This window comes from Corylus avellana, chromosome 5 (assembly GCF_965113065.1).
Source record: "Corylus avellana chromosome 5, dhCorAvel1.hap1.2, whole genome shotgun sequence".
NCBI classification, from domain to species: domain Eukaryota; kingdom Viridiplantae; phylum Streptophyta; class Magnoliopsida; order Fagales; family Betulaceae; genus Corylus; species Corylus avellana.
The window spans coordinates 25,749,093-25,994,087 of record NC_142494.1 but is presented as its reverse complement, the minus strand read 5'-3'; the positions used below and the strand labels follow the sequence as shown (position 1 = coordinate 25,994,087).

The 244,995-nt window shown below is 35.9% G+C and overlaps 25 protein-coding genes, 2 non-coding genes and 3 pseudogenes across 36 annotated transcripts in view; 13 read left to right on the top strand and 17 right to left on the bottom strand.

Moving 5' to 3' along the window:
- Positions 1 to 10,218: 10,218 nt before the first annotated feature.
- Positions 10,219 to 13,772, bottom strand: LOC132182124 (uncharacterized). Its single transcript, XM_088517031.1, has 14 exons — positions 13,632 to 13,772; positions 13,346 to 13,420; positions 13,097 to 13,236; positions 12,690 to 12,780; positions 12,532 to 12,598; positions 12,320 to 12,447; positions 12,168 to 12,224; positions 11,759 to 11,938; positions 11,586 to 11,678; positions 11,135 to 11,220; positions 10,979 to 11,045; positions 10,815 to 10,881; positions 10,587 to 10,726; positions 10,219 to 10,314 (listed from the first exon to the last, which is right to left on the bottom strand). Exons 1-14 carry the CDS (start codon positions 13,770 to 13,772, stop codon positions 10,219 to 10,221), a joined length of 1,428 nt encoding a protein of 475 aa, XP_088373157.1.
- Positions 13,773 to 13,899: 127 nt separating this feature from the next.
- Positions 13,900 to 16,850, bottom strand: LOC148585984 (uncharacterized). Its single transcript, XM_088516847.1, has 3 exons — positions 15,603 to 16,850; positions 14,265 to 14,369; positions 13,900 to 13,971 (listed from the first exon to the last, which is right to left on the bottom strand). The coding sequence occupies exons 1-3, from the start codon at positions 16,848 to 16,850 to the stop codon at positions 13,900 to 13,902; spliced, it is 1,425 nt and encodes a 474-aa protein (XP_088372973.1).
- A 1,896-nt stretch (positions 16,851 to 18,746) lies between these two features.
- On the bottom strand, positions 18,747 to 26,062 carry LOC132182123 (uncharacterized). Its single transcript, XM_059595323.2, has 18 exons — positions 26,010 to 26,062; positions 23,960 to 24,064; positions 23,539 to 23,604; positions 23,263 to 23,427; positions 22,470 to 22,544; positions 22,259 to 22,377; positions 21,470 to 21,560; positions 21,309 to 21,378; positions 21,096 to 21,223; positions 20,783 to 20,839; positions 20,384 to 20,542; positions 20,188 to 20,280; positions 19,760 to 19,845; positions 19,604 to 19,670; positions 19,449 to 19,515; positions 19,137 to 19,365; positions 18,974 to 19,040; positions 18,747 to 18,870 (listed from the first exon to the last, which is right to left on the bottom strand). The coding sequence occupies exons 2-18, from the start codon at positions 24,029 to 24,031 to the stop codon at positions 18,787 to 18,789; spliced, it is 1,695 nt and encodes a 564-aa protein (XP_059451306.2). The 5' UTR covers positions 24,032 to 24,064; positions 26,010 to 26,062; the 3' UTR covers positions 18,747 to 18,786.
- Positions 26,063 to 27,488: 1,426 nt separating this feature from the next.
- LOC148585983 (uncharacterized) lies at positions 27,489 to 28,727 on the bottom strand. Its single transcript, XM_088516846.1, has one exon. It carries the CDS (start codon positions 28,725 to 28,727, stop codon positions 27,489 to 27,491), a length of 1,239 nt encoding a protein of 412 aa, XP_088372972.1.
- A 206-nt stretch (positions 28,728 to 28,933) lies between these two features.
- LOC132180853 (putative oxidoreductase At4g09670) lies at positions 28,934 to 31,076 on the top strand. The gene is made up of 2 exons (XM_059593830.2): positions 28,934 to 29,442; positions 30,297 to 31,076. Exons 1-2 carry the CDS (start codon positions 28,990 to 28,992, stop codon positions 30,915 to 30,917), a joined length of 1,074 nt encoding a protein of 357 aa, XP_059449813.2. The 5' UTR covers positions 28,934 to 28,989; the 3' UTR covers positions 30,918 to 31,076.
- A 758-nt stretch (positions 31,077 to 31,834) lies between these two features.
- On the top strand, positions 31,835 to 36,388 carry LOC132180852 (Tetratricopeptide repeat (TPR)-like superfamily protein). The gene is made up of 2 exons (XM_059593829.2): positions 31,835 to 33,878; positions 36,298 to 36,388. Exon 1 carries the CDS (start codon positions 31,916 to 31,918, stop codon positions 33,866 to 33,868), a length of 1,953 nt encoding a protein of 650 aa, XP_059449812.2. The 5' UTR covers positions 31,835 to 31,915; the 3' UTR covers positions 33,869 to 33,878; positions 36,298 to 36,388.
- On the bottom strand, positions 34,890 to 37,158 carry GEX1 (gamete expressed protein 1). The gene is made up of 6 exons (XM_059595322.2): positions 36,665 to 37,158; positions 35,984 to 36,571; positions 35,762 to 35,888; positions 35,482 to 35,668; positions 35,238 to 35,388; positions 34,890 to 35,145 (listed from the first exon to the last, which is right to left on the bottom strand). Exons 1-6 carry the CDS (start codon positions 37,141 to 37,143, stop codon positions 34,890 to 34,892), a joined length of 1,788 nt encoding a protein of 595 aa, XP_059451305.2. The 5' UTR covers positions 37,144 to 37,158.
- A 2,062-nt stretch (positions 37,159 to 39,220) lies between these two features.
- ZFP4 (zinc finger protein 4) lies at positions 39,221 to 44,331 on the bottom strand. The gene is made up of 2 exons (XM_059596245.2): positions 44,143 to 44,331; positions 39,221 to 40,380 (listed from the first exon to the last, which is right to left on the bottom strand). Exon 2 carries the CDS (start codon positions 40,278 to 40,280, stop codon positions 39,504 to 39,506), a length of 777 nt encoding a protein of 258 aa, XP_059452228.2. The 5' UTR covers positions 40,281 to 40,380; positions 44,143 to 44,331; the 3' UTR covers positions 39,221 to 39,503.
- Positions 44,332 to 53,250: 8,919 nt separating this feature from the next.
- Positions 53,251 to 56,779, top strand: TMK1 (transmembrane kinase 1). The gene is made up of 2 exons (XM_059593789.2): positions 53,251 to 55,900; positions 56,019 to 56,779. Exons 1-2 carry the CDS (start codon positions 53,539 to 53,541, stop codon positions 56,546 to 56,548), a joined length of 2,892 nt encoding a protein of 963 aa, XP_059449772.2. The 5' UTR covers positions 53,251 to 53,538; the 3' UTR covers positions 56,549 to 56,779.
- A 3,354-nt stretch (positions 56,780 to 60,133) lies between these two features.
- On the top strand, positions 60,134 to 61,729 carry LOC132181301 (U-box domain-containing protein 21-like). Its single transcript, XM_059594461.2, has one exon. The coding sequence runs from the start codon at positions 60,243 to 60,245 to the stop codon at positions 61,569 to 61,571; it is 1,329 nt and encodes a 442-aa protein (XP_059450444.2). The 5' UTR covers positions 60,134 to 60,242; the 3' UTR covers positions 61,572 to 61,729.
- A 2,550-nt stretch (positions 61,730 to 64,279) lies between these two features.
- Positions 64,280 to 65,497, top strand: LOC132183357 (putative methyltransferase At1g29790 pseudogene; annotated as a pseudogene).
- A 927-nt stretch (positions 65,498 to 66,424) lies between these two features.
- On the bottom strand, positions 66,425 to 68,935 carry MMD1 (RING/FYVE/PHD zinc finger superfamily protein). Its single transcript, XM_059595321.2, has 3 exons — positions 68,528 to 68,935; positions 68,020 to 68,263; positions 66,425 to 67,925 (listed from the first exon to the last, which is right to left on the bottom strand). The coding sequence occupies exons 1-3, from the start codon at positions 68,820 to 68,822 to the stop codon at positions 66,425 to 66,427; spliced, it is 2,040 nt and encodes a 679-aa protein (XP_059451304.2). The 5' UTR covers positions 68,823 to 68,935.
- Positions 68,936 to 78,022: 9,087 nt separating this feature from the next.
- LOC132183027 (potassium channel SKOR) lies at positions 78,023 to 91,311 on the bottom strand. Its single transcript, XM_059596418.2, has 14 exons — positions 91,159 to 91,311; positions 90,612 to 90,917; positions 88,419 to 88,643; positions 87,925 to 87,988; positions 86,245 to 86,584; positions 84,973 to 85,268; positions 83,884 to 83,964; positions 83,268 to 83,366; positions 82,300 to 82,521; positions 81,925 to 82,110; positions 80,574 to 80,649; positions 80,177 to 80,471; positions 79,137 to 79,258; positions 78,023 to 78,465 (listed from the first exon to the last, which is right to left on the bottom strand). The coding sequence occupies exons 2-14, from the start codon at positions 90,911 to 90,913 to the stop codon at positions 78,224 to 78,226; spliced, it is 2,550 nt and encodes an 849-aa protein (XP_059452401.2). The 5' UTR covers positions 90,914 to 90,917; positions 91,159 to 91,311; the 3' UTR covers positions 78,023 to 78,223.
- A 5,411-nt stretch (positions 91,312 to 96,722) lies between these two features.
- Positions 96,723 to 97,025, top strand: LOC148585982 (signal recognition particle RNA). Its single transcript, XR_015912273.1, has one exon.
- Positions 97,026 to 97,584: 559 nt separating this feature from the next.
- Positions 97,585 to 101,065, bottom strand: LOC132180404 (zinc ion binding protein). Its single transcript, XM_059593211.2, has 7 exons — positions 100,977 to 101,065; positions 100,580 to 100,679; positions 100,206 to 100,422; positions 99,001 to 99,265; positions 98,461 to 98,536; positions 98,303 to 98,349; positions 97,585 to 98,203 (listed from the first exon to the last, which is right to left on the bottom strand). Exons 1-7 carry the CDS (start codon positions 101,063 to 101,065, stop codon positions 98,023 to 98,025), a joined length of 975 nt encoding a protein of 324 aa, XP_059449194.2. The 3' UTR covers positions 97,585 to 98,022.
- A 462-nt stretch (positions 101,066 to 101,527) lies between these two features.
- On the top strand, positions 101,528 to 110,545 carry LOC132180403 (NAD(P)-binding Rossmann-fold superfamily protein). 5 transcript variants are annotated; one of them, XM_059593205.2, is made up of 11 exons: positions 101,528 to 101,814; positions 102,451 to 102,494; positions 103,229 to 103,343; positions 104,290 to 104,437; positions 105,783 to 105,995; positions 106,435 to 106,569; positions 106,836 to 106,970; positions 107,150 to 107,365; positions 108,211 to 108,335; positions 109,097 to 109,154; positions 110,258 to 110,545. In XM_059593205.2, exons 1-11 carry the CDS (start codon positions 101,528 to 101,530, stop codon positions 110,366 to 110,368), a joined length of 1,587 nt encoding a protein of 528 aa, XP_059449188.2. In that variant the 3' UTR covers positions 110,369 to 110,545. The 5 variants fall into 5 exon arrangements, with proteins under 5 accessions (XP_059449188.2, XP_059449189.2, XP_059449191.2 ...); XM_059593209.2 differs by having other exon boundaries at positions 101,800 to 101,818; positions 110,258 to 110,544; XM_059593206.2 differs by lacking the exon at positions 105,783 to 105,995 and having other exon boundaries at positions 110,258 to 110,544.
- Positions 110,546 to 112,457: 1,912 nt separating this feature from the next.
- Positions 112,458 to 130,653, top strand: LOC132180467 (Zn-dependent exopeptidases superfamily protein). Of its 2 annotated transcripts, XM_059593304.2 has the most exons (16): positions 112,458 to 112,636; positions 116,038 to 116,151; positions 116,238 to 116,352; positions 116,804 to 116,886; positions 116,978 to 117,054; positions 117,753 to 117,830; positions 118,815 to 118,886; positions 119,005 to 119,078; positions 120,313 to 120,445; positions 120,556 to 120,627; positions 121,682 to 121,801; positions 124,129 to 124,200; positions 126,514 to 126,654; positions 128,067 to 128,151; positions 128,267 to 128,708; positions 130,131 to 130,653. In XM_059593304.2, the coding sequence occupies exons 1-16, from the start codon at positions 112,573 to 112,575 to the stop codon at positions 130,393 to 130,395; spliced, it is 2,007 nt and encodes a 668-aa protein (XP_059449287.2). In that variant the 5' UTR covers positions 112,458 to 112,572; the 3' UTR covers positions 130,396 to 130,653. The 2 variants fall into 2 exon arrangements, with proteins under 2 accessions (XP_059449287.2, XP_059449288.2); XM_059593305.2 differs by lacking the exon at positions 121,682 to 121,801.
- Positions 130,654 to 132,318: 1,665 nt separating this feature from the next.
- On the top strand, positions 132,319 to 137,574 carry EMB1467 (NADH-ubiquinone dehydrogenase). The gene is made up of 5 exons (XM_059594040.2): positions 132,319 to 132,883; positions 133,409 to 133,655; positions 134,884 to 135,178; positions 135,586 to 135,960; positions 136,365 to 137,574. Exons 1-5 carry the CDS (start codon positions 132,475 to 132,477, stop codon positions 137,262 to 137,264), a joined length of 2,226 nt encoding a protein of 741 aa, XP_059450023.2. The 5' UTR covers positions 132,319 to 132,474; the 3' UTR covers positions 137,265 to 137,574.
- Positions 137,575 to 139,008: 1,434 nt separating this feature from the next.
- LOC148585981 (uncharacterized) lies at positions 139,009 to 142,247 on the bottom strand (annotated as a pseudogene). Of its 2 annotated transcripts, XR_015912134.1 has the most exons (3): positions 142,114 to 142,247; positions 139,839 to 139,943; positions 139,009 to 139,709 (listed from the first exon to the last, which is right to left on the bottom strand). The product of XR_015912134.1 is annotated as an uncharacterized LOC148585981, transcript variant X2 (transcript). The 2 variants fall into 2 exon arrangements; XR_015912133.1 differs by lacking the exon at positions 139,839 to 139,943.
- A 2,051-nt stretch (positions 142,248 to 144,298) lies between these two features.
- Positions 144,299 to 147,008, bottom strand: LOC148585980 (uncharacterized; annotated as a pseudogene). Of its 2 annotated transcripts, XR_015912126.1 has the most exons (3): positions 146,823 to 147,008; positions 145,094 to 145,198; positions 144,299 to 144,964 (listed from the first exon to the last, which is right to left on the bottom strand). The product of XR_015912126.1 is annotated as an uncharacterized LOC148585980, transcript variant X2 (transcript). The 2 variants fall into 2 exon arrangements; XR_015912125.1 differs by lacking the exon at positions 145,094 to 145,198 and having other exon boundaries at positions 146,823 to 147,007.
- A 5,468-nt stretch (positions 147,009 to 152,476) lies between these two features.
- LOC132182445 (uncharacterized) lies at positions 152,477 to 155,175 on the bottom strand. Its single transcript, XM_088516636.1, has 2 exons — positions 155,001 to 155,175; positions 152,477 to 153,144 (listed from the first exon to the last, which is right to left on the bottom strand). The coding sequence occupies exon 2, from the start codon at positions 153,114 to 153,116 to the stop codon at positions 152,682 to 152,684; it is 435 nt and encodes a 144-aa protein (XP_088372762.1). The 5' UTR covers positions 153,117 to 153,144; positions 155,001 to 155,175; the 3' UTR covers positions 152,477 to 152,681.
- Positions 155,176 to 163,292: 8,117 nt separating this feature from the next.
- LOC132183095 (Eukaryotic aspartyl protease family protein) lies at positions 163,293 to 165,008 on the top strand. Its single transcript, XM_059596492.2, has one exon. The coding sequence runs from the start codon at positions 163,348 to 163,350 to the stop codon at positions 164,665 to 164,667; it is 1,320 nt and encodes a 439-aa protein (XP_059452475.2). The 5' UTR covers positions 163,293 to 163,347; the 3' UTR covers positions 164,668 to 165,008.
- Positions 165,009 to 168,589: 3,581 nt separating this feature from the next.
- On the bottom strand, positions 168,590 to 172,028 carry LOC132180365 (Pentatricopeptide repeat (PPR) superfamily protein). The gene is made up of 2 exons (XM_059593161.2): positions 168,832 to 172,028; positions 168,590 to 168,742 (listed from the first exon to the last, which is right to left on the bottom strand). The coding sequence occupies exon 1, from the start codon at positions 171,962 to 171,964 to the stop codon at positions 170,177 to 170,179; it is 1,788 nt and encodes a 595-aa protein (XP_059449144.2). The 5' UTR covers positions 171,965 to 172,028; the 3' UTR covers positions 168,590 to 168,742; positions 168,832 to 170,176.
- Positions 172,029 to 175,600: 3,572 nt separating this feature from the next.
- On the bottom strand, positions 175,601 to 176,676 carry LOC132182784 (uncharacterized). The gene has a single exon (XM_059596125.2). It carries the CDS (start codon positions 176,598 to 176,600, stop codon positions 175,986 to 175,988), a length of 615 nt encoding a protein of 204 aa, XP_059452108.1. The 5' UTR covers positions 176,601 to 176,676; the 3' UTR covers positions 175,601 to 175,985.
- Positions 176,677 to 178,222: 1,546 nt separating this feature from the next.
- On the bottom strand, positions 178,223 to 200,395 carry LOC132183177 (Tetratricopeptide repeat (TPR)-like superfamily protein). Its single transcript, XM_059596580.2, is given in 18 exon segments — positions 178,223 to 178,444; positions 178,929 to 178,991; positions 181,060 to 181,122; positions 183,776 to 183,884; positions 185,303 to 185,430; positions 186,007 to 186,052; positions 186,132 to 186,229; positions 187,796 to 187,873; positions 189,962 to 190,018; positions 190,164 to 190,232; positions 191,877 to 191,942; positions 192,076 to 192,087; positions 192,654 to 192,732; positions 193,483 to 193,583; positions 196,420 to 196,524; positions 197,955 to 198,145; positions 198,647 to 198,745; positions 200,178 to 200,395. Coding segments are annotated over 18 exon segments (1,698 nt in total). The 5' UTR covers positions 200,290 to 200,395.
- Positions 200,396 to 202,051: 1,656 nt separating this feature from the next.
- Positions 202,052 to 205,884, bottom strand: LOC132180783 (glutamine synthetase). The gene is made up of 12 exons (XM_059593727.2): positions 205,699 to 205,884; positions 204,719 to 204,758; positions 204,493 to 204,596; positions 204,289 to 204,337; positions 204,079 to 204,185; positions 203,907 to 203,994; positions 203,342 to 203,470; positions 203,174 to 203,248; positions 202,999 to 203,052; positions 202,848 to 202,885; positions 202,588 to 202,747; positions 202,052 to 202,464 (listed from the first exon to the last, which is right to left on the bottom strand). Exons 1-12 carry the CDS (start codon positions 205,770 to 205,772, stop codon positions 202,312 to 202,314), a joined length of 1,071 nt encoding a protein of 356 aa, XP_059449710.1. The 5' UTR covers positions 205,773 to 205,884; the 3' UTR covers positions 202,052 to 202,311.
- Positions 205,885 to 220,573: 14,689 nt separating this feature from the next.
- Positions 220,574 to 221,248, bottom strand: LOC132182768 (uncharacterized). The gene has a single exon (XR_015912187.1). It is a non-coding gene; the product is annotated as an uncharacterized LOC132182768 (transcript).
- A 275-nt stretch (positions 221,249 to 221,523) lies between these two features.
- Positions 221,524 to 230,168, top strand: EMB2656 (ARM repeat superfamily protein). Its single transcript, XM_059596450.2, has 12 exons — positions 221,524 to 221,930; positions 223,059 to 223,262; positions 223,667 to 223,812; positions 224,125 to 224,393; positions 224,921 to 225,018; positions 225,620 to 225,767; positions 225,846 to 226,285; positions 226,782 to 227,296; positions 227,379 to 227,439; positions 227,548 to 227,826; positions 228,755 to 229,016; positions 229,419 to 230,168. Exons 1-12 carry the CDS (start codon positions 221,559 to 221,561, stop codon positions 229,757 to 229,759), a joined length of 3,135 nt encoding a protein of 1,044 aa, XP_059452433.2. The 5' UTR covers positions 221,524 to 221,558; the 3' UTR covers positions 229,760 to 230,168.
- An 8,307-nt stretch (positions 230,169 to 238,475) lies between these two features.
- On the top strand, positions 238,476 to 240,836 carry LOC132182384 (nudix hydrolase 17, mitochondrial). The gene is made up of 5 exons (XM_059595615.2): positions 238,476 to 238,640; positions 239,451 to 239,541; positions 239,689 to 239,772; positions 240,254 to 240,382; positions 240,476 to 240,836. The coding sequence occupies exons 1-5, from the start codon at positions 238,543 to 238,545 to the stop codon at positions 240,605 to 240,607; spliced, it is 534 nt and encodes a 177-aa protein (XP_059451598.1). The 5' UTR covers positions 238,476 to 238,542; the 3' UTR covers positions 240,608 to 240,836.
- A 3,306-nt stretch (positions 240,837 to 244,142) lies between these two features.
- PDLP7 (plasmodesmata-located protein 7) overlaps positions 244,143 to 244,995 on the top strand; it is a 1,971-nt gene continuing 1,118 nt past the window's right edge. Inside the window, exon 1 of the mRNA XM_059595591.2 lies at positions 244,143 to 244,995. This exon is cut by the window's right edge and continues 145 nt beyond it. Within this exon, the coding sequence (XP_059451574.1) occupies positions 244,390 to 244,995 (606 nt within the window). The 5' untranslated portion in view covers positions 244,143 to 244,389.

Below are 244,995 nucleotides of genomic sequence, written 5' to 3'. Positions count from 1 at the left end.
CTTAACTTAACTTAACTTTCTTGGACTTCTATCACTTTTACAATTATCCTTTCAAAGTTCAAAATTATCAAAATACCCCCTATTTTGTTTTTTGATAAAAAGAAAAAAAAAATTGCAAAGATTTACTATTTAGGCATTGGTCATGATTTAATGGAATTTGCAAAAATACCCACGTTTGAATCTTTACAATTTTTTATTTCATTTTTTTTTTTATAACTAAAAGATATGTGTATTTTAAGAATTTTGATAGAGTTTAATGAAAAAAACTAACGGATAAGTAATATTGCAAAAAATTAGAAAAGGGGCACAATAGATCCAAGCCGCTTAATTAGAAGAAAAGTGAAGGCTAAGGGCTTTAAAATAAAATCCCATCGATCATCATTAAAAGTGGTCACGTGATCACCTTCGCCATAGACCAAAGACACCTCAATGGGCGACAAGTAGAGCATTGACCCCTGACGCGAGTAAACATCGAAAGAGGAAAAACGTCGACACCAGTTCAACCAACAACAAACCAAAATCAACTCTTATCGATGATGCAACAACTGTGAACCAAGCTCATGAGTTGTATTGTGGGGAAGAATGAACATTAGGGTTTGGTAGGTAAGGATGTGATCAAATTAACACAACTGCAAAAGTCCAAGCCCATTGGATGTGATCAAACACAACGTGCGTGCTTGGGCTTTTATCAAACACAACGTTTCATGAAATGGTGGTCACCCGTTCGAGTTCTCTTCCCCCATTTTTTATCTTTTAAATGCTAGGATGATAAAGGCATATTCACTGTACGAAGAAAACGTTATGAACATTATGACAGGAAAAAAAAAAAAAAGACTTCTGTTCTCTGAATTATGACACACACATATAAGCTGCTAAAAATGGTTATATGTTGTGCCGCTATCATATATATATATATATATATATATATGATAGCGGCACAACACGGAATAAAGGCAAATATATATAATGAGATGGGAAGTTAAATGCATGCTGGGTGACAGTGACTTGGTAATAGAATCCATGAGCTCAGTGCCAAGCTGCCAGGGCCCCTCATCATCGTGGGAATTGGAACTTTGCAAAAATTATTGAAGCAAGGATATAGTACCTTGTGAGTGTTTAAAGAGTCTCTAAACCAGGATGAGAAATTTGCAACTATAAATATCATTACTTTAGAGAGAGAAGTGTGAGTTGGAAGGAGAGGAAGAATTTTTATTTTTATTTTTCCAATTTAATATTTGATTTAAGGAAGAATTGATAGGAAGAATGAGAGGGCAGGTTGGGGGAGGCCATGTGAGAGAATTGTCATCATATGACTTATATATATATTTGGATCCCCTAATAAACATTCATAACATAATAGTACATATTATAATTAACATCGCCTGCGTGGGCAAAATTAAAATGGAAGATAATATTAATTATTATATATAGAGTGTATAACTCTCAAAGAATATTTTGGACAACGAAAGTCTCCGCTGATTCTGCATGCCCCAAGCTTTTGACTCTCTCTCTCTCTCTCTCTCTCTCAGTTCAACATTCTCGTGGGTCCAAACCAACAATTACGGTCTCCAACAGCTGTCCAACTCAATCTCTACGTGAATATATTTAGCTTTTGGCTTTGGCCCCACTAGTTTCCTGTATACAAATACAACTATGGAAAATCTAGCAGAGAGCCACTCTCTCTCTCTCTGTCTGAAGATTTTGAGAGAGAGAGAGAAAGAAACGGAGCAAATTGCTTTTGTGATTCCCAAAACCAAAGACCGCATTATGGGAAGGTCCTTGTTCTGGTTTCTGCTTGGTTTGGTGACATGTAAAATGCTTTCATTTTCATCAAAGGTCACCAGAGTGCAAGAAAAGCAAAGATAACTCCTTTCCATAAAGCGATTCACAAATCTCTCTCTCTCTCTCTCTTTCTTTTTCTTTTTCTCTCTTGCATGGAGGAATATTTTCAATCTGTCCTTTCTCGTGCGATAAAATATGTCTATCTAGAATGTGTTGTACTACTCAACCTAATTTTATATTTTTGGTACCTTAGCCCCACCTCTTTTGGATGTAACGTGACAAAATCTGCTAAACTACTCTGCTCTTAATTTATGTCTCATAGCTTGGAAGATTATCTTACATTTGTGGCTCTTTCTCACCTCACAATTGGTTGTTACAAGTCCACATCCACCTTCACCCATGATTCGTCCATATACAAATTTACACAAATTATTAAGCTTCTGCTCTCATTTGTCATCAAATCATATAAAATTATTGATTTTTTTTTTTGTAGCTTGCGAGTGGGGTCATGATCATTTGTTTCTATAAGCTTTTTATGATCAAACCAACCCCATATAATTAGGTATATATGCCCTTGTGCACGACAAATGACACAATTCTTATGTGTTGTGAGGTTTACAATTGCTTATTGTTAGCTTCCTTGAATAGTACTCTAGTTCCAACATCAATTAGAGTTTGACATATCAGAATTCTTCAAAACTTGTACAACATATATACCACTTTTGGCAAATACAAATTCCATTCCCCAACCTCCTTAATTGTCGAGGAAGTGTGACATAATTAGCCCCATATATATCCTTCACAAGAAAACTTGTCCTCACAAGAAATCTAACATCAAATACTTATCCTCTAGTGGGTGGTAGGGTCATGAAATATCCACACTGAGTGAATAAATTATAAATGTGTTCGTAGGTGTTAAGTCTCATATTGATATCTTAGTAATTAGTTAAGTGAGGCTATACTTTATAAACGATTCTATAAAGCTTTGGTCGTAACTTAACTAATTTGTTTACAGTGATAGCGTAGATATGCTAAGGTCAATGCCACGCGCTTTAGAACAAGTTTTGGTCTCCTTTTTTGAGGTTAACTAATTTTGACTCATTTTTGCTTCTTTCTAAAACCTACTTCCTAGCATTTTTCAAAGAGTTCAAGGAAGGTAAGTTTGTTTGTTTGTTTGTTTTTTTTTTTTTTTTTTTTTTTTGAGTTTTGTGTGAATCGTACATATAAGAAATGGACATGTCAACTCCACATGTGGGTCTCTTATATATGACGTGTTAAGATATATCTGAGTGTTTGATCTAATATCCAATTTAAAAATTTGCACTCATTTCTAATTGACTGAGCAAACCCTCTCCATTTTTCTTTTTGGGTTAAAAGCAAAAAGGAGGGAAAAAAGGGATGTCAAACTTTCATTTCATGTTTGAATAATGATTCTCTCAATTTCAAATGAAATGGATAGTATTTAATTCATGGTCATAATGGATAGTATAAACATGCAAATATTGACTTCATTCATATACATCGTTACCATTAGATACATCGACTTATTTAAATCTTGACCATAAAAAGAATACCATCCATTTATTACTTTTGGGTATTACTTGACTGAAGCAACATTAATATAATATATGCAATATTTCTCGGAGTCCTCATCACGTCATTACCATCAACTGATCATCAGATTCACTTTGTATAATTGAGTCAATTATGAATGCTGTCGTGGAAACCTTGCAGATTCAACTCCATTTTTTTTTTTTTTTTTGACAGCTAAGAATATCCTATTATCCTATTGTAGCTAGTGCAGTCCACCATATATATTTATTTTATTTTATTTTTTCATTGGGGCTGGCTGTCATTCTTCGATCGTTTGCTTTGTAGTAGCTGATTGTCATGCAAGCACTTAATTTCCATTGGACAATGAAGGAATTTGTTCACTCATTTTAGGCACAATTGGAGGGATTACATTAGAAGGGGCACGGATGTCTGTAAAACCCGTGACATATTTCTTACATTAACACTCAGCAATTTCCAATATCCTCTGTGTTTTTTCTTGCATCACTTTCCGACAGGAGCACGAACCCAGAGGGACGCGGTACAATATCACTGTCGTGCAAAAGGTGAGCTGCTCCCATGGGAAACAGAAATTACACAGACCACAATAATTATCACTGTCATGCAAAAGGTAATTGGCAAAGTCAAATACGGTGGTAGTTGAAAATTTTGTCTCAGAACCTTAAATTTGGTTCCAATTTGTTACTCTAGGCCTTCTTCTCTAGTTGTAGTAGTGTAATAAAGACTCAAAGCATTCTTTGGCTGATTTAGCAGCAGAATCTCCAGGCATAGATTTAGGAACTTGACATCTTTGGGCATCCCCATTGGAGGTATATATATATATATATTATTAGGTGCTTTCTATGTTGAAATGAGGATGAGAGACATAACCACCTTTTCTTTTCATATCCTTTTTTGTGAATGTATTTGGAGTTTACTTTGCAGAAAGGTAACCTCGATCTCTTGGTTGAATGGGGATTTTTTTGGGAGGGGGGCCAATTCAATGGGTGGCGTCCAATAATTGTGTCTCCTAAAAAATGACGTACCTTTTAAAATTATTATTTAGCTTGTAATGAATCACTATTGTAAAATGATTTTTGGAGAGACACAAGAGAGACTTATAATTATTTAAAGAAGGACCCTCTTGTGTCTCATTAATGTTAAGTTCATGTACACGGTTAATTATTTAGGAAAAAATATAAAATAAAAAATGTGACTAAAAACTTCTTAGGGTTAAACAAAACACATAAATAAGTGATCTCTAGACGCGCTTTTCATTAGCAAATTAGACGAAATCTGTTAATGTGATATATAATCACCAATGATATTATGGCACGTGTTATTTAAAATAAAAAAAAAATAAAAAATAATAATAATTAAAGAGTGGTTGAACGTCCACAAGGCTCTCTTAGGTCCCCTCTGCAAGCCTGTCTTGTCAGCTGAGCACAAACCTCAAGTTGACAAGTATGATTGTTGATTTGTTTTAGTTTTGATTAAGGTGGATTTGAATGCCCACCTCAGTCGTCACTTTGGTGTTTAATGGTCAGAGGATATAGGTTTGTAACCCCTAAAGATCTATAAGCTGATTTTAGAGCTCTATATATCTTCAGATCCAATCCGGGAAAACGGGAGCACAGATGGTATATATGTATGTATATATGTTTAGTAGCTAGCTGTTTTATGCATTGATTGAAGAAATTATATATATATATATATATATATATATATATATATGAGAGAGAGAGAGAGAGAGAGAGAGAGGGTTGAAGAAGTAGACTATATATATAGGCTTCAGTATTTCATCCCCTTTGACAAGCGAATATATTGAGGGTGAAAGACCAACGCCCGAAGAATGTAGTAGTTTATAGTATTATTACGCCTACAAAACGACGCTGCATGTATACCCAACCACGTTCCAACAAATTAATTAAGCATCTCACCCACTTGCACCCTTTCGACCCCCAAGCGCGTCCAAGTTACTCATCCATCATTTTTTACTTGGGCAGAGTTGACGATATATATTCAATTAATAACAAACCTACTGCTGCAGCCCTTGAATAAAATTACATACAATTGAAACAAATATTAAAAAATAAATAAATAAATAACACAATCTATTTTAACAATTCATTCTACAGCCCTGAAGAGGATCTTCAAGATAGAAAGAGTAAATGGAAAAGTTGTTGATGCTAGTGGTAGCGGCCCATGGTAATATTTTATTTGCTAACAAAAGAGCTCCACAAGAAAGGGGCTAGCTAGAGAAGCAGGCCAAGGTAGAGAATCGTTAGATCTATCGGAAGGAGCCAAAAGTGGCACTGGCGCTTGTAACCCACGTGTGCAGAGGGAGAGGGAGTTGGTCGGTGATAGTGGAGGAGGGGCACTTGACTTTTGTGGGTGAAGAGGTTGCAAACGTTTTGTTAAGACTAAAAAAAAATTAAAGGGAAAGGAGGAACCAAAAGAAAGTTGGGAAAATGTTATTTGGATGGGGGAGGAGCGGAGGAGTGCTCTTCCCTCCTCCATAACTAGTGTTTGTAAAAGATTTTTTGTAATAAACTTAGTATTTTTCATCTAAAATATGTTGAAATGTCCCTTCCATAGGTATGATGAGTTTAAATCCTCCATTTACTTTGACATAAATATCTTTTCAAGCAAGAAAAAATATGTTTGGGAAAACAGATTGGTTTTGAAAATGCAAGGAGTCAGAAAACGCATCTCTGTAAAAACCAGGAATTTCCTATTATCCTTGTCCTGTAAAAGAGATCACGCGCGGTTGTGGGAGTGTAAGCACATGGATTTCATGCAAAGGGGAGTGATTATTAGTGTAGTAAATAGTTATTGATTGACACATGGAACAAAGTTGTACGCTTTGAAGTTGACATATGAATACGTGAGAGGTTAAACGAGGGGGAGGGGGAGAGAGGGGGGGGGGGGGGGGGGGGGTGTGTGGAAACCCTAGGTGGCCCATTCCTCGAAAAGAGAGTAATAAATGCGATGGGGGCAGAAGAATGCAGGACTTTTGTGGCAGAACGGAAAAGATGGTAATGATGTGAAAGGAGAGGAAATGATTTTGTAATCGATTGCTTTATGATTGATGAGCTTCAAAAAAAAAAGTAACAAAGCTCCGAGAGAGAGAGAGAAAAAGGGCATTTTTCCCAAAGCTCTTTTTTTGCTTTTGTTTTTCCTGCAACCAAAAGAAAGGAGGAGATGCATGGGGGTATGATGACCATATGATGATGTGCATGCATGCAACTGTTACCAGGTAGGGTGTGAGAGAGAGTTATAGACAGGGAGAGAGAAATGGTAGGGTCATGTATGGGGGTTAGTGTGGGATGTGTGACTGAGCTTTCACATCATGCCCCTGTGAAGAGAGAGGGTGACCATGAAAGTCGCTGACCATATTGTCTGCCCCGCATTTAAAGCGGGCTGTGTGTTTCTTATATACTAATATATATGCAGTTGTACGCTACTACGTGTGGACCCTCTTTCAATTCAAATTCGATCGGATGCCTTAAAACCCATCCATCATCTCCATCTTCCTCCGGGTTTTCTGTCACCCTTTCGTCACATTTTCGTGGCCTCTTTGGGCACCCCCAAACATTTTTATAAACATTTATTACAAATTTAACCCAAAAAACATCCTTAAAAGTACATAATTAATCATACCCTATATCATTATTTTAGACAATTTTTTCAAGTAAAAAGAAAAAAAAGAGTAGAACATATATATGGTTATAAACCTCTATTTTACTGAAGTCAATTCTCATATGTGATGAGACGTAGTTTTTGGCCGATTAAGTTACTCTTGAGGATAAAACATTGTAGTACTAAACATGTAACAATCATATTAAAGTCCTTTGGGCTTAGGCTTCCTATGGTAAATATTAACCCATTTACTTTTAATATTTTTCGACAAATCTCTTCCAAGTAACATGTATAGTTAAGTTATCTCGTCAGAAGTTGAAAACAAAAAAAAAAAAAAAAAAAAGAAATAATTTAGTGTCCCTGGTGGTCCTACATTGCAATTAACATTCATAATTGAAAAGGAAACCTAAAGCAAGAAAAGAAGTGCTACTTGTCTAGTAGATTTTCTACATGAACTTTAAGATCATGGGGACCAATATACAGTGAACAGATAGGGGATGGTCCAGTCCATTGAAATGCCAGATCCAGACCCAATAATTGCAGGACCAATCTGTAAACAGGATCTATTGGACTGCTACTCCAACCTTACACAGCTGCCTCGCTCATAAGTCCAAATCCCAAACCCATACGAACCCTATTATTACCTTCTACTAGATTTCTCTTATACAGGCCATTAAATTTAGATGGAGTTTAGGTCATGTCGAGATATGTGCATAAGATTCTATATATCAATCTTAACATTGATTTTTCAATCTCAATTCGTTAATTTCGTGTCAAAAATTATTGGTCATAAATATCGTATGTCGAGACATAAATATAGTTTACGGGTCATATCAAGAATTGTCGGCCCTAATTAAATGGGTGGTCAATTCTGTGACTTATCATCTGTTACTTTTGTAGAGTTGTGCCTACCTTAGTACCATTGTGGTTGAAAAGTCAGCAGCAGTAACAGTCTTCATGTAGCTCCAGGACAATATTAAGGAGAATAACATGGGCCTTTGAATAGCCTAAATTGCCCAACTCTTTTTCATAAGCAGTGCGAAATTAAATATCTCTACAAGAAGAGGCTTTGGATGTTTTCAAGGCTCTGTCCCTTATGGTATGTATGAATAATGAATGTGGCACTTCTCTTGTCCAAGCCCCAGTACATTAATTCAAAGCCAGAAAACTACAACAGAACAATGAATGTGGCACTTCTCTTGTAGCCCCAACACATTCAAAGCCAGAAAACTACAACAGGACAAAGGGTGCACAAGCAGGGAAAGAGTAGGGGGTGGGGAATCTTTGCCCCCACCTCAGGTCTAGCTAGCTAGTAGGTACTGTGAGTTAAACAGCTAATTCCACGGTCAAAGCACAAATAAAGTAACAGATTCACATTTTTGAATTCTTTGATGTGGTCTTTTACATACCAAAATATATCAATAATAAAATACTACTTATAATAGTACAAATTCCTGTAGATAAGGTTATATTGAGGGTGTTGAATTTCAATAACTGCTAGGAATTGTTATCAAGTTTTCAAGATCAAAAGTAACTTAAGAAAATATTTGTGATTTGTTTTTTAACGAAAGTGCATAGAAATAAATGAGAGTTTAAATATAAGAAAGAGAGTGTAAGGTATTGACTTTACCTCTATTCGCATAATAATAGTTAATCATATTTAATCAAGAAATTTATTCTATGTATGTTATAAATAAACAAGAAAATACCTAATTAAAAAATAAGTATAATCCATCTTCGGTTGGCACAGATCGTCTACCTAACCACTACGATGCGGTATAATCCATTTTCTTGTTGTTATTCGTTGCAGCCCATAATTAAGTTGCGCTGCATCACATATGCAAGTTAAGGGATTTGAATGTGCAACATTCAGGGCTTATCAATTCTCCTCATTTGCTGCAATTGCAACTATCCAGATGTAGTTGTATGAATGTTTAGCTATTGTATATTTTTTAAGAGTTCTGTTGTTTTATATTATAGACTCATCAAGTTGTACAACTTATAAATTGAAAGAGTAATGTTATAAGATGACATGACGGTGACAACGTACACTTGGTATTATAACAGTTAGCTAAATAACATTACTCAAATTGAAATTACATAACATCGTTTTTGGTACGTGAAACCGAAACAACATCAAAATCTTTCATGGTATCATAGCCTTTCAAAGCTCACACTATTCTCATAATCTAAATGTAGCCAATTCTTCTTCCACCTCACATGATTATCTCAGTTTCTTCGATCTAATGGGCATCGTGGATGAGCTTGAATTGAGTCCCATCAAATATTTTTCTAATGCTGCAGAGCAAAGTCAAGTGGTCTCCTGAATCCTGCTTCTGTATATAGCTTGGACTAAAAAGGACCAATATTTACTCATCTGAAAAGGTTTACTTCTAAAACGACAAACTCAGAGTCTTAATCGAGACTTTTGCTCCTATAAAAGGATAATTGAGTCAACGTGGAGAAAAAAAAGAGACTTGTTAAAGAGATTTTGGGTGCATTGGACTTTGGATTTCTCTTAATCGTTTGTGAATATAAATTTGTTTAGACCCTAAATTTATTTGACAAACAATTTTACAAAGGTAATGAAAAGAGCTATTATTTTTCACCAGACTGATTTACACTCACAAGTTTTTATATACACTTGTTGGGTTGAGGAGGTAATGTTCTTGTCTTTCCTTGTATAGAGTTGGGGAGGATTTGTCTCAATACCAAGAAAAGATTTAAACCATCAACCAGCTCTCAAGAAACTGAAAAATGAATATGCTCCATGTGATGCAATGTAGCGAAGATCATTGTAGTTGTAGCTTCTCAAATCGCTTCAACACAGCAGCCATCCTGTCTGCAGTTTCCTCTGTTGCAAGATTGTCTTTCTTGGCTACAATCTACAAAACAATGCCCAATGATCAAAGCAGTGCACACTCATGTTGAATGCAAGATTTTTTTGCATATGATTATCTATTTGTTTTTGCCTTTTGGGATTATATAGAAGCTTTTGACCAGACTTAATAATAAAAAGAAAGGAATATTTTGATCATAATAGAATGAGAAACATGAATAATTCACCTTGGCAAAGACTTCAGTAATCTTTGGAACGTGTAGATTGTCAGGGCCTAAAAGTTCCTTATCTGACCTGGGAATCATTAAAACAATGCAAATTAATGGTATTTAACATGGAACTGCAGTTATGCAAAAGGCTTAAATGTAGAAAGAAAAGTAGAAATAGTTTGATTCAGAGGAATATTACCTTTCTACCATTGAACAAAGCTCTTCATGCACCACTTTGGCTTCAGTTGGGTCATCTTCTATTGGCAAGTAGCCTAACCAGGTGGGAACAACCTGCAAAATATATGGAAGAGTTAAACGGGCAACACGTTGAAACACATTCATGAAAGAATTATTGTTTTGCCAGGATGATTAACAGGACGCCAAACATACTACTAACTAAAGAAATTATCACAATCATGAAAGAATTATTCTCCAATAAGAAAAAAAGTATTTCTGAAATAATAAAGGGCATCTAAATCATCTATTAATGCATTAATGGAAAGGCCTATCACCAACATTTGAGCAACATGTGAAGGGAAAAAGAAGCATAAAATGTTGTGTACCTGAGGTGCATTAATACTCTCACGATGGAACTTGCATATTTTCCCAAGCGCTAAAACAGCAGTATCATAGGTCTTTCTATTTTCTGAACTTAATAATGGATTTGAATGACTTATCACAGAATTCAAACTGACTACAGCAACTACAGAAAGGCAAGAGTAATCCTTGATTAATAAAATTATAATAATGTTATAATTCCCAGTGCATGTTTAACAGGATAAGCAAGTTACCTTCAGCAATATTTTTAAACTTAGATTGGGCAAACTCAGCACAAACACCAATTCCATGTGCAGCTTCCTGCAGAAAAAAGAGAAAAAAAAAAAACTTTTAGAAGCACTGAAAATACTATGGGCAGCAGAAAACCACCACAGGCACTAAATGACTGTAAAAAAACCTGTTTGACATCTGAGTTCTCATCATCACAAACTTTCAAGAGGAATGGAAGATATGTGTCATAATACCTGTCCAGAAAACATGTAGGAAAGACATACAGAATGTAAGAATGAAAACCATGAATTTAAACGACAAAGTTTAAGGGGAATTAACGTACTTATGTGCAGCTTCTTGGCATTGCTGAATTACACAATTACTAATGGAAAAGGCAATCGTTTTCTCTCTAGCTGTGCGATCATCTCCCTGCATGGAAAGACAAAGTAAAAGCGAAAGCGTATTATGTGAAGAGAAAACTTGGCAGCATTCATGTGGTATTTTACCAAAAGTGCAATGCTATGAGAAAAAAGACCAAAGGAGACTGAAGAATGAAAGTGATGCAGGACGCCAAACATGACGCCGACATCAGAGGATGCCTAGGCCATGACCTTGTGATTGTGATTGAAAGAAATTAGTATGCGTTTTTGTTTTATTGTTTATTTTCCAAGCACTACTGCACAAGAAATTATTCTCAGATGCATAGATTGCTAATAATATAATGCATTTTGAGGTGTTAACATGATAGATGGGAACCAAAAAGGGTAGTAGTCAAAGAGAATATAATTACTAACCAACATGGCTGTTATATCTGAAGAAAGTTTCTCAAAATAAGGCATGAATCCAGCCTTAAATACTTTGATCATTGTGATCAAGCAATTCCCTGCCTGTACCAAGAAAACAGTATGAGGCCGGCAAAAAAGTAGATTATTGTTCTCAACTGATAAAACAAAATCTGAAAACGGACTTGATGAAGGATGACATCTTCCAACCGCTTTTCTATGCTCTCTTCCTCTTCCATATTAAAATCTTCATCTGCTTCTCTTCCTGCCATTTCCAGATTTCTACATGAATGCACAGCAAGCACATGCTTCATCCCATCTGCAACCGGCCCGATCTGTGCTTGAGGGAAATTTAATCCAGTTACCTGTACAATAAGAGTGAGATAATTGTAGACATATATGCTGTGACAGAGAACAGTGTAAACAACTCTTTAGAATATTTGCTTAGAATAGAACTTGATGTAGATTATGCATTCAAATTTGAAATTGTGGTCTCCTCAATGATGACAAATTAACCTCCTTAGAATTAACAAAAAAACCACTACACTTAATTCCTTAGAAATGTTAATTTCTTCAGTAAGGGAGATGACAAACCTCTACACATTTGTTTAGTAAGTTTAACATTCTTGCACATAATTGCTTCTCTGGTACCTGCAAGGCGATTGTAGTTTTAACCTTAAAGTGCTTCTCCATAGAGAAAATATGATAAATGTATAACATTCAATAACTATAATCAAAAGTATGACCTCCTTCAAAGCTTTCACCAGAGCAGGTACAATAAAGGTAGCTAAATTCTGAACAAAAGACATACTACGCCCTCCAGATTCTCCCTTTTGAACGGCCAATATAGCTGAACACAATAATTCCGGCATGGCTAGAAACAGAAAGTGAAAAAGTTAAACCACGAAACCATATGACCTATAAGAAAATGGCATTAGGAATTGTAATTATATGTTACCTGAAGCAGAAGCCATTCTGGTTTCAAGATGGGGATGAAATAGCAGCGGAACCAAAATTTTAGAAACCTAAATCATGTAAAATCACACTAAGTTATATCTATTATAGTTGAGATCAAAATCCTTGGGAAAAAAACATATTGAATGCATAACAACTAACCTGACTGACCCAAGTAAAAAAATTTTCCTTTAACTGAACAGCAAAGCAGCATAGCAGGTTACAAGCCAATGCTTTTTCCCTTAAGAGATCACTGCAAGACACCTACAGCCCTTAGTGAAAGCTCAAATGTACTTGCATTATCTTTATGAAAAATAAATCTATTTGGAAGCAAAGTTTACTTATAGGCTCTAATTCCTCTTCCTTGTTGATCATAAATTTAGAAAACATTGGAATCCAAACTAATTATGTGACAAGGAAAACATTTTCTTCCAGAACAAGAAAACTCAAGCAAGTAACAAACTAAAAATAGGAATTCGAGGCAACTTTCAATATAAAGTATGTAATTGATCTTCAAAAATATTGTCAAAAGATTTAATTTCTAGTAGTACTAAAAAGTTAAGGCAAACCTTTGATCATGAGGTGGTTCATCAGTGTCTACGTCGTTGTCATCAACGCTCAGTTCTGCAGACCGAAGAAAAATTGGCACTAACTCGCTTACGTAAGCTTCAGAACTCCGCCCTAGGCATTTGCAGAATCCTAACCATGCCTGCAAAACAGTTAGCATTTATCACGTATAAGAATGTAAACAAGGGTGACGATTAATTACTTGATCATTTGATATGAAATATGAAAAACAAAATAGAATATACACATACCTGTAACAGGTGGATTCTTATTGAGTGATCTGTGTCGAGCAAGGATTTTTGTAGTGACACGAGAACTTTTATCACCTTAATCAATTACAAGTTTAATAAGCTTAATACACACATATTCATTACAAATCTATGACTGCTTTGGTTCAGAAAATACACACAATTCAATTGGTTATCAAAAAATGAAGAAAATGAATTCCTTTTACCAAAGTATGCCTGGATTTTGATTGCTTGCATTTTAAATCAGAGTTCTATAGAACATTAAATATAATATGATATGAATTATCACCTTCGTAGCATCATTCATAAATTTCTCCTTTCCAACAGCAACTGCAATCGAACTAATGCACTCAACTGATTTGGCACGGAGCATTCGCTTAGAATTAGATGCATCACTTTTGTTGAAGAAAATAGCTTTCAAGGAAGCCATTGTGGCATCATAGTATGGATGGAACTGGTCCTGCAGACGTGCATGAATGGATAGAACAAATAATTAAAAAAAAAAAAATACACACACACACACACACAAGCGAATGAAAAAAGCATATGCTGCAATACTATACTTGTGATGAAATTGCAATTGATGCCAGAGTAGCCATAGCCTCCTCCTGTAGCTTCTGATTCTCATTCTGGAAATTAACATGTAACATGAATATAAAATGCATGATAAATTCAGAAATTGGGAAACCAATATAACTTCATATAAGAATTTGGGTCTGGGAAAAGCTTCATTGGTTTGAGTTTGTGCACAGACACATATGTTTAAAGATATTAGCAGAAAAATGGTCATCATGTGTGATTTTGTATTCTTCTTCATAAACAGAACCTAAAGACCTACCCAAACCTCACTCATACCTTTACCACCGTAAAAAGGCAAGGAAGCTGAGAGTTTGTATTCATATGGTAATACTACATTTTATACCTGCAGGAGTACAAGCAGTCTGCTCACTATTTTCTCCAAGTAAAGTGTCAAATCATTTCGAATACAATCCTTGCTGAACAAACGAATTTCAAGAGCAGCACGTTCCTGTAGAGGAAGTTTTATTACTGAAACACTAATAAGTAATTGCATATGAAGCAATACAATGAATACAGATCTAAAGTTCTAGTATATCTACTTGTCACTTGATGGAGGCAAACATTTTGTTGGAAAGATAACTGATATTTACATAAAAAGGATAAGGATCTGTGAAGATAACTTGTTAGGCATAAATCTATGAAGACAGTAAGGTTGACTGTAGTGAGATGAAAGGACATAAATGGCAAAACTGATTGGTGAAAAAGTAGACTATATATAGGTTCTGGGAGCCATGAAAATCCTTAATAAGTTTTAATTTTCCCAAGGTTCTTGCAGCCTATTTAAATGCCAATCTATCCATTTACTTGCTTTATTTCTTTATAATTAATTAGAAATGATGGATCCGTATGAGTTATAGGAAAATAATTATTAAAAAGGCAACTGTATTCTTTTACAACAAAATTGTGTATATTAACTGTATATAATATAATGCAAAATCTATGAACAAGTATCACAGCAGATTTAGGATGTATAAGTTTGGCGTATCTATAACAGTAACAGGAAAAAAAGAAAAAAAAGAAGAAAAGGATAATACTTTCTATCCCGAATAATTGATATAAGATAGAATGTGCATAATGAATAAATTACCAACACCTAAATTCAAATATTAACAAGCTGCAAGAGATCACTGAAAGGTGTTATGTATAAATTCGAAAATGCATGTTATAGCTGTGATAAGTGACAATCAAAAGTCAAGGATATGAATGCGGTTATCTTGGGAAATGAATTGAGCAATAAAGAAGTTGAGAAGTAATATACCTGTAAGTGGGGATAGTGGACATCCGCAATCATTGAAATTAGTGCTGGCATGATCTTATGATGATATTGAACTTGTAATGTTGGCCCGAAATTTATACTTAGTATCCTAACCACACTCACAGTAAGCCAGCGAACTCGAGACTTCAGATCATGAAATGTAATTGAAATCATTGCCACAACTCGCCCAAGATAATTTACGATTTCCTGTGCCAAGAGAAACAAATAAAAACACGCGCGTGCACATACACACACAGGCAGAGTAGAGGACCTGTTTAATCAGTTATTAATCTTGAGATCTTTTAGTTCTATGTTCCTCTTTGAACATAATTAACTGCCTTCAACAATTCTTATATGTAAACTGAGAAGTCCATCTAACAAACACGCAACCCGCAGAACATCAAACATTGAAACAATTCAGTGTACCTTTGAGTGACTCGTTGCAACTACGGCAAGGGTAATGATTCCGGCGAGACGCATCTCCCACTCCTTACCATATACATACTGTTGTATCAAATCCAAAGCAATGGGCACCCCTAGAGTACTAGACACTGCAGATGAAACTAGATTCAGTAGGCAAAGTCCAAGATCATAACTCCTCGTCTTCCCTGCATTCGTACCCTTGTTAGGATCATCTTCAATATACCATGTAGGATCATCTTCAATACGTACAAGCATGCCCATTGAAGTTGAGATTAGCCTGTTTACAATCTCGCCATGCAGGTTCCGAATCATAGTGGACATTTCGTCAGTCGCGGTATCGTTGACTGCCATGATAACATCAATGGCTGCATACCTTGTGTCCTCCAATAAATAATCATCCTCGGCTATTTGAACCATTGATTCACACAGCTGTCTCAAGTGATTTGTAAAGAAGCTGGGGTCTATTTTGGCCAAGCAAACCAATTCTTTTAGACCCTCTTGGATATTAATGTCGCTCTTATCATTGAGCAAATCAATCAGTAAATTTAACATTTCCGGCAAAAGATCTCCTTTGTCAACATCAAAATCCGCCAACTGCTTCACCAATTGAGATGAAGCAGTGTAGGCCGATAAACGGATTACTATATTAGGGGAACTTAAGCCCCTCAAGAATGCCAAGTAAAGATAATCAAATTCCGGCCGCAAGAATCGACCCGTATTCAATGGCAAATCGCAGAACAGATAAAGGCCCAATTCGGTAACATTGTTGTCATTCGAATTGAGAGACAAAAGTATATAATCAAGAAGCTCCTGCCAATCTCCGTGTTGTGTGATGAAGACCCTAGAAGCAACAATTGATATAGACTTGGACAAATTCCTGTAAACGGGGGTTAATCTGTATTGCTGAAGGCAAGCGAAAATCCGGGCCTTGAGCTCGGTCAGGAGCATGGGGGAGATCTCGGTTAACTGCCCAGCTAGAACGCTGCGGAGGCGCGTGGCATAGTGGCAAGAGAGAATGAAATCATCGGTGGTTAGAAGGAGGTCAGTAAGCTTGAGTAAGAGAGTGTTGGGATACTGCTGGCTGCAGTGATCGAAGATGACCTCTGCTTGGGTTCTGTCATAATCCATAAGGAGGTGAAAGTCTGCATCTTCTGGTGGGGTGAGGAAGGAGAGGAGATGTTCCAGTGTTGCGAGGAGTGGGGAGATGATAATATCTCTGGCTGCGGCTTTCATGGCCTGATCGGCGGCCATTGGAGGCAGAAAGAAAAATCAAGATTTTCAAGAGTGGGAGAGAAAGATTGAGACTTTGAAATGAGAAGTTTTGGAGGGGATTTTATAACACAGAGAGAGGGAATTGTCCTTTCTGTTATGGCAGTTGGCCACGTCAGCGAGGAAAGGCAGGGGGCCGGGGGGAGGTCAATGGGTCAAGAGAGTTGACTATATTGGTTATCTCAGCTGAGAAGGAGGGTACTTTTGTCAATTCCTAGTCAAGCTGGTCGATAGAAGAAGCCTGCGTGTGTGAATTCGGGGGTATTAACGGTTTTCTGCTTTGGTTTTTGAATTTTCGCGTCGGAAGAAATCAAGTGCGATAGAGCCAAAAGCAAAAACGGAGAATAGGGGAAAGAAGGGCAAGAAAAGAGACAGAATCAAGAATACTTATAGGGAAGTACAAAAAAATTGTCAATATTTCTCTCAATGACAAAATTACCCTTAGTAAAATATAAATAAAAATACTAAAACTTCTAGAAAAAACCAAAAACTAACCAAAAAACAAAAAAAAAACCAAAAAACCAAAGAACAAAAAAAAATCCAAACTTGGCCAATTTTTTCTTTTTTAAAATCAATTTTATAAGAAATTTTTTTTAAAAAAAAAAATCGATTTTTTTTTAATATAAAAATTGAAAATTTTCGGTTTTTTTTTAATTTTATTTTTGTTTTATAATTTTATTTAAATAAAAATTTACGTTTAAAAAAATAAAATTTTCGCTTAATAAAATGAAATTTTTTGTTTTTTAAAACTAAATAAAAAAATAGTTTTTTAAAAAATAAAAATTTCCGTTTTTAAAACTAAATAAAAATTTTTGTTTAAAAAAATTGTTTTTTTTTTTAAATATTATTTTTAAACTAAAATTTTTTCGTTTTTTTTTTTAAAATCAAATTTTTTTTTTTTAATTTATAGGGATATTTTTGTCTTATTGAGTAATCTATAGGGGCATTTTTGTCTTATTGTTAGCCTTGGGGGACATTGACAATGTTTTGGTAGTTTGAAGGGGACATTGCCACAATTGAAAGTTTGGAGGGGACATTGTCAATTGGGTGGTAGTTTGAGGGAGGTATGTAGACTTTACCCATACTTATTACTTACCGATAAAAGCGCAAATGGAGGTCAATCAGCTGGGACCACACTTGATGAAGTGGAGGTCACTAGTTCGAATCCCCCTCCCCCCTTCTTGTGCGGACATGTCAAAAAAAAAAAAAAAAAAAAGAGCAAATGGGTAATATAGTCACTCAACACAAAATTAAAAGGTCAGAGTTGAGGAGTTTAATTATTTTAATTAAATGGGTCGACATGAATCCGACAGTTAACATAATGATTGACAATTAATTTGTGACATAACTCGCGAATCCGACACGAACCCAATATGAAATAAGAGAATTAAGGTTGAGACATTTGCCTCGTTTAATTAAATGAGTCGAGTTAAAATTGACCTTATATAGTCTTTCTTATACTCGTACTTCAAACTTTAATATTTTTCCCCTTGCTTGGACTTTGTAGAGATCTTATTATGGTATTTTCTTTGCGTAGTGGAGGTTAAGTTAGTCTGCAGTGCTTTCTATTTCTTTTTAATGTTAATTTTTGGGGTGCGCTACAAAGAATACCTTTTCTTTATTGTTGAATAATATGTAGATGACATAGGATATCTACATACCTTTTATTGTTGCTTTGAGAGATTATGCAAATGGGTGGGTCTAACCTCCACCATTTTCATTTACAAACCAACTTTAACCCACGTTATTATTAACATAAGAAATTCAATCATATATTTATTGATCAATATTGCTTCACATATGTTGTTTACATTTAGAAAGAACCAAGTAAAAGAAAAAAAAAAAGAAGAGAAAAACCTCTAATGACGATCCTTGAATCTTAAGCAATAGCTAAAATATTCACCAAAACTCTTGGTCACTATGTCTTCTCAAATTGCCTCAACAGAGCAACCATCCTGTCAGCATTTTCCCCTGTCGCAAGATTGTCTCTCTCGGCTACAACCTACGAAACAAGATTGTCTCCACAGTAAAATCTATCTGTTTTTGTCTTTTAAGATTATCTTTTGATCATAGCAAAATGAGAAACATGAACATGAAGAATTCACCTTGGTAAAGACTTCAATAATCTTTGGAAGGTGCAGATTGTCAGGGCCTAAAAGTTCCTTATCTGATCTGGGAATCATTAAAAGGATGCAAATTAATTCAAATTTAACGTGGAACTGCACTCATGCAAAAGTAACGTCGAAGTGCTAAAAGAAAAGGTGTTACCTTTCCACCATTGAACAAAGTTGCTCATGCACCACTTTGGCCTCAGTTGAATCACCCTTCATTGGCAAGTAGCTTAACCAGGTGGGAACAACCTGAGATGCATTAATACTCTCACGATGGAACTCGCATATTTTCCCAAGAGCTGAAACAGCAATATCATATGCCTTTCTATTCTCTGAACTTGATGCATCTGGATGTCTTATCACAGAATTCAAACTGACTACAGCAGCTACAGAAAGCCGAGACTGTTTCATGATTAATACTAGTGAAGTTATAATTCCTGGTGCATGTTTAACTTGACAAGAAAGGCACCTTCAGCACTAGTCTTAAAGTTGGATTGGGCAAACTCAGCACAAACACCAATTCCATTTGCAGCTTCCTTTAAAAAAAAACAAAAAGAAAAAAAAAAAGAACTTTTAGCTGCATTGAAAATACTAAGGGCAAAGACACAGATTGCCCTAAAGAACCTGTTTAACATCTGAGTTCTCGTCATTGCAAGCTTTCAAGAGGAGTGGAAGATATGTGTCAATACACCTGTCCAGAAAACATGTAGGAAAGACATATAGAATGGATAAATAAAAATCATTACTTCAAACAATAACGTTTGAGGGGAATATATATACTTATGTGCAGCTTCTTGGCATTGCTGAATTACACAATTAACAATGGAAAAGGCAATCGTTTTCTCTATAGCTGCGCGATCGTCGGCCTGCGTGGAAAGACCAAGTAAAAGTATGAGCCATAATCTGTAGCTGATTTTGAAGTCATAAATTACAATGGCGATAAAATCATTGGTGCATTTTTCTGAATCATTTTTCTGAATATAATTTTATTCTTTGAAATTAATGCAAAAAGCTACAATCATAAATTCTTATGATTGTGTCCTGGCACAGCTGCACACGAAATTATTCTGAGATGCATACTTTGCTTGTGCACATTAATTATTAGGATAATATGATAGCATTTTAAGGTGTTGCCATAAGCATCTATAAGAAGCACAGGATAAATGGGCATTAAAAAGGCAGTAGTCAAACAAAATATAATTACTAACCAACATGGCTGTTATAACTGCTGAGATTTTTTCAAAATAAGGCAAGAATTTAGCCTTAAGTACTTTGATCGTCGTGATCAAGCAATTCCCAGCCTGTACGAAGAAAACAGTAAGAGGCCAGTAACAAAAGCAGATTTTTTTTTTTTTTTTTTTTCTCAACTATAAGATACAGAGAAAAGAAAATCTGAAAACAGACTTGATGAAGGATATCTTCCAATTGCTTTTTTCTGTTATTTTCCTCTTCCATATCAAAATCATCTTCTGCTTGTCTTCCAAGTGAATGCACAGCTAGCACATCCTCCATCCCATATGCGACCTGCCTGATCAGTTTTCTAGTGAAAAATAATCCTGACACCTGTAAATGGAAAGTTATTGTAAACATGGTGTGACAGTCAACAGTGTAAAAACCTCTTCAACATATTTGCTTAGAATATAACTTAATGTGGATTATGCATTCAAATTTGAAATTGTGTTATGTGTAATTAATGCCCACAATGATTCACAATTGTTGGGGGTGCAATGTTTTACTTTAAATGAACACCGAAACCATGCTTCCTTAGAGAGGTTAATTTCTTCAGTAAGGGATATGACAAACCTCAACACATTGGTTTAGGGAGTCTAACATCCTTGCACAAATTTCTTTCTGCGGTTCCTGCAAGGAAATTGTGGTTTTAAACTTAAAAGTACTTCACCTTGTTCAGAGCTTTTACCATAACCAAAATGTAAATACAAAAATGTAAATAAAGTTCAATAACCATAACCAAAAGGATGACCTTGTTCAGAGCTTTTACCAAAGGGGGTATAATTAAGATGACTAATTTCTGAACATAATCTATGGAGAAAATGTACCAAATGTATTGCATAGTGGAAATTATAAAGAAAGATTCAACCATAATGAAAAGGATGACCTTCTTCAAAGCTTCCACCAAAGCAGGTATAATTAGGATGACTAATTCGTGAACACAAGACATACTATGCTCTCCAGATTCTCCCTTTTGAATGGCCAACATAGCTGAACGCAATAACTCTGGCATGGCTAGAAACAGAAAGTGAATCAATTAAACCATGTGACCATATGACCTATAAGAAAATGGAATTAGGAATTGCAATTATAGGTAAACCTGAAACAGAAGCCTTTTTGATTTCAAAATGGGGATCAAATTCTAGCAGTGGAACCAAAATTTTAGCAACCTAAAACATGTAAGAACAAACTAAGTCATATCAATTATAGTTGAGATCAAAATCCTTGGATAAACTCCATATTAGATGCATCACAACTAACCTGATTGACCCAAGTAAAAAACTTTTCCTTCAACAGACGAGCGCAGCAGGATAGCAGGTTACAAGCCAGAGCTTTCTCCTTTAAGATATCACTAAACAAGACACATATTGTCCTTAGTAAAAGCTAAAATATGCTTGCATTAGCTTTATGAATATAAATTTCTTTTCAAGAGTTGAAAGTTGCTATCACAAATCTATTATACATTGAAGCAATTATTTTGTGTATTTTTCCAGGGGATATATATAATCGATCTCAGTGTGACATTATATCCATATCCTTTCAGCTATCTTCTAACTTACTCTAGCACCTGCACTTCCTAATTATCTATAACCCAGCATGAGGAAATAGTGTACTATTTTCAAATTACAAACCCTTATGTTAATGACCAGCATCCAAGTACTGTTCATATTTTCTAGAATTTCTAATGATCTATAACAACAAATTTTAATGTTAGTTTGCATATAAAAAATAAATAAAAGTTTCAAGAATTCATTAGTTCAAACCTCCTGATGAAATCCTTCTGAACAAAATTTGACAGATGAGAAAAGGTTGATTTGGGGTACCTCAAGCATCACTTTTCCTGTCTTTTCTCTTACCAAAGTTAATTTAATTCGTCCCCCCATGCAATTCTACACTATTGTTGGAATACTATTTGGTCTAAAATTGGAAAAGACCAGCAGAAGCTAACTTAAAAAGCTTACTAGCTATATGTGAAAAAGAGAAAGACCTTCAAGGTCAATCAATCTTCAAAAAAAAAAAAAAAAGGAGTCAAAGCATTTAAGGCAAAACCTTTGTTCATCAGTGTTTTTGTCAATGCTCAAATCTGCAGATCGAATAAAAATAGGCATCAAATCTGTAATGTAGGTGACAATATTCTCCCCTAGGCATATGCAGAGTTCCATCCATGCCTGCAAACAGTTAAGATTGTCAACAAGGGTGATGATTAGCTACATGATAATTTGATATGAAATATGAAAAACAAAATAGAATATACACATACCTTTAACAGATGTATTCTTATTGAGTAATCCGTGTCCGACAAGGATTGTTGTAGTGACATTAGAGCTTCTATAACCTTAATCAATTGAAGTTTAGTAAGTTTAAGACAGATATTCATTAAAAATACGCGAATGCTTTAGTTCAGAGTATCTTCAGGAGTGTCTTGTCATGAAAACAATTCAAAGCAAAAACCTTTTTATCAAAGCAAATGTCTCGATCGATGCATTTAAAAAGGTTTAAATCTCTTAAAATGGGTGGTAATTATGAGGCACTTGCCTTACACCTTGACTAGCGATTACCCTTTAGTTTAAGATAAATCGTTCGACAAAAAAGTAAAACTTCAATAACAAACATTCGACATTGAAAGACGTATTCTTGTTCATGTAAGTGTAAGTCAATCAAACTAAATCCTAATTCAATATATTGATTCCCCGTATTCTCAATGGATTGGTTGTCCTTTGACTTTTCCAATCGTTCATTACTCCTCAAGTACACAAATGAGGTTTTTGATTATTAGTTTTAAACATGAATTTACCCCAAAAATTGTTCGCCACTAAATTGCTAATTAATAAGTACTCTGAATAAAGCCCACAAAAAGAAAAGAAACCAAGCCCATAAAAAATTGCTTTTGATATTGTTCCGTTATACTAATTCTGTACCCCTTTCCCTATCAGAGTAAGAATATAGCAATATTGGTGCTGAGAGAATGAATTCCTTTTGCCAAAGTATGCCAGGCAATTGATCAGAACATTAAAACAACTACCAGAAAAATAGAATATTATATGAATTCTTACCTTCTTAGCATCATTCATAAATTTCTCCTCTCCAACAGCAATTGCAATGGAACTAATGCACTCAGCTGATCTGGCACGGAGCAGGAGCTTAGATGCATCAGTTTCGTTGAAAAGGATAGCTTTCAAGGAAGCCATAGTGACATCATAGCATAGATGGAACTGGTTCTGCAGCCATTCATGCATGGATAGAACAACAAATTTTAAAACAAAAACTGAAAACACAAGAAAACAAAAAAAGCCTTATGCTGCATTACTAAAAATGCATATCACAAGCACCTGCAAGAAAGTTGCAACTGATGCCAGAGTAGCCATAGCCTCCTCCTGCAGTTGCTGCTTCTCATTCTGGAAATTCACATATAACATGAATATTTAATGCATGATAAATTCAAAAATTGGGGAACTCATATTCACATATAAGGTGAGTATGGATTGGGGAAAATCTTCGTCGATTGGAGTTTGTGCATAGCCATATATATTAAAAGATATTAATAGAATAGTAACGCTACTTTTCACACCCATGCCAGCCATGTCACACTGGTGTGAGCCACTTAAAACACACCACAGTAATCGGTGTAACATGGGTGTGAAGGCTGGCATTACTCTTGGTAGAAATGGTCATTGTGTGTGAGTTTGTACACAAACAGAACCTAAGATCAACCCAAACCTCAACAACACCTGGTGTTACTACATTTTATACCTGCAGGAGTACAAGCAGTTTGCTCACTATTTCCTCCAAGTAAGGTGTTAAATCATTTGGACGACAACCCATGATGAAGAAGCGAATTGTCAGAGAAGCATTTACCTGTATGAGAAGAATTTATTCACCGAAACATTAAGTAATTGCAAATGAAGCAATACAATGAGTACAGCTCTAAAGTTCTAGAATATCTACCTGTCGCCTGATGGAGGGAAATATTTTGTGTCAAAGACAGCTTAAGGTTACATAAAAAGGCTAAGTATCCATAAATCGTGATGCATAAATCTATGAAGACTGTAAGGTTGAGTACAGACAAGGATTTGAGTCAGTGAGATGAAAAGAAATAAATGGTAAAAGTGGTTGGTGAAAAGCAGACAATAGCTTGAAGTGGCTACAGACCGCCTTATAAATCTTTATAGGGTTTAATTTTCCCAAGGTTCTTGCAGCCATTTAAATGCCATTCTATTCATTTACTTGCTTTATTTCTTTATGCTCAGAAATGGTAAATCACTCACTTGCCATTATCTTCCTCAGCTTGAGTAATAGGAAAATAACTACTAAAAAGGCAACCATATTCGACTTGAAAGTTCTGATTTAGACCCCAAGTTGTTATTAATCCAGTTTACCAAACAAAATAATGATTAACAAAGTTATCGACTTTAAAGCCAAATGCCACAGATATCAATACCAAAATCAAAGCAAGCATAAAACAAATCAACACAAATATTTTGCTAACGAAATAGAAACCTTTTGAAGAGTTCTTCAAAAGTAAAACCACTTAGGGGGCCAACCAACCCTAAAGGCATTCACTATAAAAGACTTTTGTTACAAATTGTCCTTGCAAGACCTTTGTAACTCTGAAAACACAATTTTGCAACTCCGGCAAACAACATATTCACCTTCCACTGCAGTAGCTCCAGGACCTCTGGCTTTCTTCTATGTGGATCACCTTCACAAACGAATATCGTCTGCTTCAACCCATAACTCTAGTGGCTGAAGGTTTTCCTGTGGTTTGGTTAATGAAAAACAAGGAGAGGTATCAAATTTGTATAGGCTAAAAATGTGTTTAGGAACCTCTTCAATAACAATAAAAAATACCCTTCAGGTCTTCTGAAAGTCTTGGCTTATGAGGCTTATATAAATGGGGAGAAAACTAAAGTTGTTAGGCTAAGTCGGCTAGGTTTAAAACAATTTGCCACAATATCGGTAGAAGGAGCTTCGACCAAGCCATTGAAAGAGCTTCTCAGGTTTTAGTATTGGGACTTGATATGCTGTTTTGGTTGATCGAGCTTCGACATAGCAATCGACTGAGCCATTCTGTCTAGATTTTCAAACTTCTAATTACAACCTGTTTTGACCTAGTAAACTTCGGAATTGAAATTTTTTCATGAAATACAAAGTTGTATCCCTTTGAATCAGATTTCCAACTCTACCAAACTTGCCATCATCTAACATCGGAATCAAAATCTATGACCATTCTATGACTAGGCATGTGCTAGATTGCATTCATAAACTTGAATTCTTCATGTATTGGACCAACTTTTACACTGACTTAATTCTTAATTCAACACTAAACAATACAACCCAAAAACATGTTTTGACACATGAATTTGTCAACAAAAAATTAGAACCTAATTCTTCTACTGTGGAATTGTGCAGGTTAATATAATGCAACATCTGTGAATGACTACCACAGCAGATTTAGCATGTATAACAGCAGCAGGAAAATAAAAAGGAAAAGAAAAAAGGATAATACTTTCTATCCAGAAGCATTGGTATGAGATGGAATGTGCATTGAATAAACGAGTAAATAGCAACACATAGATTCCAATATTAATAGGGTACAAGATAATGGATATAATGAAAATGCCGTAAAAGGCGTTACATATATATCACATGGAAAATGCATGTTATAGCTGTGATAACTGACAATCAAAAGTTCAAGGATATCTAAATGCGATTATTTTGGGAAATGAATTGATCATGAGTAAGATAAAACTAGTGACCAATCAAAATGACACATAATAAAAGAAGTTCAAAAGTAATATACCTGTAAGAAGGGAAAGTGGGAATCTTCAATCACTGCATTTAGTGCGGGCAACATCTTATGATGATATTGGGCTTGTAATGTTGGCGCCAATTCTAAACTTAGTGACCTAACTGCATTTACAGCAGCCAAGCGAACTCGAGGGTGGAGATCTTGTAATGAATTGGAAATCATTGTCACAACTTGCTCAAGAGAACTTATCATTTCCTGTGCAGAGAGAAACGAATAAAAACACTCTGACACACACACACACACATAGAGAGAGAGAGAGAGAGAGTATATATATCAGTTAACATGTTTATCATGACCTTCATCTCTTCCTCTTTGAACATAACTACCTTCAACAATTCTTATATCTGATACAAAAATTTAATTAACTATAAACATGTCATTGTAGAAAAGGAACATTAGAGTTTCCCAAATTTTGAGGTAGAAGTGCATACCAAATAAGTGCTTAGCAGATTTACTTTCAGTCCTGTTGGAGGCTTAAACTCATTTTCTACATTTTATGTAGTTACCTTGTCTGTACTCTCCAAAGCTTGTCAACTCTGTCTATAATACTAATGCTCAAAACACGTCCACAAACATTGTCATCAGTAGGGTTTTCTTGAGGACATAAATTTTTTATGTATCAATAATACAAATCACCTCAAGCCAATTCTTCTACTGTCATTACAACATTTTAGAAGTTGGCATTTTTAGATAGACAAAAGAAAAGAAACGGAATTCAGTTAAACATCTCAAAATTTGACATATATTTATGTGAAAGCACAGACTTTTAGCATATAAAGAGAAAAATCAGATAGAAATTTGTTTTAGGAATCCGCAATGCAGAAAAGTAGAGTCAAATACTCAACAAGTTTCCCAACCCCTTAATTATTTCTTGATATGGCTAAGAAGGCCTTTGATCATCCCCAAATGCCTGTGTCTTCACACAAAGACCTGGACAGAACATAAATGGGGAATTGAAAAGGACTCTTCCTTTGCTTGTGAGAATTCAATTTTTCTGTTGCCTAAACCATGTAATGAACTTTAAACCACACAACTTTCCATATCATTGGAACCCTAACTAAGCTAACGGAATAGAGTTATACACAAAATACATGAAGTATCCTTTTGCTTTCAGGGCAACAGAAAAAGTAAAAAAAAAAAAAAATCATTGTAATCTCTAAGAAATCATCCCATGATGTTATAGACACGCTCACATAGTACACCTGGGGCAGCAGAACAGAACCCAAAATTTGTGATCTTCTCCAATATGTGTGTCTTGTGTGTGTGTAATAATAGACACCCTTTTGAGAAAATAACATATTGAGTGGCTATACCTTGCTAAAAAGATAAAAATTTCGCATAGAATAAGTATTTGAGATGGCAGTATGAGAAAGAAAGAAAAAAAAAATGTAAATTGAGAAGCCCATGTAATAAACACACAACCCCACAGAGCATCAAAGAATGAAACTCTGAAATTGAATATGAAACAATTCATTGTACCTCTGAGCATCCCTCTGCAATCATAGAAAGGGTAATCATTCCCGCATGATGCTTCTGCCATTCTGGAGCAGCTAGATACTGTTGTGTCAACTCCAAAGTAATGGGCAGGCATAAAGCCCCATCCACTGCAGCTGAAATCTGGTCCAATAGGAAAATTCCAAGGTCGAAACTCTTCATCTGCTCCTCATTTATACCCTTTTTAGCATCCATATTATACAATGCAGGATCATCTTCAAAACTTACAAGCATGCCCATTGAAGCTGAGATTAGCCTGTGTAGAATCTCGTCGTTCAGGTTCTGCAACATAGAGAACATTTCTTCGGTCAAGGAATCCTCGAGCCCCCTAATAATGCCCAGGGCTGCATACCTCATCTCCTCTCCTACATAATCAGCCTCGGCTATTTGAATCATTGTTTCACACACATGTTCCAAGTGCTTTGTAAAGAAGGAGGCGTTTGTTGTGACCAAGGAATCCAAATTCTTTAGAGCTTGTTCAACAAACTCGTCTTTCTTATCATTCAGCAACTCAATGAGGAACTTCAACATTGCAGGCAGAAGATATTTTGTGCTATCATGGTCATCAAAACCCTCCAAATGCGTCGCCAGTATAAGCGACAAACGAAAGGCGAATGACCGAATATTCATAGTAGGGGAACTTAAACGCTTCATGATTGCCGAGTAAAGAGAATCAAATTTTGGCTTCAAAAATCGACCCATTTTCATTGGCAAATAAGAGAACAACATAAGACCCGATTCTTGATATTTTTTGTCTTCTGAGTCAGCAGACGAAACTATATAATCAAGAAGCTCCTGCCACTCTCCATGTTTTGTCTTAGAGTCCCTGAAAGCAACAATGCCTATTGATAGAGACAAAGGCTTGAGGATGGTCTCTAAGGTTTGTCGTTGAAAGCAAGCAAAAAGCAAGGGCTTGAGCTCTGTTAGGATCATGGGGGAGAGCTTGCTTGAATGCCGAGTTAGAAGGCCGTCGAGGAAAGTGGCGTAGACGGCGGTGAGATGGGACTGAGTAGAGGATTCAAGGATGTGAGTAAGCTTGAGTGAGAGAGTGTTGGGGTAGTGCCGGCTACAGTGAGCGAAGATGGCCTTTGCTTCGAGTTTATATGGGTCTTCTTCTGGTTGGATCAGGCAGGAGAGGATAGACTCTAGTGATGAGAGCTCTGGGGAGACAAGAATCTCTTTGACGTGGGTTTTGAGGGTCGCTGAGGACTCCATTAGAGGCAGAAAGAAAATCAAGATTTTCAAGACTGGAGGAGAAAGTTTGAGACTTTGAACTGACACTACTTTTGGAAGTTGGCCATTCTTTCTGTTATGGCAGTTGGCCACGTCAGCAAGGAAAAACAGGGAGGTCAATGGGTCAAGATAGTTATTTCAGCTGATAAGGAGGGCACTTTTGCCATTCAGAGTAAAGGTTAGCACTTTACTGTCATATCAATCCCCTGGATTTTCTCTCGGACATTTCTCTCCACAAGCAAAAATGGCTGAAAACCCGGTACGTTTTGGTATCATGGGATGCGCCCAGATAGCCAGGAAAGTGGCTAGAGCCATTGATTTAGCACCCAACTCAATCATCTACGCCATCGCCAGCCGTTCGGTCGAAAAGGCTAAGGATTTTGCGGCCGGAAATGGGTTACCCGAGGCCGTGAAGATCTATGGGAGCTACGATCAGCTGCTCGACGACCCATTTGTGGACGCAGTGTACATGCCCCTGCCGACCAGCCTCCACGTGAAGTGGGCGGTCCTGGCTGCCCAAAGAAAGAAGCATTTGCTTTTGGAGAAACCGACGGCTGTTGATGTGGCAGAGCTTGATCGGATATTGGAAGCATGTGAATCGAACGGTGTACAGTTCATGGATGGAAGCATGTGGCTGCATCATCCTAGGACTGCCAAAATGAAGGAGTTGCTCTCTAGCTTCGGACAACTTAACTTTGTGAGTTTTTCTTTCTTTTTTGGGCTATGGAAGCACAAGTACAGCGAAATTTGGATCTTTTAAGTCAAAAGCCAACTTATTTAGGTATATTTTAACTAATTATTTTGCCAATTTTTTACTTTAAAAGATCTCTAAGGGCCTGTTTGGTCTTTAGGGCGAAACTGAATTTGGTTCTTTTGTCACCTTGAATATAATTTTGTGACTGAATCTATTATTATGGTTTATGAATGGAAAGAAATTTCCTCCTGGGTTGACTAGAAACTTGGAATTATCACATTCAAAAATGGTCAGGTGATAATTTAAAGTTGATTGTCAAGAGGACCTATTTCACTTATGCCTCGAATGCTACCACACAGGCATTTTTTTTTTTCTTTTTTTTTTTTTTTCTTTCACAGAGCAAATATGAAATATGCCCTAGATAGTTTTCATGAATGTGCTTGGCTTGCATCCCTCTTCTAGTTTGAAACAGGATGCAAAAGCTGGTGATGGCACGTGTCTACTGGAATCCGCTGGTTTGTTCTGGTAGACATCTGTCATCACCAGTAGACACATGTTGTGAACAACTTGCATCATGTGCTCACTGGAAATGCAAGCCAAACCCTTCATGAATACACACGGAACGCCAAATGGCAAATACCATATAGAAAATGCAAGCCAAATTCATTAGCAGAATCTGGCTTGCATTTATTTTGATGTCAAAGAAAGGAATAGTTTGGCAATTCTATCACCACAGATCCAACTCCAAATTCCAATGCTGGTTGTTGGTAATTCTCTTTGTGATGAATTATTTATTACTGATAATTTATTAATACAAACTCACAATTATCTTCTGCTTATGTTCCTCTGATTTTAAGATCCAAAGCCAATCAACAACTTCAGCAACCCCGGAATTTTTGGAGAGCAGCATAAGAGTACAACCTGACTTGGACACCCTCGGTGCCCTTGGAGACTTGGGCTGGTACTGCATTGGAGCCACCTTGTGGGCTAAGGACTACCAACTGCCAACTGCAGTAACTGCTCTGCCAGATGTTACCCGGAACTCAGCTGGAGTCATCTTGTCATGCACCGCCTCCCTTCACTGGGATCAACTGGGCGGAGCACTTGCAATTGTTCACTGCTCATTCCTGTCCTACACGTCCATGGACTTGGCCATATCTGCTTCCAGAGGATCCCTGCACGTCATGGACTTCATAATCCCCTATCAAGAGCATTCTGCTTTTTTTGACTTCACTTTGGGCGCGAAGTTCGTTGATCTCCATATTGGGTGGAATGTGAAGCCTGAGGAAGTTCACGTGGCTTCTCAGCTCCCTCAAGAGGCTTTGATGGTTCAAGAGCTAGCAAGGCTTGTTGAGGGCATTAGGAAACATGAGTCGCACCCGGATAGCAAATGGCCTGAGATTAGCAGAAAGACGCAGTTAGTAATGGACGCAGTCAAGAAATCCATCGATCTCGGCTGCAAACCTGTTAATTTATAATTAGCTTGCACCGAGGGAACTATTCCTACGCAATCATGTGGCAGACATTAAGCATGAGACAATATATATACTATGTAAATGTTAACCTTTCACTGTAATATAATGCTTTTGTAGCCCCCAACCATGTCTAATGTTTTTAGCTTTTGATGTTATATAATATTCTGTTTGCAATTCCCACAAGCGCTTATTGTTCCATTTTGCATTAGGGTCAAGTTCTGCATTGAAAGGTCAGCTAGTACTGGTAGTGATAATTTGTTGAGAAAAATGGAGCAGGGAAAACAGGCAGTTACAAGAAAAGAAACTTATGTTGTCATATGTGTATAGAACAAGATAATGCACATGTTTAATTTGTGTTACAATTCCTAATATAATTTGTGAACAGACTTGAGCCATCTTGTATCAGTTCTGAAGGTCTTCTTCTCAGTGCAGCTACTATGTCAGCTAGTTGTGAGACTCAAAGACATACCAGTGACAACAAAGAGTATCATGCAGTCATCTGGGTGTCCGTTAATCTGACTCTACAACCCATAGCCAGGGAATGAAGCTACACTCAAATCATTGAATTCAATACATAGTTCAGAAAAATTGCTAGATTTATAGCTACAAAGAAGCAACTGTACTGTGTACTAATGATAGTCTATTGGATGTGTTCATTACAATTCTCTGCCTTGATATACCTGATTGTAAAACATTTTGCTGCACTGAGCTCCCATGTCATCGGAGTTTTGAGAGAAATGTGAATTTTCAAAGCAAAAGCAGGAATATATATGGGAGATAAAAACACAGGCCCTTGTAACAATTGCTTCAAGGCTTCGGCTTTCTGGTGCGGCCCACAGATCCATTATGGCCCAAGATATCGTATTGTTCTCTTTCAGCCACATCTCCAGGCAGGCAGTAACTTTATCTGCCTGCACAGGCGCCACTCCCTACCCAACAATTTCTCCCTAGTCCCAAAAATGAAGAAAGGATAGGAAGAAATACCCAAACTGGTTTTGATAATGATTCCCGCCATTTCTCTATCAACTAATACAACCATCACCACTAGCATAACGGTCACTTCAGCTCCCAAAACTCTCAAACACAAAAGGCTTCTAAATTCAACCCTCAAGTATCTGACTAAATCAGGAAAACTCGATGAGGCCCTTCGCCTTATCGAATCCTCACCGTCCAAATCCTCGGCCGCTGAGCCGGACCTTGAGGCCTACTCCCTTCTCCTCCACGCCTGTATCTCAAGGAAATCCTTGGAACATGGCCAAAGACTCTACTTGCATCTTCTCCTCTCTAGAGATAAACGGAACCACAACCTTATCAAGAACCCCACTTTAAAAAGCAAGTTCATCACGCTTTACTCCGTCTGCGGCCTAATCGACGAGGCTTGCCGCGTTTTCGAGGATGGGCTTGAAGATGAACATGTACCCGAATCGGTCTGGGTGGCAATGGCTATTGGATTTTCGAGAAATGGGTGTTACAAAGAAGCTTTATTTCTTTATCGTGACATGTTGTCCCGGTTCATCCAACCGGGTAATTTTTCATTTTCGATGGCCTTGAAGGCGTGTGCTGATTTGTCGGAATTGTGGATTGGTAGAGCAGTCCATGCCCAGATCATAAAGTGTGATGAAGAACCAGATCAAGTGGTGAATAATGCTCTTCTAAGGTTATATGCGGAGTGTGGGTCTTTCGATGAGATATTAAGGGTATTCGATGAAATGCCTCAACGGAATGTTGTTTCTTGGAACTCTTTGATTGCAGGTTTTGTTCACCGTGAAAAAGTGTTCGAGTCCCTGGGCACTTTTCGGAGGATGCAAGGAGAGGGGACTGGGTTCAGCTGGGTTACTCTTACTACAGTTTTACCAGTTTGTTCCCAATTGACTGCGCTGAATAGTGGCAAAGAGATACATGCCCAGATTGTGAAGTCCACTGGAAGACCCGACGTCCCGGTACTAAACTCACTAATGGACATGTATGCAAAATGTGGAGCAATAGATTACTGTCGGAGAGTGTTTGATGGAATGTGGAATAAAGATTTGACGTCATGGAATACCATGCTGACAGGGTATGCAGTTAATGGGTGTATACAAGATGCTATGGAGGTTTTGAATGAGATGGTTGAGTCTGGTATTAAACCAGATGCAGTAACCTTTATTGCCTTACTATCCGGTTGTAGCCATGCAGGGCATGTTGATGAGGGACAAAGATTGTTCACTAAAATGAAGAACGATTGTGGGGTGTCACCAACTGTAGAGCATTATGCTTGTTTAGTGGATATGTTGGGTAGAGCTGGGAGAATAAAAGAGGCACTAGAGGTAGTGAAATCCATGCCTATGAGGCCAAGTGGGAGCATTTGGGGATCATTACTCAATTCATGCCGGCTGTATGGCAATGTTTCTCTTGGAGAGGTTATTGCGGAGCAATTGTTTGAGCTTGAACCTAGCAATCCTGGGAACTATGTGATGCTCTCAAACATTTATGCAAATGCAGGGATGTGGGACAATGTCAAGTTGGTTAGGGAGATGATGGAAAGAAGGGGAATGAAGAAAGAGGCAGGGTGCAGTTGGATCCAAATAAAACATGGAATTCACACTTTCGTGGCAGGAGGAGGTTTTGAATTTCGTAATTCTGCCGAGTATAAGAAGGTTTGGAATGAACTCATGGATGCTATGGAAGAAATTGGATATGTCCCTAAGACAGATGTTGTACTTCATGATGTAAATGAAGAAATAAAAGCAATGTGGGTTTGTGGGCATAGCGAACGACAAGCAACTGTATTTGCACTAATTCACACTTCTACCGGAATGCCAATTAGAATTACAAAGAACCTTCGTGTTTGCGTAGATTGTCACACCTGGATGAAGTTTGTTTCAAAAGTTACCGGGAGGGTGATTGTTTTAAGAGATACAAACCGCTTCCACCATATCAGACAAGGAGCCTGCTCTTGTAAGGACTACTGGTGATCACACCATAGTAAGAAAGCACAACTTGTGTTGCATTTGTCTTTACTTAAATATTAACTCTTCCTGCTCTTACCACCATCCAAAACAAATATTATCTCTCTGTGTTCGAAAAATATATTTTTATAACAAAATGTAGCATAGACTTTTTTCTTAACTGAAACATTGTCATACCATAATCATCTGAGTAAATAAGTGAAGTAGAATCCTCCATGAAACCATTATGATAATGCAAAGCATGATTTAAACTGGGTTTGTCCTCAACAAATGTACAATAACCGAGTAATAGAAAAACACAATATTGAATAGAACTGAGGATTACATTATTATGATCATGTTGGTTGCGGGGTCACAGCTAGTTGTCCTAGAAATGCAGAAGATATGCGAACTTTAGGTTAGTTAAATGGTGCCAACTAGTCTATCTTTGAGTTCAATATGCTTATTAATCTCCAAGTTCAATGTGCATATAACTTTACACATAAGGTAGACAGCATGTATAGTTAACTTCTTGTAACCATTTGTACCTGTAACTGGCTTCACCTTATATGTAATAGGAGTAAGAGGATGTAGGCAGTAGAATGCGACTCATTTTGGATTTTGCACAAGAAGCTGCTATTTATTGATCAAGACATGTTTACTATTAGCACAGATCGGTTGCTTATTAATTATCAAAATTTACATACATGGAAGACTTATCAATTAACTTGGGTTTCATGCTCCTGATTGTAACCCCACCACGCCCATGCAAAGCCCCCAACCAAAATGAAATAGATATTAATTCTGTAAACATATTTTCAGCTGAAAGTTTGGGGTAAACTAATAATATGAAAATATCTTTAAAAAACAAGGGATAAACAAAATTACTTGTTTAGCTAGATCTTTAAACCCTGCATACCCTGACAAATTAGAAATTTTTTATCGAATATATGGTTTGTATAAATAAATAAAAAAGATACCCAAGTGTTTAAGGTGTACATCGCATCTTACTTCCTGTTAAAAACTAGAACTAAGACTAATAAAACTCTCAATGGCAATGATGGTGGCGGAGATTATATTCTCTTGTAATTGAGGTGTTCATGATTGAATTTTCTCCAACTTCTTCTGGAAGTATATAGTCAGGGTCTTCAAAATTGTCCAAGTCTTCTGGCAAGTCAGTGTCGATCCATTTAGACCAATTTACATCACTATCCACGTCCCAATCCAACTCCTTGTGTCTTTCCATGCCATTAACCTTCTCAATTAATGTTAGTAGCATCTGATGGTTCAGCACTTCATAGTCTCTGCATGAGTTACAAAACATTTAGTTAGATGGACAATCTACAAATGCATCTTCTTACCCAAATATTATATATCATTCTTCATTTTGACGCACCTGTATGTGCAAATTGCATGTAGAATCTGAATTGAAGCAAGAAGCACAAAAAGTGACCTGACCATCTTTATTATCCATGAATTTCGCTCAATATTGTCATTTGTTGTGACCCGAAGTATTGCAACTTCTATAAAAAATGTACCAGAAAGCCCTGTAAACAATAATTCTTTTTATGTCAATACGAGTGTCCAAATAAAATTAGGAGTGAGAGAGAGAGAGAGAGAAGAAAGAGTGGAAAACTTACCAATATATAACCAGGGTCTGACTTTGTATGTTTGTCTGGTGCTAGTGAACATGTAGATGATAAAGATTGATATACAGTAAACAAAGAAAACTTTTATTAATCGTGATTCGAGCAGTATGGCATTGTGCAAAGCAAACAGCTTATCTAAAGCAATAAACATGCTTGCTTGCTTTGATTCGAAAGATTCCTGCAAGTAGAAATGGAGATTCCATATGTAAAATCAATAATGAATAGTCATCCAAGGAACCGCCGAAATAGTAAGGCTGGAAGAAATGCTAACCTGAGCTGCCAGCATTGACTTTGAATTTTCCATCAAGTGGTCATGAACTCTTTGAAGCTGTTCTTGACGCTCAAGAAGCTCTTCCTGTTGACTATGTCCATATTCAGCTAACTGTTGCAGCAGACTCCTGTAATTCAACAAAAAAAAAAAATTAGAAAAAGAAAATGTACTGATATTCTTGGTTTTAATTTAATTTATCATTTAATTACTTTCCAATTTTACCTGCTCTCTTCTAGTGCATCGGATTGAAACTTTGTTAAAATTTGAAGACCTTTAAGTGCTGTGGATTGTCCATCTAGAAGTTGTTGTTGCCTATCTAAGGAAATCCCTGCCATATTCCCAATATCATCAGCTTTGCTTTGCAGATTTATCATCTTCACAGACATTGCATCTCCAATTTTAGTTATCTCCTTCTCTATTTCGATTGCCTCATTTCTTAAATTATCTATTTGTTGGCCCAAAATGTTAGAAGAATCTTTGAGCATTACCATCCCGTCCTCCAAACTTCTCCTCATTTCCACTTGTCCTTCTTGCAGCTCTGATTGAGAAGCTGCAATTCTCTTGGACTGCTCAAACACAGCTTCTGAATGCTTCAAGACAACATCTATATGATCTCCTACATTCTTAGATGTTAGAGCTACTTGTTGAATCCGAATATCGATGGTATTCAAAGAATCATAAATTTCATTTGAGTTCTGTAATAGAACTTCTGTTTTTCGGTCTATGATTTCTAATTTGTCTTCTGCCAATTGGGCCGAATTTTTCAAATCATGCACCAGTCTCTCTGTTTGTTGCTTGAAGATATGAGCCCTGAAAATATCACAGGCAACAAAATGCTATCTTTAGTTCTTCATACAAGGAAAAGAAAGAAATTCAAACTATGTGAAAGAAACAATACTCAACTGTAACTGATGGCAGATGGAGTTGGTTTCAAGGTAGAATTCTAGATAAACCTGATGCTCATATTCATTCAAGTTCTTTAGGCATTTAACCATGGCAGATTTTGAGTCACAATAAGGGAAAGGCAGCCTGCCAGAGTCTATTTGAAAGCAATCACCAAGATGCCAAGCAAATCGAGACCGCTTCTCGTCGACGGCGAAAATCTCCGAGCACCCGGCAAAGAGATGCTTGTAAGCATTTTGCCAACAAGAGTTTGTACCAACCAGTTTCTTTTTAGCACTTTCTACCAGCCTGATTCCCTTCTGATCGTTAAAAGCTTCCATGGAGAATTCAGCAATACCGGAACCATCCTTTTCTCCTGAAGTTTTCTCATCAAGATGAGACTCTGTTGTAGAAGAAGAGAACCAATTCCAAGACTGGCACTTCAGTGAAAACGAGATTACAATTAACACAAGAAGAAGAAGATGACGGTGATAACCCATGAATTGAGCTTTTTTATGTTAGTCTACTGAACAGTTATTTCACCAAAGCTATAAAACCTGCGTTGCAGAGTTCAAATTTTGTAGGTTTAGGCTTCCACTGTATAAATAAAGCTGGAGAGAGAGTAACAAGACTTGGGAGCCAAGAAATGAAAGCAAATTAAAATTCAATCCGAAAATGACATGTTGAAAGTGAAAGACAAAAGTAATGTGAAAGATAACATGTAAAGACAAATTCACGTTGTGGGGGCATTCTTGTAATTACTCCAAATAGTAGGCCCCACTTGGAAAACCTTTATAATATCATAAAACATTAAGAGTGACATCTGGATAATGAAAAGAAGTTGTGGGACTTCTAATTGAATCAAACCCAAATCAAGAAAACTCCCTGGAATTAATAACCACTTTTATTTATACCTCAATTTTCTTACACTTATTATTCTGCTTGATTATGTTTTTGCTACTAAACAATAATAATAATAAATAAAAAGTCTTGTTTTTCTTTGTTATTGATGGAATTCATTCCTGTCTCCCAGTTGTCCAGAATAAACAAACAAACAAACAAAAAAACAAGTGACAAGCAGAAGCAGAGCAATCAACAAAATTAAACCCTTTTGAATTGTTTGCATGTATTAAAAGTAGGCTGCATATTATTATTAGCATAAACAATAACAAAAAAGTTGAAAACTAACAGATGAGACATTTTCCTGCAAATCAAGTGTACTAACAATCAGACTTTGTCTAATAATCTAAAACTTTTTATCTCTATAGTTTTCTGCCACCCATGAAGACGTACCACAAAATATTATTTTCTAAGAAGAAAGAATATAAATGAAGTGCATGGCACCAGAACCAGGGACACAGTATACGAAAGAGAAAGAGAAAGAGAGAGAGAGAGAGAGAGAGAGAGACCTTGGATTGGATGGTATTGTTGCTTTAGAGAAAGCAAAAGCTGATATCTGTGGATTATATATTGTGTTTTTGCTGATATTTTAAGTCCTCATGTTAGAAGGGGAAAAGATGAAGAAAAGAGATAAGAAAGAAACATGTTATATAGTAAGCCGACGTGCCTCTTCACAGGGATCATCAAACGATGCGTTCAAGCGCGTAACGGTTCGTGTGTTCGTACAGAACCACCCCAATGCTTTCGTTTCCATTTTGAAAAATTTTCTTTCTTTTTTCTTTTCCTTACCATTTCTGTCCAGAAAACTCGAGTATTCTTTTACGATTCTGCCCTCATCCCTCATCCCTCTCCTTGTCTTTTTTTTTTTTTGTTAAATAGAAACTACACTTACATTTTACTGCAATCAATTCAAAAGTTTAAGATATAGTTTGTTAAACAAATAACATCTAACTAAAATTATGGATAATAAGTGTTGGGAATTGGGCTGACATAGCCCAAAAAAAATCTATATAAAGGCCAAAAAAAACTTGTCCAAAGTAGACCCAAAACCCGGTCCTAGACCACGCTATGGAATCCATTCTCAAATCAAGAAGTTTAACCCTACGTAAATAATAGAAGAATGCTAGGCTTATAAACATATTTTTTAAAAAAATTACTAAATGACGTGGTATAACTTAATTAAAAATGAGATAAATTTAACTTTTGAGAAACCCAACCATATTGTGCTGTTGTAAATGTTCTTTTGTAAAAACTTTTGACTTAATGCATTCCAATTTGCTTCTCAAATACAACTTTAACTTGAGCATCTGGATTATCCCTGCCAACACTCATCATCAAGCTCCCACACTTGCATTCTTTTTGTTTTATAGGTGCAGATTGGCCCAGTGCCTAGTATTAGGAAACTATTCCAACAATAAGAAATAGTAAATTTAATTATTTAATTAAGACTTTATTACTACGATTACACGTGTAAAAGAGGCTAACACACACATAACATCCTAAGAAACTTCATGATAGTTTGCATCCAAAACCTTCTTGTATTCACTCATACTCTTTAGAGGCGTCTTGTGCCATCGTTGGAATGACAATATCATATCCAATTCATCCTTAATCTATGGTCTAAGATGTGTGAGGTTTTAAACAAGTTGTAGCAGAATCAGAAGAAGCAGCTAGAAGGGTTGAAATCATAGTACTTCGAGCACTGGGATTACGTTATATAAATCAAAAGCATGATTATGTGTCATAACAAGCATAGGAGCTACAAATTATCCATGCGAAGCTCTTATACATAGACAAACATTCAAAGTAGATAACCAAAAGAAAAAAGAAGAAAAGTACAAGAAAAAGAGCTATAAGAAGAAGAGCTTGCAGTCATCATTTCCCAGGCACATCTCACTGTACAGAGAGATAACAAATGTGGAGATACTGAAGCCAGATTTGAAAGCATCGAATTAACCTCTTAAAGTTTCAATGTGAGGTCGGGTGTAGAGTTGTCTATGTCCACTGATGGAGTCATCTCTACAAAATTTATATTCGAACTTTCAGTCAGTACAAAACTCGGATGCGGATTACCTGCCTCGGATACCTGACGGAAACTGCCGGGCCACAACAGCTCCGCCTCGTCATCCTCCACAAAAATGGGCATGCCTAAATATCCATGCTGCTGAAACTTTGTGCTGTTGTTTCTGATCTCAGGAGGCCTCACTGGTGGCACAAAGCCGTAGTGTGCTGAAGAGTGTGCCTTAATTCCCAATGACCTGAATGGAGATCCATGCAGAGGCAGAGATGCTAGGCTGCTGGCATACCTCTCTGAGAAAATTCCCATTCTCATTGCCCGCTTTGCCAGTGTTCTTTCTCTCTTATGCGCATTTTGGTGGCCCCCAAGAGCCTGCGAGCTGAAGAACTTGCGTTGACAGTAATTGCAAGAAAAGACTCGCGAAATGGCTGCTGTTGTAGTATGAGATGCCGGTTCGTTGCTACTCTCACTTGTGCTCGACAATGAGAGTCCTGAATCCCTTCCCCCTAAATCATCGGTATAGAAGCTGAGAGTTAAGTCGAGGGTGATCGGCTCCAACTGCGACTGAGCTGCTACGAGATTTGTGAGTTGCGAGGAGTTCGTGACACTGTCTTTGGAGGGAGATGCAGAGGTGATGGACTTGGTCGAAGCGACTTGGCTGCTAACTTCAGAATCATTTTCGGAAAAGGCCTTTACTTCGAGGTCAAAGTTAGGTTTCATTGTTGATCAGCGTAGTGATTGGCAAAGCTACTTCACATTCTAGATGAGAAAAAACCAGGTTGAGCCACTCTGCATTTTGGGAAATCTAGAGGACCTTATCCTGCATTGTGAGGCAAAATAATATTCAGCACATCACATCTGGTTTTCACTCACAAATATGCAAAACAGAGAAAGAATGTTAGCTTCAAAGTTTTTAAAGCTTTATTACTCCTGAGAGCAGAGAGACTTGCCATAAGAAGAGAACAGAGAGGCAAAGGAAAACAAGCTAGAGAGAGAGAGAGAGAGAGAGAGAACAGAATCCCTTATTTCAAAAGGCACAATCAAAGTCTCATGACAAGGATACCCCATCATTTTTGTACCAAGTATGTTCAACACCATGTATTTAAGATAAGAATTAAACTTATCTTCATTGCACACTATATATATATTTTTTTTTCTATTTATATACTATTAAGGAAAATTTCAACTCTGCCAACAATTTGGTCCTACTTATTCTCAAGATTTTCTGAAGGTACAAAAGTTTATGCTCCATAAGGATTCAAAAAGTAATTGCGGAAGTAACAAAAAGAAAAGGAGAAAAAAGGATAATGTTAATGCTAGTGAATCTTCCTCTGCTCTACTGCCAACTAGGGCAGCCTGTGCAAAAGAAAACCAGAAGAAGTGCTTTTATTTCTTCCAGTTTGGATTTTAGTTGAGCTGGTGACCTAAAACGGAAGTCCTGAACAAAAACTTCCATCACATTCAGTTGGAGAATGGGTGTATAGAAATCAGGACTATTGCTACCTATAGGTTTAATACATAATAAAGCCAAGAACATCTTTGATTATTTAGTAATCCTATAGGTTTAATACATTTCTTTGCCAACAATATCAATTTAGAATGTGACTGCCATTCAATCCAAAGCCGGCACACCTTCACATCTTATTCTTTGCAAATGGATAATAATTTAAGAGAACAACTGTTTGTTAAAGCGAATTCCTCAGAAGCAGGACATCTGGTAGAACTCTATCAATCACCAGCTGCTTCTTTTGACTGAACCTCAAACCCCATGCCAGTTATCTAACCCACTTTAACCTAAATATGTCCTGCCAATTGCTTACAGAACAAGGTGGCATATATCACAAGGTTAAACACATTCTAAAGTATACTACTAGGTCCCTTTCCTGCATAATTAGATTGCTATCAATGATGCTAAGAACAGGACAACATCCAGACATACAACTATGTTTCCCTCAATTCTTTTGACATTGGAAGGTCTTTCTTAGATAACTACACATGCTGTTTAAAATCTGACTACTATAATGCATACAACTGCAACCATTACAAAATGTATCTCTTAAAATATTTTTGATAAGTAAAAAAAAAAAAGAGAGAGAGAGAGAGAGAGATACTAGTACTTCCACATAAAGATTTTGCAAACATGAAAGCATTCTGTGTTCATCTGAAAATGGAGATATATCCATTTGGAGACAACACCACCATGTGAGATACCAAAATCATTAATATTCAAGATGCACATTTATTTATGCTCATTATTTTCATGGTTTCTTCAACTACATTCATTTTTTTTTTTCTTTTTACTAATTCAACTTAAATAAATGTTTTTAATCTTGAGTTGATATAAATGTTTGAAGTGTTATGAAAAGAACAGAAAACATGATAGACAAAGAGACTTATGCCTGACCAGCACAAGTCTTCATTGATACAGACTATTCTGAATTAGACTGGACAAAAAGCAGCCAAAAGGCCCACAACTTCAAATCGAGGAGATTAACCAGACCCTCTGTTCCAACCACAGAAGAAATAAATAATATAGGTAGCTAGGTCAAGTTTGGCTAATATGGCATAGAAAAATTGGCACCAAAATTTGACATCATACATCTAAACCTTATGCCAATCTTCAATGTTAAGTCAGAGCTTATGCTAATTTGGGTGTGCGTTTGAGGAGCTTAAAAATGCGTTTAACACTCAAAAAGTCCGTTTGAAGAAAAAAGTACCCGTCTAGTATAAAAAAAAAAAAAAAACCCTTTTAATGGTCCAAAAAGCTTAAAAAGGCCAAAATGCACTTTTGGTAAAAGCTTAAAAATGAAAGCATTTTTGACTTAAAAGTTCTATTTCTCAAACACAAACATGCTCTAAATGAGTTACATTAACTGCTCCCCATGTTTGCCTTTATTGCAGATGACTAAACCATCAATCAGTTTTCATGTTCTAAGTCAAACAAGAGTGCTGACATTAGAGACACTCATTTTGTCAACCTTTCATATCAACATTATTATCTCTACCAACTCCAATCAACTTCTAAATAAATGACTTTGAAAAACTAACATAACATAGTCAAACATTGTTAGAAATTTCTTCATCTAGTTTGATTTCTATATGCAATTGCAGAGTTTGGAAGAACTTCAATACGCTATCTAGTCAGCAAAATAAATACCATGTGGCAGGTAGTTGTGTTATTAATGAACAACTTGCATCAACATCCTTAAGAATATGTTTTTTCTGCTATATGTGTGTAACAGATAGAGATACCATTCTTGTCACTTAACAACAAACACCTTTCTAACAGGAATATGGTATGACAACTAAAGAGAATAAACCTCTGTGGCTAAGTGATTCTTGTTACATAACAAATGGCATCTCCAAACGCGCAAAGGCATCACGAACTCAGAGTGTTGACACTATTAAGGCATAAGGCCTTCTGGGAATTGTTAAATCATGCAATATATACCCCAAGAAAAACTACTTTAACAAAGATATATGAAAGAGAATATACAATTTTTCCCAGAAATGAAATGCAGCCTATAAGAAAAAAAACAGGGATATAAATAATTATAATTCAAAATTGATTCCATGAAGATGAGTAGAGAATATATACACAGCATGTACAGGTATATCCTAATCCAAGTTGAAGGAGTAGATTAGCATAAAGCATATCTCATAGATCAATGGTGTAAAATTAAGATTCGCGTGGTAACATGTTAATAATTTACGTATCTTGCTACTTACCAGAACAAAATTAGGTAGCTTGCTGAGCTTAAAGAATTACAACCATATATACCACATTAAAGTACCATGTTTGTTCTCTTTTTTGCTCCAATATAGATATACATACAGTGTAGGTAACATAAATAGAATCTAAGAATCAATGGGAAATTGCTACAAGAGAGCCATGTGAAATTCAATTTTCTGCCGTGGCAATCTCAAATTAACCCAATTTAACTTTAAATTTACATATTTGATTGCCTTTTCTTTTAGTTAAGAATCAGCAGGTGTGAGAGATCTGGAAGGGCAATGGAGAATCAGAGTTCAACTCATGGATAGTAAGAGAGTTAAGAATCACTGGGAAAAACTAAAAAAGGAATAAGGCGAGGCATGATAGACAAAGAAAGCAGTGCTTGAAAAGGCAAAACTCCAAGAACTGACTTTAGCAAACTGCATGCAGAGACCTATGATTCCATCTTCACCCTGCAAAGTTTCTGTAAATTGATCTCCATTTTCCTTAACACACGAATAAACTCAACCTTATGGATAGTAAACACTGAAAGTACTAGATTCCCCCATGTACAAAGTTTCAAACACTATTCTAAACTAAAACTCTGAGAAAGAAAGACAGAGAGACACAGAGAGAGAAGGAGAGTAATTGAGCAAAACTAAAGGCAGAGATTACAGGCGTCCTTTATAGATAAAAGTTAAACTATTTTCACTATAATCCCACGACCAGAGAATACCAAAAGCCACAGAAAACAAGAGAAAGAGCATATTCAGCATGGAGTTAGTGATCATCCACTGACTATACACACTAGTACTACCTACAACCCAAAGAAGATTAAAAAGATTAAAAAGAAAAAAGTCACCACACCATGATCAAGATCAAGCGGATGTTGCAAAGCTTATAGATTTAAACAGCTTAGAATTTGCAGACGTCTGCTTCAGTTGAGCTTTCTTCGTTCAACAGCAACACAATTAATGGAGGCTGAATATGGGAAAGCACAGAGCTAGAGCTAGAGATTAAAACAAAAAACAAAAAAAAACAAAAAAAAAAAAGAAAAAAGAAGGGAAATGGACAAAGAGAGGAAGAGAGAGAGAGAGATGGTGGGTAGTGATGTTTAATTATGGGAAAGCAAAGGTAAGAAGAGAGTGGTGGAGTGGGGGGGACAGTGGTGGGACGTCAGAAAGGTCAGAGGGAAAGGTGGTGTTGGGATAAATTTAACTAGAAAAAGCAGGAAATGACATAATACTTCTCTCTACTCTCGGCCAGTGTACCACACTGCCTTGTTGATTTTTGGGGTCTTCCCAAAACAAACAACTGCTTATTTCACTCAAACATCTTCAATTGGGATCGTACATTGAAACACATTGAAAGAAACAGAAGCAACCTCAGCCAACCAACCAAGCTGTATTTAGTTTTCAGTCCCACCAAAGATTCTCTCTCTCCACTTTATATATATAAGTGTTTTAGATAACTCCACAGTGCGTGCAGATTCACCATCACCTTTCCTCGTCACGTAACTACTCGTTTCACCCTCATCCATGGATGGAATACATGACATGAATATTAATTATAACGCCATACCATCTTCTTCTTTTCTTTTTCTTTTTTTTTCTTTTTTATATATATATATTTTGAAAAACACCACCCGCCATATATGAAAAGGCACGTGTCCCTATCATCAGGTGCTTATTTTTTTAAGCATACAGCTGCTTCTGTTCTTTTGGAAGATCATATGAATATAAACCTTAAAGAGTTTGCTTATAATCTTGATCAAATGCAACAAAATATTTCCTCTAGTTTCAAAATTGATTATGCACGGTCAAATTTAGTCAACAAATACCAATAAAACTAGCGGAGAGAAGATAGCTAGAGTTTTTACCTTAGTAAGATGTTCAGCTACTTAAATTTTAAGTCAAACTAAAATTACGATATAGTTATATATCCTCAGTGTTAGGATTCTGATACTTTAACTGGAGTTACCGTGGTTGGTCAAGTTAAGGTTGAGTTCTATCATTTGTTCCATGTTTTCTTCGTTTGTGTTGGTTTTCGTGGTCCGGTCGAAACTTGCAGTTTAAACTTCATCACGCTAGCTCAAATTCTAAGTTTCCAAGGCCATTTTCTTGACCCGAATTGGTCGAGCATATATCAGGTATATAAATAAATAAATAAATAAAAAAAATTATCATGGCTCATCGTTGAATCTTTATCAAATACAAACTCTCTAATACACACAAATTAAAAAAAATAATAATAATAATGCAACAATTTTAAAACTATAGGATTGATATTAATTTAATGCAATGAAAACATTAAATTTAAATTTGAAGTTGAAATGAAAAATTAAGGTCTATTATGCATTAATTGTCAATTTTTATTATTTTATTGTTTTATAGCTCCATTTACTTTTTTGACTTCCTTTATCAAAAAGGGTTGTTTTGGTTGTTTTCATGATATTTTAGGCAAAGATGCCAATGAAGTACGGATCATAAGCTGTGGAAGAAACTAATTATTATTTGCAATTTTTCTGAGCTTCTATTTAAATTAAATTAAAATTAAAATTTTCAACCTTTTGGTAAATATAATTATGATTGGCTTCAACATATGTAATTAATTAGGAAAATGTTTGGTGTTTTTTTTAGTGTTCTCCCAACTGTGATGTGACTTTTAAAATTACCGTTGAATTATTATTGACTTTTAATCTATTGATAATTTTAAAAGTTACATTACAGTTGAAAGAACACTAAAAAAACACTAAATATTTAATTATTATAGTAGAATGTACAGTGGCGGTTGTGACGACAAAAACCTGAAGATGTATTAATAGTGCTTAAATATAAGATCTTTTATTTTAATATTATGAGAAATTATTAATTAATTATTTTTAAAACTTCAATTTTTTTTAAAAAAATGGTGATGTAAGTAATTTTAAGGGAATATGTACGGTGGGAAGATAAGGTTGTTTTTCAATCTTCTTTTTCTCTTTAATCAGAGTGGACTTTTAAAGGGGAGGGGGGTGAGGGGGTTGGAAACAACCCTTTTGATCTTTGAATCTTTTTTGACAACTTTTTTCAGTACTTCATCTTTTCAAAATTCGTTTTCATTGTATCCCCGACACCCAAAAACAATGTCCTGTTAATACAGTAGAAAATGTTTCGAGTATTACAGCTTTTATTGTAATTTTTTTATAAATTTATGTAGCAGTTTATATGAGTGTCATGTGACACAATATGGGAACGTATAAAAATTAAATAATAAAAGTCGTTAAATTACTAATTACTTTAAAAGGTTAAAAATAATAAAGTAAATTGTGGAGTCGAGATTGAAATTTATAATTTTTGTTCTGCTTATAAATAAATAACAATAAATTTAATTAATATTTTAAAAAGTTTGAGAAATTATAATTGGAGATGCCAAGCATTCTGTTGTATTATAAGTTTAAGTGTAAGACAGAATAAGGGATGGATAATAACTGGAAATTTCTTATTCTCTTGGGACACTTTTGCCTTTTGAAATCCCACTTCAGAGAAGAATCTATCTGCACTCGAACGGGTCCCTTTTACACCACATTTGGACCCACCATCCATATTGATATGGCAAACTAGCTTTGCAAAAGGAAAAAAACAAAAAAAATCGAAATACGTGTAAAAAAATGCCACGTGGAAAAAGAGGGGGGGGGGGGGGGAGGGGGTTGATGATATGGCTGGTCCACATGTTAAATGCAGTAACTTGTAATATTTGAAAATAATTGGACAAATTTCATACTCGAATTGTCATAAATATGAGAAAGTACCCCTCTATCACGATTGATAAGATATTACCTAGTTTTATATATTTTGGTAGATTATTTATTGACTTAATCTATTCAAATAAATCCAAAAACCTTCAAGCTTGTTGTGTTTGAATGAATTATTTAATTGAAATGATCGATTATATATTTGACACTTATGCATATTTAGGTTCCTAACCGCTTAACCGCTTTGAAAGCGGTTAGTAAAAACCGCTAACCGCCTAGGCGGTTGCGGTTAGCGGTTAGTGGGTTTTGAAAATCCGCTAACCGCTAACCGCTTTTTTTTAAAATATATATATATATATATATATATATATATATAATAACAATAAGTTGTGAGTTTATGACTTTTTTTTGGTTGATTGAAATGGGTCTCAAGCTTCAAGTTTAACCATATATGTTGGTTTTTTTTGTTGCTTGTGAGTTTATGAATTTGTTTGTGTTTTATTTAATTTCTATGTGTGAGTGTATGAACTTGCTTATGAGTTTATGTATAAGACTACAAGTGAAGTGATGATTTTGTTGTAATTTTATTTGTATATTATATGATGTGTAGATTTGTAGAAGGTGGCCAACAAGATTTTGGTATATAACAATTTTTAATGCTAAAATGGCCATGAAAAGGGAAAAAACAAATGTTTAAAATGAGAAAAAAAATGTTTAAAGTGAGCCCAAAACCGGCCCATACCCGGCCCAAAATCGGTCCAAAGAAAAAAGCCCAAAAAAAAGCCCAAAAAAGCGGTTAGAAAAAAGCGGTTATTCCAAAGCGGTTAACCGCTAACCGGGCGGTTAACCGCTACCCGGTTAGCGGAGGCGGTTAGTAAAATTTACTAACCGCCTAGGCAATTGCGGTTAGCGGTTTTAGCCACTAACCGCTAACCGCAACCGCTATTTCACCCCTAGTTTAAATTGTCATAAAAATTACTTATATTTCAAATTTAATGATAGATTCATTTACTCACTATACGGAGATGATCAGTAAAAGATTAGATGAAGAATAATTTTTATCATTTCTCTTTCAAATATGTGTGTGTCTCGGTGTTAGTTTGAATAGAATGAGAAAAATACATATCTTGGATAGGATGTCAACCAATATAATAAAATCTTCTCCCCGTCTCTCCAATTTCAAATAAATAAAAAAATAGAAGGACTACTTTGAACGCTACCACGTACAATAGTTTCTTCGCATTGCAATTAAATTATTATTCATTTTTACTATAATATTGATTAAATAATTAAATTTATTATTTTCTATCGGCTCAAAACATATAATGTTACAATTAGAATAAGTAGTACTGTGCTTACACCAATAAATGCATGTTGAGATATATATGATAGGAACCCCATATCATTCTCTTTCTTTGATTACAATGAAAAAGAAGTATGTGGCTTAAAGTTGGCATTTGAGTTGAAGTGGATCGAGGAGTGGTATTTTCTTAAGGGAGTTGTCTCTCTCCCTCGATCCCCTTCCTTTTGGACAGAGAGACAATGAGATATATGAGATGAGGCATTGGTGGTGGGTCGTGGAATTGTCACCATCTTCATCCAATAAAACATTTTCAACTCAATTTGCACTTCTCCCCAATCACCCATCTTTTATTACATTACATAACCTTTTTCCTTCTCTTCGGGTGTAAATTAAAATTAGTGACAGAGGTCTCCATCATTAGAAACTTCCAAGAGTTGTCATTTATATGTGGGATGCATGTGTCAGCGTTTAGGTTCTTTTTCTTTTCATTTTTATTCAATCTGTCAGCGTTTTATTGCTCTTATTTTAGTTATTATTTAGTAAACTATTATACAATTATCATATAAATGATGTAGTAATAAAAACATTAAATAACATTGCTCACCCTTCAAAACAGTGGCCAGCTAGGCTAGCCAGGCATATATAGCCCCTGAAATATAACATGACTTCCAATAAAGAAATGAAGATAGAAAGGCTTCCCCAACATGCATGGCTTCCAAGAGCTGGCTTTAGTTTAATAATAACATAGGACATCAAAACTACAACCCTAGCTAGCTACTGGTCTTAGTAATTTTTCTCTCATTTCTTAAAGTAGAAGCATGGGATTCAAACCATTTGCCGGTAATGCTTTGTGGATTCAAATCTTTTTAGATCTTAATTGATGCAATGAGTGCTGGACATTCCGGTGAACGAGTACTCGACTGACCCAAATTTTGGGTATAACTCACCCCCTTAAAATTTCGCTTCCAAGAGAAGGATGTCCAAGATCTTTTATATATATATATATATATATATATATATATATATATATAGTTAATATTAGACTTAACTCACCGCTCGAGCCATACTCGATGCAAAAATAACGACATATTTAGTCATTTCTTCTATCTCTTACTTCTGCTATGTCATATCTTGATGAAATATAACGATAGATATGGATGAAGATGAAGAAAGAATATCAAAACCATAGATATATGTTATATAGTACATAAATAAAAATTTGTTAGGGATTCAAACATGCCTAGTGATTAGGTCAATAGAAGGCAAGCAAAGCACATGCTCAAAGTAACTAGTTTTTTATTTAAACCCTAGAATAATGGAAAAGCATGAAAAGTAATGCGTATCAAACGATGCAAACCCAATTAAATTTGCACACAAAGGAGTAGGGTTAGTAGCCTAGAAGTAGATAGGTTAGGTTATTCTTTTATTTTATTTTATTTTATTTAAAAAAAGAAAAAAAAAAAAGAAAAGGTGTGCATGCATATATATATATATATCCATCCAACCAATGCAAAATGGACATATCATAGGATCCACGGGAGGTTGAGCCTGTCGGATGGAATTGTCAATTGTGCACGTAAAGGAAGAAAGTGAATAGTTAAATGCATAAAAACAAAAGGAAGAGTGTGAGTAGTGGTGAAAAGAATAATAATAAAAAGAAGAAAGGGCCAAATTCGAAATAAATGGAAAATGAATGGAACTATCCCATTCTTTGGAACTGATCTATCACAGAACATGCACGTGAGCCAGTGACATACTTTGTTCTAGTCCCTTCAGTTGCCGACACTTCCACGTTCGCGCCGCTCAATGTGCTTCCCGAGGCACGCCGGTGGGCCTTCTTCCCCCAAACTCCATTACCAACTTTAACCTGGGTCCTGCTCCGGTGGTCCCCCACCACACGCTTGCCCTCTTCCTTAACTAACAATATTAACCCCTTTTTTTACGACCATAATTTGTTTCTTCTTTTTTAAAAAATAATAAATAATATTTGATAATCATTTCATTTTAATCTAATGAAAATTCATTACATTAATACCCATCATTGTCTCTTCATCTCATGCAATACAAGATCGGAACATGATACTCTTCAGTTCATCTGAACGAGATAATTTCCAGCTAGTTATATTGGATAATAATTACTCCCTCCAAAAATAAAATGAATGGTTACTGTGGTTACTCAAAAATTATAATACTTCTAACAATATTCTTCTTGTATATTATTCAAGAGATTTAAGCATCAGCATTTAGAGTGAATTCATTAAAGTTTGTATGAGTGGTTTTGTTAAACATTTTCTTATATTGTATGTTTAATGTTGAGTGCTTACTAGCTAGTAGACTAGCAGTATATATATATATATATATAATACCTCTCGAATGATGATTATGGTCTCTTTATTATATAAATAGTTAAATGTACATTCTTGCATGCACTACATCGGTGGCTCTTTAACATATTCTCAAGCTTAATTGCTTTGTCATAGTTAACTATAAACATTTGGCATAAGTGCACATTAGTTAGGTCCACTTTAGAGTGGTATATGCCAAACTTTTTTTAGCATATCCAGGATTTTCCACTTCTAAAATTATTGCCAAACAATCCCGTTGCTCGGCATCAATAATTAATTACTTCTTTATTTATTGGTATACTTACACTTCGATCGAACCCTTTCAAGTCTTATTGAGCTTTTCTGTTAATTGGTGAACCATATATCAGTGGTGGCAGTGGTGCCTGCAAAGTAAAACCATTAAGAAAAAGGGATGGAGTAGTAGTATCATTCAATGAATAAAAATGCTACCCTTCGCACCAATTTTACACGGGCTAACATGTCGTTTTTGAAGTGATTAACATAAAAAATGCTACATCAGACACTATAAAATGAATATGAAAGGTAGCATTAATCTTTGCAAAATGTGTTGGCTCGGTTCAAAGGTAATAAGATGCTTAGAGACTATGCATGTTGTTACTCTAATGCTGGCTGCAGGGGTCTATCTTATTTGGAAGTAGAGGAATTCGAGGCTGTTTTTCAGGAGAAGTAGGGATGTTAATGTCTCATTTTAATAGATGTATGTGTGTACGTTTAAGGTTGATTATTTGTTTTCCATGTGGTGATGTACATGTTGATAGCTCTTGGTTTGGTTGTCTTCTTGCGTTGTTTAGGAGCTAGCATTTGCTTGTATTTTTCTTTCTTGATAATTTAGTATCATTTATCCAAAAAAAAAAAAACACAAGCAGTTTATGAAATTAAATAAAAAGTTAGTAATTTTATATGCATCATACACATAAATTTAAAAATCAATTGTAAAATAAAATAAAATAAAACTTTATATCTTCCTATTACAATCTTAAGTGTCTAATGTGACTTAAGTGCAATTTTAACTTTAAAAAAAAAAAAGAAAAAAAAGAAAGAAAGTACAATCGTAACTATATGAATATAAGTGTTTGGACATCCTCTTCTTGCAAGCCAATTTTCAAGAATGAAATTTATATGAAAGTTTGTAAACTTTGTATTATTTGGTATGAGAGCTAAGCACCACATCACTGAGGAGGCAACCTATTGGATAGAGTGGGCCACCGTAGACGTTGGATTGAAAACGTGATGGTATGTTACAATTCTAAGTATCCCACATAGTTTAAGTGCAATATTATATATATAGTGTCTAAAAGTTTATATATATAAACTTTTAGACACTCTCTCATTGCAAGTTAGTTTTTTCAATGATGTATTATACTCGAGACTGTATCATTATCCCTCTCCCGCTATTGGTTTTTTTTTTTTTTTATCATTTTAAAAATTTCTGTTTTCGTTATATCATCTTCAAATCATTTTATTTTTCTCAATTACACTAAAATATATAAGATTAAAAAAAATTAAAAAAAAATAATAATAATTTTTGAAGAGCAAGCCTTCTTCATAAATGCCCTCTCTCTCTCTCTCTCTCTCTCTCTCTCTTCCTTAAGCTAGCAGACTAGCAGTGCACGAGTCCAGCCCTTTAGTACTATCAGACAAGGCCCAAACGAAACCCAAGACAAAACAAGCCACATTCCTAAACCTAGTCAATAGACTCAATACCCTTCAACATAAACAACCCGTATGGGCCCAACTGAAGCAAAAGCCCAAATGATGGAACTCAAACCATCCACGACAGAAACAAATATAAATTTCTTGAGCGTAAACAGCTCATAATTATTCTTCCTTTCTTTCTAGTTTTATCTTTGCTCAATCAAACCCACCAAAGTTCTGGGTCGGAAAAGCAGACGAGATTCGTTTGTGAAAGTAATTCTTATAAAAAAAAAAAAAAAAAAAAGGTTATGGAGCCAGGAAGAGATCCAATGTTTCGTTTGCCGAAGTTACAAAATTGGGTCTTCAAAATTACAAAGAATTTGTAAATAAAACAATATATAATTGAAGACATAAGTCTTTCTATTCAAACGTGTTGTTTAAAAGGTAGTAGTAAAGGAGGTAGTAGTTAGGATAACAAATATCTATGCTGAAAAGTTGGTCTGGTAGTTGAAAAAAGTAGTTCATTTCAACTGTTACCAATCAAGGAAAATGGTCATAAAACTTAGCATTAAGAAGCTTTTGCCTCAGAAGCATGGAGTAGTAAAGAAAGGGAAACGAATTTATACCTAAAAACATTAACAATTGTATGATACCAACAATGACAGCCCATGATAGCTTGAAAGAAAGGAAAGCCATGTGCAAAAATTGGTCACTCGACACAGGCCATGTGCCCATTTGAACACCTGTGACGCCCAGCAGAAGCAAGTTTCCGTGTGTGTGAGGGAAAGACAATTACCAAGTATAAACTGAGTTGGGCCGGCCAACTTTCAATATCCATTTTGGAAGACAACAAGACAACATATCTCTCTCAGAAAAAAGAAGTTTCAAGGACAACATGGATTTAGGAATCAAAACCCCACCAGCATCATCTTCCAGCCTTTCACCACTATTATGACAGCCATTGCTTTCACACGCGTGGCCCCCACATCCCATGTGCATGCTCTCAATTTCACTCTGCTCGAGACCTTCCCCCAACCCCTCTCTCTCTCTCTCTCTCTCTCTCTTCCCAGAGCTTCTCTGCTTCCATCTTCCCTGAATCAACCTCTCTCTCTCCCTCTCTCTTCTCTGTTAATCCAGTTTTAAGCTATGCATCGAAATCCTTAAGAACCCATCTGCATCAACTTCTGAAAGCCCATCTCTCTCTGTCTTTGTCTCTATCTCTGTAAATGAAGATGACGAAGAAACAGAACGTTGGGTACAAGCTTGTGGCCATTTTTCTTGCTGGGTTGTCTTCACTTTTCCTCTCTGCAAGCTCTCAAGCAAACCCAACTGATGACGCTTCGGTAATGCTAGCTCTCAAGAAGAGCCTCAACCCGCCTGAGTCTCTCGGGTGGTCCGACGACTCGGACCCCTGCAGTACCTGGAAGCACGTGGTCTGCTCCGTCGACAAACGGGTCACCCGGATCCAAATCGGGCACCAAGACCTCCAAGGTACACTTCCTCTAACACTCCAAAAACTCACCCAACTCCAGCGCTTAGAGCTTCAGTACAACAACATCTCTGGCCCTCTTCCTAGCTTGAGCGGCCTAAGCTCATTGGAAGTGCTTATGCTTAGTAACAACCAGTTTAGTTTCATTCCTAGTGATTTCTTTGCTGGCATGTCTTCGCTTCAAGCCTTTGAGATCGATAATAACCCACTTTCGGGTTGGGAAATCCCGGAAAGTCTCCGAAACGCTACGGCGCTTCAGAACTTCTCGGCCAATTCGGCCAATATTTCCGGCATGATACCGGAATTTTTCAGCGCCGATGTGTTCACGGTTCTGATTAATTTGCACTTGTCTTTCAATAACCTCGAAGGTGGGTTACCTGTGAGCCTTGCTAAATCGCAAATTCAGTCCTTCTGGGTTAATGGGCAGAAAAGCGATGGTATGCTTAATGGCACCATTGATGTTATTCAGAACATGACTTACTTGACAGAGGTTTGGTTGCATTCGAATGCGTTTTCGGGTCCGTTGCCAGATTTTTCGGGCTTGAAAGACTTGCAGAGCTTGAGTTTGAGAGACAACCGGTTTACCGGCCCTGTGCCAATATCATTGGTGAATCTCAAATCGCTAAAGATTGTGAATTTGACAAACAATTTACTTCAAGGACCAATGCCGGAGTTTTTGAGTGGGGTGGCAGTGGACATGTCTAAGGACTCGAACAGCTTTTGTTTGCCAAGTCCTGGTGCGTGTGATTCTAGAGTGGATACATTGCTTTTGATTGTGAAATCAATGGGTTACCCGCAAAAGTTTGCAGAGAATTGGAAGGGGAACGATCCGTGTGCAGAATCTGCAGATTGGGTTGGGATCAGTTGTAGCAATGGGAGTATAACTGTTATAAATTTTCAGAAGATGGGTCTCACGGGTTCAATTTCTCCTGCATTTGCTTCGCTTAAATCGTTGCAAAGACTAGTTCTTGCTGGTAACAATCTCACCGGTTCGATTCCGGAGGAGCTTATTACTCTGCCTGCACTCGTTGAGCTGGATGTTTCAAGCAATCAGCTTTATGGGAAAATTCCTGCTTTTAAGAGAAATGTGATGGTGAATACTAATGGTAACCAGGATATAGGAAAGGATAAAAGTAGTTCTTCATCTCAAGGTGCACCATCACAGAATTCAACGATTCCATCTACAAGAACTGGCTCTGGAGATGGTGGCAGTTCTGGACATAGTGTCAAGAAGAAATCTTCATCATTTATAGGAGTAATTGTATTTTCCGTAGTCGGAGCTGTCTTTGTGATTTTCTTGATTGGTTTGTTGGTTTTCTGTCTGAATAAGATGAAGCAAAAGCGTTTTAGCAGAGTACAGAGCCCCAATGCAATGGTGATTCATCCTCGGCATTCTGGATCTGATAATGAGAGTGTGAAGATCACAGTTGCAGGCTCAAGTGTTAGTGTTGGTGCAATCAGTGAGACCCAAACTCTTCCTAGCAGCGAGGCTGGTGACATACAAATGGTTGAAGCTGGAAATATGGTGATATCTATACAAGTCCTGAGGAATGTGACTAATGATTTCAGCAAAGACAATATATTGGGACAAGGAGGTTTTGGGACAGTCTACAAAGGCGAATTGCATGACGGTACAAAAATCGCAGTAAAGAGAATGGAGTCTGGGGTAATAGCTGGGAAGGGATTGACAGAATTTAAGTCTGAGATTGCTGTTTTGACTAAGGTCCGGCACCGGCATCTTGTCGCCCTTCTCGGGTACTGCTTGGATGGGAATGAGAGGCTTCTTGTATATGAATACATGCCTCAAGGAACACTCAGTAGGCATCTCTTCAACTGGGCAGAAGAAGGATTGAAACCACTGGAATGGACCAAGAGGTTGACCATTGCCTTGGATGTGGCTAGGGGTGTTGAGTATCTCCATGGTTTGGCCCATCAAAGCTTTATTCATAGGGACTTAAAGCCTTCAAACATTCTTCTCGGAGATGATATGAGAGCTAAGGTGGCTGATTTTGGCCTTGTGCGTCTTGCCCCAGAGGGGAAAGGCTCTATTGAAACAAGAATTGCTGGAACTTTTGGATATTTGGCGCCCGAATATGCAGGTTCATCTCCTAATTGTCTACTTACTCAAAGCATGCATTTCATCTTCTTTGATGTTCCTTAACTTACTCAAAACATCTCCCTCCAATATAAAAATTGTGTCGTTTCTTGTGATTACAGTTACTGGCAGAGTGACAACCAAAGTGGACATATATAGTTTTGGGGTGATTTTGATGGAGCTAATCACAGGAAGAAGAGCACTTGACGAGACCCAGCCAGAGGAGAGCATGCACCTTGTAACATGGTTCAAAAGAATGCACATCAACAAGGACTTTTTCCGCAAGGCAATTGATCCCACAATCGACCTCAATGAGGAAACACTTGCCAGTGTCAGCACCGTCGCCGAGTTGGCCGGACACTGCTGTGCAAGAGAACCGTATCAACGGCCCGACATGGGTCATGCTGTCAACGTGCTTTCGTCTCTAGTGGAGCTTTGGAAGCCAAGTGACCAAAATCCGGAAGACATATATGGCATTGACCTTGAAATGTCACTGCCTCAAGCACTCAAGAAGTGGCAAGCTTATGAAGGTAGAAGCAACATGGAGTCTTCTTCCTCTTCGCTCCTTCCAAGCTTAGACAACACTCAGACCAGCATACCAACACGCCCTTATGGATTTGCCGAGTCTTTTACATCTGCTGATGGGAGATGAGGAAGAAGTTGTAAATGATGTTGATGCTTTTTTTTTTTTTTTTTTTTTTTTTCCAAAATTCATTCTGGGTTTCTTCCTCGCTGTTTTCTGTGTAAACTTTGTTGACCTTTTGATGTTTTATCTCTCATCCCACTGTCAGATATTTTTCTTGGAAATGTGTAGTTTTGTGTATTCATCACTTGTTTAGAAGTTTAGGAAATGAAATGAGAAGAGATTCTCATCTTTATTGCTTATGAGTTGTGATCATCACTTGTCAACTTGGGTCATTGGATTCCCCTTGTTCAGCAAACTACATTCAATTTGCACAGTTGCTGGTCCTTGCAACTTGGATCTGTGTATTTCACATTGATCAACTGAAGAGGCCGCCCATATTAAAAAAAAAAAAAAAAAAACCTGTCAGGTCGTCAGAGAAATTTTGTGCCATGATTTGTCATCATTTGATTGATCATATATGCCATGATTTGTCATCATTTGATCGATCATATGCCATGATTTGTAATGATAGCGCATCATATTCTGCAATTATTCACGTTATAATTGATGAATGTATACCTTGAAATTGGCAAGAACTAACATGTAATGTCTTGATGCGCCGTTTAGCTTTTCCTTAGTCAATGTGCTCCAATGGGCAATGAAAATTTTGATATGATTCGTAATTATGTCAGTGGTGCTGTGGAATCTCATATGTCATATTGCATGGGGTGCAATTGTTCTAATATGGAATGAACGGTTAGATTCAGCCATGTCATCTATGATGGACAAAAAAAACAAACAAATTGCATCTCATCTACAGCCTCTTCTCTCTACCCACCTTGCCTTTTGTTGGGTCACTCTTTTTTTTTTTTTTTTAATTTAAAATTAAATTTTTTTTGTTATTGTTATTGTTATTGTGAGGTGTTAGAATTTGGGTGGACAACCCCTTTGAGCCCAAGGTTGTTAGAGAGGGAGTCAAGCCCGAAACTCACACCAACTACGATAGTTGGCGGCAATCAAGGCACTATAGGCCTGCAAAAAGACTCGAGCCTAAAATTTTCCAAGACATGAAAGCCCTCGTGAATGCAATCAATAGTCATTTTATTTAGTTGTGACAATAATGATAATTATAACTTCACTAGCAACAATATTTTTAATCTCAATAATAACAATAGTGACATCTTCAATAATAAGAAGAGTGATGAGTTCAGTAATAACAGTAATGACGAGTTCATCAATAATAATAATGACGTGTTCAATAGTAATAATAATGACGCGATCAACAATAATAGTAATGATAGGGTTCAACATGAACAATAATAACACGTTCAGCAGTAATAATTATGATACATTTTACAATAAAGAGTATCGTAGGTTGAATAAACCAAAATAAAAAGTCTTAAAATTAGTTAATTGTGGACTCGTTGAGCATCCCGTCCGTGTATGCCGGCCACATAAGCTATTTCTTGTAGTTGGGCCTTAGTGGATCATTTATTATAAGTACTATATGATTGATGAGTGAAGACTGCTTGAACCTCTTGAGATTGTTGGATTAGCTCGTGTAGAGAAGGCAAATCATGTGCTGGGAGTTCAACTTCTAGCTGCATTAATCTAATAGCAATAATCTAATTTTTGTATTTAACACATTATAAAGCACTCTTATTTCATGTATTCGGCAGAACTAAAGAAAATAAATATACTTATGTAATATATTCCCAAGTTATTGACTAGAGGCATTTGCATATTACAAAAAGAAAAGAAATACAAAAAAAAAATAATAATAAAATAAATAAATAAAAAAGGGGCGGGAGAGAGAAAGAGAGAGGAATAATTATGAATTTTGCCTTCTTTTTTTTTTTAATGATATCTCAAGTGGGTTGTAATTATTTTTCATTTTTGGGATTAATGATATCTCAAGTAGGTTGTAATTATTTTGCACTTTTGGGACTCGGCATAATAGTATCAATTATCTTATTATTTAGAGTAATTACACTTTAAACTCTTGAATTATTATGCAATTTGAGAAGACCCTCTAAAGTTTAAAATCTCTTAATTTGAACCAATAAGCTTTCAATTGCAGTCAATTTAAACCCTTCCGTGAGATTTTAAACGTTAAAAGTGAGACAATGACGTTTATACCCTTGACTTTTTTTTATAAAATTTCAAATTTACCCTTAATTCCAAATTAAAAAATAAAGTAAAAAAAACGAAAATTATAAATATTTTGGTATTTTTAAGTATTGCCATTAGAAGTTAACGGCTAAATCTGATGGAGAGGGCTGTAAACGAGCCGAGCTTGGGCGAGCCAGGACTGTCCAAGTTCTGCTCATTTAAAAATTTCACGAGCTCATGCCGAGCTCCGAAATTTAAGTTTGGCTCGGCTCACTAAGGAAAATTCTTTGTGCGAGCCGAGCTCGAGCTTGCCTAGTAGCCACGTTGAGCGGGGCGAGCTAAGCTGAGCCGGCTCAACTAATACAAACTTTTAAAAAAAAATAAATAAATAAATTTAACTTAAATGACTCATCTTCTCAATAAGACAAATTATATTAGTAAAAACGTTTTACTTCCCAACCAACAAATTGAGGGCAACTTTGATAAAAAAAACCGTTTATTATATATACCAATTATCTAACATTTTTTTTTTTTTTTTATATTAACCAATTAGCTCTCTATATATATAACTAAACCAATTAACTAATTAGTTAACTTAGTTTAATACACACAATACACTAGTTAACTATAAATAGTTATACATTATATGACTACATTATTAATATTTTAACTATATATATTTAGTATTTATGCTACATACTATATAAGCATAAATACTATTTATAATATATAAACTATTTAATAAGTTATATATTATATAAGCTATTTTAATATATATATACACGAGTCGCGCTAATAAGCGAGTCGAGCCCCTATACGAGTATGTTCACGAACTTTAAACGAGCGAGCCCGGTTTTATACGAGTATGTATCGTTTAATAATTGAGTATAGTTTCGTGTCCACGAACAACTCATTTAATTATTGAGTCGGGCACGAGCCGAGCTTTATCGAGCCGATCCCGAGTGAGCTCACGGGTAGCTTTATTCGTTTATAGCCCTAGATGGAGTGGATCAAATAGACTACAATTGAAAATTTAGGGGTTCAAATTGAAAAATTTTGAATATTAAGAGAATTTTTTCAAATCGCGTAATAATTTAGAAATTTGAAATGAAGTTACTCCTATTATTTATTTATTTATTTATTTTTCAATATTTGAGATTGAGCAGTGCGTACTTCTGCGTTATTCCTACACGTAGACTCTGTGAGGCGCGTATTCTGCGGTCGTGTGAAATTAAACAAGGCAGAGACCCGGTCCACTCTCCCCAGAGTGGTTGAACCGAACCCAGCCAGCTGGTCAAACCTCAGCCGACTTAATACTAAATAGCCAGTAAACCCATGGGCCCATGGACAGCTTGAACATTCATTCAACGGTCAACATTCAAACACTCCAACGTACCAATCTTGCTTTTACTTTGATTTTGAACGAGTTTTCTTTCTAGTTCCTTCTTTTTCCCTGCTTTACCAGCTAGCTTTGACCCGCGTTAAGGAAAATAATTAGTTTGTGAATAAATATCATATAAATACCACTCCAGACTCATTCGCATTCTCCACAAGCAAAACACATACAACACTTTGTTGGATAATCCGAATTCAAACTACTACCACCACAATGATTCTATCTTGGAGAAGGAGGAGAGCCAGCCATGGTGGCAGCAAGAACAGCAAGGTTCTGAATGGCAATTTAGAAACAGAGATCAGAATTCCGACCGACTTTCGGTGCCCGATTTCTCTGGATTTGATGAAAGATCCAGTCGCGTTATCCACCGGGATCACCTACGATCGAGAGAGCATCGAGAAGTGGATCGAAGCGGGGAACCAAACCTGTCCGGTTACTAATCAGGTTTTGACGAGCTTCGATGAAATCCCAAATCACGCACTGCGTAGGATGATTCAGGATTGGTGTGTTCAGAATCGTTCTTACGGGATTGAAAGGATCCCGACGCCTCGAATCCCGGTGACCCAGTGCGAGGCTTCGGAGATTTGCTCAAGAATTGCGGTCTCAACGCAACGCGGGGACCACAAGAGATGCCGTGAATTGGTGGCGAAGATCAAGGCGTGGGGAAAGGAGAGCGAGCGTAACAGGCGGTGCATTGTGAACGGCGGAACAGGGTATGTGCTGGCCGATTCCTTCCATTCTTTTGCGAGCGTTTCGGCTGAGAAACATGTCGACTTGTTGAAGGAGATCCTGTCGGTCTTGACATGGATGTTCCCGCTTGGTGAAGAGGGGCAGTCGAAATTAGGATCGGCGTCATCTCTAGGCTGCATGGTATGGCTATTGAACGGCGGGGATCTTTCGGCAAGGCAAAACGTGGTTTTAGTACTCAAAGAGCTTCTTTCTTTGAATCAAAGATATGTGGATGCCTTGGCAGAGATTGAAGGACTGGCTGAGGCTTTAATCGAGATAATCAAGGACCCAATTTGCCCAAAGGCTACCAGGGCCTCTTTAACAGCAATTTTTTACATGATTTCTCCATCTGCAACCAGCCAGAGATTCGCATCAAGATTTGCTGAACTGGGTATCGTTCCCCTGATACTAGAAATCCTCGTGGAAGCAGAAAAAGGAATCTGCGAGAGGGCTTTAGGCGTTTTGGCTGGTATTTGCGATTGCAAAGAAGCCAGAGAAGAGGCCTCCAAGAATGCTCTAACCATGCCTCTTTTGGTGAAGAAGATATTAAGGATATCAGGGTTGGCGACAGAGTTTGCAGTCTGCATTCTCTGGAAGCTCTGCAGGAATGATAAGAACAATGATGGCGGCGTTTTGGTTGAGGCGCTTCAAGCGGATGCCTTTCAGAAGCTTTTGGTTCTCTTGCAGGTTGGTTGTGGTGAGACCATAAAGGAAAAGGTCACCGAGCTGTTGAAATTGTTGAATCTTCACAGGGATAAGCTTGGTTGTGTTGATTCGTCCATGGATTTCAAGTATCTCAAAAGAACATTTTGATTCATCAGAATACTTCTTTCTTTTTTTGTTGATTCAGCTTAGAGAAGAAAATGTGTAGAAAATTTTACAATGAATACTATTCAATCACAAGAAGAAATTGTACAAAGAAACAGCAAAAGTTAATCCAATTATTGATTCTGTCAAGCTAATTAACTTCATTATTAATCTCTTCAACATCTTCACCCCATGGACCATCGCCATTAAAACCCCCATGTGATCTGACTCGCTGGAGAGCAGCACAACCACAATATTCCAAGCTAAAAACTGATGGACCCTCCCAAATTAATCAAAACCCACACATGCATTCATGAGGAATCAGCAGTTTTGAAGGCGATAAGAGAAGGGCCACATATATTTTCCTTCTTTGTTCTTTTTTTTTTTTTTGGAGAAGGGCCATATGTGATACTACGTATCTATCTATCTACCTGCAATGTTGTATGGTTGCAGTTCTAAACATTATCATTGACTTTGACTTGCTTGCTTTTATGTTTGTGTTACGTGAATGCATAACAGATCTAGTAACTCGGGTAGAAACGGAGAAGGATGTAGGATCCTACTTCTTATTCTTCCCTATATTTGCTAATTGAAACAACTGGCGGTAAGAAATTAAGGTCTCGTAACAAACACAAGGTTTGAAGATTCAAATTTGCAAACTTTTATTGATTTATCGTCCAATTAAATAGAAAGCTAGTAAGACATAAAGTAGGAGTTGAACTCATAATCTACTAGGATACGTGATTCTCTACCAAATGGAGATAACTCTTTATCTAATAAATGATAACTCCTATTTGCTACAAGATAAACACCTCCAACAATCAGACTTTCATTCTTATCTAACTACTTGACATAAAATAAATATAAAGCAAATTAAACATAGATTCCTACTCTACTACCTGCATGTCATATTCATAACAATTTGCCTATAGATGAAAAGGCTTTGATGTGTTACAATCTCATAAATTTGGCGACATATTTTTCAAAATAATAGATTATATAAGTTTTTGACATATCATTTGGAGAGTAAATTCTGATGAAATTTTTTTAGAAGTGTAGCATTTCTCTTGCCTTTAACACATTAGTTAGCACATTAATTAGCTAAAATGACCGTTTTGCTTCTAGTGTTGCCGTCACTGCCTCCTACGCCGTTGTTACTTTTGTTTGTGCTGGTCTTGATCATGTCCCTTGTTATTTCGGCCATATTTCCTTCTCATGTGCTTGATATTGCCGACAATTTTTTTATTTATTTTTTATTCGAGCCCTTATGTTGACCAATATGTTAGTTAAAATATAAAAAAGGGTCGAGCGCTTCTCTCTGGTTTGTTATCACTCCAACGCTTGTTAAGCGCTTGTCGAGTGGTATTCTCAGGTAGGCAATCGCTCAAGCGCTTGTCGATCTTATCAAGTAGAAGATTACTCAAGCGGCTATCGAGCGCAATCCACCCTCTTTGGTTCATTCTGAATCAATCAAACATTAAGTTTCATCAATCCAAACCTGTCCTGCAGCACTTACTTTCTAGTACTACTCTCACACACCTCATTGAAGAAGAATAGAATTAAAGCATAAACCAGGGAAATGCATGTGGTTTTCTCAATTGTGTGTGTGCACCCAATAAAACCCATCGGCAGTGGCACTAAATATTAATCAATTCTCTCGGCCCAGATTTCATCCCGCTAATTATGCGGATCTAGGCATGCAAATTCCCCCAAGTCAAATAAACACATCACGTGTCCGGCCGATGCTTTCAATTGCCTCAACTATGTTGGCTGCACGATGGAGTTGGATTTCATTGACCTTCACCAACTGTTGACTTCTACAATTAGACTTAGTCCCCCTAGTACTACTTCACTGCTTTGCAAGGGCGGGCCATCAACTCAACTAATCCGCCGGTGGCATTTATTTGATTTTGTTTAAATATTCAGTTTTATAAAAGTGGCATCATTAATTTACCATACATTGTCTTTTAACTAACTACGAAGATTCCAAGTTTTCAAAATTAATTACCCTTCCTAGGCAAAAAGTCAAGCACATGAAATGCATTAATTTTTCAAATAAAATAAAGAATAAGTTAAGTTTTTCTGAAATTGCATACATTAACTTCACAAAATAGACAATATTTTAGTCATCTCAAAACAATATAGAGGACCAAAGATGTAAGACAAGAGGAGCAATAAAAAAGCCTCCCCTTGCAAAAGACAATCCATTTTATGATTATTTGTTCATATTGTATACATAATAATAGGCAATATATATTTATAAAAATTAAAATTATTTAAAGACATCCAAAATAATTGGGGTTAGTAATTAGTGTTCTTGTATCGAGTTCGTGGATCGAATCAAAATGTGCCAAGCTGCCAACACAAATGTCGTATGTCGAATTTGGATCATGTCGAAGTAAAATATTTATAAGACTATATAAGTAAACTTTAATCTGACCCATTATAATTAAACGAACCTAGTATCAAATTGACAAATTGTGTAAAAGATTGTTAAACCTACCAAATGAGATAGATAAACAACAATAGAGGGAGAAAGAGTAATAAATGAACCTCCCCTAGTCAAAATGCAGCCATGTTATGAGCATTTTTCCGTACTATAAGGCCAATAGTGGGAGTATATAACTTTTGTTTAATTGACAACCGTCCTATTTCCATTGTTCTTAAAGCCTACTCAACCTCTTCAATCTTCAACTCTAAGCCACCCCAGGAAACAAGCCGAAACAAAACCCATGGAATCCCCTCGTAAAACCAAGTCCTTCTGCGCCAATATTTTCCTCCTTTTGTCAACAAATCTTCTCACCCTTTTCCTTTCCACTACCTTCTACTCCTCCTCCTGCTTTTACAACCCCATCACCACCACCACCACCGCCACCACAAACAACACTACAACAGATGACTTTTCCATGCCTTCACATGATGCCTCTGAAACCACATTGGACCTCCCACCCGAATACGACGCCTTCACATCCGGACATTTGCTCCCACTTGGATTCAATGCCAACTTTGATTCCGACACCATATACCCTCCGGCCGGCCAAGCTTGCACCTTTTTCCCCGACGAACTCCGCCGCTTCATGTCTTACAAAGTCAACGGATCCTGCCCTGACGACGAGGTCCTAGCCCAAAAGCTCCTCCTCAAGGGCTGCGAGCCGCTCCCCCGCCGCCGTTGCCGCCCTGCCGCGCCTCGGAAATACGTGGAGCCCTACCCTCTTCCGACCAGTCTTTGGACCACGCCGTCCGACAACTCAGTTGTCTGGACGGCTTACACCTGCAAGAACTACGACTGCCTCGTCAACCGGAAGTACAGGGAAAAGGGCTTCAGCGATTGCAAAGACTGTTTCGATCTTCAACGAATAGAGAAGAAGCGTTGGGCGGCGTCAAAAGGCGGCGGAATTGACTTCAGCATCGACGAAGTATTGGCGACGAAGAAGCCCGGCACGATACGTATCGGGCTTGACATCGGCGGCGGGGTGGCAACTTTCGCCGTGAGAATGATGGCGAGGAACATAACAATTGTCACGACCTCCATGAACTTGAACGGTCCGTTCAACAACTTCATCGCAGCCAGAGGGGTGGTGCCGCTGTACATTAGCATTTCTCAGAGGCTTCCGTTCTTCGACAACACGCTGGACATCGTGCACTCCATGCACGTGCTGAGTAACTGGATTCCGACAACGTTGATGCACTTCATGATGTTTGACATCTACAGAGTGCTTAGGCCGGGGGGGTTGTTTTGGCTCGACCATTTCTTCTGCCTGAGCGTGCAGATGGAGGAGGTTTACCAGCCGCTGATAGAGAGCGTCGGATTCAAGAAGTTGAAGTGGGTGGTGGGGAGGAAGCTCGATCGTGGTCTAGAGCGTGGGGAGATGTACCTTTCTGCTTTGTTGGAGAAGCCGCTGAACAACTCTTGGTGATTTTTTTTCCTGGTTTATTTATTCACACGAGGTTTGATTTTGATGTTTAGTTGCTGTTTCCTTGTAAGAAATTGGTGCAACGCGGAGTAGGTTGATGGGCTGATGAGAAAATATTGCTGCATCTTTTCTCCCTCGGTTTGTTGTCGTATCTATGGTTTACGTTGAATTTATTTAGTAATATTCAGTACTCTTGGGCAACTTTGAGATATAGGGCGAGATCGAATACATTGATCATATAAAAGAGAAAAATACCAATATTGATAGAATATTGAATAATTTAATCTGATTTTTTTTATAAAAATATTTTTACAAACGATAAAAATGTCATAATCCTCTTAAGTGATAACATGACTCAACCACACTAATGCATCAAGGTGCGGTTTACATTAATTAGGCAATGAGATTTTCATTACTAAATTTGAATTTATGCCCTAGTATGTACCAAACCACCGAAATTTTATTAGATCATTAAACAATTACTCCAGATGGTGAGTCAAACCCATGCCCACCCTAGATGGTGGGCCACTTAAATTACAAAGTCATTGGTAAATTAATTGATCAATGTTTAAAATATATCTTGCAGGATGTTTTACTCATATCTTCTATAATTTTGTTTACGCTTTTTTCAATTTTTTAGTTTACTTAAGAGGAGTAAGTATAAAATAAATTCCCAAGTAAACGTGTTAATGCAATTTATTTCCTGGAATTACTTAAAAATGGAGTAATTAAGCAAAGTAGAATATGTGAAATCAATTACTCCTCCAAAACATCTCTCCCCGCAAATCAAATCACAAATGTTTTCACCAATATCCTAATGATCAGCTCTATCTGCTCGTTTTCTTTTTCTTCCTGACAAACTAATGGTCCCTAACCTCCCCCATTACCTTGAGGGGATGTTAGGGAATTAAGGATATAAACAGCATGATGTAATTGAAGAATTTTCTATTGACAAAAATTTTGTGGTAAAAAAGAATTGTACATGGGTGTTGGAGAACACTGGAAAGCACAACAAGAGTCATTTTTGGGTGGCGCAAGCGAGACGCAGCATCCTGAGCACACAAAGAGCGGAGGAACAGCCTGAGTGTCCTCAATGCCACAGCAGCGAGTGTGCTGCCACACCTCGCAAATGTCACACTCCACCATCCTCTCCCCATCATCATCTTGGGCGCCACACTCGCATCTCACAATCCAACTGTCGGCTCCGCCCTGGTACCTCAACCGATTCTCCAAGCCTATGCCGCTCCCTCTCACGCACAGCTCTGCACCCGACTCAACCGCCCCGAAAAGCAATTCCCCATCATCCAATTCCTCCAGCTCTGAAATCTCCATCACCAAAAATTCTTGGGTGATGCAGTAGGTGTCCCTCAGCGCACTCTCCACCGCTCGCTTTAACTCTCTGACTGTTGTATGCAGAGGAACTACAATGATTTCACCGGGTGGAAGCTCTCTTTTCGATTGATCAGATTCTACATCGCACAGCTTTGGCATCAATCGGCAAACGAATCTCAGAAACTGATCCTCTTCATCAATAAACGGCCACTCCTTCACAAAATGCTTACTGTCCAGAATTGCCTGAGCCGCCAAGTCCACCAAATCTGATCCTTCGTAATCCAACAGAACATTTTTATACAGATGAACCAAATCACTGTAAACGTCAACACCCGGCACTGGAGCTGATACCGGAAGGGGCCTTGAAATCAATGCATTACCATTGCCAAGCTCATGAATTGAGTATTCCAAAATCCGAGTTGTCGGGTTCACCGTACGGCGCACAATGTGACTTCCTACAATTATATTGTTCATTGATTTGAGCACATAATCCAGCAGACCTGTATCACCAATGTGAAGCCGAGCGGCGTCTCGCAAATCTTGTCGGGTCATCCCACCATGACAGAAATTGCCTGATTTCTTCTCTTTCAATGCATTGACAACAACTTCTGCTGCATATTCTAGTCTTCTTGCAGGCCATCTACTATCCATATTGGCAACTACAGTAGTGAACTTTCTAAAGGTCTGTGATTTTTCCTTTGCCAAAGGCTTGCTCTGGAAGGTAATTCTAGTACAAGGTTTTGAGGTGGAATATGAAGCAGCAGCATCATTAGCTTTGTCTATTTGCATGGGAGCACGAGACTTGATAGTTAGCATAAACCTGAGAAGATCTTTGATTGTCGCCAATTGGGTTTCACTCATATCTCTGTAATGACGAATAATTTTCTTGATTTCTCTGCCTCTCTCATTGTTGCTATAGTCTTCAATGATCTTTTCAAGTTCCAATTGGCTAAAAATCTCAATCGCTCTAGCATAATTGTGCTCCGCCACTCCAAAGCTTCCACGGCAGAATAAGTACCCCCATCTGCCAAACCAAGAATGCCCATAAGCAACCCCATAGAGCAACCTAAGATCCATAGACCTCTTCTTCGACACATCTTGAATAGTGATTTTCCTGCAAGACAAATAAATAGAAAACCCCCATAAATTCAGTGTCTTTCATTTTCATAAATCTAAAAGAAACCTAAAACTTTGGTGCTTTTTGTTACCGGGTTTGTAGATTTGTGCAAATCCGGTCCCATAAGTCCATGATTTCTCTGCCACATAGGTACTTAGAACCACCTTCAATTCCATTGATGCAGAGCAAATGACCAAACCCGTTGCAGTGAATCAGACCATGCAACAAATGCGTCTGAAGATCCATAACATCATCAACCAAAGGCTTATTCCACTCATCATCAGCCGGGATTATCAAATGATACTTTCGTTTTGATAGAAAATGATTACTCCAACCTAAATCACAAAAAAAAAAAAAAAAAAACCAAGAAAGAAACTCAGATACCTTAATTCCTGCATCAACACGATCCAAAGTTAAAACCCCAGACCTTTTGTTATGTGAAACAATCTGATTTCGACATTAACCAAAAAATAACAAAATCCCCGGAAAAGAGGCAAAGCAACAGCTAATGAGAAAACCCCCAATTACCAAAACCCCGAACGAAAATTATAGAAACCCATTTCAGGCAATGAAGAAAAAAAATGCAAGAAAAAGTTAACCTGTGCATCGGCAGTGATCGCAGTAGGGACGAAGAGAGCACGTGACCTCCTCTTCAATGGTGTAGAGAGGGACGACGAAGTTTCTGGCCTCGTGCACAAGGAGGGTACACCAAGTGGGCATGCCCTGGACATTGTCGTCATGAAGGTCTGCGCATTCTTGGAGAAAATCCCGGATGTTGTCGCGGAACGCGCCCCTAGGGTCGATGGGGCAGCCGCGGTCACCGAATGTGTGAAACCTGTAAAGCTTCGGCCTGCGCTTCCTCTTCTGGCAGGCCGCGAGAATTGGGATTGACATTGATTCAGATGGGTTTCTCAAGCAAGACTTCCTTTCTTGTGAAGAAGAAAAAGCTCAGAGAGAAGGAGAGAATTGTAAACTGATTGAAATTAGTTGACAGTTTCAGGCTGTTAATGTTGGTTACAGGGATGTTTTGCCCGTTGAGTTCCCCCATTGCGGGAATTCCCCGCCTTTTAAAGGACAGTTATTTACGATATTACCATGGAGCTCGCAAGCGCGCGGGAGGGTATGTTAGTCACTTGGAGTGGTCTACTGTTTACAGCAGCAAGAGGAAGTTAGAGAAGCGGCAAATCGTTTGTATCGCACGTGTATGGGCAAGTTCAGGAACTGGCACGTGTGAGCCTAAAATTTTTTTTTTTTTCTTGGGCAATTAGGAGGAATTAAGCAGTTATATAATTTTGCCCTAGCAGTCTAGCACCCTCTCCACTGCATTTGGGCTAGCCCGATTACAAGAAGAAGTGGCAAAAGCCCATACCCGGCCCAGACCCACGCTGGTATTCATTCAAAGTCAACAAAAAAATATGGTCTAAACCTTGACTTCCAGATCCAGTAGTCCCTCATTCATATTAAGTGTCCATGTGGCAGAAAATTTGAAATACCAAATTTAACCCGTCTTTGGGGAAATGGACTTGAGGGGGAGCCTATTGGTCAAAACGTAATTTCCAAGATGATTTCAAGGAAAGCTCACGGGAGGTAAGGCCAGGCGCTCCCTTTCACATTTGTTGGTGGACAGCTTGAACAAGGGGCATGACTTCTGCTGTATGGCACTGAAGAATGTCAATCGGCTTAACAGTAAATGCTATATTTTTTTGCCTTGAAATCATTTGTCAAACGAAGCCAAAAGGTAGAAAAAAGGTTCCTTGGCCAATAAGTGAGAAAAGCACTCAAGAATATGTGGTAGGAATTTCGACAAGTTTTGTCTCTTTTTTTTTTAATGTATATTTATTTGGGATAACTAAGCATATATATATATATATATATATATAGAAAGTAACGTATTGAAAATTGCCACATCATCATTTATAGGAAGTTTCTTAATGCTCAGCTTTCGGGATATGTTTGAAAAATGTTAGAAGTTAATATGTTTTTTTAATATTTAGTTTATTTTATTTTATAAGTTAGTCATTAAATTTATAAACTTATGTAAACTATACAAATTTAATGATTAATCTATTAAATTTATAAAATAATATAAATTAAATATAAAAAATTTATTGACTCTTAAAATATATCGAGGACGTTCACGGCAGATTATTCTTCCCTGGGCATGATCATTTGGGCCTTGTTTGGTAAATGGGTTGGAGTTGACCTAGACACTATTCATCACAATTTCTCAAAAAAATTAACATCAAAACATTCTAACTTTTTCACTTTTTATATCAAATAATTCACTTTTTATTATTATTCAAATAAAAAAATCACTACAAAACAAAATTTTTTCACTTTTTCATATCACTTTTCATTTTTTTTATACCAAACATTCTTATTTTTTTTCACATTGTTGGGTTTTGAATTGCCAAATTCATTGACAAAATACATTCATCTGCAATCCCGTCAGCAATGCATACACGAGGTGTTGTGTCAAGAGAAGACCTAGAAGATCGATATGATATGGTTAAATTTAATCAAATCGGAATTCTTTAATTAGAGTTAAAATAGGATTTGTTTAAATTTCGTATCCTGCACATGTATTAGTATTCGGACCATAACTTTTGGCTCGAGAATCGGATTGAACTGAAACCAGCGGCATTGGAAAGCTAACACAAAATTATACAAATCTTTGTGAAATAAGATTTTCAAAATTCGAAAGTTAGCTATGCCAAAATCGCCTCGCAAGATAAGGAAGAAAATTTGGATGAATCCTATTCCAACTAGAACTAGTTTTTCTTTCCATTTCAACTAGTACTAGGTTTTCTTGTAGTCTATATATAGAGAGCTGTTATGCACGAAATTGGAAGAAATTCCACATAAGAATTCCATGTGCTAAGAGAGCGTTTAAGATATTGAGTGTTAGGGTTAGTCTCTCTTAGAGTTAAAGGTTGTGTCTTCATCACAAATCATATACAACCGAAGTCTACCGGAGTTCCGGTAAAGGAGATCAAGTAGAAGGATTGTGCCAGATGTTCTGGAAAGGGCTACTGCGGTAGAAGTCAAGTGGGTCGCTTGTCTTATGCAAGGAAGTGTCAATTGCAAAGGTTTTGTAAGTGTGAACTTCTTGTAATCCTTATTCTTTTATAGTTGATTGATTTCCTGGGTTTGGCTGCCCCGGAGAGGTTTTACATTTTAGAGAGTTCTCTAAATGGTTTCCTCTTCGTAACCAAAATATTTGTGTCTCTGTGATCTATTGTTCTACATATTTTGGTTGTATGATTGTTTAATTTTTAATTCCGCGTATTATTTGCATACACCTATTCAACTCCCTTATTGGTGTCGTTTGGAGTCGTATTTAGAATTTTCACACATCAATCTACATCAACTACAATGTTTAGGCCAACCCATTTACTAAACACCACCTTGATGACTAGAAGAAGTCCATTTGAGTAGGCTTGACTTGATCACCACGCTAATTATGTTCCACTTCTTTTACTATATATAAATTCAACATCCTGCCATACCTTTTCACATTTCTAAAACTCTCTCTACTTTCAGCAGTCATAAGCAGCTAAGCCATGAATCTCACAAAAGCCGCAAATATATGCTCTTCTCTTCCCCTTCTGGGTTGTGTTTTGGGTACCCTTTTTCATCTTCTTTCTTTGTCTCCATCGGACTCTGGTGCTACTTGTGGGGAAAACATGTCAAAAGGGGAGGAAAATGATGTCGCTGCTGCAAATAATGCAGCGGCCCAGAAGCATTTTCGGCAACTCCAACACATACGCGGGGCTTAAATGAGTTTCTCATCAATCTAGACAGTTAATTCTGCATGAACATGTCAAGTTTTGGGTAGCCAGCCACCTTTTTCTTCAGCATGCAGATAAAATTATGGTTGCTGAAAAGGCAATCTCTTGTATGAGGTTTGGGTTGACGACTGGCGACTTTGTTTAGTTGTAATTTTGGTTGCGCTGTAATTGCTAAACAGGCAGTCTCTTGTGTTCTCTCCCTTGTTTGTGTGAATCTCAATTTCTGAATATGAACTTGAAAAAACATTATAACCTAGCTTTGACTCAAATAATATTTGGGATTGTGTTTTCAAACATGATGACTAAAATAATTGCCTTTTGTGTGTGGGTGATTCGTTTTGTTATTTGGGTTGTTTTTTCAAATTGGGAACTTTGACTAAAAATAATATTTGGGATTGGTTGAAATTTCTTATTGGGTTTTCTTCATTCATGTGATCCAATAGGAATCTTAGTTGATTGATAATAGCCAGATACTTTGAATTGCATATAGGGCTTGCCTGGCTGGGTAGAAGGATCTCTGAAGTTTGTAAACATTGTCTAAGCTTTTCTTAGTTTATTATTGTGTTTGCACTGTTCTTACATTTCAAGATTTAGACTTTGTTCAACAATTTAATTTAAGTCTTTTTTTTTTTTTTTTTTTACATGAATGGCTGAGATTTTGTTACCACACATGAGAGAGAGGGATGGGGTGACTTGTACTGCGTGCAAACCACAAGGGTAGCTAAATCACCCGCAACTCAGTTATTGGTACTTTGATAGTAACCAAAGGGGGTGGTTTAACCATTGACTCGGCCATTGGAATGGTTCAGCCACCTAAATTACCAAAGGGAATGATTCAGTCACCCTAAAGCCAGACTTTGAGGGTGGCCAAATGACCCTCAATGGTTTGGTTATAGCCATCAAGGTAGTTTTGCTACCCCTATGACTTGCATGTAGTACAAGCCATTCTTCTTTCTCTTATATGTTGTTGCAATCTGGATCGTTTGAGATAAAATTATTCAACCTGAATAACCGAAAATATTATAGCGATGCATATCAAATACTCTTTTTTTTTTTTCTTTTTTCTGTGTTCTTTGTAAAAACTATGAAACACGTCTTGCAAATGAAAATCTTTTGCGTTCTGTCGGAGACTACAATGCAACTTTTCTTCTTTGGTAATATAGTCACCAGAATTTCATTTCCTCTTAAGTTTGTCTCTCATAGTCATTCATATTCTTAATAGGGATTTCTCTAGTAATCACTATATTTGTTTATACCATAAATAGTATTTACTCTATTATATAAGAAAGCAGGGTTCATTGTATGCAGATTATATGCTACAATGCTGACTACATATACGACAAGATTGCACGCAAGGTGATACAAAGACTACTACAAAATTATATTGCTTAAATGTTAATGTGTTTCGGTGACTAAATACAGCTTCTGGCCATCATTAATCATGTCCACATCAAGAATTTTACCTCCATCTTCTGATAATATACAGGTACAACTTGAAATTTCTAGCTGCTTTGCTGCTGTTTTGATAAGCTCTTCAATTGTATGTGGGACTCACAACACAATTCCGTGTCTTCTTTTTTCTTTAGGATCCCACGGGTGGAAGGGGAAAACAGTGCACTTTTTTAAGAGCATTTTATCTGTAAATGGAAACAGAATTTCAGTTATTTACTCCCCATAGTTTATCTACCAAAGCAGCCCACAGAGAAGACTAGTTAAAAAAGCTCTTGGCAGGTAAAACAGAAGAAAATGACCAGATCACATCAAGTTAGATTTTTATCCTGAAACTATCATACAGATTCATTCTTTAGGTACCTCTTCAACCATCAACAGCCCAAGTAAAAAAAATAAAAAGAAATATTCTGCTCCGTCTTAGCAAAAAGAAGATGATTTCCCTAGTAAGTTAAAAGTCTTGGGATGGGCCAAAATGTAGGGGAAAAAAAAAAAATTCAACATAGGCTTTGACAGAGTCCAAGTCTAGGTCCTGTACAGGTGTTCTAAATTGGCATAATGCCTCCTTTTGTCCACCCAAACCTGAAAAGTTTCCAACCCAACACACTTGTTCCATTACCAGGCTGTAATTAGAAAAGCAAGATCAGGACATCAGATTCAAGTTTGATACATTTCTATGCTTCGGCGTTTTTTTTTTTTTTTTTTGGTAAGTACTTCAGAGCTTTTTTCAAGCTTTTATCTTCTTTCTATTTCACTAAAGAAAGCAAGCCATTTACCTACTTTCTGGTGATTTTTTTTTTCTTGGGCAATTAGGAGGAATTAAGCAGTTATATAATTTTGCCCTAGCGGTCTAGCACCCTCTCCACTGCATTTGGGCTAGCCCGATTACAAGAAGAGGAGGCTAAAGCCCATACCCGGCCCAGTCAACAAAAAAATATGGTCTAAACCTTGACTTCCGGATCCAGTAGTCCCTCATTCTTATTAAAGTGTCCATGTGGCAGAAAATTTGAAATACCAAATTTAACCCGTCTTTGGGGTAATGGACTTGAGGGGAGCCTATTGGTCAAAACGTAATTTCCAAGATGATTTCAAGGAAAGCTCACGGGAGGTAATTTCGCAGCTCTTATAGGCCCTGTTTGGCTGTTTGCCTAAGGAACGGAGCAGTATTGTAACTGAAACGGTACTGTTTTAGCTACAGTACTGATACTCTAAATGTACTAAAAAACCCTTCTCCTATTTAAAAAAAACTGAAAAGCCCCGCACACACCCCAATAAGCTGCAAAAATTTATTTCTATCTAACCAAACCACCGAACCACCCCCATAACTCCTCATTCTCTTTCAACAAAAAATTAAACAAAAAAAACAAAACTACATCTACAGCTTCTTCTTCTAGTGGGTTTCTCCCACAACTCTTCTTTCTAAAAAGGAAAAACAAAAAAACAAAACTGCATCTACAGCTTCTTCTTCTAGAACGCTTCTCCCATAGCTCCTATTTCACAGAAAAGAAAAAGAAAAAAACAAAACTGCATTTACAGCTTCTTCTTCTAGTAGGCTTCTCCCATAACTCCTCTTTCAACGAAAAAGAAAAAAAAAAAACATCTACAGCTTCTTCTAATAGGCTTCTCCCACAACTCCTCTTTCTCTCCTCTTTCTCTTTCAACGAAAAAAAGAAAAAAGAAAAAAGACAACTACATCTACAACTTCTTCTTCGGCAGTGTTCCAAAACTCTTCTTTCTCTTTCAACGAAAAAGAAAAAGAAAAAAAAAAAAAGGAGAGGGGTTTTTCAGGTTTTTTGGTTAGATAGGAATAAAGCTTATTGGGGTGTGTGAGGGGCTTTTCAATTTTTTTGAAAATAAGAGAGGGGCTTTTCAGTACATTTATAGTACCGATACTGTAGCTGAAACAGTACCGTTCCAGCTACAGTACCACTCCGTTCAGGCAAACAGGGCCATAGGATTTGAAACTACAAGGAAGTACATTGGTCTTCATTCAAAGTCAACCATTTTTTTTTTTTTAATTTACCCAAATAATTAAGCAGAGCTCCTCAAGTGCTAATCAAGCCGCTTAGATTAATAAAAGGGATAAATTTTTTTTTTTTTGGTCTATGGTTTGGGATTTTGCTAAATAATCCTCTGAATTTTTTTTTTTTTTTTTTAAAAAAATATTAATCACTTTCTAAGTAAGCAGAAAAAAATAAATTAATCAATTTGTTAGAAAAGTTGATAAAATTTATTAATATGCCATATCAGCATGAATTAAACTAGCAAGATAGGGTGGCCAAATCACTCCATGGTAATTGTGGGTGTTTCGGTCACCTTCAATTATTTTATTTTTTGTCATTTAGAAGCAGCCGAACCACCCCAAGGCCATGATATTAGTTCTGTTGTCTCATTTAGCACATTATCGGTTTTGGTCAACCTCTATAACAGTAGAGACTAATTTATTATTTATTTTTCTTATTCTAAAGAGTAATTAAATTTAGAAGCAGCCGAACCACCCCAAGGCCATGATATTAGTTCTGTTGTCTCATTTAGCACATTATCGGTTTTGGTCAACCTCTATAACATTAGAGACTAATTTATTATTTATTTTTCTTATTCTAAAGAGTAATTAAACACTTTTAAAACTCATAGAGATATTTTTTAAGATTTCAAATCACGACCAAAAGATGCCTTATCTTTTTTTTTTTTTTTCTTTTTTTTTTTTTTTATATTTAAAAAAAAAGGTATTAGACAAGTTCGCGCATAAGTCTCCACACATGCTTCCCCCGTCAACAATTGCCGAGGCGCGAATTCAATACAAAGGTAGAAAAAGGTCACTCAGCCAATAAGCTGAGAAAAGCACTCAAGAGTATGTGGTAGGAATTTCGACAAGTTTTGTTTTTTTTTTTTTTTTTTTTTTTTATGTATAGTTCTTTGGGATGACTAAGCATAGAAAGTAACGTGTTGGAAATTGCCACATCATCATACATAGGAAGTTTCTTGGTGCTCAGCCCTCGGGATATGTTCGAAAAGTGTTAAAGGTCAATTTTTTTTTTTTAATATTTAGCTTATCTTATCTTACAAATTAGTCATTAGATTTGTGAATTTATGTAGATCCCACAAATTTAATAGTTGATCTATTAAATTTATAAGAGAATATGAGCAAAATATAAAAAATTTATTGACCCAACATTTTTCAGAGTACGAGTACGTTCACAGCAGATTATTCTTCCCTGGGCATGATCATTTGATGACTAGAAAAAGTCCATTTGAGTAAGGCTTGACTTTTGATCACCACGCTAATTATGTTCCACTTCTTTTACTACATATAAATTCAACATCCTGCCATCACCATTCCACATTTCTAAAACTCTCTCTCTACTTTCAGCAGTCATAAGTAGCTAAGCCATGAATCTCACAAAAGCCGCAAATATATGCTCTTCTCTTCCCCTTCTGGGTTGTGTTTTGGGTACCCTTTTTCATCTTCTTTCTTTGTCTCCATCAGACTCTGGTGCTACTTGTGGGGAAAACATGTCAAAAGGGGAGGAAAATGATGTCCCTGCTGCAAATAATGCAGCAGCCCAGAAGCATTTTCGGCAACTCCAACACATACGCGGGGCTTAAATGAGTTTCTCATCAATCTAGACAGTTAATTCTGCATGAACATGTCAAGTTTTGGGTAGCCAGCCACCTTTTTCTTCAGCATGCAGATAAAATTATGGTTGCTGAAAAGGCAATCTCTTGTATGAGGTTTGGGTTGACGACTGGCGACTTTGTTTAGTTGTAATTTTGGTTGCGCTGTAATTGCTAAATAGGCAGTCTCTTGTGTTCTCTCCCTTGTTTGTGTGAATCTTAATTTCTGAATATGAACTTGAAAAAACATTATAACCTAGCTTTGACTCAAATAATATTTGGGATTGTGTTTTCAAACATGATGACTAAAATAATTGCCTTTTGTGTGTGGGTGATTTGTTTTGTTATTTGGGTTGTTTTTTCAAATTTGGAACTTTGACTAAAAATAATATTTGGGATTGGTTGAAATTTCTTATTGGGTTTTCTTCATTCATGTGATCCAATAGGAATCTTCGTTGATTGATAATAGCCAGATACTTTGAATTGCATATAGGGCTTGCCTGGCTGGGTAGAAGGATCTCTGAAGTTTGTAAACATTGTCTAAGCTTTTCTTAGTTCATTATTGTGTTTGCACTGTTCTTACATTTCAAGATTTAGACTTTGTTCAACACCTGAATTTAAGTCTTTTTTTTTACATGAATGGCTGAGATTTTGTTACCACACATGAGAGAGAGGGATGGGGTGACTTGCACTGCGTGCAAACCACAAGGGTAGCTAAATCACCCGCAACTCAGCAACTCAGCTATTGGTGCTTTGATAGTGACCAAAAGGGGTGGTTTAACCATTCGCGACTCAGCCATTGGAGTGGTTCAGCCACCCAAATTACTAAAGGGAATGGTTCAGTCACCCTAAAGCCAGCCACCCAAATTATTAAAGGGAATGGTTCAGTCACCCTAAAGCCAGTCTTTGAGGGTGGCCAAATGACCCCCAATGATTTGGTTATAGCCATCAAGGTAGTTTTGCTACCCCTATGACTTGCATATTGTACAAACCATTCTTCTCTCTTATATGTTGTCACAATCTGGATCATTTAGGATAGAATTATTCAACTTGAATAACCGAAAATATTATAGCAATGCATATCAAATACTCTTCTTTTTTTTCTTTTTTCTGTGTTCTTTGTAAAAACTATGAAACACGTCTTGCAAATGAAAATCTTTTGCGTTCTGTCGGAGACTACAATGCAACTTTTCTTCTTTGGTAATATAGTCACCAGAATTTCATTTCCTCTAAGTTAGTGTCTCATAGCCATTCATATTCTTAATAGGGATTTCTCTAGTAATCACTATGTTTGTTTATACCATAAATAGTATTTACTCTATTATATAAGAAAGCAGGGTTCATTGTATGCAGATTATATGCCACAATGCTGATTACCCATACGACAAGATTGCACGCAAGATGATACAAAGACTACTACAAAATTATATTGCTTAAATGTTAATGTGTTTCGGTGACTAAATACAGCTTCTGGCCATCATTAATCATGTCCACATCAAGAATTTTACCTCCATCTTCTGATAATATACAGGTACAACTTGAAATTTCTAGCTGCTCTGCTGCTGTTTTGATAAGCTCTTCAATTGTATGTGGGATCCACAACACAATTCCGTGTCTTCTTTTTTCTTTAGGATCCCACGGGTGGAAGGGGAAAACAGTGCACTTTTTTAAGAGCATTTTATCTGTGAATGGAAACAGAATTTCAGTTATTTACTCCCCATAGTTTATCTACCAAAGCGGCCCCCAGAGAAGACTAGTTAAAAAAACTCTTGGCAGGTAAAACAGATGAAAATGACCAGATCACATCAAGTTAGATTTTTATCCTGAGACTATCATACAGATTCATTCTTTAGGTACCTCTTCAACTATCAACAGCCCAAGTAAAAAAAATGAAAAGAAATATTCTGCTCCGTCTTAGCTAAAAGAAGATGATTTCCCCTGTAAGTTCAAGTCTTGGGATGGGCTAAAATGTAGGGGAAAAAAAAAATTCAACATAGGCTTTGACAGATCATTGTTGTTCAGAGTCCAAGTCTAGGTCCTGTACAGGTGTTCTAAATTGGCATAATGCCTCCTTTTGTCTACCCAAACCTGAAAACTTTCCAACCCAACAGACTTGTTGCAATACCAGGCTGTAATTAGAAAAGCAATATCGGGACATCAGATTCAAGTTTGACACATTTCTATGCTTCGGCCTTTTTTTTTTTTGGTAAGTACTTCAGAGCTTTTTTCAAGCTTTTATCTTCTTTCTATTTCACGAAAGAAAGCAAGCCATTTACCTACTTTCTGGTGATTACATTTAGTTGACTCCCACATGTTTGCATAATAAGAGCTAATCATAGAGTTGTTTCAATACCTGTGGTTTCCTGGGCAGAATAGGGGAATTCTGTTAACTGAGCTGACTTTGCATCTTCCAATAGCTTGATCAAATTCTTGTTTCCACACTTTCGGCCTTCATCCATTGGGGTGTTTCCCCATCTGTAGAGGTAAAATGGCAAAAACGTGATAGAGTTTTTGGAACAATGAAATAGACTAATCGACTGTGGATAAAAGGAATTCTTATTCCTCTTTTCCTACTAAAGGAGGAAAGAAAACAATGCCACAAAAACTGAGAAAGGAGGAAAACTACAACATAAATCATGTAGAACACAGTTTTATAATCAAAGGTTAAGACTATATGGAGCTACCAGTAGGTTAGGTTGGATCAACGATAAGGATGAGTTTCAAGATGCCTTTTTCTTGGTAAGTAGTTTCAAGATGACACATCATACAATACTGAGAAAGCAACCTAAACAAGTAAAGATCTAGCAGCTCCGCGTCCTTGAGACAAAAACCCATCTTTCATTTAGGGAAGTCCAATTTTTTCATTGGTCCACTTTCTGCTAATGAAGTTCACTTTTCACGATGAAGACTATGGTTAAAAGGTGCAAAATGTATAGTTACACAGAGTCGAGGCAAAATGAAAACATGGCATTTGCAGTCTTGATCTCAGAGATCATGTTTGGATACATTTGACTACTAGAGCAATTCATAGGATACTTCATTGCTTAATCATGTCATGTTGCACGATATAAAAATGGGCTATGTAAACAAGAATTTTACAGTTTATGATTGAGGAAAACAAAAATCTGGTCAATACTGTAGGGGAAAAAGGGAAAAAGGATCAACAGAACTTCTCCCCAGACATGATTAAAACCATAGTATCAAATAATGGCTCTATTAGGGTTTTGGATGGCATGCAAAAACTAAAGATCATAAAGTAATTCACTGAAAGGATTCATCCATATGCAGTTAGGCTTCTATAATAACTGCAAGTAGGCTCATAGATTGCACTCATAAACATGGATGTATCCTTATTGAAAAACCCAAAAGGCAAAATGAATATTTGAACTGTACCTGTCCTTTGAGAAAACACTAGCCCCCGCTTCTATAAGCAACCGTGCCATCAAATATAATCCTTCAGAGGCAGCTACATGAAGGGGGGTTCGATGATCATAGTCTCTGGAGTTTGGATCAATACCATTGGATAAAATCCTTTTAAGAAAGTCTGAATCCCCCTTTGCAACAGCCGTACAGAGAAAATTACCAGGAGAGTCAATCTTCAAAGAGGCCCCTTCTTTAAAAAGTAAAGAAGAAATTCGATCATGCCCATTCTTGATGGCTTCAAGTAAAGGTGTATTCCCAAAATTATCTATGCAAAACGATAAAAAACACGTGATATTATGATACAGGTAACAAAGTGAAATTTACATAAAGCAGAGAAGCATACCGATTCATCACATAAGAAAAATACCACTAATATTGATGTCTATTCCTTCCTTAATAAGAAAAAGTGCGATATCTTCATGTCCTCTTGATGCTGCAAGATGCTGTTGAAAACAAAGGCTCCAATCAGACATAAGCAATGCTTTCTTCTTTCGGTCTTTATAATATATGTTGCGTTATTGGAGCGAGTAAACTACAAACAACAAATTATATTGCAAAGTTTTCTAACATAAGTAGCACCTGTCACCAAGATGATTCCATGTATCTATCCAAGAAATTAACCTGCTACTTTATGCCGCAGTTATAAAAGTGCAGTGCATTTCTCCAATTGCATACATAAATACATATGCACCCAACCAAACCTATCCACCCACGCCTCCACACACATATTTTTTTACCAATTTGGGTATGTATTCAATATATCAATGCTCCCTAACAGAAAAAGAGAATGAGACACTCATCATTTCTTTGAACTTATGTTGCAAGATGACTGCAAATTATCTGGTGGGTGCCTAAATATTTGATCTTAATACTGTTTCAATACATGATTTTTTTTCAAATGTGAAGTTCGGAGAACACACCATTCAAGCTAAATGAGATTACTTATGAGGCATCAACCTGAAATATTGCAATGAAGTTTCAGCTGGTGCAAAGTATCTGAATTAAAAGAAAATCAAACATTTTGAAACTGCCAAAGGGTTTGGTTGTTCATATAATAATTGATAATATTGCAATGAAGTTGAATGGACACAAGGAGATGGACACAGAGAAAATGGAGAATTGAGGATGGCTTCATCACGAATCTTGTAAATGGGAGCCTCCACCAGAGGGTATATAAAGCAGAATTACTTACAAACTAAATTCTACTGCTTTTGGGACTACAAATTGCTAGGGTAGTGGAAAATTTCATCACAGCAACTGAATTTAGTAAAACCAATAACATAATGGTAAGACCTGCATATAAGCCTTGGTATTTAAAACATCTTCTTAGGAATATCTTGCATCTTTCTCAGAAATTAAGATCGTTAGTCTACAAACATCCAGAGAAACCAACTCTACCCTGGCAGTTTTTTCTCTGTCAACAGTGGAAGTATAGGAGAAAATGCAGTTTGATGCTCCATGAGGAACCTCATGATGCATTGTCTGATTGTCAGAGATGCCATTTGTTATATGTTTTGTATCCAGCAAAATGTTAATACATAATTAAATAAAAGAGGACAAAGTTTGTTTAATCATTAGATACAAACTAAGAAACAGTTTTATCAAGTATGCCTATATAACTTGGTATAAGACGAATCTTAAGAGAATAAGAAAAAAAATAAAAAGAGTGAAAAACTAATCATAAGACAAATCTAAAACATTAGTAAGAATTTTCATACCAAGGGTGACCTTCCATCATAATCTGTCTTGTTGGGATCAGCTCCGGTTCGTATCAGACCTTTTAGCTGATGCAGATCTCCATGATAAGCAGCACTGTTCACCTTCAAAGCAAGCTCAGCTTCTTGTTTTCCAATATGAAAGGTGATATCTGACTCCAATTGCTTAACTCGATTGGACTCTTTTCCCTGTAAGTTATTGTACAATTTTGGCCATCTTATTTACACACAATAGAAAACTAATATCAAGTAAAGAGGATTGCTCGAGATTTTGAAGCTGGCTTCAAAAATATTTCTATATTTAATTATATACTCTACTTCTACTGACAGAAGCATCAGGAACTCAAGTAAGAGCATAGACATTACAAAGTTAATTACCTCTAGAAGGTTGTTCAAGATTTTTCGACCATCGTAAAAGTATATATCTAATACATTTGTAAAAGATTGTTTATCAAGACGCAGAAGCCTGCATAGTTCACAAACACGAACTCTATACGGCTGAGGAATGTTGCAAAGAATAGAAATTTCTCCACATGAGCTGTTAGGTTGTAGAAGTGAAACAGTCTCTTCTGATCCATCTTCCCCTGTGCCTACCTCCTCCTGCACAGGACTAGTTTTGTCAGTCTTGTAAACATACACATGTTGAAAATTTCAGAATCCCTATCCTGCCCTTCTCAGGAAACAACATAATTGAACATCGCAATATATTCGGATATAGTTAAAAACAAAATCGCCTGAAGGAAATTGACTTGGTGACTATACTAAAGGATATATAACGCAGACCTAGCATACACTGAAAGCTTCATGCACCATGGTGAAACTACATAGACAAACAAAATGTAAGATGACTTGAAACTACATAGACAAATAAAATGTAAGATGACTTAACGACTAAACTACGGCCTTGTTTGGTAAACAACAGCACTTTACAATGCACTGTTCATAATTGGTGAGGAAAAAAATGAGTGTAATAATTAGTATAGAAAAGTGAAAAAATTGTATTGAAAAGTGAGAAAATTTTGTTTTATAGTGATTTTTTTATTTAAATATTAGTAAAAAATAAATGATGTAATATAAAAAGTGAATGATATGATATAAAAAGTGAATATTTTGATGTTGATTTTTTTAAAAAATGAGATGAATAGTGTAGGGGAATGTGATGTTGTTTAACAAACAACACCTACATGTTAACATGCTCAAAGACAAACTCATACTTGAGGATACAGAAACCAAAGAATAGATGATTTTCCAAGAAAAATATAAAGGAAGAAAAGAAGAAGAAAAAAAGCATAATGTTCAGCAAACACAATGATTGAGGGTAGTGACTATGGAATATAGAATCATACCAGCACACCATGACAGACAAAATACAGTTGATCTACCACATTTCCCTGTTCCATTATCACTTCACCTGGGAGAAAAAACTCCTCATGGAGTCTAATAACCTGCAAGAACAGTCTAACTTCATTAATTCATGCGAAGCCAAGACTTCAATGCAACAAAGCAAATCCTCTCTGAAATGCACAACAACACTTATGATTCTTACCCACATTTTTACGCCCCCCCCCCCCCATTACTATTTCAAGTCAACGTATTTTGAAGTGACCTTTCTAAACATTGACATCAGTGTCCTTGCAATACAAAATGATGCACCCTAGGTTAAAATCTCTAACTTGATCAAATCAAGTGATGAAACACACACACAAACTTCAAGTCCATGCTCTGCCTGTGTCCTGTTTTTCAGGGGGCCCATGTCCATGTAAAATATTTGCAACAGACATTGGCAGTTCCAAAAGAAGTACAAAGACCCTGAAGCGACATTACTTTTTCCATGCTATCCTACAGTCTAAAGCTGATTGAAATTGTCAATCGCAAATAAAGTCCATTATTAATGGCAAATGGAGTCCACAAAATGACTTATAAATATTTATTATCAACTAATCAATGGCAACAAATACTTACAATCTGATTGATGAATTCGGAAGAGCATCCCCTAAAGAGGGAAACCTTTTCAATGTACGGCAAGTATAAAGTTTGGGAGATCTGCAAAGAACAGTCAACTCGTTATGATTAGTTCAAACCTGTTGACAGAACATTTAATCTAATTGACCAACCGATATGGGATACATGAGGCCCAAGAAAAAGCAAGAATAATGATGAAAAAAAGATCGAAAATAAGTTTGATACCTACATGGGCTGTTCTAGATACTATCAAATCTTACGATTATGTTTCTTTGCATTAGGGAGCTAGCAGTTTCTTTTGTTTTAGTTTTGCTTGTATATAGAAATCAGGATTTTTCTACTAATGTCTAGATTTGCTGGATCCTGTAGTAGTGTCCTATTGAAGGGCCTTTTAATTGATTTAGTTTATTTGTTTGTGGTCCTTTACATAGTTTTTAGTTTTGTTTTAGTACTTCCAATATTATGAGTCCAAGTTCAACTAGGATTAGGAGTGTTGAACTATGTGTGCGTGCCGAGTGTGTGTGTGTGAGAGAGAGAGAGAGAGAACTTTGATTAATAAGTTTTAACCATAGTGTTTTTTTGTTTTTGATTTAGCTCAAGGCATGTACTATATGTGCAAATGAAAGACTAAGAAGGATATGATGTTTCCCAAAATTAGAAAATTTATTTCTCAGTTTTTTAGATACACATAAGAAGCATCAGGATCAGATGCATATTGGCGAGTATAGTAATATGGCTCACTCGAAAGTACCTGTGACACTTAGAACATGATGGGTAAATAAAAGATGCAGTTGCCAAGTCAAACTAATCAGTTAACTAATACACAACATGAACAAATTGCCACCAAAATAGTATATGGTCTTGGGTAAATATAGAAGAGTGAAACTAAACCAAAGAAAGATCAATAAACAATAAGAATTCTGAAATAATTCTTGATAGGAAAGCGTGAAATTGCCAGAAAGTTTAGCAATCAGCAGATCAAAAAATTATAGTTTTTTTTTTTCAGAACAGATGAAAAAATATATATATATATATAAAATTAGATACTCGTAATACTTGAGGTTCAAAAATCCCCCTCTTTCTACTTACCCTAGCCCGTATAGATATGGGGATGTCCTGTAGAACAGCAGCCTCAGTGTAGCTACTCTCATACTGTAAGCGCACGTGGCCTTTAATTTGATTACGGATGTCCTTCCCAAGTCTATTTCTGTTCATATATTTGATGAGATCCGTCATTTTGTCCCTGAATTTTTCTGTCTTTGATCCTTTTACAATCAATGCTGTCATGTTACCAATCAAATAAGCACCAATAACCATGTCAAAAGAGACATATATCATGATGAATATCATTTCCCTAATATTGACTGCATGAATATCTCCGTAACCTGCAACAGAAAGAGGCATTACTTTAGTTAGTTATACTATCATTTCCCTAAAGTTCGTGCAGTTTCGATTTGTCTCACAATTGTAAATGGTAGGCAAGTATTAATTATAATTAAATGCATTGCAGAATATGGATCTGAGCATTATTAAAGGTGGGTAAATCATCAAATGTACAAATTATAACCTGTAAGAAGTTAGTTGACAACATCTTGTACACAAGAAAGTTAAGAAAAAGAATATGGTGTAAAGAAAATTAGGAAAAATTTCTGCATGTTGTGTAACATACATTTAATTAAGCACATGTATTAAAGAGCTTTAAGGAAAAAAAAAAAAAAAAAAAAAAAAAAGATAATTTATGGACAATTTTTATCATGACCTATTAAAGTGCTAATCACATTTGTGTTATACCCCAATTTTTATCATGACAATAATTAGGCACTCTAATTATTGTCACATGTGAAGTTTGCCATTCTAATCATAGGCATCTAAATAATTCGTTAATCTCGCTATTCGCAACTTAAATTACCTTCAGCTATGGCTAAGAAGCATAAAACTCAAACATTAAAGATGATGTCCATTGTAAGACTCCTAAATCTATCCATGTGCTAATTAAAAATATATCTTGAAATCCTTATGTATTCAAGTTTTTAAAAAACAATTAAAAAAATAAGAAGGAGATAACTTCTATTCAGTGTATGCCTCCCTCTATTATAGGCAACATACAATCAGTTTTTTATGAAAAATCAACAAACAGAAGACAGAAAAGTAATGCTTTCCTTGCAATCTTTCGGTTAGTCTGCTACAATCTCACCACAAGTTTGTAAGATACGTTATCTCAAAACCCCCTTAACCATTTTATCAGTTCTCTAGAGTAAAATTATGCAACTCATGAGATGATGAACCAAATGCACATCACAAAAACCATACCAGTTTTTGGTTGTATTTATTGATATAGAAGGTAAAAGATAAATAACTTACCAACAGTGGCCATGGTAACAATTGCAAAATATAAAGACGTTGTGTAGCGCTTCCAAATGTCAATCTCTCTGAAATGTGAATAACTATAGTCACCCAGCTTTAAACTTCCAATCCACGTGTAACCCTCTTCTTCTTTAGGCAGAGTGGTAGCCAAATAGTAAAAGATGCAGGCTGCTGTATGTGTGCAATAGAGTTCAACAGCAAGAAGCTTTATAATCCTGGTAAACATGTAATTTATACGTATATCCTTCTCCATCTTCTGAAAAAATTCTGTGACTTTGCGGACCCGAAATAACCTGATCCATAAAAGGTACCTCACTTCCTCTTTTTTTCCACTCGCCTGTTCAGAACAGATTTCTAAAAATGATCAACCACTTAAAGAAATATATAATGGGGAAACTTTTACAATTGCAAGTTATCTTCAAGATATGCTGTAAACTTTCTCAAATCACAGATCCTATTCTACATTACTTGAAACTTTTTGGAATACCTCAGTGTTTTGCCTTATATGGATACTTAGTCCACAGCAGTATAACAAGATGTCATGGTAAAAAGTGTTGGTGTGGGCAGTCACAAAAACCTCAATGGATAGAAAAACATGGTTCCTAGAACCAAAGCCCACCCCTTTCTTCAAGAAAAATTGCATCTAACTAAATTTATTATGGGGGAGAATATACCTAACCCCCTCAAATTGACACCCATCTTACAAAGACACCACCAAACTACTATTTGTAACAATTGACCCCCCTCATACTGCCATTTTGTAACAATTGACCCCCCTCATACTACCATTTTGTTGCAAAAGAGCCTCTCCGTTAGTTGTTAGCATTAAAATGGATGGAAAATATTGCACGGGACCTACATATGCATATTTTGGACTTGAAATGCCCAAATTTTCTTAATTACCTATTATAAAGACACCCTTTAAACTACCAATTTATGACACTTAATTCCCTCAACTACAATTTCATTGCGATTTGGCCCATTTGTTAAATGTTGGCCTTAAAATGGATGGAAAATGTCGTACGTGACTTGCACATGCATATATTAGACTTGAAATATCCAAATTACCTCGGTTTGGAGGAAAATAAATGCAACAAAATTTTTAAGAGAGAGAGATGAGAGGTTGAGAGTTGGTTGTCTACTTTTGGGGATGGTCAAACCACGCCTCAAGACTGAAGGAGTGGTCGTCTCCTGAAGGCTTTTATGGGTGGACAACCACCCCTTGAAAGTTGAGGGGGTGGGCAATCACTCCCTTAAGACTTTTGAGAGTGGCCAAATCAAGGCTAAGGGGTGGTTCGGCCACCCCAAAAGCCTTAAAGCGGTCACCCCTTGTTTTGAGGGAGGCCGAAACTAAACTAGAAACTTTGAAAGGGAAAAAAGGATAAGAAGTAAAGTTTACGGAATGAAGAAAAAGAATGATGGTGAAGTTTTCAAGTGTTGTGAAGTAAGGAAGAATAGCTCTCCACACACATATGCTTAGAAAAGCCAAAAATAGAAAAACCAAAATACAAACTTTAAATAGGATTGATGGTAGAAACAAGCAATTACTTGAGGAAAAAGCAAACATATCAATGTCTTGTAAAATGTAGAATTCCTTCAAGATATTAAAAGCGGGAAAAAAAAAGAAAAAAAAAAGTGTTAAGAGACACCAGTAATGCTTAGAAAGAGTGATGATACCTTGAAGATAATATCCCAAGGCATACAAGCAAGAAGATCAATGACGAAACTAGATTTCAAGTACCTGCATTCAGGAATTAAAACAAAAAAACAAAGACAAAATCAGCAGTTAACGGAAGCAAAATGGATTAGTAATTCTAAAACATGACTATATTGTTGGATTCCCCCTATAGTCATGCCATGTTAGCTAGAAGACAGAAGACAAGGACTTGGACCCATTTTCCAAACTCAATATAGTTAAACAACTTTACAATAAATTAGCTTGGAAATTTTCTCATCAATTAAACCAACTGAACCATAAATCAGCTGAAACTGATAAGTGTGTCATAACCGTTTTATTTACATATTCCTCCATTGAAAAAAAGGAGAGCATCTACTTGTACTAAAACTCTGTCATTCCTACAGATGGTAAAAAGTTATTCAATTGTTTAAATAGATTGAAAGTATGAGAAGTGACAGAACCCATGAAATCGTGGAGGGAAGGGAAAACTGACCTGAGCGCAATGGGGGTGCGCTTATAGACCATTCGGTAGGTCTGGCTGTCTCTGAATGCCACAAAGAACTGCAAGACAATGTCGAGAAGGAAAGCTATCTGCCCAACAATGTCCAGTATGAAAAGGTTCTCAGGCAATCCCCGGAAGAAACCAAACTCCATGGGAGTGAAGAAGGACGAGTACACTGCCCATAACAATATGAAGTTCACCCATGCCCGATACAACCTGCACTTTAACTTTCAGCGTCTTTTCTTCGACCAAAACAAATATGTAGCTTACCAAACACACAACCCGGAGGGAAGTAACCGTTCTTTTTTCTTTTCCTTTCTTTTTTTCTTAGCAAATTAACCGTTTAACATTAAAATAAAATAAAACTAAAAAAAAAGGAGGGGATGGACCCGACAAACACCCAAAAAAAGAGCCCATACACTCTAATGAAATTAAAATTACAAAGAAGGGATGCAATCCGAAGATTAGATGACTACGATAAGGAAATTAATGAAGATCGTATTTTTCGCGTCCATGAATATCTTACAATGGAAGAAAGAAAGAAATATCAAAGATTGCTCCAAGTGTTTCGTCCATACATTCTATTTATTTTCTCGTTTAGTTATTATCAAATTTTATTGTTCTGATTTCTGAACATCACCAGAGAAGGTCGAGTAACATGAGGTTCACGTGCAAAATAAAGGACAGAGTTGGTCCAGTTGGATGGCTTGGCCAAAACATAGTGGGATGTGAACTGTACCATGATCCTACTGTTTCCATTAAGATTATCTTACAGACTTATGGTGTATGCCTCTTAGAGCACTCTTCCCGTCCAATCAAAATTATTTTTTTAGTTATTTTAATGAGACAATTTAGTAAAAATTGTTTAAATCTTCAATTTTAAGATTTACTATTTTAACTAAAATAAAATAGGGAGTACTATTCACTCACCAAATAAATAAAAAATAATATAAGTTTTATCTCCCATTTCCTATTCTTTAAAAAAAATTAAAAAAAATATAAAGGAGTATTTGAAAAATAATATTTAAATAGAATAGTAAAAGTTAGATATTTAAAATAGTGAGGCTCGTAGGGTGCTTTAAAAAAGTAAGTAGTTAAAAATAGAGAAAAATGTATTTTTGGTTACTTTTGGTGATGCTGCTAAGAATACTCTTATGTTTTACCTTGGATAGTCTCTTTTATTGAATTTTTTTAAAAAATAAATAAATAAATAAATAAACTATTTATTAAACTCCATATTCTTGTTATGTTAGTACCAAATAAAGATCAAATAACTATGGAATCTAGAACAAGTTTTGGGGAAGACTTAACATCCACTAGTTAAGTTTATAATATACATATTTGCATCTTAGATTTTAATTTTAAAGTAAAATTAAAAATCATACCCTATAATCAATTCTTACATCAATCGTTAAAAATAATAATAATAATAATTAAAAAAATAAAATAAGTAAAAAAATGTAATTTCTAACATTATTATAGATTTTATACAAAACAACTTCTGATCTAGAACCTACTTGATTGCTTCTATGATCAATGGTGTCATTTGTTCCATTACTTTCGTATTACAGCAAAACAAGGGACAATCAACAACTTGTTTGTGTCACGTTTTGATCGGATAGCAATTTTGTGGTTCACATACAACAGAGAGACAAAATCGTGGCCACAGTCCCTGTCATCGTCGTCCGATTCAAATTTAATAATACCCCAGGGTCGTAGTACATTTCACCAAGACTACGACCCTGGGGTATTATTAAATTTTCCAGCTAAATCCCACTCACCCAGCTGTAAAATCTACAACCGTCGATTTCATCGGTTTCAAAAAGTCAAAACAATGACTACGACATTGTCGACTCGAGCCCTACCAAATCTTCGGTAGACCCATCCGTCAGTTCACCGCCACGTGTACACCGGTGGCGGGAACGACGGCTTCTTAACCACCGATACAAACATTTGTCAGCTCTCATTCGTATCTATCCTCTTGTCCCCAAAAGCATATTTAGACTCAAATTTTGTATTAAAACTTTTAAGATAAAAATATAATAACGAGCCGGAGTCCAAACTCAAAGCTATTACTACTACTTGGAATGATGTTAAATTATCATTAAAAAAAAAAAAAACTTGATTTAAATTAATTAATAAATAAAGAAATAAAACGAATGCGAGAGAGAGTGGTGGCGGTACCGGTTATCGGGATGGATGACGAGGCCTTGAGAGAGGTCTCGGAGGCCAAAGAGGAGGCTCTCGCGGCTAAACTTCCGGCGAGTGGACTCGAGCCCTAACTCGTTGGAGATCAGATTGAAGCGGCTTCCACGCGACGATTTGATCCGGTCCCTCACATCCTCCAGTTCGTACTCTTTCTCATTCTCCTCTACCCGCTCCTCATCCTCCTCCCCATCCTCCTCCTCAATCTTCCACACCACTCTCCCTGCGGGCATCTCTGTCAATTTCGGATTCTGATCGGGATTCGGTCCGGTTTCTCCCATGCCCCTGCGCAGCACGAGGATTAGCGCATTGATTGGTGACCTACAACTATACACACACACACACACACACATATATATATATATATATATATATATCCTCGAGCATTAAATGCGACTATGATTACATGCTTATAGTTATAGCCACAAAGTTCTTATATAAATCCCTCATGACATTATCACAACAGAAAGAAAAAGAAAAAAAAGAAAAAAAAATTGTGTATGGAAGAGTCTAACCGTTGATATACCTTTTGGAGGAAAAAAGACGAGGATTTGACGATAGGAATCACGAGGAAAACGGGATTTGCCAGTGACGTCCAAAAGGGCTTACCGTTTGGAACAAATATAGCCGCTCAGTTTTCCAAGGACATCGTAAGGTCCACAATAATCAGTGGCGTTTACGAATATATTCAACAAATTTAGAAAGAGATATATTGATTGAATCCATGGAGGGTGGTCGATCTCTCTGTAAGTGAATTTATACGTGAGAGGAGTACCAGGTACTGACATTGCTGACATATCCGCTTAGTTTTTAGTGCATGTTTAACCACATTTTAAGGCGCACAGCAATGGTTTTGTAGATTTTATTATTTGTATTATTTAATAATATTTCTAGCTTGGTGTGCCTTAATTTTATTTTTAATAAATAGAATTGGTGTCTGGCAAACGGCTGCGGACAAACGGCTGCTACACATCTCCATTTTGATTTCACAATCATATGACATATCTTAAGAAATTAGACATCTAAGTAAGATAAGAAACCTTCTCAATTTAAAGTGAAATTGAAAGAATTCGTTTGATAATTAATATTTTATTTTGTTGTATCTAATAATATATAAAGAAATGTTAGAGACTCAAACAAATAAATTTACAAAAATTTTAAACTTACGTGGCAAGGGTTTTTAAATTAAAAAAACGCAATTCACTCTCCCTTGTCTGCCACTCACGATCTGTCACGTCAGTTTGGAATTTTTTTTTGGTTTATTTGTTTGAGTAATTCTAGGTGGCCTACTTGTGTCCTACTAAAAATGATGTGGCTATTAAAACCACAATTTGATCAAAATTCAATAATAATCAATCACAAGCTCAATGATAATTTTAATAGCCACATCATTTTTAGTAGGCTACCTAGAACGACTTCATTTGTTTGGTTCTCTAATACTTTTCTAATATATATAATGTTGAATAAGGATAAATTTTAAATTACAAAATTTAAGTCGTTTATAGGCATTGAAGTGCTTGAAAAACGTCACATATTAAAAATGAGAAAAAAATCATCTCCATTTCATTTGAAATAAAGAGTATTGATTTAGTCCAGTTAGGATGGTAAAATTGTCCTTATATTTTTAGGGGCAAATTTTTTGGACAAGTTTGTCATAAATGCACTAAATGGATACTCTTCATTTCTCCATTTCATTCGTTTCCCGTTGACAATTGAGTATATTTTTATTATATTCGATCTTGTTCTTTATATTGTAAAAAAGCTTTGAGCCAAAATTTGTTTTTTGGTTTTCTGAGAAAAAACAAAAAAAAAAAAAAAAAAAAACAAAAAACAAAACGTCTCCAAAAATGAATAAGAAGCCTTTTGAAAGATAATCTATTTATGGATGTCTCGATAACATGTCACATTTTTTATATGTGACATTTTCAAGCTTTTTTTTTTTTTTTTTTGACATGTTCGCACAAAAAGGGGGAAGGGGATTCGAACTAGTGATCTTCGCTTTATTAGGCGTGGTCCCAGCCGATTGATCTACCTCTTAAGAACTTTTCGAGCGTTTAAATGCTTATAAACAGTATAAATTCCAAAATTTGATAATCTACATTTTCTTTGAAATTATAAAAATTTCTAATCCCATTATGTCACATCATTTAAAAGTTTTAAATAACTTAAAGAATATATTTATTATAACAATATGTACATCATTAAATTTGTAATAAATTTAATCTTTTATCATAAAATCTACGAGTGATGACATGGTCCGTACGTGGCAATTAATGCTGGAAAATTACGGGACGTAGACTCCGCAACTTGCATATTTAATGTTTCAATCAGCAAATAATTAGCCCAACATTTCTGATCCAAATTTAACGCAACCTTACATTTTTCTGAAACAACATCCATTTCGCTCGTATAGTCGTATGACAGAACATAACAACTGGTCTGTATTGGACTCGTAACAAAAAGGCATCTAATCAATTATTAATTATTTTAAATAATTGTTTATATATTTTCTTAATCAATCTAAAATTTTAAAATAAAGGATGACTTAACATGATATTTTAACTTCATAAATTATTTATATTTTAATTAAATATTTCACTTATTGAACCTCATATATATAACGAATTGAAGAAGATTATAATCTTCTTCATTTCAAGTAAAATAGCTAATTAATGGTGTCATTTTAGGATAGTGATATACTGCACGCCAAACATAATTTTTTTTAAAAATTATTTTATTATTATTATTTTTTTTAAAAAAAATTATGCCCGGCGTGCAGTATATCACTACCCGTCATTTTATGATCAAGATTATGTTTCATGGATCTAATGGTGTATACGTTGCGACATAGTAAATATATTGTCAAATCATTTAAAAATTTTAAATGGCTTGACGATCATAAAATAGTTGATTTTCATTTCACTTAATTTTTTTTTTTAAAAAAAATGATGATATAATGATGATCACACCCATGATCTCTACATTAAATCATCTCCATGGAAGATGATAACCATTCCATAAATAGAATGTGGGAGTCAGAACGATATTACCATGTTTAATTTCTTAATTGGTGAAAAGTTGCTCTATGTGAAACTTTATTACCAAAATTTCCAATAACTTTGAGACTTGTGCAAATGAAACTCAATTACCAAAAGCATGAAGAAATTTAATACTAAGTGCTGACGCATTTGCTTTTTGTTTGGAGAACTTGCTAGCTAAATATACACTCAAGCTAGTTATTTTTAACTTAATTTTAAAGCTAGTCCATGGAAAATATAGATTAAATTAACCAGCTGCAGCTAGCAATATTGTATACTATTTACTTTTTCCTTTTCTAGGCAAACAAGATAGAGAATTAACATATGCTATCCAGTTGATCAATGGCTTATTTAGTGTGGAGATTTAGGTACGCCCACGCATGCGGCATTTCCAGGGTGCTTGCTGATTTCTGTTTGCGAGGGTTACCAAGTTTAGTGCCCTTTCCACTAAGATTGTACCGGCAAATTAAGGTTTATACATAAATAAATTAAAGGCCGGTTTCTAATTGGTGCATCTAGCTTTGTTTTGGCTGCTTATTGCCATAAGATAATGCTATTATAAAAACCATAGGGATTATGTTAATTAATTGCTTCTTATCATGATGTAATGGAGTTCACAATATTAAGCGAGTGGTCGTGGAAGTTCCATTCTATTTTCGACAATGTCTGCGTACGTAATTTCTAACTTATTAAGGTTAAGTAGTGTTAGTTGACATCATATGTATGAGTAATGGGTCAATTTGGTGGAGCACTAGCTATATACCATTTCAAACGCAGGAGGGAAATAATAAAATATATATGCACCACATACTTCAAATGTAATGGAAATCCACGTACCGTGCATGTGTTTATATTTTAAGCCAATTTTTGGTCTTCATAGTTTGCACAAAACATTTGAAGAACTCAATAATATATTACCTGTGTTTCATGATCACATGCTTTAGTGGACAATCTTCACGCTAATGGTGACTCTGGTTTCTGCATTAATGGAATCAAAACTGAGGTGGATCACTAGGTTTACGATACTTGTAGCTATATTTAAGTATTTTATGAACGCGAGAAGGTTTCTACCAAATCTTTATTTCAAACTAAATCAATGTTTTTGAGAACAAATACTTACGTCAGTCCCACATTGATAAGAAGCAAGAAAATTGTAGTATTTATAAGGATTTAGTGAGGCAAAATAAATTACCGGGCTTAGTAACGCGAGCCTGTAACCTGAGTAGGGGTATTAATGTGATGGAACGACTCTAGAGAGCTCAACCAGTCGGATTCTTGGGGCTCCTAGCTGTCCTGCCCGTTCCTAGCCAAAGAGCCTGAGCCTTGTGACTACTGCGGCGAAGTCACGTAAATGGTTCTAGAGCTCAGAGGGCTTGCGTGAGGCTCTGCCTGCCGGTGTGTTTGTTTACACAGAAAAGCGACAACAAGCGACAACCTCCCCCTCCTGGCAGTGGAGGGATTATACGGGTCAGTGCCTCATCGGGTTGACCCGGGTTGGACCATCATTTTTTTTTTTTTTCCTTCATGTTTTGTTGTCCTTTTTCAGGTTTAATTTTAGCTTCTTTTTTTTTTTTTTTTTTCCCAGACTTAATGAATTAAATAATTCTATTACCTGAAATTTGAAAACCAACCATTGACTATCAGAAGTACTGGGCAATGAATAATTTATGAGAAACTTCACAAAAATGTTGAATTTTTACGCGTTTTAAGAAAATGTTTCAAAGTTAAAAACTCTTAATTTCATATTTCAAACTTTTAATTTGATGTAATCTCTCTGCTTGCCTATTCTTGCTACAATTCATGAGTATAGAACAATTGCAAATAATCACATATGAAGGTTGGGTTATATTATTATATTGATTATCAAATCTTCTAGATAAGAAATTATAATGGAAAAACAGATAAAATTGTGTGGTTTATTCTCAAAAGGGAAAAACACTTTTATTAAAATGGCCAATATTTTCATGATACAAAATACGACAACTGGGTTAGCACCGGAGAGACTTGTAAGAGAAAGAGAAGAAGAATGAAAGAGAGAGATTCTTAATCGAAATTACTGGTAATGGATTTGTGCTGGGAGTCTAATCCTGCATTCAACATTCAAGTGTGCAGATTCCACCATTGTCAACCTAATTATGGTGAACCACTTGTTGCCCACCTTGCTGAGTCACTAGCCTTCTTCCTCAACCTTGGTCATTTCATCTCGAAAGGGGACTCACAAGTTGTCATTTCGGCTTTGCAACATATCACAACATCCCACGAGACTGGCACATCTCTACTGTCATTTTGGAAATGCTTAATGATATTCTAGCTTTCATCTTTTGGAATGTCATCAAAGTCAATAGAAGTGCAAATTTCTGTGCCCATTTTACTGCACGTTGGACCGTAGCTAAAAAAAATTTTAGTCGCATTCCCACTTATTCTCCGCCTCAACCTTTGATTCCTATCTATTACTAGTGGAAATGACCCTCCTTCGTTTCATCGATCTAGGCTTGTTTGTGTTATATATGTCCTAAAAAAAAAAAAGAAAAAAAAAGTGTGCATATTCCACCCTATTTCCTAGTGTAACCTTTGATGCTAGTACTTCTAATACTTCCTATCATACAACAACCAAAATTTCAAATAGGTTGAGGATTTTTATTCTTTAATGCACCACAAGAAATCAAGATTTTTCTTGGATGAACAACTGTTAAAAAAAAACTTAAAAAAGAGGGAATTCTGAAGTCTGAAGCTATTTGGTGGCCATTGTTTATGATTACTGCTAAGGTGACAAGGCAATGACTCATTTACTAGAGGATTGGGATAGACATTGTCACATTGCTGCGTGTTTCGTCAGATGCAAGTGGACAATCTTCACGCGAACAACTTTGGTTTCTGCATCAATGGAATGAAAACTGAGGTCGACTACGTTTACGATACTTATAGCTATCTGCAAAAGTTTGCGAACACCACAACTTTTATGCCAAATCTAATACAACGCACCATAGTCCCACATCGATAAGAAGCAAAAATGTTGTATTCTTTATAATGGTCTAATGATGCAGCCTAGTTCACCGAGCTTAGTAACGTGAGCTTGTAACCTGAGTAGGGGTATTATTGTGATGGGACTCTAGCCCAGCCCAATTGGTCGAATCTTGGGGGCTGCTTGCTGGCCCGCCCGTTCCAAGCCAAGAGATGAACCATGTGAGTTGGGCGAAGGCTCTGGATCACGTGGTTCCTAGAGTGGAGGGCTCTGCGTGAGGCTGGTTACAGAGCAGCGATAACCTCCCACTCTTGGCAGTGGAAGGATTACGGGTCGGTGCCTCCCTGATCCAACAAGGCCCGTTGGGTTGACCCCAGTTGGACCATCACTTTTTGTTTTTTTTTTCATATTTTGTTGGGCTTTCCGGATTATTCGGATTATTATTATTATTTTCTTTTTGTCCCAAAAAGTTGGGCTTTCCGGATTATTATTATTATTTTTTTCTTTTTGCCCCAAAAACTTGGCCCGTGTAATCTCTCCTCATGTGCAACTTGACGTTATATATATATATATATATATATAGGGTGTTGTTATTATCTTAAAAAATAAACTTTTCTTATTTCTCTCATTTTGTTTTTAAAAAATCATATCCATTTTAGTCGAGAAAAACACTAAGAGAACACAGCATTTCCCTATATTATATACTCATCTGTTGATCCATTGACAGAGTAACTCTCAGGCCGAATAAAACCTGCAGGCGTCTGTTCGAAGAATGGTATGTGGGAATATAATTAAAGTTAGTGCTGGAACTGCTTCTTTAACTTTGGTTTCTTGATTTTCTGTAGAGAGGGGCTAGTTCTCATTATTAACAGCATCAATCAGGTATTGAATAACCTCAGGTCTCAAAATAGCTAGAACCTAAAGAAGCCAGTTCTAAATGGAATTAATCAAGTTCATGTCCCCAAAAGATAAAAACAAAGTTTATTAATAACGTTTCACCATGCACTGTTTCAAGGAATATGTACAACGTTGATAGTTGATACTTTTGACTCAAAACCGAAAAATTTCTATAAACTCATAGTTGTAAGGCCCTAAAATATATTTAGAAAGTAATGATTTTATTTTCTGAAATGCATGTGCTGCTCCAGGCCTAGATGATGCATCTTTGGGCTGCTAGTTCCTTTACCTTAGGGCTAACCAAAGAAGTTGGATCAGTAAAAGTTTCTCTAGATGCACCCAGCATCACTCATCTTTTAGCGCTCTGCTTTAAAATCTTAATAAAAGACTGATATGGTGGATTCCAGTTCGGTTCAGATGACATCACATTTACTGATTTTGAACATTTGACGATGATTCTCCCGGGGATACCAAAAAGATTTGGAAAGAATGTTCACAAGTGTTGAGCTCTCCAGTCAACTGCAAAATTCTCATTGCTGTCATCATCACTGGATGATTCTTCATGGCTGGACTCCTTGCTGACAAACTCAGAAGTTCTACCATGTTTGGAAGACCTAACAGCCTGCAATTCCAATTTCTTCTTCCTCAACATTTCCACTTTCTCCTTATAGGACCTGCAGGGTAAAAAAGAGAGGCAATGAAATTAAGATCATCATTAAAAAGAAGATTAACAGCGTGTGAAATTTAACTGAGTATTACACAGCTGAACTCACTTCTGCTCAACGGATTCAGCCTCTTCAATCGTTTCAGCAGCATCAATCTGCAGTCACAATTGAAACAACAGGATGAGGTTTAAGTTTGTAGTGTGGGTAGATCTCATGGCAAACTAGAATGCTTTAAGTGAATGTGGTGATTATATTATAACCCTCACCTCCTCTTCTTCCAAACGGTCATCCACCTCCACCAAGTCCTCCTGGATCAACTTTTCAAATTCCTTGTACTCGTCTCTAACCACAATCAAGCAAAAATTCAAAGGTTATGGTGCGTTCCATGTCGTTTAAGATATGAAGTAATAATAAAGAATTTTGCTTGCAGTTGAAACTTTTTGGAAGAAAAATAGATTCCAGCATATCCTGGCATAAAAGTTATTGACAACTCAGAAAAATATCTATGGCGGATTGCAATATTGCATCAACTACAAACAATTATTGACATCCTCCAACCATCTAACTTAAGTACCCCCTAAGCTTTTTCATTACTAGAAGGGGAGCGTCAAGAATCAATAAAGCCATTGAGAGATGTGGTTAGGGTAGAAGGTTAAAACATGATTTATTGATTGTGCACATGGACGGTTAATGTGTAGTGAGAGAGCTTTACATATATAACAAAAGAGAGAGATTTGAGGGAGAAAAAAATATAATTATCTTAACAGTGCATGAAGATGGAGATATAACACAGATGTAGAACTTACTTGATATCTGGCTTAACTGGCTTTATGCCACGTGCACGTAAGTCAGCTTCCTTGTTATCAAAGAATCCTTCAGGTAGAGCTCCCTTCACTTGCTTGTTTTCTGAACCAGCAATCTCTACTGATGCCGGATTAAGCTCCCCAGCAGACTGCATATTTATTACCTGTGGAACATTACCACTAGGCAATCGATCTATTCCACTAACAACATTTAAAGAACCCCTCTCCTCTGGTTGAGCAGGCTCCACTGAATTGACAGGGTCATTTCCTAATAGTACGTTAGCAAGTCAAAATAAACAGAATTAGTTCCTAACAGCAAATATTCATAGTAGTAGTACATACTAGTTAAACTAAGGTTGTAACACGAGAGGGAGAATATCTAATTTTGTCCTTGAAATATACATGAAGTTCCAATTTGGTCCCTAAGATTCTAAAGTTTCAGTCAAGTCTCAGAGATACAGAAAGAGCTCCAATTAAGTCCTTTAATCCAACTCCATCTAGAAACAAAAACCATACCAGAAATTCGCAGACCTTGGCCTTTTTCACTGACAATGCAGATTTCATTATATATACATCCGTGTGACATATGCCATGTCAATAGTTCAAAGAAACTTTTTTTTTCTTGCTTTTAGTTGACAATAACTAAAAAAAATCTCCAACTTATCCTCAAATGCCCCCTTGTTAACACCAAGAATCGGCTCATTGTTGATTCAAACTAATTATTAATTTGAAGAGCAAAGGTTTCAAATGAAAGGTACGTGCTAGAGAGCTCACGAAAATGGCATTATTGGAGGTTTTGATAAAGCGAGAGATGTTCTCTTCCAAAGGGGAATTGAGAGAGAGGGAGAGAGAAGCTTTGCCCAAGTTTTAATCAAACTTCATATTGAGTTTGATAGGAAAGAGATGAACACCATGATGGAGGGGCAGAAATCTGGTGCGGTGAGAGTGCACGCCACGTGGAGATATAGTGAAACAGAAGTATACAAAGCTGAAAAATTTCAAAGTTTGCCATTTCCATCACATATTTAAACAGATATGAGTGGAATAACTTAATTAGAACGTCCTTAGAGACTTGATTGAAACATTCTAAACGTCAAGGACCAAATTTGAATTTTATACATATGTCAGGTTTAATTCTAAGTACTCTCTAAATAACGTATGATGGTCATTATCATAATAATAAAATAAAAACAGATACAAGTCATTACCAATTTTTAGCTTTTTGGTCTCATTGTCATCAAAAAAATCTGGAGGAAGCACAGCTGATGACTGACGTTTGAGTAATTCTGTTGAGTGCTCAGGTTTAGTGCTATGCAAGTCTGCAGAATGTTCAGGTTTAGGTTGAGACAACTTCTTTTGGGGCCCAGGTTTCACATTGTTAACCTGGGTTAGTCCAGCTGCACCAGCTTTGATGCTATTTATTGCCTGTCCCAGCAAATGCATCCCATTAGTACCTACTCATTCATGTATATGTGATTTGTTTGTAACTTGATGTTATTATGTGTCATATATAAGCTAGACCCAGTGATGTATATACACGTAATAGTTTCATAGTGATTTAGTGAGGATACTAAAATATTACCTCATGGTGTTTACGAGAAACTTGGTGTGCATCCCAATTGGATTCAGATTTCAAAACAACATCACAAACCCTACAGACAGGCTGGTCAAGTTCATTGTACCTGTATATATTTAAAGAAGAGACAAGAAGATGCAGTCAGAAACTTCATCATGAACAATGTAATCTTCTTTATGGTCTTCAGCTTCCTAAACAGATAAAATACTTTAACAAGAATAGGCAAATATACACATTCAAGCATCCAAAAAGATCAATGTAATCTTCCATAATCATCATTTATTTATGGGATTTCCATATTTAGCTATGATTTTCTAGATGAAATTCAATCAATAGATGAAAAAAAAAAAAAAAAAAAAAAAAAAGGGGTATAGAAAAGAAAATGGGCGAGGCAATAGCTTACCTTACAAGAGGAGAATCTATGCGTTTGTCCTTCTTCTGTGCGTTCAATTTAGCACGAAAAAATGCCTTTTTCCTCGCTTGCGCATCCATTGTCGACTACAGCAAAATCTTAGGAGCTTTTTCTGGAAGTGAGATTTCTTCTACCTTTAAATAGTGAATTCTGGGAGCCCCAAAGCTAGGGTTTCTCTCTATCGAAGATCTAGTCGTAGGCGGAATTGGGTGGAAGTCGGAATTAGCCTTTCTAACAAACAGCGTCGTCGGGCACTGGAGCTAAGACGAGCTAGTAATTACATTGACGAGAAACAAGATTAACCAGAAAAGTTTCTGTTTGCTTATTCATTGACGACTATGCTAAAAACCAAGGCAGGCCAATCAGCGCCACTTGACATCCACAAACTCAAACACAATCACAATCACACAATATCACAAAAGAGAAAGGAAAATCAATTAGAGGTAGCAACGGCGGAAGCGGAGGAGAAGGTGAGTAAAGTACGGTTGGAGGTGGAGAGCTCGGACGCCGTGTTCTGAATGTCGTGAAACACTGAGAAATAGATGTTATTTACTGGGTGTCAAAACAACGTCGTTTTAGTGTTTGGCACATGTTTAAGACGACGTCGTTTAAGTTTCCTCCCAGTCCCACAGCCCAATACCGCCGCGTTCACTATCCGAACACAAAACCCCTACTTTCAAAACCTTCGTCTCTGTTGGGACCTGAGAAAAGGAAAGGAAAGGAAAAGAAAGGGAAAAATGGAGGAGAGAGCGAAATACTTGGCCTTGGTGGGAGCTGGAGCTCTTTTGGGCTCTGTTTCTACAGTCCTACTTCTTAAGCTTCTTCCGAGGCGAGTCGTTATCTGTTTCCGTTTCGCTACCATTTTCAATTCTGACTCTTTTCTTTCCCCTGGTATTAACCATACGATCACGCTCTATTTGGTTGCCGAGAAAACGCAGGAAAAGAGAACCAAACCTACTCAGCCCAAAGCGTTTGAAAATAAAAATATAAACTTGTTCTTTTTCTTTCCTTCAGTTTCCTCGGCAACGAAACGTATGGTTACTCTTACAGCTTTCAATTTTAAATTTTGTTGTCGAAAAATATATAGTTTCGCAGAGGTACTTGTCTGCTTTGTTTGATCACTCAGAAAATGTAGGAAGAAGTAAAGAAATGGGATTTTTTTTTTCCTCTTAGAGCAAAACCTTCAGGCCTAATATAACTTTTTGGCTCCCTTGAGTTTTACTGTTCATCTTTGAAAGAAAGCAAAATTATAGGAAAAAAAAAAATCCAGTCTGTTTGCTTTATGTAGTCAATATTTTCCTGTTTCTAAAATCATTGCTATTCAGAACATTGAACTTCGAAAAACCAAACAGGCCACCAAAATTAGAGAAAAATTCAGATAATTAAATATGCAGAATATGTTGATTATTATCACTTTGGCTTAAAGTGGTTGCATTGTGGTGATATTGATTATGTATCTTTGCAGATGTGTCGCAAGGCAATGCATGGAGAAGGCGATTAAAATTAATGGTAAGTGATCATCTGAGAAAAAAATATTATGGACATGATTGATGAAATTTGGAGAAAAAAATATCGCTTAAGACTATTACACTATGATGGGTTGTCTAAGGGTACTATCTCTGAATGTTTTAATAAGATCTGCATTCTCTGTTATGGGCCCTGCTATATTAGATTCTAAGACCCTTGTGTAGTGTCTTATTTGATGGGGAAATTACAGAGTAGAAGTATAATATGTAGATGTAAAATTCTAGATCTTAAAATTACATCTTTAATGCTTGCCAAATGTTGGTGAGCATAATAATGTCTTGTTCACTTATGAAATTTGTAGAGTTCCGATGTTCTCTGTATTTCTTGGTGCTGCTTCAGGCAGCAAAGATAGAAACTTGCGGTGGAATGCTAGAATATATGTAATATAGTTGAAACTTTTCAACATGTTTGCTGACTTATACTATACTGTCTTGCGCTTGTAGTTTTGCTGGGTAGACTCCAGTTACTGAATAATGACTTGAAGATTCTCTCGTTCAAATTTACTTATTGATAGTGAATGTACCCTTACTCAAGAGCTAGGTGGGGTGGCATGTGTTAAACCATCTCTCTAACCCTCGCAGATAGTGCAAAGGCCTGAATATGCTGGCTTTTTATGTCAATAATAACTAGTTGGTTTTCTTTTTGTTATATGGGTTTGATTTGTGATTCCAGTGACTAATCAACTGTATTCTGTATTTCTTCTTATTTTATGGAAGGTCAAGGACTTATATCTGAGAATGATAAAAGCTACATGGTTGCTGAGAACCAGAATCATGGGATGGCTGGTTTAGACCTTCTAAAAGACGAGATAGTTTCTGAACAATTGACCAGGTACTAGTGGTGTCACTAAGTTAATTGACTTTTTTTAAATTAAAAAAAAATATACGTGTCCCTATAATGTGGTCAACCTGATTTTTGAGAGCAGGCTTTTCAATACATCCAATATAGTTCCATTGCTTTTCTTAAATAAGCTGGGTTATCTCTTACTTCCATTCTGCATATAATGCTACCCTTTATGCATGAGGCTAGTTATAACCGAGAGCATTGGCCTCTTTCTGCTTCTAGATTTGGTTTACCTGGATGTCATGTTAGATATGTCTTACATATGTTAGGCACCAAGCATGTCTGCATAATTTTAACCAATTTTACTTAGGCATGGAAGATAGACACACACGTGTGTGTGTTTGTATCCTATTGAAGAATATATCAATATATGCAGCTGAGACCTTAGTGTCTATTTATGGTGTATGGGACCTGGAGTGCAGGGGTAGGGGTGTTCTGAAATCTATTTGGTTAAATTTGGTACATAGGAATGGACCCAGGGATGGAATGGCTAGTAGTCATTTTGTTATTTGGTTGCGCATCATAACTGAGGATAGCTATTCTCTCAAGAAGGTGAGGAGTATCTATTCACCCAGAAATGGAATAGCATTTTCCCAAAAAAACCATTATTTTTATTTTTATTTTTTTGGGAACCCAAAAAAAATGTTCCCCATGGGTGGTCGACCACCCCCAAGGGAAATCATTTTTAGAGTTTGGTGTTTTAGAAAATTTGATTCAATTCCAGTGAAGAAATTTGGTCATTCATGTGTTATCACCAACCGAATGAATAGAAATGGTCATTCCATTCTAGTTTCTTTTATTTCTAGTAATACCTATTCCTATTCCTAAGTAATCATCATTCCAGTGTACCAAATGAACTCTCTATTTTTTTGGGTGTAATTCTATTTTGATGTAGTTGGCATGATTAAAGCTGTTATTTTTCTTCTATCATTAGGAACATTCAATTCTTTGGCCTTGAGTCTCAACAGAAAGTGACTGCATCCTATGTTGTGGTCATTGGTCTTGGAGGGGTTGGCAGTCATGCTGCATCTATGCTTTTAAGATCAGGGGTTGGTAGGCTTCTCCTTGTGGACTTTGACCAGGTTTGTTTTCCCTTATCGTGTTTTATACCTCTACAATATGTCACCTAGTTTCTTTGGCTTATGCAGTTTTTTATTTATTTATTTTTAAAATTTTTTAATTTTTATTATTAATTATCAAAAAAAAAAAAAAAGGTTTTTGGAACCATACCCTTTGTGTTGGATTGTCTAGCATGTGGTCAATCCACATATCTTTTGCTTTCCTTTAGCTTATTTTTACATTAATTTATACGTATTTGAAGTGATATCTCACTACTGAAATCTTAAGGCAATTGATGAGATTTAAAGCCACTGGTTTTTGTTCTTAATAAATGCATAGGGTGTGCATCATCCAGCTTGGCAATAGGACATGGATCTTTTTTTTTTTTTTTAATTATTATTTTTTATAATAATCCAAATATCATTAAAAGCGAAAGCGCAATCCAAGTACACAGGAGAAATACCTAGCAATAGGACATGGATCTTTAATGCCTACGCTAGAAAGTAATAGAGTGTCAGCGAAATGCATTGAAGTGTTTGATAATTTACTTATGATGGTAAAAAAATGTGGTACTCATGAGATCCATGCTTTCACCTTATTAGTGGTCATAGTTTAACATGAAGTGGAACTTTAAATTCCTTCGATTGACCTATTTATTTGGGATTCATGTACTTTGTATTTTAAGCTACTCAGCTGAAGAGAAAAGCTAAGAGTTTACTCCGCCTTCTCTAAATGCTTCCCTGGGAATACTTTCACATTTCTTCTCCCCTCCTCTCACCAGCTCCCTGGGGACCACTCACTTATCGAAAAGAAAAGAAGCTCTTTCATGTTCCTTTGTTTCTGTTAGCTTCTGATCAGTAGAACAGATGGAAGAATTTCACAGAACCTTCTTTTAAGAACAAATGCCTTAATATCCTAAGTTGGAAATGTTGTAGAACTTTTATGGAATGGGTTATTTCTATATCATACCTTTATTGCACTTTCTACACTATTTGGATTTTGGAAGATGAAACTTGACTAAAAATTTGATATATGGTAGAAGTTGTTCAAGCCTACCAACAAATATAACTTTTTGATGATAATTGCTTAAATTAACTGATTTATCAGTTTCTTTTTTACTTATGACACTGGTTCAATTAAGCTCTTTACTTTTAATGACTTTTTCGTAATTATATTGATTTTTTTTTTTTTTTGGTCGTGGACACGATAGTCTCTCTTAATTCCTAAGCATGTTAGTAATAGCCTGAGGCTGTTTGTGATAGCAAAGATAGAAAGAGTACTGAATTTTGCTTCCGAATTTACATTGATTAGAATTTCCTTTATTATCTTCATAAGATACACATACTCATTCATTAATTACATGAGAAGGTATCACTTTCATCACTTAACCGACACGCTGTTGCAACAAGAGCAGATGTTGGCATTCCAAAAGCCCAGTGCCTCAAAGAGCATTTCCTGTCTATCTTCCCAGAGTGCCATATAGATGCAAGAGTGCTATTATATGATGCATCTTCTGAAGAAGAAATTCTTTCAGGCAAACCTGACTTTGTTTTGGACTGTATTGATAACATTGATACCAAGGTAACTTTCTTGCATATACTTTGGTTAACTTGTCATTAATTACTTTTTTACCTGCACCAGAATTACAACTGTTGAATACTCAAATAATTTCATGATTGTTTCTGGTCCTTTTCCCAAATAACAAGAAAAAAAGGTAGAAAATAAGACCATGTGGATATCACTTCTTTCCTGTGGTTCTTCCTTCTTTTGTTTTTTTGGTGAATTTGGGAAGGTCATACTTGCTAGAACGGCTGAGATGCATATGAGTATGACGTGAGCAGGATGTTAGACATTATCTACAAAATTTGGTTTGTAGCTCAAACTAATGAGTCTCTAGACAAGGCGGAAGATTTTGTTCCACCCACCCCTTTCATTATTATTTACTGATGTATTCCGACTAAAAACTGTGATGTTAATGAAGTTTAAATTTTCAATCCCTTTGATTTGTTATATGTAATAGGTGGCACTTCTTGCTGCATGTGTACGTAGGGGTCTGAAGGTTCTATCTGCTACAGGAGCTGGTGCAAGAGCTGATCCAACAAGAATACGGGTTGCGGATTTGAAAGAGTCAACAAATGACCCACTATCTCGATCTGTAATGATTTTTGCTTCTTATTAACAAGTTTTGAACTACTTACAGTTTTATTATGCTTTTCTTTCTAATGTGCTTTTGCAAAACTGTGTTGCAAAACATATGCCCATTTCTAAGTTGTACAAAATTTATGTCAATGTATTGCGATATTGACATGAAACTTACTTTTGCCTTCATTTATTTGCTATGTGAGGTAGACATACTTTTTGGTTGGTCTTATTTTAGGCATTGAACATATAAGTCCTTTTTCCAAACATTCTTCTTTGCAGGTGAGACACCGACTAAGGAAAGATTATGGTATTGATGGTGGCATTCCTGTTGTGTTTTCACTGGAGAAACCCAAGGCAAAACTGCTTCCATTTAAGGGACCAAGTGGAGAAGAAGAAAATCCCTCAAACTATCAAGTGCGGATGTTTACTCATTGGTTTGAAGTATTTAGTACTTTTTCTAATAAGTACTCCCAAAAATTCTGATAATTAGGCTTATTTGTCCAAATATTATAAAACCAACCCAAAGTAAATATTGTAACAGAAAATTTATATTCCCTACTCATAGAAATTCTAACTTCGTATTCTGATATTAGATAGTACCAGGGTTTAGGGTTCGCATAATACCTGTTCTGGGTACCATCCCTGCAATTTTCGGACAGGTTATGGCCTCCTATGTTGTGACACAACTAGCAGGGGTGCAAGTTCAAACAGAGCCTGTGGTAAATTTGGACGTGGATCATTACAGGATGCTTCATCAACGTCTTATCGAGCATGAGGAGTCACTGTATGGCACAGCCATGGAAGTCCAGGTATGAAGTTTCCCTTGATAAGTTTGTTGTTAAAAGATGGCTCTTTTAGCATTACTTTTCTGTAGGTTCTCTGGAGCAGATGTGACATTTATTGAGTTTCTTTCTTGACTTCTATTGAAAATGATGAGAGGATGATTTAGGTTTTATTCTTCTATACATAATCTGCACTTGGGTTAGGGAGCCTTTTCCCTCTCTCTCTGTCTCTCTCTTTTCTTACTCTCTTTTTTCTTATTCTAACGTATAAAATATGTTTGATCTGTTTATCTTTTATCACAGGTAGATACATTTCATCCTCTTGTATGAATCCATGACCTCACCTTCCACCTCATATTTAAGGTGGGAAGAGATACCATTTAGTCAAAAGACTATCAGCAGAAAGTTAAGTGCTAATAAGAATTCAATTAGTAAACATGGATTCTATTAAATTAGGTTGAATGAGTTTAGCTTCCTATACATTCATCAAGACAAAAAAACCTTAGCTTCCTATGCAAATGGTAAGGATCTTGGTCTTGTGGTATTCGATTAGGTCTAAGGTTCGAATCCCCTTGGGTGCAAACAATTCTTTGCGGCCAATCCGTCAGCAAAGCCAGAATATTACTCGATCCGTGTGGAGGGGGCGCTTTACACGGTTCCGAAGTTTACCTTTACCTGAGAGGGGTGGGTATACGAAGTAAACTTGCCTTGGAGGGGTTCCTCATCATAAAATAATAATAATAATAATAAATAAATAAATAAATAAATAAGCTTCCTATGCAAATGAGAATAGCAATGCCACCACATGCTAGATAAAGTCTTTGAACCTTGTCTGTTGTCAATTTTATGTAATCTATTGCCATTTTGTATAGGTAGATGTTGAAGAAGTGATGTACATTACAAAAGAGTTGTGGCATGGACGAAGTGTGAGGGAGCAGTCTGCAAAAGATGTCGGACGTGGAATGTGGCGGTCTGTTAATGAGTTAATGCTTGTGAGGTATGGGTTGCATTCTTAGATACGATTGATCATTTGGCATTCATGCTTTCCAAACAGTTGGTTGCTTTAGTGATACTTCTGAGCCTTGGCTTAGGTGTTAAAATTGTGGGGTTGGTTCAGTCCTAGGGGTGGCAGAAAAAGTCAAAAAAATACTATACTGAAGTTATAAAATTGGTCTTTTGATGTATGGAATACCTAGTAAGTCAGCAAACAAAGCCTAATATCTCAATCAGAATTAGCTTGACCACTTCTTTCCTGCTATTCACTCTTATCAGGGCCATTTCTTCTGTTCATTCATTGTTTGTCATGTATTCTGTCACTGCCTTAGCTCATTTCCTTTTTGTCTTTCCCTTGCTCCTCCTGTTTTTCTAAGATTCTCCTAGTCCTTGTGGCGCCTTGATTTTGAATCCTATTGCATCTCTAGAGCAGTTTGGTGCAGTTGGTTTCTTTATGTACATCTTCTAACCATCTTAGATAGTTTTTCCTAAATTGCAGCGCACTTAAAGCAATCTTTCTCAAATGATTTGATCTAGAGTATTAACACAGCAAGTACATATATTTTCAAGAGCATTATAGCTATATTAATCTATAAAATTATTTGAAATGGTGTCCTGAACTATGATTGTCTGAACCCAACAACTTTCGCCATGTGTACCATGTATGTCATGTTGTCTTATCTCTCTTGTGAAATTGATGTTGCCTTGATCGTGTACATGGATTTTTGTCACTGACATTTGTGCTTGGTTCCATCATTTCTTCAGGTGGGATCAGGCAAAGCCAGCTTCTGTGTCAAACTTAATACTGTTAAAGTTTAGAGAGGTATCTACCATTTAATTGACTTTCTATCAAATGAGTGAATGCGCATAATCTTGTCACTTCATATATCAAGATTTATCTTCTTGGAAAGATAGAAGTTGAAAGCCCCAATGAACTGTTGAAATTCAAATATGCTTACGCACTAAATACATGGTCTTTATTTTTAGGGTGCTCCAGAAGAAGATGGCTTATGCCAAGATAAGCATGATCAATGGACCCATTCCTTTTACTCTTGTATTGCATTTTGATTTAGATGAGTATCATTTGCCTGCTACCCATTTTCTAATAAAAATGTCATAATCTTATTTTTGGGTTTTTCAAGGTAGTGTTTTGTCTTTGGGAAATTGTACAGTCCACTTCTTTCATGTTCTTCACTAATTTCATATTTCTTAGCTTGACCTCTGAGACACTGAGCTCTGTTTTTTTTTTTTTTGGCAAAAATGTATTTACCTAAAAAATTTCTAAACTAAACCTTCTTCCATAATCCATTTAATATTTGATGGTTAATTGTATAGTGAGGAATAATTATCATGAATGTTCCACTAGCTTCATATGATTCTCTTCAACTAATCTGAATTACTATTACTGAATAACAACTTTCATCAAGATAAATGGAAAACATTTGATTTATATGCTTCCTTTGTGGCTGACCGCTAGTATTTTGCTTGTTCATATCTTAGATTGATAAAGATTACTATGATATTACCATGGCGAGAATTCCATGCAAAGACTTGAGTCAATGGGAATGTTCTTACCTTTCTACCTGAGAAAGTTGGAGTTTAGTTTTTATAGATAAAATTATTGCTCTCCTTTAGCTTCCTGCTGTAAATATAAAGTACTTTGAGCGTCTTAGATCTATAATATCTTTATCCTTTACTATATAACCTTTATTTGGTGCAATCATTTGTCTTAATTGAACAAGACCAAACCAAAATCATTGAAATTGAAATATTGTATTGTTGTGCTGATAATAGTGTGAAAATCTTTTATGCCAGTCGGCTTTTGGCAGTTTCTATCACATTATATGCCTATTTTTTCCTCCCTGATTAGCATTCTTTAGAATGTCTTCTCATGAGTCTTTTTTTCCTGTTCCTTTGTCTAATTAGGCAGATGAGCACGAGTTGATGACTCTTGATGATATCGAAGAAAATGAACCGGAATTTTTCAGGAGAGTAACATCTGTACTGAAGCGAGCTGAACTGGACTTTGGTCTGTAACCATACTGGAACTTTTATCTTTTGCCCGTTTAGGGGGGGTCAATCTTTCACCCCATTTCACTGCAATATGTTATAGCTTTTGGAACATGTTGAGTATGAAGTGATTTTAGTGTATATTTTGAAGAGTAATTTAAATCCAAAATTTTCTGTCAAAATATAAATTTATTCTCATTTTTCTTTTTTCAGATCTTTCATTTGGTACCTGTAAATTATATTCACGAAGTTGTTACCATGCTTTATTTCTTGGGGAAACTATACTTTAGTACGTTACTCCTCCAAACTATAACTCAATGTGCAATGTCTTTCAAGCTTCTAATTTTTGCAATGTCTCTTGCTTAACTATCAAAGGGGTTGCAATGTCTTCTTTCCACGCCTTAAATGACAAAAATACTCTTGCTTAAGATAATATAAACAGAAAAACAAAAAATTTGAAGAAAAAAAATAAAGGAAGAATTTTTTTTTTTTTTTTAAAAAAAAGATATGTATATATTATGTATGGTGTAGATAGTCATGTCATTTAAAATGAAACGACACGATAATATATGCATTGTTAGATGCAGCAAAATGTAATTTATGCAATGAAATAAACCCTCTATATTTTAATTATGCGTAATGCTACTTGTTATAACAATTTTTTTACTGGTGAGTGTCTACGAAAGAATCTGCAAAAGAATAACAAGTTAAGCAAAATAGTTTGTCAGAATGGGCCGACGGGAGAAAGCCTCAATGCTTAAGTTAGTTATCAAAATAAGATAACGACAATGAATAGCAAGAGTTTTCGCAAAGAGCAATTATTAGTTAAATACTTTATTCCTATATTTATTGAATTGTGGGTTGAGTAATGTTACAAGTCCCTTTTGTGTCCCTCTTGAATCTCTCAAAAAATGATGTGACTATTAAAATTACCATTGAGCTTGTGATTGATCATTATTGGAGTTTGATCAAATGATGATTTTAATAGATTTAGATCCCCTCCAATTGGGGAGAAATTGGAGATTCTCCAATTGTTAATCGTGACCTTTCATTTTAAATCTAATGGTTTATAAAATCATTTAAACCTCGGTAAAGCAGAAGTCACCATTTAATGCATCGGTTATACAAAAACAGTTGGTATTTTATAAACCATTGAATTTAAAATGAAGGGTCACGATTAACAATTGGAGAATCTCTAATTTCTCTTCAATTGAAGGGGATCTCAATTCAATTTTAATAGCCACATCATTCTTAGAGGGACACAAAAAAAACTTCTAGAATTACTCTTATAGGCTTGAGGAACTGGAGTACGATTATGTTCCAAGAATATTGGACCCAATTTGATCTCAAAGGATATGCAATCATATCCCAAGTCTTTCGAGATTTCGGTCAGATCCCTGACATTGTAGGCTCGTTGGTTGCAGCATGATGGACTCAAGTAGCTAGACTCAAATGTGGGCCCTGTTTGGTTGGGCTTCTCAATTGTAGCAGGCTAGACTTCCTCGTTGGCCCAATTTCCAATACTACTTTTTACATATATTTATTAAAATAATTTTACACGGGTGACGTGACATATTTGAAGTAATTTTTTATGATATGAATGCAAAAATAACATTATACTTTAATTAAAAAATAATGTTATTTAGTAAAGTACTATATAATAATCATACAATTAAGATAATGTGAGAGTAAAAATTTAATTTTTGATTTGTAGGACAAAAGTTTTTTTCAAATCAATTTGTAGGAAATATCTTATAACCCATTTTAAAATACTGTAAAGTGTTTATAAACATTTAAAACGCATATTAAATTATTAAGGTCATTAATATCAATTTACTAACTTAGACTAATATTTTAAATGTTTATAAATACTTGACAATATTTTAAATCGGTTAAACTATTTTGAAAGCTTATTTTTATTTATGGCTCGCTCATGATAAAAATGACCATTTCAAAGGATCTTCCCAAATTTTTTACACATTTTGGTGCACCGTATTATTATGATGATCAACGAATTTTATGCTGACTGTGTCGTACCTTGTCGCTAGCTAAACGAACGACCAACCCGACCCGTTTCCACCTTGGGTCAGCTAAAAAGTCTTTCAAATTGCAGAAAGTTGGAAGGGACAATCGCCAGAGAGAGAGAAAGAGAGCTGAACCTGCAAAGGGAGAGCCATGGTATAGGGCTTCACGAGGCCTTTCACTAACCTAATCAAAAGGAGTAATCGGCCATGGCTACTAAGTTTCTTTGTCTTCTTTTGCTCTTCAACTTTCATCTTCGCCTCTCTTTCTCCGGTGAGTTTTCTCCTCAGTTTCTATGATTCTCTACGTATTTTGTGATTACTACAATCTGTTTGCTTCGAAGCTTTTGATTGATTAGGAAGAACTAATTTTAGAATTAACCCTCCTTTTGGTTGCTGGGAAAATGGAGGAATAAAGAAGAGAGAGTATAGTCCTCGTATTCAGCGTAATTTGTTTCTAGATTGAACGAGAAAAAGGATGAATTAGGAAAAATATTGAAAAATTAGTTCAATAAGTGGTGGCTTTTTATTTATCAGCTCCTAAAACGACGAAAGGTCCTAAGAGTCAAATTTCTCATTAGCATCCTAATGGAGTTGATGAGCATATTATTAGAACTTAATTTGATCAGTTTCTGATTCTCATGCTGGATTCCAAATAATGCACAAAGACACTCGCATATGTATGTATGTATGTACGTGTCTATATGTATTTGCTTGCGGATCTGTGTGTTGCAGGGTTGCAAGTACAGTTTTAATCTTGATCTGGTTCACTCTTTTACCTTTGAGTTTAGGTTATAGCATTAGCATGGGTATCATCTTGTGCATTTTGGAGCATATGATTGTTTAGGGTTTGAAGTTAATCCAGGTTGTGAGCATATGTGTTGAATTGTTGTGTGGCCTAGCAGGAAAGACCAATGTGATTGGTGTCTGTGGTCATAAACAAGGTCCGAACTACTCTGTATGGGGGCCTTCTCTTTGTATTCAGTTATTAGGTTTTAACTACAAATGCTTACAGCATAAAAGAAAAAAGAAAAAAAGAAAAAAAAAAAAAGGTGTTATTATTCTTTTTATAAGTAATTGCAAGTTCATTAAAAAGCGCTAATGCTTAACCGAAGTACACTAGATGTATACAAGAGAGACACCTAACTTGAAGAAGAAAAAAAATCTAGAAAAACATTTAAGCTAGAAATGTTAAAATCAAAGGCAGCAAATCAACAGTAAAGTGTCTTAAAGAAAAAAGCTTTTAATTCCACTTATACCTGTTCTCAAAACTCCAATAATTTATTTCCCTCCAATGACACGACAGAAGGCAGGACGGTATCATCTTTCAAACCGTATCAAATTGAAGCCTACTAAATTGCCCTCTCAAGCAAGTAAAAATGTCTACCACTTCACTAGGCATAACCCTACACTGCTAAAGATATTGTTTCGAAGAGCATTGGCAATCTCACAATGGAGTAGAAGGTGATCTACTGACTCCCCACTCTTACACTTGTAACACCGATCAACCAAGATGACAATCCGCTTCCTTAGGTTATCCATGGTGAGGATCTTCATTAAGTTGTCCACTGGCAGTCTCACAATGGAGTAGAAAGTGATGTACTAACTCCACATTCTTCTTACACATGCAACACTGATCAACCAAAATGACAATTTGCTTCCTTAGGTTGTCCATGGTGAATTTTGGTGTTAAAAAAAGAATGAAGTGCTTGTTTCTCTGTCTTCTAGATCCCTCTTGTATTTTTTTTTATTTTTTTTTTTGCTTTCTCTTTCTTTTCATTAACCCTAATTGCTAGGTTGCCATCTTCTATTTTGACCTTGTCTTTTGATCTTCTCCTCTAATTTCTTTCATTATAGTAACCTAGTCCATTAGGTTACATCACCAGTGGAAAAAAGTTTGTTGAAAAAATGCAAGATGGCAATACCATTTTTGTCTTTGTCATTTTCTTATTATTTGGAGTTGATTTAAATTTTCAGATTTGCTCAAGCTAAACTATTCCATTTTCTGGTATTGGTTACCTGATTCATGTGACAATCTCTCTCTCATGATAATATATTTTGAAAGATAGTGAAATGAGAGCACCGGGAAGTATGTATTACTTGGCTTTCGAAGTTTATAAGAGTGCACTTCTAGCATGATTTGTGGTGAGGGGACATTTCTGTGAAGGGAGAGATTTCCTGTTTTATTTCTTCTAGCAGAGACAAAGGTGCTTCAAAATGTTCTTATTTCGGTACTTTGGGATGTGGGGAGACCTGCTCTTGCAACCTTGGATTTGCCGATGCTATTCATGGGTGATAATATTTTTATTTTTTATTTTTTATTTTTTATTTTTTTATGAGTAATGTTGTATAACTGGGAATTAGAACCAGTTGGTTCTATTTTTGATTTGCTATATTCTAATATTATGTTGGGTAAGGGGGAGGATCCTTAAAGTGGAAGCTTCACTGTAGTGTTAACTTTGGTGTTAGCGGCTATTATGAAAAATGAAGTGCAGTGTCCTTGAAGGGGTATTTGATGCAGCAAAGAGACTAGGAAAGTTGCTTTTCCATTTTTTTCCTGGTTAGCTGCCTGAGATAAGATCTTAGCAGTGGATAATCATTTTGGGGAAAGATCTTCCTTGGTAGCAGCAAAAGAATTGATTATTTACTGCTTCATTTTCCTGTGGCGAGAGAATTATGGTCTTTCATCTTTATGGTTTTGTTGCTTTACCTTTTAACCCCAAGGGGTTGGCTCATTAGTTGGACAACTTGGGACTTTGAGTATGCTCCTCAAGGTCTTAGGTTCGAAACCCAATGAGTGCAAACTGCTTCTTGGGGCCATCAGACTGCGGGTTTGCCCCTTGAATCAACCGAGGTGCACTTGCGGGAAACTCCTTGCTGAGGGCTTGTGCACCCTCGGGATTTGTCAAAGCGAAGCTCCGGATACCTGGTGCCAAATAAAAAATAAAAATAAAAATCTTTATGGTTTTGCTATGCATTTGGTGATGCCTGACAAAGTGGTTGATGTATTTTTCTGCTAGAAAGGTTTGTTTGGATGGTATAGAAGTAGTTAGGTGTGGAATGCAATTCTGGTTGCCTTTGTAGATGTTTGGTGGGAAAGAAATAATCAGACTTCCATTATTGTTGAGTTGCCTATTTTTTAGCTTAAATCTATTATCTTAGGACTTATGATTCTACTTGCACTTTTTCCATTTGTAGGGTTCACAGATTTCCTTGACTTTAGATTATAATTCTTTATGGGAACCTAATGTTTACTAGTTGTCGGCAGAAGGTTTCTTCTCTCTTTTAATAAAATTTATTATTACTTTGGATAAATATTTGGGATCAAGACTTATTTGAGTTTGAGTTGAATATTGCTTTGGATTTATCTGTTTTATTTTGGTCAATGGCACACTAATTTAAAGAAGCGTTTGAATTGTTTTTCTTTTAGATAAAAATAGTGTATGTAGGCTTTAATTAACTAGTACTGCCATGCATTTGAAAAATGACGGAAGTCCATCATAATCTACAAGATTTACTTTTTATGTGTATATTTATACCTATGCTTATTATGTTTCCTTCACCCATTCTTGTAACTAAACAGTTTACATCTTTCTCTTCTCTCTCTCATTCAATTTTGTATAGTTGATTCTCATGTTCTTGAATTTATATTGTTCTTAATTTTTGGAGCTTCAGGACAGTTGGACTCTATGGAGTCAGTTCCTGATCTTCAAAAGGAAATGTACAAGGTTATTGATGGATATCCTTGTGTACGACTGCTCAATCTTTCTGGGGTGATTGGATGTTCAAGTAAGTTCCTGGAAAGGCTTTCTGTGGTGTATTTCATGAAACATAATATTCATGTACTGAGATCTTGTGCATTCTTCTTTTTCAAGACCCTGGACGAGAAATGGTTGTGGCTCCGATTGTAAAGTTCAAAATTGCAAATGAGCTGTCTCAGTCATCTGCAGTTTTGGTGTCAATGGATGAAGTTGAAAGTTTCTTCACCAGGCACGTTTTGTATTTCCTTATTCCCTTCTTTGTTTTGTTTGTATTAGTCATTTATTATTCTTTTTCTTCCTTCTGGCTCTTCTACCAGAGACATGTTTCTCTAGGTTTGTCTCTCCAATAACTAATAAGTACAATGGAATATATATGTTACCATGGGTTAGGGATTATCTTTTGCTAATAACAATTATTTAATATATCAAAATGAATTTACCTGATCCATGTGGAGGGGGGCGCTTTAATTTTTCATTAAGCATTAAAAGCTTTTCCTTTGATTGTCAATTTTCAGCTGCACCGAACGTTCTGAAATCTGGTTACATGTCTAATGTAGTACATCATGTCCTTTGGAATGTGGTTCTTGAATTGTTGCTTGGGTTTTGAGGATAATGTTTGTGCTTTTCAATGTTATTCATTGGAGATATGATTATATTTCAGATATCTCTTTATGTTTCAGAATATGGAACGATTCAAATTTTGCTAGTAATATTGCTGGTGTTCTAGTTGAATCGGGAACTGAAATGAGAAATAAGTCAGAAGGTAAAATGCCTTTATTTTTTCCCAAAACAAAGTTGGATGAAGGGATATTTTTTGTTGCTGCTGACACTGGCATTGTTCTTTTAACTTGTAGGATTCTCTCCCGATCGAAAGTTTCCACAAGCTGAATTCTCTCCTTACCAAAGTGCCAACTATGAGTGGAACCCAATTGTATGCTATGAGTTTGTAGTCTGGAGAAGTTTCTTACATTTTCACAGTATCAGTCAAAGTTCAGTCTTTTGGTTGTTTTTTTGGCTTTTTCTTGTTCTTTTTCTTTTCCAACCTGTTCTTATGCTTTCGTTAGTACTGCCATTTAACGAGCCACGTCTTGTTGGAAAAAATCTTAATACATTTAGGGGTGGTCTATTTTATCTACGGAGAGAAATGAATGATAGGTGTTTTGAGGATCACAAGAGGACTTTGGAGGAGATTAAGTTTTTATTTTTCAACACTTTGCATCTTTGGACATTTGCTTATGTTTTTTTTTTGGTGATTAGTTATCATGATTTTCTTGTTCACTTCTTGTGTACATGGGGCATCTTATGCTTTTAATGATATTTTGATTAATTATATATAAAAAAAAAAGAGTAATAGATAAGTGACAATGATTGGTACCAAATTACGAGCTCAAGTTAATTTCTCACTACATAATAGGAATGTGTAGAATAGTTCTATGGTGGATAATCTAGATGGATTGTTAATTCCAAAACTAGTCAAGATGCTTGGAAAAAGAAAAAAAAAAGTTTCCATTTTACTGTTAAATCTTTGAATTTCTTGATGCAACTGAAAATTGGTAAAACTTAGGCTATAGGACATCCTTCTTCACTGTCAGTTTGACTAGCTGAAGCTTTATGATTTTGCATTTGCAGGGATCGGGTGTCATGCGGAATGCTTATAATTTTCCTGTATTCTTACTTTCTGAGAGTAGCACGTTGACCCTGCAGGAGGTAACGTATTGTTTGAAATTCGTACCCTTGGCAAGATATCCCTGTTATGGTTTGTCGGTAATTGACACTCTTGATAGCCTCTGTGGTGATTATTCTGTTATGAGATGTCTCAGGTAGGTGCGGTTCTCTTGATACCAATTCATGCAGATTTGGAGTATTCGTAAATTTTTGAGTCAGTTATGGTTGTTCAAACATGAAAACAATAAGTACTGCTTGTTTTCACTAAGATGCCCGAGTTTGGAATTTGACAGAGTACAGGGCTGCTCTTTGGTTTATTTTCTGTTATCAAAGTGAGAGTTCTCTAATGAAAGGAATATATTAAGAGCATGATGTACTATTGAATAAGAAGAGACCTTGAACCACTTGTCTCAAGTTTTAGTAATGTCTAACTCATTATTGGATGTCAGGCATAGCTGATGTTGTTGTGCGTAAATGCTACACATGTATAAGGAGGTTGAGGCATCACATGATCATTTAGTTATGCAATGTTTGGAAGCTCAGAAATTATGGTGCTAGAGTTACTAATTTTCGGAAAGCTATGGTTGGGGAATGGAAAAGTAGTGTATCTCAGAGGATGGTGTCATTATGCTTGATGGTGCGATTGGATTATATGCAATACCTGCGGTTTAAATGGAATGAAGCTTCGATTTCATATGCTTAAGATTTTTCTTCCGTAGATCACTATATTTATGGCTCCTGGTCCACCCTTCTTTTGAATCTTCTTTTTTCTGTTTATATTTTGTACTTTATGTCTCTCTAAAGAGCTAATTTGCCCAATCTTTTTTGAATGTGATCTGCACTTGGTGCATCTGAACAAATTCTGAGGTTTTCTAAATGATTTAAATGTGCATTTGTTTGCATTAATATGAAGCCATTGCAAACTTTGAGAATTATAGTTGGATATTTTTTTCCCCTCTTGTGGGCTGGATTGGATTGCAGCATTGATATGAATTTTATGTTATATGCTGTCATATATTCATGCAGGCAGCTACCAAGAATGAGAAAAACAAGAAAGCTTACACTGCTGATGTGGCTGAATTTGATCTGGTGATGCAGGTATCTGACTCTTTAATATGGTTGTAATTATCCACATTTAATAACAGGACTAAGTAACAGTTTGCAAGCTTGTTTGATGGACTTATTATTGAACTGTAATACACTTGGCTTGGATTAGACTACAAAAGCTGGGACTGGTGATTCAGAATCTTGTTTGAAAGAAGGGACTTGTCTTCCATTAGGTGGATACAGGTGAGGTTCCCTGGGATTTTCCGTTTTTGATAATGCTGTTTAACAACTCAATTTGTTAGCACGTTTTGCAATTTATAGAGTTGTTTCATGGTGTGATCATCGTCGTGGTAATGTATTCAAGCATGTCAACTACTTAACCTCCCACAAAGGAACACCTGGATGTTTTCATTTAATTGGTATAAATAGTGTTATCTTAATATTACAAGGGTGCTTGGCAACAAGTAAATGGTCTTGGTAAATTGTGGAGATTCTGCAGTAAAAACCAATTTCATTCTCCGACTTTTTTTTTCTTGTCAAGAAGTAGAGACTTGTTTTCAAAGTAAGCCTTTAGACGATTAAGAGTAACTAATTTTAAGACCTTTCTGGCAGCTTCTTTTCAATGGGTAATAGATGCCAAATCTGTCAGATTGGTGGTAACAATTAACCATATTAATTGCTTATGAACCTAATTGTCCTTAATAGGAAGCTTTGAATCGACTTTTCCTACATTTTATTGGTTTTCCAAGTTTTTGGTGCGGGGCATGGTGTGTGGATGTGTAGGGTGGCTTAATATTACTCCTTTGGAAATCAAAATTTTACTCTAGAGTTGGACTATTTTTCAGGATTCTAATTAAAATTAAAGACAGAAATTGGGGATACAGAGAGTTACACTAAAAAGTTACACCCAATAAGGGAGAAGAAGAAGAACACAGTTAACTATAATACTTTTTTTTGGTAAGTAAACAGTTAACTATAATACTAACCGTGCATATTATCAAAATTAAATGTAACTAAAAGATCCCTTTGTTCTTTTTGGTATTTCTCTTGTATAATACCCCCGTATAATGATACACCTTTTTCCTTTTAAAGGACTTATCGCTTATCAAAAAAAGTAAATAAATAGAAAGACTAGAAACTCGTAATTATTATTGATCCTGCATCAGGAGGTCAAAGAGGGGAATTTAGAGAAGTGAATTATTTCATAGAAACTTTCAGAAGAGCCTGGTCTGGTCCAATTTAGGCACTATTGATGAGCTACACTGTGTTATACTTCCCTTGGCAAAAAAAAAGAAAAAAAACAGGAGAGAACAAAAAAAAAAGAAAAAGAAAAAAAGAAAAGAAGAAGAAGATTTGAATGTCTAGAACTAGCACTTAGTGGTTTAGATTTTTTTCTCTTCATTTTTTTTCCCTTTGTTTCTAATCATTTTTTGTTACTATAAATTGTAAGTTTTTGTTTCTCTATTGTGAAGGGCAGTGTTTGGTCATCCCTTCCTCCAATTAATGTTTCTTCATCTGACCAATCCAAGCCGGTAATACTGACGGTGGCATCTATGGATTCTGCTTCATTTTTCCGGGACAAAAGCATTGGTGCAGACTCCCCCATATCTGTGAGTTCGATTCTTTTGATGAATATCTCAACATTTGAGATTAATCTAGAGTGTTACAGGTTTATTGTTGCCTAATTAATCGCATTTAACTGTGTTTGGATCAATTTTAGGGATTGATTTCATTGCTAGCAGCAGTTGATGCACTTTCACACATAGATGGTCTGGATGACCTTACTAAACAGGTGCAGTTGAGATGAGTTTTCCTTCATAATACATTGTTGCTATTTGCTTATTGTGATGAACATGTTATTATAAGAATAGACTATCTTTTCTTTGAGGTCTTAGATTTTGGTTTTAGTGATTTTCCATGTTTCCTCTAAGCATTAAATTTACAGTTTTAGTAACCTACTCTAGTTTAATTATGTCCTTGGTTTTGTATGTTTGCGTTTTAGAACAAATTGTTAAAAAATGAATCTAGGCTTGAGTCAAGTGTATATGATTGGTCTTTGTTGAGGCACATTTGAGGGATTGTTACCTTTTGTCTCTCTGAGCTTTTTGTCCTCTTCTGGGCATTCATTGCTGCTGTTAGGAATTGTCTATTAGCTGTGTTATATGGTGATACCATGGAAATTTGATGTTGTAGGTAAATGCATTCTTTTACTTTGGGTCCTTGGTGCTACATTTTATTGTATTTCACTTGTGCTTCATCTTTAGCTTGCCTTGGGTTGTAATGTTTGATAAATTAATCTAAAGCAGTGTATAGCTAAAGGGGTAGTTAATGATAGAAAATAATGGTGGATCTACATGTGGTTAGTGGGCCAATTGCTCACCAATATTCCACTAAGTTTAGGATTAACTCAAAATTATTTAAGTTAAGGAGGTGTTTATTTAGTTACCCCACTAAATATTATCAAAAAAAAAAAAAAAAAAAGGAAAAGCAAAATGTGGCCTTTCAGGAATATAGAAATAAATGAGATTTTTAGAAATTACTATATTTTTTTTATCAATGCTTTATTTCTGCTTCTTGAAAATCAGTTTCTTGAACTTTTTTCCTTTCCTTTTCTTTTTTTAATGAATAATAATTTATTAGTAGAAAGGCAAAGCCCTCATACACAAAAGGTATACAAGAGATACTACCACCCTAATGGGACAGTTTATCTTTTGGAAACAAGTGGAAGTAATCTCTTAGCTGGATTAATTTGTAGTATCTTCAGAATACTTTTCTGTGACTTGTTTTATTGCTGGCATGCACTAAAAAGTGCTCTGTTTGCTGACAATTGCTTAATTCTGTTGCAGCTTGTTTTTATAGTTTTCACTGGAGAGGCCTGGGGTTACCTTGGTAGCAGGAGATTTTTATATGAACTTGATCTACAGTCAGATGCGGTTAATGGCCTAAATAACTCATTAATTGACATGGTAGTCTTCTTCTCTTGGTAAATCGAACTCTTATAATGTAATCTGGGAGTTATGTTATCTACAACATAGTAGTTTTATGCCAATCTTTGTGTGGATAAGCATAATTTTATCCATGTACACATATTGAGATACAATTGTGAATGGTATCTTGTTGTTTTTATACACTGGAAGGGTCTTATTTTTCATGTATTTTACTTTTAACTCACCATTGTGACCAGAGGAAAAATGTTATGGCTAAATTGGCTATTCTTTAAATATTGGGAAGAATAAGATAAACTTTTTATGACAATTTCAGGAAACTTATGATTTATTGGATAAATTATCTAGGTTTCTTTGGTCTAGAGTGTTAGACAACTCATTTTGGCTGCTCTACGGGTCCTTGAAGGTTTGAAGGAAGATAGAGGTTTAGTTGCGGAGGAGATTTTGACGAAGGTCGAGGTGACTAATGATTTGGAGAAGGATTACACTTCCGGAGGAGGCGAGTTGGAGGCAAAAATCAAGGGCATTGTGGTTAAGAGAGAGAGAGAGAGTCAAGTGCACAAAGTTCTTCCATCGAATGGCCGATCCTAATAAAAGGAACAATTCCATTGAGCAACTGTTGGTTAATGGCTCAGTTGTTACGGCACCGAGCAGTTTAGTTGGCGCCCTAGATTGGATGATCTCTCTCTTGACACCATTGGGTTAGGGTGTGTGTTGGGGGGGGGGGGGGAGACCCTTTGAGGATAATGAGGTCTTTGCAAGGCCCCAAGTCCTGATGGTTTTACTATGGGCTTTTTTAAAGCTTGCTGGGAGGTGATATCAAAGACTTTCTTCCTATCAGCTTAGTGGATGTTGCGTATAAGATTGTGGCCAAAGTTGTCACTAATAGGTTGAAATTGGTTGTGGAGAAGATTATCTCTAAGCCTTAGAACGCTTTCATCAAGTGCAATCAGATCCTACACTCAATGCTCATTGCCAATGAGTGCATTGATGGTTGGCTTAGATCTGAGGTTCCAGGTGTTCCATGTAAGCTGGATATTGAAAAGGCTTTTGACCATGTCAATTAAGATTTGTTTAGGGTTAGGGGGAGCTATCTAGCCACACTAGATTTGATATGGGGGATGGCTCCAAAATTCGTTTCTGGCATGATGTTTGTTGTGGGGCTCAGACTCTTGGCATTGCCCGTTTGAAGGACGTTGCAATGGCGGACCATTTGGAGCTTTCTAGTGCTTACCATCAATAGAATATTATCTTTCTCAAAGCGGCTCATGATTGGGAGATGAATCATTTTATCTCACTCTTTACCTTGGTGTATTCCATTAGAGTGAGATGGGACGGTGAGGGCATACTTCATTGGATTCCTTCCAAGAGAGGGTTGTTAGATGTAAATTTTATTATAAGGTTCTTGTTCCCCATAATATCACTCATTTTCCTTGAAGGAGTATTTGGTAGAATAAGGCTCTCTTGAGAGTGGCTTTCTTTGCATGGTTGGTCGCTTTAGGGAAAATCATCACCATGGACATGCTAATCCTTACTGTTTGGTGGTTGGATGTTGATTTCTTGTGTGTTTATTTATTTATTTTTTTTCTCACCAATATTTTGGTTTCTAGAGTTGGAATTAGTGTTTTCTGTTTATTTAATGCATACTATTATGGATGACGGGGGTTAAATTAGGCTTAGGGCTAGGATTAAATGTTAGTAGGGTTCTAAGATTTTGCCTTATTAGATGGAAGATTATAATATCATTCTTATAGACCTTTTAAAAAGTGCCTGTGAATTTTTGTGATTACTCTAGTGTTTGCTCGATTCTGCATCCAAAAAGATTGTTTTCTTTATGTTTCCAAAACACAAAACTGTTTCTTTTATTTTACTTTTTTATCTTATAGGAGATCTCTTTTTGTTCCATCAAGTCTTCTTTGAATACAAATATACAATCATCAATTATGAAAACTTCAAAGCACCAAACAACTCTTCAGATTTTTACAAAATTGTATATTACAAAATGATAAACCCCAATTATATATATATTTTTTTGGTTTTATTTTATTTGTTTCCCTCCTTCGTTAAGAAGAAATTATCCTCTTTTAATTGCTTTCATTGTCTATAAATATTACCATTAATTATGAAAACAACCTGAAATTTGCATATATTTAAAGTGTCATGCTCAAGAAACCCCTGCCACAAAAAAAAAAAAGGTACAAAAGAGAAAGGAGTCATGTTATGTGTATTTTAGTTTCGTGTTAAAGTAGGTGGTGGGTTGACTTGTACCATCTGGAGTTCGCTTATTCTAATCTATGGACAAATTTGTCAAGAATCTAACTTTTGGATCATTGGATTATATTGTGTAGGTCATGGAAATTGGATCTGTTGGGAAGGGCTTCAATCAAGGGGTTAACAAGTTTTATGCTCATACAGTAGGGGTGAGAACTCTTTTTTATTTATTCTTTGAGCTTAATGTAATTGTTGTCTACATGATTCATGCAACTTCATAAAAGCATCTTGCATTTGGATTCTCAAAGTTCCTGTTGTGTATTATTTATGTATATCACAGCAATATGGTTCTGGATGTATAAAAGGTGTAGTTAGGGCTATAATCGAATCGAGCCAAGCCGAGTATTGAATGTTCAAGCTCAGTTCGTTTAATTTTTTTTGAACACGAGCTGAGCTCGAGCTTTCCCCCGAACTAGATAATCTGTTCAAGCTCTGTTCATTTATTTTTCAGTCGAACTCGAGCTTGTTCACGAGCTACCCAATTAATTTAATTATTTCATATATGAAGTAAATGTCGTGATTGTTCAGTTTTTTTTTTTTTTTCCTTCTGATTATTAGTTATTTAATTGTTGTTAAGATTTATTGTTTGGGTAATTAGAGAAATTAAGTCAAATATTAAATAATCTAATCTCAATTTATATTTTTACTTATAGTATATATATACATACACATAAACTCACTTATATACACACCAAGACACTTATATCTATATCCAGACTCACAATTACAATAATTCAACTAATATATATTACCCTATAAAGAACTTTTCTTTTTATTTTTTTAAATACTTAACATGTTCTCATTACAAAGTTAAAAATAATAAAAATGAAGTTATATGAGCTTATACGAGCCAAGCCTAAATATATATGAGCCTAAATTTTTTGTTCAAGCTCTGTTCGTTTAATAAACAAACCGATCTTGAGCCGAGCTAATCCGAGCTGAGCCCGAGCATGTTCACGAGTAGCTTTGCTCGCTTACAGCCCTAAGTGTAGTTTATGGTAGAGGTCTGGTGGTTGTGGCAGCAGGTGGTAGAATATTGACTTTTCACTATAACTTGAGGTGATAATGTTGGCAGCAATTTTTAATGGGGAAGGGGTGATGTCAGAGCAGTGGTGTAGTTGCACCGTGAATTGCAGTTTAGTTGGAATGTCATGCACTAAGGTGAAGGCGGTATTCCACTAATGTTTTCTAGTAGCTTGAATCTGAAAACCAGGTTTGTTTGATGTCCACCAAAACTATATCTAGCAATTGACTGACACTGCAGAAGGATGGGAAAGTCATTTGATTTAAAATTTGTTGGAGGATCTTTGCTAATACGTGCTCTATTCCTAATGCTGCCCAATATGATCTCATATATATATATATATATATGGTGCAAATAGTAGCATTCCTATTTGGTATTTGTAATATCATATATCGCAGAATGACATTGGCAAAAAGTTAGAAACTAGTGATTGGAGTGACAATTAAGTTGAGATATGAAGGTGAAAGATCAAGTTTTGGATTCATTTGAAATGCTACTAGTTGGAATGCTCTTCTGCTTTTTTGTGAATGCAGTTAGTTATAGTAGATATATGCAAAATAGAAATATAAAAATAGAGCAAACAATCACAAGGGAGACAAACAGGTTTTACGTGGTTCAGCCTTAGTCCTATGTGTACAATAGAGAGATTACAAGAGTGGCACAAAACTCTCAAAAAACCCAAACCTCAAGCACAGAGATTGTTTTCACTTTTCAAATACTATTATTGCAATAGAAAGAAATAAAGAGTCGCATGCGGTGCACACTGAGGAAACTTGGTGCACCTCCATAATTTGAGCCACATCTCCATAACATGACGTTTCCTGACCAATAAAGTCACATTGTACTCTTTAAAAGGCCACAACTCACAATCAGTTCCATGAAAGTGGGTTCTGGAAGGACAGATATGGATATTTCCGTGTCTTTCAGCAATTTTGCATGAAGTGGCTGCTTGAACCTGTGCACTAACACTTGATTGGGGGAAAGAAAGGGAAAGAGAAAAGTTGTACATACATAATTTTTGGTCAACAAATACTCAAAATTTTCATTGGATATTGCTATCTTGACTTGTCCCTTCACTCTTATCAATCAAGAGGAAATCTTCAAAGCGTTATTGGATGTCCACTTATATTCTGGTCTTTGTATCCAAAGATTGACTCAAAGTTATAATCATTTAAATGGCATCATAAGATATTGACTTGACCTCATGAAATTTAATGCCATAGTTTGCTTAGGAAATGTTGGAGCTTGATTATAATTCCTGTTAGTATTACTTCTTTCGCTGCTTATCATACGTAATATATAAATGTATGTACAAGCTCCATGGTTTCTGTGATTCCAAGATCAGCCTAAATAGTCAGCATGCCTGTATTGCATACACCCTATAACTTAGGTGGTGTTGTTAGCTGAGCTAAACCTAAAAACGTATGCTTGGTTGTAGGTTTCATCTGCCACAAATGAGACATTGAATGCCCTAAAGCGTGCTCAAGATTCAATGAAATCTGAAGACATAATCATCTCGCAGGCAAATGTTTCAAATCCTGGAATACCTCCATCGTCCTTGATGACATTCCTGAGAAAGGTTTTGGACAGTAGATTTGAAGTCCTTTTTTTACTTTTACTTTTTCTTTTTTTTTTTCATCCACAGCTTTATGTTTTACTTTTTTTTTTCCTTTTTTTTTTTTTGGCGGGGGGGTGGCATTCCAGGCACCTAATATGATACAAAGTTTCTTTCCGGTTTTAACAGAAATTAAACCACCCTTGCATCATATCAAAACAAAAGATTGGGTCTTTTATCTTTCCCCTTGCCAGCTGGTTCCATTATTTTTGTTTTAATAGTTTCTTGGAATAATTTTTATGCTGATGCATCAGGTACTGCCAATTTACCCTGTATTGGACATGTAGATGTTCTCCTGTGTTCAGAACCTTGTCATCCATTGGTTGGATGTAACTAAATACTAGCCAGTATGACTGTTCATGTCCTACTTACTATGCTTAGTTTGCCCTTTTTTTTCCGATGCCATAGTCCCATCCTGCTTTGTGTTCAGCTACAGAGACAAATTGATACCAGAGGTGTGACCCTTGAGTGCTTTCTAAAAAATATTTCGTTGAAAATCATTTGCATTCTTTTACTATTTTTTTAATAGAGTATGAGTCTTATTGTGAAAGGCATTTGGTATAAAATTGCTTCCACATTTTACTGACATTGACAAATCAATATGGGACGCCCTCTAGTCATGTAGTTTGTTGAACTACAATATTATGAAATTTGAGTTCTGCTGGACCAAGACGAGTCTAAATGAAAACTAGATTTATGCAGCCTATGCAGAAGCAGCCTGGACAAGGGATGGAAAACATTGATGATAGTGGTGATGGTGACATTGAAAGAAATGACAATGATACTAGACTGTGGTGTCACCATTGCACCATTATGATGGAAAGATAAAAAGGCAAATGAATTGTTTAGAATGATGCAGTCAGGCTGTTCTTCCAATATAATGCATATAATAAATAACACTTTATGAAAAATAATTTTTAAGAAGTGCCAAAGTGGCAGCAGCTTATGTACACAGTATACAAACTAAATGCAACGGTGGATCATCAATTTATTCAAAACACCCACTCTGCCATTAATAATTGGATTGGGTTTTGAACTGATATTCTTATTCCTATACACTTTGTTCTTCAATAAAAGGATGTGTTGAATGCCACATTTCTAAGGGAAACCTCATTATTTGGATACACAGAACTCTGAATCAGAAGAATTTAAAATTGAAGGAATAGAATTTGCAGTACTGTCTAGACCAATTCTTTTTTTTTAAGCTTAGCCCTTTATTGGTTGTGTGAAGATCTTCACGAAGTTTTCCTTTTCTCTCTCTCTCTCTCTCTCTCTCTCTTCTAGCAAATTGTTGCTGCTTACACAATTTTTATTCTCTTCTAACTCTAATGGTTATTGGCTGCTTCCTCCTCCCTCCCAAACCCTCCTTCTTACAGAATTCACTCACTTCTGGCGTTGTATTAGAAGATTTTGATAGTATCTTCAGCAACAAGTTTTACCATAGCCACCTTGATGATATATGTGAGTTGGTTTTTTTATTCTTGGATGTGTCTCTTCTTCCTTGATTAAATCATCCTGTGTTATACAGCTATACCTGATCTCTATTCTTTTCTTGTTCTTTTTCGTTTTGGTGCAGCAAATATAAACTCTTCAGCTGTAGTGGCTGCAGCTTCCATTGTTGCCCGCACCCTTTACATACTTGCAAGCGGCAATAAAAATTTGAGCAGTTCAGCTCTATCTGCTATCAACGCGAATGTCTCACTAGTTGAAGAACTTATGGGTTGCCTATTAGACTGCAATCCAGGTCTTTCTTGTGAGCTGGTGAAGAACTATATATCTCCCAGCAGTAGCTGCCCCAACCATTATGTCGGTGTTATCCCTGATGAACCTTCCTCCACACCTTATCTTGGTTATAAAGATGATGTCTCCAGATTCTTGTGGAATTTTCTGGCTGACAGAACATCTATTCCCAGCAAGAATGCTAGTTCTGTTTGTTCACAAGGTTGCAGCAACAGAGGTGAAGTTTGTGTTAGGGAAGAACCAGATGGAAAGGGAGTTTGCGTTATTTCCACAACCAGGTATTCCACTTGCATACAAATACTAATTTATAATGGGCAGTGCAGAGCCTGCATAAACATGCTTGATTAAACTTTAGGATGTTAGTGGCACATTTATTTTTTTTGTTGAAGAATGCTTACCCTAGCCCCTATGGGGTATTGACTTGTCTTGAATTTGATTCATTTTGTTTGAGAATTTTCCCTTACCACTCCCTGCTACAATTATTTATACATGAACCTCATCCCTGTAGGGTCCCGGGCCTTAGCTGGTTACTAGATTTTACGCCTGTAAATGAGACAAGCTGTTCATGAGCATTCGAATTTCAACTCACTAAGAGTCTGTTTGTGTTGGTTTACAAATAGATGCCAGACACTTGCCAAAAAAGAACAAAGAAAAAATAGATGCTCAATTTTTTCCCTTATCAGCCATTTAATTTCAAGCAAAGAAGTAAATCATTTTGACTCCTGTAATTCAAATCAAATTCAAAAAATGTATTCTTGTACAGTTTACAGATATATTTGTTTTGGTTTTGACTTATCAAAAAAAAAAATATTTGTTTTGGTTTTGATCTATGAATAATACTACGAATATATGTGAAATTGGGTGAGACCCCATCAGTATTTGTTGGACATTGACGTATCATAGTTTGTCCCTTTTAACTTATATAAGCCTTCCCATTTTGGCTATTATTGTCTTGGAATTTATTTTTCCTTTTGTTTTTGGATTAAACTTTGGCTATAAATAGGCACTCCATGTTTTCAACTTTGACGTGTAAGCCTGCAATGATAGTGAGTGTCCTATCTTTTGAGTAATGAACTAGTTATTATGGCAAGGATCATAGTGTTTTAGTGTTGTCCATATTCAAATGTTAAAAAGTTTGTGGGCTCATCGAGCGGCTTGTGAGCTCGATAAGATTATGTCAAACCAAGCTCAAGCTCAGGTTTTAGAGCTCAAAAAGATCTCAATTGGAGTTCAAGCTTGCATAATTTTTAACAAGCCTTTGAACAGGGCAAAGTTTGGTTCGGCTTGGCTCATTTGCAGTCCTCTTAGCTTCATCTCTTGTGTTGATGGGTTTATGGTGAAATAAAAAAAAAAAAAAAAAAAAAAAATTAATGGAATCCTAAGCAAAGCCTGTCCTGGACTCAACTTTGGTTGAATATGTCAATTCGACAGTCTCTACCCCTCTTATTCATGCTAATAGGGTTACCTAGATCAAACTGAACTTTTGACATTTTTGCTCAGCTACCTTGCACTTTGTGCGTTACTGCCCTCATTGCCTGTGTAAGGGCAGCATGGCCTGATTGAAGCTTTTCATTTTGTAATTGGATGAACATGATGAATTTGCAAGTGACTTGCAATACTTCCGTGTTATGATTATGTGTTATTAAAGACAGAAGAGTAATTTTCTCAAAGTTGTTAAGGCTTGTGGTTGATGATTACAGGTATGTTCCAGCATATTCAACACGGTTAAAGTACAAATCTGGAACTTGGATTGTCTTGCCGCCCAATGCCTCTGATCCAATGGGTAAGTTGGATCCTGTTTGGACGGAGAGCAATTGGAATGCAATTGGGTTCCGGATCTACACGGTGCAGCATGCTACTTATGACGGTCTTGTATTGCTTGGTGGAATCACTGTCACAGTCTTAGCTTATGTTGCAATTGTAATTACAAGAGCCATCATCACAAAGACCTTGAAGCGAGATTGACAAGGTTTAATTAGGGTGAAGTTTTGAAACATTCATGCGTGGACATGGTAGAAATATGATGGTAAATACCCATTGAAAAATTTGTTATAGGTTGTAGATTTTTGCATTTTTGATGTTGCATTTTTGAGCTTCATCCTTGTGCCATTTGAATTTTGCTGGAAGTTGGTAACATTAAAGTTGTACTGATATCCTACACATTTTAGAACAGTGAATGGAGTTACCTAAACAGAAAACTGGAGCACTTTTTATCCTCAGGCAGTTGCTGGACTTCTAATCACACACACACACATACACGCGCATATATATATATATATATATATATATATAAGCCAAAACCCCTCATAGAAGTGCCTTAAAATTGCGACATGTGGCATGAACCAATTTTTTTGAAAGGCTAAATCGGTTTTTTAAGGCATAATTTTTTAATTGGTTTTTTAAGAGTAACCGGTTTTTTCTAATTAACGTCATTAATTGCAGTAATTATATTTCAAGGGTTTTTCATATATAAATTATTTAATAAATTAAGTATTATTAATGTTCGAATTAAATAAGGAAACAAATAATATAAATCAAATTATTATGTATTAATATGTTTAGTCAATTTAATATGTATATTAATACGTTTAGGATTCTCAACAAAAAAAGACGTCATATATATATATATAATTCACATGTCATTAATTGCGTTAATTATGTTATAATCTATGTATTTTTCTTGCTAGTTTTTTTTTATTTTTTTTTCTTTATACTATTCATTTTAAATCTTATGTACTTATAGGAACAAAGATTTAATTTTTTATTTTATTTAAAGAGGTGAGATATATTTTTATACATCTTTTTAACTTATAATGAAAAAGGATATCCTGACAGCATATATACATCTTATTTCCCGCAGGGAATTAGCCTGAATATATTTTTGGTTAATTTGTGTATATAAATTACTTGGTTTACTTGTGCATATTGTCACATACATCTATGAAAGCCAATATTTGAATTAGCGGGGAGTTGGGTTAACGAAGGAGATATGGCAAGGTATTACAAAATTTAGAAAACCTTGTCAAATTAATTGTAGTTAAATTGTATCGATGAATCTTTATCCCAAAAAAAAAAAAAAAAAAAAAAAAAATTGATACCATTGGATTAGTTACGGAGACATATGCAAGTAGCAGCTCGTTACAGTATCAAAAAATTCGGGTTTGAGTTGTGATCAAACTGAAATTTATAAACGCCACGGAAATAGAATTTAGGTTCTGAAGAAACGTAGACCTTAGATTCTAAGAAAACTTAGACTTTTTAGATTTTAAGAAAACTTAAAGTTCTTTTTCAAATACAAGGTTTGGGATTAATTCTCTCTTGTCATTATTAATGAGTTTGATGTTTGTAAATAGATAATTACAATGTGTAGTGAAAATAAAAGACTAAGTAGAATAAACTACTCTAATGATAATATTTATCTCTAATATTTAAATTCTAATCCTTAATTCTAATATTATCTTAAAAGAGAACATATTATTTTTAGGTATTTTAATTATAAAATACCTCTACTATTCGACCCCTAGCAAAACACAAACTTGTTCAACCAGAAGCGACAGAAAAGATTAGCAAAGGAAACAACAAAGCAGCACTAGTAGCTGTTGCAAGAATTTGGGCGTAGGGATGCATCAACGACTGATACCGCGTTTTACTCCTATAACCTCGTCACTTTGAACCTTTATAGAGCACCACCTAGTTCATCGACACCGACTCCGACACCAACACCAACACCAACTCTTTTGCCTTTGTTAGGTTCAGTTGATAAGAAAAAAAGAAAAAAAACACACGTGGGCGTCAATGGGCTTTATAATTCGCAAGTTTGACGAGGCCCACAATACCAAAGCCCAGATTAGAAACACCCGATCAAAATAATTTTCATTCCTTTGCGAAGAAGCGCTGGTTCCACGCCTGGCATTTGTTGAACCATCCATATTAGCAGCTGCAGCTCCAGCTCAAGGCTCAAACACACTGTCATAGACATAGACCTCAGATAGAGAGACAGAGAGAGACAGAAACAGAGAGAGAGGGAGATCTCAGTAGAAAGAAATGGGGTTGGGCATGCTAGCTTCAAGGGTCATGAGACCCACTGCCTCGAAGCTCCCCCGGAATCTCCTCTCCCACTTCCATATCCGACCCATAGTCTCCACCCCGGAGTCCTCGGCGGCCCAGGCCCAGCCCGAGCCTGAGCCGACCCCGCCGCCAAGGGCCCCGGTGGCCGGGGCCCGAGTCCACTTCAAGAACCCGGACGACGCGATCGAAGTGTTCGTGGACGGGTACCCAGTGAAGATCCCCAAGGGCATGACGGTGCTTCAGGCCTGCGAGGTGGCCGGCGTCGACATCCCTCGCTTCTGTTACCACAGCCGCCTCTCCATCGCCGGCAACTGCCGTATGTGCCTCGTCGAGGTCGAGAAGTCCCCCAAGCCCGTCGCCTCCTGCGCCATGCCGGCTCTTCCCGGTTGGTTCGCCTTCCCCTCTTCAATTTCTTTGCTTTCGGTGCTTCATTTGGGTCTGATGAATGAGTTATTGATTTAATTATTCTTTTTTCGAAAAGTAGTTTTGTAATTTGCATTGTGTGATTCATTTCGTTTTGATTTCCTTTTGTATACATTATTGTGCTGCGTGAGGATTACACTGTATGGTTCATTTTGTTTTCTGTCCTTATAAGCTGCCATAATTAAATCAATAAGGTCGCATTTGTAATGGTATATTTTCGCTTTCACTGTGTTCGGTTTTATGATAGAACATAGTCATTTCGTTTTAGATATTTGTAGTCTGTAATAAGGTAGCATTTTTACTTTTTTGTCTTCTAATATTCCATTATCATCTTGACTTTAATTCATGAATTGTGATTTGTAATAATGTCATTTGAATCTGAATGGCTTTAAACTAGTTAATGGTATAATTGTGGTTTTGTGGTAAGTGCTGAATAACTCATTTTCTTTGGATGATTTGCTGATTCATCTGAGAGTTTGGTTTTTAGGGATGAAAATTAAGACCGATACACCCGTGGCAAAGAAGGCTAGAGAAGGAGTGATGGAATTTTTGCTGATGAACCATCCGTTGGATTGTCCAATCTGTGATCAGGGTGGAGAATGTGATCTCCAGGATCAGTCTATGGCATTTGGATCTGATCGCGGCCGGTTCACTGAAATGAAGAGATCTGTGGTGGATAAGAATCTTGGTCCTCTAGTGAAGACTGTGATGACTCGGTGCATTCAGTGTACAAGGTCAGAATCAGGGGTTTATTCTCATTTTTTTAGTATTGATCTGATTGTTTCCGAATATAAAACTTTCTTTTGATTCCTGAATACAAAGGGTTTGGCCATATGGCACTTCCATCCCCAGGATAATAAGTGAGGTATGGTTCAACTTATATTGGGTGTGTCATTGTTTACCAATCCAATTTTTTTTTTTTTTTTGGGGGGGGGGGTGGGGAGGGGTGTTTAGGGAAATGTATCTAGATACTTTCTTGGAGCAATAATATTAATATGAGTTGGATTCCCAAGGTACCACTGGGATTGGAGTGTGTTAGACTGGGACGAAGAAGAGTACATGTCCTTTTGAATTACTTTCATGATAATATTTCAAAGCCTTATTTTGTCTCCTTTTTTGCCTTTGTGAGGAATGTTTGTAGCTATAGAATTTCTTACAGAAGACACTAGATTTGAAGAGGACATTGGAGGAGCTCAAGTCCTTATTCTCTTTTTACTTGGACAGCTGCGTTTTTAGCTCCCTTTGTGATTAGTTTTAATGATTTTCTTGTACTTTTTTCTACTCCTATTGAATTGTTTCTCTTGTCTACTCCTATTTAGTCCTTCTGTCATGTGTGCTTAGTTTTCCCTTTGAATGGCCATTAGGCCTTAATGTGGACTTAGAATTTTTTACAGTATATTGCACTGGTAATTTTACGGAAATTTAATTAATTTCACTCCCAGTTTTCCAATTTTTTTAACTTATCTGTGGCAAGATCATGCTGCCCTATTCTTAAAAAAAGTGATAGCTAGTTTGGGCCTTTTGTTAGTCTTTGACATAGCTGGTATTCAGTTATTTGGCCTGCTTAGAGCATCTTCCTAGGGTGTCCTGGTAGAAATCTTTTTGGTTCCTGTTTGTTTCTTTCCTGAGGTGCATTTTATTTTACAGGAATTACCTTTGGTTCTCATGCTTTAATGTATTGAAAGAGTCCTAGAGAAATACATATCAATTTAACATCATAGATGGTGAACTGTGAGTCTTCTAATTTGATTTATAAAGCTCCATTTTGATCTATCTAATTTGTGAGTCCTCTAGATGGCAGTACGATTTGATTGCTTTCAAAGTATAATATTTTTGAATCCAGCATAAAACAGAAAAGAAATGCGTTTAAATTTTGTTTTAGAAAAAAACGTGTATGCATTTTAGTTGTAGATCCATGATCTTTAACAAGCTTTTGATGTAAACAATTTTTTGCTCCAACAGGTGTGTCAGGTTTGCAACAGAGGTTGCTGGGGTTCAGGATCTAGGCATGTTGGGTCGTGGCAGTGGAGAGGAAATTGGGACCTATGTTGAAAAACTTATGACAAGTGAACTTTCTGGAAATGTGATAGATATCTGTCCTGTGGGAGCTCTTACTTCAAAACCTTTTGCATTTAAAGCCCGAAATTGGGAGTTGAAGGGAACAGAGACAATTGATGTTACTGATGCAGTTGGATCAAACATACGAATTGATAGCAGAGGTCCAGAGGTCTTGCGCATCCTTCCACGGTTAAATGAGGTAAATTCTAACCTAGATTGTACAGCCATATTTCTGTTTTAGTGTTACTTCATTGTGTTTTGTCCCCTTTTATTCTGCAAACTTTGCTATGCAGCCTAAGATCTTAGCTTTTCTTAACATATATAAGGCTATTTCTCATTTATGAAATAAGAGAACTAGACAACTAGATTTGATTTAAACATGAATAATATATTTAGAATGTTGTTGATCATTGATTATCTCTTGCATAGAATTTAAATAGTGAAGAGAAGTTGGTATTCCTGTGCTTTTAGAACAATATTAGAGCTATAGGTGTGGGAGTTGAAACATTTTGTAAAATTTTGAACTTCTGGTTGGATATTAGTGTCTTTTACCATCTTTCAATGTGTTACTTTACCTATTCAACCAGCTGCGCTTTCTAATTGCAGGACATAAATGAAGAATGGATATCAGACAAGACTCGTTTTTTTTATGATGGTTTGAAGAGACAGAGGCTAAATGACCCTATGATTCGTGGTGCTGATGGGCGTTTTAAGGCTGTTAGCTGGCGTGATGCTCTTGCTGTGGTTGCCGAGGTAGCACATCAAACTAAACCAAAGGAAATTGTTGGAATTGCTGGTCAGCTGTCTGATGCAGAATCCATGATGGCACTAAAAGATTTCTTAAATAAAATGGGGTCAAATAATGTGTGGTGTGAAGGAAATGGTGTGAACACTGATGCTGATCTGCGATCAGGATATCTAATGAATAGTGGCATTGCTGGTCTTGAGAAAGCAGATGTCTTCCTTTTGGTTGGTACCCAGGTAAATGTTTCTGGCTCTTTAATTCTACTAGTGGGATGCACATATTCCAAGCAATTCTCCATTTACTAAACTTCATTTTGTATCCATCCAACTACATTGTGCAAAGTGTCAGTTCCAATTTGTTCACCATTCATGTGAGGCTCGAACTATGTTCTTTATTCTTCAATTACATCTGTCCACCATCCAACCCCAGCAGCCCCCCCCCCCCCGGTCCATGTTTGAAAATCCCTGTTGCAAAACTCTAATTTCTAATTACTTCAATATTTAAGTAAGATGTAACCTCTATCATTGTTTGGCATGTAGGGATTGTGGATGGGTAGGTGTGTAGTGAGTTTTTGTTGCAGTCGTTGGTACTATTTGTATTTTAAATTTGTTATCTAATGTTTTCATAACAAAATTGCCAGCCAAGGGTGGAAGCTGCCATGGTAAATGCCCGAATCCAAAAGACGGTCCGTGCAACCCAAGCTAAGGTCGGTTACATAGGCCCTGCAGCTGATTTCAACTATGATCACCAGCATCTTGGCATAGGCCCTCAAACACTCATTGAAATTGCTGAAGGTTGTCACCCCTTTTGCTCAGCCCTTCTGAATGCCAAAAATCCTGCCATCATTGTCGGTGCAGGACTTTTCGAGAGGAAGGACAAGGATGCAATTTTCTCTGCTGTTGAGACAATTTCAAAATATGCCAAAGTCGTCCGACCAGATTGGAATGGTTTCAACGTATTGCTTCTTAATGCTGCCCAAGCTGCAGCACTTGACCTTGGACTTGTGCCTGAATCTGGAAAAAGCATAGAATCCGCCAAATTTGTGTATCTTATGGGCGCTGATGATGTGAACATGGAAAAGGTTCCAGCTGATGCCTTTGTCGTATATCAAGGGCATCACGGGGACCGTGGTGTGTATCGTGCCAATGTCATTCTCCCCGCAGCAGCATTCAGTGAGAAGGAAGGGACGTATGAAAATACGGAAGGGTGTGTTCAGCAAACGTTGCCTGCAGTTCCAACAGTTGGTGATGCCAGGGATGATTGGAAGATTATTCGAGCTGTGTCTGAAGTGGCAGGGGTGAGGTTACCCTATGATTCACTTGGGGCGATTCGCTCCCGGATCAAGACGGTGGCGCCAAACCTCGTGCACATGGATGAGAGAGAGCCAGCAACCTTTTCAGCCTCACTGAAGCCCGACTTCAGTCACAAGATGAGCTTGACTGCGTTCGGGTCTACCATTGAAAATTTCTATATGACTGACTCTATTACCAGGGCATCAAAAATTATGGCTCAATGCAGTGCCTTGCTGTTGAAGAAGTGAGCAGTAGATTCTTACTATTCTAATAAAGGTGCAGATTCACTTCTTTATTATTATTTTTTTCGTTTTTCTTCCCCTTCTGTTATCATTGCCTGGGCCGTGAGAGGCCCTATTTGGCCCAAGCTTCTGGAACATTGGAAGTACTTCCAATAAAAGTTTTTGGCGCTGTTCTATTTCACTGTAATATGTTCCTGCAATGTAAAACCATTTTTCCTGTAAAACTGTTTGGGTGTAAAATTTGGGATTCTCCAATGCTGATTCTGTTGCATTGGTTCAACTACTTAAATTATGAGTATTGCGCAAGTTTCCTTCACGATGTTTTCATCTTCTACACCCAGCAGTCTCTTAAAAAGACTATACCCTCTGTTTGACCCTAATTTTCCGTTATTAACCAGATTAGCCAACAACAGCTGCTAATGCTTCTTTTTTTTTTTTTATAATCTTGCATGGGTCAACTACAGAATTTGTCTTTAGATAGGGAATAATCTTAGCTCTGAAATTTTCACACCCCAGGCTGCTTGAGGCACTCGTGCTTCCACCCTTTCTCATTCTTTGCCCAAATTCTTTGAGGCTGAAAATTTCAGGAGATCCCCATTTTGGGATGGGGCTAATGATTTCCTTTCAAATTCGATTTACTGATTTCCTTTCAAATTCCTATTACTCAGCATGTAAATGGGGTCTGACAAAAAAATTGCCCGAGTTACGACAGAGTTGAGAACCTTTTTTATATTGTCACATGCAAGGTAGGTTAGGCTGGTTTTGGAATATGCATCATCTTTAGGGTACATGTGAAGGTATGGTGGGTCATTTCTTAAGCTGTTACACCTGCATCGCACTCAAAGTCTCAAACATGCGCCTGCAGACAATCAAAAATGATTACCACGGAACTAAAGTGCTTTACTTTGGTGAGGGATAATATTGCTAATCCAGACAAAGCACAACAAAACCTTTTACTTGCATGCAAATGCAATTTGCTCAGGCTTAGGGCTGTAATTCAGTGGAACGGGGAGCCGAGCTTGGCCTGTTCGAGCTCGGCTCAGCAAATAATTATACGAGCTTGAGGCCCTCTGCTCAACCTTGGCTTGATATTTCTTTTCCAGGGTTTGAGCTCGGCTTGAACTTGACAGAAAAATACAAAACAAATGAGCTTGAGGGCTGGCGAATTTGAACAAGCGTTTCCCTTTATGCTTTGTTATTATGTCAGCAGTTCTACGTTACTGTCCTACTCTTAATCCAGCAGTATTCCCTGTCATGAGTTTCATCTTTCTTGTGGAAGTGGAACACATAACAAATTGGTTTTAAGTTTTAACGTTCAAGATTCAAGATAAAATTGCCGAGGCAAAATGTACAGTTTTAGATGATTTTGATAAACGAAAGGAAGGATACACGCAGAAACAGCACAAGTAAACTAACAGCGTAGACTGCATACAACAAAACATATAGAAACACCTACATGGACAAGCAATGTAGTTACACAAACAGATTTTCTGCAACTAGGATTATGCCAAATAATACATTATAACCTTCTGTTGAAAAGGGAACTTTTTATTTTCTGCAAGTACCACGTCTGATCTTTCCCTGTCATGAGGGAAAATTCTACTTCTATGCCAGATAAAACTTCAGGGAGCCTTGAATCATGTTTCAGAATAGATTTTACATCTACAATAATATTCCACAAACAAGCATGTTTCTCCTTTACCATTACCATTTTTCTCTTTTATTTAGATACGAGTAACAAAATATAAGATGAAAGACCAACATTCAGTGTATATTGAAAGTAAGACATCACACAAAATTCCAGTGCAAGTAACAGATTCCATGAGTTCAGAAGAAGTTTATGAAGTGGATTCCAAAACCCCAAACCCCCAACCATCCCTTTTAACATTCTGAAATTTAAAATGGTGTCAACTTCCAAAGCATGCCCATTGTTTCCATTGGCAGCTTGTTCTCAGAATTAAACTGATCTGAGTACATATTGGTGGATATCACTTTGGCCCTTCAGTTGACTGATTTTGCACATTTGAGAGTGAGGCTATTCCTGTCTGATTGTATGAGCTCTCCCAATTTCTCCCATCAAAATGCTTAATCTCAACATGGGTTAGTGTTCCAGGATCTACACATCTAAACGTCACTGCAACTCCATCTGGGTTTGAACGTGGAAAATAAAATGAAGTAATGCCACAAACTTTACAAAATGTGTGCTTTGCTGTATGAGTGCCAAAGGTATAGGTTGTAAGAAACTGTTTGGAATCTCCCAGAAGCTCAAACCTTTCAGCAGGGACTATAAAGTTTGTGTTAGCCCTCATGAAGCAGTCAGAACAGTTGCAATCCCAGGCTACAACGCTAGTGGGAGCGCGGACCCGCCATCTTACATTCCTGCAGTGGCACCCCCCATTATGCACTACTGTCTCAGAATCCATTCCACAGGATTCTAGTTCTTCAGAGGTGCTACAAAAAGATGAATGTTTAATATCTGTTAGTTAGAAATGCAGGTCGGCCATTTGTTGTAAATGGAATTAGTTTATATTCAGAAAGATTCTGTGGTTGCAGAACTTCAGATGAAATTGTTTCTGATACCTTGTGACAAAATAATAATAATCATAGCTTCTCAATATGCATTTGATGGTCCAGACTCCAGAGAGTCAAGAATGGTTCAATAAGCAGATATGGGAAGACTTGTGACTGCATTAGGCTCCAAAGTTTGACATAGTACAATATGAAAAAATTAGGAGAAAAAAGAAGAGGAAAAAGATTAGACAGTTTATACTACGTTGTTCAAAATTTCTAGAGACTTCAGTATCTTTCTTCATATTCTGAAGTTAAACATGCACGCGCCGAGGATTTGGAACCTACAATATTATCCTCCATCCCCATTCTTATGATTGAGGAAATGTTGTTTGATCTACAGTTTATTGGTGGAATTGAATTTCACCAAACATGGAAGCCAGAGTCAATAAAACGAGGCCATTGGTAACAATTAAGAATCAATCATCATAAGTGATGGTATGATGTAAATTTGGATTTCCCCAACTGAAAGTCTAAAGTTTTGCCATCACTTTAATTTAAAAGGGCTGTCGTTTTCTTTGAGGGCCAACATGTGAAGATGGACTTTTCAACATAGGGCTTGGTAAAACAAGATGAAGGTACATGGTATATTTGAGCTGGAAAATGTATGTCCATATATGTTTTCTCCAATCCCTCGCCCCACCAGCTATTTCAAAAGCACGACAAAGATAGCATAAAAGAAAAGAATCCAAATTTCCTAAATTTAATTTTCATATTAAGGCCCACCTTTGATATAGAACACTGACAAATATCTCAATCCACTCATGAACAAAAGGGTTATGGTGAATGTGAATCCTAGTAACTAGTTAGAGTTCAATCTCCATTATGTCGGTTGTTGTTGTCTTTATCATGTACCTAATTGAGAAATACTACACAAACTCCCACTTTTAAGCTCCCAAGTGCTTACTCCCTAATGTGGTAGTTGCAAAAAAAGAATAAGCAGATGAGATTAAAACACGTTGTAACACCCCACCCTAATGACACACAATATTATCCGCTTTTGACTCCCTTGGACCAGACTTCCCAGGAGGTCACCCATCCTAGTACTACTCTCACAAAAGCACGCTTAACTGAGGAGTTCTGATAAGATCTTGACCATACGGCTTTAAAACGCATTATTGTCATCAAGGGTGTAAGTATACATTTAAGTACATCTCCATCTCCATACCCAGGCGATGTGGGATGCCACACACGTTGTAGTGTAAAGCTAATGTGGCAACATTAAGGAGTAAGCACTTGGGAGTGTAAAAGTGAAAGTTCGTGTAACATTTCTTGTGTCTAATTTTGTGTGACAGCTCATAAAAAGAAGTCACATTTTTTCATATAACCTAGGACTCAACATAGGAGTCTTGTTTGTGGACTGAGGTCCCATCACTAGATGCCACTAAAACATGGATTTTCTCTCAACCTTATTGCTTCCTTTACCACCATGAACTTTGTCATGACAATGGAAACATTCACAGCACCACTAGCAAGAGTGCTGATACAGCTCTACCTCTCCAAACACCTATTTGACCTGGACCCCACACATGCTTATATGGATCCAAGTACTTGATAAGAAACAAGACTAAACAAGCAACCTATGTCACGTCACATATCAAACCAAAATCTTAAATACTGTCAAAGTAATGGTTAAGTAATTAAATTTACCTCTTCCTATAAGTAAAAGCTTTTGGGATAACTGATACTTTTACATGGTATCAGAGCCAAAAAGGTCCTACGATAGAACCTTGACTCTGTCAATTCACCCCTCATTTAATTAAATATTCCACGTGTTAGGCATCACCTATTAAAATGGAGTTTGAGCCCACACGTGAGGGGGAGTGTTAAAGTAATGGTTTAGTGATTAAATTTACCTCTTCTTATATGTTTAAACTTTTAAGATAACAGGTAATTTAACAAATACCACAATCAAAAACTGTAGGGTACACCTTATTCTTTGCCAATATGTCATAAATCTAACCTAGCAATTTGGTCGAGATGCCACGACACAAAATCAATGTTTCTCATTGCAATCTTTAGGAATTGGGAAATAGTTGTCATTCAAAATGTGATTAGACCAGATGACACTGTTCTTTTTCACTTGAAGTGATTGATCATCGCTATATTAGTAAAGCTCATTCAAGAATCATCAGTTATACCCACTTCTCATTCTTAACTGATGGAAATTTCCAGACCATTGGAACCCAAGTACAGGATGATGCACATGAAGCAGCATGTGCAATTAGACATTGCAAATTCAGAGAAAAGAAGAACAACACAAAGTTAGAGAAGGTAAAAAGCTTACCTGAAAGGAAGTCTGAAGGAACCCCCCAATCCCAATAACCGTGCAGGGCTGAGACCGAGCTTATGGATTAAACCCCCCCGGGTAGTAACTATTATATGGCGGTTAAAGGTCAATTAAGGCTACAAATGGGGTTATTTCCCTTTTTGAGCACCTTATTTTTATAATATCCATCAACTGGCGTTTAAAGGTCAATTAAGGCTGCAAATGGGGTTGGTCATTTCCCTTGAGCACCTTATTTTACAATATCCATCAAATGACGAAGAAAAATAATAATCAAATAAATGGTTAAATACTTTATTTATCCATGTGGCTTAATTTTTTTATTTTTTATATTTGTAGGGTTTACTTTTTATCACAGAATGTTCATTTAGTTTGTTTAAAGATAGAGATGGTCCCTCTATCAAAATTTCATCCAAAATTTAACGAAACGCCACGTTAGTACCAATCAAGGTTTGACACGTGTCTACATAATTAATTAATTAAAAATAATAATTTTAAAAATATTAAAATATTAAAATATTATATTTAATAAAATTTAAAAAATAAATAAAATAATAAATAAATAAATAATAAAAAACTTTGGGGGTGGCCGTAGCTACCCCTTTGGCCATTTGGGGTGGCCAAGGACTTTCTGGCAGTTTTTTTTTTTTTTTTTTTTTTTTCAATTGGCCCTTAGGGGTGGCTGAACATTGGGTGGTTTGGCCACCCAGGCCTTTTCGGTAAATTTTTTTGTTTTGTTTTTTTTTTTTTTTTCAATAGGCATTTGGGGGTGGCTCAATTTTTTTATTTTTAAAATTTAATTAAATATAATTTTGTAGTTTTTTTAATTTTTTTTAAAAAATTATTAGTTTTATTTAATTATATGGACACGTGTCAAACCGTGATGGATGCTGACATGGTGTTCCGTTAAATTTTGGAAGGAATTTTAACGAAGGGACCATCTTCGTCTTTAACCAAACCAGATGGACCTACTATGATAAAAAGTAAACCCTAAGAGTCAAAAAATAAAGAAGTTAAACCAGATGGGTGAATAAAGTATTTAACCCTAAAATAAAAGGTCCCAAGAAATTTTTTTGCCAAGCTAAATGTTTAGCATTACCCATGTGCACGTGCCACGCAAGTGAAGCATTTTCCCGACCAATTGTACATTTGTTTCTTACAGAGACTTTGAATTAGGAGTTCAATTACCAAAATTTAAAGTTTGGAAGAAGGATTGTAAATAGGTGATGGTTATGGGTGGGGGGTAAAATATAATTTACTATTATATCGTCATTCATCCTCATCTTCCTCTAATTTCTATAGGACGATGGTTTGATTTTTATTGAAGACCCAAGACACGTAAAAACATGCCTAATTGGCAATCCAACAAGAGAATAAAAGAAAACCCCACCAACCTTCTTTCCCTCTTAGGGTAGCTTTACATTTTAATTAGCTTAGTTAAGACAAAAAGGAAATGAGTAATTCTATTCATCATCTCACCTTTTTTCTTATTCTTTCAAATCTTATGTGGCGTGATTTTTTCAACTAAAAACTTAATAGCATGTTAAGATATCACACAACTCAAAAGCTTAAGCCTATGAATTTTGGCCCGACAATATTATATTAACCACTCACACTTCTTATTCAATGTGAGATTCCATCATTTTACACTCACACACATATATACTCAACAATTCGTACCCTAAATACTATGAAAGACCACACTATATGAACTTTAAAAGTTGAAAGGTGATGTATAACATTACTCAGACGTGTACATCTGTTTGATTAGGAGTACTGGAATTAAGCTACAATGGTTGGTATTTGAGTTGGAATCTATATGCCCAGTCTAAGTTAGGCCTGGCTTTAGTTTTGTAGGGTGCATATATCCATTGTGGTAAATCTTAATTGATATATTTATATACACCCTCTTATCTCCTGAAAGTTTATAAATGACCAATATCTTCTCAAGTACTTTTGTATGAACGAAGAAAGGTGAATTCAAATTTGACCCCAAAAAAGAAAATACAAATATAATAAAAATATGAGAAGTTTCATCAAATTTGAAACTTTATGCTCCATACCACCACATGCCTATGTAATTTGGTATGGCAATGCCATGGGAGAAGCTGATAAGGCATAGATGAAATTGCAAAAGATGTTTTACTCTTTTTCAGGGCATGGCATGGCATGTTATATATATATATATATAAAGTTAACTCCATTGCAAGTAACAGATTCCATAAGTTCAGAAGAAGTTCATGAAGTAGATTCCAAAACCCCAAACCCCTAACCATCCCTTTTAACATTCTGAAATTTAAAATGGTGTCCACTTCCAAAGCATGCTCATTGTTTCCATTGGCAGCTTGTTCTCATAATTAAACTGATTTCAGTACATATTGGTGGATATCACTTTGGCCCTTCAGTTGACTGATTTTGCACATTTGAGAGTGAGGCTATGCCTGTCTGATTGTCTGAGCTCTCCCAATTTCTCCCATCAAAATGCTTAATCTCAACATGGGTTAGTGTTCCAGGATCTACACACCTAAACGTCACTGCAACTCCATCTGGGTTTAAACGCGGAAAAAAAAATGAAGTAATGCCACAAACTTTACAAAATGTGTGCTTCGCTGTATGAGTGCCAAAGGTATAGGTTGTAAGAAACTGTTTGGAATCTCCCAGAAGCTCAAACCTTTCAGCAGGGACTATAAAGTGGGTGTTAGCCCTCATGAAGCAGTTAGAACAGTTGCAATCCCAGGCTACAACGCTAGTGGGAGCGCGGACCTGCCATCTTACATTCCTGCAGTGGCACCCCCCATTATGCACTACTGTCTCAGAATCCATTCCACAAGATTCTAGTTCTTCAGAGGTGCTACAAAAAGATGAATGTTTAATATATGTTAGTTAGAAATGCAGGTCGGCCATTTGTTGTAAATGGAATTAGTTTATATTCAGAAATATTCTGTGGTTGCAGAACTTCAGATGAAATTGTTTCTGATACCTTGTGACAAAATAATAATAATCATAGCTTCTCAATATGCATTTGATGGTCCAGACTCCAGAGAGTCAAGAATGGTTCAATAAGCAGATATGGGAAGACTTGTGACTGCATTAGGCTCCAAAGTTTGACATAGTACAATATGAGGAAATTAGGAGAAAAAAGAAGAGGAAAAAGATTAGACAGTTTGTACTAAGTAGTTCAAAATTTCTGGAGACTTCAGTATCTTTCTTTATATTCTTAAGTTAAACATGCACACGCCGAGGATCTGGAACCTACAATATTATCCTCCATCTTCATTCTTATGATTGAGGAAGTGTTGTTTGATCTACAGTTTATTGGTGGAATTGCATTTCACCTAACATGGAAGCCAGAGTAAATAAAATGAGGCCATTGGTAACAATTAAGAATCAATCATCATAAGTGATGGTATGATGTAAATTTGGATTTCCCCAGCTGAAAGTCTAAAGTTTTGCCATCACTTTAATTTAAAAGGGCTGTCGTTTTCTTTGAGGGCCAACATGTGAAGATGGACTTTTCAACATAGGGCTTGGTAAAACAAGATGAAGGTACATGGTATTTTTGAGCTGGAAAATGTATGCCCATATATGGTTTCTCCAATCCCTCGCCCCACCAGCTATTTCAAGAGCGAAGATAGCATAAAAGAAAAGAATCCAAATTTCCTAATAATAACAAAATTTAAATTTCATATTAAGGCCCACCTTTGATATAGAACACTGACAAATATCTCAATCCACTCATGAACAAAAGGGTTATGGCCGGTGATTGTGAATCCTAGTAACTAGTTAGAGTTCAATCTCCATTATGTCGGTTATTGTTGTCTTATCATGTACCTAATTGAGAAATACTACACAAACTCCCACTTTTATGCTCCCAAGTGTTTACTCCCGAATGTGGTAGTTGCAGAAAAAGAATAATCAAATGAGATTAAAACACATTGCAGTGGAAAGCTGGCAACATTAAAGAGTAAGCACTTGAAAGTGTAAAAGTGAAAGTTCGTGTAGCATTTCTCGTGTCTAATTTTGTGTGACAGCTCATAAAAAGAAGTCACATTTTTTTCATATAACCTAGGACTCAACATAGGAGTCTTGTTTGTGGACTGAGGTCCCATCATTGGATGCCACTAAAACATGGATTTTCTCTCAACCTTATTGCTTCCTTTACCACCATGAACTTTGCCATGCCGACGGAAACATTCACAGCACCACTAGCAAGAGTGCTGATACAGCTCTACCTCTCCAAACACCTATTTGACCGGGACCCCACACATATTTATATGGATCCAAGTACTCGATAAGAAACAAGAGTAAACTACCAAAAACCTTAAATACTACCCTCAAAAACAGTAGGGTGCACCTTATTCTTTACCAATTTGTCATAAATCTAACCTAACAATTTGGTCGAGATGCCACAACCCAAAATCAATGTTTCTCATTGCAATCCTTAGGAATTGGGAAATAGTTGTCATTCAAAATGTGATTAGACCAGATGACACTGTTCTTTTTCACTTGAAGTGATTGATCATCGCTATATTAGTAAAGCTCATTCAAGAATCATCAGTTATTCCCACTTCTCATTCTTAACTGATGGAAATTTCCAGACCATTGGAACCCAATTACAGGATGATGCACATGAAGCAGCATGTGCTATTAGACATTGCAAATTCAGAGAAAAGAAGAAGAACACAAAGTTAGAGAAGATAAAGGCTTACCTGAAAGGAAGTCTGAAGGAACCCCTCAATCCCAATAACCGTGCAGGGCTGAGACCGAGCTTATGGATTAAACCCCCGCCGGGTAGTAACTATTAAATAGCGCTTAAAGGTCAATTAAGGCTGCAAATGGCGTTGGTCACTTCCCTTGAGGACCTTATTTTATAATATCCATCAACTGACGAAGAAATTTCCAACAATAATAAAATAAATGGTCCCAGGAATTTTTTTTACAAAGCGAAGTGTTATAAACCACTTCAAAATACTGGCGTAATGGTTACAATTAACCTTCAAATTTTTACTTAAAAAAAGGAAAAAAAAAAAAAGACTTATCTAGTTAGTGTAAGTTAAAATAATTGTAAAATAAAAATATAATTTTTAATATTATTCATTTGGTTATTTTACGTAAGTCATGTGCACGTGCCATGCAAGTGAAGCATTTTCCCAACCAATTTAACATTTGTTTCTTATGGAGACTTTGAATTAGGAGTTCGATTGTCAAAATTTAAAGTTTGGAAGAAGGATTATAAATAGGTGATGGTTATGGGTGGGGGTAAAATATAATTTACCATTATGTCATCATTCATCCTCATCTTCTTCTAGTTTCTGTAGGATGATGGTTTGATTTTTATTGAAGACCCAAGACACGTGAAAACTGAAAACGTGCCTAATTGGCAATGCAACGAGGGAATGAAAGAAAACCCCACCAACCTTCTTTCCTTCTTCGGGTAGCTTTACCTTATAATTAGCTTTGTTATGACTTGAAATAAATGAGTAGTTTTATTCATCACCTCACCTTTTTTTTAAAAAAAAAAAAAAAATTCTTTCAAAGTTCATGTGGGGTGGTTTTTCCAATTAAAAACTTAATAGCATGTTAAGATATCGCATAACTCAAAAGCTTAAACCTATAGGCAAGGACAGAGCCAGCTTTGAGTTTGGGGGGACCAAGGGCTAAAAGTTTTTTGGAGAGGGATCAATTGGCAAAAAATATCTTAAATTATATTTTTTTTACCTTAAATTCTTTTTTTTGTCTTAAATTTTTTTTTTTCTTGTAATTTGGGGGGGGGGGGACCAGGGCCACTACCGGTCCCCTTAAATTCGTCCCTACCTATGGGTTTTGGCCCGATAATATTATATTAACCACTCACATTTCTTATTCAATGTGAAATTCTATCATTTTACACTCACACATATATATACTCAACAATTTGAACCCTAAATACTATAAAAGACCACGTTACATAAACTTTAAAAGTTGAAAAGAGATATATAAAAGCGTGTACGTCTGTTTGATTAAGAGTCGTATTAAGCTACAATCATTGGACCCTAAATACTATGAAAGACCACGTTACATAAACTTTAAAAGTTGAAAAGAGATATATAAAAGCGTGCACGTCTGTTTGATTAGGAGTCGTATTAAGCTACAATCATTGGCGTTTGAATGGGAATCTCTATACCCAGTCAAAGTTAGGCCTGGCTTTCACCTAACATGGAAGCCAGAGGCAATAAAACGAGGCCATTGGTAACAATTAAGAATCAATCATCATAAGTGATGGTATGATGTAAATTTGGATTTCCCCAACTGAAAGTCTAAAGTTTTGCCATCACTTTAATTTAAAAGGGCTGTCGTTTTCTTTGAGGGCCAACATGTGAAGATGGACTTTTCAACATAGGGCTTGGTAAAACAAGATGAAGGTACATGGTATATTTGAGCTGGAAAATGTATGTCCATATGTGTTTTCTCCAATCCCTCGCCCCACCAGCTATTTCAAAAGCGAGACAAAGATAGCATAAAAGAAAAGAATCCAAATTTCCTAAATTTAAATTTCATATTAAGGCCCACCTTTGATATAGAACACTGACAACTATCTCAATCCACTCATGAACAAAAGGGTTATGGTGAATGTGAATCCTAGTAACTAGTTAGAGTTCAATCTCCATTATGTCGGTTGTTGTTGTCTTTATCATGTACCTAATTGAGAAATACTACACAAACTCCTACTTTTCCGCTCCCAAGTGCTTACTCCCTAATGTGGTAGTTGCAAAAAAAGAATAAGCAGATGAGATTAAAACACGTTGTAACACTCACCCCAATGACACACAATATTGTCCGCTTTTGACTCCCTCAGACCAGACTTCACAGGAGGTCACCCATCCTAGTACTACTTTTGCAGAAGCACGCTTAACTGAGCAGTTTTGATATGATCTTGACCATGCGGCTTTAAAACACGTTATTGTCATTAAAGGTGTAAGTATACATTTAAGTACATCTCCATCTCCATACCCAGGCGATGTGGGATGCCACACACGTTGTAGTGTAAAGCTGATGTGGCAACATTAAGGAGTAAGTACTTGGGAGTGTAAAAATGAAAATTCGTGTAACATTTCTCATGTCTAATTTTGTGTGACAGCTCATAAAAAGAAGTCACATTTTTTCATATAACCTAGGACTCAACATAGGAGTCTTGTTTGTGGACTGAGGTCCCATCACTAGATGCCACTAAAACATGGATTTTCTCTCAACCTTATTGCTTCCTTTACCACCATGAACTTTGTCATGACAATGGAAACATTCACAGCACCACTAGCAAGAGTGCTGATACAGCTCTACCTCTCCAAACACCTATTTGACCCGGACCCCACACATACTTATATGGATCCAAGTACCTTGATAAGAAACAAGACTAAACAAGCGATCTATGTCACATCACATATCAAACCAAAAATCTTAAATACTCTTAAAGTAATGGTTAAGTGATTAAATTTACTTCTTCCTATAAGTATAAGTTTTTGAGATAACTGATAATTTAACATGGTATCAGAGTCAAAAAGGTCCTACGATAGAACCTTGACTCTGTCAATTCACCCCTCATTTAATTAAATATTCCACGTGTTAAGTCTCACCTATTAAAAGGAAGTTTAAGCCCACACGTAAAGGGGGTGTTAAAGTAATAGTTTAGTGATTAAATTTACATTTTCCTATAAATTTAAGCTTTTGAAATAACTGGTAATTAAACAAATACCACAATCAAAAACTGTAGGGTACACCTTATTCTTTGCCAATATGTCATAAATCTAACCTAACTATTTGGTCGAGATGCCACGACACAAAACCAATGTTTCTCATTGCAATCTTAAGGAATTGGGAAATAGTTGTCGTTCAAAATGTGATTAGACCAGATGACACTGTTCTTTTTCACTTGAAGTGATTGATCATCGCTATATTAGTAAAGCTCATTCAAGAATCATCAGTTATATCCACTTCTCATTCTTAACTGATGGAAATTTCCAGACCATTGGAACCCAATTACAGGATGATGCACATGAAGCAGCATGTGCTATTAGACATTGCAAATTCAGAGAAAAGAAGAAGAATACAAAGTTAGAGAAGATAAAAAGCTTTACCTGAAAGGAAGTCTGAAGGAACCCCCCCAATCCCAATAACCGTGCAGGGCTGAGACCGAGCTTATGGATTAAACCCCACCGGGTAGTAACTATTATATGGCGGTTAAAGGTCAATTAAGGCTGCAAATGGGGATATTTCCCTTGGAGCACCTTATTTTTATAATATCCATCAATTGGCGTTTAAAGGTCAATTAAGGCTGCAAATTGGGTTGGTGATTTCCCTTGAGCACCTTATTTTATGGAGTAATGATTTACATTTTTTTTTTTTATAAAGTAATGATTCACACAACGCTGGCGTGCTTGAACAGTTCATGCACACCTAGTATTTTTTTTTTTTAATGTTTTAATTATAAAAAAAAAAAAATTGCTTACTCATCCATATGGTTTAATTTCTTTATTTTTTTGATCTGTACGATTTATTTTTTATCACAGGATGTCCCTCTAGTTTGCTTAAAGATAGAAATGGTCCCTACGTCAAAATTTCATACAAAATTTGACGAAACGCTACGTTAGTACCCATCACAGTTTGATACGTGACCACATAATTAATTAATTAAAAATAATAATTTTTAAAAAATTAAAATATTAAAAAATTATATTTAAAAATTTTTAAAAATAAATAAATAAATAATTTTGGGATGGCCGTAGCTACCCCCTTTGGCCATTTGTGGTGGCCAAGGACTTTCTGGCAATTTTTTTTTTTTTTTTATCAATTGGCCCTTGGGGTGGCCAAACATTGGGTGGTTTGGCCACCCCCTAGGGCTTTTCGGTTTTTTTTTTTTTTTTTTTTCAATTGGGCCCCAATTTTTTTTTTTTTTTTTTAACTTTAAAAAAAATTATTAGTTTTAATTAATTATATGGACACGTGTCAAACCATGATTGATACTGACATGACATTCTGTTAAATTTTGGAAGGAATTTTAACGAAGGGACCATCTTCGTCTTTAAGCAAGCCAAAGGGACCTACTATGATAAAAAGTAAACCCTAAGGGTCAAAAAATAAAGAAGTTAAATCAAAGGGGTGAATAAAGTATTTAACCCTAAAATAAAAGGTCTCAGGTTTTTTCCCAAGTGAAATGTTTAGCATTACACATGTGCACGTGCCACGCAAGTGAAGCATTTTCCCGACTAATTTTACATTTGTTTCTTACGGAGACTTTGAATTAGGAGTTCGATTGCCAAAATTTAAAGTTTGAAAGAAGGATTGTAAATAGGTGATGGTTATGGGTGGGGGGTAAAATATAATTTACCATTATATTGTCATTCATCCTCATCTTCCTCTAATTTCTATAGGACGATGGTTTGATTTTTATTGAAGACCCAAGACACGTGAAAACATGCCTAATTGGCAATCCAACAAGAGAATGAAAGAAAACCCCACCTTCTTTCCCTCTTAGGGTAGCTTTACCTTTTAATTAGCTCAGTTAGGATAGAACGGAAACGAGTAATTTTATTCATCACTTCACCTTTTTTCTTATTCTTTCAAATCTTATGTGGCATGGTTTTTTCAACTAAAAACTTAATAGCATATTAAGATATCACACAACCCAAAAGCTTAAGTCTATGGGTTTTGGCCCGACAATATTATATTAACCACTCGCACTTCTTATTCAATGTAAGATTCCATCATTTTACACTCACACATAGGTACTCAACAATCCATACCCTAAATACTATGAAAAACCACACTATATAAACTTTAAAAGTTGAAAGGTGATGTATAACATTACTCAGACGTGTACAACTGTTTGATTAGGAGTACTGGTATTAAGCTACAATGGTTGGTGTTTGAGTTGGAATCTATATGCCCAGTCTAAGTTAGGCCTGGCTTTAGTTTTGTAGGGTGCATATATCCATTATGGCTCTAGGACCCCTTTGTGACCACTCACTTTCCCTCAACTTAATTTTGGTAAATCTTAATTGATATATTTATATACACCCTCTTATCTCCTGAAAGTTTATAAATGACCAATATCTTATCAAGTACTTTTGTATGAACATAGAAAGTTGAATTCAAATTTGACCCCAAAAAAGAAAATACAAATATAATGAAAATATGAGAAGTTTCATCAAATTTGAAACTTTATGCTCCATACCACCACATGCTTATGTAATTTGGTATGGCAATGCCATGGGAGAAACTGATAAGGCATAGGTGAAATTGCAAAAGATGTTTTACTTTTTTTCAAGCATGGCATGGCATGGCATGTTATATATATATATATATATATATATATATATATATATATATATATATATAAAGTCAACTCCATTGCAAGTAACAGATTCCATAAGTTCAGAAGAAGTTCATGAAGTAGATTCCAAAACCCCAAACCCCTAACCATCCCTTTTAACATTCTGAAATTTAAAATGGTGTCAACTTCCAAAGCATGCTCATTGTTTCCATTGGCAGCTTGTTCTCAGAATTAAACTGATTTGAGTACATATTGGTGGATATCACTTTGGCCCTTCAGTTGACTGATTTTGCACATTTGAGAGTGAGGCTATGCCTGTCTGATTGTATGAGCTCTCCCAATTTCTCCCATCAAAATGCTTAATCTCAACATGGGTTAGTGTTCCAGGATCTACACACCTAAACGTCACTGCAACTCCATCTGGGTTTGAACGTGGAAAATAAAATGAAGTAATGCCACAAGCTTTACAAAATGTGTGCTTTGCTGTATGAGTGCCAAAGGTATAGGTTGTAAGAAACTGTTTGGAATCTCCCAGAAGCTCAAACCTTTCAGCAGGGACTATAAAGTGGGTGTTAGCCCTCATGAAGCAGTCAGAACAGTTGCAATCCCAGGCTACAACGCTAGTGGGAGCGTGGACCCGCCACCTTACATTCCTGCAGTGGCACCCCCCATTATGCACTACTGTCTCAGAATCCATTCCACAGGATTCTAGTTCTTCAGAGGTGCTACAAAAAGATGAATGTTTAATATCTGTTAGTTAGAAATGCAGGTCGGCCATTTGTTGTAAATGGAATTAGTTTATATTCAGAAATATTCTGTGGTTGCAGAACTTCAGATGAAATTGTTTCTGATACCTTGTGACAAAATAATAATAATAATCATAGCTTCTCAATATGCATTTGATGGTCAAGACTCCGGAGAGTCAAGAATGGTTCAATAAGCAGATATGGGAAGACTTGTGACTGCATTAGGCTCCAAAGTTTGACATAGTACAATATGAGAAAATTAGGAGAAAAAAGAAGAGGAAAAAGATTAGACAGTTTACACTAAGTAGTTCAAAATTTCTAGAGACTTCAGTGTCTTTCTTTATATTTTGAAGTTAAACATGCACGCGCCAAGGATCTGGAACCTACAATATTATCCTCCATCCCCATTCTTATGATTGAGGAAGTGTTGTTTGATCTACAGTTTATTGGTGGAATTGCATTTCACCTAACATGGAAGCCAGAGTCAATAAAACGAGGCCATTGGTAACAATTAAGAATCAATCATCATAAGTGATGGTATGATGTAAATTTGGATTTCCCCAACTGAAAGTCTAAAGTTTTGCCATCACTTTAATTTAAAAGGGCTATCGTTTTCTTTGAGGGCCAACATGTGAAGATGGACTTTTCAGCATAGGGCTTGGTAAAACAAGATGAAGGTACATGGTATACTTGAGCTGGAAAATGTATGTCCATATATAGTTTCTCCAATCCCTCGCCCCACCAGCTATTTCAAGAGCGAAGATAGCATAAAAGAAAAGAATCCAAATTTCCTAATAATAATGAAATTTAAATTTCATATTAAGGCCCACCTTTGATATAGAACACTGACAAATATCTCAATCCACTCATGAACAAAAGGGTTATGGCCGGTGAATGTGAATCCTAGTAACTAGTTAGAGTTCAATCTCCATTATGTCGGTTATTGTTGTCTTTATCATGTACTAGAAATACTACACAAACTCCCACTTTTACGCTCCCAAGTGTTTACTCCAGAATGTGGTAGTTGCAGAAAAAGAATAAGCAAATGAGATTAAAACACATTGCAGTGGAAAGCTGGCAACATTAAAGAGTAAGCACTTGAAAGTGTAAAAGTGAAAGTTCGTGTAGCATTTCTCGTGTCTAATTTTGTGTGACAGCTCATAAAAAGAAGTCACATTTTTTTCATATAACCTAGGACTCAACATAGGAGTCTTGTTTGTGGACTGAGGTCCCATCATTAGATGCCACTAAAATATGGATTTTCTCTCAACCTTATTGCTTCCTTTACCACCATGAACTTTGCCATGCCAACGGAAACATTCACAGCACCACTAGCAAGAGTGCTGATACAGCTCTACCTCTCCAAACACCTATTTGACCCGGACCCCACACATATTTATATGGATCCAAGTACTCGATAAGAAACAAGAGTAAACTACCAAAAACCTTAAATACTACCCTCAAAAACAGTAGGGTGCACCTTATTCTTTACCAATATGTCATAAATCTAACCTAACTATTTGGTCGAGATGCCACAACCCAAAATCAATGTTTCTCATTGCAATCCTTAGGAATTGGGAAATAGTTGTCATTCAAAATGTGATTAGACCAGATGACACTGTTCTTTTTCACTTGAAGTGATTGATCATCGCTATATTAGTAAAGCTCATTCAAGAATCATCAGTTATTCCCACTTCTCATTCTTAACTGATGGAAATTTCCAGACCATTGGAACCCAATTACAGGATGATGCACATGAAGCAGCATGTGCTATTAGACATTGCAAATTCAGAGAAAAGAAGAAGAACACAAAGTTAGAGAAGATAAAGGCTTACCTGAAAGGAAGTCTGAAGGAACCCCTCAATCCCAATAACCGTGCAGGGCTGAGACCGAGCTTATGGATTAAACCCCCGCCGGGTAGTAACTATTAAATAGCGCTTAAAGGTCAATTAAGGCTGCAAATGGCGTTGGTCACTTCCCTTGAGGACCTTATTTTATAATATCCATCAACTGACGAAGAAATTTCCAACAATATTAAAATAAATGGTCCCAGGAATTTTTTTTTACCAAGCGAAGTGTTATAAACCACTTCAAAATACTGGCGTAATGGTTACAATTTACCTTCAAATTTTTACTTAAAAAAAGAAAAAAAAAAGACTTATCTAGTTAGTGTAAGTTAAAATAATTGTAAAATAAAAATACAATTTTTAATATTATTCATTTGGTTATTTTACGTAAGTCATGTGCACGTGCCATGCAAGTGAAGCATTTTCCCAACCAATTTAACATTTGTTTCTTATGGAGACTTTGAATTAGGAGTTCGATTGTCAAAATTTAAAGTTTGGAAGAAGGATTATAAATAGGTGATGGTTATGGGTGGGGGTAAAATATAATTTACCATTATGTCATCATTCATCCTCATCTTCTTCTAGTTTCTGTAGGATGATGGTTTGATTTTTATTGAAGACCCAAGACACGTGAAAACTGAAAACGTGCCTAATTGGCAATGCAACGAGGGAATGAAAGAAAACCCCACCAACCTTCTTTCCTTCTTCAGGTAGCTTTCCCTTTTAATTGGCTCAGTTAGGACAGGAAATAAATGAGTAATTTTATTCATAACCTCACCCTTTTTTTTTATTATTCTTTCAAAGCTTATGTGGCGTAGTTTTTTCCACTAAAAACTTAATAGCATGTTAAGATATCACACAATCCAAAAACTTAAGCCTATGGGTAGGGACGGAGCCAGCTTTAAGTTTGGGGGGACCAAAGGCCAAAAGGTTTTTGGAGAGGGACAAATTGACAAAAAATATCTTTTTTTTTTTTTTTTTTTTGCCTTAATTTTTTTTTTCTTGTAATTTGGGGGAGACCAGGGCCACTACCTGTTCCCCCTAAATTCATCCCTACCTATGAGTTTTGACCCGACAATATTATATTAACCACTCACATTTCTTATTCAATATAAAATTCTATCATTTTACACTCACACATATATATACTCAACAATTTATACCCCACATAAATACTATGAAAGACCACGTTACATAAACTTTAAAAGTTGAAAGGAGATGTACATATAACATTACTCAGACGTGTACGTCTGTTTGATTAGGAGTTGTATTAAGCTATAATCATTGGAGTTTGAATGGGAATCTATATGCCCAGTCAAAGTTAGGCCTGGCTTTAGTTTTGAAGGGTGCAATATCCATTATGGCTCTAGGACCCCTTTGTGACCTCTCACTTTCCCTCAACTCAATCTTGGTAAATCTTAATTGATATATTTATATACACCCTCTTATCTCCTTAAAGTTTTATAAATGGCCAGTATCTTCTAGAGTACTTTGGTATGAACAAAGAAAGGTGAATTCAAATTTGACCCCAAAAAAGAAAATACAAATATAATCATAATATGAGAAGTTTCATCAAATATGAAACTTTATGTTCCATACCACCACATGATGCCTATGTAATTTGGTATGGCAATGCCATGGGAGAAGCTGATAAGCATCGATGAAATTGCAAAAGATGTTTTGCTCTCTTTCAGGGCATGGCATGGCATGGCATGTTATATATATATATATATATATATATATATATATATATATATATATATAATGCAATGGGATAAGCATTAATACTAAACTATGGGATACGAGTAGTGTGCCAATGTGGTCCAAAGGGGCATGGGCACCTTTGTAGTGAGTTACAAATACAATGCTAGCTAGCTGGTTGTTGTTGGGTGGCTGACGTTTATTTTCTTTATATAGTGGACGAACCTACGACCTTAATCTATCGGTTCACAGGGTCAATGATCATCTCATCTCGATAAATGTTCCTTTGAATATTCAATGGTTTTGTGGCCTTGTAAATTTTGTAATGCTTCTTTTCCTTTCAGGGCTAGGTAGCTGACCCCTTTTTTTTTTTTTTTTTAATTGAGTAAGGGAAAAAGGCAACAGATGAGGGTCTTTTTCAGCTCTGATCCGAATGGAAGAGAGAATGGGAAACCCTATGGGACTCCTTAGTGTATTTGAGTGAGAGACAGCTTAAGTAGAGGTGGCAAAATGGGTCGGCATGTCAACCCATAATGACTTGCGAGTCGCAACTCATTTAGGATAAACTCAAACACGACCTGTTTAGTTAATGGATCGGCTCCATCAAACCTGAATACGATACGATAAGTTCACAGGTCACCCGACACAACCCACTTAACCCATTTAGTTTTTTTTTTTAAAAAAAAAAAATGAAAGTGATGAGTCGGGCCATAAATGGACAAATTGACTCGTTTTTCAAAGTAAATGGAATAGACCTGTTTATGACCCAATACCCAATAATTTCGTATCGTGTTCACGTCGGGTTGTCAGGTCGTGTCAAAATTGCCAGTGCTAAGTTTAAGTATTTTATCTTTATGTGTTGGCACTGTGGTTAGCTATACCTATGCAAATTCTCCTCATTGTCCAACAAATAAATAAAAAAATAAGGTTTGAAATTCAACCCACCAAAATTAATGTTAGATGGTAGGAATTATAGGCACTCTTTCAAGCTCAAGTGAACCATAGCCTAAGAGCCTATTTGAGATTGCATTTGAAAAATAAAGCTTTTAAGTAAAAAAAAAAGTTTTTGGGCAAAAGTTTCATTTTTAAGCTTTTGCCAAAAGTGCGTTTTGACTATTTTTATGCTTTTTAGACCCTTAAAAACGCTTTTAATTTTTTTACCCAACAAATACATTTTTCTTTAAACGAATTTTTTTAGTGTTAAAAGCACTTTTAGGCCCCTCAAACGCAATCTCAAACAAACCTAACTCAATCCTATCAAAACTTCAATCAGAACCAAGATTTAGAAATACTATACTTGTAGTTGATTAATGGAGAAGCTAGGCCAGTGGTTTCCATGACGGAGCGTAACAACGGTTTGACAACGCAACATTAATATAATGCTAAATGGTCTTATATTTTAGCTATTTGAAAGAGGCACCGATCGATGAATGCCCCCATATTTATTTTTATTACTCGTTAGAATCTTTTTTGTACACATATTTTATATTCAAATAAATTATGCTCAATTAGGAAATAAATTATATATGCTCACATCATCTGATCGAGAATATTAAATCAATCTAAGTCGACATCGATTTGGTGCTATTGTATTAGTTAATTAATGAAGCACCTAAATATTCTGAAAATTCATTAATAATTTAATGGGAGCACTTTGCTCTAATAATACACTGTCGTTGCATATATCCATGAAACACGTACAATCATGTTTAATTCTTTAGACGTAGATATTCAAGAGATGTTACACCAATGGCCTGTCGTCTTGGGCAAGTTCAGTGTCTTTGATAAAATAAAGCCAGCGTTTCGTCACAAGCGCGACAACGACAAAGACACGTCTAATTTAAATCTTATTTTGTAATGTTCAGTTTCATTTGTCAGCTTTCTTTGTCCTGAAAATACCATGCTTATGTTTTTTTATTGTGTTGAAAAATATTATTGCAAGATGGCAGATATATATACGTGACAATAATTTTAATCACAATTACTTCTATTACTACATTTTTTTTTTTTTTTATATGTCCACCTAAGAGGGAGAGGGAGATTCAAATTAATGACTTCCGCTTCATTAGGCGTGGTTTGATCCCAGCTGATTACTACTTAATCCTATGCTTGCTTAGAGTACAATATTATTGGAAGATAGCAGATATTTGTGACAATAATTGTCATGACAATTACTGATCATGAAAGAGTTAGCAACAGATATAATTGTTGGGTCGTTGTTAAATAGCCAGCCTCTCATACGTGGAATATGAGTACGTACGTGGAGCAACCCTATTGATTACACAATTAATAGATCTTGCAATAAATAATCACGTGATTTTGTAACAGAATGTTGGTAAAATTAATAATACCCCAATATTATCGATCACTTATGTGAACGTACATTAATTGATTACATAATTAATTAACTTCTACTTAAAGAATAACAACCACCAAATTAAATTACTACAAGCTAGAGCTAGAGAGAGATCGAGCTACTCATTGAGTCCAAGAATGGCGTGGTATATATGGATGTCTGTCAATTATCATGCATGTGTATCTTTGCACATGCGTGTGTCATGCCTCGTGAAGAGGGGTTGTTGGTTTCTTCATGGTGATGGGGGCCCTTTGTGTCTTTCAAATGAGCGGTTACTAGTAAAAAGGCATGCAAACTCAAAAAAGAAGATCCTCTCAAACATTTTGGATATCTTCATAGGAGGTGGGTGAAATGGTAGATGTGCATGCTTGCTTTTGCATTCATTAACATACATACGTGTACATTAGAGGTTACATATATAGCCCGTGATACATCACTTTCTTACTATGATCATAATCCGTGAACAATTCACAGTCGTTTTATATCTTTTCATTTTTTGTCTCTTCCACAATGTCTCTACTGCTAATTCATGTTTGCCACTTCACTCACATTCCATCAGTTCGTTGTTTCACATGGAACAACCACACACCATATATTATGTTTTGCCAAAAAGTGTTTTGACATATCGTAGAGTTTTAGTGTTGTATAAGTATTTTATGTTTTGAATTATAACTCACGGGAGTTGGCTTAGATGCTAGCCGTAAAAAAAACTCATAATATATATACATGTGTTATAATTGTTTTAATGGTTTAGATTTAACTCCACTCTCTTTCTCTTCCTAGTAAAAAAAAAGATTAAATTAAATCTAAACCGTTAAAAAAATTACATGCAACATATATGTTATAATTTTCCTTTTTACGGCACGTACTTAGCTACTAAAAAATATATAATATTTTTTATTTTGTCTACTTATTTTTTAATACAAATTCTAACAGATTACTTATTCAACTATCTACTTTTTTTTTAAATATTGTTTTATTGTTTGTTAAGGGAGAGGGAGAGAGAAATGATTAAAACTAAAACACATGAAAGTAGTAAATATAATTATAATAATTAAATATAATTATCATCAGTATTTTAGAGCATCACGTGGAGATGCTTTAGCTCTAAGCTAAATCCAAAGGAAGTAATAAACACCCTCTCCCTCACGGGCAAACCTGTCCAATAAAGGTGAGCCAACTGCACTGCACTGCCTTCCAAATTGAAACCAAAACAGAGAGAGAGAGAGAGAGAGAGAGAGAAATATCAGTCAAAATAAGGTTCTAATTAATGTCAATAACTATTAGTTTCAGAAATTTAAACTACCAAGAAATTAACAAACAATATATATATGAAGCTTCTGTTGAAAATACCGTAGTATTTATTACAAAGAAGACGTTTTGTGGAATGCGAAGAGAAATACGTTTCGACTGACAACGATAGAAGTAGAACCAATGAAGCAGTGGGAACTTTGAGCAGTGGTGTTTGTGCAAACCAGCTGGTGTTGACTACCAACTCGACCACTTGCAGAACCAATGGCCTCTGATCGGACTCCAGCTTTGATGAAAAGGGTGCTGCCCAGTATCATTCCAGTTGACGACCAAACAATTTTGCTTTCACAATTTGAAAGAACAAAGCTATTCACACAACAACAAAAATATATTGAAACAGCAAGTTGCCCAAAATGACAAAATGTGTTCTTGTCTTTATGTCAGAACGAGGTTTTGAAACAGAGTAAAGCCTCCTCCTAGGGAGTGGAGTGTTCGGCAAACCTTTTCAAATTCATACATTTTTCACTTTTAATTACTATTTAAATAAAAAAAATTACTATAAAACAAAAATTTTTTACTTTTCAATACAAAAAATTCAAAACTTGGTACCATATCATTCCACCTAAGCTACAGTAAAAAAGGCAAAAAAGTTTGCCAAACACTTCCTATATATATATCTCCTCAAACTAACACACAAATTGTAATATAATCACTCAAACCACATTTTCCTTTTATTTTGCCTCTCCTTTTTTCTTTATTTTTTTTCCCAGTAAAATAGGGGAGCGGGGTTACTTAGTTCCTTCATTAGAATGTTCCCTTAAATCCGACAGAAAAATGGTAAAATATTCATTATACTCCTATTAATTATGTGAGAACACAATTACATCCTTATTATTCGTCTTTTTTTTTAAAAAAAAAAAAAAATTAAATTAAATTTGAGAGAAATAAGTATAATTTCTTCTATAATTTGTGATATATCGTAGTGAATGATAAATAGGAAATTACCAGTGGAAATTTAAAAGAAGGGGTTTCGGGGAAGTTTGTCCAAGACTTCTTTCATGTGGTGACAGCCCACAAGGGGGTTCCACTAACACTGACACCCGCAAAAGCACTTAATCCATGTACATGGTGGGTGGTTGACCAACTAAAGGACCCATTGTCCCATTTAGGACGTCGCACCCGTTTAATACTCTGGTCCTAGCCATTCATTATTTTAAGATGCTATTTACTAATAATAGAGGAATGCTACAATGCATTCTACTCACCATCTCTCCACCATCCCTTCACCTTGTCATCTTGATTTTTTCAAAGAAAAAAAAAAAAAAAAAAAAAGCAAAGAGAGAAGAGATGGCAGGGTGATGGTGGGTAGAATGAAAAAAAAAAAGCGTATCTCATAATAATATGTTGCACAATTGTTATACAAATCGATCATGTGTTAGTAAAAACTAATTAATTTGATTAATATTTGTTAAAAAATTAAGAATTAATTTTTACTACGTCAACTTAATTGGATGACAGTCTATTAAAAAATATTATTATTTTTTAAATTTTTGATGGAGAGCTCATTATATATATATATATATATATATAGTGGGGAATGGTCCTTTAACCCAAACTTTACTTTGTATACTCTCCATCTTATCTTTTTTTTTTTGGGGGTTTATCACTTTGATATTGTCCTTTTAATAGGTCTCTTGAGTCTTGATGATAATAAGTAACTTATGGGTACCCACCAAGTCAATTGGTCCCACAAAATTAATTTTCCTTGCAAAAGATAATATGAAAGGATCGTTAGCCACAAAAAAACAATATATTCTTTAAGAAATATTAGTTATAATTAATAATATTTAGTGGAGGAAAATTAATAAAATGGCTCAAAAAGATAAAGGGGCATTCAACGCTTAGATTGTAGACCAGCTGTGCTTGAGAGATGAATAATAAAAAAAAGCCCTTATGCTACACGTCCTTCTATGGATTTATTTAACCAAATTATGGACCCATTTGGCTAATTTACTAGTGGTTTTACCCTTGAAAGATAAAGGTTCCAAATTGTGTCTCTCTTTCTTTTCTTTTCCTTTTTTTTTTTTTTTTTTTGCCTCACCTTGAAGGTTTCAATTGATTCTACCACTATATGTATCGATAAATAGATATACTAAAAATTGATAATTGGAGTTGCAATGTCTCTTCTTCAATCCCAAAATAATAAAAATACTATGCATAAAAATAAAAATTAAAAATTAAAAAAAAAAGAGAGTAAAAAGCTTAGAATAGACCGAAGTAATGCCTTTTTTTCTTTTTTTTTTTAGTTGTCTATTTTTTTCATTTTTTATCTTATAGAAAGTATTTTTGTTATTTTGGGTTGCGAAAAGAAGACATTGCAACCCCATGGTAAATCAATATAATATATTAATCAAATTAAAAAATTGAAAGAAACATTACAAATTAAGTGATAGATTGAATGGGTAAATATAGTTTCTCCTAAATAAAACCTTGGCTTCTGGCTTCTGAGCAAGTTTAGGATGGCCAATTAATTTTCTTCAAATCAAGTTATAGGGTACGACGAAGAAAAATAAGTTTAATATACTATATTACTATTATTAGATTAGTCATTTGAATTTGTGGGAATAAAGTATATGCTATAGACATGCGTGTAAAATGAATTAAAATAGACAAAAAAAAAAACTAATGAGATATACAAATTTAGTTTGATCAACGGTGATTAAAGCAAAATACCAAAAAGAAAAAGGAAAAAAGATTATTATATTTATAGGTTAAGCTGCAAAAAGCCCCTCTTATTGTGAAACATGCATGCAAGTGAGTAAATCATACTCACCACATTTAATACAAGTATCATCATAAGATCTAACGGCTTAATTAAGAAAACGCGTATGCTTTTTTGTAATTTCCTCTTCTTTTTTGGCGTTTATTTGTTCCTTTCCGCCCCATGCTAATGGTGTATAAATACGTACAACCCCACTTCGCCAACCCACCATCACCCAATTCCACACCTCTCTTCCTCTATCAGTCATGGCTCTCTGCAACAAGGCCATGCTTTTTTCCCTCTTCTTCACCTTCTTTTCCCTCTCAACCCAACAACAACAAAACGACACACTTTCTCTGTCTTTCCCTCTCATTTCAGTTTCCCTCCGTCCAAACACCTCCTCCACAGCTCTCAACCCTTCCCTCGTTTCCCAGGCCAGGCGAAACCCAAGGCTCAGGACCCCACAGTACAACTACAAAACGACGTTCACGTATTCGGTGGCTCTGATCGTTCGGCTCCCCATAGGGACACCACCGCAGACCCAAGAGATGGTGTTGGACACTGGCAGCCAACTCTCGTGGATTCAGTGCCACAACAAGGCCCCAAGGAAGCCCCCTCCTACGGCGTCGTTTGACCCCTCTCTTTCCTCTTCTTTCTCTGTTCTCCCTTGTAACCACCCTATTTGCAAGCCCCGAGTTCCCGATTTTACCCTCCCAACTTCCTGCGACCAAAACCGCCTCTGCCACTACTCCTACTTCTATGCAGACGGGACCTTGGCCGAGGGCAATCTCGTCCGAGAAAAATTATCTTTTTCCCGTTCCCTTGTTACCCCGCCTTTGGCACTCGGCTGCTCTCAGGATTCTAGTGAGTCCAAGGGTATTTTGGGAATGAATACTGGACGCTTGTCGTTTGCTTCCCAGGCCAAAATCTTGAAATTCTCGTACTGCGTGCCCACCCGCCTGACTCGACGCGGGGCCTTGCCAACCGGGTCCTTCTATCTCGGCAACAACCCGAATTCGGGCGGGTTCAGGTACGTGGACCTCTTGACTTTTCCTCAGAGCCAGCGGATGCCAAACTTTGACCCTCTGGCGTACACCGTTGCGATGCAAGGGATAAGAATTGGCGGGAAACGGCTGAACATCCCGCCGTCCGTTTTCCGACCGGACGCTAGCGGTGCGGGTCAGACCATGATCGACTCAGGGTCCGAATTCACGTATCTGGTGGAGGAGGCGTATAATAAGGTGAGGGAGGAGATAGTGAGACTGGTGGGCCCGAAGCTAAAAAAGGGTTACGTTTACGGAGGAGTGTCCGATATGTGTTTTGATGGCAATGCGATGGAGATCGGACGGCTGGTAGGGGACATGGTTTTTGAATTTGGTAAGGGGGTGGAGATTGTGGTGGAAAAAAATCGGATTTTAGCTGAGGTGGGAGGTGGGGTCCGATGCATCGGCATCGGACGGTCAGATAGGCTAGGGGCTGCGAGCAGTATAATCGGAAATTTTCATCAGCAAAATCATTGGGTGGAGTTTGATCTGGCCAATCGTAGAGTTGGGTTTGGTAAGGCTGATTGTAGCAGATCAGTGTAGTGGGGGGCAGAGTGTATTAATGTGTAGCACTGTACAAAATAAAATATCAGGGTGGGGTCATCTTGTGTGATGATTTTATCGAACGGTCTATATATCAAATCAACCTTACTAGAAAGAGAAAAAAAAAGAAAAGAAAAGAAATCATCAAAAGGCCATGTGATATGGTGACTATCAACGGTTAGGGCCAGTCCAAGTGTTGTATTATAAAATCGAGAGTAATGTATATATGAGGGGGGATGTGAAGTATGTTTAGATAAGTTGTGCAATGCATTTGTGCTTTAGTTTGTGGAGTACTACTCATAAAAAAGTTATTACTATTTTTGAAAGAGGCTTTCTTTTCAGAGTATCTTGTTATTAGTTGCTTCAGATTGTTGTCAAAGTAGCAGACGCCTTGTCTTATACTTGGCTTCATTTTGCCTCAAAATTTGATTTGATTTGATGAGAGCAATGTATATAATCATAAGTATTAAACCTAAAAAAGCAGATGCTCTAAAAAGAGATAGGTGCTAAAAATAGGAGTAGATGGGACCCCCACTAGGAGAACCTCCTAAAAATATCAAATTTGATCGCCTTACCCACATGGAAAGTATGTTATATGGACAACATGAGAAAGAACCGGCAGCTCTTGTGTTGCGTGGCAATGGAGCTTTTTGTTTCTAGGGTTTTACGAGGAAATGGTGGGCTCCACTTGAAGACAGCTACTTCGGACTCTTTTGCCGACCCATCCACAACCTGCTTCCACTCAAAAATCTTGTACCGGTTTTACCCTCTTTTTTACCCAAGCACGTGCCATTAATTTTTAAATTTTTTTTATCTCAATCCCATCTCACCAGTCATCATGAAATTGAAGATGGAAGAATGGCGGCAAGCAACGATGTCACCGTCAAACTCCCTACTGTTTTACTTAACAAATTATCTAGTATTAAAAAAAATGTTAAATTAAATAATTGCTGGGTAAGGTAAATGCACGAGTGCTAAATGCGTTAAGAAAATAAATAATATAATAAATAGTGGGGCCAAATATTTAAAAAGAAAAGAGTGGTTAAACATCATATCGTTCAGGCTCTTTTGACGCACAGAGGGGAAAATGAACAAGTACGTTTACCAGATTAGCCACGTGGCTGCATTGAAAGACTCAAAAAAAGAAAAAGATAATAAATAAATAAATTTGGAGCATAAATGAAAATGAAAATGAAAAGGGTTTTCCTTTGAGAAGAGGGAGAACAGCTGGCAAAAGAGAAAAGTGGAGTGTGTAATATGGATCGAAATCTCACTTTCAGCCAAATCCTCGAGAGTCGAGAACCAAACCAAAACGCAATCAATTAAGCTCTCAACGCAGAGACGCACGTCCCTAGAATCTCACTTTCTGAAACAAAGATGAGCATGACATTTTAATACAACCTACCTACCCTTCCGTCTTTTTTGAAAAAACCAAAAAAAGAAAAAAAAAAAAAGAAAAGAAAAGCCAAGAAGCCAGCAATCTTTTGAAGTTGTAGGTGCTAGCAGGGCTCTAGCTGCCCCTTTGGTCCCCCACTTGTCCACTCGTTTCTTCTATGGAGCCCATCCCCATCGTTCTTTTCTCCTCCGGCCCATCCATCACTCTTGAACCGTTTTCTACGCCGAGCAAGGCAAGAGAAATACTATATATATATATATATATATATAGTTTTTATTTTTATTTTTTATTCCTCTTTCGTCCTCCATTTTCTAAATTCAATCATTAAATCGGTAAAACTCTAATTTTAAAAATAATTTTATTAAACACTTAAATTACTTTTTTAAAAATAGTGAAATCCAAATAGCATTTCTCGAAAGGCAAATGAGTTGTAGAAGAGGAATAGGAGATGTGTTTGTGTGTATTGTGTAGTCACATCGGAGTGGACAAAGTCCTACTCCTACTACCTACAGAGTTGTAAGGACACCTGTTAATCGATCCGACCTTCAAATCTTGGATTTCAATATTGGGCATTGAGAAATGTCAACCTCAACGAAGACGTAGTAGACGTAAATCTTAATAATTGATGATTTAGACGTGTCAGAGCAAATAGCGATGATATAGATGTTGTCACTGTTACTGTGTGCCAGCTGCCCACTCAATCGCATTCCTTTTTTTGCAATAAATTTATGCGTGCATCTTGATCTAATGCATTGAAAGGAACACTACGCAATAATAAATTGGTTTTTGGGTTACGCTCAAATTCCCAAATCCAAAATCAAACCCAAAATCTTCTGCCGACTTGGGAGAAAAATCGGAAAAAAGACAGGACTATACCCCCCCAAGTTGCAGCTGTAATTTGGCAACGTACGTTGTCGCATCTTTCTCTTGCTCCGGCTTTCATGCATGTTAAAAGTACTAAAAGATTGTTACAAAAAAAAAAAAAAAAGTACTAAAAGATGGTTCCATATCTCCTCATCTGTCTACCTCAGTCTTTTAGAATCAACTAAAGGTCCAAAGGGGTTTACAGTAATGTTATAAGTATCATCATTTTAGATTAGAATCCCTCCAAGTAATTAGAAAATCTCATTTTTTTAAATTTTAGCCATTCAAAACATTTAAAGGTCTAAAAATATTTAGGAACACAAAAATAAAAAAACAAACTTAACATATCTGATTATATCAAATATTAAAAACATTTATTTAAAAAAATAAAAACAATTGGAGGAAAAACCATCCCATGGGGTGGCTCACCGCCGCTGCCCATTCCATGAGTGACTGGAGGTTGCGCAAGGCCACCCCCAGCAGATTTGGGGGTGGCATGCGGCCACCCTGCCCCCTTCGTGTTTTCTTATTTTGTTTCTAAAATAATTAATTTTTTAATTTAAATTTGGTATAGAATCCAATATGATTGTGTTTGTGTTTGAGTTTGGAGATTGAAATATTTTGAACCCTTAGATTCATCTAAGGGCTGAGATTAGAGAAAATGATATTCTCATTTTCCCCCTCAATTAGAGGGTATTCGGATCCCATCATTTTATTATTTTAAAATTAACATAACTTTCAAAATCATCATTAAATTTTTAACGACTTACTACTAAATTTTAATGTAGTAGTAAATTTAAAAGCCAAATTAATCATGAAGAGATAAAAAGATGGTAGTATCATTATTCAAAGGTTTAATACCTCCATTTCACGCTCGAGTTGCTTAATAGAAATAATCCTAAGTTGATAAATATTTTCTTAAGAATCATGCTTCAACTTTAAGGTCGTGTTCGGTATATAAAATAATCATTCCTCTAAGAATAGGAATGGCTATTACTAATAGAGAATTGATACACTTACGTACAAATTTTACAAAGAGAAGTTTACTAACTGACGTGGAGCCAATGTGGCTGAGCTACGTCGAATAATAATAAAAAATAAAAATAAAAAATTAGTCCAACAAAATATGAAGATTTTATTAGATTATAACATATCTCAAATGAAAAATGCTTCAATCTAATAAAAACTTCACATTTTGCCCATAAAAATCTATATAGCAAGATGCTACATTTTTTTTTGTGAAGGAAAAAAGACAAAACTAAAAGAAGATGATGTGACATCTTGCCACATGGACTTTTATGGGCAAAATATGAAATTTTTATTAGATTATAGCATATCTCTTGTAAAATTTGTACATAAGTGTAGCAATTCTCTTACTAATAATATGAGTTATAGAATGGACCGACTATTTATATTCTTTAGTTTTGTGGCAACACATATTCTTTCACTATAATTGAATCAAAATTTCTAGTGAAAATTAGTAAATTGAATTTTTAACACTCTTTTCATGTGTGGACTTAAACTCCCTCCCAACAAGTGAAACCCAACACATGAACGTAGAATATTTAACTAGAATGAAAAAAAAAAAAAAAAAAAAAAAAAAATTGTGAAGTCATGATTCAAATTCAAAATTTCGAACGAATACCATGTTAAATTATCAATTATCCCAACAATTTAAGACCATATAAAATTAAAATGGTAAGTTTATTCATGCAAAAGCAATGAAAATGAATGAAATATAATAGCCACCGTACCAGGATGAACTTGCTGAGTTGGCTGCTGGTTGCTAACGGCAAGAAGATTGAGGTAACCAGACTGCACATTCAACAAGCCAATCTCATTTGTGCGCATTCAAATTCAGCTTACTTGAACTTAAATTTAGCTCAGTTTTCAAGCAAACTTACGCTCTATATTCATTATTCGGATTGAGATCCCCTCAATTACTCAAAAGAAATTCTCATATTACAAAATCGTTGCCCTTTGTTTTAAATCCAATATCCATGCAAAGATTGGAGGACTCCTTTATGAAGCAATTACTAAAAAAATTGAGTGGGGATTATCCAACTTCCAAGATATTCAAGCAGGAATGTTATTTCTTGGACATTCATAGCTAAATCTATATTAACCGGCTCATAGGTTGTCTCTGCAATTTCTGTACAATATCTTCCACTTTGTATACTGTTGAATGTTGTCAATGTGACTCATCCCCATTAAGGCAGTTAGCCATTGCCAAACTTGCATTCACTCGTCAACTAGGCCATCCTACTTAAAGACATGTGGCAATCATCTTATGTGATCTTCTGAATGAATTCATCAAGCAGTGAAGTATAACGTCTGTAATCCAACAGAAGCACCTTGGCACTTTGTCATTCATCAAAATCCTCTGGCTTTCCATGCTTGGCATGTCCTAGTAGATACCTGCCTATAATGTCATCTAGAAGCAACCCCTAGACAAGCATAAGCATATATTAGCACTTTTTTTTATCTGCCTTTGCTCACACAAAACCACTGGTAAGCACATTATATGTTAAAACACTCTGCCATGCCTTTCACCCTCCACCACTTCTGAATCCTTTCCAGATGCTGGATCAGAAGTAAGAAGTTAAAAAGCAGAATATTCTGCTAAGATCAAGGGACCTTGCCCATTTCAAGCAAACTAAAGAGCCTGCTACTGTCCGAAAACCAAGACACTTAATAACCATCTATGGAATCTCCTTACAACTAACTAGATCAAAGGTAATATATTTGATCCCCATCACCATCATGATTTAGCTTTCGAGCTCCATTGCTGAAAGAAATAAAAGAAGCTCATACTACAACCTCCCACTGGATCTGCACAATGTCGATAATGTGTTCTTTTTGAATGGGATGTCTATTGAAAGGCTTAGCTGCAGATGATACTTTCTCATGGGCTCTCTTGACTGCAGTAACTCTTGCCATACAAACAACTTGATGTGAGTTCAAATATGGCCAACTGAAAGCTACTTTCTGTTCCTTGTTTCAAAATTCTGTCAGAGAGCTTCAACCTATGTCCATAAGCAATGATTGGGCAGCTCCTCCATGACTGGAAACCATACATTGATTGGAAATAATCTGAAGTCGCTCTATTCATTTTTGTTCTTTTGGGAGATGAAAACTAAGGAAATCATCTCAAGTCTTCCCTATTCATGTACATGACTGGTATTCACTAGTCCACTGAGCCAGCTATCCTTGACACATAATTTCCAACACACGCGGAAATCATCCCCTCTAGTGATCCTTTGAAGTTTTATTGAATTCATGAACTAGCGAAGTATAAGAAGCAAAATCTGGAACAAGACCTTTCTCACTTCGTAATTTATCAAAATGCTTAGGGTTGCCATGCTTACAATGCCCTTCTAACAGAATGTTGTAGGTAATATCATCTGGAACCACATGCAAATTAAGCATAGCATCTAAGAGCATTTTAGCATTCTTCATCTGCCCTAGCTTACAGAGTCCATTCATAAGCACATTATACGTTATAACACCTGGTACATGTCCACCAGCCTGCATCTCCCTAAGCAACTTAAAACCTATCTTCACATCACCCTTCTTACAAAAACCATCCATGACCATAGTATATGTTGCATCATCAGGCTTCATACCAGCATTCAACATCTCCCTCAATATTCTTTCTGCATCAACAAGTCTTCCCTCTCTACACAGCCCTGAAATAAGCGCTGTGAAAGCCACATTATCAAGCTCAATCCCTTCTTCACTCATTCCCTTCCTAATCTTCAAGGCTGATTCTAAATCTCCCTCCTTGCAATATCCATCAATAAGTGTAGTGCATGTGACCCTGTCAGGCTTCAAACCCCTTATACTCATCTCATCAACAAGTTTCCATACTTCTTTCAAATCTCCCACTTTGCAAAGGCCATTGATGAGTGCATTGTATGTAATCAAATCAGGTTTCACACCTTTACTCAACATTTGCTTATAAATTTCCATGGCCAAATCAATTCTCCCATTCTTACATTGACCATCGATCAAAGTTGTGAAAGTAACATCATTTGGAACCAATCCCCTCTCACACAATTCATCAAACAAACAATTTGCATCATCCAACCTACTCTCCTTACACAACCCGTTGATCAAAACACTGTAAGTGAAAACATCCGGAGACATTCCCCTCTCCTCCATAATCCTCTTCAACCTAAACCCATCCTCTAATTCCCTAGACTTACAATACCCATTAATCAAAGTATTGAAGCTAACAACCGTAGGACGCAAACCCCGCTTCCCAATTTCATCAAACACCAACCGGGCCTCCTTAAGTTTACCCTCTTTACACAGTTTATGCATCAATACATTGAAACTATACACATTAGACGGAAACCCACAATCCAAAATTTCCCTATAAAACGCCCACGCCGACGCGGGCGAGTTCGACTTCACCATCTTATCAAGCAAATACCCACAACCATGAAATGGGACTCGACACTTATGCTTCCTAACCAACCTAAAGCACTGAATAGCATCGGACACAAACCCATTATCGGTATACGCGTTCATCAAAGCATCAAACACAAAATTGGAGTAATGGGTACCTTTGGTTTCGACTATGCAAGCGAAGACTGAGCACGCCGAGTCTTTGCCTTTCCGAGAGACGACGAATTGGAGGAGGGAGTGGGCTTGTGGGAGCATGTTGTGGGAGCAGAGGAAGTGGGCCATGGTGCAGTAGGAGTGGAGAGTGTGGCGGAAGGTGTGCTGGGAAGAGAGCCAGTGGAAGAATGAGAAGAGAGACTGGGGGGGCAGAGAGCAGGGGTTGAAGTTGATGAGATTGATAACGTGAGTGGCTGTGAGAGAAGGGAGGAGTTTTCTGAGAGAGGAGTCTAGAGGCTTTGTTTTGGTGTTGAGAATGGCTTCAGAGATTGCCGAGAGTATAGGGTCTCGATGGTGAAGTGGTGGAGGGGTGTACTTGTACCAGACTGTGGCGGAGGAGAAGAAGAAGAAGAAGGTTTTGTGAGGTGGAGAAAGGGAGTGCTGGGTTCTTGAGAGTTTTAGGGTCGCCATGGCTGTGGCTTTTGTTTTGGTGGTTGTTTTAGAGGTTTCGATGGTGGTGGTGGTATGACGAGGGACCCGTGGAGAGTTGGGAGCGACACCTGAGGAAATGGACTAGGATAAATTGCCTGAATTTTTTTTTTTTTTTGTTTTTGGAAAAATATAAAGAATTCTTTAAATATTGTCTATTATTTTTAAATAAAATGAAGAAAAATTACTCTAATAAGTTTTGATAAATCATAAACCATCCAACTTTTAAGGGGAGACGTCCATGTCAAATTAAAAAATAAATAATAATAAACACGGACATCCACTAATCGTCATTTTTTTTTTTTTTTTACATATCCGCATAATAGGAAGAGAAAATGTTCAAACTAGTGACTTTTGTTTCATGAGGCGTAATCCCCAATTAATTGAACTACCACTTAAAAACCACCTACGGTCTTTTAAGGCAAAAATGAAAAGTAAAAGAATCTACTCTTACCCCCGTCCTCTACCTAAGAGAAAAATGTGGAAGAAGACGATGGAGGAAGACTCCATCCCCACAAAGAGGCAAGGATGGAAAGTTCCACTCCTACCCTTATGTAGCCTAGTTTTTCATCTAGCTAGAGATGAGTGGGAGTGAAGCAACTCCCACCGCAGCCCTCTGTGGGGGTGGAGCCACCTTTCACTGCCACCGCCTCCCTCTTTGGGGATGGAGGGTGACAATGGGGGTGGATCTCCGCCCCTCTTTTTTCTTGTGTAATTACCTATGAAGCATGGTGATGGGTATTTGGATATTTATGGCATTGTTTATTGGCTTAATTAATGTGGATAAAATGACAACTAGCAAGTTTTCTGTTAAAAACGAGATGAAAAACATGACGTAAGGACTTTTTTGTCACTGGCCTAAGCAAATCAAACACTCCAAGTAGACAAGACGCAAAATTTGCTGAAAGACCAAAAATCGGTTGAAACTTGATTGTTATGATAATACATATGAATTATACAAATAATATGCTCATCGAATAGACTTTAATGTAAGAAAATAATTTGGGAAGCGAGCAAATTTAGTACTTGTTCAAAAGAGAACATTTTGTTGCTCGAAAGAGTGTAAACTAGTTGTTGACAAATTATGAGAACAAATATTGTTTCATCACCCAATTTCACTCGCGTTTGTTCTCTGTAACATCGAATTTTCATAAATATATTTCTTATGTTAAATCACTTAACTAAAAATTTGGAGTGAATTATGGAGCAATGTTTGAACTTATAACATTTAGCTTTAATATCATACTAAATCACTACTGAGGAGGAGGCTGAAATTATTTGCAACTTACTAATAAGTAGATATCAGCAACCGGATAAACTCATATGGCGCCCTACCAATGCGGGTGTTTTCTCAGTGCGTAGTGCCTACCACTTGGAGGTAGAGTGGTGTGGGCCTTTGAAGGGTGAGAGCTCTTGTCGGTATAATAGGAAAAAAATTTGGGACAATATATGGAAATTGAGAATACCCAGTGCTGTCAAAATGTTTGTGTGGAAGGCGTGTTGCAATATTCTCCCAACGAGAGATAATCTTAAGCGGAAGAATGTTAATCAGGATGGGAACTACTTCATATGCACAGGGAGAGTGGAGACAACAAGACATATTTTGTGGGATTGCCTTTCTGCCCAAGACGTATAGGGTGGAAGCAAGCAGATTTTTCAAAAGAGCTGCTGTACTGGAGAGAATTTTATGGAGGTGATGAAATATTTAATGGGGAAATGCAAGCTAGAGGAACTTGAGTTGGCGGGGATCATTGCCCATCAAATTTGGAAGCGCCGAAATAATGCTCTGCATGGAGGAGAATTCTTACACCCGAAGAGGTTAGTTCAAGATGCAGAGGATTATCAAACTCAACTCTCAAGAGCAAATTAGATAGAGGTTAACCAAGGGGAAGTACAAAGTTCGTCCATTCAGCTATGTTGGTCAAATCCCCCCCAATAACAGCTACAAAATTAATTGGGATGCAGCCATTAACACAAAGGAGAAGATGATTGGAATTGGGGTGATCATCAGGGACGATCAGGGGCGGGTTTAGCCGCGACACAAGTTTGAAACAAGTGATTTTTGAAGGAGACTCACAACACGTTGTTCGGGCCCTTTCAGAGATGGAGTCAAGCAGCTATAGTTATGGGCAGGTCATTGATGGTGCCAAAGTAGTCTTAAAGGGTTTTAGGAGCTTGGAGGTGTGCCATGTAAAGAGAGAAACAAATATGGTGGCGCACAGACTAGCAAAGGAGGCAGCAAAAAAATTTTCTTACAAGGTCTGGCTTGAGGAAACTTGTAATTATATTTTTTATTTAGTCAATTTAGAGCGTTTAGCTCTTGTTATGTAGAGCTCCAGCTCTGATGTTCTTTTGAATGAAATTAGATTTTCTTCAAAAAAAAAAAAACTCACTACTTATTTAAAAAATTTAAGCTGACAAGAATATGCGAGTTAAATCATTTAATTAATATTCTAACACTATATAATTTTATTGACCTTTCAATCTCTTTCCTATTTTTGTTTATTTGCTAGGGGTGCAATATTGAATTCATTAGGTCACACCTTTATCATGTGAGATGTGACAAGATATTACTCTTATTCTTTGAAGTTAATATTAAATAGAGTAGATAAGAGGTCATTTATAAGGTTATGGATAGGCTATGTAAATAGTCTTTAATGTGAATGGTTGGCTCCAAATTAATGTCCGATTGAGTTGATGCCCACCAAGGTTGGACTAAATAGTCTTTCACCACACATTTATGCTTTAATGCACCGAGTTAAAATATGCATATTCCTCCCACACCCCACCCCCCCCCCCCCCCCCCCCCCCCCCTCTTAAGGGTGTAAATTACACTTTAACCCTGTAAATTACACTTCTCTTGGGGTGTGACGAGTGACGACAGTCATCCCCTCTCTTCTCTTGCTGCCTTATTTTTGGATGGTTGTGTACTCACCCATATCCCAACTCTTAGAGGGATAGTTTTGTAATTTTCTCTTTTTAATTAGGGTATTTTTGGTAAAATAGACTATTCATGTGCATGCAACTAGGAAGCTAGAAGGTTAAAGTGCAAATTTATGTGCCCATTATGCGGCACATTGGATTGCGGCCAGAATAATTTCTAGCCACATTTCTTGTTATCCCTTTCCTACTCTCTCGGTTCCCATCACCGGTGGGAGGGACCCTCCTGTTTTTTTTATCGTCTTCTTCGTGTGATTTTTTTTGTATTTCTTTTCTCGTTGTTTTGCTTTGTCTTATGTACTCACCAAATATATATATATCCAAATGAATCGCCAAATCTAAAAATTTCAAAGTTCACATCTCTCTCTCCAATAATGTAGTTTGATACCTTAGATGTTTCCGCCAAGACAGAAAGGAACATAATTTGTCGTACAATCAATAAGTAATGGCCTTGTGTTCGTTACCGATTATTCAGATTTAAGCGGATACCATTCGTTATACCCTTCAAACCGGATCCCACCAAATACATTAATGATTTGGATGGACCAGTTGAGTACGTATTAGCAAGTAGCCTTCCCAAGAGACAATACATCCGACATGAATCCCATAGAACCACCACGTGGCAAATTGAAAAAAAAAACTACAACACAAGTTTTTACGAGTAAAAAATTACACCATTTTGATAATATTATTTTCTCTGACAACATTTCCAACCATACACTTCATGAATACACCAACACAAAAAATAAAATGTGACATAGAATTAATAAAGCAAAAAAAAAAAATTGTACCCATGCAAGCTATGGCAGTGAATCGTGACGTCCAATAGGTCCACCTCTTTTGTCTCTTCCAAATAGCAAAATGACTTCAATCCTCAGTCTCTCTGCTTGGGCATGACTTCCCAATGGTGGGCTTCTGCTCGAACAAATTAAGCAGCTTCCTTTCTCTGCGGATCTTCTGTTTCAGTCACGTACTACGTAAATCTCTTGGCAAATTAAAGTACAGCCGAGGGAGGTAGAGAATTACAGTACAACTTTCCGACACTCTAATACGTGTCAAACGATTATCGGGCATGGGTGGCCCGTGGACGACAGGTGGCAAGGCTAACTACCGGTGGTGCAAGCTTTTGAGGTTGCCGGATATCCCTGAAAGCTCTTGCATCCGCTACGTCTTCTCTTGTTCCACAAGTAACTGCATGCCTTACCCAAAACCCTTTCATTTTCTTCTTCTTTTTCTTGATCATTTCAATAGTATGATGATTATCCCCTACCGTCGTATTTTCATGGGGATGATCATGATCTCCGCCTATCAACTTTCTGTGGGAGTTGCTGACGCTAGATTCTATAAGGCAATCCAAACGTCGGGAAATACTCGCGATTTCATATCTATCGAGAAGAGAATTGTCAGTACGGATCAAACTTGGCGTTTGTGAACCCTTCCCGACAGCTTCTTCAGCTATTCTTATGGCCTCTAGCTTGAAAACCGACGGTCTAGGGGCTCGGCGAGTCCTCATGACATCGAACTCTGGCATTTGCTTCCCCTCTGACCCCGATCCGCGTTGGTACCACGCCCATGCAGCGCTTTTCACTGCCGCCAATTGATCGGCAGCAGCACCGCCTCTGCCTCTCCCCTTTTTCCTTGCCATGAAAAGGTTCATGAGAAAGGGTGTAGATAGCATAGCATGAGAGATTGGAATGTGTGGGAAAATTATGTTCCACGCTATAAAAGGTTGAAAGTTGGTGATTCTTTTACCATGGTGGTTGTGTATCAAATGTCAAGAAAGGTATTTCATCTCATGGGGTGTTTTGTTTGGGTGCCATTTGGTCCTTGTGGTGTTGTCAGAATTGAATAATATCATTAAATCGAAATGGGCATTAGGGCCAAGTGAAGCATGATGTTAGGTAGGAAATGGGGTGAGGGGTCCTCTCGAGGACAACTGCGTTCTAGTAAATGTACTATTCTGTCCCTTGTCTACATTGAGGTGGATTATGTCACTTGGAAAACTAAGCCCTATATGGCAGGAAACCACAAGGATAGTCCTTATCATGGTATTCTGCTATTGACCATCGTACGTGGTCCTATTAGATGCATATAATAACCGTCCCTATTGCATGGTTGAGCAGCTTACATGTAGAAATAATATTGACCCTTGATATTTTTTGCATGTAGCCCGGAAGAAAACGGAAACGACTCTTTTAGTAACGGTAATTTTTTAATAGAAAGGAAAAAGTATTAGCAAACAACTCAAAACACAAAACACACAAAACATAAAACTACAAAGAGGTGATTTCCACCACCCATGAGTGTCACCCATGAGTGTCATGGCAATCCCTCATGCCGAAAGATAAAATATAGTCATTGACATGATGGGTTAAATGGTATAAACCTCGAGTTAGGTTTTAGTAATGGACCGGGTCCCCACTCTCTACCATCAAGAGGATAGTTAGATGCAACAAAATGAAACCTTAACCATCAAATAGATCCTCTCCATTTGACCTATTCCGGATTTTCCCATCATCAAGCTGCCAATAACTGTGAATATTAAACATAGAGCTACTGTGCTCAGTAAATGGAGTTCTTGTTGGGAACATTAGACAAGTCGAGCAAAATAAAACCTTGAGGATTTTATCCTGTGTCCTGCGAATCTGAAACTGCAATTCCAATCATACAGCATCAGGTGACCTATTGTCAGTCCTGTAAAATGAGTACTATAAATTTAAATGAAAGTAACATTATAACTATTATCCGAATGTTAGCAAGTAAACAACAGATGCAATCTCATGCTGGCCTTATTTGTTAGGATCCTGTGAATTTCACATCAAAATCCCACTTTGCTGATAAGAGGGTATAGGCTGCCGATTTATTCACAAAGGAATATCGGAAATTCAGAACTTAAAAATAATCATAGTAGAAAAACGCTATGAATACAACAAGATCAGCTAATAAAGTTATGCAAAGGAACCTCTGTTGTTCATTTGGGTATGGCCAGGTGGTATAAGTACTGAACCTGCTGCTTCAAATGATTTTCTGGCCGTCATGCTGTTGCTGCAGCCGCAACCAAAATCAGCATCCGGCTAAGGTTTTGTAGGATAACACACTTTCTTTCTTCCTTTTATTTTTCTCTTTTCAAAACAAATACATTAACAAACAACCAAAAACACAAAATATTCCAAACTACTTTCACTTTTATGTCACATCAGAACATTTTGAATTCAAAACTACTTTCACCTTTATGTCACATCAATACACTTTTTCAAATAAAAAACAAAAAGTACCCTCTACAAAAAATTAGCAAACGAGCTACGTTTCCCATGAGTAAAAATTTCCAGCTTAGTTTTTGCGTTTCCTATGGTGAAGTTCAGATTCCAGACGCTTGATTTCATCTTCCAGCTCCTTTAAAGTTGCTCCTTCAAAACTTTGTGTCCTGTCAGTATCACTTATCAAGCTTAAAAGATGCTTCAAACATGAAAGATAGTCGGCCTTTACAGCAGGAGAGTCAGAAATAGACCTCTCAGTTTCAAACTGCACAGAAACATGCGCAAACTTTAGCTTTTTACCGTGCTCATCCATAAATGAAGCCAATAGTTTCACGATTTAAACATATATTGCAGTTTTCTATCAACTATGAAAACTTTCAAAACTAATTAAAACAAAATTATCTGCAAGAATACTGATTTCATCCTAAATTTTTGGAGGACTGGGTACAAAGATATGTATGGCATAAACATTCATTGCATCAGTTTATAGAAATGATCTAAATGCAGGTGATAGAAGACATTTCTGTTCCAAAAATTAGAACACCAATAATAAAAACCTATTTGAATGCTGAAAATGTTGTACAATATTCTCACTTCATGTAATGATTAGCTGTTTACTTGGAATCCTACAGGGCATTCCCATTCTATGGACTTCCAAATGCTACACCAGCTCTCCGAACTAGCATAGGATAGAACACATTTTTAACATCATCCAAAGTATTGCAAAATGTTGAACAGTCCAAGCATACCTCTTTGTAAGCAGAAACGCATTGGAAAAGTGCATTTTCGGCTTCAGCAACAGGTAAATGCTCCTGTTTCATGATAGAAAAGTAATATTGGTTCAGCCAATTGGAATAAATTACTTAAACAGAACAATCATAGGAGGATGTTGTCAGAAAATCTAATTGGAAGGAGAAGAAAATAGGCTCACTAATGAGCATTACTGGAGAAACTATTATACACTTCGAATCATTGTTTCCAAACTTCGTAAGATCCAAATATATATATATATATATATATATATATATATATATATATATTGTATTTTAACCTCCAGATTCAGTTTAAGGTCATTAAGTTTTTCATTTTGGCTGCTTAGCTAGAAACACAAATCAAATTATATATAAAAAAAGAAAAAGGAAAATGCTAGTCCAAGATCATCAGAGGGTCGGAGAAGTTCTGGGAATAATAGATTAAGCAAAAAAAAAAAAAAAATGGTCATCAACTAAAATTCCCCTTTATTACTCAAGTGGCAGTAAGAAAATGGTTATCACGAGTTTCGTCGAAGGTAGAAGATTTAGTCCTAAATGCTCTCTGAATTTGCACATTGGAGGATATGTACTTAATAGAAATTGTGAAAGAACAATGAGATTCCTTTCACTCCTCATTCCTCAAGTACACTAGCTTTATCTTTTTTAAGAAGCTAAATTCCTTGCTACAAGCAATAAGCATATGAAGCATGGATAAGTACACGAATAATGAATGGTGAAAGCAAACTTCGGTAAGATTCAGTATTTCAGTCATTATAAGGAATAACCAATACCATTTAAAGTGAAATACAGTGCCAATTACAAGGGTCAAAGAAGGTTATTGGTAGACAATTTTATAGCAGAGGAAAGAGCTTCTCCAATGGGCTTATCAAAATATGATGATGATTATCAGCAACTCTCAGATATGGTGCTCCTACCTGGAATAACGAGGTCTGATAGAAGGTGATTTGAAAGGAATTTAGGGTTGAGGATGAACCTTGCCAAATCATAAACTTGGAGGTGGTTGGAATTCCAAAAGCATAGGACTGATATTTTCAAACTTTAAATGTTAGACTTCCACCATGGGCCTCTTTCAAAAGTTAGGTGAGACCTGATGAAGATTTTGCATCTTATCCTAAGCCGGGAAATCATTAACGAGAGTTAACTTGCCAGCTTCTTCCTGATTTACATTCTATATCTTTTTAGGTTGCCATCCTTACTTGCAAAGACAAATAAAAGCTTAAGAGACATTTTCTATGGGCAGCGACAGACTCCAAAAATCATTTAGTGAGTCCAGAAAAATCACTCATTTAAAGATGGTATAAAAAGTAATTATTACATGACCTATATTCACTATTAATGGTTGTGCCTACGGAGAGAATTAGAAGAAATGTGGTTTCACTAAGTGGGAAATATTGGTGTATATGTTTTTAGTGGAAATAAGGTCAAATTTGGGGAGGATGCTCACCTTAGGAAGGTTATGCCTAGATCAAGATACCATAGAAAGTAAGAAAGATGCACAAATATGCCCATACTAACCAGATCTCTTGATACTCTAATATGGGAACATTCAAGATCAGAAGATTGCTCTATGGAAGACTAACTGGAGTTAACATGTGCAAAGTATACAAGGAAAGGGGCCTTTCATCTAAGTAGGTTTATTTTCCAGAAAATCCTCTCCTATCATCAACCCAAGCTATCCCTTCAAAGTTCATGTGGAAGACTCTGGTTCCAACATTGCAGCATTCATAGTGCTTCGGCTAAAATATTACTGGCAGTAAAGTCCTACTCCAAAAAGTGGTGAATTGTCACAATTGTTGGCCGTATCAAGGCACATGCACACATGGCAAAACATATGCATCTTCGTTTCCAGTTCTATGCACATATTTCTATAAGTTTGGATTAGAGCTTCAGTCTTTCAGAGAGTTGTAGCTAACTGAATATTTCAAGCACGAAGAACACAGCAAGCATTGTTCCAAAAGGGAACTTTTCTGACAAAGGTCCTATTGGAAAGAAAGAAAAAGAAATATTTGAAGAAAAGCAGTTAAAAAACAAGGGCTCCCAATGCTCACTAATAACTTACGCAGTGCACGCAAAGGCTGTTAAAGATTTTAAAGTCTTGATCACCAACCTGTAACTCTTGTAACTCTTGCTTGTTAATCTCTAGAAGCCCAAGAGCATCAAGTGATTGCATCTGCAAGCAGAACAAATCTATCAATTTCATATTGGAAAATATTTAATAACCATATAAGATAATGCCACAAGTTAGAACCAACATAAATGAAGCATCTAAGATCACTAGCTTAATTTTATTCTAGTTTTTTAGCTTTTATTTATTCTAGATTGACAATTTTTAGTGTGACTTTCAATATAACTTTCACTAGCGTCAGATCCAAAAGTATTTACCACTTTGAACTCAAGAAAAAACTGCAATTGTCATCAATATGCATGCAGCATCCAAGATCATTGAGTTGGTTTTGTTTGAATTTTTTCTTTTCTGTTCTTTTTTCTTCTCTCGTTTTAGCTATGAGAGAGCAGAATATTAGCATGACAACATATATCACTTCTAGCAAGTGATCCAAAAATACTGACCAATACAAACCCAAAAGAAATATACAATAGTCAATAAATGGGTATATGGAGAGAGAGAATACTCAGGGTGGCTTTGTTTTTATCATGCCGGTATGTATTTTAGTATTTATGATGATTCCCAAAGTTGCAGCTATGTGAACCTACATGATTTATATTGTTTCAGAACCTTTTTCCAGAAATAACACCTTGAAGGCTATCAAGTTTAGTTTAACACCTTTTTTTTTTTTTTTTTTTTTGATAAGTAATAATACATTAAAGAACGCAGAGGGGCGCAACCCAAGTACACAGGGAGTATACAAAAAAGCGACCAAGTGAGGGAGAAAGAAGAAGAGAACATAAAGAGAAAATCAGGAAAATTAATCACTAAAGGAGCAAGCCAGCCTGCAGTCCATGTGAAAAGCGTGTACAAAAAGAAATGAATAAGGTCCTCAAGGTTCCTCAACAAATCCTCGAAGCATCTCGCATTCATTTCCTTCCAAAGGCACCATAAAAGACACAGGGGAACCATCTTCCAAACCACGGTGCTACGGGTTCTACCTCCCGACCACCAACTAGCAAACATCTCCTTAACACTTCTAGGCATAACCCAACACAAATTGAAGCGGGAGAAAATAACATCACACAACTTGCGCGCAACCCCACAATGAAGAAAGAGATGATCCACAGACTCCCCATCCGATTTACACATATGGCAACAATTAATCACTACAATACCTCTTTTCCGAACATTATCCAGGGTGAGTGATTTCCCAAGGGCGGCAGACCACACAAAAAAGGCTACTCTCGAAGGAGCCTTGGTGCGCCAAATACTTTTCCAAGGAAAGTGGTTGGATTCTTTGGAGACAAGCTTCCTATAAAAAGAGCGAACCTCAAACTTCCCTTTTCTCGAAGGGATCCACCACATCCAGTCCTCCCCCACCCCACGAATCGATAACGAATACAAGAATGAGAAGAAAGAGGCCAAAACCATCTCCTCCCAATCATGAATTCTGCGAGTAAAAGTAACATTCCAGTGAACCATCCCATTTATGCACTCTCGAACATCCGCAATGGAAGCATCCTTATTGCTAGCAATATTAAAAAAGCCTGGAAAAGCATCCTTGAGGGGCATCTCGTCACACCATAAGTCCTCCCAAAATTTGACTTTCCCCCCCGAGCCAGGATCCAATCTGAAATGGAACTGAAACGACCTCCAACCCCTACAAATGTGTTTCCATAACCCCACCCCATGCGATCCACGAGGAAATATAGAACGCCAACCACCCCAATGCACCCCATTCAGTTTAACACCTATTGCCTGCTTTTGAGTGATCCTGAGAAGAATTGATCCTTAAAAGTTGGAATATGGGGAGGAATCAAAATCAAGTTTCCTAACAATAGTTGTGGATGCTGATGTAAGGTACACCATATCTCACTGCATTATATTCTGGTGCAGTTACTGAAATATCATTAGAGCTTCATCTATTGTGGCCTCCGCATTTAGCATTGGTTCAGGATTTTACAGAAGCTTAACCATTTTATAGATTTGTTGGATCACCTCTTCCAACTGTGGATCCCAGTTCTTGGATATAAAATGGACCTCACTAGGGAGGTATTCTAATGTGAATGAGAAGGAAGTCAAATAAAGAGGAAAGATAAACATATACCATATATATAAAACAAGATTTTAAAACCACAGAGATTTCTTCGTATTATTGCTTTGATGGAAATCATAACCTCGTCTACCTTGTCACAAAGCAAAACCAAAATGACAACAGATAAGGACTGACAGTCTTGATGCAAGAGTTAGGGCAGGGCCCCGTATTATTGCTTTGATGGAATCATAACCTCGTCTACCTTGTCACAAAGCAAAACCAAAATGATAACAGATAAGGAATGACAATCTTGATGCAAGATTTTTTTTTTTTTTTTTTTAATGTCGGGGAACTTCTCCAAGGCAAGGCTCTTCGAACCCACCCCTACAGAATAAACCCCGATCCCATGCACTGCACTCTCGGAAGTTTCCCTACATAGAACTGGTTAAATCGCTGACTTCTCACTAGGGGGTGTGGCCCCAAAGAATTGTTTGCACCTATGAGGTGTTGAACCTTAGACCTTAAAGGAAGCAAACCCCAAGACCAAGGCCTCCACCACATGGGTCAACCCCTTGGGGTTACAAGAGTTTCATTTGACTACCAGAATTTATCAAATACTATTACTGAATACCAGAATTTCCACGAAAAACAGATATCTCACGAAAGGATAGGGAAACTGACCAGTATGATTAATGCTGCATGGCCTTCCATCCTTGTTTCTCCAGGTGTACTGTAACTTTTCAAGTTGCCTTTCTGTTTAGTCAAGTTATTTAAAACCCGCCGAGCTATCCTATCATGGAAAAAGAACTGCATGACAAATCCGTAAGAAGCAACACAACAAAAACAGGGAATCTAGGAAAATATGAGCAAATTAAATAGATTTGCCCATATTTTGTCAAAGAAAATTTGAAACATCAAAATTAATGATTAAAAATGCAAATCAATGAAAAGTTTTCTGTTATTTATTGTCAATTACCCAAAAAGGAAAAGACTGAAACTTGCTGGGACAAATTAAACACAACCAGAAAGTGTTTTTTCACAAACACTTGCTGGGATCAGCAAGTGAAGACTAAACAGCTTATGATATCAAAAATGTTGTCTCTAAGTTGGCTTCCTTGTTGGTGCTTTAGGACTAGAAGATAAATACACTATCATTGACTACTTGTTAAGTGGCGGGCACAGGTTGGTCATGCTCAAGCAACAACTGTTTACATTAAAAGGTTGACAGTTTTGTCAGGTGGGAATGTTTGAACAGCCTTGAACTCAATTTAACTAAAACTCAAACTCTTGGTCATCTATGATAGGAGTAGATTTAGCAGCACCAATATGTAAACAAATTGAAGAGAAGTTTTGCAATATCATATGCTCTTTTGTTGGATTCTCACTCCCATAGATTGCATGATTTTCAAGTTGCACAGATTCTAGAGCTCCAGTGTTAGATTATTACAAATGTATCAATTCCAAATTTTGAGAACTTGTACAATCTTAACCTTTTGAAAACTTAAGAAGTCAGATTTTCTAAATAGGACTAACAAGATGGGAGAGAGGGACTACTAATAGTTAAAAGTAGCAACGTTTATTTTGTTCCCCACATGTTATCAATCTGAATTTTGGTTGTGCTGTTTAAATCCTACATAGAGAGCGAAAAAACAGCAAGTAACTTTTTTTCAAGGGATGTAATGTTATTTACTAGCGCACTTTGGGAATGGGGCTTGAAATCCCACCTAACGATGTCAAAAGCTTTCCTAAGAATCTGCATGGCTATAGTGGAACCATTTTTGATAAAAAATGACTATCTGAATGACTAAACAAATACCAGCTAAGAATGAATATAATATATTATAATAAAGAAAGTTTTGATTGTTTTTCAATACCAGGAGGATGAATAACTCAATATAATTTTTCTAATTAACTCCTAAACCTTGTCTTTTCCTTATTATGAACATCACGAGAATCATTCCTCTTATTTTTTATAATCTACACCATTACACACCAAGTAAAAATGACCCCAGTAAGAAGGGGAACTCCACAATATATATGCAAAGCAGTTTTTAGGAAAGAAAAACAAAGGTGGAATAGAGAATGTTTAAAAGATCAATAGAGTATTCAATGTACAATTGAAAGAATGAAAGTTATGAATGGTAACTTTAACGCTTAAATGTTGTTTTGTGAATTCTAAGATAGTTAAAGTGGCAAAGTAACACAAACCTTATGGAATTGTGTAAAAGGTCCTTTGCCTTTTCAAGCTCAGCAATTGCTCCAGAAATATCCACCTTCCTTAGTTGGTTAGAATTAAGCATTCTCACCCTAGCAATGTGAAGCATGTTGGCACCAATCTGACAGTGGAGAAGGAAAGAAAGCCTCATTGTGTATGCTATCTTTTTCCTCTCAGCAATTTTATTATCAATAAATAGTAGAAAAAAAAAAAAAGAAAAAAAAAAAAAGAAGAGAGAATAGGTAGCAGCTCAGATAATAATTTAAAATGACAATGGGCTAGTGTTTTAGACGTCAGTTTTGCTATCAAGTTTGGCCATGATTTGAACCCTTTTTGAGCATGTATTTGTGTGCATTTGGATATGTGCTAGGCTTCTAGTTTGAAATTAACATAGGAGGAAAACTACCAAACCGTTGAGCTTTATATAAATAGTGAGACATTCAGAGTTTAAGAAGTTGGTTAAAGTATTGTGGTTTGGAACTCAAGTACTAGTTTATGTTTTTTTTTAATATTTTAGAGAAAAAAAAAAATCAGAATTGGTCATCATATAGAACCCAAAGCAGTATATAAAGATATAATGACAGTGTGTATACAAATTATATAAATTATGAAAATTACATATACCCATCTTGGACAGTATATAGATGAACTTAGAGAGCTTTTTTTTTCTTCAAAAAAATAAAATAAAAAAGCAAACCTGAATATGATCTTCCGGAAGTAATGTTTTCCTGGCATCAAGACATCTGAAAGGATAGAAATTTGTTTCATTTGGAATCATCAGACAATTACGCTTGTGGATAATTATATACTTTAACTACTCACCTTTCAAGAAGCCTTTGTGCTTCCTTTAAGTTCCCAGTAGACTGTAGAGTCAGGGCCAGACCTTCAGCTGCAATAATAGTGTCCAAGGAATTCCATCCCTGACTTACAAGAATAATATGAAGGTTAAAAATAAAAAATAAAAAAAAAAAAGAGTTGAAGAAAATAGAAAGAAGGAAAAATAAAGGAAGAAGAAAGCCTGTGTATTCTTTGAAATCAAACCCATACAGCATCTACATGCTAAAATAGAAAACTTGATACAAATTACTACAGTAATATATTTAATGCAGATTGCAGCAATAATAAAAATAAAACCGGAGAATAATGACAATACAATCAAGAATAAAGTGAGTTTCCTAATCAACACTCCCCCTAAGCTGAGGCAAAGATCTCGCATGCCCATCTTGCATAAAGCTGTGTGAAAGATGCTACTGGACACTCTTTTTGTCAAAATATCTGCAAGTTGTTCTCCTTACTTTACATGTCGTGTACAGATTAATCTTGCACACAACTTCTCCTTGATAAAATACCTATCAACTTCAATGTGTTTGGCTTGCTCATGTTGGTTTGGATTACAAGGGATTTTGATTGCAGCTTTATTGTCACAATACAATCTCATAGGGTCATTAAAATCATACCCAAGTTCCTTCAACAATATCTTTAACCATAGTAACTCACATACTCCATGTGTCATGGCTCCAAATTAAGCTTCTGCACTTGATCTAGCAACTACCAATTTTTTTATTACATCAGGTAATCAGATTACCTCCCACAAGTGTATATTACCATGAAGTAGATCTTCAATCTGTAACTGATCCAGCCCATCTGCATCTATATAGGCCTCTAGTTTCAAGTGATTATATCGAGTGAACAACAAACCTTTGCCTGATGAAGATTTTAGATAACAGAGAATCTAGTAAACTGCCTTCATATGGGACTTTCGTGGTGAGTGCATGAACTAGCTCACTACACTAACTACATAAGCAATGTCTAAACGGGTATGTGACAAATAAATTAATATGCCTACCAATCATTGGTATCTGTCTTTATCCACTAGAGGACTCTCATATTTCCACTGGGAAGGGAAGATCATGTCAGAATCTTGCTACTTCAATACCCAAAGAATATTTTAAATTGCCTAAACAAACAAGGAGTACATGGATGAGATAAAGGGACAAACAACTTTCATCAAAGACATGAAAGGTTATCACACTTTGCAATCAAAGACCTCAATCCCATTGAACTATGCAATTTGAAAGCACCATGTAATTGAAATGCTACGGCTTTTTATGAAACGAAGCATCATTGCTTAATTAAAGTCATTATCTTTTAGATCATTTTTGGATTAGAAGAGAGCAATAGGGTGCTTTGCTTCTTCTTTCGGACTTTTTAGATCTTTGTAATTTTGATCCTAGCTTTTTCCTGCTTTCTATCAGGAAAAGATACGCCATTTTTTTTAACAGAATCATATTACATATAAAAATAAATAAATAAATAAAAGATCTCAAGCAAAAAATACTGTACTAGATGCAACAATATGACCCTCAAAGCTTATGAATACCAAGAGGTTTTGTCTAAAATATCCAAGCACAGAAACATCAACTGAGACAAACTTTAGCAGAAAAATATAGCGAATATAAAAGGAGGAAAAATAAAATAATTCAAACCTTTGATAATTCCATTATATGCAGGATCTTTTTCTGGACATTCTCAGCCTCTGCAGGCCGATTAGACTTCAGATATATCTGGATAGAAATCAAAAGAAAAGAGACCAAACAAAATGGAGAAATTAAATCTAAATGCTCAATACACAAACATGAAAAGTAGGTTCGCATAGGCTAGAAGAAGAGAAAAAACACAAGTGGTAATACACATTTTATAGTAAAATAGACAGTTATTATACAACAAAACCATTAAACAACAGTAAAACAAGAAATTGTTTTGTTGCTAGAAAGATCCAACAGGCGAATCTTTACGCACACGGGATGCATATAAAAATTTCGCCTAAGAATTACAATCTAAAACTTTTTGGCAATAAATATTACAAAAGAAGAAATAGAATACTGTCTAGGGCAAGTATTCATTCCGACAAAAGATTTCAAAAATAAATATATAAGCTCAACTATAGGCATCTCAACACATTTAATCCTGATTGTTCTTCTCTCTCCAAATCATCCACCTGAGGCACACAGTGTTTGCATTCCAGATGAAGAAATTCCTATGTAAGCGACACACACCTTTCCAACTGATATAGACCTCAATAACCCTTTGAGGAATCACCTATTGAACCTCAAATGCTGAAGTACAAGAGACCACAAGTCTCTCAGAGCCAAGCAATTGATCAACTAATGGTCAAACTCAACACTACGATTACACATGCAAAACCAATTCACTAAAATAATATTACCAATTCACTAAAATAATATTCTCTCAATGAGGTTATCCACGGCAAGAATTTTCCCGAGGCAGCTGCCAAAAAAATATATATATAAGGCAATATTAATGAGACTTTGCTATGCCAAATACTCTTCCAAGGGAACTACACACCACTGGCCACTTCTAAACATCATATAAAGTATGGATAACGATGTTACCACTAAGATTAAGTTTCCAAAACAATCTATCATTCCCTTCACCCGACAGAGAACTAGAATACCAGAGATAAAATTAAAAAATTAAAAAAATTAAAAAAGAGTAAACAGGTTCTAATTTCATCCTGAAAGCATGTGCATATATGAAATTTCAAAATCTGACCATAGTCCATCATACTAAGAACCCAATAAAGCATAAAGCAAGTGTCTTTATCATCTCTCGAGAACTAATCAGAAACAGCTCCTTTAAGGTGTCATCCCCACACCACTTGTCATGCCAAAACCATACAATTCTACCACCCCTACCAGAAAACCTCTTCCAACCAGCCTTCATGGATTTCCAATTACTACCCCCATGACACCTTCTCATCAGTTGAGATGTCCACTAAAACCACACTACATATAAACTGCTGGATACTCCTAATTCTACTAGGATTAGGACTATAACTTAGAAACTATAAAAAGTAGAAACTGACAAGAAAGATCAAGTTCAACGCCATAGGAAACGGGCTAAGAAAACCTATCCTGTCTCCAAGTAAATTAAACTATATGCACTACTACCCGTCTATGTCCAGAAAATTGAGACCGTGACTGAAATATTTGAAGAAAAAAAAACCCTGCACCAATCAAGTGAAATTAAACTTGAAGATAATACTGGATTATAACTAGACAAGACTAAACTACAAGGAAGCCAACCGCCTCACATCTCAAGATATGTGTTAATCTAGAAGTTCTCCTCATTTCCCTACAAATTTTTCTTACCAATCAAACCACTTCATGAAACTGAACAATTAAATGCCATCTTCAATTGATAGTTTTCACAATCACATGCATATATCATTCTCTAACAGTCACATATTTTACTTGACATCGCAAACTCCCTCCATCCAAAATTAGACATCTTGATTCTAAATAGCACAATATAGTAATAAATAGGAGTAAGAACAATAATCCTAAACTGTTGGTTACTCTATTTTAGAGGTGGACACCACTTTTAATGAAAATCGTAATTTTTTTTATTAAAAAAGATTAATATTAAAAAAAAAATTAAAGAAACAAGTACTTTTACTCCTGGATGGTAAAGGCATTTATTTTGTGACATCTCAAAAAGGAAGAGAAGATATCTATATGGGGAACGAGGGAGTATTACATCATAGAGTCAGTTTTATGTCGATAAGAGATCTACAAGGTCTCTGTAGGTTCATCCCAAAAAATCACAAGAATGAAGGTGAGAAAAACAACCTGAGCAAGATATCGCAATCTCTTGAGACATATAGAAGATTCCCCTAGGCCACCTTCCTGAACAAAACTTCACAGTGAGAATGAGAACAGTAAATCCAAAACAGCAAAATGCCTCCAGTTTTTTTTTTTATAAGAAAATTGATCTCATTAAAAGCACATAGGGGCGCAACCCTAGTACTTTTCAAGTAAAATAATGATGCACCTCTTGTATCCTAATGGAATCCTGAATCAGAACCTCAGCATCCTTCTCTTTTCCTTGCATATAGAGCACCTGTACTTAAAAATTACATTGCATTTAAGGTCAGTCGAATACACTCAGAAATATTATTAAAGAGAAAAATAGATAACAAAAGAAGAATATTCAAAACAAAAGCAAAGCGTTTAGATTTAAGGTCCACATGACATGAAATGAAATATACCATTTTGTATACAATACAACTGATATCCCTTAACTATAATTTAGAGTCATGAATAACTTGACTTATCACCTGATGCAGAATAACTGAAAAGATAATAGAGCTGAATCTGCAACATAAGTAGCATTGTTTCTATACAATGCTTTCTAAAACAAAAATAACACGGGAAATTAGGTTAGGACCCTCTATGCTTTAGGCCAGTTTGACTTTTAACACCACAGTTTTCAATTTGATAGGTTTGAAACTTGAGTTAAATTTGAGACCTCCATCAGCTTTTCCATAAAATACATAACAAAAATGGTTGTGAGAATACAATTTTACCCCTAAGATCATTTTATTTTTTTTTAAGAAAAAAAAAAAGCTGTGGGTGACAGAAGTCTTGAATTTTACAATGGACCCAAACTCAGCTCCAAGGTTTTACTTTCAATTATTCACATTATACGACCAACTCAATAGGCAATATCCATGACCTTAACATTCCATAAGCATCTATCAACTTCATTCATCCCACAAACTAAGGGCAATAACCTTTACAGATCAACAACCATACCAAGATATAAAAAGGGGTGTTGCCCCCAGGCTCTGGGGCGGGGGTCACCTATTGCCTGTCTCCTACCTATAAATTATTATTATTTCCTCAATTACAATCAACTTCCTATTCATAGATTTAGATTGACATTGACGCCTATTATAGCTTTAGCCAACAAGCAACTATCACCTAGCAAAAAGCACACAACATGGAAGCACAACGGCTTTTCCATAACCAGTGCAAAAACATAAGCATTGAATGTTAACCCTCAATTGAAGTCCTTTTAAAGATTGAAAATTAAGTTCTCCTACCAACTAGTCTTGCTAATTAGAGGCCCATTCTACAATTTCCTTCATGCTAATATACCTAGTTAGTAGCACCATCGTTTGCAAGGCTGACCACAATACTTAATCAGTTAACATGGATGACGAAGAAACAAACACCAATTACTATGATCCATGCAAACAGCTCCTCACAAAACTCTAATGATGTCTCCCTATTTTCACCAAGTTATATAGCATATAAATTTGATAGTGTTGACATCACAATAGGAAAAATCACAATAGGCATGACAAATTAATCCCTTACATTATAAATTATTCATATGTACAGTAACCATATCATTAAGTGATTTTAGAATATGCATAAACAAGATGCCAATGCATATCCTTCAAAAAGTTCTTGGCAAAAAAGTTATTATCTAGACCAGAGCCATGTACATAAAAAGTTGGGGGATCACATACCTTAATATCTATAACTACCTTGTAAGGCAAACAAAATACAAAAATGCATATTTCAAGTGGAAAACAATAACAACTACATTAATATCCATCAACTCAGATCCCAAGCTTACAACAAAGAATGTCAGAGAAGCACAACAAACATAACTCATTCTTTTCTTTTATCTGACAGAAAGCATAACACAAGAATGCAATGCAAACAATAGTATGACACAGCTTTAACAAATTACCATTCCAAGATAATACATAGTATCTGAAATGTCCACATGACCATGTCCCAGAACACGCACCTGTATCTGAATGATTATAAGGTAATATTGAGATGACAAGTTGCAATTGAGCCTAAAACACAATAAGTAGAGAACAGGAATTTGGTGCAAAGCAAATGTAAGTTGCAATTGGGTCAAAGATTATACTTATGGCTCATACCTTTAGAGCACGCTGCCCAGAGACATGAGACAACCAAAGAAAAACAGCAGCACAAGTTGTCAGTAAAAATTAATAGTAAATATTAGCAGTCATATATGAAAACAATATAAATATATCTGCTTAAGATGTTATCTGGGTAGCATGACAGAAACACATACATGGAAAAAAAAAATAACATGAATATCCAATTAATGTGCATCTATAGATCACAAAAACATTAAATCAGTTCAGTCAACTTCGTTAATGAGAAAAATTATGCCACAAAATACATAAATTCCAAGTGGATTCCCCAAAAATCTGAGCCACTGATGATTTGAGATAGAAGTATGAGAGAATTAAAATTTTCTTGTCAGTAATTTTTTGACAAGTAGCATAAAGTAAGGCATTCTAGCCTTGTTCCACCTCAACTGGGTTGTAAGGTCTGAAAATTAACTGCACATATGCATCTATTCCATACAAATCTAAAGCAAACCAACACAAACATTAGCTAATACATCCAGAAATACGAGCCAACTAAACAATTGCAATTATGATTGCTAAGTTGATGCACCTATTACCAAATATAATTCTTCCATTACCTCATAGCAGCCACGAGCTTCTTCCAGCTTCCTCTGCATCAGATAGAACTGCCCAAGGTTGCGCAAAGCAGCTCCCACACTGTATTGAAAACAGGTGACAGTGATCAGATGAGCATCTGATAATGCAACATCGTGAAGACGACAATTGCTTAATTATCCAGCCTATCAAAGCAACTGCTGCTGATCAAAGCAAAGTAATTATCAACATGTGTACATGCAAGCATGTGTGTGTAGGTGTACTTGTATCACTTTTAAGCACCTAGCTGCCTGTAGTATGCAACTCAATACACAAGCACAAGAACAAGTACCTAACTGCACAGTAAATGTTATTGCTATGGCATGACCAAGAGTAAAGGATTTAAATACTTCACATTTACTTAGGTCTGCTTTCCTATTTCGTCTTTAAGAAAGTAGTTATAATCAAATAGGAAAAAAAAAAAAAAACAATGGCGTTGCCAAAATCTAGAGCACTATACATGGAGTACCTGAGGTAGGTCAGGAATGCCAATGATATCGCCTGAAATCAGTAATTTGCTGGTCCATTTAATTAAATTGTAAGACTGATGCTCATGCAAAGACACAGTAATTTTTTCACACAAAAAGGGAATCTTTTATTACAATCCAAGTAGAAGTGATGTGGAATATTGAAGAATCGAAGTTGATTTGATAATCATGAAATTAGAGGTGCTCCAAGTCACTTTCGTATTCTCTGAAAAGGATGGATCACTTAGTACCAAATTAATTTATTCCACATCTTTTTCCTCCATATGCATTCCTTGTACATCCTTTGCTTTCATAAGCAGTAGTCATGAATGTAATGAGGCCATACCGTATATCCTCAACGCCAAATGATTCCTCCAGTATGTTTATGGCCTCCAAATACAATGGTTCTGCTTTATCAAATTCCTTCTTAACTCTGTACAGCTCTGCCTGAAACAATAACAACAGAGAATAGAAACTTTTAGTAAAATACAGAGTTCCATATATCAAGTATATAAAAACAGCTGTCATACATAACATGTTAATAAAAATATTCTGTTTGTCTTAATATGACTTCAATGACCTGAAGATAATTCCCAGCATAAATATTTTCAAGATCGTTCTAACAACTGATAATAGCACTTCATCAAATGGAGGTGGAGGGTTCTAAAATAATCCAATTCATATATACAGCACCACTTTGAACCCTAGATAGCATAGACAAAAGGGACATCCTCCAGAAAGGCAATGTATAATGGAAAATTTAAGATCACAAAGGCATCACAACCACAGCCCCACAATGATCATCATTGCCATCTATCAACCCAATTACATAATCATATTGTTTGGACTGTTGAGCATAAGCCCACCTTCATCTCAGCCTCAACAATCACCAAATGTCACCACCTTAGTCTCAATGCCACAAACAATCACTCCCAACTGATGCGTAATTTTAATAAGTTGCAACTTTCTGGATTTCCTCGAGTTGCTTTCCTCATCAAAGGTAACTTTTTTGATGAATGTAACATATTTCTTAATCTTAAAACATTTTTTTTTTTATAAATAACTCATTTCATTGATAGACGCAGAGGGGCGCAACCCTAGTACAAAAAAATGTATACAAAAAGAATCCCCCATTAAATGCTAAACAACAAAAATCAACAAATTCAAAAAGGATAGAAAAATGAGAAATATTATACGCCCCTATCCAATTAAAAAGCGATTTGACCAAGATGTTCTTGAGCTCTTCCTTCGTCCTCTCATGATCATCAAAAAATCTTGCATTTTGCTCTCTCCACATGTTCCATATTAAGCACAACAAGGCTATCCTCCACACATCTAGAACTGAATGACTACCCACCTGACCTCTCCAACAATATAACAATTGTCTCACCCTTGAAGGCATAACCCATTGGACTGCAAAAAGAGTAAAAATCACACTCCATAAATCTCTTGCCACTTCGCAAGGGAGAAAAAGATTATCAATAGACTCTTCGCTCATCTTACACATGCAACAGCAATCCACCACTATTACTCTCCTCTTTCTCAGATTATCCAAGGTCAAAATCTTACCAAGAGCCTTTGTCCGCACAAAAAAACTCACTATCAAAGGGACTTTAACTTTCCAAATACTCCTCCAAGGAAAAGAAGAATCCCATGTAGTAGTAACTCGTGAAAAAACGACCTCACCTTAAACTTCTTCCTCTTTAAAGGAATCCATCGAACACAATCCTCGCCACCTCGTCTCCATCTGAGGGAATATAACACACCAAAAAATGCAAGCACCACATCTACCTCCCAATCTTATACAGATCTTACAAAAGATACATTCCATTGAATAACACAACTGGAAAACTACACGTCACAACCCACTCCAACGAGCAATACTAAATAACTCTGGAAAGCTTCCTTCAATGGTTGATCCCCACACTAAACATCATGCTAGAATCAAATCTTAGACCTATCTCCCACTTCATATCTAATAAATCTCGAGAAAACTCTCCACCCCCTCCTAATATGTTTCTACACTCCAACACCAAAAGGCCCCGCTACCTCCTTAGAACACCAACCACTGCTCAAACTATCATATTTTGCTTCCACAACCAAACATCATAACGCCTCCCTCTTTGTAGCATACCACCATAACTATTTACCCAACAAAGCTTGATTAAACTTGATCAAGTTTCTAACCCCCAAGCCATATTGCATAGGAGAACAAATCATCAACCATTTAACTAAGTGGAATTTAAACTCCTCACTGAGACCTCCCCATGAAAAGTCTCTTTGCAGTTTCTCAATCCTATTCACCACACCCAACGGAATAGGAAAAGACAAATAATATGTGGGTAAATTGGACAAAGTACTTTTAATGAATGTCAACCTTCCTCTCTTCAACAAATATAGCCTCTTCCAACCCACCAACTGCCTTTCCATTTTTTCAACAATACCATTCCATATAGAAGTTGGCTTATATGGCACCCCCAAATATTTTATTGGTAACAAAACCACCCTACACCTAAATATTTTGGCCAAACTTTCTATATCATCCACCTCTCCAATAGGAATGATCTCTAACTTTGACAAATTAATCTTCAACCCCGAGACTGCTTCAAAACATTAAAAGAAAAAAAAAAAGACATCCCAAATTCCGAAGTTGGACACAACTATTCCTGCTGCATTTCTTGAGCCCATTGTAAAGCCATCTACAATACCCTTATCCACTGTGGCCGACATGATCCTACTCAAAGCCTCCATAACCACCACAAATGGCGATGTGATAACAAATCCCATTGCCTTAAACCCCAAGTACTACTGAAGAATCCAGAGAGGATTCCGTTTATTAAAACTAAATAGTGAACTGTAGAAATACAAAAGGCTATCCATACTCTCCATTTCTCCCCAAATCCGCTCCTTTCCAACAAGTAGAACAAGAACTCCCAATTCACATGATCATATGCCTTTTCGAGATCCAATTTTCGTAATAAACCTGGTACCCCTGATATGAGTCGACTATCAATATACTCATTTGCAATCAAAACCGAATCCAGAATTTGTCTCCCCATAATAAATGCATTCTGAGATTTTTATATTTGTAGTAATTGTTCTTAATAACTACTCATGTCCAGCATGAACTGCAATGCAAGAGGCCCAACAGAAATTAAGTGTCCAGGAGCATTCCTCAAAACTTACTATTTTACAGTTCCCACAACAAGGATTTAGAAAAGTTTAACCACATCAATAGCCAAGGAACCACAACCATCTAAAGCATCTCAATAGCGAAACCCACCAGATTGTTGCATGCAGATGCAACATGCGGATCCCTCTCCCCAAAACCTTCTTTAGCTTCTTGTAGCGCAGAAAGAAATAACTTTTCAGCCTCCTCCACTTTTCCCTAGCAGAAAACAAAATACAAAAATTATGAGATAGTCCAAGAAACTATATAGAATAGCAAACAAAAGAAAGAAAATAGGTTAAAGCATATTTTTGGTCCCTGAAAAGGTACCCAAATTTCAATTTCATCCTTAGTAAATATTTAGGTACCCAAATAATTGCCCCTCTGCGCTCTTTAATTCATCTTTTTACTTATCAAAAAAAAAAAAAAATATTTAGTGTCAATTGGTCCTTGTGTTTTCTCAAATGAATCATTTTAATCTTTTAGCATTACAGCCCACATGGTATGACCGAAAATGCCAATGTGTTATTTTATTTGATGTCATGGCACATAAGAAATTGGACCTTAGTCTAGTGAGCAAACCAACAAATATGTGAAATGCCACCTCCTAATATGTGAAATTGGACATAAGAAATTGGACTTTCTAAAGACATGCCACTTCCTAAGATTGTCCGCAATAAGGATCTTTCCTAGGTCCACTGGCCAAGCAAAGAAAGCCACACTCAAAAAAGCCTTAGTCCACCAAATACTCTTCGAAAGAAAAGAATGCCATCATTGCAAACGAGGACATTGAAAGAGTTGGAAGTAAATGGAGGAGGGCCATAGTAGTAAAACAGAAAATATGAGACAATTGGATTAGGTAGTGGTGGCATAAGGTAGTTCTTGCAATTTGGTGGAGGATAATATTTGCCACCAATTATGCCACTAGATGGTAGTGGCAAGAAGTGTACATTGGGTGAGAGCAGTGCACAAGGGTGGAGAGTACTAGTATGTGCCACAGCTTGGTGGGGATGGCGTTGTTGGTTAGTTGGTGATGATGTTGGCTTCCTCTAGGGTTGCACCATCAAGAATCCAAACTAGGCTAGAGCAAAACCCCATTTTATTTTGGAATCGCTATGAGCTTGGAGCTAGACTTATCATTGTCTAATTGGGCCTAGAGCTAGACTTATCATTGTCTAATTGGGCCTAGAGCTAGACCTGGCCGTGCAGCCCATGACCTGATGATAGCATTCAACTCGAGCCGAGGGGTGGAGCAAAGGGAGGATAATGGCATAGTGGAGCAAGCACTTGGTGCAATCAATGGACTCAGTGATGACATGGTGGAGCTTGGAGGACACGAGTGAGTAGTCAGTGAGGGAGAGAAGGTGACAGCAGAGCAGGTGAACAGAAGGCTATGGTTTACTGACTATATGCAATTTCACCACACACACACAAAAAAAAAAAAAAAACACTTCAACGATTTCTGCCATCCCATGTGACACCATAGTGCCAAAAGAATAAAATGATTCATTTGAAAAAATACATTGACTAATTGTCATGAAAGATTTTTTAGGAAAGTGATTGAAATTCAGTAATTTTTCAAGGATCAACCATATAGTTTAACAAAGAAAATAAAAATAGCAAAGGTAAATTAGGCTAGAAATGCTTGCCTGCAAAAAAAAATCCCTCCCATTATCTGTAAAAATTCTCCACTTAGATGTATGTATGTTTGATATAACAGAGCCATCCTCAACCTTTCGTAATCCGATTATGTCAGCCCCTTCAGTGTCATTTTCAGAACTTGATTCAGTTGACATATCTTTTGCTAGGACAGGGTTGGCATTTATCCCAAGAATTATTCCTGTAAACAAAGGAGCATAGTCATCAAAATATTATATCATCAATTCTTTTTATAATTGTCAATTCTATTAGCAATTTGTAATTGTTAATATGAGCCTCAAATGAAATTAGACTAGTCCAACAACACCAGGTGCAAATCCCATGTGAAACTACATAAATAAGCTATAAAAGATGTGCATTCTACATTCTGCGCCTGCCACCAAGCAACCACCATCATGGATTGTAAATTACAATAGCAGTGGCTGCCTTTTCAAAATTTTGCCAAACGATTTATTTTGAGGACCCTACATACAACACTTTTTCAAATGTGGCCCCACAAAATCAATTCTCAACTTTTACCTTTTTAAAAACCCAAAACACTTCTCAAAACTTTACCAAACCGGCCCTTTATAATTGAATTTTCAGTTCAAATTTCAAAGTATAAAGAATAACCAGAAAAAACTATTATTAAAAGTCCATGATGAATGATCTAATTCTTTGACCCTACGAGGAAGAAGTATACCAGCATGCGCACATATAACAATCCATAGACAAGGGTTCCTTTTGTTCATCCTCCAGGTATAACCTCCAGAAGCATATTCATAGGAAAAATTTGTTTCTCCTGCAACAAACAACGGCTAATGAGCAAAGCAAGACTACTTCTAAACATCTTAGTTGCAATGTTAGAATAGAAAAGGCATCACTAAGACGATAAATCAAGTCAAAAAAAAAAAAAAAAAAAAAAAGACGATAAATCTAATTACTTTAGCAGCCATCCTAAACTTCATGAGTCAGACCAATACATGAATGACTAGGAATCAAAAGCGCTCATGTCACTTAATAAATTATTATGTTGTGCTCTAACACTCAGGTTAATACTAATAACAAAATCAGACAAACCTAATCTATAGACTTAAAAGGTTTCTGCACTCAAAGGAATTTGACAACAGCAATCACAACACTACTTAAGTACATGGACAACAGGTATAACTCAAGTATCTTTTTGTCTTTGTGTGAATATCATATATATCCTTGTGTTTTAAATTTGTACAGGCTATTGTTGAGGTAGTTGTGGAGGGGAGAATATAGAAAATGGTCCTGCGTACTATGTTGATAGCGAGGAGCTCATGAGCTTAGATAGTGAGGGTGATAATGAAGGTACATCTAGGCGTACTAAAATGAGGTATCCAGAGATTAATGTTATTCACGATATAAAATAAACCATTAGCTTAAGAGTGGAGTTGAAGTTTACTAACCCCTCAGAATTTAAGGACACACTTAGATTGTACGCGATCCAACAGGGGTTTAAGAAAGCTAGGAAAGATGGGGTGTCCACCTTTTGCAAGAAGAGGTGTGGTTGGAAAATTCATGCATCCTGGATGAATAATAAGAAAGCTGTTCAGATAAAAACTTTCTTCGACAACAATAGGGCAACTATCAAGTGGGTCTGGAAGAGATACTTGGACAACTTTCGGGACCAACCCGATTAGAAAGCAACTGCATTTAAAGAGAAATTAAAAGGGATTACAATATCGAGTTTTCTCTAATGAGTTGTCATCGTGCCAAGGCAAGGGCATTGTTTATAACTACTGAAAGACATGATGAGCAATATAAACGCACAAGAGAATAAGATTCAAACAATATTGAAGTGGCATCCACGTACATAAAAGGGGAGGGAAGTTTCTTCCAGCGGATGTATGCTTGTCTGGATGCTTGTAAATGAGGCTTTTTGGATGAATGTAGATCATGATTCGTGTGGATGCGTGTTTTTTAAAGAGTGAGTTCCGTGCACAATTGCATGCTGTAGTCGGGATGGGAAGTTCCCAATACCAACATGCTTGCTCACTACTAGTACACGGCTTTGGGGTATTCATCCCACTGTTCCATCTAACATGTCAAATGCGTAACGGTCCCTAATTCTCAATTGGACTTATTAACCAAGAACACCATAAACGTACATTATTTTCTAAGAAACGCCCACACCCATAACTTGGCATATGCATTCAATGATTCAAGGAAGCTCTCAAAAGAAGAAAGAAAAGTCTATCGCTTACTGGAGTGTGAAACGGGGAAGACATAGCGGGTTGTTCGGCCAACAGAGGAGGCAGTTGGAGCGGGGAAACCGATTCTTCGAAGCAAATTAGCTGCGTATCGTCGCAGAAACATCTCTATCAAGCTTTTATAAAAGCGGAGGAGAAATGGAGAATTTCTTCGAAAGGGTGTGGGTTTTTCACTCTAGTTTTGGTTCCTAAACCCTCTGTCAAACACACAGCAATAGTGGTAGAGCCTAGAGCGGTTTGTCTGGAACTGGAAGGTAATGTTTGAAAATGGGGCGGTGACGGGTCAGGGAGACCCGTCCAACCCAGCCCGGACCTCATTATTGGGCGGGTTTGGACATGAAATAGACCCGTCTAGACTAAGTACTGGGTCTAAAAGAGCCACGAAGCTAATCATTGGGCTGTACTTGGCTTTCAAGTCCAATTTTTGCTCTCACATTCTTAGGCATAGCTGCTCCAAGTCCAATTTTATGTTCAATTTTTTTAAAAAAAAAAAAGGAAAAAGCATACTACCCCTCAAGTAATTTGGAGCATTCTTCTTAAACTTTAAATTAAAGTAATATATTAGAAAAAAAAAATTAAAGTAATATCGTTCTAAACTACTAGAAAATTAAAATAAACTCATTTTGATTCAAATAGTTCTGAGTGGTTTCGGCCACCCCCAGATTGATAATAAGGGCTAGCTTGAGCTAATCCTAGCTAAACTAAAGATGGGGACAAAAGAATGGGGTCGGTATAGGCCATGCCCTCCCCCCCTCACAATTCATTAGGAACAAAATGCCTACCGGCCCCTATCAACTAAATGGTTTGATCTTTAATCTCTGTTCATACTAATTTCTATATGCGTCTCTAACCAAGGATATAAATATAAAAACCCAATATTTTATCTTAGTTTATTGGCCATGATAATAAACGGAATGTCAAGAAGCATGTCAAAAAGATAATAATGTGGAATATGTGACTGCTAATAATGCAACAAGTTGCATGGTACGTATGTTTGAAGAAACAGAATAAAGATAAGAGCACCATGTGAAAGGAAGGTATGAGCCAAAAGTGCCCAAATATCCCGGATAACGCGAAAATGATGCATCATCATCAATGATAACTAGTTGGTCCAGTTCCACCTTTTGCTACAACCAATCTTTTACAATGATGAGGCTTTTACTTGTCACTTTTCAATGTTTTTCGTATTCCCCTTTTATAATTGCTGTTATTTTATTTTATCTTCTTGGCAGCCGGACGCTTTTAAAAGGCAGTTCAAAGGTCTCTTTTTGATGAAGACGTGTGAGGTTTTGGTTGTATTAAAAAATGAGTATTTAAATTATATAGATTAATTATAATTTAACTTATTTAAATAAATGAGTTAAATTTCTTAGTCCTAACTCGCTCGCTAATTCAATATTGAGTTTATATTAAATTTGCAAGTAGTGTAAAAAATTATCATTATTAACCTTAAATATTAAATGTCGAATTCAGATCATATTAAGACGTGAATATAAAACTATGTAAATTAACCTTAACCCACTAATTTCATATTAAATACGTGTCAATGTCAATTTCACGGATGGTGTTAAAAATTTACAAACCCCACAAATTTGCTCATGCAAGTTGTGATTGCTCAGAATGCAGCATGTTAAAATCCAGTACAGATTTTTGTTGCTGGGAACTCTTTGGATTGGTAGGTTAGGGTTAGGCTTTGCTTGTTAAATTTATGTTTTTTTGGCCTTTCCATCTTGAACTTCTCGGCCACAGTAAACATATCTGATAATTTAAGAGTTGGAACATCAAATAAACTAATTACACATATAAATGGAGCAGCAATCATAATTTCCATGGAAAACATATAATTTCCAAGATAACAATAACAACCATTCAACAAATGGAAAGCAGCCCCCTTTCATTTTGTAGTTTATACAAAACACATTATTTAACACGAGGTAGAATCATGAAGCAAGGAAGCAATAAACTCACCTTGCTACCACCACCTCATACATGGGGCAAATGAGAAACAGAAATAACAGGACAAAGCTACTCTAATGGAAAGTACATGGTACTCAAATGACACATTTTGCTTTTATCTCATGGAAAGACAGACAATGACAATGATCCCCAAGGGAGGATAAGCTGGCACTCATGGCTTCCACAGGATGGTGGTTTCTGCGATCATGGAAGTGACCACATATGGATCCATGTTAGAAGCAGGCCTCCTGTCCTCGAAATACCCTTTGCCTTCTTTTTCTGTGTCTCTGCCAACCCGGATAGATGCCCCACGGTTTGCAACACCCTGCCCAAATGCAAGCAAAAGAAGAGTTAGTGCTTAAATAGATATGTAAAACAACAGCTATGAGAAGAGAGACTGTATGCAGCAATGTGAAACTAGTTGTTTTGGTCAAATGTAATTTCTTACCCATAAGAAAGTGTTGATGTCAGCTGTTTCGTGACGGCCGGTGAGACGGCGCTCATTGCCTTCCCCATATGCTGCAATGTGCTCTTTGTGCCTCAGCCCCAGCTTGTCAATTGCTTTCTTGATGATCTCATAGCCTCCATTGCTTCTCATGGACTTGGTACTGAAAAAATGCCAAAAACATTCATGAATGAGAAAGAGAGAGAGAGAGAATCTTAACAGCTTCTAGTCCAATTAAGATAGTTTTTAATGATTTATATTACCTGTAGTTTGTGTGAGCACCAGCTCCATTCCAGTCACCCTGGTGAGACAAACAGATCCAATATTCAAAACAAGTTCCAGGATCGAACAGGACAAGTTCTTGGAATTAAATGGAACAAACTTCAATGAAATAAGGGGACACAGAATTCTGACCTGAATTGGCTTGGGATCAAGAGTGAGCACCACCCCAGCAATCTCTGTAATCCTCTGTTCATGCAAGGAAACAAAAACATTAGGAAAACATATATACAATATTTAATGGCGGTGGCAGTGGCAGTGGCAGTGGCAGTGGCAGTAGTATCTTCTTAATTTGAGTGTGTAAAATTACCTCCAAAATGTAACGAGCAGCCCACACCTCATCTCCAGCAGAGATGCCAACAGAAGGACCAACTTGGAATTCCCACTATATAATACCAACAATTTAAAGATTAAAATATGAATTAAAGATATATTATAAAAAAATGAAAAGAAGATAGGATGGAATTTGTTGCTTTACCTGGCCTGGCATCACTTCTCCATTGATGCCACTAATGTTGATGCCTGCATATAGACAAGCCTTGTAATGCGCATCAACTATATCACGACCCCAGGCTTTGTCAGCACCAATACCACAGTAGTATGGTCCCTGTTGAGCAGCAGTAAAAACTTCAAATCACACATCTGCTATAGGTGATTAATTGACAATAATTTTTTAACGATGGGTAAAAATAAAAAATAAAAAATAGTGGGATGAAAATTATGGACGCTGTGTACATGAGATCAAAATTCAGGAATTACTCTTTTATCAGTTTTAAGTAGAAAGTTTGTAGTTGAATAAGAATGAGGGAGTTAAAACCAACGCATGTAAAAAGAGATATAGCCAAGTATTTCCCTAGAGTAAACAGACACAAGAATGAGGGAAAAAGAGCAACATGTGGAAACTAACACAAGACAAACTTTCAAGACAGACAAGGAAACCAATTAGCAGAATTTCAGAAGCTACAAGACGTAAGGGGAAAAAACACAACAGACATGAATGTAGTAAAATTAAAGAGAAGTGTTTTATTATAAAGTTTTATTACCTGAGGGCCAGGATAACCACCAGTAGGCCACCCAAGAGGCCATTTGACATCTTTCTGCAACAAGGTGTACTCCTGCTCAATACCATACCTGTTTTTTCATTGCAAGTAAAATCAGATGTTGAAAATGATATTCAAAATGATTTTAATAAGTATTAGATGAGATGGAAGTTACCAGGGTACTTCAGCAACAACTTCAGGATGGCTGAATATCTTTGCAGCACTATGTCTCTTGTTTGTTGGAATTGGCTCTCCCGCCGGAGTGTAAGTATCACAGATTACCTAAGTCAATTAACATAGAAAATATTATGCAAATGAGTAAACAACTAGACTTTGCCAGAATGAATACACATATATGAAGTTTATTCTAGGAGAAATAACTCACAAGAATATTGTTGCCTCTCCTGAATGGATCCTTGAAAATTGCCTGAGGACTGTTTAAATAAATCAACAAGACATGATTAATATAAGGATATATAAACAGAAATAAGTAAACAAAGAAGAACCAAACAATTAAAATGACTATCAATAACAGACATTCAACAAGTGGCAAAAAGAAAGAGAAAAGTAAAAAAATTAGAAAGCTTACTATAAGATCACTTCACTGTCTTGACCAGGAGCTTGACCTGTGCTAGAACCATCGTAATTCCACTTGGGGAGCTTTGAAGGGTCACTAACTGGTCCAGGAAGCGTCTGTGTACACCCAAAGTGAATATGAAGAAATCAATAAACCAAAAAAGAAAAGTAAGAACAAAAACAACAACAACAAGGTTTTGGTTTTTCTATTGTTTTTCCTAAAGGAGAAGAATTGTTACCCTTGCTTTGCTTCTGAGGTCCGTACCAGATCCACCAATCCTGTTCAATAAATTACAAAAGAAATTACAAACGATAAGATTAATCAAAAGCACACACCAATCAAGAAGAAAAAACTAGGCAAAGCAATAGAAGTTTTAAGGAAATTTTTTTAGTTAAAAACAAAAATACACGAATAACAAGGAAGAAAACAACATAAAAATCCATTAATATGTTGCAAAACCATAGGTTGGTCACAAAGAAGAAAACTTAAAACATGAGAACCCATCAATCTTATCATTAATTCTACAAAAACAACCCAAGCCCCATACAAGAACAAGAAGGGATGAACAGGGAAACTCAGAAAACAAAAAAAAAAACAAAAAAAGGATGCAAATGGTCTGTCTTGATTTTGGAAAGTAGAAGACTTAGAAAGACAAAAACAGGAAACAACCAAACAAATGATATTATAAAAGGAGAAGAAGAAGAAAACAGGAAACAAAAAACACACAAAACAGTACAAAAGTAGATCTTACAAACCAGAAGTTGATCAAGATGAAGAATCTCTATAAAAAAAAAACATGCATAACCTTCAAATTAAATAGAGCCTTAAACTTAAAGAACAGGGGACTAACAGAGACTCCAAATATAATCAAGAGAAGAATATTACAGGATAATACCAAAAAAAAAAACTACTGTTCCACCATGGAGAAACTTATGACATCAGAATATGCAAGTACCAAATTTTCTTTTATTTTCCACCATTTCCCAAATAAATACACAGAAAATATGAGAGAAACGACCAACAAAACAGAGATTTCATAGCTTCGGTGGCTTTTGATCACAGGGAAGATAACACAAAAACAAAGCAAGCCCATTATCATGCTCACCCCAAAAAAAAAACCCATTAGCCCATAAAAACACATATAAACAAACGATAAACCGCAAAAATACGCCCAGAAAAACAGAGGAGGAAGAATATGAGAAGGTAAAAGGAGCTCACCATATGTACTCTGCGATCACCTTTTCGGTAGTGTCGGAGAGGTTAAGGTTTACGAGATCTGAAAGCAGCGACATGTCGAGAAGAAACACAAACACAAATCAGAGGCTTGGAACTGAATCTCGGTCTCTCTGTGGTTGAATGAGTTCAGACTCATGAACAGAGCAGGAGTTGGTGCCTTTTATAATGTAAAAGAGTCTTGTGTTGGAGGTATAAATGTATTTTTATAATATATTTAGGGTTCGAAAAAATAGATAAATATTTTTCGTTGGTTTTTGAAATATAAAATTAATATTAGTTAGATTTTACAGAGCTAATACTTAAATGGGATGGTCATTTCGCAAAGGGTTGTACTTTCTCGTAATTGCCTGTGTGGACAGAATCTTCTCAGTGGACCTCCACTTTACCGGCTACCGGTCATGACGGTTTTTCTTTTCATTTCTATTCTTCCAAAAAAGTAATTAAAACCAATAAAACTTAATCCGTCTATCTCGGCAACCTTTGCAAGAATCTATAAACAACGAATACGACTTGGAAGAAGTAAAAAAAAAAAAATTAGCAATTTCAATTTCCTTGCCATTTTTGCTTTGGAAAGATTCTGCGTGATTAAAAGGACAACCAAACAAAGGCGATTATTAAGTTTAGAAATCCGAATACGACGGGGTGAAGAGATTTGATGCAATAATGGTACGGAACACCGAACATTACAGTTTGGATTCTTGGATTCCTGGATTTTTTTTTTTTGTTATTGTTCATTTCAAACAAAACAAAAAACAATTATTGTGAGACAATTAATCTTAAAATCATGCTTATATTATATCATATTCATATCAGTTTTATGGGTCAGTCACAATATTATAAATTAAATAATTAAATTTAAGTTTTTTTTTTATTTGCTTAAGTTTTTGGCCAAGATAACTAGTGATCTAATATGTTATTAAAGCTAGGATTTATAATTCAAACCCGGACTCCACAGTTAAGGACGAAACTACACTCGCCCATGGACTCCCAAAATTTTAAAAATATCACAAAAGTTTGAAAATTTCTTCTAAATTTTTTGCATTATCATGAAATGCCCCCGTCTCCCCCACCCGAATTTATTTTTTTATTTTTTTAGTTTTTTAGTTTTGTCCCATTTCCTAAAATTGTAGTGTCGCCCATGTCTACAGTTTACTTTCATTTTAATTAAATACTTCATGTATGAAGTCATATATTTGTGTTAATTATATTATTAAATTTATTATTTTTTCTCCGTTTAAACTTTTGAAATTACTGACAATTTAATACAATGCAAATATGATTTTTAATTGATTAGAGACAGTATTTCATAAAGCAGAAGTCATTAGTTCAAATTCTTTTCTTCCGATACGAGGAATGGATACAATGAAAATAGCAAATAACACAACATGCATGCATTCTTGATTCTTCTTCTTGCCATTTAAAGTTGAAGCAATGCATTCAACCAAAATAGCGAGGAATGGTAAAAGAGATGGTGTCACTGGTGGTGGCACAGTGAAAACATTGTTGTTTTAGCTTTGCGAATTATATTTTAAAAAGTGAGATACATAAATAATATTTGTAAATACAAGCTGTCATTTTCTTTTTGGGTGTGTGTGATTATATATTTATTGTCCCCATAAATAGCAATCGTTGACAGCCATCAATAGTAGAACAGAAGGGATGGGGTTAGCTGGAGGTGTGGTAGTTGAGCTAACGACCCCCCCTTGATGATGCCTTTTTTTACCTACTTAGAATAGAAGCTCTATCAACTAATTATATATAGAAATGATGAATATTCTAAGGAAATCAACTTAAGACAATTTATACTTCCCCAACAAAAAAAAAAAAAAAAAAAAAAAGTTTGAGAAAATTAAAGAAGTTGTTAATATGCTTTTACACTTTATCTCACTCGATTGACCAATCGAGGGTTAATTAGATCGAAGAACTCAATAATGATGCATGTTTAAATAAACAAAATTCAAGTACTAATGAACGCTGTTACATCAAACCAAATTCAAATACTAATGTACTAATGGAGGGTTAATTTGATTGAGCGTATTGTTTATTAGCGTTTGGATTAGCCCTTATTGAAAAAAAAAAAAAAAAAATTCAAGTACTAATAAACACTGAAACATCAAACCTATAAAATAGAGGGAACATGTCCAAAAAAATAAAATAAAATAAAAGTAAAATAAGAAATATTTAATATTCCTTTTATAAGTATAAAAGTTGTAAACTTAGAGCTTAGTCAATTGTTTGACCAAAAACAAATAGATGGCTAAAAATACTTTATAATAATAATAAATAAACAAAAATATAGCAACTTAAACAATTGGTTCATTGGTTGATTCCACCAGGCATGGGATGGCTCCACCATCCATCCACTCCAATTCCTTACAATATATAAATTTCAATTTAATTTAAACAATTAAGCACGTCACTCCACTTCTGTATCTGAAAAATGATACCAGCCAATGAGTTTCAGTTGTTGGAATCTACGGGACTATAATTATTCTTAAAATAAGATGTCTTTTAATTATATTTTATACTTCTTGTAGTCTTCAGAAACATGTTCATTATGATTAAACTTAAAGTCAGACTTCTATTTGGATATCATTGGAATGTGTTACAATTTATAAAAATTGGAATTACTATTTAATTTAAATAAAATAGTGCAACCCAACCCTTTTCTTGATGTAATTTACAATAGTTAATATTTTTTAGATGATTTTTTTTTTTTTTTGTTTAACAAAGTGTTTTGATTTAGATATAAGTTAAAATAATTTTAAGTATTTTGTATTTTTAGTTGATTGTTTGAATTTTTGTTTTTTTTTTTAAAAAAAAGAGGGAGAGAAAAAACAAATGAAATACATCTTCTTCATTAAAGATTTGAAAGTGGCCTATAATTGACCGAAGGAAAAATGATGGCCACTAACTCACTAGGTTCCATTTTATATTGAACTAATTATAAGAGATCATATTTGAATATTTAGCATTATGATTCTTTACAATTTTTAAATTTTCAAATTAAGAATTCGTTTTTTTCTTTTTCTTTTTCTTTTTGCAATGACTTAGATAATGCTACAAATTAAAAGTGTAGCATAAGTGGCCACATTATCAATGATGGCCTGGCCAGATAATTAAACTTTTTTATTTAAAAAAAAAAAAATTTAAATTATTGAGCCATCCCCTTGGCTCCATGGGGGTGGCCCCAATACCCACTGAGAGTGGTTTCGGGCCTTCGGCCACCCCCATCCAGCTAGATGGGCCACCCCAAATTTTATTTATTTTTTAAAAATTTTTATTTTTTTTATTTTTTAAAATAAAAAATTAATATTTACGTCATCAGTAATGATATAACTACTTATGTCAAGTGTTAAATTTTAATTGATTCACGTGTCAGTGATGTGGATTTCGTTAAGTCAACTAACGGTCAATAGACAAAATGATTAATTTAGTCTTTATCAAAACTACTAATACTTTTTGTGATCAAAATTAGACAAAAAAAAAAAAAAACACAACTTTAGGATATTAGGTATTTAACCCTTTAATTAAACAAATTATGAGGATTCTCATCCCGTGGGCACACGCTGAAGGACAAGCGACTTGCTTCGTTCGTAAGGGCCTTGTTTTTACCGGCACGTGTCGTAGAATACTAAGTGGAACACGACATCCTATGAGTTGTGAGTCATCTTATTGGGCTCACCGTGGTCTTCAAACTCCCAATCACCTCATTGTGCGAGAGTGCTTAGGATAAGATTTGTCTCTAATTTTCACTTCACGCTCTCAACTAATATTTCTGGATATACATTTTGTTCTCTCAAAATCTGATAAAAGCATTAGGCCCTGGCCCTAAATTTAAATCCAATTTTTTTTACTCTAATATTAATGAAATTATGCGTTGTCATAATAAATATTTATTATGTTTTTTTTTTTTGTTAAGGAAAAACACAAATAAATTTATTTTATCTATAAAACACATTACCATAATTTAAAACAATATTCAATCTTAAGTTTTTGTACCAATTTATTTGTACTTAGAATCACTCAAAATTTGATGGAACATGATCTCCTTCGAATCATTTAAATAATATCCAGTTAGTTATAGTAGAAGAGTATTTTTATCTTTTTATTTTTTGATAGGATAAAAATACCTATGAACTATAACTAGCTGAATATTATTTGATTCAAATGGAATGAAAAATATCCTAATTTAAATTTGATATTGTGGTTCAAGAAGAGAAGAAAAAAAAAAATCATAATAAAAGAAATGATATTAATAAAAATCACAATAAGAGCGGTAGACGCGCTTGTAATGAAAGTGGGGGGTTTTGCATTATTTTCCTGCTTTTGTCGTGAATGCTCTACACCTCTTGAATGTCAGCATTCCGTACGATGCGGATAATAAGTGGGGTTTGGTGAGTGTGGATGAAAGGGAGTGGCGGGCCCGGTGGCTCGCGGGTGGCTTTGTTGAATTAGGAAGCCCTTTTTGTTGATTTTTGTTGATTATTTTATTTTATTTTATTTATCAAATTGATATACGATCGAAATACATATGATTTAAACATCTTCTTTTATGTGGGAATTATAAATTATATAGTTATAAAAATTAATAATTTTATTAAAAATGAACCCAAAAATCATATTCATTTTAAATACATGTCAATTTAATATATTAAATTATATATATATAAAAAAAAAATTCTAATTTATTATGGAGGAAAATTTTGATATATGACTTAAAAGAGGAAATCCAAAATGATTTCACTTGAATGCCTTGAAATTAGAGATTGCAAACAAAAAGGAAATAGGTAAGGACTAATGGGATATACTATCCTTTCGTCTTTCTGTTATTTTTTAAAATTGAATTGATTTTTTAAATTATTATTCAATTTAAAATAATTATTATAAAAATTTAATAATAATTTTAAAAATCATATCAACTTTAAATAATAAATAATTGGTGTAAAATCTCGATGTGAAAGGCCATAACCAAAAGTGGCTAAAAAGTCTTGGGGTAAACTGTTGACCTCTGTCACCCATACGTTTTTATCACCTTTTTTTTTTTTTTTTTTTTGTGGTGGTGAATACATGTGGATAGAAAATGATATATTCTTAGCCTTTAATACGCAAGAGTATTGTTATGGATTATTTTTTATCTTATTTTATTTTATTTTTTTAAAGTTAATGTAACTTTTAAAATCACAATTAAATTTTAGATGAATCATACTTGAATTTTGATCAAATGATGATTTTGAAAGGTACATCAATTTTAGAAGGATAAAACGATGATCCCTAGCATTACTCTAATAGGCATTAATCCCTTTGTTATCCATCACTAACTTGAAAACTCACTTTTTAATGTTGTATTTAATTTTTGATGACAACAGTCAACAAGTAAATATGATATGATTGTAATTTTTTAAGATAAACTTTTCGTAAGATAACATGTCATCTATTTACCCCCACCAATGAATGGAGAATTTCTTGGAAAATGCCCTTACAACAAAACTAAAGGGCAAAATTTTAAATTATAAAACTAGTTTGATGATTTCATTAACGTGACACAAAGCATAAAAGATTGTTGGAACTTTATTTTATATCAAAAAGTATGAAATATTTGCATCCAACGAAGACTTCACTTACACTATTTATTTTTTTTATTTAAAAAAAAAAAAAAGGCATGGGAAGAAGTCATCTACGCAACTATTTTCAAAGTCCAATGTCATAATATATATTGGTCTCTGGCTTTTTGGCCAAAGAAGGTGGCTGAGAAGAGCAGTCTTTTTGTAATTACCACATGACTTGGAATTAGGGTCAATCCTCTCCAGAAACCACTAAATTAACAAAATTGCCCAAAATTTCAAAGCTTTTTTTTTTGGTCCAATCAAAATTTCAATACTTATTATCCATTTCCTGAGCTTTACTTTTACGTCGATGGGCTATTTGTTCAAATGTCTCCGTCTAGATGGAGAAAAGTTGGTAAGGAGTTAGGGAAATTGCCTTTTTCGTACTAGAATATCGACTATTTACTTCCCAACCACCCCCACCTCAAAAAAAAAGGGGGAAAAAAAAAAGAAAATAACATAACAAGGAAAAAAAAGGTTTATTCCATTAAGTATATTGGTTAGAGAGTGCTATTCCACCTGTGTCATTAACACAAGATCTTTGAACTCCAAACCTTGCTAAATCTTTACAGGATATGCTCTAAAGTTTTAGTTCTTTTATTGCCTCAATTATAGACTCTAAACCCACAATTAGCACCAAAGGCCTTGAAATGATTCATCCAAAAAAAGAAAAACAAAGCCTTGAAATGGTATTCCGTTTTGTTTTTGTTTTTCTCTAATTGACTTTAAACGGTATCACGTGACACTCCAGTCCTATATTAGAAAAATAAGTAATTCATATAGATTATGTGGTTAAAAAAAAAAAACTCCTAAGTGAGTCTCGTATTGATTTTTTAGTAGGCGAGACTTCATTTTATAAGCAAATGACATCTCTAGAAGACCACTAAGTTTTTCTCCTATGTTCACATTCATCCCAATTTTTCCATTTTTGTCACATTCAGCAGATTCGAAGTAGGAAGATAACGATCTTAACAATAAAAGTAAAAGGGCTTTTTTTTTTTTTTTTTTTTTTTTTGTTGCTCTTAACAAATGACATCTCATTTGTCCCTTGATGATAATCCAGAGCCACAAAAAGGTCACAAGAAAACATAGGGGTTATCTTCAAAGGATAAGGTGTAAATTGACCAAATTAATAGATCTATTTGATTGATTGTGAATTGTCATCCCTGATTAATTACTATATTATTCATCGATCATGCCCATGTTCTCCCTGGAGTTTATAATTAGTGTGATCAATTTGCTTCGTCTAATCCTAGCATCACGCTCTCTGCATCAAGCCTGCATTATATGTAAACTATTCTGGAGTTAAACTCCTGCTGATGTCTTCGAACTCATCATGCAATAGAGACATTTGGTTGTATTATTCCCAACACAAGCACTTTGGTTGACATTTGCAACTAAAAATAATAATGCATGGAAGCATTTATAACAAATTTCGTAGTTTAGTTGTTAACTTTTATTGGCTTAATAATTAAAAGATGCAAAATAAATTCATTGGTCTTTGTCTCAAGTCAAGTGGGATCTACTCTATACTTGAAAAGGTTTTTTTTTTTTTTTTTTTTTTTTCACTTGGAATTTAGTTTAGAATGAGAGATTTTCGATTAAACCCTTCATATAGAAAACAAATATTTGAAGGGGAGACTACTACGAATTAGGGGTAGTAATTCGTGTTTAAGTGTCGGGTTTTGATCATGTCGAGATAAGTGTATAAGATTATATATGTCAATTTTAACTCGACCCATTTAATTAAACGTATCAAACACCTCAACTCTAACCCTTTAATTTTGTCTTGAGTTCAAGTATGGTTCACGGGTTATGTTAAAAATTACATGACATTATGTTTCGTGTGGAGTTTGGGTTGTGTCAAAGTATGAATATAAGACTATATAGGTTAACTCTAACCCGACCCATTTAATTAAACAAGTCAACCTCTTCAATCCTAATCCTATAATTTCGTGTTGAGTTTGTGAATTGTATAAAAAATCACTAGCCTTACCCTCAATATCACACCCTAGAAGAACAAAAAAATAAATAAAATAAGATAATTTGTTTGATGATGCGACAATCATACAATAATAATAATATATATGAAGGTCAATGATATTTTACATTTATTATAGTAATTTTAATGTGAAAAAATAGTAATTTATTTCAAAGACAAATTTTACAAAGATGTCTCGAAGCCTCGATGTACATTTTTTTTTTTGTGGGTGGGGGGGATGTCAGCAAGCCTAAAAGTCAAAGGTGGAACAAGGGTTTATTACTTTATTAAGTTATTTCCAAGGGACAAATACTTCTTAAAAAAAAATTTTCTAAGCAAATTAAGGTGTCCACTAATTACTATATTCTAAATGGATCAATAAATTTGCTTCGTCTAATCCTATCATCACGTTCTCTGCATCAAGCCCTCATTATATGAAACTATTATGAAATTAAACTCCTGATGATGTCTTTGAAATCACTGATGGGGACATTTGGTTCCATCAGTGCCAACATAAGCAGTTCGTTGGATTTATAACAAATTTGGTAGTAAGTTGTTTACATTAATACATTTATATTGCTTATTTGACATTTTTTTTTTTCTTTCATTGGTTTAATAATTAGAAATTATAACCTATACTTGAAAATGAGTTTAGAGGGAGAGTTTCTGGATTCAATCCTTAATATGGGAATGAATTATTTGAAGGGGGGTCTAATTATATTAAATGATATATTACTACCTCCTCAAGGCAAAATACACACACAAAAATTAGCTAATATGTTTGATACTAATGTGATTATCATACAATAACAATAATGTGAGAGACCATATTGTTACAATTTTTTTTTTTTTTTTTGTAATAACTCAGGGCTACAGAAAAAGAGAAAACAAGACTAAGGGTAGGTCTTTCCCACTACAGATAGGGATAGAAGAACTAAGGGAGAAAAAGCTAGGAATGCAGCTAGAGAAAAGTCTGGTTGTGACCCAATTTGCCGCATAGTGATATTACTATGATAATATTAATGTAAAAATTACTATTTTCAATGACAATTTATTTATGTTTTTATTTGTAGGGGGTTTGGGGGTCGAAAGTCAAAAGTCAAACAATAGATTATTATTATTATTATTATTATTATTATTATTTTTGGTTGCTGCTGCAAATTAACAAAGGTTTATGATGTGTTCAGCAAAGGACAAATAATTTTTAATTAAGTTATTTTAAAGGTTGCAGGCAGCATGATATGTGACATCAGACCCAGCCATTTCAACCGAATCCAGCGCAATTTATGTCAAAATCATAGCATCGCATGCTCTGGTTGTTTCCTTAAGTTGGAGAATCATCCTCAAATATCTTATTTGTCAATCCAATTAAAAAACACACTAAATCGTGAATTGTAACGACTGCAGCTTACGTTATCATAAAAGGACAAATTTTTCTTGTAGATTAGAGGAAAATATTTCAAACCAATTTATTAAATTGACGTTTATTCTTATAGCATGCCTCATATGTATTTTTGCTCTGTATTTTATAAGGACAAATATCAATTGAAGAAAATGAATTAGATTATTTTTTTCCAACTCAATTTGAATAATTTTTTTTACCATAATAAAATACCCACAATCTCGATCAACTTAATTAAAACCGGATGAGAGCGGATTTGTATCTAATCCTAGCATCTCTTTTTTTTTTTTTTTTTTGGGTATTCTCTCAAGTTGGGGACCATTCTGCTCATCTTTGAAACTTCAGATTCAATTTCGCTTTCTCTCTATTTCTCATAGAATATTAAAAATTAAACCCGAACCCTTAAAAGAACTACAACATAAATTTACAGCACCTCAGTCTGATCCCTCTCTAATACTCTTTTAGTTCATTTTTAACAGAATTCTCTAGAATATAAGAATTATGTTTCCCTTTGTAGCCTAATTGTCCAAACAATTCCTAATAGACCGACATACAACAAGATTTTTGAGAAAAGACTATTGGGTTGGTCTGGTAAAACATTCTGGATGGCGTATTTTGTATGTTAAGTTGTTTGTTATTATTTTTTTTTTCCTAAAAAAATGTCCTGAAAAGGGTTGTCAAACAAGTCATATATTTTTGAGAAAAAGACTATAATTATATATCATCTTACACATGACAACAACAACAACAAAATTGTAATAATCAAATTAATTATTTGAAAATACATGTCCTGACACGTTGTATACAAGTCTAGAAAAAAACAAAAAACTCTCCATTCAATTCTCATGAACCGTTCATAAGAAATCCATATCTCTCTGGATATCATTAACATACAAGAAGTTGATAGGGACAAAGGTGGTTTCACTGGAATTGAATTGCAACCTTTACCACTCGTTTTATTGGAAGATAAATCTAGTTTGTTGTTATTGACTTCTAAGGTACCAAATAGTCAAGAATACCTTTCCAATGTTTGGCTTGGGGTGTGGAATTAATCCCCCCTGTCATTCTCTTAAGTGAAATTATCAGCCTAAACGACATCACGTACTTCATTATCTACTCTAGATCCTTCCATTGTTCTTGGATTGTGTATTGAGAAGTTTTTGCATGATCAACATAATTCTCAGATTTATGAATCAAACCAAGGTAATATAACATAAAAGAATAATGTTATTTAGTAGACTGCTATATGACTATCAAATCCAACTAAACTTATTTTGCCAATGATAAGTCGAAATGAGCAGATTATTCACTTCTTAGCGTGGAAAATTGCTAATTCTTAGAATTGCTTCATTTCTCTAGGATGATCTTATTTTCTTTCCTTTGCAGATAGCATCTAGGGTAGACCATCGATCAGCATTTAAATCAATAAGGACTTGTAAAAAAAAAAATTCAATTAATAACTGATTTTCACTGTCAAGTCATCTCAATTGTATGACAATCATATTAATAGTCTACTAAATAGCATTTTTCTAACATAAGAATCATCTATATTTACCCAAAAAAGACGGGCGTGAAACTTTTCCTTTTGAGTGATAAGAACAAAAAAGAAAAAGAAAAAAAGGCACTATGATTATTAATTTCAAAATATTATCCAGAAGACAACCTGATTACATTGGATAAATAGCATTGGAATATTATAGTAACACTAAAGTTTTAATTTTCTCAGCTTTAACAAAAAGGAATCAAATTGTGGGCTTGAGTAGCTAAAGGATTGCATTGTGGCCTCAGCCTTGTTGATGACAAAGCTGACCAGTTGATCGTGCTTTGGACAGTAGCAACACAACTAGGCATATGGCATTTGCTCATGGACGCAGTTGATGGTGGAGGAAAAGGCCGTAGTTGACACTCAGTTGACAGTTGACAGACGAATTTGATTGGATTCATGTGGATAATCCATCAATTTATATATTTTGGCTATCCTAGTTGTCTCTCTTTTGGCCTACGGATCGGCATCTGGTGCTGAGGTTGCAGGCTTTCCGTGTCTTATCTACAGACTACAATGCTCAAATGATCGATGGTTATTACAAGAAGATCCATTGGGTGGTTTACAAGGACTTGTCTTCTCTGCACTACTATTCTATCGGACATATTCTACCCATAATGTTCCGAACTTTCCATGTCCAAAACCGATGAACGTATTTTCCTTTTGAAGCTAGCAACCCATGTTTGGAAGTTCGGAACAAATTGTTACTGTGATATTGATGCTCCTAATCTCAAATCTTTTTGTCAGAAAAATGCTCCTTTATCCTTTATCATCTACTAGGTTTGTGCTAGGAGAGAAAAGTGTATAATCTTATGGAGAAACTTTACTTTTTAATCCCCTCAACTTTTATTATTTTTGTAATTACTTGTTCAAAGTTTAAAAAATCTTAATTTATTGTATTGAACCTTTTTTTTTAAATGTTACCCATCAGTTAAGTTTTTTCATTAAATCTGCGTGTTAAAATTTTTAAACTACCCCTTTTTTTTTGGAAAAGATAAAAAAAATTATGAAGATTCAGGCGTTGGGTATTTTTGCAAATACCCATGTGCTGAATCTTTATAATTTTATTTTAATTTTTTTATAAGAAAAATCAGAGGTATTTTAGAAATTTTGACATCTTTCATTTAACGGAAAAACCTAACAGATGAGTGACATTGAAAAAAATTGAAAGTTCGATACACTAAATTGATAATTTTAAAACTTTTAAGAATAATTGCAAAACCGATAAAGTTTAGGAGAATTTAGTGAAGTTTTTCCTAAATTTATAATGGTATATATTAACATGAAAGAGAGAAGAGAGAATGACAGACAGAAAGAGAATGATAAAGACCGTTAGGGTTACATATCAATTATATATAAATCGTAAGACAATGGTTTCTATTTATAATGGTGAATAAAAAAAAAAAATCCTAAACTAAGTAATTAGGACAAGAATAAACCTACAAAGAAAAATAATATATTAAGAATATAAAAACATTCTAAGAGAAAAGCAATATTACTTGGAAAATCCAAAATTGTGCCTGCAAAGTTTAGTTGCAAGCCAAGGACAACATGCGAGTCTAATAGGAAGCCAACTTCAAAGGTGCATACCACGTAGAATGGCAATAATGGAATGCTTCTATATTCTCTATTATTCTGGTTTTCCCAAAATACCTTCTCAAGCACTTTTATTAGAGAATCTCTATTATTCTCTTTTAACTTTAGTTTGACTAATGTTCCTTTTTAATTTTGACAACACAACCTACGTGGTTTCTTGATTTGATATTTTACGTAACCAAAATTGAAATTTGTAATTCCATTTATAGGATGGTGTGGCCTATGTAGGTGTCATGTCATGTGTTTTATTCCAATTAAATTAGGAGCATATATAAGGAAGATGTTTCTCTAGTGACATCTCTTTGAAACTCCAATGACTAAGAGCATTCTCATCAAGCACTTTAAATAAAAATTAAATTTGAGAAGAAAAAATTATTTTATTAAATTTAGAGAGCAACTTTTAAAAGCAATCAAACATCAAATTTCTTATATATTTCTCGATTATAGTTAAATATTATGTTTTACTAGCTTTAAACCAATCAAAGGAAAGGAGAGTTAAAAAAATAAGCTTAAAAAATTATATAACTTTATCTTTTTTGTTTTTAAAATGTATGAAGCATGTTTGACAATAGTTAAATATAAAGTAAAGAATTGAGTTTGTTATGTTAAAGTAACGATTAAGCGATTAAATTTATATATTCATATCAGCTTAAGCTTTTAGTACAAATGATAATTTAACATGGTATCAGATTCAAAGGTCCTGAAATGATAATTTAACATGGTATCAGATTCAAAGGTCATGAGTTCGAACATTGACTATATCAACTCACTCATAATTTCAATTAAATATTTCACGTGTTAAGTCTCACCTATTAAAAGGGAGTTTGAGCCCACACGTGGTGGTGAATGTTAAAGTAATAATAAATTAATTAAATTTATTTCTTCCTATCAGCTTAAGCTTTTAAGACAAGTAATGATTTAAGACATTACTTAGCATAAATTCATATCAGATAAACGTCAAAATTGGAAAAAAAAAAAAAAAAAAAAAAAAATGCTACTATGAGTGTGGGGGCTTTCCTACCAACCTAAGTTCAAAATCATTAAAACAACACATTGGATTTGCACCATTTACAAGCATCCAACCAGGTAGGAAGCAAGCACGTGGAATTTGGTGGAGGAAATCCCTTAGTCCTCGTCAGCCCATTTATGTTTGGTGACAGTCAATTATAGGTAGGGGTGTCAACCCGGTCCGGTTTTCCGGTTTTTGGCCAAAACCGGAACCGGAATCGGGGTACCCCGGTTCTCAATTTTGAGAAACCGGAACCCCGGTTAACCGGGGTCCCGGTTACCGGCCGGTTCCGGTAACCGGTTTTTTTTTAAAATTGATTTTTGGGCTTATTTTAGGTATTGGGCCTAAAATAAGCCAATTTTTTTTTCATAGGTTGGCCCATTTTTTTTAAAATCTATTAGTTTATTTGTCTAAATTAAAGGGGCTTTGTTGTAATTGTTTCAAATAATTAAAAAATAAACCTTAAAAAGTCCAAAAATCCTAAAAAATCATTGTTTTTACCTATTTGGGCCTTAGAAATAAAAATTTAATTTTTTAAAATACCCTAAACCTAAACCTAAGTGTAAAAAATATTAATATATATAATATATATATTAATATATAAATATAATAATATATAAATATTATTAAATAAAATGGAAACCCGGTTCCGGTATTCCCGGTAAAAACCGGGTACCAAAAACCGGTACCGGAACCGGAACCGGGACCCCGGTTTCCCGGTTTCCGGTTTTCCGGTTCCGGTTCCGGTTCCCTGGTAATTTTTGACACCCCTAATTATAGGCGTGCCAGTGTGCATCCATTTTACTATTTTAGTCAAAAAAGTACACAATCTTCACCAGAAAATAATAATTAATTTACCTTTGAAATTACTTCTTTTTTTTCGCAATTTCTTGATAAATTTATGAAAGAAAAAAAAAAAATCATATTTAGTCGGTATATTTTTGACTAATTTTAATTTAGTTCTTTGAATTTTAAATAGGCCCACACGTCAAATAAAAAAAGTACTCGATTTCAGTGCAAAACTTAGTAACCACACACCTCGAAAGAATCAAATTTAAATAAATAATGCTTGGGCTTAACTCTTAGTTCTTCAAAAAACCATGCCCCGCCAAAAAAGTGCAAGGCCCGGCCCATGATTTATCATTTCGCCTCCTCCTTCAACTCCGGCTTGAATTCAAAAAACTCAGAGCATTAGATCCAATTTGTGTGAATCAACAAAGCTACTCATGAATATATTCCGACACTTCTCAATTAAGTTTGAGTTGATTATTAAACGGCCGTTCGCATATACGAAACTAAGGTTAATTATTAAACAATACATATTTATATAAATTCAGTTCGCATATACGAAACTAAGGTTGATTATTAAACAATACATATTTATATAAATTCAGCTCGACTCGATTAGCTTTTATGAACAAGCTCATATAAGACTTCACATGTATATTTCAAATTCTAATACTCTATTTGAAATTTGAGAAAATGAGATAAATATAGAATGCGAATATGGTATGCAACTTGATTCATATTCAGCTGCTTAGCCTGCTTATAACATTTCAATTTTGTTCCTACACGGCTACACCCAATCCTTTGTCTCAGCAGAACCCCTCCACTTCAACTATTTAGGTTTAAGACCCCATTGTGGTTTCAATTTTGAGTTGAAGAATCTAGATTCGCGGTAAATTCAGAGAAAACAAAAACAGTATAATTGATTTTCTCTTCAAAATACGAAACCCCAACCATCAAAATGTGATTTGGGCAAAACGACATCGCATCACCAAAGCAAAATACAAATAAATTTCTCAAATCTTAAAAATCACAGCACCGGCCGTTTTTCTCCCAGTCGCCGAACCGGGTGGGCTCCGGACCACGGGGCCCACCGACCTCGCCAGTTGCTTTATTCACAAAATTGCCATTGTCGTCGTAGTCATTCGTCGTCTTCTTGATTTTCTTCCTGGCTTTCGTTTTGGAGATCCTTTTCCGTAGTCTCTGCTTAGGGTTTTCTTCGAGCGGATGGGGCTGCTGAGTCGCGGAGCAGATGAGTCGGTTCACTGAGTTCGACAGCGAGCGAGTGAGCTGGTCGGATCTGGTGTGGGAGAAGGTCAGCTTGAGAGCGCTTGATGAGAATAAACGGCACAGATTGCTCGCCATCGTTCTTTTGCTTGCACAACGAAAGAGAGCCTCCAAAAGAAAGAGCAACAGCGAGAGAGAGATCAGCAGTGAAGCTGTCCTGTCCACAAGTGAACGGTGTCGTTTAAAGCAACGTGTTGCTTGCAGCGTATGCAACGTGGACTAAGGTACCTCTTTCGGTGTCCACCAGTAAACGGTGTCGGCCGTCGGTGAGGGGTGAGGGAAGAGGGAAGAGGAAAGAGAGATTTGTGTGAAAATGTGGGAAGAGAAGAGAGTCATCCGTGTCTTTTCTAAGCTAAAAAGTTTCAATTTATTTTTTTATTTTATTTTTTATTTTTTTAATTTTTAAGTCCGCACATGACCACGTCAGAGAGTAGAAAATACAATTCGGGTTTGGTGTTACAGTCAAAAAAACAGAAATGCTTTAAAAAAAAAAAGAGGAGAAATATGAGGCCCAAACAAGTGCAAGGTCCGGCCCATGACTAGTCGTTTCGCGTCCTTCAACTCCCGCTCGAATTCAAAAAACGTTAACCAGAGCATTAGATCCAATTTGTGTGTGTGAGAGAGAGAGAGAAATGGCGGAGGAGACAGAGGAACAGAGGCAATTGAAGCAGAGAATAGCGAAAATCCTGGACGAGACGCGGACCTCCTACGCTACTCACAACCGGAAACTCAAGGAGCTCTCGGCCGTCCGATCCAGATCGTCGTGCCCGGCCCGATTCTTCTCCGCCTTCTCCAAAACCCTAATCCCCCTCTTCAGCTTCCAGCGGCGTGTTACCTCCACCGAGCGCGTGGTCCGATTTGTCTCCGTCTTTGCCGGCGCCCGTGACCCCGACCATGTCTCTGATTGCGACGCGTTCCTGGAGGAGTTCCTCAGGTTCCTTCTGGCCGCCGCCGTGGCGGCCAACAGGACCGCTAGGTTTCGAGCGTGCCAGATTGTTTCGGAGGTATGGTGTAGGTTTTTCGTGGTGTTTGGTTGCTGGGAAAGTGTAGGAAAAATATCAGGAGTTTGAATGATTTGGTATTTTTTTTTAATTGAGCTGAATGAAGCTGTCTTGACTATCTGACGTGGATGATTTCTTAGAAAATTGAGGGGAAATAACATAAAATTTTAGGGAGTGAAATTTGGCTTTGTACTTGTTCAGGTTTTTAACAGTTTTAACCTGTTTTGTCGCTGAGAAAAAAACCTGAAGAAATAGGTGTAGAAAATAAATTTTAAATGTTAGATGGAATAGATGGATTCTGCAGAAACCTACTGTATTTATGTTGCTGCGGAGTTGTTTTTGTCGATTTGGATAGGTGGAAATTAAAAATGTGGGTGACCAATTTAAATTGGTAACTTGGAAGGGAATTTTGATTTTACACTACGTTTGGTAGTATGGAGGGAGAGGACAAGAGAGGATATTAAATATTGTTCGTATAAGTTTCTAAGCTACATTACTGTCTTGCCAAAGGACTATGATCTTTGCCTACTCGTTCATTAAGTTGCACAGTTAGTTTTTGTTGTTCTTGTTATATTAAAAATTAAGGTGGTGCAAACTCTGCAATATTACTCATTGTTTGCTTGATCAGAGAGTGGAGGAGTGGTATGGTAAATGAAATTCGAGTCTGATTGTTCTTGTAGTTTTAGCATCGCATAACTTAGTGGTAAATGTTGAAACAGGGGGTATTTTAATAGTATTGCTTTTCCCTAGAGCAGTCGGGCTCTTGGAGGCTTGCCTTTTAGCATTTGGGACAACGTTTTTTCTGATAGAAAATGTTTTCAGAAAGCTTCTGAACCGGGTTTTAATTGTTCCACTGGATTTGCACTTAGAGTAGACTTTTCATAATATTTCCCCCATACTTGTGCTTGCAAATGCTGGTCTCTTTGAAGTCCTAGTTTCGAGAAAGTGAAACTAGTCTTAGTTTGTCTAGAAACATCAAATTCAACTGCTTTAGATCTTGCACATCATTTGGGTATGTTGTCATGAAAGATCATTTTGGTTAGTCTGAATGTTATTTCTTACCAGAGTTTTCATAGTAAAAGTCTTGGGAACTTATTTTTGTGCTTTCATATGAAATTCCTGCACTTGTAGATCATCATGCGGTTGCCAGATGATGTGGAAGTGAGCAATGAAATTTGGGACGAGGTGATAGATTGCATGATGCTGCGAGTAAGGGACAAGGTCCCTGTAATCCGTACATTTGCAGTCAGGGCTCTATCACGCTTTGCAAATGATGGTGAGAACAGTGATATCCTAGATTTATTTCTTGAGGTGCTTCCCCTAGAACAGAATGCGGTGAGTTTCCTTACTGATTCGATTCAATATATTTTTGTTGATGCTGACTTAATTGAAATGTCCCAAAATGTTTTCCCTTGGTCAAAGTCATGACTTATTTTTGTTTACTTTCACAAGAATACCCTTTCTCTTGGCATAATTACATGTCTTGTATGGTACTTCTACTCTTTTAAGCAAAAAGTAAGGACAATGCTGGTATGGTAGTGCAGGACAAGCGGATGGGATGCATTTAATACTACATTTTTTTTCTAACTTTCTATTTTCCACAGGCAGTAATCATGCTATTACCAAATGGATAAAAGTTCTTTTACTATGAGGCCTAGGAACAAAACATTGATCTCTATGTTTATTAGATGAAATATTGTAGTGCTTTCTACATCTATAAGGCTATGGCATGTCTGCAGGAGGTTCGTAAGACAATAGTGCTATCATTGCCTCCTTCAAATACAACGGCCCAAGTAATTGTTGATTGCACTGTGGATGTGAGCGAGTCAGTGCGCAAGACAGCATACTGCGTTCTTGCTAATAAATTTCCTCTTCAAAGCCTAAGGTAAATGTGGTGTCACTATACCTGTTATTCTCCCCTTTTCTTTAACCTCATGGTAAACCAATGAACTCTTGTTTCCATGATTGATATACTTTTTGCAGTATAAATTCTGTGTGTTTTGATTCTACTAAAGTAATTTATAGTGTGTGAGTTCACTAACAATGGCAATTACATACTTTTAAAACCTAGTTAATGTGGAGTTTTGAGTTTTGCACTGGTTTAGCTTTTCCAGTTGGCTAGCATACTGCTTATGTATAGTCTTTTTATGAATTTTTACATATTCTCTTTTTCAAATTTATTTGTTTTATTTTGTAGCATCAAGCTCAGAACGATAATTCTTCAGAGAGGACTAGCTGATCGTTCTCCAGCTGTCTCTAAGGAGTGTATTAAGTTAATGAAAGATGAGTGGCTTATTAAGTGCTGCAGTGGAGACCCTGTAGAACTTCTCAAGTATCTTGATGTTGAAACATATGAATTGGTTGGAAATGCTGTGATGGAGGCTTTATTAAAAGCTGGGTTAGTGAATCTGAATGATGGTGAAAGTATTCGGCAATATGTGTCGTCAAGAGTTGACGGAATGGAAGGTTGGTTGAGCTTTGTAGTATTTCTACTTAACTAGTCAGACGTAAAAGATAGGTTAATTTATCATGCCAGGTGGGGTGGGTAAGGAGTTGTGGGTCCTGACATGAGATTGGTTAAACTAGCAAGTATCTTTGCTAAACCCTTTCCTGCTACAACAATCTTAAAATTGGCATCTATCTAAAAATAGAATTTGCGGATTGGCTGAGCTGTACATGATGAAAATGTCCTTGTTGGTCATGACCCTTGAGTGGTTAGAAAGATAGAACGTAAGATGCATTTTTTATATACATTTAAAAATTGTATGGTCTAGGAACAGGGTAGAGCAATTGAAGTTTATACTTTATAGTCCAAAGTAATATATAGAACATATTGGCTCATGTAAATCTGCCGTGGCGGTGTCCTATGGCTCCTAAAACACACTGATTTATTTAAGCTGAAATGTTCACCTGTTTCATGGCTTATAATTTGAGAGAATTAGGACTGGGCTTGTAATTTACAGCATCCTTATGCTTTTCCTTAATGATTTTAGGGGACTCGGTGGATTGCATCCCAGGCATCCAGCTAATGGAGGCAGAGGTTGCTCTTTATTGGAAAACTGTATGCAGGCACTTGCAGACTGAAGCGCAAGTGAGTTTCTATGTTTCATTTTTCAAAAACTTGTTAATGACTATCAAACTAATGGCTAAATTCAAAACTTATTAATGACTCTCAAACTATTGACTAAATTCAAAACTGACTTAACTTTTCCAGGTGCAAGTAGATTTTTCTGCCACCGGTGCATAAAAACATGTATAACTCTCAAACTAATGACTAAATTCCAAACTGTTCTAATCCTAGACTCTATTATTTGAATATAAGGAAGCAGTATAAGTCTCACTGCATGTAGTCCTAACCCTACATGGTAGCCAACCTACCTGTTTCAATCATTTCAAGTAATCTCTTGCAACTGCCAGAATTCATATTATCCCGTTTGTTAGAATGTGCTTTTTCTCTTTGGGAAGAATTGTGATTTTCAGGAATGGATTTTTGCAATTAGTAATAATAATGTAAATAATTGTGCTAATGAAAGTTCATAAAAAATAATGTGTCTCTTTTAGTTACCAAGGTTTTTGGGTTGTTTGTTGCATCTCTCATGGTTACAATTTTGTAATCAATTCTTGAAGTTGCATAAACTAAATCTACCATACTTCGTTCTGATCATATAAGAATCATAACTGTGATTCAACAGGCAAAAGGCTCTGATGCTGCTGCTACCATGGGCACTGAAGCAGCAGTTTATGCAGCAGAAGCTTCAGACAGTAATGACCTTCTAGAGAGAATTCTTCCTGCAACAGTTTCTGATTATGTAGATTTGGTGAAAGCTCATATTGATGCTGGTGGGTGTACGCTCATTTGGTTGACATGAGGGTCAGTTACATCCAATTATGTGTCCTAATTTGAACTAATATATGCAGGACCAAATTATCGTTTTGCATCTCGACAGCTACTATTGCTTGGTGCAATGCTTGATTTTTCTGATGCTACAATCAGGAAGGTTGCTAGTGCATTTGTGCAGGAACTGCTGCACAAACCTCTTGAGCATGAAGTGGATGATGATGGGAACATGGTTGTCATAGGAGATGGAATAAATCTTGGTGGAGACAAAGAATGGGCTGGTTCGGTGTCTGGGCTAGCAAAGAAAGTCCATGCTGCTAATGGTGAATTTGAAGAAATTATTCTTGGGGTTGTAGAAGAGCTTGCTCTGCCTTGCAGAGAGAGAACAGCAGATGCTATGCAGTGGATGCACACTCTTGCTGTGACAAGCCTTGTCTTGGAAAATGCAAAACCATTCCATTTGCTTCAAGGACGGGCTATTGAACTTGCTGAACTACTGAAATCCTTATTGCTTCCAGGGGTAATGAATTTATGTTCAGTATTCTATTTTCTTTTCTCCTTTTAATATTGTTATGATGTATGCTAAATGGATCTGGGTAGGAGTCTGAGCGTCTAGTACACCTGTGTGATAAGCAGCAGGATTTGTCTAATCTACAAACCATGGGACATGGGGAGGGGGCTCAATCATTGAAATGTAAATTTTCACTGCGCACACCCTAGAGCAAAATGAACTGTATTGTGAAGATACTTCATTAAATATATACTTCAAATAATGTTTAATATCTATGCAATTCAATAAAATAACATATATAGGACATTGTTTAGAAGTGAGAATATGTTGCCTTTCCTCAATGCAACATAAAGACACCAGTGAGGAAATACTTTTTCCATAACTTTTACCATGTCCATGTATCTGTCAAATTCAAATGCTCCCCACACTTTAAATTGTGTATATAACGTAGTTCAAAGCTTTTTTCCCCTGTGGTATTAACTGCTGGTAAGGACTTTGATTGCAGGCAAAACATGTTCACTTGGATGTGCAGAGGATAGCTGTCAGGGGTCTTGGGCTTTTTGGCTTGTTAGAGAGGAAGCCAAGTGAGGAAATAGTAAAGCAATTGAGGCTTTCTTTTATTAATGGTCCCACTCCAATTAGTGTAGTGGCCTGTAAGGCATTAATTGATCTTGGGATGTGGCATGGGCCTCAGGAAGTTGACGGGGCCTTGGGTGTGGACGTCTCATCAAAAATTCGAGATAATAAGCAGGCTTTTAGTCCTGTAAACTTTTCTGATATAGATGAAAGTTCGAATGTTCAAATGCTTGATCTTTTATATGCTGGAATTGACAAAGATGACTGGGACAACTCTTTAGCAAGCGATGAATATGAGTCCGTTCAAGCTATTCTTGGGGAGGGATTTGCAAAGATTCTTCTTCAAAGTGAGAACTATCCGAGCTTACCAGCTTCTTTACATCCCTCTCTCTTGGCTAAGCTCATTAACTTGTATTTCAGCACTGAAACAAAACACCTGCAGAGGTAGGCAAATTTCTTTTCAGTCATTTTGTCTTCTGTATAAGGTTTAGCCATATAAGTTTGTTCTCCTTGGCTTTTTGACCAGGTTTAAGCAGTGTTTATCTGTGTTCTTTGAGCATTACCCTTCCCTCTCTGCTATTCATAAGGCAAGTAACACAAGTTTCAAGATGAGGTCTTATATATGAATTGCTGATAATTATGACTGAATTTTGTTTTATGTTGATGACCTAACTATTTTGGTTCTGTAAATGCAGAAATGTTTGTCCAAGTCTTTCATTCCTGTCATACGTTCAATGTGGCCTGGCATCAATGGCAATGCTGGGGGTTCTACACTTATGGTGTCTAATATGCGTAAGCGTGCAATCCAAGCATCACGTTTTATGCTGCAGATGATGCAGGCTCCATTATATGAAAAGGAAACTGCAAGAGAGGATGAAAATGGGAGAAGGGAACTACCAGAAGAACAAGATGGTTCTCTAGAACCTCCACTTGAGTGTGGCCAAGAGGGACTTGCAATTCGCATTGCAGTAGAGGTAATTGTTTACAATTATTAGATTCAATTACTATATGATTGGTTCTTAACCTTGCTGAAGCTCCTATTACAATATAAGTTACGAATACTTTTTAGGATTTCCAATGGGTTGTCTATGAATATAATTTGTTCTCCCCACAAAGCTGGTCACCCTTGATGTTTTCTCGAAATAATTACTTGCATAAAAAAAAGTATTTATCATCTAGTCAGTGATCCAACCATGCTAGTCTCATCAATCCTCTTAACTTAGATGGCTGTTTGAGAACCCCGTTCTTTATCGGAATTTTTTTTATGCAAAATAAAAATATAATAGGAATAACCATTGAAAGTTTGAAACTACTATAGGAATAGGCATTGCTATTCCTGGGAATTTGTAGTTTTAGGAATAAAAGTAATATGCCTACTCATTTGCTTGGTTGTAGCATTAGAAGAACACCCAAAATTAGTAAAATCTATGTTATAATATCATGTTGAAATTTTGCATATAACTTATAATTGCAATAAACTACATAATTTAAAATATTATAATTTCAAATTATGTATGGCTGATTATATGATATATTTTTATTGTAATTTGATATGTAATATTTAACATGCATAGACAACCTAAACATAATGATTAATGATCTTGTACACAGTTTTACAAATAATTCTAACGCTTATACAAGAAAATAGCCACATGAATATCACATATGATCCTAATTCCTAATCCTTAGTGGTAAGTAATTGAAGAATGCTGTTGACAGAAGAAGGAAGAAGAAGATTAACTATTAAAGAGTAACATATTCTGCTGAGTAAAAACTGTGGACGCATGCTTTGTTAGAGATTGGTGTTATATGTAAAATTCCTAGGTACAGATGTCCTTTGGGAAGAATACTTGAATTGAATTTTGCAGGCCTTAAACTTATATTTTTTTTGTGATTGTCAAGGTGGCAAGCTTCCATATAAAGAAGACAGCTGCTGAGAAGGCATACGTTTCGGCACTATGTAGAGTACTTGTCTTGCTCCATTTTCGGTCATCAGAACAAGGGGCAATAAAGTTAATGAGGAGGCTCCTAAATCATGTAGCTGAATCTGTCTTGGCAGAGAAGGATCTTGTGAAGGAACTGAAGCGGATGGCTGATCGTCTTAAGGCAGTAGATGGACAACCAGAACAGGAACTGTTGCAAGATCAAGCTGATTCTATTTTGGGTAAAAACTTTTACTTTCTCTGCAGAAGTGCTAGGGAACAACAGTTCTTTATTGGTGTTGTGCGGCATATGGCATCGGTAACTTTTGGATCGGGCAAATTGTTCCAAAAGACAATACAAGAATGAGAAACCCTATTGGATAAATGATCATCATCTTACTACCACTTGCTTCATATAATGCAGTAGCATGATAATTGCTAGCCTAAGCATGGAAGTATTGGAAGTAAATTTAATTGACCCAAGGCACTTGCTGGATAATATATGCAGTTTAAATTTTAATGAGTTAGCTGCAGTGTCGGTGACAAATGCAAGTTAGAGTATAGTCGATATGGTTATCTTTTTATTTGTTTTTCTTTTCTACTTAAAATATGTCTGATTCTTTGTCCTCCTTTATGAATGATAGGGAGGTTAGATGTAGAGTTTAATCTGGGCAGTGATTGCTCTGTTGGTATTCCACAAACACCAGTCCCCCGCTCGAGCAGACCACCCCGTTCCAGGAAACGGGTGAAGCCTGAAGATAGCTCTTCTGATGAAGAAGTTTCACCCACTTCAGTGGTTCCTATCATTCCTAGCGCAGTAAGCATGCGATCACAGAGGGCGAGTAAAACTGCAGCACTGACCAAGATGACTGCCAGTAGATCTATCAGGATTGTTGAAGATGATAATGAAGAGGAAGAAGGGTCTGAGGTGACATCTGAGGAAGATTCTGAAGAATCTGATCAGTATTCTGAATGTGTGGGTTGACCATGACATGATAGTACCCTCTTCCTATGCCATGATATTTTCCTTAGCACTAATAGATGTTGTTGTATGATTGGTTATTTAGGCTGCCGCTTTTGTACAGAGGGTGTGCATGAGAGCTCTAGGATAAGTGTGTTTCTGGAGTTGGGTTAGTTGGATCCTTTGCGCTGTACATTCTAGTTATCTCTCTTGTGTGTGTGTGTGAGTTAGTTATCATTAGCTCTTACATTATCTTTTTTGTTTTTTGTTTTTTTTTTCTGGGAGGATTGTGATGTAATGAAGCAGGTGGTGTAATTCTCTTCTTTTGACATTCTAATGACAGTACTCGGAGGTCCAGTGATTGTCTTTGTTAAAGATGAAGAGATAATTATGATTCTTCTTGATTGTGTTATGAGAACTGATCGTTTCTTAACCTAGGGGTTTTTAACCTAATCATAATCTTTCAGCAAAATCCCAGCACAACTTAACCATAATCTTTCATATTTAAATGAATTTCATAAGTGTCTTACAATCATAATATGATTCTTCATTTTGAGCAACACGAACCCTATTTTCTCATTTCAGAAATAGTTTTTTTATACCCTTTTCAGAAAGAAAAATACAAACTTGACTCGAGATTTTTGCAAGGTAATATAAGAGAAGAGATTGATGAGTAGCAAATGAAGTTTGTTTGTAATGTCAATAAGTATATATGAATGTAAATCTCTTAAAGAGAGGTAAGAACACTCTATTCCAAGAATTATGCATCACATTCTATTCTCAAATCCCAAGTCATAAAAAAAAGTCCTAAAGAGTTGAAAGAATTTTGCACTTTGCAGTTGGCTTAGCAATCTAGAGAAAAATATAGAATAAATGGGCAATGGCAGACAAGAGCAGATCAGCAAACAAAGAAGAAGATTAAAAAAGTCTAAGAAAGAAAAGAGTGTGAAAGAGTAAAATAAAAAGAAGTTCACATTTGCCTCTTTAAGGGTCAAGTGAGGTGAGAGATAGGCGTGAGACACGCAAAAGGAAAAAAATATTGCTCGCTTAATTATTACTGAAATAATTACTAGAAGAATGTTGAAAAGGTAAAAACTTTCGGCGGTGAAAACGACGCTGTATGATTTTTTGACTCCTAAAAACTTCTTTAAAACACGTAAGAAAGCTTGGAAGTCAACCGATCTGTCGACTCGATGTGGGGTTGGGGTGAAGAAAAAAGAAGGTTCTCAAAATAAAATGGATACAAAATAATGGTAGATTAAACTCAAATTTCGTTGGCTATACGTTTAGGAAATAATAGCCAAACTTGCACATTGTATAAGGAAAAGGTCAACAAAAAAAAGTCTGAAAACAGTACACGCGTCACGATATGCATTGCTCCCTAACAACTCTGAACTCTATATATACTTGTTTCCACTTTCAAGCTCCAGTGAGTGGACGAAATTGCAACCAAAATCATTTTCAAATTTATTAGAGAAGAAAAAAAAAAAGAAAGGGTCGGTCATATTGGCCCATTGGGGGTGTGAAAACCACTGGTTTATTTGATGCGAAGAAAAGCTACCACTTAAGTTTGGATGGCAGAGTTGTTAGGTTTGTGTGCGAGAAAAAGTGAAAAGGACAACCTAAATACCTAATAACAACTAATTTCTAGAAGTCGTGGAAGTAATCAAAGAAAAAAAACATACTTGAGCAACTAGTAGTGGATGTTGCGTAAAGAGAAAGTGCATGCGCCAAAATCAAAGGCCAATTTCGGTTGCAGATTTCTTCGTGTCCACCACTCACATGTACGGCTGTCTTCCCAGCCCCAAGGTTTCATATATTATAATTAAGGTGCTAAATAATGGTCGAAATTATTCACAAATAAATAAGTTAATTGATAATGGTGGAAATTTGGAGTAGACATGCAAAAATATATTGTTGAATGTAAGAAAAGCATGACCCAACTATTTAGGTCATTCTTTTGTCTCATCCTAAGCTTCATTGACATTAGCCAATTATGTTACAACTCTCACTTTATTGATGATTTCACTTATTTATCAATTTAACGATTTAATTTTTAGGTCGTCCCTTCCATAACTCGACCATAAAGTCACAACGCTTTCAATCTTATACTCGATTAGTGGTGTTCGATTTCATACTCGACATGATGTCTAATTCTGATACTAAATACTATGTAATTAAGGCCCTTGTTATAATAAAAAGTAAATAAATAATCTCAAATTAAGGTCCCTAATTATGATAAAAGCAATTACCAATTGAAAGGATCGGTTCCGAAAGTCTCACTATTCACTTTTATAAAAATTTCAACGTTCATAAATTCTTAAAAAGTTCGAGTTGTTTGTGTTTGTTTTTCTCATTTTTACATTTATGAAAGTCAAACATCTTATCCAACAATAAAAGTCGTATTCTTCGACGTGCATACTCTTTTATCCGATGTCCACTTGAATTAAATGCTTAGAAGAAGATGAAAAGTCTCTTCAAAGTGCATAAATGTTCATTTGAAATTACACCACCTCCACTAGACTTAAATGTCCAACATTTTATTTTCTCAAAGTTTTTTCTTATTTTGTTTGTTTTTTTAAAAAATAGTACTAAAACTTGATTCGTGCGATATAAATGTAATATGAGCTTATAATTTTTTATTTTTTTATTTTTTTGTAAGAAAAAGTAAAAGAAAAGAAAAGAAAAGAACAGAAGGAAGACTTTGGCAAACACATATTTTGGGCTTGACATATCCGGATTCCGGACAACACTCCAAAACGCACGTGTGCCAACAAGTATCAATTATTCAACATTTTTATCTTCTAGATAGGTGAGCATAAATAATTTGTTTCATCAAATAATAATAATAATAATAATAATAATAAACTAATTTGTTAACTGTTAACAATAATTTTGTTGATTTTTGCAATTTTATAACTCATGAACCTTTTAACTTACACGAAAATAAAAGAGGGATTACGCACCATCAAGAGTGATGGTTCAGTGATCTAAGAAAGTTTCTAAGTGGTTAAGCGTGGGTTCAAATCTCTGCAATGATGCCTGGAGAGTGCCTGTGGTTTTTACTGTTTAGACCCCTCCTGTGCGGCTTCCAGCGAGTAGGTGCTATTATAGTTACGTCTAGTTAGGATAGCTATAATTAGTCTTCCTGACTAACTACTTTTGCTCAGAAAAAAAGAAAGAGGGATTATGCACGGAGATTTGCACTTAATTAATTAATCATACACAATCACCTTCTTCTCCAACCTCCATGGCGCTGGCTACCTTTCGTGCTCCATTTTACCATCACTACCTTTAAAATAGGATTATCATCACATTCCACCTTCCACAAATGCTATGCAAAAGGGGAAGTTGCGTGGCAATGAGTCTCGTTATCATTGTCAACGACAACATTAATTATTGTCTTAATTAATGATTAATAATACATTATTTTATTAAACTATATTCATCTCATTCATTTATGCAAATGTGTAATCAATCATAAATTACTAATCCACAATATTTATAATTAATCAATCGATGTTAGAGAAATTTACACACTCTCACTCTGACTTATGATCATTTTCAGTCTAAATAAACTCGAAATGATTTAATTCTTATAAAAAATAAGGGTAAAATTGTCTATTTATATTTTTTTGGAACAATTCTACTCCTACTCTTACTTTTACGATAACTAAATTATTTCCCGTCCGAGTATTTAAATCGGAGAGGATCCAAACTTTAGTTTCAAGTACATCATTAGTACTCGAACAACCTATAAGAATTGATATTAAACGCCACATCCATGATCCAACCGACATCTATGTAACCGACCAATCGGGGATCAGTAGAGAAGGGCCAGGAATGACTATTCACATCGCATGCGTTACCGACTTGACTGCCCCTGACAGACGATAGAGAGTTGAAAATTACACAAAATAAATAAGAAAAGACTTTCTTGCCATAAGTTTCTCCAAGAGTGGGCGGGAATCGGGATGGAGATGCATGCTTTTTTCCATGCATACAAATAAATATAATGCGTGACTCCAACCATTTCGGCGCAAAAGACAACAAACTTCTCATTATTAAAATTCAAAGCTCTTGGACAAACCAACAAAAAATTAATTAATAATAATCACCCCAAACTAGAGTTTTGGTTAAAATTATATAATTATTAATTATATTGACTCTGCATTATTGATGACATCAATTTAAATAAAATAAAATAAAATAAAAAAATAATAATAATAATAATAACTTTCTCTTTTGATTATGATCGTTTTACCCATATGTCTAGAATTTTTTTTTGTTTTTTTTCCTAATTGAAAAGACGGGAAAAGGCGATCAGTGTAATTTTTTTTCCTTGGGCATGACCATCGGAGTTTCCATCCGCTGTAGAATATTCGGTTTGAACTATAGCTACTACCTGAAAAGGCGAATCTGTCGTCATAGCCTTATCAAAGTACAAGTTGGTAAAGTTCCTTCTTAGAAGCATCTAATTCGCGGATTACTATCGCAAACGAGTTTGAACCTGTGACCACTAAGAAAAAAAGAGAAAAATTGAACTTTATATCCTACTGCTTTACCAACTATAGAAAAACATTTTAATTGAGACAAAAGGAGTAAGAAAAAGAATTTAATTTGTGCCGTCTCTAGAAGGATATATATATATATATATATATATAGTACTGCCATCTTTAATGCACTTGCGGATATATCAATTCTTGGGTTGTTTAATAATTAATATTTGTGAGACCATAAACCCAGATTCAAACCATGTGTTATGTCCGTCTGCGTCAATGGTTGACTTCTATGTCCTTATAATATTCAAGTCTTTTTTATATATATTTTAAAAAAAATTCGTTTTTTATTTATTTTTTACATAAATATTTATTTTGTGATACCGTACTCTAGAAGTTTTAAAATGACAAACATGAGTAAAATCATAAACAGCTTTTGAGGCTCAGTAGCTCACAGAATAAAGAGGCAGGTCATATATGTCAGCAATGAGTCTCTGACCACCGAAAATGTGAAAATGACTTCAATTTTATGCCTCAATAGGCACCTTCATAGTTCACACTGACCAATTAATACATTTATTATTCGGCATCTAGATTCTCACAAAATTAATGGCCCTGTTTGCTAATGATCCTGGGCTGGTACTGTACTGTAGCACTTTTTTAAGAATATGTATTTGATTGGTTTTAATGAAAATATTTTGGGGAAAAAAGTGAAAAAAAAAAAATATTTTATATGGAAAAATGTAAAAAAAATTGTTTTGTAGTAATTTTTTTTTATTTGAATAATTAAAAAAAAATGATTGATGTGGTATAAAAAGTAGAGATGTTGTGATTAATTTTGAGGTGAAAAGATTTTTTTTTTTTTGATTGAAGGAGGCCCTGATACAGTACTAGCCCAGGGCCATTGGCAAACAGGGCCAATGTGACACACTCTTTTAGTTGGATCTGGATCCTCTCCAATTAATTATGGACTGAAATATGCTATAGTGCAATAAAAAATCCATTTTTTACCCATAAAAGTCTTAGGTGGCAATAGGCTATAGGTTCATCAGTGGCTTGGGCCACAACAATTAAGGGTAAAGCCTATAGCCTCTTGCCACCTAAGACTTTTATGGGCCAAAAATGGTCTTTGATATCTAGTTCATGGTTACATCACAAATATGCCATGTGTCCTCTTAATAAAAAAATAATAATATATTAATTAAAACTTAAAATATAAATAAAAACTAAAATAATACTAATAAAAAAAGATGGTGGCTGGCAACCCCTTGGGGGGTAGGCGGCCACCACAGTTGGACTAGGGGTGATTCGGCCAAAATGGAAATATATATATATATATATATATATATATAGGGTTGGGATTTGGGGGTGGTCCAACCACCCCCAAAGGCCATGGGGTGGCTGAACCCCCCACAACCCTTGAGGGTGGCTGGACCACGCTCAAATCTCAACCTATATATTTTGTTTTTTCATTTTGACCTTTAGGGGTGGCAGGAACACCCCCATGGGCCATGGGGTGGCTTCGGCCACCTCAGGTCCAACCGTGGTGGTTGGCCACCCCCTATGGGGTTGCCGGCCACCATCTTTTTTTATTTATTATTATTTTAGTTTTTATTTTATTTTTTAAAGTTTTAATTAATATTTTTTTATTAAAAAGACACATGACATATTTGTGATGCTAGGATTTCTTTTTTATTAAAAAGACACATAACATATTTGTGATGTTAGGATTTCTTTAAAGAAATCCTAGCCATAAAATGGATACCCTCCAGTCCATAATGGACCGGAGATCCCGTTCCCTTTTAGTTTGATACAATGGGATAAGATTTTCAAAAAATATGAGAAGAATCTTGCAGATTTGTTTCTTCCAAAATACCCTAGTACAATATAAACCTCAAAGTATATCTCCTATATTTTAATTTTGTTCCATAAAACAATAGGATAATTTAAAAGAAAAGTAAAGTATATATATATATATACTTGTGAAAAAATGAATGTAAAATATCATAAAGAAATCCTAAAGAATCCCCTAAGATTTTCATGAATCTAAAACATGCTCCGAATTACGTCACATAAAAGAGTGGAGTCATATCCAACCACTTATATTAAAACTCCGAGGTGTAATCACTAACTAGTACTACTATATGACCAATTAATATATATATAATGACCAATATTGGAAACTAATTTCAATTTTCATATTACAAGTTGCGGCATGACGCACATTTGAAGCAATGGTATAGAAAAAAAAATACATATATATATATATATATATATATATATATATATATATTGTAGACAAAGGATTTAAATATTCTTTTATAGACCATTTGGTACCAAGTGTGGACTTTGGTGCATTCCATCTAGAGTTTCCCATTAAATCAATTTTGTGGATAATTTCACTTACACTTTTACTATTTCATTGCTTTTGAAATTACGCTTCTCAACTTTAAAATTTTTCAATATTGGATATTTCAATTTAAAAACTTTGCAATGTTACTCTCGAATTAAAAGAGGCCAACGCCTAGGTTTGGCTGTGGGTAAATATCCCGTAAAATATGTGCTATAAAAGACACTATAAGCACGGTATGTCTGTTCACTTGTCTGTTTTTCTTAGTGGCAAAAAAAAGAATCATGTCTTATAATTAGAATATGATTTATCTTTATTTTCTGTTCAAGATTTAAAGTTTGTGCATTTAACCGTGCACATGAAATTAATACGAAATCATATGCAGTGTTAGATTTACAAACTTTAAATTATTTATTTTAGATCACAGCCAAACTTAACTCCCTCGATAGACTCCATCTCTTGTCGGCTAATAAACGGTGGTTTAATTCTTAGGGTCTTCTTTGTACTCATCTAGCTCTCTGTTTAGTGGTTGGTTAGGTCTTGTTTGATATAGGCCCCGGTGATCTTATAAGTTTTCATTTAACCAATTGTTCTTATCTCTTACTTTAAAAAGGAAAAAGAAAAGTAAACTCAGAGACTTTTAAAATATTCTATCATATTTCATAATGAAATACGGTGAGATTCACTGTCTTGTGTCACTTCTAAAGTGGCGGGATGGATTTTGTCAAAAAAATACCATTTCTCGATCTTTTCTTATTGTAAAACCGGGATCAAGTCTAAATTACCTTTAGTTTAGACTTTAGAGAAAGGATAGATACACAACTTTGAGACATAATTTTAGTTTAATTTTTTTTTTTTTTTTTTTTTTTTTTCATGTGGTCTTTTTTTTTTAGGGGTAATTTTACTGAACTTTCATTCGATTTGACAAACTTCTGAAACTTCAAAATCTCTTAATTTAGTCTCATAAACTTTCAGTTGCTCTCAATTTGACTATTCCGTCAAATTTAGCTGTTAAAAATATCAAAAAATACCAAAATATCCCTAATTTTCGTTTTTTTTTTAAAATAAAAAGAAAGTTTTGGGATTAAGGGTAAAGTTGAAATTTTATAAAAAAAGTTAGGGGTATAAATGTCATTTAACGTTTAAAATCTGACGGAAGGGTCCAAATTGATTTCAATTGAAAGTTCATGAAACTAAATTGAAAGATTTTGAAGTTTGTGGAGTTTGTCAAATCGGGTCGAAGTTTAAGAGTTTTTAGTGAAGTTACCCATTTTAAAAAAAAAACAAAATGAAAAATTTTTAAAAAAATAATGAAGTAATAACATCATATGTGATCCTTTTTTATTTGATATATATATATATATTTAAAAAAAAATGCACATTTTTTGAAGAAAAAATAAATAATAAAAAAAAAGACCATATAGAATGTTATTACTTCAGAATTTTTTTTTTTTTTAAATGACTACACAACAGAAAAATCAGCCAAAATTATGTCTCTAGACTCTACGTCTTGTTTGTATCATTTCTCTTTAATTTTTTCCGATTCGGTCGAATGCTAACAACCATATAAAAAAAGTCAGGTGACGCGTCAGCAACACGTGGATGCATGCAACTATGCAAGTAGCAGTTCCCAAGATTGGTCCCACAATTGACGTCACCCGTCACCCGTTGTCTGTATCTAAAGCCTAAAGGTAATAAGGTATGAGAAAATTGTAAATTGTAGGCTCTTCCGAGTGGCGAGTATTATTATTTAAAGGGTAGCTCGGCTGCCCTTTTCGCTCATCATATCCACTAAATAGAAGGAACAGAAACATCACCAGTTTTTCTTGTGATCATTATAGTTATAGGAACCAACCAACCAACCCCATCTTCTTTTTATCAAGAGCTTTGTTTTCGAGATCGCACTTTTGTAGGCTTGTTTTCAGGAATCTACACCCACACACAAAGAAAAATTGGAAATGGTGGCTTTGGTGTCTCAAGAAAACATGGTTGCTTTGGTTTCTCGCACCGGAAGGCATTTGCAACGCTACTACAAGGGTCGTCGCCAAGTTGTAGGGTTCGTCTCTCTCTCTCTCTCTCTGTTGCTTGTTTTGTGAAATGGAGAAAGATTAAGCTGAAATATCCTCGTCCATTAAATTTACTTTAATGGGTTAATTCATTCCTCTGGAAATTTGATATTACTTGGAAGTTTTCGATTTCTTTTGGGGTCCCTTTGGCCTTCTGATTGCAATGGTTGAAGATTGGCGTTCATTGAGGCATTTGAAGGTCTAAGAAGTTCGTTATTTCCGCCATTGGTGCAGAAATTGTTTAAAACTTTCGACTTAATGTTCTTGTTGTGTTCTAGAATTACATTCAAATTGCAGCCAAACACACTCATTGCAAATTTCATGAAAAAGAAAAGGCAAATTCGATGTTTTTCTAAACGCTATAACAGTGTCATTTGATGTTATTTTCAAGAGATGTCCCTCGAACGTTTTCCCAAATTTGACATTTTTCTTGGTTGAGTTGGTCAAATTAAAGCATCACGATCGAAAGTCAATTGCAGCGTGATGGAAATGGATTGCTTTATTTTTTTGGTTGTTGGGGGCCCCGAGCCGACATCTATTTCTATTCGCTTGTGTGATCATCTCTCCTCCTTAGCAATGTGAATCAGTATTTTTTGACCTCTTCAAAATTTGAAAGTTTCTTACACACAAAGTAATTCGTTTTAAAACAAATGATGGGTCCATGTGTTTTGTTTTAAGGAAAACAGGGGTGTCTCAGTGTCGTCCCTAATTTTACTACAAAATAACATATTTTCTACGTTAATTTTATGATTGAATTTGAGCCGAATGCTAATAGAGGATTCATCTATTCTATTATGTAGATGTATACCGTACAGATACTCGGAAGAAGCACGAGAGTTAGAAGTTCTTGTCATCAGTTCACAGAAAAGCGACAGGATGTTGTTCCCAAAGGTACCCAGATTGTTGTTGCTCTTGGTTATACAAAATTATTCAATACGATTACAATGTGCTTGTTGTATTGTGTCAATTAAGTTCAAATGACACATTATTTCAATTTTTTGATCTCTCATTAACATGATCCGTTTACATAATTACCAGGGAGGTTGGGAAATGGACGAATCCATAACAGAGGCGGCTTCACGAGAGACCGTAGAGGAAGCAGGGGTACGAGGCATTATTGAGGTTAGTGGCTATTCTGGCATTTATGCCAAAAGCTTAGGCTAATAAGTGAGACTGAATAAGACATGATTTGATTTAACATAGCTCTAGAGCCGAGGAGTTCGAACATTGACTCAACAACTCAATTTCAAAAGCTTAAGTCGATAAAGACGAGTTGAATTTAATTATTCAATATAAACAAATCTTTTGCCGCAACTGAACATATCAATCCTAGTAAGATTGTTTTACTTCATGGCAGGCAGAAGTGGAGGGAAAAGCCATACAACGTATGAGAAGAATTTTGGTCTAAATAACATGAACGAGAACATATTCAAGAGATATAGTTTGCTTGACAGAAATGTTAAAACAAGTTTAGAAACGGATCAAAATTCAGGTTTTAAAATTTTTTTTTTTTTTTAAAAAAAAATCTCCAAATAAGATGATACAGCAAGAGAGGTATTAGATTCTTGAATATTTGACTGACAGATGAAAAATCTGAATGCAGCGTGAATTGGGTAAATGGAGCTTCAAGAGCAAAACCCATGATACTTACTATGACGGATACATGTTCCCTTTGCTTGTGCGAGAGCAGTTAGATTTCTGGCCGGAGAAGAAATTTCGCCAAAGAAAATGGGTATGCAAAAACAGTGCTTTCAAATGTGAATGCTTTGCCTAAAATTTGTGTTTTTTTTTTAGTAAGTCTCTGATGTTTATAATATGGCTACAGATGAGTGTGCAAGAAGCTAGAGAAGTTTGTCAACATTGGTGGATGAAGGAGGCCCTAGATAAATTTGTAAGTCGGCTGACGTCTCAACAGCATGATGATCACGAAGAAGTTGGCCATTGTTCGTTAAGTTAGGAGGCCAAATCTGATTTTGTAAATAGCAAGTTGTTGAGCAGCGCTGTTGCTTTAAGACCAGATGACCCAAGCTAGGAAAGGTTGTCATTTTCTGGTTCTTTTTTTCCAAAATATTACAAAGCTTCTTGGGTAAACGGTGGAAACGCTGCGAGAATAGTTGAGAATTAGAGACATGTTCGCAAAATTTGTAAACGTGGTTTCTGATAATAAAAGAAGTTTTTGTTTTAGAGTTCGTCTGTTGGCATCGATCTGTCGTTGAATAATATGGTGGTGGTAATTGGTAAATGAATTCAGTGGTCGCTTTCCATGTCGGCATCACGTGGATGTTTGATTTGATGCGGTATTTGTCTTTCACGTTTTCAAATGATGTTGTTAGCCACGAAGACTTTAAAAGGTTTTGTGCAGTGGGGCTAAAAAGATCCTCGATAACATTTTTGTTTTTATTATTTATTTTTATTTTTTAATTGTTTGATTGATGATTATCGGATAATTCTAAAGCCTTAAAAGGCTCAAAAACAAGAGAGGGAGACTGGGAGTCCATCATTATGGGTCAAGTATTGAACCTGTGAATGTGGGCTTAGCCCAATAGTTTATTCGGGTTACTAAGCATAATAAGGCTACCAGGCCCAAAAGTACCCCCAATGCCTTTTTCCCAGAATTAGACAAAGGGGATGGGAAGGTTTTGGGCTTTTGGCCCCTATGTGGAGCTATCGTAGCTATGATCCCAACATAGCTTCTTAAGTTTGTTCGGCTTTGTTAGGCAAAGTCTTTCATTTTTTTTTTTTTTTTTGTTATTGTTTATTACCATTTAAAAAAAAAAAAAATCAACATCAAAATATTCTAATTTTTTTTTTCACTTTTTATTATTATTCAAATAAAAAAATCACTACAAATAAAACTTTTTCACTTTTCCATATTACATTTTCACTTTTTTATATCAAATATTCTTACTTTTTTTTCACATTAATCTACATCAACTACAGTCTAAGGAAAAGGCTTTGCCAAACAAAGCATCATTCTGTCCAATTCCATCGTCAAATTTATTTAACGAAATCAACTTACAATTACCCCATTTATAAAAAAATTAAAATTAAAATTAAAAAAAATAATCAAAGAGTCATTCACTCTAATTTTAGGTGTGACTAACAAAGAAGAGTGGCTCGGTGGCCATGACCCAACACCTTTGGAAAACGGTATAATTAATTGTAATTTTACATGAACTCCTTAAACGAAAAGTTTGTCAAGAATTTGAAAAGAAAAATCGATTTGAACGGAAACAATTAAACTAGCTAGCTCAAAACTTTGGGATGGTGAATATTGATTCGTAAAATGTTTCCAAAGTAAAATAAAATGTTTATTTGAGCAATTAAGAAGAAGACACGTGTAGTAGTTATGGGCTGCCCATGAAGAAACACACTCTTATCCAGAAAGCAAAATGACAACTACAATCGGTTGGTCGGGTGTTACACACCACGAAAGTTAGTGCTGGCACTGGGAGACCAAGACAAAGTATCATAAACTTAAAACGACATTATTGAATGTGACACTCTCCCCTTCTATCACATTCCCTTGTTGTTTCCAGTTGCTCCTCCGGTGTATAGAGGCCAGAAAACCTATGTAAACCAACAAAACATGGGACACAAAAAGTCATAGACCACAAGTTGAGTCCTGTTGTGGAGCCGGATCTGAGCAACAACTCCGATCGAGCAATAAATTTAGCCTGCCCCAGTGTCTCTGTGTAGTCCTACCGACGACAACGTCACCCCTAAAGCACAAATCATCATATATATATGTATATTATTCCAGCTCCTCCTAGGGTACAGAGCTGAGGAAATAAAGCACAACGTACAGCCTTTATTCTAAAGGAAAGGGAGATATATATACAGATCGACTACAGTAGGCCTCCTAAATATTATCAACTTTATAAAGATAATAGTATAAAGAATTACGTATTGGAATCAATTACTTTATCCATGCATTAATTTTTTTTTTTTTTTTTGATTTTTTCCATTATAAGAGAGAGAAAGTTGGAAGAAAAGCTTGACAAGTTGAATATTCATTTGTCTAAAAGTATATATACCAGCAGCTTTGTTTAATTAAGCCTTAATTTAGGCATCGATTTACTTTAACCTAACATCTTTAGCACTATTTTAATGGTCCTTTGTTTGCTACGTACTTTTTTATTTTTATAATTGAAAAAAATCTCGTCACTGATAATGACTAATATTAGCGACGACTTGTAGATCGTCACTAAAGACCATTTTTACTGCAGTGAAGGGAAAGCTTAATACGTACTAAAAAAAAATAAAAAGGAAAGGAGAGAGGCAGTGTCTATCGTTTAGTGCAGTACGTGGGGGGGGACCAATTGGTATGGCGGTGCAAGTGAATAATAGGGAAAACCGCTAGTTTCCTTGTAAACTTCAATAACGATCGATCAATCGTGTCTAAAACTTTCCCGTGAGCAAGCAAGAAATGGCTTTTAGGCCCACTTGGATCCTTTCCAAGCTCACATGGAGCTCTAAAATTCATGCACCGGATCGGAACAACAAGTACAGAATACTCTTCATTTCCTCTTTCAATTCTCTTGCATATATATGCTATTGCTAGCCAAACAGATCTTAGTGCGATGGCCGGGGAAGGGGTTGTTTGTTTTTGTCTTCACTCAAAAAGTTGTGTATGATAGAAAGACAGCCATGAACATATAGAATGGAAAGAAGCTCAATGCCTTTTTCACTTTTGGGTACTGTGAGGTCTTCTTCCCAGACTGTATATGGCAAAAGTAAAAAAGGAAAGAATCTTTTATTTTTCAGACATTCTGGCATCCATTATATGGCCTTGCCTTCGTCATTCTTCATTTTCACTTCAGCCGTTAATGGAGGTTGTTCAAAAGATTTACCATGTAAATTATATATATGTCGTATCCATTGAAATCTCTGCTTCTTTCAAACAGATCATGCTTCCAGCAGGCTTTATGTATTCGTGCTTACTGACAAACTACTTGAGATATGAGATTCTCTCCGCCTTTTAAAAACAACTTCTTGAAAGTCATGCACATCCATGCAACATGGATCACCATTCTACAGATGTTTTTTAATTTCTTTCCTTTTAGGCTTCGAAGGGTGGAAAGTACTGGAAACCCACTTGACCCCCCTTCCAACGCACCTTTTCCCTTTTTCTTTTCCTGCTTGGAAGTTATCAACATATAAAATATGCCATTTCATTTCAAGACATATTATTTTCTATCTTTTATATATATATACATTTAATTGTATTAGTTTCTGTCATATACATTTCACTATATATACACATATAGACCCGTTACATGGGAATACATGTGCTTTCTATCTGATGTGGCTATATATACTAGTATTAGAACTTATAATTAGAGAATAGAAATGAGAATAAGGAAGAGAGACTAAAGAATTAAAGTGGTTCGGCTTATGAGTTACGTCTACACATAAAGTTCATTTATCATTTGTAATTCTTGTTTCTTGATTTATTTTAACTAGTAATTATTGAGTTATTTAAATAATTAAAGGGAATTAGGAAGGTAAGATTTTTAGTTTTTTTTTTTTTTTGGTTCAATAATTGTAAGGAGTCACCAATCAAAGCTTCATAATTTAAGTTCTACTTAAATGTTATTGAAAGCAGCAAAGCCGGCCATGAATGAGCTCCACTGGTGAGAGTTTTCTGCCAGGCCTGTAATTTGCTTATATTATACACCCATTAAGCTCATCTCTCTCTCTCTCTCTCTCTCTCTCTCAAGAGAAACCATTGAAAACATGGGAAGAAGCAGCCAGTTCCTGTCACTGCTCCTCGCCTTCCTTGTCTCTTTCTCTTCTCTTCCCATTCCTTCAGTACTCTCTTCTTCCACAGACTCCTTCGTCTTTGGAGGCTGCACTCAGGAGAAATATGCACAAAACTCACCCTACGAGTCAAACGTCAACTCGCTCCTCACCTCCCTAGTCAACTCAGCTACCTACTCGTCCTACAACAATTTCACCATCATGGGCTCCACCCCACAAGACGTGGTTTACGGACTCTACCAATGCCGCGGCGACCTCTCCATGCCGGACTGCGCCACGTGCGTCGCTCGCTCGGTGAGTCAAATCGGCGTGTTGTGCTCCCAAACATGTGGCGGAGCGGTGCAACTTGAGGGCTGCTACGTCAAGTACGACAACGCCACCTTTCTCGGGGTGGAGGACAAGACTGTGGTGTTGAAGAAATGTGGATCGTCCGTCGGGTACGATACGGATTCCATCAGCCGTCGAGATGCGGTGATGGCCTCGTTGGCCGGCGCGGGTGGGCCATACAGAGTGGGTGGTTCGGGGCAGATTCAAGGTGTGGCTCAATGCGTCGGAGATTTGAGTTTGGGAGAGTGTCAAGAT

Excerpts from the sequence above, each read along its gene's own strand:
- LOC132182124 (XM_088517031.1), bottom strand. The coding sequence starts at position 13,772 with ATGGCTTCCTTGAAAGCTATTTTCTTCAACAAAAGTGATGCATCTAAT. Across the intron at positions 11,679-11,758 it reads AAGATGTCATCCTTCATCAA|GCAGGGAATTGCTTGATCAC; the intron begins GTCCGTTTTCAG and ends TTCTTGGTACAG. Across the intron at positions 10,315-10,586 it reads AGAGTATTAATGCACCTCAG|GTTGTTCCCACCTGGTTAGG; the intron begins GTACACAACATT and ends TATATTTTGCAG.
- LOC148585984 (XM_088516847.1), bottom strand. The coding sequence starts at position 16,850 with ATGGCCGCCGATCAGGCCATGAAAGCCGCAGCCAGAGATATTATCATC. Across the intron at positions 14,370-15,602 it reads TTGCAACGAGTCACTCAAAG|GAACGTGCTGCTCTTGAAAT; the intron begins GTACACTGAATT and ends CTTCCTCTACAG. Across the intron at positions 13,972-14,264 it reads GACTGCTTGTACTCCTGCAG|AATGAGAATCAGAAGCTACA; the intron begins GTATAAAATGTA and ends GTTAATTTCCAG.
- LOC132182123 (XM_059595323.2), bottom strand. The coding sequence starts at position 24,031 with ATGGGTTGTCGTCCAAATGATTTAACACCTTACTTGGAGGAAATAGTG. Across the intron at positions 23,605-23,959 it reads AACTGCTTGTACTCCTGCAG|AATGAGAAGCAGCAACTGCA; the intron begins GTATAAAATGTA and ends GTGAATTTCCAG. Across the intron at positions 21,561-22,258 it reads AAAAACACTGATGAACAAAG|TGATATCTTAAAGGAGAAAG; the intron begins GTTTTGCCTTAA and ends TGTCTTGTTTAG.
- LOC148585983 (XM_088516846.1), bottom strand. The coding sequence starts at position 28,727 with ATGGAGTCCTCAGCGACCCTCAAAACCCACGTCAAAGAGATTCTTGTC.
- LOC132180853 (XM_059593830.2), top strand. The coding sequence starts at position 28,990 with ATGGCTGAAAACCCGGTACGTTTTGGTATCATGGGATGCGCCCAGATA. Across the intron at positions 29,443-30,296 it reads GCTTCGGACAACTTAACTTT|ATCCAAAGCCAATCAACAAC; the intron begins GTGAGTTTTTCT and ends TCTGATTTTAAG.
- LOC132180852 (XM_059593829.2), top strand. The coding sequence starts at position 31,916 with ATGATTCCCGCCATTTCTCTATCAACTAATACAACCATCACCACTAGC.
- GEX1 (XM_059595322.2), bottom strand. The coding sequence starts at position 37,143 with ATGGGTTATCACCGTCATCTTCTTCTTCTTGTGTTAATTGTAATCTCG. Across the intron at positions 36,572-36,664 it reads TCCATCTGCCATCAGTTACA|GGCTCATATCTTCAAGCAAC; the intron begins GTTGAGTATTGT and ends TGATATTTTCAG. Across the intron at positions 35,146-35,237 it reads CATGCAATTTGCACATACAG|AGACTATGAAGTGCTGAACC; the intron begins GTGCGTCAAAAT and ends TAACTCATGCAG.
- ZFP4 (XM_059596245.2), bottom strand. The coding sequence starts at position 40,280 with ATGAAACCTAACTTTGACCTCGAAGTAAAGGCCTTTTCCGAAAATGAT.
- TMK1 (XM_059593789.2), top strand. The coding sequence starts at position 53,539 with ATGAAGATGACGAAGAAACAGAACGTTGGGTACAAGCTTGTGGCCATT. Across the intron at positions 55,901-56,018 it reads TTTGGCGCCCGAATATGCAG|TTACTGGCAGAGTGACAACC; the intron begins GTTCATCTCCTA and ends TTGTGATTACAG.
- LOC132181301 (XM_059594461.2), top strand. The coding sequence starts at position 60,243 with ATGATTCTATCTTGGAGAAGGAGGAGAGCCAGCCATGGTGGCAGCAAG.
- MMD1 (XM_059595321.2), bottom strand. The coding sequence starts at position 68,822 with ATGTCAATCCCAATTCTCGCGGCCTGCCAGAAGAGGAAGCGCAGGCCG. Across the intron at positions 68,264-68,527 it reads CGATCACTGCCGATGCACAG|GTTGGAGTAATCATTTTCTA; the intron begins GTTAACTTTTTC and ends TTTGTGATTTAG. Across the intron at positions 67,926-68,019 it reads TGCACAAATCTACAAACCCG|GAAAATCACTATTCAAGATG; the intron begins GTAACAAAAAGC and ends TTTGTCTTGCAG.
- LOC132183027 (XM_059596418.2), bottom strand. The coding sequence starts at position 90,913 with ATGGGAGAAACCGGACCGAATCCCGATCAGAATCCGAAATTGACAGAG. Across the intron at positions 85,269-86,244 it reads TGTTACCATGGCCACTGTTG|GTTACGGAGATATTCATGCA; the intron begins GTAAGTTATTTA and ends TTTCTGTTGCAG. Across the intron at positions 83,965-84,972 it reads CCATATCTATACGGGCTAGG|ATCTCCCAAACTTTATACTT; the intron begins GTAAGTAGAAAG and ends TGTTCTTTGCAG.
- LOC132180404 (XM_059593211.2), bottom strand. The coding sequence starts at position 101,065 with ATGGATGCGCAAGCGAGGAAAAAGGCATTTTTTCGTGCTAAATTGAAC. Across the intron at positions 100,423-100,579 it reads TTTCTCGTAAACACCATGAG|GCAATAAATAGCATCAAAGC; the intron begins GTAATATTTTAG and ends TTGCTGGGACAG. Across the intron at positions 99,266-100,205 it reads GACCAAAAAGCTAAAAATTG|GAAATGACCCTGTCAATTCA; the intron begins GTAATGACTTGT and ends ACGTACTATTAG.
- LOC132180403 (XM_059593205.2), top strand. The coding sequence starts at position 101,528 with ATGTTATTTACTGGGTGTCAAAACAACGTCGTTTTAGTGTTTGGCACA. Across the intron at positions 101,815-102,450 it reads CTTCTTAAGCTTCTTCCGAG|ATGTGTCGCAAGGCAATGCA; the intron begins GCGAGTCGTTAT and ends GTATCTTTGCAG. Across the intron at positions 106,971-107,149 it reads AAAATCCCTCAAACTATCAA|ATAGTACCAGGGTTTAGGGT; the intron begins GTGCGGATGTTT and ends TTCTGATATTAG.
- LOC132180467 (XM_059593304.2), top strand. The coding sequence starts at position 112,573 with ATGGCTACTAAGTTTCTTTGTCTTCTTTTGCTCTTCAACTTTCATCTT. Across the intron at positions 116,152-116,237 it reads TGGGGTGATTGGATGTTCAA|ACCCTGGACGAGAAATGGTT; the intron begins GTAAGTTCCTGG and ends TTCTTTTTCAAG. Across the intron at positions 120,446-120,555 it reads GTGCAGACTCCCCCATATCT|GGATTGATTTCATTGCTAGC; the intron begins GTGAGTTCGATT and ends GATCAATTTTAG.
- EMB1467 (XM_059594040.2), top strand. The coding sequence starts at position 132,475 with ATGGGGTTGGGCATGCTAGCTTCAAGGGTCATGAGACCCACTGCCTCG. Across the intron at positions 133,656-134,883 it reads CGGTGCATTCAGTGTACAAG|GTGTGTCAGGTTTGCAACAG; the intron begins GTCAGAATCAGG and ends TTGCTCCAACAG. Across the intron at positions 135,179-135,585 it reads TCCTTCCACGGTTAAATGAG|GACATAAATGAAGAATGGAT; the intron begins GTAAATTCTAAC and ends TTCTAATTGCAG.
- LOC132182445 (XM_088516636.1), bottom strand. The coding sequence starts at position 153,116 with ATGGATTCTGAGACAGTAGTGCATAATGGGGGGTGCCACTGCAGGAAT.
- LOC132183095 (XM_059596492.2), top strand. The coding sequence starts at position 163,348 with ATGGCTCTCTGCAACAAGGCCATGCTTTTTTCCCTCTTCTTCACCTTC.
- LOC132180365 (XM_059593161.2), bottom strand. The coding sequence starts at position 171,964 with ATGGCGACCCTAAAACTCTCAAGAACCCAGCACTCCCTTTCTCCACCT.
- LOC132182784 (XM_059596125.2), bottom strand. The coding sequence starts at position 176,600 with ATGCTATCTACACCCTTTCTCATGAACCTTTTCATGGCAAGGAAAAAG.
- LOC132180783 (XM_059593727.2), bottom strand. The coding sequence starts at position 205,772 with ATGTCGCTGCTTTCAGATCTCGTAAACCTTAACCTCTCCGACACTACC. Across the intron at positions 204,597-204,718 it reads ACCTCAGAAGCAAAGCAAGG|ACGCTTCCTGGACCAGTTAG; the intron begins GTAACAATTCTT and ends GGGTGTACACAG. Across the intron at positions 202,748-202,847 it reads GGTGCTCACACAAACTACAG|TACCAAGTCCATGAGAAGCA; the intron begins GTAATATAAATC and ends GCATTTTTTCAG.
- EMB2656 (XM_059596450.2), top strand. The coding sequence starts at position 221,559 with ATGGCGGAGGAGACAGAGGAACAGAGGCAATTGAAGCAGAGAATAGCG. Across the intron at positions 223,813-224,124 it reads TTTCCTCTTCAAAGCCTAAG|CATCAAGCTCAGAACGATAA; the intron begins GTAAATGTGGTG and ends TTTATTTTGTAG. Across the intron at positions 226,286-226,781 it reads AATCCTTATTGCTTCCAGGG|GCAAAACATGTTCACTTGGA; the intron begins GTAATGAATTTA and ends CTTTGATTGCAG.
- LOC132182384 (XM_059595615.2), top strand. The coding sequence starts at position 238,543 with ATGGTGGCTTTGGTGTCTCAAGAAAACATGGTTGCTTTGGTTTCTCGC. Across the intron at positions 239,773-240,253 it reads GGGTACGAGGCATTATTGAG|CGTGAATTGGGTAAATGGAG; the intron begins GTTAGTGGCTAT and ends ATCTGAATGCAG. Across the intron at positions 240,383-240,475 it reads AATTTCGCCAAAGAAAATGG|ATGAGTGTGCAAGAAGCTAG; the intron begins GTATGCAAAAAC and ends ATATGGCTACAG.